Genomic DNA, 223,165 nt, shown 5'->3' with positions numbered 1-223,165 from the left:
TGGTAGCCAGGATGGTGTTCATCTCTTGACTTCATGATCCGCCCGCCTCGGCTTCCCAAAGTGCTGGGATTACAGGCATGAGCCACCACACCCAGCCTCACTCATGCTTCTTCTTTTTTTTTTTTTTTTAAACCGAGTCCTGCTCTGTCGCTCAGGCTGGAGTGCAATGGCGCAATCTTACCTCACTGCAACCTCCGCCTCCCAGGTTCAAGCAATTCTCCTGCCTCAGCCTCCTGAGTAGCTAGGATTACAGGCACGCACCACCACATCCGGCTAATTTTTGTATTTTTAGTAGAGACAGGGGTTTCACCATGTTGGCCAGGCTGGTCTCAAACTCCTGACCTCAAGTGATCCGCCTGCCTCGGCCTCCCAAAGTGCTGGGATTACAGGCGTGAGCCACTGCACCCGGCTGACTCACGCTTCTTTAAGGACACTCTTCGACTGGGCGCAGCGGCTCACACCTGTAATCCCAGAACTTTGGGAGGCTGAGGCAGGTGAATAGGAGTTCGAGACCAGCCTGGGCAACATGGCAAAACCCTGTCTCTATACTAAAAATACAAAAATTAGTCGGACCTGGTGGCAGGTGCCTGTAATCCCAGCTACTCGGGGAGGCTGAGGCAGGATAATTGCTTGAACTCGGGAGGCGGAGGTTGCGGTAAGCCAAGATTATGCCACTGCACTCCAGCCTGGGCAACAGAGCAAGATTCCGTCTCAAAACAAACAAACAAAAACCCATAAAAGTCACTCTTCTTCACAATATGGGGAGTTGGGGACCAGCTAGAGGTTTGGGGCTGGCCCTCTGCTTGGTGGTGGTTGGGATGGTCCCATAGGGGAGCCACTGTGGCCCAGAGGCCTGAGCCGTGTGGGCCCGGGCCTTGTTTCCTGGACTGTGGGCTTGCTGGGTGCTGGGCCTGCTCCCAGGGAGTGGCTCCTCCCCAAACCATCCCTTTGCCTTGGGAGCGGAACCACGCAATAGCCTGACTGGCCCTGGCAGCCCATGCCTTGTGGCCAGTCACCAGAGAGGGCACACGAGACCCAGGCCAGGGGTATCAGGGACAGCCCCGGTCAGACTCTGCTAGTTTCCCTGCCTTTCACTACGTGGCTGGACCACAGGGGAAGAAATGGCAAGAAACCGTGTCTAACTCTCCCTTGATACAAATTCAAAGCTGGCTTGGGGGATGGCCACCTTTGGGACACACACCTGGACAGATCTAAGCCAGCAGTGTGGCTGTTTGCTGGGGCTTAATTTACAGAGGTACGGCTGAATGACCATGAGGAGAGGCCAAAGCCATCGCAAGATTGATCGCATTTCCTGAGAGAAGGGGCACCCGTGCCATGCACGGTTCTCAGTAGAGAACCCCAGGTTTGGTCAGGAGGCAGAAGCAGGGGCGAGGGGAGAGCCCAGGCCTGAGGCTTTCTTGGGGTTTCCATGGAAAAGGCCTGGCAGGGCAGGGAAAGAGTTTAAAATTGGCTAGTTTGAGTAATTCTAGCAGGCTCTGGGCTGCAGAGTGGTCTCTAGTCACCTGATACCTGGCCCTGGGTGACTTAGGGCAGGGAGAATCTTGCCTCCAAGGGCGAGGATTAGATAAGGAGGTAGCTGGGGCTGTAGACTTGGGGTCTGTTTTTTTTTTTTTTTTTTTTTTTTTTGAGACAGAGTCTCACTCTTTCCCCCAGGCTGGAGTGCAGTAGCGTGATCTTGGCTCACTGCAAGCTCCACCTCCCCGGGTTCACACCATTCTCCTGCCTCAGCCTCCCAAGTAGCTGGGACCACAGGCGCCCGCCACCACGCCCGGCTAATTTTTTGTATTTTTAGTAGAGACAGAGTTTCACCATGTTAGCCAGGATGGTCTCGATCTCCTGACCTCGTGATCCACCCGCCTCGGCTTCCCAAAGTGCTGGGATTACAGGTGTGAGCCACCGCGTCCGCCCGGGGTTGTCTGTTTTGTATATGAAAAGCATGCTCTGCCCCGGGCCTTAGCTATCTCTCTCTCTTTTTTATTTTTGAGAAGGAGTCTTGCTCTGTGGCCCAGGCTGGAGTGCAGTGGCACCGTCTCGGCTCACTGCAACCTCCACCTCCCGGGTTCAAGCGATTCTTCTGCCTCAGCCTCCCAAGTAGCTGGGATTACAGGCGCCCGCCACCATGCCCGGCTGATTTTTTGCATTTTTAGTAGAGGCGGGGTTTCACCGTGTTCGCCAGGATGGTCTCGATCTCCTGACCTCGTGATCTACCCGCCTCAGCCTCCCAAAGTGCTGGGATTACAGGCGTGAGCCACCGCGCCCGGCTGGAAATCCATAATTTCAATGGATCAGAATTTGCCTGTCACGTTCTCTGTGCCAGGCACGGAGCGGGGGGGCGGCAGGGATGGAACCCGGCACACCGGCCTCTGCCTCCTTGGCGCGCTGTAGGCGCGAACCTAAAGTCATCAGGCGACAGCCCCCGCCACGTTCCGGGGCGCCCCGACGACTCCAGCAGCGGGTGGGGTGGGAGGCGTCCGGACAGTCCGGAGGCCTCGATGGCCAAGAGGAGCCTGGGCTGGAGGGGGCCAGGCCCGGGGGCGGCCGGGGGAGGGCCCGGGACTGGCGCAGAGGCAGCGCGAGGCAGAGGCAAGCACTCGGACGAAGGCGCAGCCCCAGCCTCGGGGTGCGTAACGGGCACCTTCCGGGCCACTTGAGTCTGAGACCTCGTAGCCGGCTCGAGGCCGGGGCGCAGCAGTCCCTGCCAGCCAGCTTTCGGCGCGATGGGACGCGGGCGCTCCTGGTGTGCCGGCCTCGGACCCTGCACCCTCACGCATGCGCGGCCCCCCTCCGTGGACTACAACTCCCGGCGTGTCCCGCGCGCCTCCCGGACGTGATCGCTCCGGTCGCCTCCGACCTCGGCGCTGGGCAGGCGCGCCGGACCTGGGGAAGGGGCAGGCGCGCCGGGCCTGGGGAAGGGGCGGGCGCGGGGACCCGATGCGCGGGAGCGGAGGCCGAGATGGCTTCGGCGGGAGGCGACGACTGCGAGAGCCCCGCGCCGGAGGCCGACCGTCCGCACCAGCGGCCCTTCCTGATAGGGGTGAGCGGCGGCACTGCAAGCGGGAAGGTAAGGGGCCGGGCGGGCCGGGGTCTCGCCTCTCGCCGGTGCCTACGGGCGGCCCGGTCCAGAGAGGAGACCCCAGCCCCGGCCGAGGGGCCCCCCTCCCAGGCAGGGGCAGGGCGCGGGAGCGAAGGGGCTGCGGGCCGCGATGGGCTGGGGCGGGCTGGGGCGGGCGAGGGGTTGGGGCGCTGGGCCTCGGGGCTCCCCCACAGCCTCTCCGCCGGCCGGGCTCCTCGGAGCCCCAAGTCCGTGCTAACCCCGTTGGGCCCCCGTGGCCCTTCCGCTGAGACCATCCACACCTGTTGGTGTCCTCCCGCCTTCCGAGCATCCCCCCTAGGGGGCGGGTGGGTCAGTGTCTCCAGAAGCCGGCCCCGTGCCTGTCACAGGACGAGCGGTTCCAGGCGGGAATCCCGCTTCTGTGTCTCCAGTCGACCGTGTGTGAGAAGATCATGGAGTTGCTGGGACAGAACGAGGTGGAACAGCGGCAGCGGAAGGTGGTCATCCTGAGCCAGGACAGGTTCTACAAGGTCCTGACGGCAGAGCAGAAGGCCAAGGCCTTGAAAGGACAGTACAATTTTGACCACCCAGGTAAATCGCGAGCCCAACGGTGTGGGGAGGGCAGACCCCATTCTGGGTGGCCGCTAACCAGCTGCGCTTGGGCCCAAGGTTGGATGGATGCAGACCCTCTTGGGCTGTTCCCCCCAACTCGCCATGCAGCCTGCAGTGGAGTTGGCTGCACAGTGAAGTCAGGGGAACTTTGCTGAGTTCTCTGGGCCCTGAGTGTCCCCCCAGGAGCGTGGTTGGAGCCAGTCAGGAAGCCTGTGGCACTGTGGGGAGCCCTGCCCTGCCCTGCCACAACTGTGATCCTGGAGAAATCCTCCTATCTTCCCTTCCCACGTTTGGGCCTTTAGGGCCCTCCACACACACCTCTGCCCACTGTGCCCTCCCCTGCTTTGGGGCAAAGTCCTCAGAGAGGCCAGTGTGGGAGGCGGTAGGTAAACTAGTGCTCGTGGCCTGAAGCTCCGGGCCAGGTAAACAGGGGCGGATGCGGCAGGGAGACACCTGCCACTGCTAGAAGATTCCACCCTGGCTGGCTGGCATGGTCAGCCTTTTCCCAAGGACTTGTGGGAAGAAGGCCTGCAAAGCCGCAGTCTAACCAGTTAGTCCCAGAAAGAGAGAGAAGCAGAGGCCCAGCCTACCCACCTCCCAGGAAGAGCTGATCAGAAAACCCCTGTGTTCTGGCATCTCAGGGGCACAGAGCTTGGGCAGTGGCACAGCCCGAGAACAGCAAGGACAGGGTCATCCTGTGGTCTGCAGGGCTGCAGAGGGCGCTGTTGCTACCAAACATACACTGCCGTAGTCCTAGTCTACCTGTGCTAGGGTTCTCGGTGTCCCCAGCACTCAGCTGTGCTGACCCCAGAGCAGAGAGGGTTCCCTGCTGTCCGCTGCACGAGGGCATCTGCCTGTCTTGCCTTTGTCTCCAACCCTGCAGATGCCTTTGATAATGATTTGATGCACAGGACTCTGAAGAACATCGTGGAGGGCAAAACGGTGGAGGTGCCGACCTATGATTTTGTGACACACTCAAGGTAAGCAGGTGTTTCTAGGGAGGGCCGAGGAGAGGGGCCAGCTAGGACGTCCCCTCGGGCTCACACAGACCTGCCTGGCGGCAGGCCTCGCCCCAGTTGGTTTCTGTGGGTCCCCCACCCCCTCCCACAGTCAGTGTCCCTGCAACGGAAGCTGACTGTGTGTGTGGCACGGAGACCCTGTGTCTGCAGCAGAGCCCCTTTCCCCGTGCGCCCCTCAGGTTACCAGAGACCACGGTGGTCTACCCTGCGGACGTGGTTCTGTTTGAGGGCATCTTGGTGTTCTACAGCCAGGAGATCCGGGACATGTTCCACCTGCGCCTCTTCGTGGACACCGACTCCGACGTCAGGCTGTCTCGAAGAGGTAAGGCGGCCGGGGGCCTCCGTGCCTGCCTGGCCGAGGCTGGCGGCAGGTCCTGAGGTCTGAAGCACGCCTGCCCCTTGCCGCTGCAGTTCTCCGGGACGTGCGCCGAGGGAGGGACCTGGAGCAGATTCTGACGCAGTACACCACCTTCGTGAAGCCGGCCTTCGAGGAGTTCTGCCTGCCGGTACCTGCGCTCGCTGCCTCAGAGCCCATTTTCCCCTTTCACAAGGACACGTGGGACCCAGTACTGTGAGAGGGCTTAGTGCTGGGTGACAGTGATCTGATTGAAAAAAAGGAGAAGAATTTGGCTCATTACGGCCACATACCCTGGGAGTAGTTCTCAGCTGTAAAAACATTCTCTGTGCCTGCTCCTCCCTCTGCCTAAAAAAGCCCCATATCTCCCCCACATTCACCCTGGCCGCTTCCTCCCTGCTTCAGGCCCTTGCCCAGCGTCCCCGTTCAACACTGAAAACCCTCTGCACCCAGCGCCAGCCTCTCTGCCTGCTTCCTTTTTCCGGGGCACTTATCATCATCTGACACGTCCTGGGTGCTTATTCCCCGCAGAGTGGGGAAGCCCAGGAGCACTTTAGTCTGTTCACTGCCAAGGCCGGGATCTGGCCCTCAGAAGGTGCTTCAGAGCTGCTCCTCCAGGGTCTGTGACCCCAGGCTGCTCTGGGCCAGTGCTCTGAAATCTCGGAGCGAGCGCTGTGCCCAGATCCCAGCTGGCTCGCAGAGAGCAGGAACTCCCCGCTGCACACCCACCTGTCTTTTCTCCATTTCTCCGTCTTGTGTTTCTGGCTTGGTGGGACTCGTGGCTCTACTCAAATGGGAGTGTTTCGCACGGGAACATTTTGCCTGTTAAGGTAAAAATACAGCACAAAGGAACTGAAACCAAGATTCCTGCTTTTGATAATGTAGGACAAGTAAGTTCTATCTGCTGCTTTTTTTTTTCTTTTTTTTTTTGAGATAGAGTCTCTTTTTGTCGTCTAGGGTGGAGTGCAATGGCACGATCTCGGCTCACTCCAAACTCCACCTCCCAAGTTTAAGCAATTCTCCTGTCTCACCCTTCCGAGTAGCTGGGATTACAGGCGTACGCCACCACACCCAGCTAATGTTTGTATTTTTAGTGGAGATGGGGTTTTGCCATGTTGGCTGGGCTGGTCTCGAACTCCTGGCCTCAAGTGACCCACCCACTTTGGCCTCCCAAAATGCTGGGATTGAGCCACTGTGCCTGGCCTTTTTTTTAATTTTATTTTTAATGAGGCAGAGTCTTGCTCTGTTGCCCAGGCTGGAGTACAGTGGTGCAATCACTGCTCACTGCAGTCTTGACCTCCTAAGCTCAAGCGATCCTTCCACCTCTGCAACCTGAGTAGCTGGGCCCACAGGCGTGCACCACCATGCTCGGTTCATTTGTAAATTTTTTGTAGAGATGGGGTCTCCCTGTGTTGCCCAGGCTGGTCTCCATCTCCTGGGATCTAGTGGTCCTCCCACCTCAGCTTCCCAAAGTGCTGAGATTACAGGTGTGAGCCACTATGCCTGGCCTACTGGCTGCTATATAAAGAAAACTTTTGGTTTTTTTGCATTCATGCTGTCTGAAATTTCTAAAATATAATTTTAAAAGTAAAGTTAACTTGTTTTAGTCTCTCATTCACAGAAAGATATTTGGCAAAAAGTAGGTGATTCGCAGTAAAACTCTGGATATCAAATTTGCCTCAGCAACCTGAGTAGAGGAAGTGCTGTCACCTGCTATGTCCTGGGCCCAGGCCCCAGAGATGTTTTTGGTTTGTTTGTTTGCTTGCTTGTTTTTTGAGACAGGGTCTCCCTCTGCCACCCAGGCCCAAGTGCAGTGGTGACATCTTGCTTCACTGCAGCCTCCACCTTCCACCCTGAAGTGATCCTCCCACCTCAGGCTCCTGAGTAGCCAGAGACGGCAGGCACGCACCACCACGCCTGGCTCATTTTTCCTCTTTTTTTTTTTTTTTTTTTGCAGAGACGGGGTTTTGCCATGTTGGCTGGGCTGGTCTCAAACTCCTGGCCTCAAGCAGTCCACCCACCTCAGCCTCCCAAAGTGCTGGGATCACCGGCGTGAGCCACCGCACCCGGCCCCAGCCCCACCCAGAGCCGTTCTTGAGCCTCCTTTTCCTTCACCTTCATGTTGAGTGGCTTGTGCAGTCCTCTGCCTGGACCCCGTAGGTATTTCCCAACTGTATTCAGGCACATCCCTGCTGGCAGTTAAGACCCCTGTCAGCTCTCCCGGACTCCTCCAGCCCGTCAGACTATCAGACCAGAATAGAAAGCAGCCCTCGCCCTTGCGCTCGTGCTTTCATGAGATGGGGTCCCACCAACTGCAGACACAGCTGTCCCCAGGACTTGGTCCCTGTCTGCCTCTTGCAGCTCGTCTCTTCTGCCGCCTTCTTGACCCAAATCCACACGCCAGCAGCACCCACCATTCCAAGTTCCGTCCTTTGGCCCAGACCCTGCCCTCCCTCTTCCCTCAGCTTTGTCTGATTCAGGCATGTTCTCCAGGCCGCTTCCCCTTCCCTAAAGCCACCCCCCAACCCCCACCATCTGGCTGCGGACCCTCCCCAGCAGCCCTGCATTTCCTGATATATCTCCATCCTTGTCCTTCCTCAGCAGCAGAGCATCTGACAGGGAATGAGAGTCAGCATTGAGCCAATGAGTGGTTGGATGAGGGAGTAAGTTACCATCAGCGTCTCTGCCTGCAGTAATTATGCACGGCGGCGGCTGTCCTGTTGCTGTGCCAGGGTATTTGCAGAAGCTTCATGATTCCAGAGGAACAATGTCACACTTTGTAGAAGTGCCACACTTGCTTGGCCCAGTGAATTGAGTCGTTAGCATAGCCAGCTGTCTCCTGTAATGGAGTGGGAACACTGGAAGGGGGCTGTCTTCTGTGATGGAATGGGGACACTGGAAGAAGCACTTTCTTTTGGCTGCCTCAGCTGCACTTTCTGCCTCACTTCTTGGATCATGGCCTCTCACACCTGGCTGATGACTGAGTCTGTGTCCCCCATTTGCCGATGACACCAGCACCTCTGAGCACCCCAGGGCCACCCCTCCTGCTGTTGCATCTGTTTCTGAGCATCTTAAAATCACCTTTGAAGGAAAAGTCCTCACAGGAACCCCCCCCCTTGTGCCTTACAGACAAAGAAGTATGCCGACGTGATCATCCCGCGAGGAGTGGACAATATGGGTAAGAAGCTGGCCTGCTGGGCTGTCCCCCCGCCCCTCCCAGAGCTTGAGGCAGGGACAGTTCCACCAGTGTGCAGTTACTGAGCACTCCCCTGCGCACGCGGCCTGCCAGTGTTGATCTGTGGCACAGGGTTAAAATATGCTTAAAAATGTATGTAGCTGGGCGCGGTGGCTCACACTGGTAATCCCAGCACTTTGGGAGGCTGAAGCAGGGGGATCACTGGAGCCCAGGAGTTCAACAGCCTGGGGAACATAGCAAAACCCCATCTCTACAAAAAATAAAATTATTTGGGCATAGTGGCATGTGCCTCTGGTCCCAGCTACTCAGGAGGCTGAGGTGGGAGGATTGCTTGAGCCTGGGAGGTTGAGGCTGCAGTGAGCTGTGATTGGGCCACTGCACTCCAGCCTAGGCAGTAAAGTAAGAACCTGTTTCTTAAAACATATATATATGTATATTCAAATCTGTTAGCAGAAAGTACTTTAAGCAGACTCTAACATAAATTCCTGGAAGACCAAGCTAAGAAGTCTTATTTTGCTGTGTCCTGATGCATGTTTCTGTCTGCTGAGATTTGACTCGATGCCCCTTGCCGCAGGCTGTGCCTCAGGGCAGAGGTTGGGCGCTCACTCCTGGCCGAGTGCTGCGGGGAGGGGCGGTCTCCACGGAGGATGGATGCGGCTAACCCGCTGCTTGTCTGTCTCTTGGCGCAGTTGCCATCAACCTGATTGTGCAGCACATCCAGGACATTCTGAATGGTGACATCTGCAAATGGCACCGAGGAGGGTCCAATGGGCGGAGCTACAAGCGGACCTTTTCTGAGCCAGGGGACCACCCTGGGATGCTGACCTCTGGCAAACGGTCACACTTGGAGTCCAGCAGCAGACCCCACTGAGGGGCTGCCGAGCCTCGGGGCAGGTCTCCCGCCCGGCATGTATGTTCAGGGACTGAGCCTGGGGACGCCCACCCACACCCACTGCTTCCTCTCGGCGCACCCCAGGGGAGTGTTAGCAGCTAGGCCTTCCTCACTCAGGAGTGGAAACTCTGATGTGTCACTCAGACTCAACTTGCTGGGACACTGACAGGCGTTCCTGAGGTTTTCAGCCACTTCCTCAGGCTCGTTGCAGTTTAAAGATCCCTGTAGGTCACTGAGAAATGCCACAGAATGTGCAGGAAGCCTGGGAGGCTTCTGTGAGGAATGTGAGGCACATTATTGGGGAAATAATTGAGGAGACAGCCTAGACACTGGCTGGCCTGATGTTTTGTTGACAGTGAACCCACAGTGGGAGAGAGTTTTTTCCAGTCTGATCTGGTTCTTACACACTCACACACATAACTCAAAAGTTTTGTGAACAAGTACTTTCCTTTTTTACATGTTACATATGTCCTCATGTTTCTGTTTTCTGTTTCATAACAAACACACACAAGGCTGGTTGTGGCCTACAAACCTAATTTCATGACCCAGTGGTTCGCAGTCCAGCGTGGGCTACACGGATATGGGGAGCCACTGAGGGATGTTTTCCCTCCTTGCTTGCTTGTGCCTTAAAGGCAGAGAAGCGAGGCGGATGCCCTGGAAGCACCCAGCATCACACCCAGGCTTGTGCGGGGCTGGGAGCCCATGCAGTAGGGCAGAAGGCAGCGGAGGCCAGGTCTGTCCCGGCTGGAGAACAGCGTCCATGCAGTCCTGCCTGGGGTCGGGCCCTCGCTGACCCTCACGGGAGCCCCCAAGGTGCTGTCTAGACAGGCTGTCCCACCCCAGGGTGGCTAGTGGCCATATGCAGGGAATGGTGCTTCTGGCTGTGGCACGCACTGGATCACCCAGGTCCCAGCAGACATGGCCACCCAAAGTTAGCGAGCCTCCTTTGTGCTATGTGGAGCTCACAGCCTCACATGTGAACACCCGTGTCTGGGTTGCCTGGGGTGATCCTCCCTCCTGCGTGGTGGCTGTCTCTGGAAAGCATCCATTGCCGCTGCCACGGGCAGCCCCAGCCCCCGTCCGTCCAGGCTCACCCACAGTAGTGATGCAGACGTGACGTGGGGGAAGGGGGCTGAGCCTTGTGGCTGGGTTCTGACAACTGTAATGGTTTTGTTGAGCTTAGGCCCCTTTGGAGGGAAAATCAATAAATAACAAACACCAACTACAAACGCCAGTTGGTTCCTTTTTTAATTACATTAAAAAAGACAAAGTAAAGGCATGGAGCTGTATGGATGACACACCTTGACCACTGACGAGGAAGATTTCACTCAGCCACGTCTCAGTGGAGTCTCAGAGGGGAGGGTTTCCACACAGCACGGTGCCAAGGGCCAGTCTTGACGCTGTCATAGACAATGACATGCAAGCCCCAGCCCTGGCTTGTGGTTCAGGTGGCCCTCCAACAAGACTGAGCTGTCCCAGGACGCCTGCCGGGCTCGCTGAGGGCAGGGCCGGGACTTGCTCAGGTTGCTGGGTGTTCACGAAGGAGGATCGGATCTGCCAGATCAAACTCCACCCTGCAGCGGTTAGCAAGGACCAGGCCCTGGTCTGCTGAGGCTCCACTGCTGGCCCTGGGTTCTCGGCTTTTCTTTGTCGATGACTCCTACGCTGGCCTCTGAAATACTCCCTGTGTCTTAGTTCAGTGGTGAAGACACGGAGGGAATATCTTCATTGTCGAGAAAAAATTAACTTTGCACAGAAGGAGGTGCTCATCAGAGAGCTTTTCAAGAATGAGACCCCCATGCGTTCCAGTAGAGGCCCTGCTCAGCCTGGCCCATGTCCTCCCAGCGTGGGTCCACCCTGCTCATTACGTACATTGACCAAGACCCTTCAACCTCGTCCCGACCCCAGCACGGGTGTTCTTTGCCACACTCTTGTTCTAGTGTTTTCGGATCAAGATGTCCCAGCTGTCTTTCCAGCGAAGGGCCTTGAGTTCATGTGGCGAGAGTGACTTGTCGCCGTAGGTGAGTGGGCGCAGTGTGTTGGATACGTGGCATGCGGAGGAGTACCAGGCCACCACCAGGGCGCTGAAGACGCTCCTCTGGAGCTGGGACCTGCAGAGGTCAGAGCAGCGTGGGGGAGGGTGGCTGACCACTGCGGCTTCCCTGCCCAGCACCCTCTTGGCATCTGCTGTCCACACGGTCACCCCCCGAGGCCTGGGGTTCTGCCTTCAGGTTTCTGTGTCTTGTCTCCTGCCACCCGTGACCATCTCCCACCTGGATGCACTGAGAGGGGCCCCCTGACGACTCCTCAGGCCTCCACAGTGGCTGGGCCACCTCCACACAGATGCCAGAGGACTGGTCCCAAACCCACGGTCCTCCCTTGTGTGGCTTCCTGAAACCGGGAGGCCCTCGCCCTCTGCTCCAACCTCCCAACACTCTGGTTTAGAAGCTTTCTTGGGTTCTCTCCACCACACCACACAACCCGACCATAACCAGCTGCCATTTCTGACACCCCAGGCTCCTGGGCCTTGCTCCCTGCTCCCGAATCCTCCAGGCCACCCACATCTCTTCATCCCCTCCCCGTCTCCCCCCACTCCGCTTTCATCTCTGTCAGCCGCGACTTCTCCCTCTGGGTTCCTGCAGTGCCTCATCTGGGCATCTCTTCTGAACCTCACCCATTCCCCGGAGGGGCCCGGAAGATGTCCGTGTAACGTGAAATGGGTGAGGTTCGCTGCACCCCATGTGTTTGCTGCGCATGGGCTTCCCAGCAGAGGGCTGCTGCCCGGTCCAGCCACTGTCTCCGCAGCCCCCGTACCTGCACAGGTGGTCGCTGATGTGCTGCAGGACCACAGGGAGCAGAAGGATTTGGAAGGTGAGTGCGGGCAGGTAGTGGTAGAGGAAGAGTGTCTTCTCCATCAGGAAGAACGGGACGTAGTTCACTGCCCAGCCACCGGCACACAGCGCCCCAGCCAGCACCCAGCGCAGCCAGGCATCTATAGGAAAGGGCTCGAGCTACACCGACTCTGCTGCTCCCACAGGCTGGATCTTCTCTCTCTTTTGCTTTTTTAGAGAGAGGGGTCTTACTATGTTGCTCAGGCTGGTTTTGAACTCCTGGCCTCAGGTGACTCCCTCACTTTGGCCTCCCAAAGTGCTGAGATTACAAGTGTGAGCCACCACGCCCGGCCTGGCTGCCTGTGTTATCCAGCCATTTCCAGCGCATACGGGCAACATGGGACCAAGGGGGCAATTCCTGCCCAATACGCTGCACTCGACTGGAGACACCTCTCACGCAACATGGGAACTTAACATTTTGTCTCTTGGGAGACAAACATAATTTAAGATTCCACAATACAGAAACAAAGAGGCCGCCTTAAGGGGTAGGTTCCTATGAAGTCGGTTTGTCACCTGAGGCGGTGAACGCTCAGCGCACACCTGTAATCCCAGCACTGTGGGAGGCCGAGGCAGGAGGATCGTTTAAGCCCAGGAGTTCAAGAACACCCTGGACAACACAGCAAGACCCCATGTCTATATTAAAAAGAAAGAAAGCCATGTGGGAGAGGTACTAACCCTGAGGGAGGTCATGGACATTTCTTCGCCGTCGGAGCAGGTACCACAAGGACAGCAGGGCGTAGATGGCCAGAGCGAGGCTGCCCGAAACCCAGATCACTATGTTTCCAAGTAGGTGGATTTGAGCCTAAGGGAACATGGGAGATGCTGTTAGCCACCTGCCCTCTGCTCAGGGAGGGAAGAGAAGAGAACACAGGAAAGGAATTCAGATGCACGCACTACTTCAGCAGAGTGAAAAAACGCCAGGCACAGCCTAGCATCCACTAGGCCTTACTACTACTGTGGACAGGTCTGCTCCTACTCAGACCTTTCATTAAAAGCACTGATGCCAGCCGGGCGTGGTGGCACATGCCTGTAATCCCAGCACTTTGGGAAGCTGAGGTGGGCAGATCACTTGAAGTCAGGAGTTTGAGACCAGCCTGCCCAACGTGGCGAAACCCCGTCTCTATTAAAAAGTACAAAAATTAGCTGGGCATTGCGGTGGGCACCTGTAATACCAGCTACTTGGAGGCTGAGGCAGGAGAATTGCTTGAACCTGGGAGGCGGAGGTTGCAGTGAGCCAAGATCACGCCACTGTACTCCAGCCTGGGTGACAGAGCAAGACTCCGTCTCTCTCTCTCTCTCTCACATACACACACACACAGAGCACTGATGCTCTCAATTTTGTAATTGGAAACTGAAAATTGGGAGCAGATGACTCCACTTTGTAACAGCAGCGCTGTCCACGGAGGAGAATGCAAAGTGCGCTCAGAGCTCGGGGTGGGGCGGCCTCTGGGCCTGAGCCTCTGCCTTCAGTGCACATGCTGAGCCGACCTACCCGCCTCTGAGGGAGGAGGAAACAGGTGGGCATTTCCAGCGTCTGCCCATTCCGTGAATATTTATGGGGCGCTGACTGTGCCTGGCCTACCAATGCTTTCACTCTGCCGGGTGGAGAGAGACGGCACGCACATCAACAAAGCACCGGTAAGCTCTACCACCAGGTGCCACACAGAAAATTGAATGGGAATATCTTAAAACCACTTTCGCCAGGAAAAGGGGAACAATGTGTCTCCACAAAAGCAATCAAGCCGGGTTTCCTTCAACAGGCACACATGCCACACCCCTACTCCTGGCTCCAGGTTGCCAAAGCGTTTAGAGAAAACCAAGTCACAGGCCTTTGTCAGGAAAAGCTTTGGAGAAACCCAGCACTTTCTAGGGTGCAGCAGCTGCTCTTAATGCAAGGAATTCTCAAGAAACAGGATGAATCTACGACTGTCAGCTGTCAGCATCGCTCGCTTACGCTGGTCCTGGGGTGCAGCCAGTAGGCAATATTGGTGTCCAGGGTGACCCACTCCAGCGGGCTGGAGCTGTACTTGTGTTCCGAGTCATCACTTCTCAGCGCCAGCATCCTCCACTGGAACAAAGCAGAGACCTCTGAGATTGAGGATGGGGGATGCCTCCCGCTGTGCGTGGATTGGGTCAAAGGAGTACACTGCTGCCCCTTGCACGTGGACTGGCCCAGCTCAAGTTCATTCGGATCGTGCATCGGAGGCAGCATGATGAGAACCTGGATTCCAGCCCTGACTGTGGCCTTGGGAGGGTCGCCCCACCCTATGTGCTCCAGTTACCTCCTCTGTAGACGAAGTGATTGGGCTGAATGCTCTCTAAGGTCACATTCAGATTTGTGACCCTGAGTTTCTGATTGTGACTTCTCTTGGGCTCTGTTGAGTGTGGCCCATTTCGCTGCCTAGGAGCCTAAAGACACCCTGGCGATGTTGCAGAACCTCCTGGGTCCCTATTATTCCTGACCACAGGGCCACAAGGTGTGGGCCAGGGGTGTCACACACAGTCCCTTACACTGGAGAGAGGAGACACTCATTCTGTCGTGAGCCTGTGGCTCCAGCGTCAAAGCCTGACTCTGGTTTGAGACCTGTGCAGCCCCCAGGCCTCCCTGATGAGGAGTCAATGCTCAGCGAGCTAGGCCAGCTTCCCCTGGCCGCTCCTCACCTGCAGCTCCGAGAATCTCGCCATGAAGCTGAGGTTCCTGCTGACGTCCACCTGCGCAGGTGAGTGCAGCTCCCGTTCCCGCTCCCTCTGCTCCTGGCCTGGCAGAACAGACAAGGGCATAACAGATAGAAGTAGCACAAGGTCAAGAGCTCAGAGCAGAAGCTGTCAGTGCAGCAAAAAGCTGGCTTCCTGCCTTTCCAACAAAGACCCCTTATCGAACCGCATCATTCCACTTAGCTTTCCCCACCACACCCAAGACTGCCCGGTCAAATGAGGCGATTTCGACCCTGAGAAAGCTCCACTTGCACGGGGATAAACTGGTTGCCTTCCAGCGAGACACCTCGGAAGAAGCGTCTTGAGTTATTACTGCAGCAGCTGAGTGCAGGGTGCAGGGAGGGAGATGACCTGCCACCGAGCATGGAGAATGTGCTCAGTTCCCTTCCCACCAAAATGAGAACTCTGGGGTGTTATCAAATATTGAGCAGCTGGAAGTACATTCCCGGAGCAGCGGAAGCCACGCCGTGGACTCACTCGCGCCGTATCGGTGCTCCTCCACGTTCCACACCGTGCTCCCGTGGTAGCCCCGGGACAGCTTCTCCCCGACGATCTCCAGCTGCCGATACCCCCAGTCAGGGAGGTGAGCCCCACTCAGCTGGTGACACCGCAGGAGAGAAAAGGGCGTGATGGGAAGGCCGTGGCTCCCGTGTCCACTCGGGTTGGAAGGGGAACCCCTGCCCGGGTCACGCTGTCAGCAGGTGCCCCTTGTGGGAGCTTCACATTGGGATTCCATCCTGAGAAGTTACAAAAGCCGCCCTCCCTCAGTGTAAGAGGAAGCCATGATGACTCAAATGAAGCGTTCTGCCTGCAGAGAGGCGGTGAAGCCTGAGGGGCCTGGGAAACAGACTGGAGCCCACAGCTCAGGACAGGCCAAGCCATGGACAGTGTCCTTACCTTTAAGACAGCGGAAGTGTTCACGTGCACAAAGCGGACCTCTGAGAGGATGGTCTTCCAGACGTCTGTGTCAGATCCTCTGTTCACAATTTCCTGCAAAAAGACATCTCAAGGATTATTTCATTCCTTTTCAAATTTCCTTCAATGTAAAAATAAAGACCTGTCACCAAACAATGATACTGACTTGAGCCTGAGACAAACGGACAAGTCCCCAAGTGAGGGGAGCTATAAGGGGCTGGTACTGGCCTTCCTTCCCAATGCCCACAGCACCCCGGGCTGCTCCGAGGGTCGCTGGGGAAGCGCACCCTCCTCCTTGCCAAGGCTGTACAAGAGGCCTCCTCACAGAAAAGACAAAGCCTGATGTTCTTCGTGCCTCTCTGCAAAGCCTATTCATAGAGAGGGCTCAGAGTCCTGGCCAAAAAGTGAGCAAGTCTCAGTCCCTATCTGGCAGGACTCGCAGACAGCTCAGATGAAGGCCAGACACTGTCCCTGCCAGACACAGCTTAGAGATTTCCTCGCATCGAGTAATAAAAAAGACAACTAACATCTGAAAGGCACTTTGCCTTGTCACAGCCTGACATACTGGAGCCTCACAATGACCCCATGACATCACATGACTGTCATTTTCCCATACTGTCACAACCAGAGAACCCAAGAAGCTAGGCAGGAGCAGGCATGAGGAGGCCTGGCCGCAGTCCATGCCGCAGGCCGGGCGCGCACACCTCAGGCATGCTCCTCCTTCCTTGTTCTATGAACTTCAGACACCTGAAATGTGGGCTCCTGGTGCCAAAGGGGCCATCGGAAAGGACAGAGAAGGGTGCCCGTGAGAAGGGGCACAGCACTCACGTCAGGGAAGGACTGTGGGGGGGCGAGGATGGAAATGCAGAACGCACACAGATATGCAGAGCACAGAGACGGCGAGTGGGGCAGAGGGGCGCACTCTGCACAAAAATGGAACAGCCAATCTGGAGCAGTGGCTCACACTTGTCATCCCAGCGACTCTGGGAGGCTGAGGTAAGAGGATGGCTTGAGTCCCGGAGTTCAAGACCAGCCTGGACAACATAGCAAGACCCCATCTCTACAAAAAATTTTAAAAATCGGACTGTCCTGGAATAGAAAAAATATTTTTTAAATTAAATATTCAAAATTAACAGGGGCCAGGCATGGTGGCTAACCTGTAATACCAAGAGGCAGAGGTAGGAGGATCACCTAAGCTTGGGAGGCCAACACTGTGGTAAGCCAAGATCACGCCACTGCACTTCAGCCTGGGTGACAGAGTGAGACCCAGTCGCAAGAAAAGAAAAGAAAAGAAAAGAACATCAGCAGATACCTGACTTTGCTGTGAGGGCTGGCCATGGGGACGTGGTGCTCACTCTATCAAGTGAAACAGGGCTGAGCCTGCGTAGGCAGAAAGCACTGAAGCCAGTGGGAAGCTAGAAGGGGGGGTGTGACCTCACTATGGAAATAAGCCCAGTGCCTTCACTGTGGTCATGGGGCTGGGCTGCATTTAGTGTCCATGTCCTTAGATTCAGATGGCAACATGGTCCAGTAACAGAAGACTTTTTATGGAACCTTTCCCAGGAGACCCGATTCCGTAAGGGGAGCAGGTGGCCCTGGTCACTGGAAGGAAAGGTGACCACAGACCCAGCGCCTCAGGAACATCCCCCGCACTCACGGCTAAGCCTGTCCCCAGGGAAATCCTGAGAAATGGAATTTCTCCTGGATCATGGTGGCAGAGGGGTGGCTGGAGCTCGTGTCCTGTGTTCAGGACCTGCTCCTGAGGCTAAACAGGTTGGGAGAACTTTCACCTAGCAGAGCCTCAAGCGCACCTGGCACCCAACATGGAGCAAACTCAAAGCATTTAGAATCTCAGTGAACACAGGCCTCTGATGCAGGAAACCACCAGGTTCCCCAGTTCCACCAAGGAAGACACATCGGTTCCCTGTGAAAACATCTGTGACTTTATGTACGAATAAAACTTATGTAACTTTACATCTGAATCAGAATTATTCTAAATATCCAACCTCAACTGGGTGAACTGAAAAAAAGGAAAAATGATTATTCTCAATGGCAGTTTCAAACATTCCATGTCAGGAAGTGCTCCGTGTGAGCAAGTGCTCCGTGTGATGGAGTGCTCCCTGTGAGGAAGTGCTCCGTGTGAGGAAGTGTTCCGTGTGAGGAAGTGCTCCATGTGAGGAAGTGTTCGTTGTGAGGAGGTGTTCCGTGTGAGGAAGTGTTCCGTGTGAGGAAGTGTTCTGTGTTAGAGGAAGTGTTCTGTGTTACAGGAAGTGTTCCGTGTGAGGAAGTGTTCTGTTAGAGGAAGTGCTCCGTGTGAGGAAGTGTTCCGTGTGAGGAGGTGTTCCGTGTGAGGAAGTGTTCTGTGTTAGAGGAAGTGTTCTGTGTTACAGGAAGTGTTCCGTGTGAGGAAGTGTTCTGTGTTAGAGGAAGTGTTCTGTGTTACAGGAAGTGTTCCGTGTGAGGAAGTGTTCTGTGTTAGAGGAAGTGTTCCGTGTGAGGAAGTGTTCTGTTAGAGGAAGTGTTCTGTGTTACAGGAAGTGTTCCGTGTGAGGAAGTGCTCCGTGTGAGGAAGTGTTCTGTTAGAGGAAGTGTTCTGTGTTACAGGAAGTGTTCCGTGTGAGGAAGTGTTCTGTTAGAGGAAGTGTTCTGTGTTACAGGAAGTGTTCCATGTGAGGAAGTGTTCTGTTAGAGGAAGTGCTCCATGTGAGGAAGTGCTCCATGTGAGGAGGTGTTCCGTGTGAGGAGGTGTTCCGTGTGAGGAGGTGTTCTGTGTTACAGGAAGTGTTCTGTGTTACAGGGAGTGTTCCGTGTGAGGAGGTGTTCTGTGTTAGAGGAAGTGTTCCGTGTGAGGAAGTGTTCCGTGTGAGGAAGTGTTCTGTGTTAGAGGAAGTGTTCTGTGTTACAGGAAGTGTTCCGTGTGAGGAAGTGCTCCGTGTGAGGAAGTGTCCGTGTTAGAGGAAGCGCTCCGTGTGAGGAAGTGTTCTGTGTTAGAGGAAGTGTTCCGTGTGAGGAAGTGTTCTGTGTTAGAGGAAGTGTTCTGTGTTACAGGAAGTGTTCCGTGTGAGGAAGTGCTCCATGTGAGGAAGTGTTCTGTTAGAGGAAGTGCTCCGTGTGAGGAAGTGTTCCGTGTGAGGAAGTGTTCCGTGTGAGGAAGTGTTCTGTGTTAGAGGAAGCGTTCCGTGTGAGGAAGTGTTCTGTGTTAGAGGAAGTGTTCCGTGTGAGGAAGTGTTCTGTGTTAGAGGAAGTGTTCTGTGTTACAGGAAGTGTTCCGTGTGAGGAAGTGCTCCGTGTGAGGAAGTGTTCTGTTAGAGGAAGTGCTCCGTGTCAGGAAGTGTTCTGTTAGAGGAAGTGCTCCATGTGAGGAAGTGTTCCGTGTGAGGAGGTGTTCCGTGTGAGGAAGTGTTCTGTGTTAGAGGAAGTGTTCTGTTTACAGGAAGTGTTCCGTGTGAGGAAGTGTTCCGTGTGAGGAAGTGTTCTGTGTTAGAGGAAGTGCTCCGTGTGAGGAAGTGCTCCGTGTGAGGAAGTGTCCTGTGTTAGAGGAAGTGCTCCATGTTAGAGGAAGCGCTCCGTGTGAGGAAGTGTTCTGTTAGAGGAAGTGCTCCATGTGAGGAAGTGTTCCGTGTGAGGAGGTGTTCCGTGTGAGGAAGTGTTCCGTGTGAGGAAGTGTTCTGTGTTAGAGGAAGTGCTCCGTGTGAGGAGGTGTTCCGTGTGAGGAAGTGTTCTGTGTGAGGAAGTGTCCTGTGTTAGAGGAAGTGCTCCGTGTGAGGAGGTGTTCCATGTGAGGAAGTGTTCCGTGTGAGGAAGTGTTCTGTGTTAGAGGAAGTGTTCTGTGTTACAGGAAGTGTTCCGTGTGAGGAAGTGTTCTGTGTTAGAGGAAGTGTTCCGTGTGAGGAAGTGTTCTGTGTTAGAGGAAGTGCTCCGTGTGAGGAAGTGCTCCGTGTGAGGAAGTGCTCCATGTTAGAGGAAGCGCTCCGTGTGAGGAAGTGTCCTGTGTTAGAGGAAGCGCTCCGTGTGAGGAAGTGTCCTGTGTTAGAGGAAGTGCTCCGTGTGAGGAAGTGTCCTGTGTTACAGGAAGTGCTCCGTGTGAGGAAGTGTCCTGTGTTAGAGGAAGCGCTCCGTGTGAGGAAGTGTCCTGTGTTAGAGGAAGTGCTCCGTGTTAGAGGAAGTGTTCCATGTTAGAGGAAGTGCTCCGTGTGAGGAAGTGTCCTGTGTTAGAGGAAGTGCTCCCTGTGAGGAAGCGCTCCGTGTGAGGAAGTGTCCTGTGTTAGAGGAAGTGCTCCGTGTTAGAGGAAGTGCTCCATGTGAGGAAGTGTCCTGTGTTAGAGGAAGTGCTCCGTGTTAGAGGAAGTGCTCCATGTGAGGAAGTGTTCTGTTAGGAAGTGCTCTGTGTTAGGGAGTGCTCCGGGTGAGGAAGTGCTCCGTGTGAGGGAGTGTTCATTACCAACGGTTGTGGCTGCTATAGCCGCAGCCTTACTCACCAGTCTCCAGAGGTTCTGGGCGGGCATGGAGATGTTATAGTCAATGTAGCAGGAGACCTCCTGTGAATGGGGGCTCAGGGGAGCTGCAACATCATGCCTGGAAAACCAAGACCGAGATTTCAGAAAATTCCTTGAACTCCTCTGGAAGGCAATAACTAAATCTTTCAGGCAGGAAAAGGTTGCTTTTCAGAAACAAAGCCGGCTCAGCCATAAAGGGTGGCCCAGTCCCATGAGTTGCTCCTACTGAGGACGGAGGTCTTGAGGCTCGGCGAGGGGAGTGGACACTAAACAGGCAGGAGGCCCTGTGGGAACATTTCCAGAAGAAAAGGACACTCTGCTGTGGAACCTTCCACCTGTTAGACAAGCGAACCAAGTTTCAGAGGAAGGAACCGTGCGCCCAGGCCCCTGATCCGGTACTGCTGCGATGCCAGCTGGCAGTACCAATGCTACAACTTGCAGGGCTGAGCTGCCCGCCCCTGCGCCCAGCTGGCCTGGGGACGCAGCAGATAAGCTGGGAGAAAAGGCTATCAACCTCAATGTTAACGAACACCCACTTCTTTTTTTTTTTGAGACGGCGTCTCACTCTGTCACCCAGGCTGGAGTGCAAATGGTGCGATCTCAGCTCACTGCAATCTCTGCCTCCTGGGTTCAAGCGATTCTCCTGCCTCAGCCTCCTGTCTAGCTGGGATTACAGGCACGTGCCACCATGCCTGGCTAATTTTTCTATTTTTAGTAGAGACGGGGTTTCACCATGTTGGCCCAGCTTGTCTCCAACTCCTGACCTCAAATGATCTGCCCACCTTGGCCTCCCAAAGTGCTGCGATTACAGGCGTAAGCCAGCACGCCCGGTCAGGAACACCCACTTCCTCTTAATCCACACACTCAGTAACCATGTGGTACTGCAGCATGCACCTGGCACTGTCTAGGAGCAGCCACCCAGCTGTGAACAAGACAAGGCCCTCACAGCCCTCTGGGAAACAGCCATCATGCCGGTGGGCAGAGCGTGCACCTGTAGGAGTGCCACTAATAAAACAAATGGGGGACAGCATCCAGGAGGCACTTTTTGATGCGGTGACATCCCAGCAGACCCCTACATAGAGGGGCCATGGGGGAGCCAAGTCCAAGAACATTCTCGCAGAGGGAGCAAGTGTGAAGCCCCCAAGGGGCCCGCAGGTGGCTGTTTCAGGGCTGGGGGGAACCAGGGTGGTGGGGGTGAAGCGTGTCAGGGTCACCAGGGGCCTTGGCGGGTGACGGGAGTCACTGAGCACAGAGGAACAACGCAAGTGGGTTGTGCATGGTCCGCAGGCCGGACGGGCTGCTGCGAGGTAGAGAGGTCAGGCCCCAGGAGGTGGGAGTAGAGGCAGAAAGAAGGACCCCTACCCAGGGCTGGTTCTGAAGGTTGAGAAACAGGACCTCCCAGTGGAATCAACATGCAATGGGAGGGGAGGGGAAGGAGTCAGGTGATGCCTCAGCTACTGGGCCCTTTCCAGGGAGAACCAGAAAAGCCAGGGCCAGAGACCGCTCCTGTGGAGCTGGGAGTCGTGGAGAGCTGGAGGTGAGCCCCGGGCAGCCGGGTGGAAGTCCAGGAGAGGTAGCCCCGGGACTGGGCCTGTGCAGAGGCAGCAAGGCCGGAGGGCCCTCAGAGACTGAGAGCAACAGAGGAAAAGGAGGCGGTGGAGAGAGCAGTCAGGGAGGAAGGAGGAGGGTGTGAGCAACTGTGCCCAGCACCGCAGGAAGGCAAGTCGGACAAGGACAAAGGACTGAGAAGGAAGAAGCCTTCACGACTCCACTCGTGCCCGAGCTTCCAGGCTTCTTGGACTCACTCATACTTTAAGCTTTACCACTTTAAGGAGGTGTGCCCAAACTCCATTCTCTGCATAGAAAGCAGGTCAACATTCCCAGCCTGTCCTTGTACACTCATCCACGGGGCCCCGAGCTCTCCTAGGATGGGCTGTGCTAGGTGCTTCTGTCCAGTCCTCACAGAGCCCCTGCTTCCTCTTAACCCCGCTCCCTTCCGCGGCCAGGCCTGGGTCCCCTCCCGGCATCAAATGTAGGTCTAAGAGCTGCTACACATGCAGATGAAGGGTAGACAGGGGGCAGCAGCCCAAGGCAGGGCTCACGTTTTGGTCTGAACAGAGAACCACAGAGGAAACCCACAGGTGCAGCAGAGCAGACAGCGGGCACACTCACGTGTTCAGGGAGCGGGTGGTCATGCCGTGGACCAGCTGCACCATGTCCCCATGCCTCACAGGTCTCGGAGGGCTGCTCACCACCAGCTGGTGCCTGGAAGACACAGTGCTGTCGGGACCACACAGAGCCTGGTCCCCTTGAACTAACAGCTGCACTGGAGGGGCACAGCTCTGAATTCTCATGGCTGAGACTGCCTCCCAACCCATGTGTGCCTCACATGAGGTGAACACAGGAAACCAAAGCACAGACATTAACTGGGCTCTTTTCTGAAACCAAAGGTCATTTTCCGAATGTGATTCTACCCGCGGTCATCACACCTGCATTGCTCTGAATTTGTCTACAAACACTACAGTGACAAATGTACCATGACTGCCAAGGAATCCTTCTGAAGGGCATTCCACCAATGAAAGTGTATGAGGGGGCCGGGCGTGGTGGCTCACGCCTGCAATCCCAGCACTTTGGGAGGCTGAGCTGGGTGGACCACTTGATGTCAGGAGTTCAAGACCAGCCTGGCCAACATGGTGAAACCCTGTCTCTACTAAAAATACAAAAATTACCAAGATGTGGTGGTGGGTGCCTGTAATCTTATCTGCTCGGGAGGCTGAGGCAGGAGAATCGCTTGAACCCGGGAGGCGGAGGTTGCAGTGAGCCGAGATCATACCACTGCACTCCAGCCTGGGCAACAGGGTGGGACTCTGTCCCCCGAAAAAATAAGAAGAAAAAAAAGAAAACGCCCACTCGGGCTGCAGGTGCTGGAGCTGGGCAGGCAGCAATGGGAGGACACCATCAGGAGACAGTGACCGGGACAGCTAGAGACCTTGTTTGGGGGCAGAATCCACAGGACTGGATATGGGAATGAGAGCAAGGGGCGCCTCTAGCTGGGGTGTGTGCAAGATGATGCTACTTTTGCAGGAGGGGGGTTCTTGCTTTTATGAGGAAGGGAGAGGGATACAGGTCGGGGCATTGAGGCTCGCCTGGAAACTCCTCAGAGCAGCTACTGAGCAGGCTGCTCACTGAGGGTCTCATGATCTACTCCTCTGACCTTGGACTCAGCACTGAGCTGGCGTTCAAGGCCATGACGGTGACTAGAGTCGGTGAGGGAGGGAAAGAAGGGGGCCCAGGACTGCATCCCAGGGTCTCGCCTGGCCAGGCCAGGAGGTGAGCTCTGCTCTGGAGTCACAGGACCTGCACTCACCTCCTGGGATCCTTTACAATCCACCAGTTATTGACGTCTTTGAAGGGGTAACAGGTCACCTGTTGCTGGTGGGAGCTGCCTCGGCCGTTCTCATATCTGTGTGAAGTCAACAAAGAGATGTATCTGGGCCAGGCGCGGTGGCTCAGGCCTGTAATCAGAGCACTTTGGGAGGCTGAGGTAGGATAACTGCTTGAGCCCAGGAGTTTGAGACCAGCCTGGGCAACATAGTGAGACCCTGTGTCTATTTATGAGAAAAAGAAAAGAAAGGGAAAGAAACGTATCTGGAAGTGGGTCATCGATCGGGCCCACACGCCTTTCTCCTAAAGTTTCTGCAAAGGGAAGCAGATTTCAACAAATACAACCTAGCAAGGGGTTTCAGGGAAAATGAAGATACCACAGATAAGGAGCCGAAATCAGATGATTTAGGCAGGCAGTGCTGAGGTCAGCCACAGCCACAGAGCTGGGGCCGACCCTGGGCCCTGCCACACGCCAAGTCCCTCCAGCAACACCCGGGAACCACGAAGCTCACTGGCAATAAGCACCCGGGCTGCTCAACTTCTTTCTGTCCTGCAAACAAACTTCCTCAAAGAAAGGGAAAGTTGCTGAGATAAGCAAATCTATAAGCAAATAAAGCATTTAATTATCTTCAAAGTAAAACCATCACCTTACATCATGGGGTAGGTGTCCTGGTGGGAATGAAGCCAGCAGGGCACAGGTTTCCCAAAGACGTTCCTCAGAGTGACCTGGGACCCGAAGGCCACCTCCAGTGGCTGACCCTGGGTGATCCGAGCTAGTCCTCCCTGAGACAGAAGCAGAAGGTTGATGAGTGAGAGACAGAAAGAAAAATTCCCCTAAGCCAGCCTTCCCGATGGCCACTCCTCCCTCTGGGGTGATGTTTAGGCTGGTGGCCATTCTTGTAACAGTGGTGATGATCTCCCATTTAATCACGTCACGTTACATTATAGAACCATAATGAGCACTAAGTCTGATCAAATGCTGCCTCTGGGCCAGGCACTCAGTTCAGCCTTCCACGCGCACCCTATTCAGTCCTTACAAGCATCCAATGAGGTAACAGCAATGATGATGTCTGTCTAAGAGATGAGAAAACCAAGACTAGGGTGAGCCAAACAACTTGCTGAAACACACAGCACTACAGCACTGGCCGTCGGCAGGCTTGGCTGACTTCAGGAACCACAGTCCTGACCGCCTCTACTGATACCTTCTACCACTGCTGCGAGGTTCACAGGAATGAAGGTCACAGTTGAGTGTGGTCCTTAAGGCGGGTGAAACTGCCCCGGGTTTGTAGGACTTGACTTTCAAATGCTCCCAGCTGCCAGGCGCGGTGGCTCACGCCTATAATCCCAGCACTTTGAGAGGCCGAGGCGGGCGGATCACTTGAGGTCAGGAGTTCCAGACCAGACTGACCAACATGGTGAAACCCCGTCTCTACTAACAAAACAAAAAAATTAGCCAGGTGTGGTTGCAGGTGCTTGTAATACCAGCTACCTGGGAGGCTGAGGTAGGAGAATCGCTTGAAGCCAGGAGGCGGAGTTTGGGTGACAGAGTAAGACTCCATCCCCCCCACCAAAAAAAGAAATATGGATGTGGATTCTTCATTTTTTGATTCAAGTGCTAATGTTCACTTGATGTGTTTGTAAGAAAACTCTGGGTCCACTATCATCTTCCTTCTCCAGTGGCCACGATGCCCACTGCTTACTTACCTCTAAGCTGGCCTGGAAGGCACTGGACATGATTTGGTCGTGGGGCCCAGAGCGGAAGACTAGAATCAAGTGGACGTAGAAGAACAGTAAGTACAGGACGACCGGGATGACCAGCAAAGCCACTGCTCGGGCGAGCAAGTGACAGAACACACAGACCTGCCAGAGATTCAAAGAAAAGTCATGTTCCACTGCGTGGAAAAGCGCACCCACCTCTAGACATTGTGAGCTTAGAAAAAGTTAGTGACAGAAACTCTGGCCTCCCATACAGAGGCACCTGCAGAGGCCAACAGCCGAGGCTGCCCAGGCCTGCCTGCTTCTAAAACATTGAGGATTGGAGTCTTTTCACCAAGTACCCCCTGTGACATCCGCATCTGCCCCATACAGGCCGGCCTCATGCAGCACTGGACATCAGCACCTACATTGGACAAAGTCTGGTCTCCAATCAGGTGCCAGGCATGGACAGCTGCAACACCCAGCACGAGCACGTATGTGAACACACCCATGTACTTGATGCTGCAAAGACATGACAGAAATGGAGTTAACGTGAGACAGGAAAACATAAGGAGATGGAGGAGGACACTGCCCAAGACCAGAGGCTCAAACTCACCCCACTGCGCAGGAACAAGCGACCCCTGTCAGTGTTAGCCAGAACCACCAGCTCAGAGAAAAAGGGCTGGAATAAAAACAAAGCAGATGGAGACAGAAATAGTTCAGACACATTTCCAAAAGGCTAGAGAAGCTCCACATTCTTCAGAGAAATCTTTCTGGGTCGGCTGGCCGTGCTGAGCCACAGGTGCAGTAAGAAAGAATTCCCATCTCCCAAAGTATCCATCCCAGCAGAATTTTTCTTTTTGCCCAGAAAATGTTGTCCTGTTAGTTTAAATTATAGAAAAATGAAGATGTATTTATGAAGTCACAAGCCAAGGGCCAACCCCCAAAATACTAGAGGACCAAAAGATATCTAGCACTAGGCGCAGAGGCTCACACCTGTAATCCCCACACTTTGGGAGGCCAAGACGGGTAGATCACCTGAGGTCAGGAGTTTGAGACCAGCCTGGCCAATATGGTGAAACCCCATCTCCACTAAAAATACTAAAATTAGCCAGACACGGTGGTGTGTGCCTGTGATCTCAGCTACTCGGGAGATTGAGGCTGGAGAATTGCTTGAACCTGGGAAGCGGAGGTTGCAGTGAGCCGAGATTGCGCCATTACACTCCAGCCTGGGTGACAGGGACTCCGTCTCAAAAAAAAAGATATTTAGCAAGTAACTCCTCAAAATGAAAAGGTACCGTCTCGCATAACAAAACAAAACAAAAAAAGGTACTGGACCATCTCAGATCAACAAACCACCCAGAATCTCTGTTCTCGTTAACGAGGAAGACACTCCATTTTCCATACCTGTGCTTTTGGCAGTTGAAGAACTTCAGGTAGGACAACACGGCCAACAGATTGAAAAATATTAACACTGATTCCAAAAGCATTAGCCTTGACTGAGTGATGAGAGCATTCTCTGTTTCAAAGAGGAAACACGTGTCAATTTTAAGGTAGCAAGAGAAAACGTATGAGGATGAAAAACATTCATGAAAAAAGGCATTACTTCAGAAGTGATACAACTGTGTGGGGCTGTTGTGAATGTTAAAACATTCTATAGACACAAGGCCTCATACAGTCATCACCCAATACACATCTCTTTTGATTTTCTACTGTCTCTTTCTTTGTTTTGAGTCAGGGTCTTGCTCTGTCACCCAGGCTGGAGTGCAGTGGCACCATCATGGCTCACTGCAGCTTTGACCACCAGGGCTCAAGGGATCCTCCTGCCTCAGGCTCCTGAGTAGCTGGGACTATAGGCGCATGCCACCACACCTGGCTAATTTTATTTATTTATTTTTTTGAGACAGAGTCTTGTTCTGTCACCAGGCTGGAGTGCAGTGGTACAATCTCGGCTCACTGCGACCTCCGCCTCCCGGGTTCAAGTGATTCTCCTGCCTCAGCCTCCTGAGTAGCTGGGACAAAAGGTGGGTGCCACCACGCCCAGCTAATTTTTGTATTTTTAGTAGAGATGGGGTTTCACCATGTTGGCCAGGATGGTCTCGATCTCTTGACCTTGTGATCCACCCGCCTCAGCCTCCCAAAGTGCTGGGATTACAGGTGTGAGCCACCGTGCCCGGCTTATTTATTTTTTTTGAGATGGAGTCTCGCTCTGTTGCCCAGGCTGGAGTGCAGTGGCGCAGTCTTGGCTCACTGCAACCTCCACCTCCGAGGTTCAAGCAATTCTCCTGCCTCAGCCTCCCAAGTAGCTGGGATTACAGGCACCTGCTGCCACGCCCAGCTAATTTTTTGTATTTTTCGTTATTTTTAGACAGGGTTTCACCATGTTGGCCAGGCTGGTCTCAAACTCCTGACCTCGTGATCTGCCCGCCTCACCCTCCCAAAGTGCTGGGATTATAGGTGTGAGCCACTGCGCCCAGCCTAATCTAACTTTTCATCTGCTTTAATTTCATCTGTTCATAAACGTGAGCTGGAAGACCCTCTCTGAAGAGGATCCACTGACTCACGAGTCCATCTCAATTGGCCAAGGCCTGGGAGGTGTTGGAACAAGGGGAAGTTATCATTTGGTCACAAGATTGGTTGGAGATGGAGGTGCCCACGTGTGCATGGACTTTGCAGCATCATCTGGGCAGTTTTCTACTGCCATACCCCGACTGCTGATAAGAGTCTGATCCCACAATTCAGCAATCCCATAACCACGGGGTCAGCCTGGGAGCGGGTGACTTGCAGCGTCAAATTTGGATGAACCAGATGCACTTTCTGGTGCAGCTCGCCCACCAAGCCCATGTGATCTTCCGGGCCAAAGGGTCAGTTCTTCCCTGCATGACAGCAAGAGCAGGCAGGGGCGCAGGTCTTACCGATAAGCATCAACAGAGCAGCTCCCATGGCGGCACAATGAGAAAAGTGGAGCTCCAACACTATCTGGTAGGCCATGGGGACCGACAAGGCCCCCGCGAGTGCTGGCAGCAGGCGCAGGGACCACACAGGCACGTTGCTACTGTATTCTGGAAAAGCAACCACACTGCAGGGCTGACTACACTGTGCACACACCATCTCTGTGTACTGCAGCTATGCTTTCACATAGCTCCATCATGTTCACAGACTCTAAAATGCACGTTTACAAAACTGGGGACCCCATCAGCAGCAGAGTGCATGAACTATGGGTGAAGGCTTTGAAATTAGCTTTGCATAGTCATGGAACCCGATCTCACGAAGCATAGACAGGACTAAGGATTCTAAAATTTACCGCCTTACTTATACATTTACCCTCCCTATTTTCTTTTTTCTTTTTCTTTTTTTTTTCTGAGATGGAGTCTAGCTCTGTCTCCCAGGCTGGAGTGCAGTGGCGCCATCTCGTCTCACTGCAAGCTCCGCCTCCCGGGTTCACGCCATTCTCCTGCCTCAGCCTCCTGAGTTGCTGGGACTACAGGCGCCCGCCACCACACCCAGCTAATTTTTGTATTTTTAGTAGAGAAGGGGTTTCACCGTGTTAGCCAGAATGGTCTCGATCTCCTGACCTCGTGATCCGCCCGCCTCAGCCTCCCAAAGTGCTGGGATTACAGGCGTGAGCCACCGCGCCTTGGCCTACCCTCCCTATTTTCAAAAACATTGTGGCAATGGACAAAATTTACATGTACAAGAGATAATTACAATCAGATGCTATGTAATACGTGTACCAACAACAAGGGCTAAAATAATGACTGTAACTAAACACTAAGATTTTAACCAGACTTTTCAAAAGTCTTTCATTTGTATCCAACCAATTTATTATTTTCTGGACTCAGATTAATAAGGCACAGTTTCTGTGGGACTAGGTATGAAAGGAAAAAAAAAGCCACAGTTGTTAATCCTTACAAAAGTCACAATCTCTCCATTCTAACCTGTGCACGTTAATAAGGGAAATGAAAATTATCTTTTACCTGCTCCAATTCTGTTCCACAAAAAATTGCCATCGAATCCTCCTAAATAACCTGAAACAGAAGATGAATCAGTAACTATCCCATTCAGCAAATATTTCTAGAGTACTGTGGCAAGCAATAAACAAGATGCATCAATAATAAGACCTGGTTTCTGCCTGTAAGAAATGCACTGATAAGTTTTAAATGTATTTGAGGTCCTGAAGGGTAGGGGCTACTCTCCTAACTGATGACTCCTACCTCCCAAGGCCAGCACCATGTGGCCAAATGGCGGCCCACTGTCATCCAAGAAGAAGATTTGTTTCATGTAAAAAGAGATGTACTGCCCATAATATACTTCGTCAAAACTAGAAAAAAAAAAACAACAACCCATATTATATTCAATTAGAATCTTAACTGTAAACAAAAACTGTGAGGATAAATGTGTATGTGTTTCCAAATGACTTTGGGTGGGTGATCAGCAAAGGCTGGATCTTTTGCCCCAATTGTTTCCCATCCCCAAATATTAAGATGCATACAGCATCACCCACCCACAGAGACATGGGGAATTCACCAAGCACAGCTGGCACTCAGCATGCCTGCCCCATACAGATTCTGTCTCTCCCTCGTGTTTGATTTAGGTGGATACTATGAGCCAACCTGCTGAAAGACCTCCTGGGACGCAAGGCTAATCCTGCTTACCCACCTACCCAGCCCCCCAACCCCCACCCCGACCAGCAGCACATGTCTGTGGCTAGCAATGACCCAATGAAACGGCTGCAAGTATGAAAGGAAAACGTGGGAATCAACTGCAATAACATGTTTTCAATCAGGGAGAGGTGAAGATAACCAAGAAACTGCTGTCAATTTCTCAGGCATGATAATGCAACTGTGGTTATGTGATTTTTGTTTTTAAGAATCCTCAGCCAGGCACGGTGGCTCACGCCTGTAATCCCAGCACTTTGGGAGGCCGAGGTAGGTGGATCACAAGGTCAGGGGTTCGAGATCAGCTTGGCCAACATGGTGAAACCCCTTCTCTACTAAAAATACAAAAATGAGCTAGGCGTGGTGGCAGGTGCCTGTAATCCCAGGTACTCGGGAGGCTGAAGTAGGAGAATCACGATCGCACCATTGCACTACAGCCTGGGCGACAGAGTAAGACTATGTCTCCAAAAAAAAAAAAAAAAAATCCTCATCTTTTACAGATATACCGCTGAATTATCTATGAATACTAGGATTTGCTTCAAAGTAAAAACCACTGCAGGGAGGAGCCTGGCTGTGAACTGATAAGGTGAAGCTGGGTAATGAATATACTGGTGTGTGTGTGGGGGTCATTCATTATACTTGTCTCCCTGCTTTTGTATATGTTTGACGTTTTCCATAATAAAAAGTTAAACAAAAAAGAACATGCAGCAGGGCGGAGTGGCTCACGCCTGTAATCCTAACACTTTGGGAGACCGAGGTGGGTGGATCATGAGGTCAGGAGTTCAATACCAGCCTGGCCAAGATGGTGAAATCCCGTCTCTACTAAAAATACAAAAATTAGCTGGGTGTGGTGGCGGGCACCTGCAATCTCAGCTACTCGGGAGGCTGAGGCAGAGAATTGCTTGAACCCAGGAGGCAGAGGTTGCAGTGAGCCGAGATGGCACCACTGCACTCCAACCTGGGCGACACAGCAAGACTCCGTCTCAAAACACACACACACACACACACACACACACACACACATTAATCAGTTAATAAAGAGCCCTTCAATAATAACAGCAATCACTTCCCATTATGACAAAAACACGTTCTAAAGAGTGCTCTCAACAGTGAAGACTTACTTCCAAATCCATCAATCCTCTGCCGTCCAGACTTTAAAACTATTACTTAAGGCTGGCAACGAGATTTTCCTCTACTGCACCCCTTTAATGGGCCAAATTTCACCTGTTACAGACTCAGAAGGCAAGACCTAAAAGGTGTACTCTGCTGGGGCTGTCCTGGGGACAGACTGGTCTCTCCTCTCACTGCCAAAAACACCTATCACCAAGAAGCCAGGATTTCACTCTCCCATTTATGCTATTCAGTAAGGGTGCCTCCTGTCACAAAGTACAATTCTAGATTCACCCTGGGAATGGAGTCATTTAGCTTACACCACAGCCCGCGGGTAGGTGAGTCGCCACAGCCGGCTCAGTAACCCCATCCCAGTCAGGGCCACAAGGCTCAAGTTGATGTCAGCCGTCACCACTACAGGGCGCTTCAAAAATCCCCACATCTTGTAGAAAAGCGGGCTCAGGCAGACGCCCTAGAAAAGAAGGGAGGAGCCGTGGTCCATGAGGGCTCACGAGAGGCTACAGAAGGGATCCCCAGCCACCCGGCTCCCGGACACACCGGGAGAACCACAGCACAGCCGGGCTGCTGAGAAAGGCCGAAGTTCCTGGAGCCTTGGTTCAGGTAGACATGTGGGGTGAGGGGCACTAGCAGTGAACTCGGGTGGGAATTCAGGGGATCTCAGGACTGGACATTCACTCCTTTCAACAACTCATTCCACAAAACCTGCCGAGCACGTCTTGGGCGCGAGAACACTGCTAAGGAACGCCAGGGTTTCTCCCCTCCCTCCCCGACGACCAGGAGCCCACAGTGCGGCCACAGCTACCTGACCCTGGGCAGCTCCTGGGTGCCATCTCAGCTGCTTACAGCCCAGGGACCCCAACCTGGCCGCGCCTCGGGGCCTCCTCATCTCTCCTCAAGGATGCATCTGCCCCCAGTGCCTCCCTGCCTTCTATCCCAGCGGAACATCATCCCCGGGTGCTCCCTTTCTCGCCCGGAGGGTGCATTTGCACCCTGCGCCCCCACGTTCTCCTCCAGGCTTCATCTTCCCTTGAGCTCCGCTTCTCTTGAGGCTGCATCAGGCCTGGGACACCCTGTCTCACACCAAAGCCGCATCTGGCCGTTGGCGCCCCGCTGGTCTCCTCAGGCCCCATCTACCCTGGACGCGCCCTTCCCTCCCTGAGTTGCATCTGCCTTGAGCGCCTTCGTCCCAAAAGGTCCCATCCGTCCTGGGAGTGCCTCCTCTCCCCTTGCAGACCGCATCTCCCTGGCCGGCCCTTCTTCCCCACAGGCCGCCCCTGTCCCGTCCACCAACTCCCGAGGCTGCGTCGGCCCCAGCTCCGTCCTCACCCTGAGACTGCACCCGCAGCACGCCCTTCCTCCCTAGGGCTGCACACGCCACGGAGTTCTTACTTCGGGGCTCGGCCGCCCGAACGCCGCATCTGCCCGGGCCCGAACCCCGCCCCCAGCTCCGGAAAGACGGGGACGCCCCCGGCCCCAGCCCGTCCGCAAGCCACGGACCCGCGTCCCGCACTGACGGACTCCCCCAAGTCCGGGCTGGGCTCTCGTCCCCGGTGTCCCCAAATGTACCCGCGTTTCTCCGAGTCCACACAGAGCCGCGCCCGGCTCCCGGCAACGCCTCAGAACCGTCCGACTGGGCCGACGGTTGGGGGTGAGGCCGCTCGGCACTCCGCACCACCCACCGCCCTGCTCAACGTTCGATTCACCGAGCCTGCGGGGCCAGACGGGCAGCAGCGCGCGTGCGCACTGGGCCAGGGTGACGCGCGTGCGCAGCGGGCGAGGGCGCCGGTCCCGGAGGAGAAGCAGGTGTGAAACGCGGCGACCTCCCCTCCCTCGGGTGCTACTGTTTTGTGTGCCAGGATTTCTGTGTACTCTAAGCAGACGTGCAGCTTTTAAAAAGCGCAGTGGGCTCCCACCCATCTTCTGCTCCTTGCTTTTTCACTCCATCTGGCGTGAAGATCTTAATTCTGCGTCTGCACAACGGCGTTCTGCCGGGCGCGCCAGTTTGCTCCTAGTTTTTTTTTTTTTTTTTTTTTGAGACGGAGTTTCGCTCTTGTTGCCCAGGCTGGAGTGCAATGGCGCGATCTCGGCTCACCGCAACCCCCGCTTCCCGGGTTCAAGCGATTCTCCTGCCTCAGCCTCCCGAGTAGCTGAGATTGAAGGCGCACGCCACCACGCCCGGTTAATTTTTGTATTTTTAGTAGAGACAGGGTTTCACCATGTTGGCCAGGCTGGTCTCGAACTTCCGACCTGAAGTGATCCGCCCACCTCGGCCTCCCAACGTGCTGGGATTACAGGCGTGAGCCACTGCGTCCGACCTTAATTTTTTTTTTTAAGAGACGGGGTCTCGCTCTGTCGCCCAGGCTGGAGTACAGTGGCAGGACCACGGCTTGCTGCAGCCTCGACCTCTCTGCCCGAAGCGATCCTCCCTCCTCAGCCTCCAGAGCAGCTGAAACCACAGGCACGTGCCCCCACGCCCGCGGGCGCTCCTAGTTTCCTTGCCGAAAAACATCGATGCCACGAACCTGCTTGCACATACATCTAGCGGTGAAGTGGCTGAGGGTAAGTGCATTTAAAACGGACCTAGGGCCGGGGGCGGTGGCTCACGCCTGTAACCCCAGCACTTCGGGTGGCCGAGGTGGGAGGATCCGTGAGCCCGCTTGAGTCCAGGAGAGCCTGGGCAACGCAGCGAGACTCCGTCTCTACAAAAAAATACAAAAATTAGCTGGGCCCCTTGGCGTCTGCCTGCAGTCCCAGCTACAAGGGAGGCTGAGGCAGGAGATCACTTGGGGCAGAGAGGTCGAGGCTGCAGTGAGCCTTGGTCTCACCACTGCACTCCAGCCTGGACTACAAAGTGAGACCGTCTCAAAACAAAAAACAAAACCAAAAAAACCTGGACATCAGTGGGGGCTGCAAGACCATCAGAGGCTCCAGTGGGGGCATCTCCCCTAAACTCCGTGGCAGAAGACTGGAGGCTTCTTCCTCCCTTCCCAGGGCTCCTCCTCATCCATCAGCCTCTCCAGCCCCCTCTGCTGAGGGTCAAGAGCCTTCCCAAAGGCCTGCTTTGGAGCAGACATGGTACTTTTGGTTGGGCCAATGCACCCCTTCCCATGTTTTCCCTGAACAGTCGGCACCCAGAGCAGGGTAACTGACAGCAACGCAACCAGGCTGATGGGTCACTCTTCTCAGCCTCACTCCTTCTTGATCTCCTGGTCTATTTGTATGTTAATCTATACAGACCAAAAGGGCACACTGCAGGTTTAATAACCTTAATTATGGTTCTTGGCTGCCTGCAAGACATTTTTTCCATGTTGGTCAACATAGCATTAGATGACACCAGTTAGAATTTAGTGGTTACTTCTTTATGGCTTACCCTTGAGGGGTTATGTGACTCACCCAAGATCCCACAGAGAGGCAAGGAGCTGGGGCTCACCCGGCTCTGTGGCCAGAGCCTGCAGGCAACTGTATTTACAGTGGGCAGGGAGGGTTCCCTGGGCCCCAGGAGGGAGTGGGGCTGGGCTGTTAAGCTTTGGTTCATGCCATGCTAACAGTGGTGGTGCCTCAGGACTTACAGCCTCCATCTTGCAAGCCCCCAACATTAGGACTAGCCTCTTTCAGGGCTGGTCTCCCTTTGAGATTTTGTGAGCTACCTGTCCCTAGGGAGCAGTGAATCAGGGCAGTGAGTGTGGCTAGTTAAAGCTGAGATGCCCATGGCCAGGTCCCCAACTCTCTTCCATAGTCAAAAGGCTTAGAAGGAAGTTGAGGGACTGGGGTTCCTCATGGAAACAGTGTTTTATTTCTTGGGGGTAATTTATAAGTTTTCTTAGCTGGTTCTAGGCACTAAGCTAAAAGCTACTGGTGACTTTGAATTCACACTACGCTGAGGTGGATACCATTACAATCTGTGTCTTATGATTAAGGAGACTGACTCGGTGGTGAAACGTCTTTCCCCAGGTCAGTGAGGCAATGGCAAAACCGAGAACTGCTGCCTCAGCCCATTCTTACCTTTTACCCTTCGCTACCCCAGGCCTGGCTTGCTCCCTCCCCACCCCAAAGCACAGCATAATCCTCCTCCACTTCCTGCAAAAGCACCACTAGAAGTGACAACACAACATGCCACATCAAATGCTTACCTCCTCTGACCAGCTCGTTTCTCACGGCAAGTGACGGGGCCACAGGCAGGCACTGTGCACAACCAGATGCCATCCGTGGGAAGAGAGTGGAGTGCTTGATGCTGCCGCATTTGGAAGATGCTTCTTAGCCACGGGTTTCAATCCCTTCTCTACCCACACAGCTTCTGTTAAGGCATTTCAGCCGTGTCACTCCTAATTTCCGTGTGAACTCTGTAAAATTAGAACTCTTTGATCTGTAGGTCTCTCTGGTCAAATGACCAAGAAACGAGGGATGTACAACCTGAGAAAGCATGTTCAGCTTTATCTTTTTTAACTTTTTTTATTTAAATAAGGAGAATTCTTTCATATGGAAAGAGCTAGTACAATCACATATTTGAAAGGAGAAACAATAGGTACTGAACCGGAGGGAAAGGGCGAGGGTGAGTGTGCCAGCACCGGCCTGGTGAATCCATGATTCCATTTCCCATCCAAGGTAAGTTTCCCGAAATAACGTATAAACAAGCCGCACATTACACCTCTAGCCATCGTCTGCCCTTTCAAATATCTGGTCTACATGGAAAGACAAAGAGGAAAGGCCAAAACATAAACAAAAGGAAACAAAAACAAAACACAACCCTCTCAGGAACCAAACAAAACCCCCAAATCCTTTTTTACTACACAAGGCATGAGGTCAAAAGCTTGAGTACAGTGTCCCCTTTAGATCATGGGAGAAAGGCGTCCACACAGAGCCTTAGCAGGACTTTCCACTCTGAGGCTTCAGAACATGCTGAAGATGGGGCTCTGAGGGTGCCACTACCATCCTGGAGGCCACCAAGTGGGGTGGAGACAGTGAAGAGCAGGTCTCACATGCCCGAAGACCACCAGCCAAATATACACTGCTGGCCCTGGTGGAGCATGGCTGGGCGACAGCGTCCATCCCCAACACTGAGCCACTCCTGTCCTGGATGACTTCCTGCTTAGGTCCGTCACATTTCAGAAGAGAGCTGGCTTTCTGGAAGCCTACGTTTCCCATTCATCACAGAACACGACAGAGTGCACACATCCTGGTATCCCTGGTCTTCAAAGGCCATTTCCAGCAGACCCTCTAACCCAGGCTTGCTCTGCAGGAAGTGAAAAGGGACAAATGAAGATTTGAGGGGCAGCCTGCAGCTACTTGGCAGAGGGGAACCAAATGGCAAGGGAGAAGGCTCCACCAGAGCTGCCATGCTGCCGTAGCAGGCCAGACCACAGCATGGCCGTGCACCTGTGTGTGCTCAGCTTCCAGAAGCCATCACTGACCATCCCGAAGGCAGATCCAAAAGATAGGAGGGTGACAGCACGGCTGGAGAGCACTGATGTCAACGTTTAACAAGGTACCCCAGTGTCCCTAGAAGTGGCTGGAAGGACCACAGCTTTGGAACTGAACTGATTTTCTTGAATGTGAAATAAAGTCATCTTTTGTTTTCCCCCTTAAGGAACCTAGAGCCAGAGTGTCTATGAATTCCAAGTTTGAAAACAATACGAATGTTTAAAAAAAAAAAAAAAAAGCTGTGGGGAGAAGCCAACAGTTAAGAAAACCAAACCAAATGCAGCTGGCATTGCAGTCCCCAGTGAGCGGATGGGCATTTGAGGTGCACACCCACACTCTGGACTTCTTCCCACTCTAGTGGACGGCGGACAATACCGCAAGGCCACTGGTTGCTGAGCAACGAGCCGCATCCCCAGTGACCAAGGCAGAGCTGCCAGCGTCAGGAGGGCAACTTTAACAGGCAAAAGTGAGTGGGTTCTGACCCCCCAATCCCTACCTCAGCAGCAGGAAAGGGAAGTGCTGGTCTCCACCTGTTCCCACTAAGGCCCCGTGGTATCCTGGCAGAAGCCTCTGCATGTATCTGCGCTCTGAGAATGGGGGTTTGAAAACAAAATAAGACCCTACGTCCTACTACCTTGAGCTTGGCTCTAAAACCACGGGAAAGGAAGAGATATATTGCACCTTAAAACGTCTCTGCACTAAGAACTGCATTTCATTAGACCAAGGAGGGGTTGGGGCGCTGGGAGGCCTGAGGCCTGCCCTCAGCCCCCCAAGTCTCATTTAAAACCTGCATCTCAGCGAAGAGACTGCAGCTCAGGTCACACAGAGGTGGTGACTGCACCGAACTTCACATGCAATTTCCTGGCCTTTCCTGCACAGAATTAATTGACATTATATATAAATAGAGCAGTGAAACATTTACTTCTTTTTTTTTCACCTAGACCTACAACATCAATACATATAAATAAATTCTAGTGTTTTTTGTTTTTTTATTTGGGGTGGGGGAGAAGAAAGGAAGGAAATACCAGGTAAGAGAAAAGGGCTGGAGAACAGGTGACCTTTTTGTTTTTATTTTTTCTCAAACAGCAAGTACTGTGGGTCTGATGCCAGGTTCACCTGAAGGGTACATCTTAACAGCATCCAGAAGGCTTTCTTTTGACAGATCACACGCACCACCACGTCAGGTGGGAGGGGTCTGGCCATGCGGCTCAAGTGTCCAGGTGGAGATAAATGTGTGGCTCCCGCAGGCCTGGACTCACCCAGAAATGGCTTGGCAAGGAGGGCCGGTGGGGACAGAGAGGGCTCATCCCAGGCCCCACAAGCAGCCGCTTGCAGTGGGAGAAGGAAAAGCAGACAAGAAGCTCAGGTAGGGAATGCCTGGAACTGTCGGGGCGGGGGCAGCCCCTGGGGAAGGGACTCAAGCATAAAGGCTTGGGATAAAGAGGGAAAAGACCAGGTGAGGGCAGGAGGGGAGCTGCTGAAAGATGCAGGTGAACAGTAAAGCACCTTTCAGTAAAACTGCCCTTTCCCAGGCAGCTCTGGGGTGGGCGCTGTTGGTAGGAGGCTGTTCTCCCGCTTCCTTAGAATTGTGAGAGCAGTAAGAAGTTACTTCAGCAGTTCCTAAGATGCTCCTTCCCCATGTTCTACACTAGACACAGAGCTTAGAGCCCAAGCCTGAGCGCTGTCCTGCACCTGTGAGACGCTGAAGGCAGCCTCTGGTGGGGGGTGCATCCCCGGCCCCCTCCTCTAGGTGTTCTGAGCCAGCCTCCTCTGGAGGAGGAGGTAGACGCTCAGTGACCCCTAAGAACAGCTGAGAAACTTGAACTGTCCCCTTCCCTTTCCTTGGAATGACAGAATCTGGAGTGATTTCCTTGTTTCTTACTTAAAAACAACAAGCCCAGCACACGATGGCTCACACAAGCCTTTGGCTGGAGAAGCTGCCCTCCCGGAGGCTGCGCAGGCCCTTTGGACCTTGGTCAGCCCTCCACCCAGCCTCACCCTGGACCTGCCCCCGCCGTCTGAAGACAAACAAGACTGATGCCTACTGCTTAGCTCAGGCCCTCCTGTCCTGACAACCTGGGTCTGCTGCTGGGAGTGAAGCAAAGGAGGAAAAGGACAAACTCCCAGTGGCCTCACTTGGGGACCACACACGGGTCCACTCCCTCCATCACCAAGTGGTGTTCACGATGAGCTGTGTGGGAGGTGGAGACGGGTCCAGAGAAAGCAGCAGGCTCCGGAAGAGGAAGGAAGGAAAATGACAGGTTACAGAAGGCTTCAGGGAAAGAAATGTGTGAAAAACACAGCACCCCTGCAGGGCAGGGTATGGAGCCCCAGAAGCAGAGCCCACAGGGCCTGGGATGGGCCTGTGGTGTGTCAGCTCACCCCATCTGGGCCAACCTGGGAGCCACCAGCAGCCATCTCCATGATTTGTCTCTGGTGCCCAGCACATCCACTGGCTTTAGAGGAGCCCAGGACAGGGACCCTGTGTGATTCTCATGCTAAAACCGTCATCAACTTCATGGGCTGCCTGTAAGCGCCCTGGGCTCATCAAGGAACCCAACTGTGACCCCCCCTCCCCCAACCTGCCTGCTGCTCTGAGCACCCCATCGCTTCCCAGGCGGGGAGCCAGGCACCAGAATGCTCGCAATGGGTACCCTCAAGAACCTCCTTTTCTTTTTGCAAATAACCTCAAGGGTGAACCAGCTGAGCAATCAGGAGGGGATGCATTCTTAAGAGTCACCTCTTAAGGTACTGCAGTGACGTATCAAACTAAACAGGACAGAGGCTAGAGATGGAAGGGAGTGGAGGGGCTGGCGAGAAACATATAAAAGTTCAGCTATACACATGGAGCTTGCGTTTTTGTTTTCTTTTCCTTTCCCCTTTGTAAAAACCTTGGCTACATTTTAAAACAAAAAGCCTCAAAGTAAAATGACCCTGCTGCCAAATCACTGTGCCTAGGGATGGGCGGCTGGGCCGGAAGCACTGCTGAGAAGGCGCCCTGGCTGCGCGGCAGGACAGGGAGGAGGCAGGGAGGGCAAATCTGCACTGCACGGGAGGCGTCACTCCATGGTCACGGTAGGAGCAGATGGGATGAAGGAGTCGTCTGCTTTTTTGTTTCATATCAAAGCAAGCGGGTCAATGCCATATATCCACGGGTGCAAGCTGGTTGACAACGGAGCTTTCGGGAGTGGAGAGGAGGGAGGTCTCTCAGTCCGGGCCACGCATTTGGACGGTGGATCTGGTGAGGCTCCCGAGTGTCGGCTGTGTCGAGGCCGCATGGCGGCACCGTCCTCAGTAGGGCGAGGCGAGGTGGCAGCCAGGCACTGTCAGGCCTTACTCTCCTCCACTTTGACAGCCCGAGGCTTGATCGCTCCGGTTCGCTTCATCTGGGAGGCAGCCGAGGGGGCCTCCTGCAGCTTCACGGCTCCCAGGCTGGGTTTCTCATCCACTCGTTGTTTTGCCTTTGGACAGATGAATGGGAAAAACAAAGTGACCCTGACGCTGAAATGTGTTTGGATATAGTTCCCACCACTCCCTTCCTGCTCCTGAGTTGCAGGGAAAGCTCCCCTAAGTTGTCAGTCCCTTGGTTGAAGGACCAGACTTAGAAACCCCCCTCCTAGTAAGGAAAGTGGCGCGAGTGCCGTCTCTGCTCCCTCCCTCCCCATAAGCCCTGAGTGCAGTGATTCGGAGAGGCAGGAAGACACCGGGTCCTCCACAAAGAATTCCGCGATGGCACATCCCAGGGCGGAAGCAGTTCTGGTCCCAAGGCCAACTGGAAGAACCTTTTCAAATCAGTGCACCTCCTGCCCCACAGGCAAAAAAGCCCCTTCAAGTAGATCCAAGTGCCCCCTGCACGTCTCGGAGCCCCCGACTGTCTGCTGGGGCCCTAGGCAGACTTGGCCCCAGGCAGACTTGGCCCCCACAGATCTCTGGCCGCGATTCAGCCAACCCCCCCACCATTCCCACTCTGTAACGTTTCCCTGGGGCCCCATTCCTAGTCAGGGCTCCCCTGGTCTGTGGCTCTACACGGGGAGTGGGGTGGGGAAGTCACAGAGCAGCCAGCGCATCTGCCCCCCACCAGGTCTGAACTCTGGAAGAAAGCTTTAGAAGCTCATTCCACACAACTTTCATGACCCCCAGGGGAACCAATGAGAGCAATCACTTCCCATCTCTACCAGCCAGGCACAGTGACTGATTAAAAACCCACGTCTGAGGGGCTTAAGCTCTGAGCCCCAGCACGTTTTAGAGAATAGAGAAGAGAACAGTGCGTGCAGGAAAAGACACTGCGATGTCCTTTTCATTATAAAATGGGAAAACTTAATTTCACCTGTGCTCCCACCCAGCCAAGACAAAGACGAGACACACCACTGACTAGAACCAGCGCGCGCACCCCGGCTCCTAAAGCCGACCCCCAAACCTAACCGAGTCTCCCAGGGCGCCTCAGCCCCGACCTGCCAGGGCTGGTCCACCTTCCAGCACCACCTCCTCAGAGGAATCAGCATCCTCCCTTCTCTGCAGGACAAGGAAGGATCCAGACGCCCGTCAAGAGGAGAAATGCCTTCGCCAGGAGGGACGCGGGTGGCCCAGCTCCCGGTTCCGTGCTCTAATCGCTAGGGCATGGCTCTCTTTAGACAAGGAGCGCTCAGATAGGTTGGACAGTCCCTTCTCTTTTGGCGCTTGGAGACGGGCCTAAGTGTCCAGGGCTGAAGGGTCTGGAAAGCCATCTTCTACCTGTTGCACGTAGTGTCCCTGCACAGAGCCCATGTTAACTGCTGATCCAGAGGGCTTCCCACTGGGGCTAGCAGAGCTAGGCCTGAAAAAACCAAAGGCAGGGGTTGAGAATACACAACGTGTCACCACAGAAATGGAGTCAAAGCCTAGCACATGGAGGAGGCACAAGGAAGGAAGGGCCTGCGGCCAGAGGCGCTCACTCGGGACGGTCTGTGGATCTCTTGGATGGAAAACAACCACAGACCTAAGACAGCCCAGAACGCAGAAGGGTGAGGGGGTGGCTGTCACTGACCACCCTGGCACCTCCAGGACAGAGCTCAAGGAGACGCACCGGAAGAGAGGGAGGCTGAGGCCCTGTACAGATGGGCATGGCTGTCCTGCTGTGCAGAAAGCGACACTGGCCGTCTCAGGGTCTGGACCAACACGATGCAGTGCCCCAGACAAAAGGCCTAGAAGCCTGACACTGAGCCAGAACTGTGCTGAGTATTGTTCTAGTCTTCACTCTTCAGAAAAGGGGATGGGGGAACCAAAATGTACAACACGCTTCTAAATGTGTTCCACTGACCACTAGTTAGTTCCCAGGGATGTTAATTAGGTGCTACGTGGGAAAAAAAGTCTGCGGTCAAAAAGCCTAAGTGCCGTGTGCAGAGTTCAACAGGACTCTCAACCTAGGCCCGCTCAGCCTGTGTGGTGAGTACCCTCCCCAGCAGGCCACCCTGGGGACAGCACTCCCCCAAGGACCTGACCAGGGAACCCTTGTTTTTGCAGCGCACATCTCAGCAGCTCTATTTCCAGAACACTTTGGCAAACACTGCTTTATACAATTATAGCAATTTCCCCAACCCCCCTAAAACACCATAGAAACAAAGCTACTAGTTTAAGGCTTCCACTTTCTAAATATGCTCCAAAGAATAATCTGCTGCCATTCATTCCTACAACTACATAGACACAGGCGACTCTTGTCCCGTGAGGCTCTGTCTCTGGGTTTTGCTTTTTGAGGAAGGCTCTGTAGCCAGAGGCTGCTGGAATCTGCCTGTGGCAGCAGCGGGACAGCGTCTGCTGAGACCTGCAGCCGCCTTCCTCCTTCCAGTTCCGCTCCATGGTCGGTGCTGTCCAGCTATCTTTTTCACACAGTCCTGATGTTTTGGTCTATGTGACAGACATGGTAGGAAAACGAAACATACTAAAAACAGAAATAAATGAAGCCAGGAGAGTGAAAATAAGAACAGAAAAGATGGAATGGGAGGAAAATCTACAAAAACCCCTTTCTCTGGAAATGAAGGTACAAGAGTGGAATGCTGTGATGGAGGACAGGCAAAGGGCGGTGGGGCAGAGGGAGGGCAGTGAGGCAGAGGGGGTGCAGCTGGAGCAACTTGCAGACCATGGGGGCCCAGCTTGCAGAGCGCTCCTCAGGCCCACAAGTACCTGTGTAGTCGTGGGGATACCTCATGGCGTCTGCAGCGATGGTGTTAACCTCACAGGGCACCATGGGTCAGGCAGGTCTGTTTCACTCATTTGTAAACACAGAGGGGTCTCAGGAATCTCCCACATGTAACAAGGGTGGACTGTACAAGCCCTCGGAGCCCAGGGCCAGAGCGTGCTGCCTTCACACACCAGCACGGGCAGAAAAGGCAGTGGACCAGAGGCTCTCGCCAACATCCGACAGAGCCACCTGAGTATCCAGCTAAGGGGACCTGAGACAGTTGCTGGAGGTGGAGACAGACACAAAGGAAGCAAAAAGAGGGTGCTGGTTTGTAGCATGGAAGGAATGGCCCCATAAGCCCAGCAATAAAAAGTCCCCTGGCAGGGGTCATAGGGCAAGTCCGAGGAAAGAGACGCTGGGAAAGGCCACGCTCCTTCCCTTGCCAGGATGCAGCCCTGTGGCCAGTGGGTCCTGTTTTTAGGATCTAATGGGAAGTCACGTCAGTCCTGATGCCTACTAAATGTCAGCCGTTCCTTTTCCTACCTTTCAGGAAAGCTCCCCAATCCAGAGCATCTTATTATAATGATTAAAACCAAAACCACTCTCCTGACTCCTCACTCCCCCAAATTTAACTGGAACACAAGTGCATCCCAGTGCCGAAACACCACAGTGACACATGGCCCACAGAGGGACCAGGTCTCTGGCGGCTCTCCCTGGGCCCAGATTCTTCTGAGCCACTGGGCCGCAGCTCTGGCAACTGCTCAGCTACACAGCACGCAGTCCCCAGGGAGTGGCTTTACCTGTAGGTCTGTGGCGATGGCACGGGGCCTCCTGAAGGGACATTCTGTTTACTGTCGGCAAAGTGGAAGCCTTTCATCTCCATCTGAGAGGGCTAGAGAGACCAAGCAGCAACAAGCTGTCATTTGAGGCACTGGAGACAGCTGGACCACACACTTACTGAACCCAGGGCAGAGGTGGTGAGGGCCATGGGAATTCCCAGGGAGGCATCTTATAGAGCAGTGGTTTTTGGCACCAGGGCCCAGTTTCATGGAAGACAATTTTCCCACAGACCAGTATAGCTCTGCAGCCCGGGGACTGGGGACCCCTGTTCTAGAGAAATCTGCAAGCCCCTTCCCTCTAAGCCAGACTCAAGTGGGCTTCTTCTTAGAAGCAAGAACCATCACAATACTTTGTTCTTTTTAAAGTGAGGTGGGAGAGCCAATGAAACATGGCCATCCATAGCAGGGCCTCCTGGGGAGCTGGGGAGGAATGCTGATTCCTGGCCCTCAGCCCTCGACATGTTCAGAGTCCCCAGGACCTGCCTCTGTGATGGCCCCACACATGGTCACCTTCCTTTCTGCCCTGGCAGTCCCAAGCCACTGGCTCTCTGTACCACACAGGCGTACTTAGCTTGCTAGAAAAAGTTGGTGACACAAGGCCCCCTCCCTAGGGTCAGAGGCAGATGGGGTCCCCTTACCTCTCTGCTGGTGTTCAGGACTGGCGGCTGGGACCCGGGCGGAGGAATCCTTCGGGGGGCCCCAACGGAGAGGCTCTGCCCAGGTGGCAGCTGAATAGACTGGGGCAGGATCAGTGGCTGCTGCCCGGAGCCGTACCGAGGCAGTGGCATGGTCAGCTGCTGGGTGACAATGACAGTCAGGAGGGGGAACGATGCTACGGAGAAACCCCAAACGCACCAAAGAGCGACCGCACATGCACTTCAGATTCATACACTTCAGAAGAACTAAAGCAAAGCCTGCATAAAGCAGGACATGCTCTGATTTCTACTGTAGCACAGGAGAGATCGCCCAGGATTTCACACCTTCGATGGCAGAGGCACGTCTTCTTGCTGGAATAGAGTAGGTGGTGAGAAAATGGGCAAGACTAAGCTGGCTGCAGGCACGGGAACTAAGAGCGTTAAGTGTGTCTCATCCACATCTCTGCTAAGGGCTGCGTCTATCTTCAGCCCTTTCTGCCTTTGTCCAGCAAGTGCTTACTGAAAGCATACAAGGTGCCGAGGAAGCGGCAGGGCCCTGTCCAACATGGGCCTGCACACTGCCAGGACAGTGTGTCACACACTGGACACAGCTGCAGGACACTCGGGATGCAGAGCGGCATAGGATCTGTGGGTGCACACCAGATTTATGGGTGCACACGGGGCGGGGTGGGCAAGGAGAGGACGAGTGAGGAAAGTCAGAAGTAATGGCCAAGCCAAGTCCCAAAAGATGAAAGCTGCACCGGAAGTATATCTCTGCATTCCTTTGTACAGCACACACATTCAAGACTCTTACTGTTTTGCATCAAGTGGTGGTAAAAACAAGACTGGGCTGGATTCCGGACTGTGGGGGTCCTTTGAAGCATGCTGACAGGAGAACAGGGTAGCTGCAGGGCCTAACTAACTAGAACAAGATATGCGAGGTGGGGATGTGGGCCCGGAGACTCTAAGGACAGGGGAACAGGATGGCGTAGGGGGGCTGGGCCACTTTTGGTCTCTCAGTCACTGTCCTCTTCATCTCCCTGCTATTGAGTCCACAGTGGAGGGTCAGAAGGATCTATTGGAATTACATCACTGAGACTTGTGGTGGCCAGAGCCGCAAAACACCATGCTCCTCCTTGGAGCACCAAAATGGTGCAAGATGAAAATGATGGGAACATGCTGCCGTTTATAGAGTGCTGACTTGGGGTATGATCTGACTTGCAGGGAGGCCAGGTAGGAGTCCCTACAGGAGCTGGACAGCATGCAGGGGGGTGGAGGGGATGAGACACAGCTGGATTCTGAATCCTTTTAAAGCCAGAGCTGACAGGCCTGCTGAAGGGTAAGGGGGCGAGGTGAGGGGGAGCAGGGAGCCAAGGAGGATGTGGACTGGACAAGCAGAAGGATCGGGAGGAAAATCGAGTTTTGAATATGATGAATCTTGAGATGCCATAAGACACCATAGCAGAGATGCTGGAAAGTCCATTGGATTTGAGATTCAATTCCAGGGACAGATCTGAGCTAAAGATGTCCATTTGGGAGTGAGGAGAAGATGAAGGAATTTAGAGCCATGACTCTTGAAACACACCCAAAGCAGGGCCCAGGGGCATGCTGACCATTACAGACTGGGAAGGAGAGGGGATAGCAAAGGAGACTGAGGAGGAGGCCTGAGGCAGCAGGAAAGCCAGGAGTGACAGCCTGGAAACTGGGTGAAGAAAGTGGTTCGAGGGGTGTGGGGGGCGGGATTACGGGGTCAGCACTGCAGCTCGTCTGTGTACTGACGGGAAGGGACATCTGATGCACGAAAGAGAGGGAGACATGCTGGGGCGGGGCCCCCCAGGGGCACAGGCAGCACCTAGGCAGGGATGTGGCCACAGGGGCTTGGAGACTGTCACTGCTCCTGTTTCCTGGGTGACACAGAAGGGGAGGTCATGGGTGGGAGGCAGCGAGGGGCAAGATGCAAGTCTGAAAAGCTGCTAGGAGGGTGGGGGTTGACTCGGAGCCACAGCTTGGATGAAATGCAAAGGCCATGCGGCTCTGCAGATCTGCTGATCGGGAGGAAGAAGCCAGGCCAAGGGGGAGGATGACAAAAACATGGGTGGCAGAGACTGGGTGTGGTGGCTCACACCTGTAATCCTAGCACTTTGGGAGGCCAAGGTGGGTGGCTCACTGAGGTCAGCAGTTCGAGATCAGCCTGGCTGACATGGTGAAATCCCATCTCTACTAAAAATACAAAAATTAGCCGGTGGGTGGTGGGCGCCTGTAATCCCAGCTACTCGGGAGGCTAAGGCACGATAATCGCTTGAACCCAGGAGACAGAGAGGTTGCAGTGAGCCGAGATTGCGCCACTGCACTCCAGCCTGGGCAACAGAGCGAAACTCCATCTCAAAAAAAAAAAAGAATTTTGGAGTTGGGTCACTAGAGGGAGTGAATTGAAAAAGCCAGAGGTGACAACTGAGAGGGACACTGAGTTGAGATTATGCAAGAGCCACAGCTACTGGAAGCAGCCAAGCCTAGACAGGAGTGCACAGAGCAGGGGCCCATGTGAACAAGGGCACCAGTGGCGAGGAGGGCACAAACTGCATGGACAGGGTCCATGGCACAGAGACCCGGGGTCATCTCTGCAGACATCAAAACCACTAGGAACTGGAACAGGAGAGTGGAGACAGACTGCAAGCCAGACCAGACAAGGAGGGTGACCTTCAAAGGTGCCAAATACTGCCCACAGGTTGACGGAGAGGAAGATTTCACAGCAGACGCTGGATGTGGTGATGGCACCATAGCAGAGTGGAGGGCTTGTCAGGCACAGTCTATGGTGTGGGCTTCAAAGCTGGCGTTTCAGGGAGGAAGGAAGAAGAGGAGTCTAGAAGCATCAACAACTACAACTACGCAAAGAGGACTCTTAACCCATTCCACACCCTACTGCACAAGGGCAGGGAGAAAGGAAGGAGCCCCCCGTCTGGGGGCTGCAGGAGCAGGCAGTGCTTAGGGGACAGCCAGGTCTCAAGAATAAAGAGATGGATGAGGGGCCAGGGGTGGTGGCTCACGCCTGTCATCCCAGCCCTTTGGGAGGCCAAGGCGGGCAGATCACTTTGAGGTCAGGAGTTCGAGACCAGCCTGGCCAACATGGTGAAACCCCATCTCTACTAATACAAAAATTAGCCAGGCACAGTGGCACACACTTGTAGTCCCAGCTACTCAGGAGGCTGAGGCAGGAGCATCGCTTGAATGTGGGAGACAGAGGTTGTAGTGAGCCTAGATCATGCCACTGCACTCCAGCCTAGGCAACAGAGCGAGACTCCGTCCAAAAAAAAAAAAGGTGATGGGGCTATTCAGAAGAGGCTGATTTCCTGCACGCTGAGGAACGGGCACGGTGGCTAACAACCAAGAGCACGATAGGCCAGCACACACTGAGAGGCGGGTGAAAAGAAAAGGCAAGGTCGTGAAGGAAAGAAGCCTAGGGCTTTGGGTAGAGTGACTGAATTCCTGACCTGTGGGAGCTGGGAGTCCAACATCTGGGAGGCACCCAGGCCAGCAGCCTGGCTGAGCTGGCCCTCGTAGACCAGGGCTTGGTTCCCGCTCATGGGCTGGTAGGGTGAGCCAGACTGCGGCTTCACCATCTCCAAGGGCTGCATGCCTGGGAACGCCGAGTATGGAGGCTTCAAGGCTGTGCCCCCAGAGAGGATCATGGTGCTGGGCGGTGACAGGCTGGGGTGCATGTACACCTGAGATCTGCAAAAGCCAGAGAGATGGTCGGGATCAGGTGGATGAGTCCAGCTGCGGATCTGGTCCCACCCTTCAGAGATCCCCGGAGAGCTTGCTAAACCACAGATCCCCGGCCCCACCCCCAGAGCGCGACTCAGAGGGTCCAGGATGGGGCCTGAGAACAAGCTCCTAGATGGCGCTGATGCTGCTGGATTAAACAAGTGAAGACATCCAGGCTGTACGAGGCACAGGACATCAGCCACAATGACTGGCAGCCACGCTGACGGAGAAGCCCGCGGTGTGGAGGAGACAGGGAGTCAAGGGGAGAGGAGGAGGAAGGAGCAAGGAAAGGAGGCAAGATGACATGGAAAAGCAAAACAAGGCCCACCACATATCAGCTCGCCCCAGGCCTCTCCTAGAGCACAGTGAACAACGGACTGAAGAGTGATTCAGAGCAAACTCCCACCCCTCCCCGCCCCACTGGCCCCAAAGCAGAGAAGCACCAAACAGCTGCAGGACGAAGGCTGCAGACAGGGCCAAGGCCCTGGCTGTGAGCTGCCAGCTCCGCAAGCTGGTACATGAGCTCACCTGAAGGGCTGCAAGGAGCTGAAGATCTCCTGGGACTGGGACACAGGAAGCCCACCCCTCAGTCCAAGCTGAGCTTGTGCCTGCAGAGATGTGTGAAGGGAGATCGGGATCTGCTGGGCAGCGGCGGCCTGTGAACGGGAAAACGGGGTGGGGGAGGTAACCGCAAGGCCCATCCAGGTGGTTCTTCCTCTCCCACCTCCCCTGCCCCTCTCCACATGGCTGCTGGAACACTGCCCAAAATTCGAATGCCAGCATGTCATTCCTGGGCTTCCCTTGCTATTGGGATAAAGCCTATAATGAAAAACTGGTAGCAACCCCAAACCACAGCATATCCCTACCCTGGAATTCTACACAGCAACAAAAATGGATCCTAGCACATACGTCAACAGAGGTGAGTTCCAAAAACATAACGCTGAATTTAACAATGCACAAAAAGAAAGATACATGCAGTCTGACCCAGTTATGCAAGAACCAAAATCTTGGTAACCAAACAATACAGCAGTTAAGAACATGTTTTTAAAAAGAGGTCAGCAGGGGCCACATCCTCCATCAGCAAGCCTGCACTTGGCGCAGATTCTGCCTGGAAGTCCACTGTCGTGGCTGTGCAGGCACATGGGTCTGAGGGGCGGCTAGACCATCCCAAAGGCCCAGCACCAGCATTAGAGGGGAGACTTCCAAAAATCACCCCTTGGCAGCACAGAAAGTATGCCAGTCCTGCATAAATAACCAACGCCTGCTCATTTCTAAGACTACCTCTTTCTAATGCATCCATGCCTGGGAGTTTAGGCCTTTCTTCTCTTCATCAGAAGGATACCTGATCACCAAAGAAAATTCCATTTTAGCTAATTCCCCGGCTAGGACACAGGAGGGAGAACTTTGAGAAAGGAAAACTAAGCAGAGTCTGGAGCAGCCAACTCCACTCCTCTTCCCTGTCTCGTTTATTCGCTTAACAAATGCCTCCTGGCTGCCATGGCGGGCCAGGTGCTGGTCACCACATGTGAGGGGGATGGAAAACCGGACAGACAATGAGAAATAGATGAGCAAGCCAATTCCGCCCTGCACTGGCTCCTCCCCACCACCCCCAGCCAGGCCACCTGGCTTGCTGCTGTCACCTGTTGGTAACTCTGCTGCTGAGGTATCGTTTGAGGAACCAGCCGGGGCTGACTTGCAAACACATGGCCATCCAGGTACAGGGGCGGAAGGTGGCTGCCTGGAAACAGAGTGGCAAAAGGGACGTAGAAGAGGATCAAGCCTCACTACTTCTCAATGTCCCTGAGGGAAACAGTCTACAGGTCTGCTCTACCCAGGGGACTCAGTGGGGACGAGGGCGTGTGTACAGAGGCTGCTAGGTTTCCTGTGTGCCTGAAGCACACGCCTGCTCACAACACGACTGGCACGCACCTCAGGGAATGTAGGGAGGGTGCAGCATCAGACCTAGGAGGAGGGAGGAGGCAGGTGGGCTCCGGCCTACCCTTCCCACCTCCCGCTCACCAACTACCCCAGACACTCAAAGGGGCATTCTACTTTAACCAGGGCTGCCTTGGTCTCTCAGTCACTGTCCTCTTCATCTCCCTGCTATTGAGTCCACAGTGGAGGGTCAGAAGGATCTATTGGAATTACATCACTGAGACTGGCAGCTGGGCCCTCAAAACCCCCACGCTTTCCCTTGGGGACATTGACACACGATAAGGATGGCAGCAATCAGGACAAAAACAGCTGCCAGTGACTGAGGGCTCTGTTGATACAAAGCCCTTTCCAGGTAAGACCTGGCTTCACGGATGTGGCCACCCCACGGAGCAATGTCATCAACCCCGTTTCATGTAAGAGAGGAGAGGACACTGTGGCTCGGCAAGAGCTGCTCACCAGCCGAGGCGGCACAGCTCCAGCACATGACCCAGGTCTGACTCAAAGTCAAGCCTTTGCTCGCTCCCGTCACCAGTAGGCAGGAGTGCCTCGCTGTTACCCCCTAGTTCTGTTTCCCAGCGTGGGGAAGCAGGACATGCACATTACCTGCAGCACATGGGAGCTACGACCACTGGGCCTAAAAACAAGTTGCTACTTCTACATGCTACTTAAGACAAGGCCAGGAGGTGACATTCGGGGCTGTTAATCTATTTTTCTTGATAATAAATGGAGAAGGACCCCAAGGCCTTGCTCAGGGGATGAGATACCTGGCATAGAAGCAGAAGGTGCTACAGAGGCCACAGGCATGGGTGGCATGGACACTCCACCGAAGGAGCTGTAGTTGACCCCGCTGGAGGCACCCACAGAGGATGGAGGCTGGATGCCTGAGCCCGCGCCGCCTGGAGAGCTCTGCTCCGGCAAACTGGGGGAGTTTTCCCAAGCCTTGCGCGCAGACTCCATCTTCAGAAGCAAGGGGAGGGGGAGGGATGAAAATTACTATCACGCTGGCAGTGGACAGAGCCAATCTAAGCTTTAGGGGTTCGGGGACTCCTTCCTTCTGCCTCTTTGTAAGCTAAGGTACTGGGTGGGCCCTCACCCAGCTCAGGGCTGGTGTTACCTTCAGAGTAAGGTCGGCAGTGGGGAAGGACATTGGGGAGAGACCGATGGCCCTCTGGATGTGATGGTCCCGCCGCAGGATGGGGATACTCTGTGTTAACCCTGCCTGGAGAGGAGGAAAAGGAAACCATGGAACACAAACAGGTGCAGAGATGGCTTTGCCCAAACCCATCCATGGCTCTCCTGAACACACTCAAGGCTCGTCCAAATGTATCTATGACTTGCCCAAACCCATCCATGGCTTTTCCCAAAAGCACCTACAGCTCCGCGTCTATGAATTGTCCAAATGCATCTTCAGTATTGGCCACATGTACCCAAGACCACCCAGATGAAACTGATGGCAGCCAGGACCACGACTGATCTCCTGGAGATGGCTGCCTCCATCAGTTTCCTCCACACAAGTCTGCAGAGAGCCACCCCCATATCCACACTCCATAGTGCCCTCCAGACAGGGAGAGCCATGTCCCGGCAGTATAAATATGGACTGGCAGCCCGCACGCAAACATCTGGTTCAGAAGGCACCTGCCACCTGGCCTGGAGATGCCCTGGGCCAGACAGGGAAGGCTGTGCCCCTCAGCAAACTGTGAAAAAGAGGGCTCTGGTAACAGAGGCTGGAAATGCAACAGTGCCCCCCGCTTCCTGCAGATCCCCGGTGTCCATCTGCACGTGACAGAGACCGCAGACTCTCAGAGTAAAGAACCTCATAGAGACCAGCACTTCCACAACATTGTTTTCATTCAACACCTATGAATATTGTACAGCACTCACATTCCTTGGAATCCTCTGGGAAACACTGCCCAAATGATACTCGTTCATTCAGCATATGCACTAGCACCCACCCCTGCAGGCAGTGAGGACAGAGCAGTGAACCAGATGTCACTGCGACAGCCTCGGCCGCAGCCCCGAGTGGCCACAACAGATGCAACTGCCAGCTCCTGAGCCCATGATAGAGCGCCAGCAGGTCTTCTGGATCACAACAGTTAGATTGCAGGCGGCAGGGACCCTTGGATGGTGAGATGGGGCCTCCTGAGGAGGGCTCTCCTACTCAATCTGTGCCCCTTACCCCTGGCCACAGAAAAGGCAGCCTGAGTCTGGGCTCTCACCTGGTACAGAGGAGACAATGGAACCAAAGAGAGCCAAATAAACCAGACCTTAGGAACTGTGTGATCCCCACTGGAAGGTCACAAAACCTGGGCAGGAACATTTAAGCACCTTTTAAGGACGTGGCGCTGCTAGCAACTGAGTCACGTGCCAGCCCAGGTCAGCCTGAAATACATGTGCTGTCTCCTTCACCCAGGGCCTGCCAGCCCCAAGCAGTGAGTGGAGCCAGAAGTGGAAGTGTGGACTTACATTACTGGCCAAGGCATCCTGAAGTTTAACAACTGGACTCCCAGCAGGACCAGAGGCAGAACCAGGTGGCAAGCTGAAATCGGAGTCCTGAAAAAATAAAAAAAGGCGACACAGCCCACTGAGATCCTCCTGGCCCTACATTCCCCAGAGGCGTACGTTAACGTGATGCAGTTTCCGCGACTCAAAAACTCCACTGAGCAGCATTCACTGGAGCCACATATGAGCGAGATGGCCAGATTTTCCCCACGGCACAGGAGACAGGACACCAGCCTCACTTCTTTCTCCCTGTCCCTTGGGTGGCCTGACAGAAACAGGGAAGATCACTGGCCTGTCTGGTGTCAGTGAAGCAATCTTTAAAGCAACTCAACAGAGCACTGGCCATGTGCAGGACTCCACACAAACACTCTAGCCACTGGAAGACTGCTTGGCTCCCATCCTTCTATTCTTTCTAGGAGACAATCCCGTCTGAGCCCCCAACCTCTCCAAGTACCAAAATAAAAAGTAAAAAAAGCAAGCAAGAAAACAAATCAAAGCCTCACTTTTGGACTGACTCCAAATTCAATGGGTGGCACAGGCAGCACAGAGTCCACGTGAATCTCCACCCCGTTAACAGGCGGGACGACAGCCCCTTGCAGCCGCTCGGCCCCCTCCGAGCCCTTTCTGTTTTTCAGAGAACGCTCGTTGCCGATGGGTCCTGGTCTGTGCTCCTTGCTCTGTCCAGAGCCTTGTTCTGAATCCTTGATAAAAAAAAAGCAGAGAGGTGGAGACACACAGACTGGAATGACCACACTCTCTAGCTTCTACTGTCCCAGGAATTGAGGAAGATGACGAGACGATGGCCCCTTCCGCCCAGGCCCTGGCCACTGTGACTGGAACGTCCAGGTTACCTTCTGCTCAGACGGCTTTGGAGCCTGCTCCTTGTGGCTGTCGGCCTTGGGTTCCGCCAGGCCGGGCCCGCTCATCTCCTCTGGCTTCAGAGTCCCATATGGGGAGCTGCGCTGCGAGGAGGTCGCAGACGACTCCCGAGACTCGGCACTCAAGTCAACGCCACTATCTCCCTGGCTGCTCTTAAAACCCTGCTGTGCAGAGCACAAAATGGGTTATAGCCTCAAACTCCCAACTCGATTATCCAGAGAGTAAAACTGCATGTGGCACAGAGACTTTTCTACCCCAGCTGCCTGTCCCTTGCCAAGTCTGGTCCTGATCTTGATCCTGCCCTGCTGAGGATGCCTGACAACTTACGTGTGGCCAAACACACCAACCCCGATAGAGCTCGTGACCACAGGATCTTCTGTGGGCCCCAGACCGAGGCTGCCGAACCCATCTCACTTGTGACACAAACCAGACTACGTGGCCGCTGACACCAGTTCAGAGGAGGCCCTGAATCCCTCTTCCCACCCAGCGTTGGGTCCTCCCTTGTTACCCCTTTTCTCTTTCTCCTGCTCATGCACGCTCCATGCACAGGCCAGAAATCAAGATGGAAAACCACTGATGAACTTGGCCCCATGGAAACAACCTAATTCCAAGCTCAGCTGCTGTGGCAGGGGCTTGGGTGGGCTGCAATGCACAGATCCACAGCAAGCTGGCCGTGTGGATGGTGAGCACACACTCACACACTCATCCCAGGGGCACCATGTGGGCAGCGGCCACACTCACCTCCGCAGAGCCAGTCTCAGTGCTGCTGAAGGCAGTGACAGCTTTCCTCCAGGAGTCGTTGGCTGGGGCCTGCACAGGGAGAGCTGCCAGGGGAGGGAGACAGAGTCAGGGCATCAAAGAGCAACCCGTCTAGAGAGTTTATGAGCTCTTGAAGAACAAGCACAGGCACAGCTTGCAGAAATCCAACTCCCCTGCCTCCCCTGCACCTGCCACCCCAGCCCCCTACCCGTGACACCCAGTGAACGGCTCTGATGTGGAAGAGCTGGTCTAACAGCCTTACCCAACTTTCCACATCCTCACCCAACGTGTTTCTCAGCATCTCATGGATTACAGAAGAGAGTGAGCAGGGCAGGGCCCTCACTCCTGCCGATCTGGATTCTCTGTCGTTATTTCCGCTATGCTCATGCTTCTTTTCACTTATACTATTTCTAAAAGTTGGTAGCTTCTCTTTTTTTACATTAAAAAATATATCTTTCTTTTTTTTTTTTTTTTTGAGATGGAGTCTCGCTCTGTCGCCCAGGCTGGAGTGCAGTGGCGCGATCTCCACTCACTGCCAAGCTCTGCCTCCCGGGTTCACGCCATTCTCCTGCCTCAGCCTCCCGAATAGCTGGGACTACAGGTGCCCGCCACCACGCCCGGCTAATTTTTTGTTGTTGTTGTATTTTTAATAGCGACGGCGCTTCACCATGTTAGCCAGGATGGTCTCGATCTCCTGACCTGGTGATCTGCCTACCTCAGCCTCCCAAAGTGGTGGGATTACAGACGTGAGCCACCACGCCTGGCCTTCTTTTTTTTTTTAAACAATAGAGACAGGGTCTCACTCTGTTGCTGGTCTTGAACTCCTGATCTCAAGTGATCTTCACGCCTTGGCCTCCCAAACTGCTGGGATTATAGGTGTGAGCCACCACTCCTGGCCAAAGTTGGTGGCTTCTACAGAGTCTTTGAAAGATCCCAGTGGGTATTACTAAAAATTTTTAAGCTCACAGACCACTTTTTGAGTGGCCATGGATCCGGAGCCCAGAAAAATAGATATGCATGCAAAAGTTGACATGCTAGCAGGGGGTGGGGGCACATATCTGCAATCCCAGCTACTCAGGAGGCTGAGGCAGAAGGATTGCTTGAACCCAGGCGTTCAAGTCCAGCCTGGGCAACATAGTGAGACCCCATCTTTAAAAAAAAAAAAATCCTTTCACATGCTATTTTAATATCCAAGGGCTCTCTGAAGCCATCCCTTGGACACAACCCCTGGTCTGAGAAACCAATGAGCCCCTGCAGAATTCTGGAGTAAAAGATCTGACAAAGGGGATGATGACTCACACCTGAGAGTCACATCTGATTCACACCTGGCAGCTCAACCAATCTGGCACCTGGGCATTTTTGGACATCAATACTATGACACCTGTCACTCAGCCACTACCAAATGTAGTGTTATTGATGTTTTATCAAATGATTGTGCTTCCTTTCCATCAAAGCTGGGCATGTTGAATGTTATTTTGTAGTTTGCAAGAACCAAAGTTTTCACCGAGCACATGAGGACAAGCTATGTGGAAACAGTGAAAGAATCAAGGCCCAGAACTCAGTGTCTCGGGTGCTTGTCCTATGACCCTGGAGTCCCTGAGTCAAGTCCCTTCCCTCTAGAAGCTTCAGCTGCTTTGCCGAAAAATGAGCTGGCACTAGGTGACCTCTCCAAGCTCCCCTCATGGGCCTGAGCTGTGAAATATCGAATGTCCTTGTTTTTATTCATCTATGTATGCTCTGGGCTAACAGCGCAGGGCCCTGCCTCACGTAAGCCTCAAGAAGGACCTATTCTATGAAAATAGTTTTCTATTTTATAAGGAAAAATTCCCAGAAAAATTACATTTGATATAGAATTAAAAAAAAAAAAGTTTTCAGGGCAACAAATTTTCTAAGAAGTAACGTATACCGTCTTCTGGTCTCAGTTTGCCTTTCCAGAAGAGCATTCAGGGAGGGGTTTCCAGAGCCTTCCCCATGTTAAGAAAAGGGTGCACAGCACAGAAGAGAGCTCCTGAACTCTTGTGGCTGGTCTATCTGTCATTTGCTTCTCTTCCATAAGTTAGTGGGAGAAAACGACGACCAACAAAGAAGGCCATTCCCACTACTGTGTGATCTCAGCCCAAGGGGCCATCCTTTTCCAGATCACTGGACTAATGAATGCTCTGCTCTTCTACCAAATTTTAGGCAAGGAAAATTGTGTATCCGTTTGGGGGTTGCTGCAGCAAATCACTCAGACGGCATTCAGCACTAGCTCAGCAGCGGAACACAGCAAACAGGTACTCCATCTGTATTCCATCTATATTCGTAGCTCAAAAGCAGGATCCTCCCCAGAAGCAAACCCAGTGTGTGATGTGACCTTGGGTGCCACAGCTGGGGTCACACCCCCAACTCTCACCCTGGCTGCTGCTCTCCCAGATCTCAGTGCCCAGGCTGCTGCCAGGCACGGTCACGTCACCTTGCTCCAGACATAAGTTGTTCTGCTTTTTTGCAAATCGAGGAGGAATACGGGAGGAAAGGCCTCGACCTTTGACAGGCACCTGAGGGGAAGAAAGGATGCTGTAGTCTAGCCAAAGGCACCAAGACTGACAAATTCTCCCCAGGATAAGTATCCCAGGTACCAAAAATCACACCACCTGAAAATGCTCCAGAGATGTGTGGAACGCTCGTCTCCCAAAACCTCAAGCAGAACTGCGATGCCAAGCAAAGCACCCCCCAAGAAAGACCTGAAAGGCCAACGGACTGTGATCTGTGTGCAGGTCCAGCCCTGACTCCATTTTAGTATAGGGTTCACGATCCACTTGACTTGAGGGAGACAAATCTCATTCCACTCAGGAATGAGGAGTGGGGAGGAAGGAGAAGCTGGGAGGTGACGGAGGTCTGCATCTTGGCTTGGACAAGTTTCCAGTGTTATCACCCTAGAGAAGTCACCCTCTTCAAGACTCAGTTTCTTCCACTGCATAACAGTGATGCCACCACCTATTCCTACATTGATAGAAGGGCCTTGGTAATAGCAGGAACGGGGAGACAATGTGTGCTTGCTAAATACTCCTTTCTTCCTCTCTGCCACCTTGAGCTTGACCGAGAACTCCCTTACCCTCTGGCTCTGGGTTTCCTGGGCATCTGCCAGCCTGCCCTCTAGCCCCATGCCCCCCCACCCTCCGCCCCTCACCCTCCGCCCCTCACCTGCACGGCCTGCTCCTTCTTTCTTCTCTCTTCCTCCAGCAGGCGGCGCTGCTTCTTGGTCAGGACTTCGATGAAGCCTTCGCCCACCATAGAACCCACCTCACTCTCCTCCCCGGGGCTGGACCCGCAATTTTCAATGATGGCACCTGAACCAAGATTTCACGAGAAGGAACAGTCTTTCCACTCACCAGGAGGCAAGAACAACCCAATTCAACAGGCGCCTGAGATCTAGCGTCAGGCTCGACAGAAACCTGGACAGGACTTCCGCACTTTTCTCAGGCCGCCTCTGATCTAACACATTGTTATCCCAAACCAAAGAGGCCCAAGGGCACAATTGAGAGAACAAGCAAAGAGCTTAAACCCCAGCTCTGCTCCTACAGCTGTGTGACCTCGGACACACCACCGAATGTCTCTGGGCCCCAGGCTTCCTCTCTTTAAAGCCCGGAAGCTGCAGGGTGTCATGGGGATTCAACGGGCTGTGAGCAACACTTGGTGGGAATCCTACCTACTCTGCTCACCTCTACAGCCCCAGAACCCAGCCCAGGGCGTGGCCGAGCTGTTCCGAAAGCTAAGGTACTCAGTGCAAGGGCAAACTCGGGAGGCCCGAGGACTGCATGGCCCTTGGTTCTGCCTGAGTTCTTTCCCCTGAAGATATGAGGATGACTTACTTCCATAGTTCAGGTCAAACTGTTTCATGGCCTCTCCCTGTTCACCTGCCCTCGGAGCAGCCAACTTGGCCTCCTTCTCTGACTTTTTACTGGAGGCTTCGGGAAGGTCAGCACTGGCATGGGCTGCCCGCTCCAGGGCATAGGGGGAGTGGCCACTCCCACTGCTGCAGCCACTAAGACCTCCAGGCAAGGCCTCGTCTGGGGATCTGTAAGGGAAAGAGGATCTTGTTAACCAGAGCTGGGGAAGGAGGGAAAACACTGCACGTGCACACAGCCTGCACACAAGCCCGGCACCCTGATCTAGGCCCACTTCCTCTAGCTGACTCCTCGGGTGGGGAGGAGCGGCAGGCTGGCCACAGTGCATCCATGTCCGTGTGCAAACATATGTGTAAGGCTGCCCCCACCGGCTCTGCCTGCTCCTGGGGAAAGTGGCTCCCCAGGGCTCTCCCACATGCTATGTTCAGAGTGTAGGGGGGAGAGAGACAAGGGGAATATGCTCAGAATGGAGACGCCAGCATTTCTGCTCCTCTCCAGGATTGCCCTGCCGGAGGGCCCTTGGGGCAGAAAACTGAGGTGAAGCCAAGGGTCGGCCTCTGGCGCCTGGAAAGCTGGATTAGATGCCACCTGAAAGAGTCGGTGTTCCCTGTGGCTCCTTCTCTGGGAGTTTCTCTGCCTTGAATTCTCAGGAGAGTGGAGGTGTGAAGCCATCTTCCTCAGTATGCTGAGGACAGGGAAGGCCTCAGCAGCCCCTGCACCTCCCTGTCCGAGGCACAAGCCAAGGGCAGTCAGTCAACCCAGACTGTGCAGGGGACCCTCTCCTGGTCCCTGAGCAGAGGTCATCACCCGAATGCCTCTGGCTGTGGAAGAGGTGCTCGCCAGACCATGTGCAGCCTGCTCCCCTCTGCGTTTGCTGGGCTCCTGCCATGCTAAGGTGGCAACCCCACCGTGGGGCCACGTCTCCTCACAGTGGAGAAGCAGAACCACCTAGGAAGAGCCACTTCCATGCAGCCACGAGGCCAGCGATGCCCCCTAGGACGCTGCCTGGCAGCAACTCCGGAGCAGAGGACTCTGGTGGACTGACCGGCACCTGGCACTGTGCACAGGCAACGTTCCTTGCTGCAGCGGCCCCTCGGCGGGGCTCCAGGGACACATGCCTGGACTCTCAGGTCAGGTGCTGGACAGTGGCCTCAAGAGCACCACTGGGGTGGGGGTGGGGGTGGGAGCTCTAGCCACAATAACACCACCACGAGAAGCAGACAGGCAATGTGGGGGCAGGCAATGGAGACGCGCACAGACGGCCTGGGGGCAGGCCCCCAGCCCCAACACACGGCGGCATCGGCATGCATGCGTGAACTCAGTGCTGCTGAGAACAGAACACAACAAAAAGGGCCCAGATGGTGTCTGGTTTTACCTTTTCACTTTCAAAGGCGTCCCATTCTGTTGGCTCTCATAGCGAGGGGAGGTGTCACCACCACCTGGCCTAACGGGCTTCTCCCCAAACCCTCCCGGCTCCAGCTTTCGGCTCTGTCTGTCAACCAGGGGTCTCTGACTGGAGAAGCTCCTCTTGGCCAGCTCCTTCTTCTCACCCAAACTAGCCCCCGACAGGCCACCATCCACCTGGGAGTCGGGCTCGGACCCAGGGCCTTCCCGCCGCTCCCGCCGCTCGCTGAAGTCGCTGCTTTCGGAGGCCGTCTCCCACTCCTCATTGGCGTGATCGGAGGAGTTCTGGTAGGAGAGCTCAGGGGACCTGCGGCCCACAGTGCCACTCTTGTCCCCAGAACACAGTTTGGGCCTGCCTGGCCACTGACCTGCCAGCAGGTGGGGCTCCTCCTCGGGTCCCCACAGGCCCAGGGACTCCCGCTCTTGCCGGAGGCGCCGGAAGCGAGGGGGCTTATCTTGGCGTGGGGGGCGCCTTCTCCTGAAGGGCCGGTTCTCTGCATTTTCAGAATCTGCCACGTGTTCATCTTGGAAGAAGGATCTCTTGTCCTCCGAGCGGCTGTCCTCAAAGCCCCGGCCACCAAATGCGTCAGGGTGTCTGTAGGAATCTGGGACATAGTCTCTGTCTGTAGGTCGCCGGGATCCGCATGTGTCGGAAGGGCCATATTCCTGCCAAGAGCTGCCTGGACTTTTGCTCTGCCAGTGGGGTGACTCTTTGGAGACGAAGGTTCTCCGTCCATACCCGCAATTGCTCAGCCGGGGAGGGAGGGCTCGCCCAAAGGCCCGAGGGCCTCGGCTCTTGGCATCTAGACCGCTATGGTCCTCGGAGCACACCTTGTTGGACCGCCAAGAATCTCTGCAGTCGCCCTTCTTCAAGGTGCTCTCCTCCCTCTCCAGGAGCGAGCCTTCATTCCCGTTCTCGGAGCCCCTCTGCCGGCGGCGCTTGGGAAGTTCTTCATACTCTGAGCCCTCGCTATGGGTCTCACTGGCAACTCTCCGTCGGGGCTTGGCTCTGGGGCAGTCCTCTGGCCGCGCAAACTCTCGCAGGCCCCGGCCACGGCCGCTGCGCTGACTGCTGCAGTAGATGCTGCGGGCCCCCAGGACCCCCCCACCACAGAGGCCGCTCCCATTTCCGCCAGCAGGCCGACCACGAAAAGTGAACTCTCTGAAACCACGGCCCCGGCCCCGGGCCTGCCCTCTGACCCCAAAGGCTTGCTCCTCATCAATAAAGATCCAGTTGTTTCTCTTCGTGGGGGGAACATCGCTGGACTCTCGTGGGGGTCTGGTTTCCCAGGCCTTGTCAGGTTTCTCCTCCTCTTCAAATTTGGTGGCCTCGCGGCCAAAAGTGGCATGGCCAGGGCCTTTGTCCTCCAAAGTGGTGGTGGAGTTGTTGGCCAGAGAGGCATCGTTCCCTTCGTCCTCGTCCTTTTCTGCCGTGGGGCTCTGCTCCTTCTCCTTGGCCAGCCGGGTACTCTCCTCCCCTAGCTCCTGCTTAATCTTCTCGAGCTCCTTCTCCTTGTCTTCCACCTTGAGGGCTTTCAGGACTGGTTTCTTGATGGGTCCTGACCTCCGGGTCCTGCCCGTCTGCTCCGGGTGCTGGCTGCTGGAGCTCCGGGGCTCGGGAGTCCATTCAGGCTCCGAGGACGGCTGTTTGTTGGGGCTCCCGTTCTTGTCCCAGGAGGAGATGTTAAAGGCCGTCCCCTCCCGGGGTGTCTCCCGCTCAACACCATGGGCTGTGTCAGCGGTCTCTGGCTGGTGGCTAACATCCCAACTGCCACACTCTGGCTTTTTCTCATCTGGGACAAAGTCAGGCTCCAATGGGGAACACCTGAGGTTTTGGGTGTGACCCCCAGGAGCACCTGCATCCTGAACATTTTCTTGGGGTGGAAACAAAAGCTCCTGGCCTATTCTTTGAGAAGAGATACAGCTGTCAAAGTCTGCTTGGGCCTTCTTGTCAAAAGCACTCAAGTACTCCTCCCCTCTCTCCTCAAAGAGATCGCGCTGGGCACTTACGCCCCCTGCCCTTCCGAGTGAGGCAGAGAAAGAGCTTTCATTCCTGAAAAGGAACCAGAAAAATCAGTCAATGCGATTGGAGCCTGGTTCCTGGTTTCCATGCTGAACACAGAGCTTAGTTTTAAAAAGAAAAAACAAAAACAAAAACACTTTTTAAAAAGAAAGCTAGAAAAACAAAACAAAAAAAAACAACAACAAAAAACATAAGCATCAACATTTGCTCTATCTTTAAACACGTCTCAGAAATGCCAGGCCATGAATTGGTCGGTGGCCCCTGGAGTCCATGAGAGTGAAGAGTGTCGTGGCCGCAGGCTGGGGGTGGCGTGCCCCCTGGAGACAGAGGAGCCAGGCAATCCTCCGGGTCAAAGAGCAAGAGCAAGCTGGAGCCTGGGAGGCCGTGAAGAGTCTGGGGCTATGGGGGTGGCAGGGCTAACTCTGTTTACTTCCACAGAAATGAGCCAAGACCCATGCTCTGGACCCCACCTGCCTTGTGAAGCCCCCACCCGCCTGCCCTGTGCCCAGGATTTGAGGACCCCGGGACTTCTCCTTCACCTTGCGTCTCACCATCTGAAAAGAGCCTCTCGGACAAAGCATTCAAGCAATCCTCCTCACACTCTCCTTCCCCAGAGGAACCAGGAGTCCCTTCAAGGAGCACATCTCCCGTGGGCAGTGTCTCCTGGGATGGTAGCTCATCCCAGGGCCCTCTCAATTAGGACCTGGAGTCTTCCTTCAGTGGCAAGGCAGCAGGACCAGGCTTCATCTCACCTGACACGCATGTCCATAGCCAAGGTGTCACTCGACTTCGGGTGCGGGAGCGGGTAGCCCTTGCTCTGCAGTGCCATGTAGCCCTCTGGGCTCCACACAGGGGGTGAGTCGATGGGGGTCACTTTTCTTTCTTGGAGTGGGGGCACACAGTTCTGATCCTCAGAACGACAGCCTGTCCCACTGAGGGACTCTTGGGGCATCATGGGCTTCATCAGTCCTGAAGAAGGCAAAGACTGATCTACATCATCTCATTTAGAAAGCCCTGCTCCAATCTCAGGGTCAACCAAAGGCCCAAAGAAGTTAACAGTTACCCTGACTTTCATGTGGATACAGCACCCCACCCACCTACACATCATAGGGCTCTTAGTCTTTCCTGACCTGAGGACCTCTGAAGGCACACACACGTGCACCCTGCCTGGTTCAAAGACCTGTGAAGTCCAAGGAAGGGGGCAAGAAAAGCACATTTGTCAGATATAGGCTTGGTCCTTAACACTCAGGACAGGGGATGAAGCCTTTCTATACAGGGCAGGGAGATACAACTGAGACACTGTTTAAAACAAAGACACAAAAGGGCCACATCCTCAAAAGGCACATTAGATAGACACATGCGCTTTACTACCAGGAACAGACTGGCGGGTCTGTCTGGCCTGGACCAGGGCAGGGAAACAATTGTCCCCCTCCCAGGAATTCAGCCTCACATGCTTACTTTCATGGAGGTTTAAGGGACAAAGACTTCAGATTTCTACCTCCCCAAATGCTTTGCTAAGTTGAAGGTGCATGTTAGAATTTTCATGTAACCACTAACATATAGAAATGAAATGTAGAAGCAAAAGAAAAACAATAGGACCAAGAAAAGGCAGGAATTAGAAGAAAAGGCACAGAAAGAGAAGAATAAGAATGGAATGCATGAAATATCATAGTTGGAATATCTAAATATAATAATCCCAATAAGGCTGGGCATGGTGGCTCATGCCTGTAACCCCAGCACTTTGGGAGGCCAAGGCAGGTAGACCACTTGAGGTCAGGAGGTCGAGACCAGCCTGACCAACATAGTGAAACCCCGTCTCTACTAAAAATACAAAAAAATCAGCCAGGCATGGTGGCAGGTGCCTGTAATCTCAGCTACTCAGGAGGCTGAGGCAGGAGAATCACTTGAACCCGGGAGGTGGAGGTTGCAGTGGGCCAAGATCACACCACTGCACTCCAGCCTGGGTGGCAGAGCAAGACTCTGTCTCAAAAAAAAAAAAAATTAGCTGGGCGTGGTGGTGGGTGCCTGTAATCCCAGCTACTTGGGAGGCTGAGGCAGAAGAATCGCTTGAACCCGGGAGGCAGAGGTTGCAGTGAGTTGAAATTGCACCACTGCACTCCAACCTGCATGACAGAGCAAGACTCTGTCTCAAATAATAATAATAATCATCATCATCCCAATAAATCTAAAAGGACCAACTTTTGCAATTAAAAGTCATAGACTTTCAGAGTGGTAAAGCTATACACATCTTGTAGATACAAAGATACACTCCCAAAACATAAGGGCTCAAAGAGGCTAACAGTAAAAATTGGAACAAAAGACTTCAAATACTTATCAACAGAAAACTATAATTATTATATTGCTATCAAAGTAGGCAATAAAGATAGAAAGCACTATTAATGACAACAAAGGTACTACATAAGGATAAAAGGAACAAGATACAGAAATTCTAAACCTGTATGCCTCCAGATAGACAAAGCAAAAACTGACAGGCTCCCCAAGAAGATTTGACAAATCCATAATCATAGTGGGACATTTTAAAACACCTTTTAGTAACTGGTCAAAGGGATAAAAACTTGCAATGATGAAGACATTTGCACAACACAATTAGCATGCCCAACTTAATGGACTATCTCCAAGCAGAGAATACAGTCTTTTCAGGCAAATGTAGAATGTTAAAAAAGAATTGCCATGGAAGAGGCTACAGAGAAAACCCAACAAATGTCAAGCAACCTAAGTCAGGAGTTGGTCAGCAAACTACAGCCATTAAACAAAACTCAGCCTGCCGCCAGTTTTTACAAGTAACGTTTTATGGAAAAACAACCATGTTCACTCAATTACTATTGTTTATGGCTGTTTTTGTCCTACAACACCAAAACTGACTAGTTGATCAAGGCCTAAAAGACTTACTATCTGGTCATTAGTAGAAGTTTGCTGACCCCTGCCCTGTATCACACAGACCATATTATCTGACCACAGAGCAACTACATTAGAAATTAGTACTGCAAAGAGAATCTTAAAAGCCAGAAATTAATAAACTAAGCATATGATAATATTTTAAAGGAAATAAGAAAAGAAAAAGCAGGCATTATTAAAATAAAACCCAAATAAGATAGAGGAATGAAGAAGCCCAAATACTGATTTTAAAAAGGCACTAGACAAACCTTGGGAAACACTAATCAAAGAAAAAAGAGGCAGCACAAAGAACATTAAGAATGAGAAGAAGGACAAAACGACATAGCAGAAATCTAAAATTAATTAAAGCAATTTATGATACACGATCTTCATGACTTTCCCAACAAATCTTTATGACAGAACTATTATTGTACCTACACTTTGCAAGTGACTACTTTGAAACTCAGACCAGTTGTGTACTTAACAAAGAGCCAGACCAAAATCCAGGTGTATCTGTTTAACTCAAGATGTCACCCTTGACCACCACGCTATCCTGGGTGATACAGGTATGGACCGTTAGACCACAGTGCTTACCTGAGGGATGCAGGGCGGAGGGGTAGAAGTCCACCGGGGTCCGAGTGGGCGTGATACGTGGGTCCATGTAGGAAGGCATCATCATCCACCTGGGATCGAAGCCCAACATCTGGGGGTGGTGTGGGTAAAAGGTGCGCTGGGGGTGGGACGGCGGGGGGTACACCGGCTGCCAGTGCTGCATCTTGTACAGCTGCTCCTGCCCACAGAGAGAGAGACTTGGTCAGGCTGGTGAGGCGGGGGACAGAGATGCCACCCAACACACGCCCTTCCAGCTTTCCAGCAGGCAGCACAGAAAGCCCACCTAGAACAGAAGACCAAGGAGGGGAGGGATGGGCAGCTGCTCAAGGGGAAGCCCCCAGTGTGTTACAGCTTGCAAGCTCAGGTCCCTGTCCAAGGCTGGTGGACAGCCATGCCATTATCACAATGGAGGCTCATCTGTGCCTGTGCTACATGAGACAGGCTAGGTTTTCACCTAGATCAGACACTCCTGGAACCCAACAGCAGCCTCCCACAGAATGTCTGGACATTGGCCACTTCTCTCCTTGTCTGCAGCTACCACCTGAGGTTAAATAATACACCAGCATCCCTTCCCTGCTCCCTCCTGGCCTCTTCAATCCATTTTCCATCCTTGACTAGGGTGATCTTTTCACACAGACACTCCACGCCCAATATGTCAACCCCTAGCTCAAAAGAGCCTTCAGTGGTTCTCCACCGCTCTCCACCCAACAGCCTAAATCCTACGAGGCTACTCGTGACCTACGGTGTTACGGTGAGGGTTGGGTCCCGTGTGACTTTGCCCAGTCTGCCTCTCTAGCTTTGCCTCATAAGACTGGCCCTCCACTTTCTGCTCCATATATCCCTGCCACCCACTTCAGGCCACGGGAACACACTGGGACCCCTAGGTAAGCGCCTCTTCCCTCCATCCCTAAACGCAGATTTCCAGTTTAAACACATCCTCCTCTAGAAAGCCTGTTGTAACCCCCAGACGAGACCAGGTCCCCGGTTCTCTGCTCCCACAGAACGGCCAGTGCTCCTTTGTTGCACTCACAGCAGCTGATGGATTTTACTGCTGGTAACCCTCACCGAACCCTAAGAGACTCCCTGTGCACCCTTGCCCACAGCACCACACTCAGGATACAGAACATTTGCACAAATGGGTAAACAAATTATCAGTGAACTATTCAAAATCAAGGCCCTTGCCTGACTCAGGAGGGTTCATTTCAGACCCTGCTCTATCCCATCAGTGACCTCAGGCGCTAATTCCTAAAGGAACCCTGAATTGGCCTTGAGGCAGGACTCACTGCTGCGTCACACTCTGAGGACACCCAAGCAGCCTCCAGCACACACCCTTCCATTCCGCAAACAAAAAGGCGGCCAACCTGCCCGGCAGTCTACAGCACATCCTGAGCTGATTCCCTGGACAGTTCTGTTGGCACTCCCAGTGCCTATTAAGAGCACTCAATAAATATAGCTCATCAATCAAGAGACTTGAGTCATTCACTCTCCCAGTCCACAGAGAAGGCTGTGGGCCTCCATCTCCCAGCTCCACCTCCTGTCTACACCCTAGGTCTCCAGGGAATATGACCAGACAGGCTGCCCTGGTGCTTTCAGACTTCCTTCTATTATTTATTTTATTTTACTTTATTTTTTGAGATGGAGTCTCGCTCTGTCACCCAGGCTGGAAGGCAGTGGTGCGACCACCGCTCACTGCAACCTCCACCTCCTGGGTGCAAGCGATTCTCCTGCCTCAGCCTCCTGAGTAGCTCGGATTACAGGTGTGCGGCACGACGCCTAGCTAATTTTTGTATTTTTAGTAGAGATGGGGTTTCACCATATTGGTCAGGCTGGTCTCAAACTCCTGACCTCAGGTGATCTGTCCGCCTCCCAAAGTGCTGGGATTACAGGCGTGAGCCACCACGCCCGGCAATTCCTTCTATTCTTAAGGAAGGACTTACCCATCACTTCCTCCACACCCCAAGGAGTTACCTAGAGCAACTGTCGCTGCTAGGTTTGGCGCAAGTAATTCCAGAGCTCTCCCCCATCAGTAATTCTATACTCCAAGAACATGAGTAACTGTGCAGTGCTCGCCTACACTCCCATGCTCTAAAATCACATTAAAGGCAGTCCCTGGAAGGCTCCCAGGCGCCCAGAGGAGAGAAGAGGCTGAGGTGAGAAGTTTAAAGGTAATTAAGTGAGATACTGGGAAAAGCCTTAAGTCCTTGGTTTGTTTCTCCACGGCACACAAGTTTTGAAATATTTTCAATTAATATTAGTAATAATTTACTGCACACCTTGCTGTTTGGTGTGCACTAAGTAATGTCTATGTATCATCTCAGTGTCCCACCAAAATGCACTATTCCTTAGTATTGACTACTGTGTTCCCTTACTTATTACTACTCTAGTAGGCACGATTGCTGATGAGTGCTTCAAGACTATCAGGACTAGGAGAGATGGGTGGAATTACAACCATTATCCACACGATCTTTAGGACAAAAAGTAGGTCCCTTTTAAAATTTATAAAAAAATAAAAATAAAGTTTATAAAAAGCCAATAACGGTGACACCAATAAAACAGTTTACAGGCGATATGGCATGAAACACTCTGCCATGCTGAAAGGCAGGTATTCATTCTTCCTGGTTTACACATGAAGAAATATGGGTGAGAGGGGCATAACTGACCCCTCCAAGGCCATGCACAACTAGTTCAGCAGCAACATCAGGAAGGGAGCTGTCCAACTTGAAACCTGCAAACCTACATCTGTAACCCAAAGGTGACGTGCCTCTCTTGGGCAGCTCTTCAAACAGCTCACAGGCCTCCCTTACACCTTGGGAGGACCCCAGGGCGGGACACACTGTCCTCTAAGGAACGTCCAAAGTGCACTGCTCTGAAATAAAACAACCAGCCTGCACACCAGAAAAATGGAGCTCACTGCATACAGCACTGAATAGGTTCCTTAACAATATTAGAAAAGAACGTCAATAAACCACAAAGGCTGTATTCATTCCCAGGGACCTCCACCACTCAGAGAAATAAATAATGGCCAGGGGCTGATCTACCAAGGTCACAAGTTTTGAGTTACAACTCCTGACGTCCCCACTGGTCTTGGGGGCACATAAGGGATATTCTGGCCTTTTTCTAAGTTGGAGGTGGGCATGGGGACGAGGAGGGGAAACATCTGCTCGGCACTCAGGCCTGTTTATCACAGTCGTTTACCATCTCATCTGTTTACCTGCTGTTGTTGCTGCTGCTGGCGCTGGAATCGGGGAGGAAGGGACTTCTGATACTTGAACTCCTGTGCAGGGGACCCAGCCTCTCTGGCCTCTTCCTCACTGCTGTTGCTCTGTGCCACTGCTGGGGACACTGTGGGTGCCTCTTCTGGGAATGTGGTGGGGGTCTCTTGGGCAGGGAATTCTGGGGAGCCTAGAGAATATACCAGCAGAGAAATGACACAGTGAGCTCACAGAAGCTCGGCCAACCAAGTGTTTACAAACAAGTACTTCTTCCTGTTGGCCCGTACGCTCCACTGCTAGAAGAGTCACGTCCCTGAACCCTGGTCCTGTGCCAAACGCATCACGTACAAAAGCTCAGGGACTCCCCACAACACATGTGAGGAGGCTTCACCTGTTGTCACCTTACAGACTAGGACACTAAGGGTCAAGAGGTTAGATGACGTCCAGGGTCACACGGTCAGTGGCAGAGCTGAGATCTGATTTCAGGTGGAAGACGTTTTATTAAAAAGGACTAATAAGGCCAGGTGCAGTGGCTCACACCTGTAATCCCAGCACTTTGGGAGGCTGAGGCGGGTGGATCACTTGTGGTCAGGAGTTCAAGACCAGCCTCGCCAACATGGTGAAACCCCATCTCTATTGAAAGTACAAAAAATGACAGGCGCGGTGGCTCACACCTGTAATCCCAGCACTTTGGGAGGCCGAGGCGGGTGGATCACTTGAGGTCAGGAGTTCAAGACCAGCCTCGCCAACATGGTGAAACCCCATGTCTATTGAAAGTACAAAAAATGACAGGCGCAGTGGCTCACACCTGTAATCCCAGCACTTTGGGAGGCCAAGGCGGATGGATCACGAGGTCAGGAGATACAGACCATCCTGGCTAACACAGTGAAACCCCATCTCTACTAAAAATACAAAAAATCAGCCAGGCGTGGTGGTGGGCGCTGTAGTCCCAGCTACTTGGGAGGCTGAGGCAGGAGAATGGCATGAACCCAGGAGGTGGAGCTTGCAGTGAGCCGAGATCACGCCACTGCACTCCAGCCTGGGCGACAGAGTGAGACTCCGTCTACAAAAAAAAAAAGAAAAAAAGAAAGTACAAAAATTAGCCAGGCATGGTGGCGCACGCCTGTAATCCCAGCTATATGGGAGGTTAAGGTGAGAGAATCGCTTGAACCCAGGAGGCAGAGGTTGCAGTGAGATCACACCTTTGCACTCCAGCCTAGGTGACAGAGCAAGACTCCATCTCCCCCCCGCAAAAAAAAAAAAAGGACTGATAGAGAACAGCCATGAACTCAGTGACAGCCCACATATCCAACATCTGAACAGCAGGAACTCAACATATGGAAATGCTGTGTATGACTTCCTGCTGGCAAGGATATAAAGGAAAAAACATTTTTTTAAAAGAGGAAAAAAACAAAAACAAGAGAAAGGCTGTGTGACCTAGGCACATTTTTCAGGCTCTCCTTGGCCATTTCTTCATCTGCAAATAAGAATAACTACCATGTGTTCACCAAGGGTTTCTGTAAGAATTGAATTAATTACAATAATATACTGAAAACAGTGCCTGACAGGCAGAAAATGCTCAGTGCAACTTTCCTATAAGAGTGGCACAGTCCTCACTCAACCTTTAATGAAAGGAGGGCAGAAGGAAAACTAGAAATGAGTTCCCTGGCCAGAAGGGCACTAGGACTCTCTAACCCGAGAAGCTTTCAGAGCCTCAAACATCCCCTTGTCTCCTAACAAGAGTTGATCTGAGTTTATTTAAGAAAATTACAAAGAAAACAGCTGATTATATTCTTCAAAACTGCTACAAGAGACACTCTGCATTATAGAGCACTGCTTCATTACTCTTAAATAGGGCCGTGTTGCCCAGGCACAGTGGCTCACACCTGTAATCTCAGCACTTTGGGAGGCCAAGCCAGGTGGATCACTTGAGGCCAGGAGTTCCAAACCAGCCTGGCCAACATGGCGAAACCCTGTCTCTACTAAAAATACAAAAATTAGCTGGGCGTCGTGGCACGTGCCTGTAATCCCAGCAGCTCGGGAGGCTGAGCCGGGAAAATCGCTTGAACCCGGCAGGCAGACGTTGCAGTGAGCAGAGATCACACCACTCCAACCTGGGTGACAGAAAGAGACTCCATTTCAAAAAAAAAAAAAAAAAAAAAATAGGGCCATGTGATCCATTCCTTTTAGAATCAACACCAGGAAAAAATGTATTCTACCAAGCAAGTGGGCTTATTTTTATTCCATATTAAAGGATCTGTGGTTTTATTAAAGTCCTAGAGCACATGTGTCTTTGATTAGGCAGGGATAGCAAGGATAATAGTGACGATGATGAGTATCATCAGTGAGTAGATGCGTGGTTTCAATGTTCCAGAAACTGGAGCGTGCTGCACACCCCTCCGCGTGCTGGCAGGTACATACTCATCCCATTTCACAGATGAAGAAACAGGCTTCAGAGAGGTGAGGTGCTCACCAGCTAGTTTAACAAGTTCAGATGGGAGAAGGAAAAAGGGCTGAAAAACTACCTATTGGGTACTATGCTCACTACCTGGGTGATAGGATCATTCATACCCCAAATCTCAGCATCACACAATGTACCCCCTGAAACTAAAGTAAAAGTTGAAATTATAAAAAAGAAGTTCAAATAGGATCAGAACCCAGGCATTTGACCCAGGCCTATGCTCTTAATAACTGATGCTTCCCAATACGATCTCGTTGTAAGCCATACGTTCTGCTAGCTAAGAAGGAAGGCAGTTGCAAGTAACAAGCCGAGGACAACAGGCCAGGGTTTCCAGTTGATGGGAAGACGGCCCAGCTCTTACCTTTGTGGACAGCAGGGCCGTTTTCCTGGGGAGATGCCTTCTCAGCACTTGGAGACCGGGGCACTTCCTTCTCTGCCTGCTTCCGGGCCTCACCTGCCTTTCGTGCCTGCTTACACTTCTGGTCCAGCTGCTTGAGTTTGGCAGCACAGGCGGCCAGCCTCTCCTCCCGGGCTCGGCGCTCTTCTTCTTCCCGGCGCTTTCGGGCTCGCTCCACCGCCTCGGACATCTCTGACTGAATGAACTTCTGCCTTGGTGGGGGCTTGTCCTCCTTGTCCTCAATGGACTGTTGCCGGAACATGCTGCCCATTGACGACTTCTGCCAAGAGAATGTCTCTGAGATAAGGCGGTGGGTCCCGGACCCGGGATACAAGAACCACTCCCACTTTGGGATCAGTTCTCCTCCCAAGATCCTCAAGCACCTTCAAGAGGCAGCACAGGCGTGTGGCAGACAGAGCTGGGTTCGAATCCTGCTCTGGCCTCTGCTGTATGTGAAATGTAGTTTAGGCCAAGTGCCAACTCTCCATATCTCACTTCCTTGTTTTTAAAATGGGGACAACAAAGGAAGCTCTTAGGATTGTGAAGGTGAAAACCATGTTTGCAAAGCAACATGCGACCCGCACACGAGAAACACTCCCACCACTGCTGATGGGCATTCAAGCTAAGGGCCTCCAAGGCTAAGAACCGGAACAGGAAGCCACACACTGATCATTCCTGGGTCACGAAAACTGCTACTCCTGCCCGCACAACAATACATAAACCCCTGGGTAGAAAGAGCCCTAGGAAAATGAAATTCACTGTCAGACATAAAGCTTCCAAGTGATCTTTATTAAGCATGTCGGCTGGGCGCAGTGGCTCACGCCTGTAATCCCAGCACTTTGGGAGTCCGAGGCGGGTGGATCACCTGAGGTCAGGAGTTCGAGACCAGCCTGGCCAACATGGTGAAACACCGTCTCTACTAAAAATACAAAAATTAGCTGGGCATGGCGGAGTGCACCTGTAGTCCCAGCTACTTGGGAAACTGAGGCAGGAGAATCGCTTGAACCTGGGAGGTAGAAGTTGCAGTGAGCTGAGATCGCGCCACTGCACTCCAGCCTGGGCAACAGAGCGAGACTCCATCTGGGGGGGAAAAAAATAAAGCATGTCTAGCCAGGCATGGTAGCTCATGCCTGTAATTCCTACACTTTGTGGGGGCCAACGTGGGGGACTGCATGAGCCTAGGAGCTCGAGACCAGCCTGGGCAATATGGTGAGACCCCGTATTTACCCCCCAGCCCCCCAAAAAAATACGAAAATTAGTTGGGGATGGGCACATGCTTATGGTCCCAGCTACTGAGCTGAGGTGGGAAGGATCACTTGAGCCCAGGAGGCTGCAGTGAGCTGAGATCACATCACTGCACTCCAGCCAGGGGACAGGGCTAGATCCCATTAAGAAAAAAAAAAAAAAAAAAAGCATGCCTAAAAAAAATCTCTTTTGGATTCTTTATCCGTTTCTGAGTTTCTTGCTGGTTGCCAGTTACTGGAAAACCAGAGTGCCAAAGACGAAGAATGAAAAGCTCGACACTGGGACCCTTTCTTACTGGTCTGCAGGGGTCAAGCAGCATGCAGACCTGGCAATGGGACAAATGATGGACAGCTGTCACCTGAGCTCTGGCCACTGAAATTCTAATGAGATCTGAGTGTCAGAAAAAGACAGAACTTCCTATTTTGAATGCTAGTAACACAAATGTATACAGCTGTCAAAAATCAAACCAAAGAAACAGGATCTAGGCCTTTTCTTGTAGGTGAGTTATACTTCAGTAAAAGAAATATACAACAAATTTACTGTAGTCAAGGAGTTTCCTAAAAATTAACTTCTCATAAGCCAGAGGTAAGTACTGTAATCATAAGATTATAAACTTCCAATTTAGAGGCATGAAGGTACATTTTATATAATATCATCGGAACCGAAGCGTGCAGTTTCCTTTCACTTTGCCATTGAACCTGAGCGTCTATCCATACCTTTCTAACGGCTGTGTATTGATCAGTTCATGGCTCATACCAAAATCTGCCTATCTACCTTTATCCCATGGGATTCAATACACCACTGCACATAGCCTTCACGCCTAGCCCTGATTACTTCCTTCAGATAATTTCCTGGAAAGGAAATAATAGACTCAGAGGGCACATGTACACTGTCAAGACCTTTGATGTGCCTTCCTAAAAGGCCCTGAAATTAGCAATCATTTTATAGACTAAATGTTCTGCAAAGTAATTTGCACTGAGACCTTTTTTTTTTTTTTTTTTTTTTTTTAGACGGAGTCTCACTCTGTCACCCAGGCTGGAGTGCAGTGGCATGATCTCGGCTCACTGCAACCTCTGCTTCCCAGATTCAAGCGATTCTCCTGCCTCAGCCTCCTGAGTAGCTGGGAATACAGGCACGCGGCACCATGCCTGGCTAATTTTTGTATTTTTAGTAGAGATGGGGTTTCACCCTGTTGGTCAGGCTGGTCTTGAACTTCTGACCTCGTGATCTACCCGCCTCGGCCTCCCAAAGTGCTGGGATTACAGGTGTGAGCCACTGCGGCTGGCTGAATTGAGAATTCTTAAAAATTTTCTTAAAAATTCAGTCAGAAGAGGCCAGGTGCATTGGCTCATGCTCGTAATCCTAGCACTTTGGGAGGCCGAGGTAGGTGGATCACCTGAGGTCAGGAGTTCAAGACCAGCCGAAGCAACATGGTGAAACCCCATTTCTATTAAAAATACAAAAATGAGCTGGGTGTGGTGGCACATGCCTATAATCCCAGCTACTTGGGAGGCTAAGGCAGAAGGACTGCTTGAACCTGGAAGGCAGAAGTTGCAGTGAGCCGAGAGCACACCACTGCACTCCAGCATGGATGACAAAGTGCGGCTCTGTCTCAAAAAAGAAGAATGAAAGAAATTTGGTCAGAAGATGCCTTGGATACATAAATTTAGTATATAGATTTCATCACTGTTGATGTTCAGCTAATTTACAGTGCTGTTATGAGTAGGTTAAAGTGAAACCTTTTGAATACTGATCAGCACTACTTCTTGACTGGTGAAAAGGAAAAAAAAGGAATACGGAGCAACCTCAACATGTGAATGAAAATGTGGATTAACTGCAGAATAATTTCCAAGAGCAGTGGCATTGTGTCTATTTTGTTTCACTTCTGTATCTCTTGTACCCAGCACATATGTATGTGCCTGGCATACAATAAATATTCAATAAGAAGACTGTAGCTAAGGGGCATTTTCATTTTATAAGAATGTGGAATAGGAGCCCTTTCAATAGCAAAGAGTAGGCCGGGCGCGGTGGCTCACACCTGAAATCCCAGTACTTTGGGAGGCCAAGGTGGGTAGATCAGGAGTTTGATACCAGCCTGGCCAACATGGCAAAACCGTCTCTACTAAAAATACAAAAGTTAGCCAGGCATGGTGGTGCACGCCTGTAATCCCGCTACTCGGGAGGCTGAGGCAGGAGAATCGCTTGAACCCGGGAGGCAGAGGTTGCAGTGAGCCAAGATTACGCCACCGCACTCCAGCCTGGCGACAGAGTGAGACTCCGTCTCCAAAAACAATAATGAATAAATAGCAAAGAGCATTGAAAATAGCAGGCTTTACCAAGTGTATTCAAAGTCATGACTCCCCCTTCCCCAGCCCTCCCACTCCTCAACAGTCCAGTCCCAGAGTCACTTGGTGTGGCAATGCAAGCCAGGAGCCTGGTGCCAGGGAGTCCTGGCGGCTGACTGCACTCCAAATGGTTAGAGCCCAGGCAAGGGGAGGAGGGCATGCACGTGGAGGTATGGGGCTGAAGCCCAAGCTAGATGAGGGGGACATTCATAGGCAGAGTTGGCCCAGGAGGGACATTCAGGGCATCCAGGAGTGGGGACAATGACATCTGAGTGGGCAAGGAGGGCATCTGTGCAACGGAGAGAGTGTGGCAGCAGAAATGAGATTGGTCATACACAGGGAGACTGACCAAGTGAGATAAATACGAGGGACGATGAGAGACAGATTCTCACTGTCACAGAAAGGAGGTGCAAACATGCACTGGGAGGAAGTGGAACAAAGTCTGTGGAACTGGAGGTATCGATGAGAACACAGTTTCCAATGTGGACAGGTACAGAAATAATACAGGTATGAAAGTGTGTATTTGTGCACACACATATACCTACATACATTCCCCGCAACTGTCCGCTGAGGAGGCCCGGAAGCAGTGACACCCCAGCAGCAAGGAGCCTGCTGGGTCTCAGACACTGGTTTCTAAATATCATCCTTCACTAAGAGGAACTAGGACTTCATGGAGAAAGAGCGGACCCAGGACAAGACAGGTCATGCATCCGGAAAAGATGAAGGAAGGGCTCCAAAAAGGATGGAGAACAGGTAAAAAGGACACGCACTGGCCTGAAGGAACTCCCAATGGCCAACCAGGTGAGAGTAGACTACACCCACTGATGTAAATAAATGAGTAAACTAAAAGCTTGATCAAAAACGAGATGTTCAGTCTCAAAGTTTCTCCCAACAAAATTCTTATCAACTACAAATAGGGAAAAGAGTAACTCTACAGCATGAAACCTGGCAGGCACCCCATTAATCAAGAGACCGAAGTGCACGTAGCCAGAGGGGGACAGGATGAAGTCGTGGTTGCCTTGGTGGGATGAAATGAGAAAAGTCAGGTCATGCCTGAAGATCCCTGCCGAGGATGGAAACCGTGGACTTCTTCACAAGAAAGATGATGATAAACCCAATTTGAGGGGCATTCCACTGGCTTGTAATCTTCCAAAGCCTCAAAGTCATGAAAGTGAAGGAAAGGCTGAGGAACTGATCCAGACTAAAGAAGGCTAGAGGTGTGTGATTCTGAACTGGATTATTTCGAGTAAGGACATTAATGGGACAACTGGTAAAAGCTGAATGGGGCCTGCAGATTAAACGACAATCAATTATCAAGGCTAATTTCCTGGAAGTCACTGTAGTTACCTGGGTGGAATGTCCCCATCTTGGTAGGAAACAAGTACCACAGTGTAAAGAGTCTCATCAGGTTGTCAACTTACTGTTCAATCAGTTTAGAAAAAATATCGTTTGTAATGTACTTCCAACTTTTCTATCACTTTGAAGCTGTTTTAATTATTTCTTTGGCTTTTTTTTTTTTTTTTGGAGATAGGGTTTCACTGTGTTGGCCAGGATGGTCTTGAACTCCTGGTCTCAAGCAATCCCCCTGCCTCAGCCTTGCAAATTGTGTGAGCCACCATGCCCGGCACTTTTAATTTTTTTTAACTAAAACAAGAAGACAAACACAGTGGCTCATGCCTATAATCTCAGCACTTTGGGAGGCTGAGGTAGGAGGATCCCTTGAGCCCACGAGCTCAAGACTAGCCTGGGCAACATAGTTAAGACCTCGTCTCTACAAAAAATGAATGAAATGAGCCAGGTGTGGCAGCACACAGGTAGTCCCAGCTACTCAGGAGGCTGAGGTGGGAGGATCGCTTGAGGGTGGGAGGTGAAGGATAGAGCAAGACCTTATCTTAAAAAAAGTAAAAACAGCCGGGCATGGTGGCTCACACCTGTAATCCTAGCACTTTGGCATCACTTGAGCTGGAGTTTGAGACAAGCCTGGGCAACATAGTGAGACCCTGTCTCTATGAAAAAAATATTTTAACAAAAGAAGAAATATAAAAATGAAAAAGAAATGCCCACTTAGGACTTTTCAGAAACCCAGCCACCGAACTCAATGAAGTACAAATACATAGGACAGCCAAGGGCCCTTGGTACCTGGTAGTCAGGGCCTGGTGCCCAGCCATGAAGCTTCCTGGACGGTGGCTGAGGGTCTGGCGCCTTTCGGACGACACGGGACGCACCCACTGCTTCAGCCCAGTCCTTCCCTTCCTCTTGAGTCCGCTTAGCGTCCGCACTGTCTGCAGAGCTCATTGACAACTGCCGCTGCCTCCTAGGGTCCCAACTGTTCCTAGGACAAACCACATTTGATGTTAAGTTTTTGCAGTCAGGCCAAGCATTTCTGATCTCACTGGTCAGAGGCCTTGAGAATTCCAAAGTCAGCTGTCCAAATCATTTTCTTCATTAGAATGGACCACCACTCCCACTACTTCCATGTGAATTCCACAGTTCAGCCCCACCATTTATCAAGTCACTCTCATAAACAGAGCCCCAGGCAGGATGTGTCACACTATTTCACCAATGCAAAAAAAAGTCCTCATGATCCTCACTTTAAAGCAAGCTTGTCCAACCACATGTGGCCCAGGATGGCCCTGGGCTTTGGATGAAGCGCAACACAAATTCGTAAACTTTCTTAAAACATTATAAGAGGGCCTGGGCGTAGTGGCTCACGCCTGTAATCCTAGCACTTTGGGAGGCTGAGGCGGGCTGATCATTTGAGGTCAGGAGTTCCAGATCAGCCAGGCCAACATGGTGAAACCAAGTCTCTACTAAAAATACAAAAATTAGCCAGGTGTGGTAGCAGGCACCTGTAATCTCAGCTACTAGAGGCTGAGGTGGGAGAAGTGCTTGAACCCCAGAGGTGAAGGTTGCAGTGAGCCAAAATCGCGGCACTACACTCCAGCCCGGGCAACAAACAGAGCAAGACTCCGTCTCAGAAAAAAAATAATAAAAACACATTATGAGGTATTTTTTCGTGACTTTTTCATTTTAGCTTATCAGCTACCGTTAGTGTTAGTGTATTTTATGTGTGGCCCAAGACAACTCTTCCAGTGTGGCCCAGGGAAGCCAAAAGATTGGACACTCTTGATTTAAAAAGTCAGTAGCTGAGTCTCATCAAGGTTAATGGGGCATCCCTCACAGGGAGGAGCTCACAGATTTGAACCAGGACTCCCAGGTACGTGTCCGTCTCCTTTTGGTACATCTCCCTCCCTATGCTCTGCACAAGCCAGTTGCTCAATAAATGCCCCTCAAAAGAACAAAAGATGACTACTAAACAGTGCCACAATAAAAAGAGCAAGAGGAGACAAGCAGAGCCCACACAGCATGGAAAAGGAGGAGGTGTTCCAAACAGAGCTGCAGGGGTGGCTGGACAAGAAGGGGATGGGTGCCATGCTCGTCTGGACGCCTCACAATGGAAGCAATGGTGCTGGGACAAAGCATTTACAAGGGCCCGGTAATACTGCAGATCAGAGAAAAGTGGGAATCAGGGATGGCAGATGTGTGGGCCTGTGTGTCTACCCACACACGTACGTGGCGAGGGAGGGAAGACGAGGCAGGTAACATGGCTTAGGAGATTACAGAAGGGACAATTACAGAGGGGACAACAATTACAGAGGGGACAACGGTGATTCCGACCTGACTTTGTGAGAAATGGAGACCACAGTAAAGCTGCTGACCTGTCTAAAAGACCTGTGTTTTTAGAAGATGACTATGGGCGGGGTGTCAAGGACGGGCCATGGAGGACAGGCTGAAAGGATGGAGATGAACTGGTGGACCCATGGATGGTCTGGAAAAGGAGGAGGTCCCAGTGGCCCCAGAGAAAATGAAAAGAGGAGACAGAGTCAGGGCAAGTTTTGGGAGCCAATTGTGTATGAGGAAATAAAGATGCCAAATAAGACATGGATGCATGCACTAAGTCTCTACCAGGTCACCAACCAGCTCAGAGAACATGAAGAAAAAGAGCAGGTTTCAGGAGGAGATAGTTCGGGCACTCTGATTTTGAAGTGCCCTTGCTCAAAGTCAGGGGCAAAACTGTCTCCAAAACCAATGTCCAGTTCCTTCAGGGGAATATGCAGTTCCCATCGCCTCAAAGAGACAAGGAACACAGAGTGTCCTACTGCTCCAATCAGTCTCTAAGAGTTTATGTCTTTGCCTTTGATTTTAATTCTTGATCACAGCTCCTTCTGAGCTTAGTGTTCCAGGAACTGACCCATAGGTATGTCCCGACTGCATCCAAAGCTTCAGCTGAAATCAAACAGCATGAAAGGAAATTACAGAACTTCATTTTTTGTGTGTCATCAGAAAAAGAGTAGCAAAGATTATTACCAACTCTTTCCAGAAGATGGGCACTTACTTTAGGAAGCTTTTAAGTAAAGGATGAAATAACAAAGAAAAAGATGACTCACAGATTTGACTAAACAAATATTCAGTTATTGACAAGAAAACAGAGAAAAATATTTGCAAGACAACAGCAAAGCATTAACATCTAAACAATATAAAACATTACATTTTAACGGAAAGCAGTGATAAATGTGAAGGAAACAGGCATTATACAAAGGAAGCAAAGGAAAAATTCTTACTTGCTAGTACTCAAAAAATACAAATTATGACAACCACAGGTATGATTGTTGTTATTATTAATTTTTTGAGACAGGGCCTTACTCTGTCACCCAGGCTGGAGTGCAGTGGTGCAATCATGGCTCACTGCAGCCTCGACCTTCTGGATTCCAGTAGTCCTCCCACCTCAGCCTCCTGAGTAGCTAGGACCACAGGTGCACACCACGCCCAACTAATTGTGGGGTATTTTTTTTTTTTTTTGAGGTGGAGTCTCGCTCTGTTGCCCAGGCTGGAGTGCAGTGGCATGTGGCATGATCTCAGCTCACTGCAAGCTCCGCCTCCCGGGTTCATGCCATTCTCCTGCCTCAGCCTCCCGAGTAGCTGGGACTACAGGCACCTACCACCATGCCCAGCTAGTTTTTTGTATTTTTAGTAGAGACGGGGTTTCACTGTGTTAGCCAGGATGGTCTCGATCTCCTGACCTCGTGATCCGCCCGCCTCGGCCTCCCAAAGTGCTGGAATTAACAGCATGAGCCACCGTGCCCAGCCCCCAGTGTACTTTAGCATGTTCAAGGCTCTGAGGAATCTGGAGTAAAGAAAGAAGTTGAGGCCAGGCACAGTGGATCACTTGAGCCCAGGAGTTTGAGACCAAACCTGGGTAACGTGGCAAACCCCATCTCTAGCAGAAAGATAAAAATTAGCTGGGTATGGTGGCGTGCATCTGTGGTCCCAGCTATTTGGGAAGCTGAGGTGGGAGAATCACTGAGCCCAGGAGATGGAGGTTTTAGTGAGCTGACATCATGCCACCGCACTCCAGCCTGGGTGACAGTGACAGCCTGTCTCAAAAAAAAAAAAAAAGAAGTTGAACCCAGGGAGGTTTCCCAAACTTGCTTGGCCACAGCAGCCTTTTTGGGCACGACAGCCACAAGCAATCCATGAAGACGTGGTCTGCATAACACACTTGGGGACACACTGATGCGGTGGTGAAGAGGCCGACTATGCACAGGACACAGTCACACCTGCAGGCAAACCCTGGCTCCCCTCCTTCACAGCCATCATCAATAGCTGTCACCCTCAAAACAAAGTGGAAACAGCATCTGTCTGCCATTCCAGGTTGCTATGGAAACTGGGAAATGCTCTGGGTACACAACAACACTAAGCAGGGATGCACTCATGCCGATGGGGCAGGAACGGGTCCTTACCACTTTGGCCTGCCGTCCTTCACGACTTCTTCCTCCTCTTCATCATCGCTGAACTTCAGTTTCTCAGAATAGTCCACTTCTTCATGGAGGCCTACAATAGCAGGGGAGCCCAGGAAGAATGAGAAAGAATGAAAAAGTCAGTGGTGGCCAGACGTGGTGGCTCATGCCTGTAATCCCAGTACTTTGCGAGGCTGAGGTGGGCGGATCATGAGGTCAGGAGTTTGAGACCAGCCTGACCAACATGGTGAAACCCCATCTCTACTAAAAATACAAAAATTAGTTGGGCATGTTGGCATGTGCCTGTAATACTAGCTACTCAGGAGGCTGAGGCAGGAGAATCGCTTGAACGCAGGAGGCAGAGGTTGCAGTGAGCCGAGATCATGCCACTGCACTCCAGCCTGGGCGACAGAGCGAGACTCCATCTCGAAAGAAAAAGAAAAGAAAAAGAAAAGGTCAGTGGTACCCAGGCACCATCGGAGAGGTTCTTTTGGCCAGAAATCTCGCTATCCCAGCAGAGGAGCTGAGTCAACCACCTGGCTGCCTACCCCCGTGACTGAAGGGCAGTTCTGGCTTCTGGTAAGAGCAGGGCAGCTTGGTTAGACCAACCCTCCCACAGGTAACAATTCTTAAATCTGAACAATATATCTTTAAAATCTATTTCAAGGCCCAAGAGGATGAACAAAGCAGGCAGAAACCAAGTAGTTGTCTACCCTTAGAATACAGAAGCTTGACTTGTGAGATTTGTGAGTTACCACTTGCCCCAGGCACTTATCAGCCCAAGTGGCTCAGATGGCAGAAAGTATCCATCACAGAGGACTGTGTGAACACAGTGTGGTAGGTCCACACAATGGAATATTATTTGGTCATGAAAAAGAATGAATACAAACACATGCTATAACATAATTAACTGTGAAAACATTATACTAAGTGAAAGAAGCCAGACAAGAAAGGCCACATATTGATTCCATTGATAGGAAATGTCCAGAATATGCAAATCTATAGAGATGGAAAGTAGATTTATTGTTGCCACAGGATTAGGAGGTGGGAGAGAGCGCCTGCCAACAGGTATTGGATTTCTTTTTTGAGTGATGGAAACATTCTGAAATTGAATAGTGGCGGTAGTTGTACAACCTTGTGAATATATACTAAAAACCACTAAACTATAGACTTTAAAAGGGTAAATTTTATGTTATATGACAATTATGTCAATCATATAATTATATTAAAATTACGTGAATCATATAATCATATAATTCACAGTGGCTCACGCCTGTAATCCCAGCGCTTTGGGAGGTCAAGGCAGGAGGATCACTTGAGGCCCAGAATTTGAACCAGCCTGGGCAACATGGCGAAACCATATCTCTACTAAAAATACAGAAAAGTAGCCAGCCATGGGGGTGCACACCTGTAGTCCCAGCTACTCCGGAGGCTGAATCACCTAAGCCCAGGAAGTTGAGGTTGCAGTGAGCTGTGACTGTGCCACTGCACTCCAGCTTGGGCGACAGAGCAAGATCCTGCCTCAAACACAAGGCTAACTGAGCACCATGATGTATGCCTGCAGTCCTGGCTACACAGGAGACTAAGGTGGGAGGATTGCTTGAGCCCAGGAGTTTAAGACCAGCCTGGGCAACAGAGCAAGACCCCAACTCTAGAAAAAATAAATTAAATTAAAATTAAAAAAATTTAAAAGGTAACAACAAAAAATCTAATTAAAAGGCAGAGTTAGGAACTGAAAAAGCAAGTTGCAATTACGTGCTGTCTACTAAATAATCACTTTAAATACAAACATAAAGGAGCTTAAAGGAAAAGAATGGAAAAAGATTTTCGCTGGAAACAATAAGTCAGAGCAATGATATGAACACAGGACAAAACAGACTGCAAGATAATAGACTACTAGAGATAAGGAGGGAAATGTGGAAACACACCAGAAAGGCATAGAAACTATAAATGTGTGTATGCCTAATAGCAGCTTCAAAATAAATGAAGCAGAAACCAACAGTATTAAAGGGAGGAACAGATAAATCCATAATTGGAGTTTAACATCTCACTTTCCTTAACTCATAGAAGCAGACAAAAATATCAGTAAATATACAGTAAGATCTGAATGCCACCATCAACCACCTTGACTAAGTTGGAACATACAAAACATGACACCGAACAACAACTGTAGAATATATACTTTTCAAAGGGCACCTGAAATATTCTCCAAGACAGATCATATCCTAGTCATAAAACAAGTCTTACTAACTTGAAAACAATTGAAATCATACAGAATGTGCTCTCTGGCTGTAAGACAACTAAATTAGCAATCTAGAAATGTCCCCGTAATAAAAAATAGCCTCAATGATTTTTTAAAAATCAGAAAACAGTCAAACAATGGATACAGAAAACAAGTCAAACAATGGAGAAAATGAACAATGCTAAAAGCTGCTGCTTCGTAAAGATTAATAAAACTAACAATTCAATTCCTTGGCAGAAATGAAGAAAAAGAAATATACAAATTATCAGGAATTAAAAGATATCACTACAGATCCTACAGACATCAAAAGGATAATGTAATATATTTTCAACAACTTTATATTAATAATTTCAACAACTCAAAAGAAATGAACAAATTCCTCAAAAAACACAACTTACCGAAAAACTCACACGAAATGACATAGGGAAACTGCACAGTCTCATAACTAATCAAATAAAATAAATTACTGAAAACATTTCCACAATGAAAACTCCAGGGGCAAAATTGTTTCACTGGTAAAGTAATACTGGTCAGGCACAGTGGCCCAAACCTGTAACCCCAGCCACTCAGAAGGTGAGGCAGGAGGATCACTTGAGCCCAGGAGTTTGAGGCTGCGTTGAGCCATTATTGCAGCAGTGCACTCAGCCTGGGTGACAAAGTGAGAGACCCTGTCTCAAAAAAGAAAGAAAAAGAAAAATATATAATACTGATCTTACAAAAATACCAATCTTATTCTTTAGGAAAGTAGAGAAGAACACTCCACAACTCATTTTATAAGCCCAGCATAACTTGATACCAAAACCTGACAAAGACATTAAAAGAATAGAAAATTACAAACTAATATCCCTCATGACAGAACTTTAAAACATATTAACAAATTGAGTCTAGGCATACAAAGAGGGAGGGTTTATTCTAAGAATGCAAGGTTGGTTTAGCATTAAAAAAAATGCAATCTATTATCAAAATAAAGGAGAAAAATAATATGAACACAGATGTAGGAAATCATTGAACACAATGCAATACCCGTAATTTACAAAAACAAAAAACCCAAAGGCTCAGCAAACTAGACACAGAAGGCAACACATCCTCAACCTGATAAACAGCATCTCTGAAAAACCCACAGCTGACACTTCATGCTGACACATGAAACATTTTCTTCCTAAGACCAGAAAGAACTTGAGGTTAATATTATACTAGAAGTATACCACAGTGCAATAAGGCAAAATACAAATAAATAAATAAAAGGCACATAATCTGAAAAAGACAATGTAAAACTCCTTATTTACAAACTACATAAGGGTTTATGTAGAAAACTCTAAGAAATCAACAAAAACTAGTAAAACTAATGTATTCAACAAAGTGTCTGGTACCACTGAACACAAAAAAATCAACTGTGTTTTCTTTTTTTTTTGAGACGGAGTCTCGCTCTATCACCCAGGCTGGAGTGCAGTGGCGCGATCCTGGCTCATTGCAACCTCCGCCTCCCGAGTTCAAGCAATTCTCCTGCCTCAGCCTCCCAAGTAGCTGGGACTACAGGCACGTGCCAACACGCCCGGCTAATTTTTTGTATTTTTAGCAGAGACGGGGTTTCACCATGTTAGCCAGGATGGTCTCGATCTCCTGATCTTGTGATCCACCCACCTCAGCCTCCCAAAGTGGTGGGATTACAGGCGTGAGCCACTGCGCCCGGCCTCAGCTGTATTTTCTATATAATGACAGCAAACCCTTAAAAAATGAAATTGTTCTTAAAAATCAATGTCATTTCTAATAGCATCAAAAAACCGTAAAATGCCTGAGAATAAATTTAACAAAAGACATTCAGGACCTCTACATGAAAACTGTAAGTAAGACACTGCTGAGAGAAATGAAAGCCCTAATAAAGAGATACACCAGGTTCCTGGACCTAAAGATTCAAAATTAAGGACTGGACATGGTGGCTCATACCTGTCATCCCAGCACTTTGGGAGGCCAAGGCGGACTGATCACCTGAGGTCAGGAGTTCGAGATCAGCCTGGCCAACATGGTGAAACTTCGTCTCTACTAAAAATACAACAATTAGCAGGGCGTAGTGGCCCACACCTGTAATCCCAGCTACTTGGAAGGCTGAGACATGAGAATCACTTGAACCCAGGAAGCAGAGGTTGCAATGAGCTGAGATCATGCCACTGCACTCCAGCCTGCGTGGCAGAGCGAGACCCCATATCCAAAAAAAAAAACACCACCAAGTTTCAAAGTTAAGATGTCAGGTGGGGTGCAGTGGCTCACGCCTGTAATCCCAGGAGGCGGAGGTTGCAATGAGTCGAGATCATGCCACTGAACTCCAGCCTGGGCAACAGAGCAAGACTCTGTCTCGGAAAAAAAAAAAAAAAAAATTAAGATGTCACTTATCTATGTTGATACAGATTCAACACAATCCTAACCAAAATGCCCGCAGGCCCTTTGTAAATACTGACAGGTTGATTCTAAATTTATGTGGAAACAATCTTGGAAAAGAACAAAGTTGGAAAACTTACACTACTGAAATTTAAGATTTACTATAAACCCACAGTGTGGTACTGGCATGAGGAACAACTAGATCAATGGAACAGTGTCCAGAAATAGACCAATGCTTTTATAGTCAATTGACTTTTGGCAAAGGTTCCAAAGCAATTCGATAGGGAAAGTGAAGTCTTATCAACAAATGTTGTGGAGAATTGGCCGTATGGGAAAAAACAAACCTTGACTCCTATCTTATGCCATATACAAAAATTAATCCAATGTGGATCAAAGACCTAAAATTAATAGTTAAAACTATAAAACATCTAGGAACATCTTTACCACCAAGGGGAAGCAAACATTTTTTTAAACAGGACACAAAAATAATAACCACAAAAAAACCCAAATTTGTAAATTAAACTTCAAAATTCAAACTTCTGCTCACCAAAACAGTGTTTAAAAAAAATTAAGACAAAGAATGCAATAAGGAAATATATTTGCAAAATAAAAGTTGCAAAGGATTTGTATCCAGGGCTGGTACCCTACCACTCAATTTTTTAAAATTCAGATACCAAACAAAGGACAATATATCAGCTGTCAAATAGCACATAAAAGTGTGTTTATCATCATTAGTCATCAGCAAAATGCAAATTAAAAGCACAATGAGATACCACTAAACACCCACTAGAATGACTAAAATTAAAAACACAAACATGTTCAAGGCTGCAGTGAGCTTTGATCACACCACTGCACTCCAACCTAGGAAACAAAGTGAGACCCTGTCTCTTTAAAAAAAAAAAAGATGAACAACAAAATGTAAGATCCAGACCTACCAAATTCTCACACACTGCTGCTGGGAATGTAAAATGGCACAACCACCAGGGGAAAAGGTTTGGACAGGTCTTAAACACTTAATCCTATGTCTACCCTTTGACCCAACAATTCTAGATACTTACCCAAGAGAAATAGAAGTATGATGTATATAGTGGGGCTTTTGAATGAATAAACAAATTACAGTATATTGATGCACTGGAACATATCTCAGCAACTAAAAGCAACTGGCATATAAACAACATTGATGAATATGAAAACCACACAAGAGTAAAAACTGTATGACTCCACTCATCTGAAGTCTGTTAACTAGGCAAAACTAATCTAGGGTAAAGTGAATCAGAAGAGCAGCAGGCCCTTGAGCGGTGGCAGGGCAGAGCACTGGAGAAGCAATGAGGAAGCCTGCGGTGGTGAGGGAAATGTTCTCTCTTTCTCTGGATATGGATGTGTGTGATATACACGTATCCATTTGTAAAACTGTACAGGTAAAATGTGATATGGGTGCCTTTCACTATAATTTAAATCTACTTGAAAATAAAAAGAACTATAAAAGAAAATAATCAGGTTGGGGGATGGGGAGTGGGTGGAGATAAACGAATAAGAATGGCAGAACAAGCTGGGTTTGTGGCACCCGAGTGTAGTTCCAGCTACTCCGGAGGCTGAGTAAGGAGGAAGAGTTTGAGGCTGCAGCTCACCATGATGGACCCTGCAAACAGCCACTCCGCTCCAGAATGGGAAACACAGCCAGACTCTTTCTCTTTCCCTTTTTTTTTTTTTTTTTTGAGAGAGTGTCTCCCTCTGTCGCCCAGGCTCGAGTGCAGTGGTGCGATCTCGGCTCACTGCAACCTCTGCTTCCCAGGTTCAAGTGATTCTCCTGCCTCAGCCTCCTGAGTAGCTGGGACTACAGGCACGCGCCACCACGCCTGGCTAATTTTTGTATTTTTAGTAGAGACAGGGTTTCACCATGTTAGCCAGGATGGTCTCGATCTCCTGATCTTGTGATCTGCCCACCTCAGCCTTCCAAAGGAATTACAGGCATTAGCCACCGTGCCCAGCCTTCCTTTTTATCTTTATATTTTTTACTGCTCCTTGCAGAGCAGGGCTAACCCACAGACAGTATGCCCAGAGTAGCTGAGACCCTGTCTCTTGGAAAAAAATTAAATTAAAACAAACAAAAACCGAATGGTAGAACATTGGTACTTACTGAACCTGAGTGATCAGTGGTTGGGAGCTATTTTCTTTTTTGTTTAAATTTTGCATCATCAATAATTTTTAAAAAGTTAACAACAAAACTCTAAGATCAAGACTAAAGACCAAAAGAAGCTAATGGCTTGGCCAGGAAGGAACCGCTAGTCGGGGAGTAAATGAGGAAGGAGGGCATCAGGGCTGCTTCCCTGTCCGGCTCTTCATCCCTATCTTGCCAAGGGAAAACACACGGTGGTGCCAGGGGGTTTCCATCCCTGGTAAGCACAGATGGACTTTGGTCCTGCCCGTCTAAACCACCCGTGCTTCTCTGCCCACCTGCCCAGCCATCATCGGCATCGGCGTCCAGATCGTCAAGGCCCTTCAGGTTTTCCGCATTGATAATGGTGGGCCGTGGTGCCCGCTCCACCAGCTGCCTTAGTGGGCGGAGTGGGCGCGACAATCCCAGCCTGTTTTCTTTTCTGATAAAAGAAAAGATGATGGAATCATGTCCAGTATACAGACGGAAGCAGAATCAAATACCTTTCCAAAAATAAATTCCACACTGCAAAGGTTCATGTTTGATTTAATTATTTCTATCAGTTCCTTTAAAAGAAATATATAATGAGCAAACGAGTACATCCCAGAAAGAAGTTCTGCCTTGTCCTGCAGTTTTACATGCTGGTTGCTAAGGCCTAGGGCAGCAGCAACACACACGTGCCAGAACTTCAACTCTACCAGGCACTTGAAATCATGACTCAATCTGTCATCCAGCTCCAAATCCCAGCCACCACCCCACACACCCTGCCACGCTGAGCTGGTTAAGTTCTCTGTGGTCTCCAGGAGACACAGCACTTCTATTCATCAGCCCCTCATCCTGACCAGAATCACCACCGCACTCATCTCTACACACATGACTGTAATGCAATGGACTCACCCGTCTTGGTCATTCATCTGGAACTGTCTAAAAGGAACTCGAGGTTCAAGGCGGAGCTGAGGAAGGGGAAAAGAGCCTCGTTCCACTGTACCCTGGTTTTCTGATGACTTCGGCGAACACATCTGAAACATAACATCAATGAACAGGATTTGCTGGTAATGGCCGAAACTGCAATTTCCACTTAAATCAGAATGTGTTTTGTAAAGTGGAAAATGGGAAAAAGAAACAGAAAGTCATGGGGTTTCCTAATTAATCCTACCACCGTCTCCCCCATTTCATTCCTGCTGCCAGTAAGTAGACTTGGGGACCTATGTCAGGGAAAACCTGCCTCTCCTGTTTCTAAAGAACCAAAGGCTAAAATCATATCCACATCACCAGGGAAAGAAGTCAGAGGCCCTGAAGATTTAAAAAGCAGGGAGAGAAAATGCAAAACGAGTGGAAGCCTCAGAAGTAGGGTAACAGGGCCAAGAGGAGACCCCAAGGGGGACATTCAACCACTTGACCTATCTGCTGGACACAATCCAACTTCATGGGGGGAAAAAAAAGTACACTCTGAAGACTTACAAAAGCAGGAAGCATGTCATGGTATGTAGGTGGGTGGTATACATTTCCCATGAACTGTGAAGCCCCTTTTCGGACAGGCTGAGCCGGGCGGAGAGAGGGGTCCTTAGAATCGCTGGTACATGCCGAGGAGGGGGCTCCATCTCCCGTACTCGAGTTCCTGCTGCCCAGCTCAGTTGGGGAGGTGCTCAGAGACGTGGCAGAAATTATGTGTCGCCCACCGCCCTCCCTCCAGCTTGTCACATCTGGAAATTGAAAGGGGGCAAAAGGGGAGAGGGAAGAGGAGGGGGAAGGAGGGATCGTATGAGGTTCTGAAGGTCAAGGGACCCCCTCCTTCACCAAAAAAATAAAATGAAAAACAAAAAACACCAAAAGTGAAGAATTGTTAAATCTGTCAGGGAAGGTTGGGGCAGAACCCTGGCCAATGAGGATGAACTTGCTGAGGGAAGTCTGACTGTGAAATATAAAATGAGATCTACTCAGAGAGAAGGCTTCATCAGTAAGCAACAATCACCACCCTTCCCCAAGTCTCACAACCCAGAGAGATGAAGATGGCCCTGATGAAACCAGCCTTGGGTCATTCCTTCAACAAACACTGACCAGCCCACTTAGGGTCAGCACTGGACTACACATTAAAACAGGAGCAAGTTCCGGGCACAGTGGTTTCAGGCTTTGTTTAGCAGTGGCACCTTTTAATAAAGATCCCCCAGCCCACAAGACAGGCAAGGCACAGCTGCTGTCCTTCCAGTGGAGGTGTGGGGCACTTGCGTAGCTCACAGACAGAAACCTGCTGACCTGTCTTTTTAAAATGATGCTTTCTATTGCCAAATGTGGTAAGATCGGGTGGAAATTATTAGACGGGAACAAGAAATCAAATGAGACAACAGACCCCTGTTTTCGGTCACCTTTTGGTTAGAAGTTGAAGCACAAAGGTCTCTGAGTTACACGACCCTTAAGGGAAAGAGACCCAGGACATGTCTGATCCCAGCTCTTCAACCCCTTTGCTGTGTGATTTGGGGCAAGCCAAGGTCACCCCTCTGTCCATGTTTTCTCATCTTCTCCAATGAGGAGATTAAACTGATGCTTAGAAGCTTCTTCTATGTCTACATTTTTATAGTCCCACAAGGCAGCTCCTCTTAATTAACCCCAGAAAGACATAATTCGTGTCCCTTAAAATGATGCAAACAGGCTGGGCGCGGTGGCTCACGCCTGTAATCCCAGCACTTTGGGAGGCTGAGACGGGTGGATCACCTGAGGTCAGGAGTTCAAGGCCAGCCTGACCAACATAGAGAAACCCGCCTCTACTAAAAACACAAAATTAGCTGGGCGTGGTGGCACATGCCTGTAATCCCAGCTACTCGGGAGCCTGAGGCAAGAGAATCACTTGAACCCGGGAGGCGGAGGTTGCAGTGAGCAGAGATCGCACCATTGCACTCCACCCTGGGCAACAAGAGCGAAACTCCATCTCAAAAAAAAAAAGCAGCAAAATAAACCAGTCCCGTGTGGGCCACTGGAAAGGCAGTGAGTGCTGGTTTAAGTAAGACACATCCACAGTGATCACTGACTTACAGGACATCACTTATGACTTGAATGGGAGAGGCCTTGGGGATACATCAAGGCAAGCAAACAAAAGGCCTCGCAATTTAAGACCTGATCAAGTCTCCTGGACTACATGAGCCACTTCAAAATCCCTGAGTAGAACACGTGGAAAATCACATTCCTAAACACCACCTTAACCTCCAGCCACCCTCGGCTTCCAAGGAGAAATTTCCAGCAAGTGCTACACAATCCTGCCACTTCCCTGGCCCGACCTAAGATGAGGGGCCAGTAGAGACCAGTACCAGGCTGATTTATGTAACAACCCCCAGAGGAATGGGTTAAAAATACAGGTCCTAATTGGGCTGGGGGAGGGGAAGACTGGAAATCAGACTCATTCACAAACTCCCCAGTGATTCCGACTAGATGTAGCTAGGATTGGGAGCTTTAGAAAACAAGCTCTTGAACCGGGGACCTAAGTTAATTGGTCCTTTGTCCATCCTTGCCACAGCCACCAGGCACAGCAAAATTAACAACTGGATGACAGAGGGGGAGGGGACAGGCCTGGCCCAACCCAAGAGACAAAAAAGGCACAAGGCCCGATCCAATGGCCTAGGCAGCAAGTCCAATGGATGCACAGATCACGTGGCGAGTCAAAGAGCCACGTTTCCAGCTCGAACCAGAGACCCCAGTGGCATCAGCACCCTTTTAGGAGTGCAGAGAGATGAGAGGAGGAAGTTCTGTTACTCCATCGAGTGCCCAGAGGCTGCAGTCACTTACTCTGAGGGCGGAGGCTTGGTCCTGGCCCATACGACAGATCTAAGACGCCCTTTTCTTTGCCAGCCTTGTCCTGCCCTCCAGCTGCTTTCAGCGTCGGAAATTCCTCGGGAGAGAAGGATAACAGTCGGCTTGAGCCCCTTAAACCTGTCAAGAAGACGGGGTAGACATGGAGGAAGTGAGATGGAGTCAACAGTCGTCTGCTTCCCAGCTCCACACCTTGAAAGCCATGTTGCCTGGAAGTGGGCTTTTGAAGGGAGCCTTGTCACAAGGGTGCTCTGTGCTGGCAGATGCCACGAGGGCGCTGAGGGTGGCAAGGGAGACTGCTGCTGACAGCATCATGACCCTTCCCAGCTGACCTGCAAGGACCAGTGCCTGCTTATAAAGGGAAAGAGGTAAGACATCACAGCCGCTCCAGGCCACAGCCTGCCCCAGCAGGGAAGGTTCTTCTGACTGCCTGGGGCCACAGACAAGCACAGCCTCCTATAAAATCAGCCCAGGGGAGGCCAAGAAGGCAACTGCTTTCCTGTGGAGGCAACACCTACAGAGTGTGCTGCCATCCCTGCCCCAGGCCACCCCAAAAGGATTAAGATGCTGCTTTTGCCTGGCACAGTGGCTCACACCTGTAATCCTAGCACTTTGGGAGGCCAAGGTGGGTGGATCACTTGAACTCAGGAGTTCAAGACCGGCCTGGGCAACATGGCAAAACCCTGTCTCTACCAAAAAATACAAAAAATTAGTGTGGTGGCGGGCGCCTGTAGCCCCAACTACTCAGGAGGCTGGGGTGGGAGGATCACTTGAGCCCGGGAGGTGGAGGTTGCAGTGAGCCGAAAACGTGCCACTGCACTCCAGTCTGGGTGACAAAGTGAGACCCTCTCTCTAAAAATAAAAAAATAGGCCAGGCGCGGTGGCTCACGCCTGTAATCCCAGCACTTTGGGAGGCCGACGCAGGCGGATCATGAGGTCAGGAGATCGGGACCATCCTGGCTAACATGGTGAAACCCCATCTATACTAAAAATACAAAAAAAAATTAGCCAGGCGTGATGGCGGGCGCCTGTAGTCCCAGCTACTCGGGAGGCTGAGGCAGGAGAACTGGCGTGAACCCAGGAGATGGAGCTTGCAGGGAGCCGAGATCGTGCCAATGCACTCCAGCCTGGGCAACAGAGCGAGATTCCGTCTCAAAAAAATAAAATAAAATAAAATAAACAAATGCTGCTTTCTACCATCAAATGTGGTAAGATCAGGTGGAAATTAGATTTATACACATGAGTAACTCCTCATTCACCTGTCCTTCCGCATTTTGTACTAAGTTCCTCGAGCCCTACAAGGCCAAACATTTCAGTCTTATAATCCTGGGAACAGTTTATTTCTTCATTCTTTCATTCATTCCTTGACATTACAACCTGCTTTAGAGAAGAAGCCTTTCCTAATGTTGTTCCCTTACACAGAGAACTTAGCACAAAGGTTCTGCCACCATTTTTGGATGAACAGATTAAAAATGGCACATGTCTTTTGATCTGGAATATGCAAGCACACTCCAGACAGGAGCAATCTAGGAACAGTGGCGACACCACACAACAAATGGCCCCCTGTGGAATGCCTTGTTCCCTATACAGCTAAACCCAAATCTTCCCCTAAGTAGTTTAAATTATTCTTAGCACCACTGATCCACAGGCCTGTTCACTAAAGCCGACTGTGCCGGAAAGGCGCGGCTGGATCACCACACAGGCACGTGGCAGCAATTCGCTTGCCACTCCCTTAGTAAAAAGGTCCAGGGTCAAATAAACCTGACGGTAAGACTGGACATCATTCACCAATGACCAGCCAGAGATGGACTCTAAGTGTCATGAAGGAGCTCCAGTGCTCTGTGAAGGGGGCTCTGACTCAGAGTCGCTTCATTATGGTAGAAGGTCACTGGCAAGAATCAAATAAAAACTGTATTTTTAAAATACAGTATCACCAGCCTGGACAACATGATGAAACCCCATCTCTACAAAAATCACAAAAATTAGCCGGGCAGGGTGGTGCATGCCTGTAGTCCCATCTACTTGGGAGGCTGAGGCAGGAAGATTGCTTGAGCCCAGAAGACTGAAGCTATAGTGAGCCAAAACTGCACTACTGCACTCCAGCCTGGGCAACAGAATGAAACCCTGCCTCAAAAGAAAAAAAAAAAAAAAAAAAAAAAAGGTAGATTTGAAATTAGGAAAAAAACCAGCACCTGTCCAATATTGCTGTTCCATCTCTTTCTTCTGCTTCGAGAATCATGAAGATATTATTGTAAGCATGAATTAATCTTAATAAGGATAAAGGGTAGGGAAAAAAAAATCTCACACCAAAATACCAGTATTCATAAGGTCCCAATGTTTTATGATGTTCACCTGCCATCTGTTCTCTGCCATGAGAAACTCAGGCAGGAAAGTCAGGGGGCTTCTTCCAAGGTCACAGGCTGAGCCACTGGTGGGGCAGCAGCTGGTATCTGAGCCTCTGACCTCTGCCCAAACATGCAATCAGGTCTCCTGGGTCTGTTCCAGGTGACCTATCAACTGAGTCTATCAATTCAGGAAAAGTCCTTTTGAATTCCAAACAGTCATGAAAACACTTGTGGGCAACACCCTCAAATCCCCACACTCCTGACAGTGTCACAGATGCGTGACTCTAGCACGAGAGGGGGAACTGAAACTGACTTTTACACTTGGCCCCCACCCTGCCCAGTGTGTCGATTCTGTGGGCTGGCAGGTTTCTGCCTGCAATTATTTTCTTTCTTTTTTTCAATTTTGTGTAGAGAAAGGGTCTTGCTATGTTTTTCAGGCTGGACTTAAACTCCTGGGCTCAACCAGTCCTCTCACCTTGGCCTTCCAAGTAGCTGGGATAACAGGTGTGTGCCACCATGTCCAGTTTAAAATTATTTTCTCCATCAAGCTTTATTGTGATACAGTTACATTACCTACATTTTTTATAGGTAACACAGTGACATGGTTCAGAAGTGAACACCATGTAAAGGTAGACACAGAAGCCTTCCTCTCACCCTTATGCCCATTTGCCCCCTTCTGACTCCCTCAAAAAACTGGCAGTTTTCTGTTACCTTCTGGAGATTTTTAAACACATATACATCAGTATACAGATGGGTGGCTTTTAAAACATGCATATACAACATTTTTTAGAAGTGTATTTTTTCTCACTCCCATTTTTTTGTTTTGTCCTTTAAGATAGGGTCTTGCTCTGTCACCCAGGTTGGTGTACAGGAGTGTGACCACAGCTCACTGCAGCCTCGACCTCTGGTGCTCAGGTGATTCTCCTGCCTCAAGCCTCCCAAGTAGCTGGGACTACAGGTGTCTGCCACCACACTTGGCTGATTTTTTGTATTTCTTGTAGAGACAGGGTTTCACCATGTTGCCCAGGCTGGTCTCGAACTACCGGACTCAAGCAATCCTTCTGCCTCGGCCTCCCAAAGTCCTGGGATTACAGGTGTGAGTCACCACGTCCAGCGCTCACCCCCATTTTTTACACAAATGGTTAAGATACTATACATACCATTCTGTACTTTTTTTCACCTGGAGATCTTGCCAAATCAATAGAAAACTTCTGCTTTTTTTCTTTATAGCCAAATCACATTTCATTAAAGTACCATAATTTTACAGGCATTTCAAGGGACTGTTTGCAATCTTTTGCTATTATAATGTTGCAGTGAATAATCTTATGCGCAAGTCATTTCACACACGGGCAAGTATAATTTGTAGAGCAATTTCCTCAGGGTGCACTTGCTAGGTCAAAGGGTATTATGTGTTACTATTTTGCCAGGCAGTGCCAAACTGGCTTCCATAGGAGTTGGGCCAATTTATATGGAAGTTTTTCTTTTAATTTTTGTAGTTCTTTTTAAATAAAAATTAATATATTCTATCTACTTTTAAAAATTCTAACCTTACGGAGGTTGCAGTGAGCTATTGTGCCACTGCACTCCAGCCTGTGTGACAAAGCAAGACTCTGTCTCAAAAAAAACAAAAACAAAACAAAAAATTCTAACCTTACAGAAATATAAGATATGGAAAGCCAAAGAACCAGTTACAAGTCCAGTGAATGCTCTTCATAAAGCATCTTCAAAGACCCTTTTGAGGTCAGGCACGGTGGCTTACGTCTGTAATCCCAACACTCTGGGAGGCCAAGGTAGGAGGATCATTTGAGCCCAGGAGTTGGAGACCAGCCTGAGCAACACAGTGAGATCTCGTCGCAATCAATCAATCACTCAGTCAATCAATTAATCGATAAGCCAGGCATGGTGCTGCATGCGCCTGTGATCCCAGCCCCAGCTACTTGGGAGGCTGAAGTGGGAGGATCTCTTGAGCCTAGGAGTTTGAGACCAGCCTGGGCAACATAGTGAGATCTTGTCTCTACTCAGAATGGAAAGAAAAAAAAAAAAAAAAATCAGCCAGATGTCGTGGTACACACCTGTAGTCCCAGCTACTCAGGAAGCTGAGGTGGGAGGACTGCTCGAGCCCGGGAGATCGAGGCTGCAATGGGCTATAATTGTGCCACGGCACTCCTGCTGGCACTCGATCTGTACCCTCAGCCCCTTGGGAGAAGCTGGGGCACTGAAATCCAATTGGCACATTGATCGGTTATTTCCCGTTGGAGACTGAGGGAAGAGCCTTTGAGCACAGGGATTTCAACCCATAAGGGGCAGGACCTCCTAGGCATGGCAGGCTGGGGGTGAGGTTCAGGTAACGAAGGATGTGCAGCTGGTTTTCTAATACAGGCTACTAAAGACCAAGTCTGGTGAAGCCTTGGCTGGCAGGGGTAGTGCAGGAAGCAGAAGGTGATATCAGGATGGTGGCACAGGGTAATAAAGGGCAGCCAGTGCTGCTTTACAGGAGAAAGTGAATTGTGGGCTTTCCCCAGTACATTCCTTTGAATCGTCTGCCCACAGCACGACCACTCTCCTTCCCACTCAGAGCTGCTGCCTAGTTTGGTCTGAAGCACAGTATGCTAGAAACATTCAAGCTATCATCAAAAATCACCAGCAGCACAGCCCAGTCAGCACTCCTCTGTCTCAGCAAGAGCACACATCCAAAGAAATCAAAGAGCTGGCACCTCTACAGAGTCAGTGCCCGCTGTGCACAGGCAAGGGCTCCACAGACGGTACCTCTTTGTGGAAAAGAGTCCTCAAAGCTTCTGGGTGCCTAGACCCAACCAGACATTCTGGAAAAGGCATTCACCTCCCCCTCCCCAGCGTCCCCAAACAACACACACACGTGCGCACTTACCACCTTCGTGTCCTACTGGCTTTCCATTCAGCTGTGCCCATGACTTTGGTCCACCTGGCACTGAATTTGTATTCTGAAAGAAGGAAGAGAATCAGAAGAGGGCCAGCTCCCTTATTCCACTGTACAATAACAGCCTATTACAACAAGGTGCTGAGAGGCCAGCACCTTAGATTCAAACCCTATATGGATCCATCCACCACCACTTTCTGAGCAGCAGCAAAGCCCTGAACCTTCCCTGTAACGCACACTCCACACAGCGGTCCCAGGGACGAGAAAATGCCAGGCCCACTCTACAGACAAGGAGCAGGATTTGGGGAGTGACCAGCTTCAAGTCACACAGACAGTGGCACAGCAAAGCCAGGACCCAAACCTGTTTCTCTCCATTCGGTGCTCTGGAACCTCCCGTGTCCACATAGAGCTACTTTATTTTGCTCCAGAGACAAAGACTAAGGCCCAGTTCCGGCATGTGTCTTTAAAACTGCGCAGCTGCTAATGAGGAACGTGAACAAAGGAAGGCCCACATGCCAGATCTTGAGCTGGGTGGGCTGGCTGCAGCACTTTCTGTAGTGACTGTGACTCTACAAGGCACAGCTCCCCTCCTGAGAACCCTACGAGGTCACCTCTGCTGAAAACTCGCCAAGGTCAGCATTATGCGAAGCACACCCAGCCTGACTGAATGCTCACCACACCCTGGGAAGGCTCTAGTCACATCCCCCACTGAGGCTCAGAGAAGAGTGACTGAGTCAGATGCAGAACAGCAGGACCAGGACCAGTCTCCAGCCTGCCTATGTCCAGTGCCCTTTCGAGTCTCTAACCACTAAGCTCACCCGTCTTTTCCACTCAACTAACATTCATCTCACAGCCTTCCTCTTCTAACTGAAGGTGAAAATACACAAAACAAAGCTGCTGCTTTGTGAAACTTCCCCACTTACTGGTAGATGTTCTAAAACTCGCAAAACACTGGGCACTTCTTCTTACCTGCCCCTCACATATGAGAGAAAACCAGGTAGCAGCAAAGAAGCACTGAGCACTGGATAAGGTGACCCCTGTGCCAGTGACAGGATGGGTTCCCCTTCCTTGGCATAGTGCTCCCCTTCAGCAATTCATTCAAATAGATGCCCAGGACCTCACCCACAGGCCCCAGTGGTGGGGTCTGAGCACAGACATCTTGAACAGGCTTCAGAGGCAAATCTGATCTCTCAGCTCTATCAGCTCACTCCTTTTCTTTCAAATTCTGGGAAACAGAAAGGAACTCAACTCTAAATACTCTGACTAGCCTATGGGTCCCAGTGGATTTAGGCCAAGGAAAAGGGCGTCTTGCATGATTACAGACCTCTTTTCTTGTCTTTAATTTTAAAAGCACGGTTCAGTGTTAGGTGGGGAGAGGGTGCCCTGGCAAAGCCACAGACTTCCCTGAGTATGGTTAAAGCAGAGAAGGGATGACATTTGAGATCTTATATTGCCCATGCAGCAAAGCAAAACCAAAATATGTTCATTCCCGCTGTCAAGAGAGCTGGTGAATATGAGATATCTACGTCTACTTTTAGTCTTCTAAAAAATTCATAGACTTCTCATCTAGATTTCTAGTTCTGGCTAAGTATATCCTCCTGCCAATCTCTGGAAACCTGTAGCCAGGCTCTGATGGACTGAGTGTGTTATGAGCTCTTGCTTGGTGAAATCGTTACTTTCTGCTTAGAAAAACACTTAAAACATATCAACAAATAAAGGATTGTAGCTTCATATTTCCCAAAGCGTGTTCTGAGAGACATTAGTCCCTAGAGACATTCGGTAAAGAAATGTTTCCTGGGACAAATAAATTCAGGGACTGCTGCCCATTATATCCTCTTCTCAGAGAGTCACAGTAGGTATTAGCATATGAAAGGCACTGAGAAGTACCGCAGTAAAGGAGCTCGCTTCGTTTTGTTTTTCAAACTCACCTGGCCAGTGAACCTTTTTGTGACCTGCCACTTTTTGTCTTCTTGTGACCCAAGCTTCCATGGAGCTCACGTGATGCTTCCATGGAGCTTCACCCTGAACTAGTCTGCAGTCCAGCCTGAGTGACCCTGCCTCACGGTAAATCAAGAGGAACCAAAGTAGGTGCCTGTATCCTAGTCTGTATCTGAGGTCTTTTTCTAAAAGTTGCGGATTAAATTTCTTAACCAGTGACCTCGACAGTTTCCCATGATGGTTTTCTAAAGTCACTCATCGGGTGTGCCTCTGGAATAGACAGGTCATGCACAACCACACTTCTCAGTAGCAACTCCTTCCATCCCCCAGCAACAAAGAGATTTAGGGGCTACCATGCCCAGGAAACAGTCGGGATGGGGTCCCAGCACCTACCTCCTGACTGATTGACTGTGTCGGTTTCTGCAAATTGGAGACAGATTTCTGCAAACCCGGCTGCGGCAGCAACTCCGGCGGCTGAGAGGCCGTCGCACTGGAACTAGACAAAGGCAGGGCAGTGGGGTCAGGCACCGCACAGAGTGCGCTGGCCAGGTCTCTGCGTTCTCAGGAGCCACAGCTGTTCAGCTGCTCACAGGAAGCAGACCTCCTCTGGCCAGTAAAAATACGACCTTCCCCAGTAGATTCTTATGCTGGCAAAAACTAATAAGAAAACAAACCATGCTTAAGTTCTAGTCACTGACATTTAAAATTAGCACAAGACAGTCCTCTGCCTTTTTCTTTTTCTTTTTTTTGAGACAGGGGGTCTCACTCTATCACCCAGGCTGGAGTGTAGTGGGGTAAACTTGGCTCAATGCAACCTCTGCTTCCCGGCCTCAAGCAATCCTCTCACCTCCACCTTCTGAGTAGGTGGGACTACAGGCGTGAGCCACCTCGCCTGGCCTTTCTTTTTTAAAAATTAAACTTTTCTGCCTTCTTGTAGAGCCTTCTGTCTGCAAAAACTAAAAGCTCACTGTAAACAATGCAAATGAAGGATTTGCCAATAGGGAAATTGAATCACTGGAATGAAGGGCTTGTGCCCCTTACCCCAGACCCAGAGCCCATACCTACTCAGAGGGCTGACTTTTTAACCTTCTCTGAGTTTATAAAAGAAATACATGCTCATAGTAAAAATAAACTTATAAATAAAACTAGGTAACACAGAACATCATGATCTCATCATCCAGAGAGAAACTCCAAGCAGACTTTTCTATACCTGTTAATACAGTTTTGTTTGTTTTTAACCAGCAGAGTTTTACACTGCAGGAATATAGTATTTTTCTAACAGAAGTGGAGTGACCCCATACATAAAGCTCTATGACTTTTTTACTTCATGCATCTGAACATCTTTTCATCAATATAGAAACGGATCTTCCTTTTGCTTTTAATGACCACACAACACAACTAGACAGGTCATAATTTAACCAGTCTCTCATATAGGTTTTTTTCCCCCTTATAGATACAACTGCAATAAGAATTTTTTGGTTTTTTTTTTTTTTTTTTTTTTTTAGATGGAGTCTCATTCTGCCGCCCAGGCTGCAGTGCAGTGGCATGATCTCAGCTCACTGCAACCTCTGTCTCCCAGGTTCAAGCGATTCTCCTGCCTCAGTCTCCCGAATATCTGGGATTACAGTTATGCAGCACCACGCCTGGCTAATTTTTGTATTTTTAATAGAGACGGGGTTTCAACATGTTGGCCAGGCCAGTCTTGAACTCCTGACCTCATGTGATCTGCTCAGTTCAGCCTCCCAAAGTGCTGGGATTACAGGCGTGAGCCACTGCACCCGACCTACAATAAGAACTTTTTTTTTCTTTTTTTTCGAGATGGAGTCTCGCTCTGTCACTCAGGCTAAAGTGCAGTGGCATGATCTCGGCTCACTGCAACCTCTGCCTCCCGGGTTCAAGCAATTCTCCTGCCTCATCCTCCCAAGTAGCTGGGATTAAAGGCGTGCACCACCACGCCCAGCTGATTTTTGTATTTTTAGTAGAGACAGGGTTTCCCCATGTTGGTCAGGCTGGTCTCGAACTCCTGACCTCAGGTGATCCACCCTCCTCGGCCTCCCAAAGTGCTGGGATTACAGATGTCAGCCACCGCACCCGGCCAAGAATTTTTTTTTAATACATATCTTTGCACCCTTTTTCTGTAAGTAATTCCATAGCATACGACCTTAGAAATGGAAATGCTGGATCAAAAGATATTTCGAAGTTTAAATGATTGCCAGGCTGCCCTCCAAAAAAAGGCTGTGTCAGTGAATTTACACTCCACAGGTGAAGTGATGAAATCAACAAGAAATGGCCGAATGAAGGTTTCTGCTCTAACAGCGCTCCGGCACGGTAGGCAACTTTCCACTCAACGAGATTCAAGGAGGGCAGCCACCCCCCTGGTGGGAACTCCTCCAATACAAGTGGCTTATCTGTAAATGGAAGCCAAACTCTATACAGACACCCTCTTCCAAGATTCACCTGACCCAGGCAACTCACCATTCGTGATTATTACAAACAGAAGGCTACTGATCGGGTTCTTACATCTCCTTCTACCTAAAAGAGAAGCTTCCAAGTAGTCACACTTTTGTGTTCTCCAAAACTAAGCACTGAGTCCCCATGTTGTGGGCCCACTTGCCACCTGATACCTTGGTGGGAGGATGTGGCCTGGGGCAGCAGAGAACTACACGGGGGTCTATGCCTTCACCAACACTCCATCGTCACCTCTTCCCTGGCGGACGTGCTCCAGCAGAACTAGCCCTCACTGGAGCTGCAAAGGCAGAGTAAAGGCTGGATAACAGGAGGGAGTAATGCTTTGTCTTCTCTAGAACTTTTGGTGGTGCAGAGGATTTCAGTCCTTCCATTAAAATGTGCAATATCCATTTCGTTCCAGAGCTCATGGTGTGAATGGAATGAGCACCATTTGAATGGAATGATGACAGCAGCCAATATCTGCCCCTCTTCTGTGCCAGGTTTAGGTTAAGCACTTGACCTATGCTAGCCCATCAATGCCTCATGGATACCGTGTAACCACCAGCAAAGCCAGGTATCATTCCTATTTCAAGGGGGGGACACTGAGGCTCAGAAGTCAAACAATTCTCCAGGTTCCATCAAGCTAACAAGTGGTCTAGCTGGAAACCACTTAGGGCTGGTAGATTTCAAAAGTTATGCTATACTGTCCGTCAATATGATCCCTAAGCAAACTCTTAGAAACGTTTTAAAAATAACTTCTAAGGCCCTATTTTGATTACTACTTTATAATCATCTAGCTGAATAACTAAACTAGCTCACTCTCTACATCCTGGCTGAAGTAAATACAGGCAACAATTTTACAAAAGCTACCATGGTCATTTCCAGCACAGACTTGTAAGAAAAGGATGCTGGGGTCGGCAGGCTGAGATCTGGGTCCCTTTTACCGTCTGGTTTCCTACATTAGCAGGGAGGCCACCAGAGATGCAGGCCAGGAGGGTGCTGCTGCTAGACAGCTTTGTTCACATTCCTTAACAGGCAAACCCCAGCAGCAGGTTTCTGCCTGCCAGCCTCAGCAAGGCCCTGTCCCTCCCTGAACACATCCCCTTCCCTGAATTGTGTTAGCACTGGCTAAACACTCAGAGAGGACTTGCAGCAGGAGACAAAGGTGCAGCCATCCAAGTGGGCCCCAGGCAGCCAGGCCCTGTGTTTTCAGCCCACCACACAGGGGCTGTTTCTCTGATTGACAGCACTGTGCCACCCTCTGCCGCCTAGGGTTTCTGTAAGTACTGTGCTGGCAGGAGGTGAGCCTCCAGGGAGGCTGCAGTACAGTGATCCTGGAGGATTCTGTGCTGTTCTCACTGATGACTAGGTCTGTTTAGAGCAACAGCAGAAGTCTCCTCTGTCTGGGAAGCTGCTGGGCCGATGGTTAGGGAAGCTGCATGATTCTCTGCAGAGCTCAGCTCACAGGGACACCCATCACCAGGAATGAAGTCCTCAAGCCCCAGCTCTGTCCACAGTGTTTCTTACAGGAATTGGCTCTGAGTCATTGCATAAGCTCCTCTGGGGTGATGAGGCCTTTCCTAATAAGGCACAGGGGGAAACTGGTCATTGGGGACAAGGTTGTCCACAGATGTGCTGCTCCATCGGCTCTAAAAGCCAGAAAAAATGAAGGCAGGGAAAAAGAAACATACGAAGCACCAGGGCCGGAGAGGAAGCAGCTTCATTTGCATCTTCCAGTTTTCCAACTCTGCCACTGCAAGACTAGCGCTGCAGTAGCCAAAGGGTTAGGGTTAGTTTGCCACTGGGAAGGATGCCGGGACCACCCTTGGAGTGCCAGCTCCCACTCACCACCCGCCTCCTCCGTTTACCTCTTTGGGTCTTGCTGATCCTGCTTGTTTGCCCATCCCGTCCCGTCCTTGGGTACTATCACGATGTTGGGGTCGTTTCCTTTGTTTTCAGACTTCAAGCTTGGCAGGTTTGCAGGCGGTGGCATGCGCCGGGCTGCAGCAACTTTCCCAAGACTCTGTAAGCCATGTCTAGGAATAACTGCAGGGAGAGGGACATGGAACAGACACCGTGCAAAAAGGTCACAGAAGGAAAGAGGCCTGATGCATTCAGCTGTTCTTTCAAACTCTAAGTGATCATAACAAAGCTAACCCAACAAAAAACAAATGGCAGACCAGCAGTGGGACAAACAAGTGTTTGGTGTCACTTTAGTCACTTTACAAGCTCTTCACTGAAGACTACAGGGACAAAGGAGCTGCTAAAACCTGTAAAAAGGCTTCCATTTCACTGGTGGGCAGGACAAGGCTCGCAGACTTTACAACATGGGTGAGGAGCCAGGCCCAGGAACCTCCAGCTTACAGAGGAACCACCTCTCTGCAAGTTGAGACAGCTCTGGTCTCATTACAGGACTAAAGAGACAGCCTCTGCCTAGATCCAAAACAAGACTGAACAGGAGCCCTTCGACATTCATGAAGTCTTCATGGGGTGTGAAAAGGATCAACAAGAACCTTTCCAACAAGTTCTAGAATATCAAGAACCATGAAAGCTAAAAAGGCTGATAACACCAGGAGTGGTGGCTCACACGTGTAATTGCAGCACTTTGGGAGGCCAAGGTGGGTAGATCACTTGAGCCCAGGAGTTCGAGACCAGCCTGGGCAATGTGACAAAACCCTGTCTCTACTAAAAATACAAAAATTAGCCAGTCTCATAACCCAGTCTATAAATAAATAAATAAATTTTAAAACAAAATTTAAAAAATTCTTTAAGGATGGCCGGGCGCTGTGGCTCACGCCTATAATCCCAGCACTTTGGGAGGCCGAGGCGGGCGGATCACGAGGTCAGGAGATCGAGACCATCCTAGCTAACACGGTGAAACCCTGTCTCTACTAAAAATACAAAAAATTAGCCGGGCGTGATGGCAGGCGCCTGTAGTCCCAGCTACTCAGGAGGCTGAGGCGGGAGAATGGCGTGAACCCAGGAGGCGGAGCTTGCAGTGAGCCGAGATTGAGCCACTGCACTCCATCCAGCCTGAGCAACACAGTGAGACTCCGTCTCAAAAAAAAAAAAAAAAAAATTCTTTATTAAGGATAACACTGGCCAGGCGCAGTGGCTCATGCCTGTAATCCCAGCACCCTGGGAGGCCGAGGTGGGTGGATCACCTAAGGTCGGGAGTTCGAGACCAGCCTGACCAACATGGAGAAACCCCATCTCTATTAAAAATACAAAATTAGGCTGGGCACAGTGGCTCACACCTGTAATCCCAGCACTTTGGGAGGCCGAGGCGAGCCGATCACGAGGTCAGGAGATCAAGACCAATCTGGCTAACACGGTGAAACCCTGTCTCTACTAAAAATACAAAAAATTAGCCAGGCATGATGGCAGGCACCTGTAGTCCCAGCTACTCGGGAGGCTGAGGCAGGAGAATGGCATGAACCCGGGAGGCGGAGCTTACAGTGAGCCGAGATCGCACCACTGCACTCCACCCTGCATGACAGAGTGAGACTCCGTCTCACTCCACCCTGCATGACAGAGTGAGACTCCGTCTCAAAAAAGAAAAAAAACAAAAAGCAAAATTAGCTGGGCATGGTGGCACATGCCTGTAATCCCAGCTACTCAGGAGGCTGAGGCAGGAGAATCACTTGAACCTAGGAGGTGAAGGTTGCACTGAGCTAAGATCACGCCATTGCACTCCAGCATGGGCAATAAGAGCGAAACTGTGTCTCAAAAAAAAAAAAAAAAGGATAACACTAATGCCTATTAAGTCCCATTCTACCCATCAGGATAAAAATCCACAGCTTTGGCCAGGCACGGTGGCTCACACCTATAATCCCAGCACTTTGGGAGGCCGAGGCGGGTGGATCACCTGAGGTCACGAGTTTGAGACCAGCCTCACTAACATGAGGAAACCCTGTCTCTACTAAAAATACACAAATTAGCTGGGCGTGGTGGCACACACCTGTAATCCTTGCTACTTGGGAGGCTGAGGCAAGAGACTCGCTTGAGCCCAGGAGGTGGAGGTTGCAATGAGCTGAGATCATCCCACTGCACTCCAGCCTGGGTGACAACACACACACACACACACACACACACACACACACACACACACACATATACATACATACACACACACCTATAGAGCTCTATAGATATATCTATAGATATCTATAGATAGATAGACATATCTATAGATATCTATAGATATATCTCCCCAGCTTCAATAAGGTAATAGATGGAGAAAATTCCACTACAGGAAGAGTCAGGATGCTCAAGGCTCTGAAATCACACCTCAAGTAGGAAGTAGAGAGTGATTGTACATGCACACCCAGAAGCCTGGTGTGCACGGACCACATCTGTCTAACCAGGTGAGGGACTCTGGGTTTCTGGGATATGTCACTCGGAGAAAGTCTGAGGAACTGGCCTTCAACCCCGGGCCTTACCTGAGGATCTAATCGCGTCTACTGATTTTCCTTTATACTTATCAAACAGGCTGAGAGTCGAGTACTTGCTTTTCCCATCCTTGCCCTTGGTAATTTGCCCCAAACGATCGGACATTGCGATGAAATGTCATCTAGTAAGGAAATTTTTCTCGGCACCGCTCCCGATCTGCCTTTGAAATAGAGAAGGAAAAAAAAAAGAGAGAAAGAAAAAAAAAAGAGTGTCACTCCAGCAGAACCTCTGATCCAGAGGAGTGAATCCTTCACGAATCATGGATCTCCTTGAAGATCTGAAGATGGCTTTGGACTGTCCTTAGAAAACTGCTCTCACCACCCACAGGCTGTTCATTCACATTTACAGGGCATTTTGTAGACACCCCGAGGCGATCTGTGGAGTACCCCCCCAACCCCCACCTGCTGTTAATTCCTCTCACTCTGAGTTGGCTGGAGTCTACTGCACACCAACCACACTGACATGTAAACTTCAACAGAGCCTTCTCCAAGTCAAGGACAGCTCAAGATGGAAAAATAAATGCTCAGTACTTTAACACATCCATGTATAACACTGAAAATAAGGCTAGCAGAATAGGAGAGGTACACAACCCACTTACACCATGGCTGTTCATCTCAAGGGCAAGCAAAACCAAATCAAAGGAGGGCAGCCAGAGTATTATCCTTCAGAAATAATCAAGTATATACACTTTTCAAAATAAACAACTAGTACCCAGAGAGAAAACATCTGCTTAGACAACAAAAGGGCTCTCTAAGCTACACACATGGAAAACAGAAAGCAAGAACTCCCCAGGGCTAGCAAGGGAGAGACCACATGGGGGCTATGCCATCCGCACTTGCCCCTTTGAAGAGACAACCTTGAAAAGCCCTCCAAGAAAGAAGCTTCCCTCCTCTGCCACTTTCTAATGTGCTACAGGTGTCCATGAGTCTACTAGTGCTCTCCTGATCAGTTCACTCACTCACTCACTCACTCACTCGCTCGCTCACTCACTCACTCACTCGCTCACTCACTCACTCACTCAAAATACTAAGCGCCTGGCTGGGCGTGGTGGTTCACGCCTGTAATACCAGCACTTTGGGAGGCTAAGGTGGGCAGATCACTTAAGGTCAGGAGTTCGAGACCTGCCTGGCCAGCATGGCGAAACCCTGTCTCTACTGAAAACACAAAAATTAGCCAGGCGTGGTGGCAGGTATCTGTAATTCCAGCTACTCAGGAGGATGAGGCAGGAGAATTGCTTGAACCTGGGCTGCAGTGAGTCAAGATTGCACCAATGCACTCCCGTCTAGGCGACAGAGCGAGACTGCATCTTAAAAAAAAACACAACAAAAACAAATACTAAGTGCCGACCAAGGGCCTGTGTGCCAGGCACTGAGGACTAAGGGCTTCACTGCTTTTTATTCCATACCCAACCTTGGCAATAAGTTCTAAGCTTCCTTACCAAAAACCAAAAACACTTGATGGGCTCAGTGGCTCATGCCTATAATCCCAGCTACTCAGGAAGGCTGAGGTGGGAGGACTGCTTGAAGCCAGGAGTTTGAGACCAGCCTGGTCAACACAGCAAGACACTGTGTCTAAAAAAATTAAAATAGGCCGGGCATGGTGGCTCACACCTATAATCCCAACACTCTGGGAGGCTGAGGTGGGCAGATCACCTGAGGTTTGGAGTTTGAGACCAGCCTGGCCAACACGGTGAAACCCCATCTTTACTAAAATTACACAAATTAGCCAGAGATGGTGGTGCATGCTTATAATCCCAGCTACTCAGGAGGCTGAGACATGAGAATTGCTTGAAGCCGGGAGGCAGAAGTTGCAGTGAGCTGAGATTGCCCTACTGCACTGCAGCCTGGGTGACAGAGGGAGACTACATCTCAAAATGAATAAATAAAAATAAAAATAATTAGCAGGGCATGGTGGCATGCACCTGTAGCCCCAGGTACTTAGGAGGCTGAGGCAGGAGGATCACTTGAGCCCAGGAGCTTGAGGCTGCAGTGAGCTATGATCAGGCCACTGTACTCCAGCCCGAGCAACAGAGCAAGATCCTATCTCTTAAAAAACAAAACTTGTAGGCCGGGCACGGTGGCTCATGCCTATAATCCCAACACTTTGGGAGGCCGAGGTGGGTGGATCACGAGGTCAGGAGTTCAAGACCAGCCTGACCAACATGGTGAAACCCCGTTTCTACTAAAAATACAAAAATTAGCTGGGCATGGTGGTGCACACCTGTAATCCCAGCTACTCAGGAGGCTGAGGCAGAAGAATCACTTGAACCCAGGAGGCAGAGGTTGCAGTGAGCTGAGATTGTGCCATTGCACTCCAGCCTGGGTGACAGAGCAAGACTCCATCTCAACAAGAACAAAAACAACAAAAAAATAAAACACTTGTATAAGTGATCATCACTTCTCACTGGAAAACAAAGCTAAAGCAATAATTAAGGCATACGTTTAACATGTCCTCAATGACATAATGGCAACAACTGTAATTCCCCATTTTACCACTGACTGGTAAAAGGCACTTGGTGGTAGCTGCGGAAGCAAGGTTTGCCATTTCACCATCTTGTTCTGACACCATGCAGGCCAGGAGGAACACATGCGATGTGGTGGGGGGCAATCTGTACCCCAAAGGATGATTTTAAAGATAAAACTCTATATTATGGGCCAGGTGCGGTGGCTCACTCCTGTAATCCCAGCACTCTGGGAGGCCGAGGTAGGCAGATCACTAGGTCAAGAGATCGAGACCATCCCGGCTAACATGGTGAAACCCCTTCTCTACTAAAAATACAAAAAATTAGCCAGGCGTGGTGGTGGGCGCCTGTAGTCCCAGCTACTCGTGAGGCTAAGGCAGGAGAATGGCGTGAACCCGGGAAGCAGAGCTTGCAGTGAGCTGAGATCACACCACTGCACTCCAGCCTGGGCAACAGAGCAAGACTCCGTCAAAAAAAAAAAAAAAAAACACACACACAACTATATTATGATCCAAATAAAACATAGGGAGCGAAAATCGATTACAAACAGGGGCCAAAACAAGTGAGACAAAAGACGCTGACTGAGCTGGTGCCATGTCAAACGTGCAAGTGCGCAAACCATCCTTTCATTCATTTAACAGGTATTGACTGATACCTAAGATCTGCCAATCACTGAGGGACAGATCCGCATGCAATTCGTATCAAGAAATGCTCATGAAGAACGCAGCAGGAAGATGGATGCCGAGGGATAAGCGGTCCTAAGTCCGATCTGTATGAGCAGGGGACACAACCAGGGGCCGACACTGTGCCCTTCTTCAAGGAAATTCTCCTCTCCGCCCCACATGGCTTCAGCCATGCTGGTTGGTTACTTAACTCCCTTCCCTCACCCAAATCCCAGTTTATTCAGCTGCTGCCATGGGCCAAGGAATACCAGGGTGTTTGCAAATGTGCAGGAGCATTTTTGATGTCACAATGATGGGACTGCCGCCCACATTCAGTGGCCAAGCCCAAGGATGCTGAATGTACTAGAGTGCGTACGAGAGTCTGGCACAATGAAGAAACATACCAGCAAAAGTGCTTCCAAGCACTCACTGCCCCTAAGTTACCTGCCAGCAGCTGCTTGACCCCAGCAGCCCTCCCCAGAGCTCACCTCCTGCACTGGAGCAAAGGGCACCAATGCTCAGAATGGGAGTCAGTCCCACATGCCCAATCCTGACTGCGGTGCCCATGACCTGGCTGCTTCCTTGCCCTGGGGTCCATGGGCCATTTTAAATCTCCCTCCCTGAGGCTAGGTCCAGGGAGTTGCTGTCCCACTCCCCAAAAGTCATAATTAATAAGAGCATCGTTCCCTGGGCTAGATTGCAAGCCTCGAGGGCAGAGCGAGATCCTGTCTCAAGAAAAAGAAAGGCATGGCAAGATTTCACATTGAATGATTTTCGTTTCTTCTTTTTTTTTGAGACAGAGTTTCTTTCTGTAGCTCAGGCTGGAGTGCAGTGGCACCGTCTTGGCTCACTGCAACCTCCACCTCCCAGATTCAAGCAATTCTCCTGTGTCAGCCTCCTGAGTAGCTTGGCTTACAGGTGTGTGCCACCAAACCCGGCTAATCTTTGTATTTTCAGTAGAGACAATATTTCATCATGTTGCCCAGGCTGGTCTCAAACTCCTGGCCTCAAGTGATCCACCCACCTCAGCTTCCCAAAGTGCTGGGATTAAAGGCATGAGCCACCGTGCCTGGCAACATCGAATGATTTCTTAAATCAAATGTGACTTTTTTTCTTTTTGTTGAGACGGAGTCTCACTCTGTCACCTAGGGTGGAGTGCAGTGGCATGATCTCGGCTCACTGCAACCTCTGCCTCCTAGGTTCAAGCGATTCACCTGCCTCAGCTTCCCAAGTAGCTGGGATTACAGGCGTGAACCACCACGCCCAGCTAAAATGTCATTTAATTCTGAAAACTGACCAGAAATACATTTGTTTATATAAATATTACTTAAAAAGTCCTCAGGGGCCAGGCATGGTGGCTCACGCCTGTAATCCCAGCATTTTGGGAGGCTGAGGCGGGTGATCACGAGGTCAGGAGATTGAGATCATCCTGGCTAACACGGTGAAACCCCATCTCTACTAATAACACAAAAAAAATTAGCCTGGCGTGGTGGCAGGCGCCTGCAGTCTCAGCTACTCGGGGGACTGAGGCAGGAGAATGGCATGAACCCAGGAGGGGAGCTTGCAGTGAGCTGAGATCGCGCCACTGCACGCCAGCCTGGGTGACAGAGCGAGACTCCATCTCAAAAAACAACAACAACAACAACAAAAGTCCTCTTAAAAGCTGTTTGCCCTGGCCTCTACTTTCTCTGACTCTGTGCTGACCAGGCCTGAGGGAAAAGGGTAGAATGGACACACACAGCTCTCAGTGTAACTACCTGGCACACACCACACTTCTCTGAGAAGGTTTGATTCATACTTCCCCATACCCTAGTGGAAACAAAAGGAAAAAAACCTTGTTCAGGTCAGGCGTGGTAGCTCACGCCTGTAATCCCAGCATTTTGGGAGGCCGAGGCGAGAGGACCACCTGAGGTCAGGAGTTCAAGACCAGCCTGGCCAACATGGTGAAATCCCGTCTATACTAAAAATACAAAAAGGAGCCAGGCATGGTGGTGCACGCCTGTAATCTCAGCTACTCGGGAGGCTAAAGCAGGAGAATCACTTGAAGGCAGCAGAATCACTTGAACCCAGGAGGCAGAGGCTGCAGTGAGCCAAGATTGTGCCATTGCACTCCAGCCTGGGCAGCAGAGTGAGAATCCATCTCAAAAAAAAAAAAAAACCTTGCCCAAACACGAGACACTCTCCTAGAAATTTAGAATTGTGTTTAAGAGATGTCAGTCTGTCTACAACTGTTCCTTGAACTATGTCCTCCCAGTAAATTCAACCACCCAACAAATACTAACTGGGCACCTTCTGTGTTCCAGGCGAAATGTTTTCCACCCCTTCCAATCACAGAGCCTTGGTAAAGCCAGTACAAGAAACACATTGGACTAACATCTGCACTTAACCTGCTTGTACAATGTTTTCTTTAGTGCCCTCCATCTTTTCTTTTTTTTTTTTTTTTTGAGACAGAGGCTCACACTGTCGCCCGGGCTGGAGTGCAGTGGCACAACCTTGGCTCACTATAACCTCCGCCTCCCAGGTTCAAGTGATTCTCCAGCCTCAGCCTCCCGAGTAGCTGGGATTACAGGTGTGCGCCACCACGCCCAGCTAATTTTCGTATTTTAGTAGAGACGGGGTTTCACCATGTTGGCCAGGCTTGTCTCAAACTCCTAACCTCAAGTGATCCGCCCACCTTGGCCTCCTAAAGTGCTGGGATTACAAGCGTGAGCCACCACACCCAGCCAGTGCCCCCAACCTTTTAACCAAGTTTTGCACTTGTTGGGCACGCTATTGGCCTCTCTAGACCTGTTTCCTCATCTACTGCAGGAGTGGCCTAGACAAGCACTGACCCTAAAATCAAGCCCATCAATGTTGACAACTGACAGCCACAGAAATAATGGTTTACTACCCAGGCGCCAGGGCTCACGCTTGTAATCCCAGCACTTTGGGGAGCTGAAGCGGGCGGATCACTTGAACCCAAGAGTTCAAGACCAGCCTGAGCAACATGGTAAAACTCCGTCTCTACTAAAACTATATAAAAAAAAATTAGCTGGGCGTGGTGATGCATGCCTGTAATCCCAGCCACTGGGGAGGCTGAGGCAGGACAACTGCTTGAGCCTGGGAGGTGGAGGTTGCAGTGAACGGAGATTGGGCCACTGCACTACAGCCTGGGCGACAGAGGGAAAAATCTGTCTAAAAAAAAAAAAACATAGCAGAAAGAAAGAAATGGCTTACTGTGGAATCAGCCACCTCTTACAAGCCTGGGATTGGATCCTATTTTCCTATATAAACTTGGGATACCAACAAGGAACCAGGCGAGTCACTGCTGCAGTGAATGAAAGCAGCCCCTATGAGGACAATTACACTCTCCACAGTGAAGACTGCACAGGTGGAGAATCTTCCAGCCTCAACGTTCCCTCAGAGCAAGGGCCGGCAGCCTGAAGAGAAATAAGCAAGAGGCCATCTATGGCCCACAAAGCCCAGAACAGTTACTGCCTGGTCCTTTACAAAGTTTGTGTATACACACCTGCTTTACGGCAGTCAGGAGATCTTTCACTGGACACAACTCCAAAATAAACCAGAATCATTCAGATTTCCTCCCGTTGCAGGGATCTCCACTGACCGGCTGAGTGCGAGGCTGGCCCCGCCCACAAGCATCTGGCCCCGCTGCTTGCCAGCTGCTTTTCACAAACATCAGGCCAGGGCGCTGTTAGCAGGGCTTTACCAGGCTTCAAATACCTGCCGAGTTTCCATCCATCAACACACATGCATACCCCAAGCTAAGCTAGCCTATCCGGAGGCAGGGAGAAAGCACCGATGAGCATCCAAGTGTGAAGCAGGAAGCCGGCTGAGGCAAGAGAACAGCTCTCCAGCGGGTCTGAGGCATTTCCATCCAGCTCTGACTCACCCCTAGGTCTGTGGGACTAGACCCGGCATAGACGCACCAAGTCCTCGCAGGTTAGCATAAGTCAAACCTGGCTTATGGCCACGGCTTTACCTCACCTTCTCTCCCTTCTGCAGGCAACAGAATTCGTTTTCTCTCCAACAGAATCTGACTTGGAACCTCAGTATGACATATGAAGCAGACACAACCCAATGATGCCTGCTGGAAAGAAGTCCAGCCTGTGTGCCCCCTTGCTGTAAGCCCTCCTTTCCCACAGAAGCCACTCAGAGACACTGCCACGGGGAGCTAGAGCATTCTGAAATTTGCCAGCCTAAAAGAAAATATTGCCATGAGGCAGATGAAAAAGGGGCCTAAAACCCATATGAAGATAGATTTGGGAACAAATGAATGGAGAAAAGAACATTGAGAAAGAATCCAGGTTGCATATTTTGGCACATAATCTAAAGAAGTGCTCCCAGGCTGTGCTGGAACAAAAACAACCAGAAAGATTCGCCAACAACGGCAACTTCACATCCAAGCCCCGCCTCTCCAGACAGTGCCCACCTGTCCAACAGGTTCCTGCTATCTGTCCACCAGAGGGAACATCTCTGCCCTGTAATTAATTTATCAAAAGCCATTTCCGGGTAACAGGATTAATTTCACTCCACACTTGAGTGCCAGCCAGTGTCAGATGCCTGACCAGGGCACTGGGATGACCTGTCATTCACCAGGAACCACTACGGCTCCGCATTCAGGGGAGATCAGTGGCCACCAGCACTTCAAGGGCCAGGCACCCTGCTAAGCCCTCATGTGCTCTACTCCCCTTCATAACAGCACTTTCTGGAAGATACTACTGCCTGTTTGACAGAGAAGGACATTAAGGTTCAGTCAATCAGGATAGAAAAGTAACGCACCCGGCTGGATGCGGGTGACTCACGCCTGTAATCCCAGTGCTTTGGGAGGCCAAGGTGGGTGGATCGCAAGGTCAAGAGATCGAGACCATGCTGGCCAACATGGTGAAACCCCGTCTCTACTAAAAATACAAAATTTAGCTGGGCATGGTGGCGCGCGCCTGTAATCCCAGCTATTCGGGAGGCTGAGGCAGGAGAATCGCTTGAACCCGGGAGGCAGAGGTTGCAGTGAGCCAAGATCGTGCCACTGCACTCCAGCCTGGGAACAGAGTGAGACACCCATCTTAAAATAAAATAAAAAAATTAAAAAAAGAAAGAAAGAAAGAAAATAAAAGTAATGCACCCAAGGTCACAAGGCTGCTGAGTGCAGGGCCAGGCTTGGAGCCCAGGCTGCACTGGACGCCACCAGGCTGCAGACTGAATGCCCCACGACCTGGAATCTGCTTTCCCAGTGGGAGTACCGGTGCAGACATGAAAGGCGGCACAATGGGTTCTGATATAAGTCAGCCCAGGCTCAACAGCTGCTTTCTGGCCAACTGTACAGATGATGATCCTGGACAGCTTCAAAAACAAGCATTTTATTTACGCCATGCCACCAACAGCCAGATTCTCACCCAAAGCAAATTCAGTCACTTCACTCTTCACATGTGGGCACCTAGAGATTTCATGGCTCTTTCCTCCACTCACAATAGTGACAAAGGCCCAAGGCCCGACCTCAGGGGGACACAATGAGTGCTGCAACGTGCCCTGGCCGTGAAGCTGGGGGCAGTGAGAGAGAAAGGTGGAATGTCTCTTTATAGAACGAACGGAAAGATCCCACTGCTAGACAAAACATACCAAAAATCATGATTCCACAGGAATGGAAATTGATAGCAGGCTGGATAAATGCTTCAGGAAGTAACAATGTGGGCCAGAAAAGGACGTGGCCACTGGACAGTTTACTTGTTAAGTCTCAGTCAAGAACCATCACCACGAAATCCAGGGACAAGATTAAAGAAGTCTATCTTTCCCCAACACACCAATCAATGTCTGGCAAAAAAACCTTTAACATAAGTAAGGCGACCTCACCTACTTCAAATACTCAAATGTTTACTGACCAATGTGTGTGCCAGACCCTGTGTCACTTGGTGCTGGGGACATGGAGACAGGAGACTCCACCCTGCACTCCTGCAGCAGGAGAGATCTGCAAAGTTTGTCTGTAAAGGGCCAGACAGTAAATGTACTCAGCTTTGCTGGCCACACAGAGCTCTCTGCTGCAATTGCTCAACTCTGCCTGATGCTGTCGTCATAGCATGGAAGTAGCCCCAGACAATACATAAAGGAGAATAGCCATATTTACAAAAACAGGAGGTGGGCTGCAATCGGGATTGCAGTTTGCTGCCTCCTGGTTCAGAGGGTAAAGTATGGACATGAATACATTGCAAGATGATGATGAACTTGTGTGCATACCAGGGTGGGGGAACCAGGTGGGTTTGAGGGGACACTTCTGCTGCCTCACTCAATGACAGCCTAACCCAACCCCCACCACGCCTCCAGCTTGCAGAGGCTCCCTACGTGGCACTGTCAGAAAAGCAAGGGTAGGCCAGGTGTGGTGGTTCACACCTGTAATCCTAGCACTTTGGGAGGCTGAGGTGGCGGATCACCTGAGGTCAGGAGTTCGGAACCAGCCTGGCCAACATGGCGACACCCTGACTCTACTGAAAATACAAAAATTAGCTGGGCGTGGTAGTGCATGCCTATAATCCCAGCTACTCAGGAGGCTGAGACAGGACTCACTTGAACCCAAGAGGCGGAGGTTGCAGTGAGCCAAGATCATGCACTGCACTCCAGCCTGGGCGACAGAGGGAGACTCCATCTCAAAAAAAAAAAAAAGAAAAAGAAAGAAAGAAAGAAAAAGAAAAAAGAAAAGCAGAGGTGACTTTCAAAGAGCCTTAAAGCGCCCACATTTCTGTTCCCTAAGAGCCAGGCACTGGCTCATCTGGAAAGCTGAAGGCTGGGCTCAGCTGTAGCACAATCCAGGCATTCTACCTGTAGAAGCCCAAATGGGTGAGGTCCCTGCAGAACACTGCACAAACTCTCCAAGAACAAACAGCCTGAAAATAAGGTTTGAGGAAACCACAGAGTGGGGAAAGTGGGGTTCCTGGTAACCCAGTGTTCCTTATGGGAGACATGAGCCATCCCCAGAAGACCACGCACCCCAAGGAGACAGCATATATAGGAAGCAACAAATTTAAAATAAGAGGAAAGGAAAAACAAAGAAGCATTGAGGCGTATGGTGAGGACACAAGAAGCACTCCCCACCCCCAGTGGAGAACTGGGGGGTTCTCCGGCACTTAGTTGCAAGACCCTTGCCGGAACCACGTGGTCAGCTGGGTCCCCCTCCACCAGAGCCACGGCTCACACAGCAACACAGACCACAGGGAGCACCTGCTCACACACCTTCCACATCACCCCCCACCGCACCAGGGTCAGGTCCAGACCCCCCCCGGCCCAACACGCTGGCCCCACGCCGCCACCCAGCCTTCTCCCCACACCACCCCCAGCAGTCTCAAATCTGAAACACTGGGTTTGCATCTCGCCTTGACTCCACACTGTGACTTGAAGTCTATTTCCTCGTGGATTAAGATGAACATACCATGTTAATCTCCCACCTCCCAGGTCTGCTGTAAGGAATAAACGAGAGAATAAAGACCCCGCACTTGACCCAGCACTTGTCCTCAGCAGGCACTCGACCAATGGCGGCTGTCACCTCACTGTGGTTCTGCTCTTGTTCTCTCTCTAGCCCACCCCAATTATCAGCTTTCGACAGTGCTCATGTCTCCAGACTCCTATGCAGCCAGGGAAGCCTCCGTTCCCCAGCAGGGCTGCTCTGGGTGGTGCTGGGTAGACCAGGCACCTGTGCTTCTACCTCCTCCTGTGCACTGGGGACCCGTCCCCACGTTGGTGTGTCACAGTTTAAGGGTGCTGGTACAGACAGCAGACCTTCAAACACCATGAGGACAAACTCCCAGGTGTTTAGGATCTGCTGGTGGACCCCTTTAATTCTCAGGAAGACAGAGATGCAGGGTGATTCTCAGAAAACCCTCTCGAGATAAACACTCTACTGTGACTAATTTAAACCACACTAAACTGCCCCAGTTTCAAGGCTTCCCACTTTGGGGCAATAAACGTAGCTATTCACTGCAGTCACCCTCTGATGTTACAATAGATGGCCTTATGGAAGTGGATAATCCCAGTACTGCTCATTTATTTCTCCATCACATTTTTTAGTAACAAAAGAAACATACGCTTGATACAGAAAAACTGTAAATCTTAAAAAAAATTACACAAAAGTATCATCCCTAAACCAGCTCCCAGATTAGATCCCTGGATCTCTCTTCACCTGCATGAGCCACTTAAATTCCGGGTGCTGTCACGCTGCAATACTAATCATCTGCCTCGCCCGTGTTCTACTGTGTTTTGACTTCCCATTTCAAAAGAATTCAGCAGTAAGGGTCATAAAACACTGTGTATTAATTCCAAACAGATTTGCTATTTGTTTTTTAAAACTATGAAGATAATTTTAAAGAAAACTCAGGATGGCAGAAAGGCTGAGCTGAGCACACACACACGGAGGAGGAAGGCCACGTCCCAGCCAGCTGCAGCTGTCCCTGGCTTGCCCGGCAGTACCATTGTTTACATCCAAAGCCTTTCCCCTGTAGGAATGACGTCACCTGGAGCAAGCTGGAATCTGGGCACAAAAGAAGAGGACAAATCAGGCTGGCCTGTCTCTGGCAGCAAGTGACTTCCTTCAGCCCAGGAGAAAGCATTCCTCCCCACCTTCCTAAACCCTATGTCCTCACGGAGACTCACGGAAAAAAACCAAGATTGGTTCTATCATCCCCCAAATAATAACCAACGCTGAATCTAAACTCCCACCTAACCTCTAGGTAAACACTCTCTGGGGCAAACACTCCCTATGGAGGATGAACCCCCTTTGCAGGCAGTAGCTCTCTCTCTACACACAAGTTTCCAGAAGGAAGAGGGGGACAGGGGCCAAATGTCACCTCCTTCACTTACTGTTTTCTCAGTGACAAAGTGGAGACAGACAGCTGCTTTAGAAGGAAGAGATGATGATCCCCAGGTGTGCCACCAGCACCCTGATGCAATGCTCCTTGGCACAGAGGAGTTCAGCAGATAGTGGTGGTGACGCCATCACCCCCTGCAGCTGGCTGAACTCTCTGCCTCCGGGGCTTTGGACTCCCTTTCTCAAGGCGTCTGGAGAGAAGGACAGAGAAGTTCACCCTCCATATGTGTAAGAAGGTTGTGCCAATGACCAGACATCAAAACCAGCCTTACCTCTGGGCCTCACCATGCTCTGTAGCAACCACAGCAAATGGCAGCTCTTGAGGTTCTGACACAAAAAGACAGTCACGCTCGATCATGGGGAAAAGGCAGTCGAGTGGTGCTCGGACAAAAATACTCCCACACCCGTGTACATAAAGAGGGCTGTGCACGCATCTCCACGCACACACATCCCACAGATGGCCCTTAATTCAATTCCATCCAACTCACAGACACACTATTTAGAATACAGGGGGCTTCTGGTTAAACATGGCAGAAAGACTGAGGGCTTGTACAGCTCATCCTTCCAACCCCCGAAAATGAAAACAGCGAAGAACCCAAACAACAGGGACAGTTTTGGCAAGGAGGGGGCAAAAGTATGAACAGATTTCACAGACTGAAAGATGCCACAACATGAGGACTGCAGAGGGGAAAACCTCCCTTCACCCAGGATATCAGAAGGCTCAGGAGGTCGTAGGAGGTGGCAGGCACCTTGCATGAAAGGGGAAGGTGGGAACTCAGATGTGGGGGGACTGGCTGAAGGCTGCAAGTGCAACAGCTAGACACCTACGGCCCCTTCCCTCCCCCACTGGATACATTAAACAAGAGAAGTCTAGACTTGAGAACACCAGGGTCAGAGGGGGAAGGGGTGGGGAAAGGAGACCCCCCAAAAAAGTGAAGAGAGAACCTGAATGGCAAACCTCAGAAGCTTCAGGCCCCCCACTTCTGCTGCTCCTCACAGGAGGGCAGCAGACAAACACCACACCACCCTCCACTCCTCAGGCAAAGACAAGGGAGTCTTCTCTTGAAAAACCAGCCCCAGAGAAAGAAAACCTATATACACCAACATGGGATTCAAGAAATGAAAAGGCCAGCCTCCCATCCAGGCACCCACTCTGAAGAGTCCATGCAGTTTCCAATCAGCTGTGTGCCCGAGACCACAGGTATCTGAGAGATGACCAACTAAAAGACAGACACCAAATAAATAGACAAAATAACAGAGGAAACAGACAGTGCCAGAGATCAAAGATTAAAAATATGTATTATAAAATTAATATCCTCAGAAAATCAAGAGAAGATACCACACCCATGAAATAAACTTTTTTCCCCCTTAAAAAATAACTAGAAAACAAGAATCACCCTAGTTAGAATTAAGCATGTGATAGCCCAAACCCCATAACCTCAGGATAATCATGAAGAAAGCATCCGAGAAATCCCAAATCGAGGAACATTCTACCAAATATCTGATCGGTATGCCTCAAAACTGTCATGGTCATCAAAAACTTAATTGTCACAACCTAGTGGAAACTATGGGGACATGATTAAATTTAATGTGGCATCCTGGAACAGAAAAAAAAAAGACACTGGGTACAAGCTAAGAACATCTGAATAAAGCATAAACTTTAGTCAATAATAATGTATCAATACTGGTTCATTAGTTGTGACAAATATACTGTACTAACGTAAGATGTGTTTAATGGGGGCAAACTGGGAGTAGGCTATATGGGAACTCCAACTTTTCTGTACAGCTAAACTATTCTAAAGTAAAATAATCCAATTAGAAGAGGTAGAAGAGGCCAGGCGCAGTGGCTCACACCTGTTAATCCCAACACTTTGGGAGGCCGAGGCGGCAGATCACGAGGTCAGGGGTTCGAGACCAGCCTGGCCAATATAGTGAAACCCCATCCCTACTAAAGATACAAAAATTAGTCAGGCGTGGTGGCATGCGCCTGTAATCCCAGCTACTTAGGAGGCTGAGGCAGAAGAGTCACTTGAACCTGGGAGGCAGAAGTTGCAGTGAGCCGAGATGGCGCCACTGCACTCCAGCCTGGGCAACAGAGCAAGACACTGTCTTAAAAAAAAAAAAAAAAAAAAAAAAAAGAAGAGGTGGAAGAGCAAGCCAAGCAAATCTCAGAAAATGAGCGATGGGATAATGCTAGTCACATCCTATCCCCAAAATCAAAGGATTAACCCAGGAGTCCAGATTTAACTAGGAGTTCCAGAAACATGGGGGTGGGGTGGGGGGAAGGAGAGGAAGAAATTATCAAGTAAAAAATGCCAAAAATAATTCCCAGAGTTGAAGTAGCCAAGTAGCCGAGACTTCAAAGGCCCACGAAGTGCTCAGAACAATGGATATAAAAAGAACACAAAGTACAATGTGAAATTTCAGCATGTTAGGGATACAGTTTGAGAATCTAAAAGCTTCTAAAAGTCATCCCTCTTGCAAAAAAGTTCCCAGGGAGGAACAATCAGAATGGCAATGAGTTCTCAGGAGCAACAATGACGGAGACTTCTTACCAGCATCACCATCCTCTCTAGGAAATGACTTTCAATCTAGAATCCAATACTCAGCTGACCAAGTCAAGTGTAGGGACAGAAAAAGACTTTTTCAGACCTACATAAGGACTCAAAATAGGATTTTTACAAGAGAGCAAACCGAGGGACTGGCAATATTAGTGGGACCACTCCTGTCTGCCTACCCAGCAGTTAATTCTCCCTTCCTCCTTCCTGATGGAGCCTTAGGGAGGCTGACCCAGCCCCAGCCCCAGGGGAGGGGGGGCCTGGCCTAAGAGAAGCCCAGCTCCGGTTCTAATGACTGGTTCAGAATGGGTGCACCCAAATAATCCCAAACCTGTCTACTTCTGGACTTGCAATTACTTGAGTCAATGAACGTTCTTATTAAGATAGTTGCTGTTGGCCAGGCGTGAAAATCCCACCACTTTGGGAGGCCAAGGCAGGTGGATCACCTGAGGTCCGGAGTTCAAGACCAGCCTGCCCAACATGGTAAAACCCCCGTCTCTACTAAAAATACAAAAATTAGCTGGGCGTGATGGCGCACACCTGTAGTCCCAGCTACTCAGGAGGCTGAAAACAGGAGAATCGCTTAAACCTGGGAGGCAGAGGTTACAGTGAACCGAGATTGTGCCACTGTACTCCAGCGTGGGCAACAGAGTGAAACTCCGACTCAAAAAAACAAACAAAAAAGACAGTTGCTGTCATTATGTCCAAATTATCCAACCAATACAAATAGGAGCCAGGAAATAAGGACCACGTGTGGAGGGACAAAAACAAGTCCCAGAATGACGACCAACAGAAGCCCGAGATAGCAGCCAGGCACGGTGGCTCACGCTTGTAATCCCAGCACTTTGGGAGGCCAAGGCGGGTGGATCACTTGAGGTCAATAGTTCAAGACCAGCCTGGCCAATATGGTGAAACCCCATCTCTACTAAAAATACAAAAATTAGTTGGGCATGGTGGCAGGCACCTGTAGTCCCAGCTACTTGGGAGGCTGAGGCAGAAGATCGCTTGAACCCGGGAGGTAGAGGTTGCAGTGAGCCAAGATCAGGCCACTACACTCCAGTCTGGGCGACACAGCAGAGACTCCATCTCCAAAAAAAAAAAAAGCCCAAGATGGTAGCCGCACCATGGGCCAGAGGGGCAACAGTCCTGGTAAAAGCAGGATAGAGACTTCTGGAGGAACAAACAGGATGGATTATCTACCATTTCCAGGAAATTACAAATTAGTATTGATTGCATTTTCTTGGAGCAATGTAAAAAGCAAAAGATACAAACTTTAATGCAGTTTAATGTATCAAATTTAATGTATCAAATTTTTCTACAAAAATTTAATGTATCAAATTTTTCTACTTTGGTTACTGCTGTGTCCGATTTTTCCAAAATCATGAAGATATTCTATGTTTTATTCTAGAGGCTTTATTGTTTTATCTTTCATGTTTACATCTATGATCTACCTAACACTGATTTCTTGATATGATTTGTGATAAAAGTTTCATTTTTTTCCCTTATGGAGAGTTCAGTTCTCCCAGTACCTTTTCTGAAAAGGCCATCTTTTCTCTCTGTCATGTGTCATAAATTAAGTGACTATTGATGTGCAGTTTGTTTGAAGACTGTTCCCTCCAATCAGCCTATCTGTCTATCTTTTTGGCAACACTGCACTGTCTTAATCACTGCAGCTTTTATAAAGTCTGGATATTTGGTAGGATATGTCCTTCAGCTTTGTTTTTCTTCAAGAATGCTTTGATTAAGGCCCGGCGTGGTGGCTTACGCCTGTAATCCCAGCACTTTGGGAGGCCAAGGCGGGTGGATCATGAGGTCAGGAGATCAAGACCATCCTGCCCAACATGGTGAAACCCCATCTCTACTAAAAATACAAAAATTAGCTGGGCGTGGTGGTGGGCGCCTGTAGTCCCAGGTACTCGGGAGGCTGAGGCCGAAGAATCGCTTGAACCTGGGAGGCAGAGGTTGCAGTAAGCCAAGATCGCACCACTGCACTCCAGCCTAGGCAACAAGAGCAAAAACTCCATCTCAAAAACAAAATAATGCTTTGATTAGTCAAGTGAGGTGGCTCACACCTGTAACCCAGCACTTTGGGAGGCCAAGGCAGGATGATTCTGAAGCCAGGAGTTTGAGACCAGCCTGGGCAACACAGTGAGAGCACGTCTCCACTAAAAATTAGCTGGGTGTGTTGGTGCATGCCTATGTTTGAAATGCTTGTTCCCTGACGCTGTAAAGAAATAGCACTTGAACGTAAATTTAATTTCTTCAGCAAGGCCATTTTTATACTTTCTGCAGAAAGGGTACAGTCATTAGCAGTTCTGCCACTGAACAAAGGAGACAGAGTACACTCAACAAAGGAGACAGGGTGATTTACAACCTGACGCGTCCACCCTACTGTGTTCAGTTTCCATTGGCTGGAACAGGACCTCACATTCTGTATTTGTCCCGATTGGCTAGGAACTTAGAACTTTTTAAAAGAGGCAAAGGCAGAGGAGAACAAAGGAAGGAGAAAGTAACTTGTGGAATGCTAAGAAAGGTAAAAACCTTCAAATAAGAAAAAGGAACAGGCTATAACCTAATGCTTGCTTGGACCAGTATAAGCATGCCAGGGCAAATATTTAGGCTAAATTGTAGGAGCTAAGAATATGAAGTACATTAATTTATTTATTACAGCTAGCAGATATTTAAGAATGTTAGCACAGGTCTTTAAATAAATTTTGCTTCTAAAAGAAGTTACTATTTATTCCTAATTAGATGAAGAGGAAAATCTTTAAAATGAAACCTCTACTTTACTTTTTACACCTATAATCCCAGCTACTTGGGAGGCTGAGACTGGAGGATCTCCTGAGCCCAGGAGTTTTAGGCTGCAGTGACCTATAATCGTCTCACTGCACTCCAGCCTGAGCAACAGCAAAAATCCTTCTCAAAAAAAGAGAGAATGCTTTGATTATTCTTGGCCCTTTTGCATTTTCATATAAATTTCAGAATGAGTTTGTCAGTTTCTGAAATAAACAGCGAAAACAAAAGAAAAGCTGCTGGGATTTTCACTAGAATTACAGGGAATCTAGCAGTTAATTTGCAAAGAAGCAACATCTTTACAGCGCCAGCAGAGCAAGGATGACCCTCATGTACCTGGTGCCATCACTGAGAGCTGGCAGCTGCCCATGCAGCCACCATATGCCCACCCATGACCCAGTTAACTCCAAACCTAGGTATATACCCAACAGCGCGCGCACGCACGCACGCACGCACGCACATACCCGCACTGTGGCAGCATTGTTTGGAAGAACTACGGAAATGAGCTCAGTCTGTCACATGGATAATTACATCCACATAACCAAAAACCATCCTACAATAAGAACAAATAAACATACACAACTATACAGATGAAACGCACAAAAAAAAAGTTGAATCAAAGGAGACAGACACAAAAGAGCAAGCAGCAGAGCAGGGTAGTTTTAAAGGGCCAAGAGGACCACCCACAATGAAAGTACAAACATTAGAACAAACAGAAGCCTGTCCACCTTGGTAGATCAAGCCCATCAAGATAGAGACGGTCAACGTAGATGAGCAAACATGTTCTAAAAGTGACTATACTAGACTTTAAGAAAAATCCAGGCCAGGTACAGTGGCTCACACCTGTAATCCCCACACTCTGAGAGTCCGAAGTGAGAGGATCGCTTGAGGTGAGGAATTTGAGATCAGTCTGGGCAATATAGCAAGACGCCATCTCTACAGAAAAAAAAAAAAAAAAAATTAATTAGCTGGGTGTGGTGGCACATGCCTGGATCCCAGCTACTTGGGAGACTCCCTTGAATCCAGGAGTTTGGGGTTGCAGTAAGCCGTGACTGTGCCACTGCACTCCACCCTGGGTGACAGAACAAGGCTCTGTCTGAAAAAAGAAAAGAAAAATCCCAAATTCTGTAAAGTAAAACTGACAACAGTGCAATAAAACAAGACATGATGAAAGTAGAAATAAGAATAACCCCAAGAGCTGGAAAACCTAACACTCTCTACTAAAAAAGTTTTGAATCTAAGTGGAATTCAAAACCACACCTGCAAAATATCTAGAAAATAGTACAAATGAGGCCGGGCGCAGTGGCTCACGCCTGTAATCTCAGCACTTTGGAAGGCCGAGGCGGGCGGATCACGAGGTCAGGAGATCAAGACCATCCTGAACACGGTGAAACCCTGTCTCTACTAAAAATACAAAAAATTAGCCGGGCGTGGTGGCAGGCGCCTGTAGTCCCAGCTACTCGGGAGGCTGAGGCAGGAGAATGGCGTGAATCCGGGAGGTGGAGCTTGCAGTGAGCCGAGATTGCGCCACTGCACTCCAGCCTGGGCAACAGAGCAAGACTCCGTCTCAAAACACACACACACACACACACACACAAAACCAAACAAACAAAAAAAAGAAACTAGTACAAATGAAAAACAGAACACTGCATAACAAAGCTTTCTTCCCCTGCCGACACAGTCTCGCTCTGTCACCCAGGCTGGAGTACAGTGGCGCGATCTCGGCTCACTGCAATCTCCACCTCCCGGGTTCAGGCGATTCTCCTGCCTCAGCCTCCCAAGTAGCTGGGATTACAGGTGCCCGCCACCACCCCCAGCTAATTCTTTTTATTTTTAGTAGAGATGGGGTTTCACCATATTGGCCAGGCTGGTCTCGAACTCTTGATCTTAGGTGATCCGCCCTCCTCGGCCTCCCAGAGTGCTGGGATTACTGGCCATAAGAAAACTTTCAAAGCAAAAATAAATCTGTACTCAGAGGAAATATCCTAAAAACCAAATTCCTAATGAAAAAAAATGAAATATAAATTAAGCATCCAAGTTAAGAAATCAGAAAAAAACCAATGCAAGCGAATGTAAGGGAAAGCAGAAACAATGAAGAAAAAGCCTGAAGAGAGCTAGGGAGTGTAATAAATACATCTGCATAAAACTGCATTTAAGAATAGGAGCTCCTCCAGTCAGGTGAGGTCCACAAGGAAAAAAAGAAAAGAAAAAAGGAATAAAATTAGTTCCTTGAACGAAGAAACAAAATAGATAAACCACTCAGAGAAGGGTATTAGTACTTCCATTTTATAGACATGAAGGCTCCACAAGGTTAAATAACTAGTTCAAGGTCACTATCATCCAGTTAGTGAGTCTAAAAAATCTGAACCTGAACCCGGGGTGATGTGACATCCAGACTTAATTGGGCAGTGTTGGGCACTGGAAGAACGACGCCTGCTGCCATGATTGGGAGGCCCATGCGGTGGGCCCCAGAGAATGGCCCCACCTGCCCACAGTACTCCCTGGCCCTGCCAGCACCCCTGGGGACCTGAGGTGAATGTGAAGTGCAGGCCTGGCCTGCGGTGGGGTGTGAACTGGCGCTGGCACTGTTATCTTTACTCTAATACAGCATCCCACACCCCCAGAGTCTGCACCAGCTCTGGGCTCCTCACCCACAGGGTATGCCTGGAGCCCCTCCTCATCTAGCTCACAGGCAGGCAGGCTTGGGCTGAAGCCTGAAGAGGACTCTGGCTGGAAAGCCCATATGCAGTCTCCAAGTTCCTGCCTACCTCCCGTTTTGAAGATGCGGTTAATTTAGCAAGGGGGGCGGGGAAGAAGATGATTTCAACATATGGTGAGTGATGAACAGTTGGACAGATGTGCTATACAAAGGCCTCCCTCTCTGGCGTCAAAATTTAACAAGGACCTGGCAAATAAAAGAAATACATGAAATACACGGGCTTCTTTCAGTTACTCCTTCCTTTTCCACCTCCAAATAATGGTGAATTAACAAATGAGAAGTACTCTGCAAATGCAACCAAAATCTATGTTCTTTATTGTACAATCTGATTTAGTAGAGAAGAGAAATCGGAGACAGCATTTGTATTGGATTGTTCCTTCTAACTAGATCAACAAAGCAGTTTCTGAGGGCCACTGACACATCAACAGAGACAGACGATTGAACTAGTTAAATTCACGGTAACCACTGGGGCCCAATACCAGGAGCCAGGGTGCACTGGATGGGTCTGTGTGGAATACGAAGCCTGGAGCAGCTCTTGCCTCACGGTAAGTTTGATCTGGCACCAGGAAAAGAGCCACCAACACAGCAGCTGCCCCAGCCCAGCCCGGCCCCCACAGGCTCCACTGTACTGAAATGCATGCGAGTTACCTTTGTTATTATCTTTGTAACCAATACATGTTACTAATACACATTCAGTAAGACAAATTCAAAAGATACTAATGTGGCCAGGGCGCAGTGGCTCACACCTATAATCCCAGCACTTTGGGAGGCTGAGATGGGCAGATCACCTGGGGTCAGGCGTGTTCGAGACCAGCCTGGCCAACATGGTGAAATCCCGTCTCTACTAAAAATACAAAAATTAGCCAGGCATGGTGGCAGGCACCTGTAAGATGCGGTGGCTCACGCCTGTAATCCCAGCATTTTGGGAGGCCAAGACGGGCGGATCACCTGAGGTCGGGAGTTCGAGACCAGCCTGACCAACATGGAGAAACCCCATCTCTATTAAAAATACAAAATTAGCCGGGCGTCGTGGCACATGCCTGTAATCTCAGTTACTTGGGAGGCTGAGGCAAGAGAATCGCTTGAACTCAGGAGGTGGAGGTTGCAGTGAGCCAAGATCGCGCCATTGCACTCCAGCCTGGGCGACAAGAGCAAAACTCCATCTCAGGAAAAAAAAAAAAAAAAAGTGGCTGAGCGCAGTGACTCATGCCTGTAATCCCAGCACTTTGGGAGGCTGAGGGGGGTGGATCACCTGAGGTTGGGAGTTTGAGACCAGCCTGACCAACATGGAGAAACCTCGTCTCTACTGAAAACACAAAATTAGCTGGGTGTGGTGGCACATGCCTGTAATCCCAGCTACTCGGAAGGCTGAGGCAGGAGAATCACTTCAACCCAGGAGGCGGAGGCTGCAGTGAGCCGAGATCATATCATTTGCACTCCAGCCCGGGCAACAAGAGTAAAACTCTGTCCCAAAAAAAAAAAAAAAAAAAAAAGATACTAATGTGTGCACAAGAAAACAATCCAACTCAAAAGGTAAACAGTGTTAACAAACTGGTGGACAGCCTCCAGGCTTATACACATTCATATAAGCAGTCATAGTCTTCCCTACAAATGCAGGAAGCTACTATATTATTCAACCTGGGTTCTTCTCTTTCTATACATGGTCACCTTTCTAAAAATATACATAGTTCTGTTTAGTTCAGACTTAAAAATTAAAAGACAAAAATACACATAGTGATCTACCTCATTCTTTTTAATGCCTACAAAGCATTCCACTATACAGTGGCATCGTATTTTATTTACCCATTTCCCTACGGAAATGTCCAACTGAACATGTCCCACCACAAATAATGCCACAACCAACACTCCAGTACATGTATCTTTACATGCTGGGGCCAATATTTCTTTACAACCTGGCATCTCTGCAAAGCACATTTTTCGTTTGTGTCCATAGAAAGAAAAGAGTTGAGAGCTGTAACCCCGCACAGAGTAACCAGCAAGGCCCGAGACCTCTCATTAGGTAAATTACATGGGAGTCAGACGCCCTTCGGCAGCAAATGCCCAGACAGGCAGAGAACACAGCCTACTTACAACAACCCCATCCTCTTCTTCCCACCTCCTCTAGCTGTGGCACTCCCACAGTTCAGCTGCAGGAGGCGGATTAGGGCCAACAATGACTATCACCAGAAGCACCGAAGGACTCCTTAGCAACCACTCCAACCTGGATGCAATGCCTCCCGTTACCCCGGTGAGGAAATACTCCATCAGGTTGCCTGAATAAACATTACAGCTGCAGAGAGCATCCTCCTAACCACCACTAAGGTGGCTGTCCTTACTATCACCCCCTATTTGCAGATAAGGGAACAGAGGCTCAGAGGTGAAGTGAGAACCAGGGTCACACAGTGCCCTCCTCACTCTACCACAGCTTCTCAGAACTGGGCCACACGCCCTCGGGTGTTTGCTGCTATAGAGACGTTCATCAACTCAGCCGAGACAAAGGAACTTTCTCTTTGATGAAAATAAATAAATCCAAAAATACTGAAGTGGGAGCTAAAAGGGCTGGGTTGGTATAAATAATCTCCAGCAAAGGCCAAAGGACTGGACCCCAGAAGCCGTGCATGACTTCTCCTCCAAGCCTCAGACACTAGAGGAAACCCAGGACAATCGCCGGCGAAGCCAGGTCTAAAGTAACAAAGGAATAAAGGACAGACCCAAAATAAGGGCCAGGGATTACTACTCCAAGGGCATTCCCAGGTACGCCAAGCTGTGACTTCAGAACGGTGGGAAAGGGGAGCATGTGCCCTCACTCCAAATACACTACACACGTTATAAACACCTTACCCACAGACTCCTCACCTCACCCAAAACTCTATACCCACAACTCTCCTCCCCCACCCACCATCTCCCCGAAGCGTCTGAAAAACCGTATTGCACTGCCCCATTACCCTAAGGGCATGCCCACCTCTCCCCTTCCCCCACCCTCCAACCATGTCAACAGCAAACTGTAAAGCTGTGGGATCTCTGGAAGCAGCACTTGTTAATTAAACCCAGTCTATGCCACTGCTGAACTTTACCAATACAACATTATGATTCATCCAGGGTGTGCAAAGAATTACAATGGCCTTTTCTCCCCTCAAAAAGCTGAAGAGACCACACTAAGGAGCCATATGAGATGTCTTTGCTTATATTAAGGTCTACCTATAAACAGTCACACCTCCCACCTTCCAGGGGTCACTTCAGGTTTAGAATTCATATGCACAGTTAAAACAGTCCCCTTAGTTAAAAACAACTGTTTAAGACAGCAGTCCTCTCTTGATGTTAAAAAGAAACAGCAGGGAAGAAGGAATGACTTTCACTTTCCACTCTATACACTTCTGGAGCTTGATGTTTGTAGCAAGGCTGTATTGTAACTATGACACGCCTGCATTGTAACTGTTACATTGTTTTTAAGATCTCAGTGAACTAAGCAACATAGTATCAACACCATATATTGTTCCAAGTTGACTAGGTTTCCTACACTGCACCCCAGAAATTACGCCAATCTTTGCAGCAATGCTGTGAGACAGGTTCCATATCCATTTGGCAGATAAGAAAACTGAGACTTAAAGGAGCAAAAGGCATGATTTGTTCAAGACCTCATAGCAGGTAGGTCTAAGTGGCTGAAAGGAACACTCCTGTCAGCCTGAGGTCAAGTCAGGGCTGTTGCTGGCCCAGCTGCAGTCTCCCTTGCAGCCAGAACCCACAAACTGCCTTAACATGCCTACCTTCATTCCTTCCAAGACATTTACCGGAAACTCCCCAAGAACACAACACAACAGACTAGACACAGGGCAGCTGCCAGCTATCAAACGCCCTTGCTCGTGGGAACAGACATCCGCAGTGGTGTTCACTGTGGAGAGATGGACAGAAGAGCCCCGATGCACCTGCCCATGGGAGGCCCTTGCTAGTTAAGGTGACTGAGCTCTAGGAGGTGAGGGCAATGCGCTACGGGTCCAATTCTTTAGCATGTAGCACAGTGCTGAGCACACAATTAGAAACCCCAACACCTAGGTAACAAACAAGCCCCAAGTGTACAAAAGTCTGCCTGCTCCAAACCCCCGGGCCCCCGGGGAGGGCTGAATCCAGGAACCATTAATATCTGCGGTCTATGGAGAGCCTGCTGTCTTGTGCCAGGTGCCCTATCAACTCTGCAGCACATGACCCTCTGAATCCTTTCCCAGGTCCTATGAAGGTGTTACTATCACATTTTGCAGAGGAAGAGAATGGAGATTCAAAAAGATTTAAAAGCTGGCCCCAGGTCACCCAGCTTCTAAGTGGTAGAACCTGGACTTGAAGGCAGCTGACCCCAAAGCAGGGCTTCCAGTGTGGGGTGCTGCACTGTGCCTGCAAGGGAGAGCTACTCTCCACCAGGAAGAGGGGGCATGGCGTTCCCAACTCTCCCAGCGAGCTCTCTCTGAATTCCAGCTAACAATAACCCCCCCAGGAGCCAGAGCAGTGTAATTCCAAACCGCACCTCCTCTTGCCAGAGCACAAATCCCCACCAGCCTAGCCTGATGAAACACCACCACCCAGGCATTCCAGTGCTTCATTTCTGCAGTCACTTCAACCAATGGTGTGATCTCCTGGAAGAACTAAACCAAAGTGGGGGGCAGGAGGGGTGGCAAGTGACACCAAGAGGTTGAGTCAAGAAGTGAGATACGCACAACAGCCACTATCAGGAGCTGCAAAAGCGCCAACAGCAATGAATATTAACAGCAACAAAACCACCTAGGACTGTGAAACACGGGGCTATGAGAAAACTTAAAATGGAGGCCGTCTCTGAATTTTATGCACCAGGCTCCAGTGTATAACAGTTGGAAGAAAACAGGCAGCAAGGACAATCATTTTAGTTGATACAGAAAATCAACCTTAGACCTGGCTGTGTCTATCGCCTCCTTCCAGCTCCCACAGTGGCCTTCACCTAACAAGACACCCAGAGCAACTCCTCCAGTGGCCGCTTCTGCACTGTGAACGGAGCTGCTGTGTCTGATCGCTGCCTGCCCAAACTCACCAAAACATCAGACCCTACGCTCACCACAGAAAGCCGCAAACAGTAGCTTTTGATTGGAAAATGTGCACACCCAAAACAATCCAAAAAGCCTGTTCATTTAGAAAAGCCCATAGTCCAGAAACATACGCTCACACATATAAACTGATACAAAGTTTTCTGAAGAGAAATCTGGCAGAATTCTTACCAAAAAGCTATTCAGTTGAAGAGTCCACACTGCAGAACCACATTCTCACACTTACATGCTTACATACAAATTGTATGTTTTTGAAAACAAATCTGGTACAGTTTGACCAAAATTGTGTAATATTCCAAAACTACAAATAGCCCAAATGTCCACCAGCAGGAGACAGGTTAAATCAAGTATACCCACAAAATATTCTCTGCAGTTGCTAAAATAGATGACATAATCCGTCTGCGTGGCTGTCAGGGAGCACGCCGAGACATTTTATCATGTGAAAGGGCAGCAGCATGCTTGAAGAATACAAACGTGCATGTGGATAATGTGGGTTTTTTTCTGGGAGGAATCCCAAGAACTTCCTCACAGTGGTTTTTTTTTTCAGAGAGAGTGGGGAAGAGCCTTTATACCTCCCCGAGCAACTTGAATTTTCTTTCTAAAAAGTCAACTGGGGGCCGGGTGCAGTGGCTCACGCCTGTAATCCCAGCACTTTGGGAGGCTGAGGCGGGTGGCTCGCCTGAGGTCAAAAGTTCGAGACCAGCCTGGCCAACATAGTGAAACCTCGTCTCTATTAAAAATACAAAAAAATCAACTAGGCATGGTGGCGGATGCCTGTAATCCCAGCTACTAGGGAGGCTGAGGCAGGAGAATTGCTTGAACCCAGGAGGCGGAGGTTGCAGTGAGCCAAGATCACGCCATTGCCTTCCTGGGCAACAAGCAAAACTCTGTCCCCACCACCAAAAAAAAAAAAAAAAAAAAAAAAAAAGCCAACTGGGAATATCTAAACCATGGGATTATAAACGATTTTTTCTTCTTTTACACACCTGTATATTTTTTAGAAACCTAACATTATTTTTAAAACACTTAGCGTGGCAGGTCTGTTCACATTAATATGGAAAAATGGCTGGGTGTGGTGGCTTACACCTGTAATCCTAGCACTTTCGGAGGCCAAGATGGGAAGACAGCTTGAGGCCAGGAGTTCAAGACAAGCTTGGTCAACATAGCGAGACCCACCCCCACATCCCTAAGGAAGAAACAAAAAAGTATTACTGAAAATAAAAATAAGAGAAGTTATGCTTAAAAATATATATGGAAAAATACTGTGATATTTTGAAAATGCCAAGTTGCAATACAATATAGTATATCCCATTTTTGTTTTTAAAAAAACCTCCCTACATGAGGCCATATTTATACGTGCACTGAGCCTAGAAGGATAAACAAAGCATATTTATCAATAATGGTTACTGCCTGGGACATTGGGGAAAAGCTTTCATTTCTCTTCAAACACTTGGCTTTTAATTTTTTTTTTTTTTTTTTTAAAGTATGGGCCAGGCGCAGTGGCTCACGCCTGTAATTCTAGCATTTTGGGAGGCTGAGGTGGACAGATTGCCTGAGCTCAGGAGTTTGCGACCAGCCTGGGCAACAAGGCGAAACCCCATCTCTACTAAAATACAAAAAAAAATTAGCCAGGCATGGCGGGATGCACCTGTACTCCCAGCTACTCAAGAGGCTGAGGCAGGGGAATTGCTTGAACCTGGGAGGTGGAGGTTGCAGTGAGCCGAGATCATGCCACTGCACTCCGGCCTGGGCAACAGAGCAAGACTCCACCTCAATAAATAAATAAATAAATAAATAAATAAATAAATAAACCTGTATACTTCTGTAATTAACGTTTTACCAAAAACAAACAAACAAACAAAAAACCAGAAAATACCACATTATGATTCAGGACACTATCCTCTCCCCAAGGACTTCTGAACATTCAGTCCACTGACAGGTCGGTTGGGCAGGCAGGCAGGAGTGATGATGCCCCTCCCAGACAGGCCTGTGCTTTCTGCCCTGGCCTGGAACACAGCTGCTCTTTAAGCTCTGAACCATATGTAAACAACACCTGCTGAAAAAAGTTCTGCAAGACACAAAGGACCCATGGAAAGAGTCCTGGAGATGACCTCCTTTTTCCAGTAGGTCCTGCAGCGATCCATCCCATGGTTCTATACAAAGAGATGATCCTGAAGTGTGTCGGGAAGTTGACGCGGGCTTCCCGGAGCCACAGTCATTCTCTGCCCTCCTCCCTGCTGGCCATTGGCCATACGAGAACGCTTGCATAATGTTCACCATTCAAAGGGCCTCGGCACTCTGGAAAGCAGGCTGACCCACAAGCTCTCTTCTGGGACCCATATATTTCTGATTTCCACATAGGAACACATTTTTAATGTTCCAGGGCTCAGCACACTATTTTCAATAGGTGCTTATTTCAAGTCAGCTACATTTTCCAGAACGCCTTCCCTGACTGCCCCACACCCAGACTGAGGTGAGCTTGGTTTCTGCGTGGGCTCCTATAAGACCCCCTTCTCAGACAACTGGCACACAGTGATGAATGGGAAACAACAGAATTCTGCCTCCGGATGCATTTACTCACTCCACTGGGGGAAAGGACCATTCAATACATGAAAACAAAACTATCTACAGGCTGCTGCCCATCGCTGAATGAATAAATAAAATGTGGTAGATACATGCAAATAAGAGAATATTATTCTGCCTTAAGAATGAAGTTAGTTCTGACACATGCTACAACATGGATGAACCTTGGAAATACTATGCTAAAAATAAGCCAGACACAAAATGACCAATATTGGATGATCTCATTTACATGAGGTACTTAAGAGTATTCGGTTTCACAGAAAGAAAGTAAAATGGTTGGCAGGGCAAGGTGGCTCAACATTGCCACCATGGGATTACACATGCTTGTAATTCCAGCACTCTGGGAAGCCGAGGCAGGCAAATCGCTTGAGCTCAGGAGTTCGAGACCAGCCTGGCCAACATGGCGAAACTCCGTTTCTCCTAAAAATACAAAAATTAGCCAGACCTGTAATCCCAGCTATTCAGGAGGCTGAGGCAGGAGAATCACTTGAACCCGGGAGGTAGAGGTGCAGTGAGCCGAGATCGTGCCATTGCACTCCAGCCTGGGAGACATAATGAGACTCTGTCTCAAAAATAATAACAATAATAATACAAAAATTAGACCAAGCACAGTGGCTCACGCCTGTAATCCCAGCACTTTGGGAAGTCGAGGTGGGCAGATCACCTGAAGTCAGGGGTTCGAGACCAGCCTGGCCAACATGGTGAAACCCCGTCTCCACTAAAAATACAAAAATTAGCTGGGCATGGTGGCAGGCGCTTGTAATCCCAGCTACTCGGGAGGCTGATGTAGGAGAATCTCTTGAACCCAGGAAGCAGAGGCTGCAGTGAGCCGAGATGGCGCCATTGCACTCCAGCCTGGGCAACCTCAAAACTCTGTCTCAATAAAATAAAATAAAATATACAAAAACTAGGCCAGGCACGGTGGCTCATGCCGGTAATCCCAGCACTTTGGGAGGCTGAGGTAAGCAAACCACTTAAGGCCAGGAGTTCGAGACCAGCCTAGCCAACATGGTGAAACCCCCTCTCTACAAAAAAATACAAAAATTAGCTGGGTGTGGTGGCGTGTGCCTGTAATCCCAGCTATGCAAGAGGCTGAGGTTGCAGTGAGCCAAGATCGTGCCACTGCACTCCAGCCTGGGTGACAGTGAGACCCTATCTCAAAAAAAAAAAAAAAAAAAGGAGAAAGAATGGTAAGAATGGTGAGAATGGTAAGAATGGTGGCCGCCGCCAGTGGATGGGGGAGGGGAGTTGGCATCTAATGGGAACAGAGTTTCAGTTTGGGAAGATGAGAACGTTCTGGAGATGGATGGTGGTGATGGTTGCACAACACTGTGAAAGTGCTTCACGCCACTCAACTGTACACTTAAAAATGGTAAATTTTATGTTATGTATACTTCACCACAATTTTTAAAATTCAAAAAAAGAAAAAAACACCTATTTACAAGTTGTGAAAACTGCTATAAAGAGAAACTGTAGGGGGCTCCGAAGAAATCACAGGAGGCTGAGGCAGGAGAATCGCTTGAACCTGGGAGGTAGAGGTTGCAGTGAGCCAAGATCGCGCCATTGCTCTCCAGCCTGGGCAACAAGAGCAAAACTCCGTCTCAGAAAAAAAAAAAAAGAAAGAAAGAAACCACAAGAGGATGAGGCCAAAGTTAGGTGGGGGGCTCTCCAGGGCCTCCTCCCCACCAGACCAGGATCTCCCCAGGAGTCAATGGGGCATCCATGTCCCTAGAAACAAAAACTGTTTAAGACAAAAGGCTTCTCCAGGTTCAAACCAGTAAATGGAGTAAGACCTCGAGCCCCACTCATCAAAGGGCTTAACCAGGACTGAGACCCCCCCAGAACCTAGTGGCTCATGAAAGAGGCTGCCTTGCTGGGTGCCGTGGCTCATGCCTGTAATCCCAGCACTTTGATAGGCGGAGGCGGAGGGATCACTTGAGTCCAGGAGTCTGAAACAGCCTGGGTGTCCAGGCACGGTGGCTCACACCTGTCATCCTAGCACTTTGGGAGTCCAAGGCAGGTGGATCACCTGAGGTCAGGATTTCGAGACCTGCCTGGCCAACATGGCAAAACCCCGTCTCTACTAAAAATACAAAAAGTAGCCAAGTGTGGTGGTGCACGCCTGTAATCCCAGCTACTCGAAGGCTGAGGCACGAGAATCGCTTGAACCCAGGAAGTGGAGGTTGCAGTGAGCCAAGATCGCACGACTGCACTCCAGCCTGCGCAACAGAACAAGACGCCATCTCAAAAAAAAAAAAAGAAACAAAAGAAAAGAAAAACAAACAGCCTGGGCAAAATGGCGAAACCCCGTCTCCACAAAAAAATACAAAACTTAGTCAGGCATGGTGGCGCATGCCTATAGGATCCCAGCTACTTGGGAGGCTAAGGCAGAAGGATCATTTGAGCCCAGGATGCAGAGGTTACGGTGAGCTGAGATCACATCACTGCACTCCAGACTGGGCGACAAAGTGAGACCCTGCCTCAAAAAAGAAAAAACTAAGAAAGAGACTGCCTTGGGCTCAAGGCTGGAGAGGGAGGTGACAAAGACTGAAGGAGACAACCGATCCTGTCCAGAAGAGAAGAACAAGCCTGCAATCCTCTGACCCCAGAAATTCCACTTATGGGAGATAATCAGCCACGTGGACCAAGACTTAACATGCCGAGATGCTCCCTACAGTTTCTCTTATAGGAGAGAAAAGAGGGCAACAATAATCTAAATGTCTAGGAATACAGGAGTCAATAAATTATGGCATATCCGTATAATAGCAATTGTATAATTATAAAAATAATGTAGAGGAATACACTATAACATTAAAAGGGGAAAAGCAAGCTATCAACTGTGTATTCAATGTATATATACTATTGCTCTAATTTAGAAAACACAGACTTTATCAGAGGCAAGAAACACACCAGCAACTTTACTGCAGTTAGCTCTGGATGGTGAGGTCACAAGTGATTTATATATTTATTGTGGCATTTATTCTTTTCAGTATTTTCCTTTTTTTTCAGATGGAGTCTCGCTCTGTCACCCAGGCTGGAGTGCAGTGTCGTGATCTCGGCTCACTGCAAACTCCGCCTCCCGGGTTCATGCCATTCTCCTGCCTCAGCCTCCTAAGTAGCTGGGACTACAGGCGCCTGCCACCACGCCCGGCTAATTTTTTGTATTTTTAGTAGACACGGGGTTTCATCGTGTTAGCCAGGATGGTCTCGATCTCCTGACCTCGTGATCCGCCCACCTCAGCCTCCCAAAATGCTGGGATTATAGGTGTGAGCCACCGTGCCCAGGCTTTTTTTTTTTTTTTTTTGAGACAGAATTTCACTCTGTCTCCCAGGCTGGAATGCAGTGGCACAATCTCGGCTCACTGCAACCTCCACCTCCCAGGTTTAAGTGATTCTCCAGCCTCACCCTCCTGAGTAGCTGGGACTACAGGCACTCGCCACAGCATCCAGCTAATTTTTGTATTTTTAGCAGAGACGGGGTTTCACCATGTTGGCCAGGCTGGTCTTGAATTCCTGACCTCAGGTGATCCGCCCACCTCGGCCTGCCAAAGTGCTTGGATTACAGGCGTGAGCCACCGTGCCCGACCTACTTTTTATTCTTTTGAGACAGGGTCTCACTCTGTCGCCCAGGCTAGAGTGCAGTGGCATCATCACGGCTCACTGCAACCTCAACCTCCCAAGCTCAAGTGATCCTCCTGCTTCAGCCTCCCAAGTAGTTAGAACTACGGGCATGCGCCACTATACCCTACTAATTTTTTCTTTTAAGAGGCATTTTTTTCTTTTCATCACATTGCCCAGGCTGGTCTTAACCTGGCCTCAAGCAATCCACCCGCCTTGGCCTCCCCAAGTACTGGGATTACAGGCATGAGCCACCTTGCCCTACCACAAGAAAAATGTATTTAAAGGGCCTTGTACAATGCCTGGCAAATGATAGGTGCTCAAGGAGTATCTATTGCCTGACAAGTCAATTAAAAATGCAATAAATACTGCTTCTGCGGCCCCACAGAGAAAAAGACTGATGGTTATCTTGGTAAGGAGGAAGAGGGTCCAGACGGAAGCCACACAACTGGCTGCAGAGGTAAGAACGAAAGGAAGTCCTGCACAAGATGCGAAAGACCGCCAGCAACTTGAGGTAGGCTTTGTTCTGCCAGCTACTCCTGCTGCACGCAATGCTTCACAAATCAGTGCTGCTGCCAGCACCTCGGAGGTGCACTTCAGCTCGGACGAAGGATGCTTCTCAGGTCACACAGAAAACCAACAAGTACAGCTGAGAACAAAGCTCAACCACAACTTCCGGCTCAAGACACTACGACAAACCTACCTCCCAGCACAAAGAGATTTCCCACGTGCCACCCAGAGGTATAAACAGTAATATCGCCAATGGCAAGGCCCAGGTCTGCCAGCTCCCACGTGAGGAGGTCCAGTCTGAACGGCACCTTTTAAACCTAAAGCTAATGATAAACAATTCTATTTCACAAGAAACAAAGCTCACCATATCCCATGTCGCTCCCATCTCCAACACCACAGCCAGTGCCTGTATTTCTTTGTCCCAATGACAGACCCAAGTTTCCTGAGGCTGTACAAGTCCCAGAAATAATCTTAAAAAGAGATCAAGTTATGATCTGAAAAGAAGACAGTCTAGTTAGCCCTGCCTCCTTACATGAAATTTATTTAAAACCAAAATTACAAGATTTGGAGCACAAAGCCCATTGTCTGCTGGAAATTTTGTTTTTTGGGGAGAAATCCATTGTTTTAAAATCTAGTATAGATAGGCCCTATTTAGTACCTGTCCGCCCATGACAAGATACGTACATTTCACGGTAGGGAAGCCTCATTATTGAATTCAGAAATACATGAATTGACCCACCTGGCCTATTCTGGTTTGAAATAGAAACCAACACAGAAATGATCAATCTTAAGGGGTAGGATAATGAGACATACAACTAGCATACAGCCACAGCCATTAGCAACATGAGTCAGTACTTTGTGCAACGCAAAAAAAAAAAAAAAAAAAACCCTCAAAAGTACAATAAAATAATCCTTCAGGATAAAAAAAGAGAACTGAAATTCAAAAGAGGTTAGGAGTGGTGAACAGGAAAAAAAAAAAAAAATTCGTAACAAAAATCCCTCAGCTAAGCACAAGGCAAAGGGACCCATGCTGGAACCAGTTCTGACTTGCCATTCCTGAAATTCCACTCTCCCGAGGTTTCCTGGCTCTTCCTTCCCCAGGCTTTCTTTTTACCTATTTGGGCCCAGTGGAGGCTGGAGAGGGCCACTGTACGAGATGGGACGCCCACACAGTGGGCTTAGGGCCTAAGGCAAGGGCATGCAATCAGCATTAAGGGGCCACAGATAACCAAAATTCACAGGTATGCAGAAGCTCATGGGAGAGGAAGCGACTATCTCCTGGCCTAACTAACCAGTTAACAGTATAGAGCCAGAATGGGCCCGAGTGAAGTCAGACAAAAAGGAAGGGCCAAGAGGCAGGAAGCGAGGAAAAATCAAAGGATGACAGGACCCTGCTAAAATATCTCAGTTCCACAGCTAGGAGGTCTGGAGGGGGTGCCACATTTTACCAAAAAACCAACAAGATGGTTGCGGGAATGCCAAAATGAGCCAAAACAAATTCCCCACTAAAATGCAGAACCACTGCAGAGCCATTTACCAACAAGTTAACATGTTCAGCCAAGAGGTGACCTGGGTCTCAGTCCTCACTTGTGGCCAACACTGGGTTCAGTCTGTCTCCTGCTTCTTAGCAATAGTCCTTCCACACAGTCTCAAACAGCAGACACCGAGATCTGGCTGAGCTCCCTAGCTGTACTAAGCCATTCTGGTGCTTCCAGGTAGATGGGTGATAGTCACCATAGCAAAACATTAGCCGGCCATAGAATTTGGGGTGGGGAAGTCACAGTTCCATCAACCAAGAGAAGAGGAAAAAATAAGCATTAAGAGAAAGAAGACCGGGCGCGGTAGCTCAGGCCTGTAATCCCAGCACTTTGGGAGGCCAAGGCAGGCAAATCACCTGAAGTCGGATGTCTGAGACTAGCCTGGCCAACATGGTGAAACCCTGTCTCTACTAAAAACACAAAAATTGCCCGGGTGTGGTGGCGCATGCCTGTAATCCCAGCTACTCCAGAGGCTGAGGCACGAGAATCGCTTGAACCCAGGAGGCGGAGGTTGCAGTGAGCTGCGATCACATCACCGCACTCCAGCCTGGGCGACAGAGTGAGACTGTCTCAAAAAAAAAAAAAAAAGAAAAGAAAAGAAAAAAGAACGAAGGGAAGGAAGGAAAAGGAAGGGAAAGGGAGGGAGGGAGAAAGGAAGAGGGCAAGGGAGGAAGGAAGGAGAAAGGAACCAGAAAAACAGATAATCAACAAACATACATTTCATCACCTTCCTATGGAGAGAAAACAATTCACTGTGAATCTTAAGTGAGGCTCCCAAGAGCCCTAATAGATACCCAAGGCAGGCATAATTATTCCCATTTTACAGATGCAAGATCTGAGCCTCAGAGACTTGCTTTGTAAAGGTAACCCGATGAGGACCAGAATCCAGCTGCGCAGGCTCCAAGAGACACACTTGCCCAAACAAGTAGAAACTCACTCTCAGATGATTATCTGCCAATCCCCAAGGAAAGCAGTTATCCTCAGAAGGCAGGACTCCTTGGGCGTCTGTTTGTCCTGAGCATCTCCTACTGTTCTAACCCTGCCTTAAACTGACCAACTGCCACACACTCCGGGTCTACCAAGTTCTAGAGACCTCCAAATGCTACTTTTTCCCATCCCTGCCTCCCGAAAGGCTCAGCACTGTATAAGCGCCCACTAATGTTTGGGCCTTGAATTCCTTCTGTATTGTCCATGCCTTAGGCCAGCACCTGTGGCATCCATGGGCACAGTTTGGCTCTATGGGTGGCACCACAAGGGGCTCATGTCTGTCCTAGGACTTGACAGCAGTTATACCAACAACCGTAGGAGGAACCACTAACTGTGCCGGGCCCTCTGCTAGGCCCTTCACCGTTGCCCAAACCTGCCAGGTGGAGGGTGCACGCCCCGATTTATGCAGATGAAGCCTCAGACAGCCCCAGAGTCACTAGGTTTACGGAAGAAAGAAGCAGGATCTGCACCCCGATGCCTGGGCCTCCCCAGTCCCACCTTACACCACAGCGCTGTGCATAGACATGACTAAATGGCTGCAGCGAGATTCGGAAAAACCATGCTAAGACCGCATACAATTGGTTACAAAAACCAAACTGGATGATACTGTACAAAGCCACATCAAATGCACACTAAACCTTATAGAAAAAAAAAATCTTAGGGAAAGTTTAACAGTCCTGTAAACCAAAGGCATTTAAAGATTTCTCCCAGGAAGCCATTTAGCAAATGACACTCCCCAGCCCCCCTTCTCCCACTTCCTTCAAGCTCACCACTGAAAACACCTAAAGGTGGGCTCCGACCTCCCACGATATTTAGAAGGAGGAAAAAAGAAAAAGGAAAAAAATCCACCTCTTAAGGCAAATCCACTCTTCAGAGGCCCACAGTTTCAACAGGGCTGAATTTCTCTCTTGGGGGTTGGGGGGAGGCAAAAGAGGAGGAAAAAAAAAAAACAAAACCCATCTGGCAGGCCCCGAGTGGCGACATCCTGTTTATTATTAAACATTTTTAGCATGGAGCATTCAGCATTTCGAAAATAACCCTCTGGTTCCCGCACTCACACCGAGACTGGGCGGCCGCTCGCCTCCCTCCCCCAGCCGCCAACTTTAGCGCCGCCGGGGCCCGGCCCACCCCGCGCCAGGAACGGCCCCGCGAACGCCGCTCAGCGCCCCGGACCCAAGGCCCGACCCCGCAGGATCCCGCCTCGGGCGCGCTGCTCCGTCAATTGGGCGGGGCGGGGAGCAAAGACGCCGGCCCCGGAACCCCGAGACCCGGCTGCGGGCCCGGGACCCCCGCCCCTCCGGCCTCTGCAGCCCGGCCCGGCCTCGGGGGTACGGGGGTGGCGGGCGAGCCCTGAGGGAGTCGCGCGGCCCCCGGACCCCGCCCGAGCCTGAGGCCGCGCGGCGCCGCCACAACAATGGCGAGCGCGCCCGGGCCCGCCGCCCCCAGGCCTCGCGGCCTCCCAGCCCCGCAGCCCCGCGCCCGGCGGGAAGGAGGCGGCGGCGGCAGCGCTCGCGGACAAAGGTCGGGCAGGGCCGCAGGGCCCCCGGCGGCGGCCGCGGGAGACAAAGCCCGGCCGGGCCGCGCCGCCTCCATCTTAGCGCCGCCGCCCCCATGCCCCGGACCTGGCCCCGGCCCCGGCCCCGGCCCCGGCCCACCTGGTCTGGTTCCGCGGGCGCGGCCGGGCCGGGCGATGGCAGTCGGGCGGCGGTCGGGCACGGGGGCGGCGGGATGGCGGCGGATTGCGAGGCGGCGGCGCGGGCTGCTCGCTCGCTCCCTCCCTCCCTCCTCCCGGGCTCGCTCGTCGCTGCGCGGTGGAGCCTCGGCGCCTGTCTCTCCGCTCGCTCCCTCGCGCTCGGCTCCCCGCCCCCCGCCTGCCGCCGCCCCCGCCTCCTCGTCCTCCTCCTCCCGCCGCCGCCCGCAACCTGGGCCCGCGCAGCGCCCCCTGCCGCGCCTCCCGGGAGCGGCGGCCTTGGGATCGGCCCGGGGGCCGGGCGAGGGCGGGGGCCAGGGGGGAGGGGCGGGGAGCGGCGGGAGGGGGCTGGGAGGGGGCTGGGAGTGGGGAGGGGCCCGGGGACGGCGGGAGAGGCGGGAGAGAACGGGGCAGAGCGGGGATCGGGGAGGAGACCCGGAGGAGGGGCCAGGAGCCAAGAGAAGGGGCCTGGGAAGGGCATGGGCCCGGCCTGGGCCCGGGGGAAGGGCGCCCGGAAAGGGGGGGAAGGGATGGAGGGGGCAGTGACGGGGGAGCGAGCCCGGATCTCCGCCCCCTCCCCCTTCAAAACTGCAGCGCCTCAGAACAGACTAAGCCCGGATTTTGTTAAAATATGTATACGGTATATGAACGGAAAGGTAGCAGAAATAATACTTTTTTCATTTCAAAAGCAAGGTTGTTGCACAATATGGGTACTTTGTCCCATTTTTACAAAATGAAAACTAATAAGCCCCTCCTCTTGAGTGTTGTGTGTTTGTGTGATTGCAAAACAAAAGGTCCGGGAGACTGCACTCCCGTCTTGGTTACCTCCGTGGTTTGAGGTTGGGAGAGCGGAGGAGGGTTCTTACTTTTTTAGACACCTAACCAACTATAAAAGCAATTTCAAAAAGCAAATACAAAAAAAAAAAAATGTTAGGGCCTGGCACCCAAATCATCCCACCCTCTTCCAGTCACGGTTGCTCTAAGCACCAGCTGCGGGCCATGCCCTATGCTAAAGCACGTGGTTTGTCTCACTTAATCCTAACCCAGGGGCAGATATTATTGTTCTAATTCACAGGTGAGACAAAGGAGGCTCTGAGAGAATGTGCCCAAGGCCACACTGCTGGACCCAGAAGGAAAATTAACCCACTTCAGCCTAACTCCAGAACTGAGGCTGGTGAACAAAGCTTAGTTTTGGGGGAGTAGGATTCTGGATAATTTTATAGCCTTATTTATAATTCTCTGAATTTTCCTACATTTTATCCATGGTCATTTTCAGTGTTATCCTTTTTTTCTTTTTTTTTTTTTTTTGAGACAGTCGCTCTGTCCCCCAGGCTGGAGTGCAGTGGCACAATCCGCAATCTCTGCTCACTGCAACCTCCAACTCCTAGATTCAAGCGATTCTCCTGCCCCAGCCTCCTGAGTAGCTGGGATTACAGACATCTGCCACCATGCCCAGCTAATTTTTGTATTTTTGGTAGAGATGGGATTTCACCATGTTGGCCAAGTTGGTCTGGAACTCCTGGGCTAAAGTGATCCACCTACCTTGGCCTCCCAAAGTGTTGGGATTACAGTGCCGGCCACTCTGTTTTACATCATCAAATTTGCATTATTCCCCTGCCAATGTCTTCAATATTTCACTATCTCTACAAAACAGGGAGGATGAAACCCTAATTTTTATTTTTGATTTTGTTCCTTGACCATCTTCAGGAAGGCCATAGAATTGGCCCAGTGCTCAAAACCCAGCAACTAACAAAAATGATAGAAGGCAAATAAACAAATAAAAAATAAATTAAATAAATAAACTGAGCCTCAGGTTCTTCATCTGTAAGGCTGGCGCGGTGGCTAACACCTGTAATCCCACCACTTTGGTAGGTTGAGGCAGGTGGATCACGCGGTCAGGAGTTCAAGACCAGCCTGACCAATATGGTGAAACCCCATCTCTACTAAAAATACAAAAATTAGCCAGGCACGGTGGCGGGCGCCTGTAATCCCAGCTACTTGGGAGGCTGAGGCAGAAGAATTGCTCAAACCCGGGTGGCGGAGGTTGCACTGAGCCAAGATCGTGCCACTACACTCCAGCCTGGGTGACAGAGTGAGACTCCATCTCAAAAAAAAAAAAAAAAGAAAGAAAGAAAGCAAATAAACAAGCAAAAAATAAACTATCTGAAGCCTCAGATTCTTTATTTGTAAGGCCAAGCGTGGTGGCTCACCCCTGTAATCCCAGCACTTTGGGAGGCCGAGGCAGGCAGATCACCTGAGGTCAGGAGTTTGAGACCAGTCTGGCCAACATGGTGAAACCCCGTCTCTACTAAAAATACAAAAATTAGCCGGGCATGGTGGTGGGGTCCTGTAATCCCAGCTACTCGGGAGGCTGAGGCACAAGAATCACTTGAACCCAGGAGGTGGAGGTTGCAGTGAGCCAAGAGCACGCCACTTCACTCCAGCCTGGGCAACAGAGAGAGACTCTGTCTCAAAACAAAACAAAATGATAGGAGGAGGCTGAACAGTAACAGGGTGGTTTACTGAGCACTTACTATGTGACAGCCACTGTGCTAAATACTCCCTATAGAGTCACTCAGGTAATCCTCACGACATACCCACAAAACAGACATAACTAGTGTGCCCATCCAACAGAGAAGAAAAGTAGACTTTGTGGAGGCAATACAATGCCCCCCACCAAAGATGTCCAAGTCCTGATCCCTGAAATCTGTGAAAATGGTACCTTCTCTGGCAAAAGGGATTCTGTAGATGGGATGAAGTTGAGGATCTTGAGATGCAGAGATGAATCCTGGATTATTTGGTTGGGCAAGTGGAATCACAAGGGTCCTCACAAGAGGAAGGAAGGAGGGTCGGGGTCGGAGAAGATGTGGTTGATGAAGCGGAGTTCATCATATTGACTGACAAAGGAATAACGCAGGACCTCATGCCCAGAAATGCAGGCTGCCTCTAGAAGCTACAAAGGACAAGGAATGGATTCTCCCCTAAAGCCTCCAGAAGAAAATGAGCCCTGCCAACCACTGTGACCTCCAGAACTTTTAAGATAACAAAGTTACATAAGCCACTAAATGTGTGGTAATGTAGCAATAGAAAACTAGTACAACCTTGGAGACTTGCTGAAGGCAACACAGCGAGGGAAGGGTTAAAAGGCAAGCTAGGGCCAGACACAGTGGCTCAAGCCTGTAATCCCAGGACTTTGGGAGGCTGAGGTGGGCAGATCACTTGGTCAGGCGTTCGAGACCAGCCTGACCAACATGGTGAAACCCTGTCTCTACTAAAAATACAAAAATTAGCCAGGCCTGGTGGTATGTGCCTGTAATCCCAGCTACTCAAGAAGCTGAGGCAGGAGAACTGCTTGAACCTGGGAGGTGGAGGTTGCAGTGAGCTGAGATTGCACCATTGCACTATAGCCTGGGCGACAGAGTGAGACTCTGTATCAAAAAAAAAAAAAAAAAAAAAAAAGCTAGGGCACAGTGGCTCACGCCTGTAATCCCAGCACTTTGGGAGGCGGAGGCAGGTGGGTCACGAGGTCAGGAGATCGAGACCATCCTGGCTAACATGGTGAAACCCCATCTCTACTAAAAATACAAAAAATTAGCCAGGCGTGGTGGCAGGCGCCTATAGTCCCAGCTACTCGGGAGGCTGAGGCAGGAGAATGGCATGAACCTGGGAGGCAGAGCTTGCACTGAGCTGAGATCACACCACTGCACTCCAGCCTGGGCGACAGAGCAAGACTCTGTCTCAGAAAAAAAAAAAAAAAAAAAGGCAAGCTAGGAGTCTTGGGAGAGAAGAGACCTGGCTTCAAATCCAGCTCAGCCATCTCCTACCTCCCTGACCATCCTCATGGAGAGAATGACATGCAGTCATCCATCCCTGCAAAGTGCTTAGCCCAGAGGAGAGCCCTGGGAATCAAAGTTCGTCCGTTCATTCATTGGGCACCTGCACTCTGGTGCTCACTGTGCCAGGCTCTGGGGCCATGCTGTTGAACTGGGCAGAGAAGGGCCACTACAGTCAATAAAACAAACACAGGCCAGGTGCAGTGGCTCACGCCTGTAATCCCAGCACTTTGGGAAGCCAAGGCGGGAGGATCACGAGGTCAGGAGATCAAGACCATCCTAGCCAACACGGTGAAACCCCGTCTCTACCAAAAATACAAAAACTAGCCAAGCGTGGTGGCGGGCGCCTGTAATCGCTCGGGAGGCTGAGGCAACAGAATCGCTTGAACCCAAGAGTTGGAGGTTGCAGTGAGCCAAGATCGCCACTGCACTCCAGCTTGGCGACAAAACAGGACTCCATCTCAAAAAAAAAAAAAAAAAAAAAAAACATGTTCCGAGGTTTTAGTTCTGGTTCTGTCTCCAACCAGCAGAGCTAGCCTTTTGGTGCCTAAGAGTTTCTACCTGCGAAAATTGGGTGGGGAGCACTGTGGTGTCTCTCCAGCTGGGATCCCCAAGCAGAGAAGAGAGCTTGGCACAAAGTAAGCACTCAATCTCCATGGTGGTTGAAAAGTGGATGCCTGGACAACTGAGGCCAAAATCATGGCTCCTGACCAACCACACAAAACACACGGCTCACAAAACCAGCCAAATAAGCACATGCACTAAAGCCTCCAAACCTCAGCAAGCCTGGAGGTGGGTGCCCAGCCTTCCTTCCACTACCGTCACCACTATGGGGACAAAGCATCCAGCAAGGTGTCAGAGGAAGAAAACATACCTGGTGTTTTGAATATCTGCACTTAACAGTCGAGAAAATAGAGCATCAGAAAGTTCAGTGACTTGCCCAGCCAGGCACGGTGGCTCATGCATGTGATCCTGGCACTTTGGGAGGCCAAGGTGGGCGGATTGCCTGAGGTTGGGAGTGTGAGACCAGCCTGACCAACATGGAGAAACCCCATCTCTACTAAAAATACAAAAACTGAGCCAGGCATGGTGGCGCATGCCTGTAATCCCAGTTACTTGGGAGGCTGAGGCAGGAGAATCGCTTGATTCACCGGGGAAGCGGAGGTTGTGGTAAGCCGTGATCGCAGCACTGCATTCCAGCTTGGGCAACAAGAGCAAAACTCTGTCTCAAAAAAAAAAAAAAAAAAAAATTGAAAGGAGCCGGGCGCAGCGGCTCACACCTGTAATCCCAGCACTTTGGAAGGCCAAGGTGGGTGGATTGCCTGAGCTCAGGAGTTCGAGACCAGCCTGGGCAACATGGTGAAACCCCATCTCTACTAAAATACAAAAAAATTGCCAGGAGTGGCGGCATGCACTTGTAGTCCCAGCTACTTGGAAGGATGAGGCAGGAGAATTGCTTGAATCCGTGAGGGGGAGGTTGCAGTGAGCCAAGATCATGCCACTGCACTCCAGCCTGGGCAACGGAGCGAGACTCCGTCTCAAAAAAAAAAAAAAAAAAAAAAAAGGTAAAAGGAGGGGCCAGGTGCGGTAATCCCAGCACTTTGGAAGTCCAAGGAGGGCGGATCACGAGGTCAAGAGATCGAGACCATCCTGGCCAACATGGTGAAACCCTGTCTCTATTTTTTTTTTTTTTTTTTTGAGACGGAGTCTCGCTCTGTCGCCCAGGCTGGAGTGCAGTGGCGCGATCTCCGCTCACTACAAGCTCCGCCTCCCGGGTTCACGCCATTCTCCTGCCTCAGCCTCCCGAGTAGCTGGGACTACAGGCGCCCGCCACCACGCCCGGCTAATTTTTTGTATTTTTAGTAGAGACGGGGTTTCACCATGTTAGCCAGGATGGTCTCGATCTCCTGACCTCGTGATCCGCCCACCTCGGCCTCCCGAAGTGCTGGGATTACAGGCGTGAGCCACCGCGCCCGGCCCCGAAACCCTGTCTCTATTAAAAATACAAAAATTAGCTGAGCATAGTGGCGTGTGCCTGTAGTCCTAGCTATTCAGGAGGATGAGGCAGGTGAATCACTTGAACCCAGGAGGCGGAGGTTGCAGTGAGCCAAGATCGCGCCACTGCACTCCAGCCTGGTGACAGAGCGAGACTCTGTCTCAAAAGAAAAGGAAAGAAAAAAAGTGCTGGGCGTGGTGGCACACGTCTGTAATCCCAGCACTTTGGGAGTCCGAGGTGCGCGGATCACCTGAGGTTGGGAGTTCAAGACCAGCCTGACCAACATGGTGAAACCCCATCTCTACTAAATACAAAAAATTAGATGGGTGTGGTGGTGTATGCCTGTAATCCCAGCTACTCGGGAGGCTGAGGCAGGAGAATTGCTTGAACCTGGGAGGTGGAGGTAGCAGTAAGCCAAGATTGCACCACTGCACTCCAGCCTGGGCAACAAGAGGGAATCTCCATCTAAAAAAAAAAAAAAAAAAAGTAAAAGTAAAAGGAGATGAAATTAATTTTAATAATGATTTTTTTTTTTTTTTTTTAGATAGCGTCTCGCTCTGTTGCCCAGGCTGGAGTGCAGTGGAGCAATCTCGGCTCACTGCAACCTTGGCCCCCTGCCCACAATGGGTTCAAATGATTCTCATGCCTCAGCCTCCTACATAGCATGTGCCATCGCACCCAGCTAACTTTTTGTATTTTAGGTAGAGATGGGGTTTTGCCATGTTGGCCAAGCTGGTCTTGAACTCCTGGCCTCAAGTGATCCACCCACCTGGGCCTCCCAAAGTGCTGGGATTACAGGCATGAGCTACTGCACCTGGCCTAATAATGAATTTTATTTAGCCTACTATATCAAAAATATTACTGTTGCAACAGGTAATTAATATTTTACAATTATAAATGAGATCATTGACATTCTTTGTGGTCACATGAAGTCTTCAAGTCCGGCATGTATTTTATACTTTATAGCACATGTCACTCAGTGCTGGGCAGGTTTCACGCTCTCGGTGGTGGCACGGGGGCAGTGAGCTCTTTACCTTCTCCACTGTTCCTCACAGCCTTTGCCAAAGTTTGGGAGGTGGAGGAGATGACAGTACCGTGAGAGGCAGGATGACCGCATCTGTCTTATTTGATGCAAATCCCCTCAGGGATTAAGTCTGGCACGAGGGAGATATCGGTCTAAGGCTCAGGAGGACAAGGACTTAGTCCATTTGGTTCTCTGCTGTGATGGTTAATACTGAGTGTCAACTTGATTGTATTGAAAGATATAAAGTATTAATCCTGGGTGTGTCTGTGAGGGTGTTGCCAAAAGAGATTAACATTTCAGTCAGTGGCCGGGGAAGGCAGAACCACCCTTAATCTGGTGGGCACAATCCAATCAGCTGCCAGGGAACATAAAACAGGCAGAAAACTAAGAGAGAGAGACAGGTGGCTGGGCGCGGTGGCTCACGCCTGTAATCCCAGCACTTTGGGAGGCGGAGACGGGCGGATCACCTGAGGTCGGGAGTTCGAGACCAGCCTGACCAACATGGAGAAATCCCGTCTCTACTAAAAATACAAAATTAACCAGGCGTGGTGGTGCATGCCTGTAATCCCAGCTACTTGGGAGGATGAGGCAGAAGAATCGCTTGAACCCGGAAGGCTGAGGTCGCGGTGAGCCGAGATCGTGCCATTGCACTCCAGCCTGGGCAACAAGAGCGAGACTCTGTCTCAAAAAAAAAAAAAGAAAAAGAAAAAGAAAGAGAGAGACAGGCCTAACTTCACAGCCTACATCTTTCTCCCAAAGTTCTTCAGTTTTGGAACCTGGACCGGCTCTCCATGCGCCTCAGCTTGCAGACAGCCAGCCTGTTGTGGGACCTTGTGATCGTGTAAATTAATACTTAATAAACTCCTATATATATATATGACTTATATATATATGATTATACATATCCTACTAGTTCTGTCCCTCTAAGAGAACCCTAATACACCTGTGCTATCCTTAGCATCAAGCATGGTGCCTGGCAAATAGTGAGTGCTCAATGAATTTGGTTGGTTTGTTGAATGGCAGAATGGGTGTCTGGCCCTTGACCTCATTGGCTACAACAGAAGGGACCCTGGGACTCACTAAGAATCCTAGGGTTACCCGTTTTTATCATCTGACAAGAGAGGACATAAGCGTATGAAAAACCTGGAAGGACGTGGGTGTTCTGGGAAGACAGATGAGGAATGTTAAGGGGGGAAAGTCAAGTCAAAGGCTCTGTTCCTCAGGCAGATCTGGAAGTGGGGTGACACCCTCTGGGGACAGTGGGAGCTGCTGCATCCCTGGGAGTTAAAAAGCCACAGGCATAGGCCAGGCGCAGTGGCTCACACCTATAATCACGGGACTCTGGGAGGCCAAGGCAGGAGAACTGCTTGAACCCAGAAGTTCAAGACCAGCAGCATAGGCAACAGTGAGATGCCCCATCTCCACAAAAAAATTAAAAAATTAGCCGAGAATGTTGGTGCACACTTGTAGTCCCAGCTATTCCGGAGGCTGAGGTGGGAGGATTGCTTGAGCCCAGGAAGTCGAGGCTGCAGTGAGACATGTTCACACCACTGCACTCCAGCCTGGGCAACAGAGCAAGACCCTATCTCTTAAAAAAAACAAACAAACAGAGATCCTTCACTTGCCCCGTAAAACTCAATGGTTAGGCTACATCCAAACCACATCCCAAGTTCAAGAAATCCTCTTCTCTCTGCACTTCTCTCTGAGATGACAACAATAAGAATGATGGCCGGGCGCCGTGGTTCACGCCTGTAATCCCAGCACTTTGGGAGGCCGAGGCGGGCGGATCACAAGGTCAGGAGATTGAAACCATCCTGGCTAACATGGTGAAACCCCATCTCTACTAAAAATACAAAAAATTAGCCGGGCGTGGTGGTGGGCGCCTGTAGTCCCAGCTATTCAGGAGGCTGAGGCAGGAGAATGGCGTGAACCCAGGAGGCGGAGCTTGCAGTGAGCCGATATCACACCACTGCACTCCAGCCTGGGCGACAAGGCGAGACTCCGCCTCAGAAAAAAGAATGAGGATAGCTGTTGTTTACTGAGCATTTTTCTGGGCCAGGCATGCTGCTAAGATAACTTAATTAACACTTGCAAGACTGTTATTATTTCTCCCACTTTACGGATAAGGAAATTTAGGTCAGAAGTTAAGTGACTTACATAGGCAAGGACACAAATGACATGGGTAGCCGAGCCAGGACTAGAAGAATCCAGCAGTGCCAGTCTGGGAAGTTTAGCCTTTCCAGGGGAGAGCAAGGCTGATGTGCTGGGCCAGCTGTGGCAGCTGCTGTCTGTGGTCTGAGGCTGCCAGTGAGGGCTGGCTCCTGGGTGGGATTTCCCAGGACATTTGGGGGACCCTGAAGGAAACTTTTTTTTTTTTTTGAGACGGAGTTTTTCGCTCTTGTTACCCAGGCTGGAGTGCAATAGCACGATCTCAGCTCACTGCCACTTCCACCTACCAGGTTCAAGTGATTCTCCTGCCTCAGCCTCCCAAGTAGCTGGGATTATAGGCATGTGCCACCGTGCCCGGCTGTTTTCTTTTAAATATTAGGAAACTTACTGGTGTAGCTCATGCCTATAATCCCAGCTACTCGGGAGGCTGAGGCAGGAGAATCGCTTGAACCCAGGAGGCAGAAGTTGCAGTCAGCCAAGATCACACCATTGCACTCCATCCTGGGCGACAAGAGTGAAACTCCATCTCAAAAAAATAAATTAATTAACTAAAAGGAAACAAAACACAACCCAACACTTGCTCATTGGTTCATGCCCACTCTCTCCAGCCTTGCTGTCCTGGTTTCACTCAGTTACTTCCTGTCCATCTTCCAGCTCTGGTTCCACTCCTGTTACAGCCAATGTGAAAATGTCTCCTTTGACCAGGCGCGGTGGCTCACGGCTGTAATCCCAGCACTTTGGGAGGCTAAGGTGGGTGGATCACTTGAGGTCAGGAGTTCATGACTAGCCTGATCAGCATGGTGAAACCCCGTCTCTACTAAAAAAGTACAAAATTAAGCCAGGCGCAGTGGCTCACGCCTGTAATCCCAGCACTTTGGGAGGCTGAGGCGGGTGGATCACAAGGTCAAGAGTTCAAGACCAGACTGGCCAAGATGGTGAAACCCCATCTCTACTAAAAATACAAAAATTAGGCCGGGCGCAGTGGCTCACACCTGTAATCCTAGCACTTTGGGAGGCCGAGGTGGGCGGATCACTTGAGGTCAGGAGTTCGAAACCAGCTTGGCCATGATGGTGAAACCCCGTCTCTACTAAAAATACAAAAAATTAGCTGGGCATGGTGGTGCCTGCCTGTAATCCCAGCTACTTGGGAGGCTGAGGCAGGAGAATCACTTGAACCTGGGAGGTGGAGGTTGTAGCGAGCCAAGATCGTGCCACCACACTTAAGCCTGGGTGACAGAGTGAGACTCCACCTCAAATAAAATACATACATACATACATACATACATACATACATACATACATACATACAAAAATTAGCCGGGCGTGGTGGCGGGTGCCTGTAATCCCAGCTACTCAGGAGGCTAAGGGATGAGAATCGCTTGAGCACGGGAGGCAGACAGAGGTTGCAGTGAGCTGAGATCGTGCCACTGCACTCTAGCCTGGGCAACAGAGCAATATTCTGTCTCAAAAAAACAAAAACAAAACAAAACAAAACAAAACAAAACAAAACATAGCCAGGTATGGTGGTACGTGCCTGTAGTCCCAGCTACTCAGGGGCTGAGGTAGGAAGATCAGCTGAACCCAGGAGGCAGAGGGTCCAAGGAGCCATGACTGTGCCACTGGACTCCAACCTGGGTGACAGAGCAAGACCTGTCGCAAAAAATAAACCAAAACCGGCCGGGCGCAGTGACTTATGCCTGTAATCCCAGCACTTTGGGAGGCCAAGGCGGGTGGATTACGAGGTCAAGAGATCCAGACCATCCTGGCTAACACAGTGAAACCCTGTCTCTACTAAAAATACAAAAAATTAGCTGGGCATGGTGGTGGGCATCTGTAGTCCCAGCTGTTTGGGAGGCTGAGGCTGGAGAATCATTTGAACCCGTGAGGCGGAGGTTGCAGTAAGCCGAGATCGAGCTCCTGCACTCCAGCCTGGGCCACTGCACTCCAGCCTGGGTGACAAGGCGAGACTCTGTCTCAAAAAAAAAAAAAAAGAGAGAAACCAAAACCAAAACAAACAAACAAAAACCCTACAACAATAAAGACTGATTTCGTGAGCTTTCTTTCACTACCTGCCAGACACAGCCTAAGCTGGGCCTGAATATCTTGGGACCTGGCTCTTAACGTGGTCTAGTGTTTCCTCCTTCCCAAGAAAGGGTAGGAGGATAACAGGGATTTGGCCACAGCTAACTTGTAATATGATCCGATCCAGGAATGTGAGGCCTCCAGCTGGTGCAGTCATGAGCTGTTCCAGGATTCTTGGACTGGCCGCTTTCAAATGCTCTGCACCTGTTCTCCACAGTGCAGTTGTACTAACGAGACACAGCATGAGTTCCCATGTTCAGTTTAGAAAGTGGAGTCATCTAAACTGAAGGGGAAAAATGAACAATATTCCAGGGGGAAATGGATTCCAGCTGGGGAGCCGGAGGAGGCCTTCTCGGTGCAGGTGCTTTTGAGGCCAGGCCTTGAAGGAAGAGCAGAGTTTAATCAGAGGAGACTGTGGAGGAACATTCCAGATGGAGGGACCAGCATGAACAAAGGCCTGGGGATGGGAGTGTCTGAGCACCAGGAGGACACCCCACGCTGTCTGGTAGCCACTAGAGATGTGGCCCCACCTGAGGGAAGGTGCACTCCTACAGGAAGGGGGGGCCTGGCTGGGTGCGGTGGCTCAGGCCTGTCATCCCAGCACTTTGGGAAGCCAAGGTGGGCGGATCACTTGAGGTCAGGAGTTCGAGAACAGCCTGGCCAATATGGTGAAACTCCGTCTCTACTAAAAGTACAAAAATTAGCCGGGCGTGGTGGTGCACGCCTATAATCCCAGCTACTTGGAAGGCTGAGGCAGGAGATTCGCTTGAGCTCGGGAGACGAAGGTTGCTGTGAGCCGAGATCACACCACTGCACTCCAGCCTGGGCGACAGGCAACAGAGCAAGACTCTGTCTCCAAAAAAAAAAAAGGAATGGGGGCCTGGAGCCTGGAGCTAAAAATACAACACTGGGTCTGAACCAGCAGCAGGGGGCCCTTGCACAGACCCAGAAGCTCACAGCAGGGAGGGACATCTGAGCCTCAGCAGTGAACACACACATACAGGATAAAAGCAAGTCTCCGAGGGGCTCAACAACACAGGGGTTCCCTGGGACGCCTGGCACCCTCTCTTCAAACCACAGCCAGTCCTTATAATTTTGCCCTCCATTTCCCACCAGACACTGGAGAAAGAGAGGAGGCGAAGACCAGAGACTGGGGAATAAAAGAAGAAATGAGGGTAAGATTTACAACTTGGAAACTCTGGTCGGGCTTGGTAGCTCACGTCTGTAATCCTAGCACTTTGAGAAGCCGAGGAGGGTGGATCACCTGAAGTCAGGAGTTTGAGACCATCCTGACCAACATAGTGAAACCCCGTCTCTACTGAAAATACAAAACTTAGCCGGGCGTGGTGGCGGATGCCTGTAATCCCAGCTACTTGGGCAGCTGAGGCAGGAGAATTGCTTGAACCAAGTAGGCGGAGGTTGCAGTGAGCTGAGATCGTGCCACTGCACTCCAGCCTGGGTAACAGAGTGAGACTCAGTCTTCAAAAATAAATAAATAAATAAAACCTGGAAACTCTGGGAGGCCAAGGCAGGGAGATCACTTGAGGCCAGTTCAAGACCAGCCTGGCCCACACAGTGAAACCCTGTCTCTACTAAAAATACAAAAATTAGCCAGGCATGGTGGTACATGCCCGTAGTCCCAGTGACGCAGGAGGCTGAGGCACAAGAATCGCTTGAACCTGGGAGGCAGAGGTTGCAGTGAGCTGGGATCACGCCACTGTACTCCAGCCTGGGGGACAGAGCGAGACTGTCCCAAAAAAACAATAATAAAAATAACAAACTTAAAAAAAGAATTGGCCAGGCGCGGTGGCTCACGCCTATAATCCCAGCACTTTGGGAGGCCGAGGCGGGCAGATCATGAGGTCAGGAGATCGAGACCATCCTGGCTAACACGGTGAAACCCCATCTCTATTAAAAATACAAAAAAATTGGCTGGGCATGGTGGCGAGCTCCTGTAGTCCCAGCTACTCAGGAGGCTGAGACAGGAGAATGGCGTGAACCCAGGAGGCGGAGGTTGCAGCGAGCCGAGATCGCACCACTGCACTCCAGCCTGGGGGACAGAGAAAGACTCTGTCTCAAAAAAAAAAAAAAAAAAGAACTAGAACTTGGAAACTCTGGTTGAGTATAAGAAGCAATGAAAAATTACTGAAGGGTTGGGTTTGAGAAAGGAAATGAAAAGAAAAGAGGCAGCTCTCAAAGCAGCCTCCCAAATAAAGAACAGGAATGGCCAAGTCCCAGGAAGCCATCCCACCTGCTCCCTTTCTGTGCCCATGGCAGCATTCCTGAACCACAGTCCTCTTCCTGCTCAACCGCTTCAGAATATTCCTCAACATGGAGACCCAGGAAGACACAACAACTAGTGAAGCTGACATGTGAGGTGGAGGTGGTAGGATAAGGGTAGGATGAAGGAGGGTCATTGGCAGCAGAATTTAGTAATCAAGTCTTGCCCTATGTAGCGTAGGCCGGTATCTCAGAAGTGTAGGCCCTGGAGAAATAGATCTCAAAATCTAACCTTATGTCAAAAAAGTGAGACAACGACCCACAGAGTGGGAGAAAATATGTGTACACCATATGTCTGAGAAGGGTCTGGTACCCAGAATATAAAAATCACTCTTTTTTTTTTTTTTTGGAGACAGAAGCTCACACTGTCACCCGGGCTGGAGTGCAGTAGTGTGATCTCGGCTCACTGCAACTTCTGCCTCCTAGGTTCAAGCGGTTCTCCTGCCTCAGCCTTCCGAGTAGCCGGGATTACAGGCACCTGCCACCATGCCCAGCTAATTTTTTGTATTTTTAGTAGAAATGGGATTTCACCATGTTGGCCAGGCTTGTCTCAAACTCCCGACCTCGTAATTCTCCCGCCTCAGCCTCCAAAGTGCTGGGATTACAGGCATGAGCCACCGCGGCCGGCCTTTTTTTTTTTCTTTTTTGAGGCGGAGTTTTTGCTCTGTTTTGCAGGCTGGAGTGCAATGGCGCAATCTCAGCTCACTGCAACCTCCGCCTCCCGGGTTCAAGGGATTCTCCTGCCTCAGGCTCCCAAGTAGCTGGGATTACAGGCACGCACCACCATGCCTGGCTAATTTTTTGTATTTTTAGTAGAGATAAGGTTTCACCATGTTGCCCAGGCTGGTCTCGAAATCCTGACCTCAGGTGATCTGCCCGCCTCGGCCTCGCAAAGTGCTGAGATTACAGGTGTGAGCCACCGTGCCCAGCCTAAGAACTCTTTTATTAAGATTTTTATTTATGTTTTAGAGAAAATCTCACTCTGTCACCAGGCTGGAGTGCAGTGGCATGATCATAGCTCACTGCAGCCTCCAACTCCTGGGCTCAAGCAATCCAAAAAATTAGCTGGGCGTGGTGGCGCACACCTGTAGTCTCAGCTGCTTGGGAGGCTGAGGCAGGAGAATTGCTCAAACCCAGGAGGCGGAGGCTGCAGTGAGCCAAGATTGCACCACTGCACTCCAGCCTGGGCGACAGAGCAAGATTCCATCTCAAAAAAAAAATTATTATTATATATATATAAATAACTCTTACAACTCAAGAACAAAAAGGCAAACAACCCACTGAAAAAAAAAAGGCTGGCTGGGTGTGGTAGCTCACGCCTGTAATCCCAGCACTTTGGGAGGCTGAAGCGGGTGGATCACGAGGTCAGGAGTTAAAGGCCAGCCTGGCCAACATGGTGAAACCCCGTTTCTACTAAAAATACACAAATTAGCCAGGCATGGTGGCGTGTGCCTGTAATCCCAGCTACTCAGGAGGCTGAGGCAGGAGAATTGCTTAAACCCAGGAGGCGGAGGTTGTAGTGAGCTGTGATCGCACCATTGCACTCCAGCCTGGGTGACAGAGTGAGACTCCATCTCCAAAAAGAAAAAAAAAAAAATGGACCAAGGACTTGAATAGGTATTTCTTCAAAGAAGATATACACATGGCCGATGAGCACATGAAAAGATGCTCAATATCACCAGCCAGCAGGGAAATGCAAATCAAAACCACTATGAGATACAACTTCGTACCCACCAGCATGGCCATCATCCAAAAAAATGGAAAATAACAAGTGTTGACAAAGATACAGAGATACTGGAACATTCATACATTGTTGGTGGAAATGTAAAATAGTGCAGCTGCTGTGGAAAAGAGTTTAGTGGTTTCTCAGAGTTAAACACAGAATTCTCATATGACCCAGAAATTCTACTCCTGGATATATACCCCAACACATGGAAAACAGATGTTCTAACAAAAAAGTATATACGAATGTTCATATCATCATTATTCACAATAGCCAAAGGCAGAAACAATCCCAAATTCCATCAGCTGATGAATGGATAGACACAAGGAAAGAAGTGCTGACACATGGTACCACATGGATGAAGCTCAAAGGCGTTATGCTAAGGGAAAGAAGCTGAACACAAAAGGCCAGGTATTGCATGATTCCCTTTGTACGAAATGTCCATCCTGCATTAGGTTGCAAAAATAATTTTTAAAAAAAGGTCAGGCACGGTGCCTTACGCCTGTAATCCCAGCACGTTGGAAGGCCGAGGTGGGCAGATCACTTGAGGTCAGGAGTTCAAGACCAGCCTGGCCAACATGGTGAAACCTCGTCTCTACTAAAAATACAAAAATTAGCCGGGTGTGGTGGCAGACACCTGCAGTCCCAGCTACTCAGGAGGCTGACGCAGGAGAATCACTTAAACATGGGAGGCAGTTTGCAGTGGGCCAAAAATCACACCACTGCACTTCAGCCTGGGCGACAGAGTAAGACTGTATCTCAATTAAAAAAAACAAAAACAAAAACAAAACAAAACACCCAAAATGCCCAGAATAGGCAAATCCACAGAGACAAAAAGCTGGTATTTCACTAGCTAATTTCTCCTCTGAAGAGAATGGAAGAGAGCACAGGAGTGTTCAGCTCACCCTCCCAGGGCTGGGATGGAGGCTGAGCACTTGGGAAAAGCTGCTGCTCACAGCCCTTGGGGAACTTTTGCAGGTGGGGACCTGACCTGTGGGAACATAGTCCAAGGAAGCCCAATTATCTCATTATTCTTGGTGCATTTTAGATTCCACACCTGGGCCCCAACGGTGTGTCATTCCCCCTCCAGCTATGGTCCTCCTCTGGGAGGCTAGAGACCTGTGGCATAGGAGCACCCCCTGCCTTTGTGAGCACAGACCTGCCAGGACTTTTTGTTGTTGTTGTTGTTGAGACAGAGTTTCACTCTTGTCGTCCGGGCTGGAATGCAGTGGTGCAATCTCTGCTCACTGCAACCTCCGCCTCCTGGGTTCAAGCGATTCTCCTGCCTCAGCCTCCCAAGTAGCTGGGATTACAGGTGGGTACCACCACGCCTGGCTAATTTTTGAATTTTTAGTAGAGACAGCGTTTCACCATGTTGGTCAGACTGGTCTCAAACTCCTGATCTCATGATCCACCTGCCTCAGCCTCCCAAAATGCTAGGATTACAAGCGTAAGCCACCATGCCCAGCCATCCCAGCACTTTGAAAGGCCAAGGTAGGAAGATCGCTTGGGCCCAGGGGTTCAAGATTAGCCTGGGCAACAGAGGGAAATGCCATCTCTACAAAAAATTTAAAAATTAGCCAGGTGTGGTGATTAATGCCTGTGGTCCCAACTACTCAGGAGGCTAAGGCAGGAGGATCACTTCAGCCCAAGAAATTGAGGCTGCAGGGAGCCATGTGTGTGCCACTGCACTCTAGCCTGGGCGAGAGGGCAAGACCTTGTCTCAAAACAAAACAAACAAATAAACAAAACAGAGAGGAGAGGAGAAAGAGGCAGAATGAAATGCAACAAAGAAGAAAACAATCTTTGCACCTCCCCTTGGACACTAAACCCTCTTGTCATTCCGTAGGCATCATCCCAGGACCTGGGCACTGTGGATGTGGAGCCCAGGGCTGGGGTGGGGGTGCAGAAACAGAACTCAAAGAGGGGCTTACAATTCTGTTGAGGAGAGGCATGCACACATTTAAATACCATCACACACACACACACACACACACACACACACACACACACACAAAAGGAAAAATTAAATAAAATGCCATCACAAAAGACCATATCCTCCAAAAGGACAATTGTGGAGGTATAAAAAAAAAAATTAATAGTATAGGCCAGGCGCAGTGGCTCATGCCTGTAAACCCAACACTTTGGGAGGCCGAGGTGGGTGGATCACGAGGTTAGGAGATTGAGACCAACCTGGCCAACATGGTGAAACCCTGTCTGTACTAAAAATACAAAAATTAGCTGGGCATGGTGGCGTGTGCCAGTAATCCCAGCTACTTGGGAGGCTGAAGCAGAAGAATCACTTGAACCTGGGAGGCGGAGGTTGCAGTGAGCCCTGAATGCGCCACTGCACTCCGGCCTGGTGACAGAGCGAGACTCCATCTCAAAAAAAAAATTAATTGTACAGTAATAATAGAAAAGGTTATGTATTAGTCAGGTTGGCTACCGACAGATAACCCCAGCATTTGAGTGGTGCATCACAACAAACTTTTTTTTTTTATTTTTTCAAGGGACCGGGTCTTGCTATGTCACCCAGGCTGGAGTACAGTGGTGCCATCACAGCTCACTGCAGCCTCAAACTCCTGTGCTCAAGCCATCCTCCTGCCTCAGTGTCTCGAGTACCTGGGATTACAGGTGCATACCACCATGCCTGACTAATTTTTAAATGATTTTAGAGATGGGAGTCTCACTGTGTTCCCCAGACTGGTCTCAAACTCGTGGCCTCAAGTGATCTTCCCGTGTCAGGCTCCTGAGTAGCTGGGATTATAGGCACCAGCACAAAAGTTTATTTTTTTGTCTCCCACACAGCAATCCCAAGTGGGTTTTGCTCTGTTCCAAGTGGTGCTGCAAGGACTCTGGAAACGTCACCTCCTGGTTCCACTCCCACTTCCAATTGTGTTAACAAGGAAACACAGGCCGGGAAGCATGCCCATCACTCTGGCCTCATTCCATCATCCATACCTGTCTTATGGCCCCATCTAACTACACAGGGGGCTGGGAATTGTAGTCCAGTGGTGTGCCCTGGAGGAAAAGTAAATGAGGATTGCTGAACACCCAGTAGTCTCTGTCACAGCTACCGTTTACTGAGACTCTACTACATGTCTGGCACCATGCTAAGCATGCTACATGCATGTTATCATTTCATCCTTTTTACTTATTTATTTTTTTTGAGATGGAGTCTCGCTCTGTCACCCAGGCTGGAGTGCATTGGCGCGATCTCCGCTCACTGCAACCTCCACCACCCAGGTTCAAGCAATTCTCCTGCCTCAGCCTCCCGATTAGCTGGGATTACAGACGCGCGCCACCATACCTGGCTAATTTTTTTGTATTTTTAGTAGAGACGGAGTTTCACCATGTTGGTCAGGCTGGTCTTGAACTCCTGACCTCAGGCTGGTCTTGAACACCTCAGGTGATCCGCCCACCTCGGCTGCCCAAAGTGCTGGGATTACAGACCTGAGCCACCGCGCCCAGCCGAATTTCATCCTTAACATCAGTTCTCATTTACAGAGGAGGAAACTGAGTCTCAGAAAGTTTAAGTAAATTTTATAAGGTAAAATGTGCATGCTTGGAGAACCAATGTGGAACAAGATCCTTCCAACCCCAAACCCTGTGGCAGACAATGAAATAAGGACAGATAACATGGCGAGCTCCTACCTGCTCTGAGACAACACCCATTCCCTCAACAGCATCATTTATTAAGTGCAGATTATGGATTAGGCATTATTCTAAGCACCTTCATAATAACTCATTCAATCCTCACAAAAACCCTGCTAGACAGCTACTGTTAATGCCCTTTTATTTTTTTTTGAGACAGTCTTGCTCTGTCACCCAGCCTGGAGCGCTGTGACGCAATCTCGGCTCACTGCAACCTCCGCCTCCCGGATTCAAGCAGTTCTCCTGCCTTAGCCTCCTGAGTAGCTGGGATTACAGGTATGCGCCACCATGCCCGGCTAATTTTTATTTTTAGTAGAGACGGGGTTTCACCATGTTGGTCAGGCTGATCTCCAGCTCCTGACGTCGTGATCCACCCGCTTCGGCCTCCCAAAGTGCTGGGATTACAGGCGTGAGCCACAGCACCCGGCCAGTGCCCTTATTTTGAAGATGAGGAAATTGCACAGAGAAGTTATATGACTTGAAGTCACTCAGCACATGTATGGAAGGGACAGGACTCAAACCTGGGTAGTCTGTCTCCAGTCTACCTACACATTAATTGCCCAGCTTCTGCCTCTCTACAAACAATGAAGTGAAGTGTTGTGGGGCGGAGTCTCCTAAGAGAGGCAGTGGTACCCTGGGGAGGGTGCAAGCTGGTCCCCTGGGATGTGTGTGGGAAATATGATCCTTCTATTTACATTTATCTGTAATCTTAAGAAAAAAATCGGCTGGGCATGGTGGCTCACGCCTGTAATTCCAGCACTTTGGAAGGCCAACGTGGGCAGATCACCTGAGGTCAGGAGTTCGAGACCAGAGTGGCCAACATGGAGAAACCCCGTCTCTACTAAAAATACAAAAATTAGCTGGACGTGGTGGTGCATGCCTATAATCCCAAGCTACTCAGGAAGCTGAGGCAGGAGAATCAGTTGAACCCAGGAGGCGGAGGTTGCAGCGAGCCAAGATCGCACCACTGCACTCCAGCCTGAGGGATGGAGTGAGACTCTGTCTCAAAATAAAAATAAAAAAAAAAGAGCGAGGTTAAACTTTACAATATGCATTATACAGACTGATGCCGAGTGGCGTTCAATCTGTGTAATACATGTTAGCAAAATTTAATATCATTCTTTTTTCTTTTTTTAGAATACAGATAAACATAAACAGAAGGCGTCACCTGCAACTCTTGGATAAGTGAATCAGTGCAGTGTGTTTAGTTTTTATTTATTTATTTATTTATTTTGAGACAGAGTCTCCGCTGGGCGCCACCGCACCCAGCCAGTGTGTTTAGTTTTAACCACACTAACTCACAGTGTGGACGAGTGATTTTCTTTGGTATTTTTAAAATTGACATAGGTCTTATTTGGGGGCTATATGTGTTATTTTGATACATGCATACAATGTGTAATGAACGAATCAGGGTGACTGAAATATCCATTACCTCAAACGTTACCTTTTCTTTGTAGACGAGCGATTTTTTTTTTTTTTTTTTTTTTGAGACGGAGTCTCGCTCTGTCGCCCAGGCTGGAGTGCAGTGGCGCGATCTCGGCTTACTGCAAGCTCCGCCTCCCGGGTTCACGCCATTCTCCTGCCTTAGCCTCCGGAGTAGCTGGGACTACAGGCGCCCGCCACCACGCCCGGCTAATCTTTTGTATTTTTAGTAGAGACGGGGGTTTCACCGTGTTAGCCAGGATGGTCTCGATCTCCTGACCTTGTGATCCGCCCGCCTCGGCCTCCCAAAGTGCTGGGATTACAGGCGTGAGCCACCACGCCCGGCCTAGACGAGCGATCCTAAAAGATCCACGCAAAGAAACGACGGCTCACCTGGCGTGGGTGCTGCCTCCGCCTTCAGCGCCCACCCTCCCTCACGCACGCCCAGAATCGCGGCGGCCCAGAGCGGAAGGCGGGGCCTGTGGCCACACCCTTCCCTATCCCCGCCTTCCGCGCATCTTCCGGGAGCGACTTTGGCTGCATCGTTTTGCGATTGGGAGAGCTGCGGGCCGTCGGAAGGACGTGATTGAATGAAATAGCTGCCTCTCATCCATTGGCCAGCTCCGATTGGCCGAGATACTGCCATGGGTTTTGAGGAACTTTCACGTCAGCTGGGCTGAGATGCTAGCAGTTGACTCCCGCAGGGTCCCGGCGCCCGCAGCCGCGCTGCGTGTGTTGGGTAGAGCGAGGCGGTCCAGTGCAGAGACAGTCCGACTCGAGGGCGGAGGGCCAGCCGAAGCGGGGTGGTGGCCGCTGCCCCGGGAAAGACTGTCCAAGATGCTGACAGGAGCTTTGGCTGGTGAAATTGAGAGGAAGCCAGACGCCGTGGTCTGTGCACAGGACTCCCCAGTAAGGTCCCCAGCTTGCAGCCGAATTCGGAACCTAGACTTGGAGACTTCTCCGAAAGCAAATGGACACAACCCATCAGCGGCAGCACACAAACTTGAGTCTGTTGTGGCAGGTGGCGCTTCTGCGGCAGAGCAGTGATCCGCTTGTAGAGATTTATGAGCAAAGGAACCGGAAGAAAAAAATCAAAAAGCTAATTGCTAAAGGCCGGGCGCGGTGGCTCACGCCTGTAACCCAACACTTTGGGAGGCCGAGGCCGGTGGATCACGAGGTCAGGACTTCGAGACCAGCCTGGCCTACATGGTGAAGCCTCGTCTCTACTAAAAATATAAAAATTAGCCGGGCGTGGTGGTGCACGCCTGTAAACCCAGCTACTCAGGAGGCTGAGGCAGGAGAATTGCTTGAATCCGAGAGGCGGAGGTTGCAGTGAGCCGAGATTGCACCACTGCACTCCAGCCTGGGCGACAGAGTGAGACTCCGTCTGGCGGGGTGAGGGGGAAGCTAATTGCTGACAGCGATGTCTCTCGGTTACAAACCCATCTCCAGAGCCAAGTGGGGGAATTGAGGACATTTGGTCAAAGGAGAAGGATCCAGAACTGTGACCAGCAGAAATTGGTGCATGGCCTCTCATTTCTGTAGTTTTTTATCGGTGGGGGAAAAAAAACAAAACCAAAAACTCCCTGTCCTCGACATTATTCTCTGTAGGAGAAGGAACCTCTGTGGGAATGAGCTTATCTGCAAAGATCATCGTGAAGTTGTTAAAGAAGTTAAATGGAAGACTCGCAAGAAATTCATCACAACAAAAAGCTAAACGTTTTTTTGGATGAAGATTTGTTATCTGTGAGGTGTATGAGGCCCAGGAGAGATCCGGTTCATTTTCTGAGAGAATATTTTTGGAAGGTTTATTCGAATTCTCAGTCACGCTGTACTTTCTGGTGTGATAAAGCTAGGCAGTGGCAAGAATGGCAACAGCCTGAAAACTGGGCAAAATTTCCATGGTATCAGAAAAACAGGAAAGGATAATGGTAGATCTTACTTCTGATGCCACTTGTTTATATTTAATAGGCTGACACGATCCTGTCTAGTGAAAATCCCTGCACGCAGTGCCCCTTGGGCTTGTTGAACAAGGGTAACATGCCACCGGAAGTATATAATGATACCAAAAGATGAAGTCCATCAGTCAGTCACCTTCGTGATAGTATCTCCAAGGGACCTAGGGAAATAGTGAGGCTTATGCATATAAAGAGACACCATATGAGGCAGAAATTAGGTGACTTGAACAGCATTCTGCTTTAGAGTTGTTTTGAAAATACTCCCGGCCGGGCGCGGTGGCTCATGCCTGTAATCCTAGCACTTTGGGAGGCCAAGGCGGGCGAATCACTAGGTCAGGAGTTTGAGACCAGCTTGACCAACATGGTGAAACCTCGTCTCTACTAAAAATACAAAAATTATTCAGGCGTGGTGGCGTGCACCTGTAATCCCAGCTACTCAGAAGGCTGAGGCAGGAGAATCGCTTGAACCTGGGAGGTGGAGGTTGCAGTGAGCCGAGATCGCGTCAGTGCACTCCAGCCTAGGTGACAGAGCGAGACTCTTGTCTCAAAAAAAAGAAAGAAGAAAATACTCCCAAGTCAGATTTTTTTTTTTTTGAGACATAGCCTCACTCTCTCCCAGGCCGGAGTGCAGTGGTACAATCAACAGCTCACTGCAGCCTCAACCTCCCAGGCTCAAGTGATCCTTCCATCTCAGCCTCCTGAGTAGCAGGGACTACAGGCATACACTGCAATGCCAGGCTAATTAAAAAAAAAAAAAATTTGTAGGCCGGGCACGGTGGCTCAGGCCTGTAATCCCAGCACTTTGGGAGGCTGAGGCAGGCGGATCACGAAGTCAGGAGATTGAGACCATCCTGGCTAACACGGTGAAACCCCGTCTCTACTAAAAATAGAAAAAATTAGCTGGGCATGGTGGCGGGTGCCTGTAGTCCCAGCTACTCAGGAGGCTGAGGCAGGAGAATGGCGTGAACCCAGGAGGCGGAGCTTGCAGTGAGCCGAGATCGCGCCACTGCAGTCCAGCCTAGGCGACAGAATGAGACTCTGTCTCAAAAAAAAAAAAAAAAAAAAAAGGAAAAAAAAACATATTTTGTAGAGACTGGGATCTCACTATGTTGCCTAGGCTGGTCTCAAACTCCTAAGCTCAAGCAATCCTCCCACCTCAGCCTCCCAAAGTGCTGGGATTATAGGTATGAATGCCCAGCCCCAAATTAGGTCATTAAGAGCATTCCAGATCATTAAAATTATCTAGAGAGATAAAAACACACAGGATTGTTCATCAGTATAGGAACACCCAAAAGTAATCTTCAATTGTTTACTTGTATCTTGGTAACCAAAGACCATTGTGTTCTTCAGAACCAGTAAGGGGCATGCATGCTGAAACATGAATAGTAACTCATACTACACAAACAGCAAGTGCACTCTGACTTTACGTCCTAGCCCTGTGCAGGTGCTTTACATGCATCAATTCATTAAATCCTTACGACAACCCTCTGCAGCAGGTACTATTATTACCCCACTTTATTTTATTTTTATTTATTTATTTATTTTTTTGAGACAGGGTCTCACTGTTGCCCAGGCTGGAGTGCAGTGGTGCGATCTCGGCTCACTGCAACCTCTGCCGCCCAGGTTCCAGTGATTCTCTTGCCTCAGCCTCCTGAATAGCAGGGATTACAGGCGCCTGCCACCATGCCTGGCTAATTTTTGCATTTTTAGTAGAGGCAAGGTTTCACCATGTTGGCAAGGCTGGTCTTGAACTCCTGACCTCAAGTGATCCATCTGCCTCGGCCTCCCAAAGTGTTAGGATTACAGGCATGAGCCACTGTGCCCGGCCTTATTGCCCCACTTAAGAAATGAGGAAACTGGCCAGGTGCAGTGGCTCACACCTGTAATCCCAGCACTTTGGGAAGCTGAGGTGGGCGGATCACAAGGTCAGGAGATTGAGACCATCCTGGCTAACACGGTAAAACCCCGTCTCTACTAAAAATACAAAAAATTAGCTGGGCATGGTGGCACGTGCCTGTAATCACTGTGACTCGGGAGGCTGAGGCAGGAGAATCTATTGAACCTGGGAAGTGGGGGTTGCAGTGAGCCAAGATCATCACACCATTGCACTCCAGCCTGGGTGACAGAGCAAGACTCCATCTCAAAATAATAATAATAATAATAAAATAAAAATAATAAATGAGGAAACTGAGGACTAGAGAAGTAATTTTCCCAGCGAGTAACTGACTGAGCCAGGATGTGAACCCCTATGCAGCTGATCACAGACCTTCTGCTTTCTGCTGTGCTGCACCACCTCACCAAGGTGACACACAGGAACTTCGTCAGGCAAAGAATGATGGCACATTTACACCATGGTGAGTTTTTGTAAAATTTATTAAGAGATTTTCGAAATGGATCCATTGGCCAGGTGCAGTGGCTCATGCCTGTAATCCTAGCACTTTGGGAGGCTGAGACGGGAGGATCACCTGAGGTCAGGAGTTCGAGACCAGCCTGGCCAACATGGTGAAACCCCATCTTGACTAAAAATACAAAAATTAGCTGGACGTGGTGGCGGGCACTTGTAATCCCAGCTACTCAGGAGGCTGAGGCTGGAGAATCGCTTGAACCCGGGAGGCAGAGCTTGTAGTGAGTGGAGATCGTGCCATTGTATTCCAGCCTGGGCAAAAAGAGTGGAACTCCATCTAAAAAAAAAAAAAAACTATCTTTGTCCTATTAAATAGAGGATCTTGGACATAGTTAAACTTTTCTTTTTTTTTGAGACAGAGTCTCGCTCTTTCACCTAGGCCGGAGTGCAGTGGCACTATCTTGGCTCACTGCAAGCTCCGCTCCTGGGTTCACCCCATTCTCCTGCCTCAGTCTCTGAGTAGCTGGGACTACTGGCGCCTGCCACCGCACCCGGCTAATTTTTTGTATTTTTAGTAGAGATGGGGTTTCACTGTGTTAGCCAGGATGGTCTCAATCTCCTGACCTCATGATCCGCCCGCCTGGGCCTCCCAAAGTGCTGGGATTACAGGCGTGAGCCACCACGCCCGGCCCAACCTTTTCTTAATAGCTTAGCACTATTGTTAGTATTTATAACCTGTCTTAGCATGTCTGGACCGCTATAACAAAATGTCATAAAATGAGTGGCTTACAAACAACAGAAATGTATTTCTCACAGTTCTGGAGGCTGGGAAGTTCCACGAGCAAGGTGCTGGTAGATTCATTGTCTGGTGAGGGCCTGCTTCCTGGCTCAGAGACAGCTGTCCTTTGGCTGTGTCCTTACGTGGTATCCACCTCTCGTGACTTAATCATCTCCTAAAAGCCCCATTGCTCTCTTTATTTATTTATTTATTCATTTTTGAGACGGAGTCTCACTCTGTCACCGGGCTGGAGTGCAATGGCATGATATCAGCTCACTGCAACCTCTGCCTCCTGCTTCATGCAATTCTCCTGCCTCAGCCTCCCAAGTAGCTGGGATTACAGGTGCCTGCCACTACACCCGGATAATTTTTGTATTTTTAGGAGACACGGGGTTTCACCATGTTGGCCAGGATGGTCTCAATCTCTTGACCTCATGATCTGCCCACCTCAGCCTCCCAAAGTGTTGGGATTACAGGTGTGAGCCACCTTGCCCGACAATTCTTTTTTTTTTAAATTCTTAGTAGAGACAGGGTCTCGTTATGTTGCCCAGGCTGTTCTTGAACTCCTGAGCTCAAGTTATCCTCCTGCCTCAGCCTCCGAAAGTGCTGGGATTACAGACCTGAGTCATCTGGCCCAGCCCAGCCCCATCTCTTTATACCATCACCTTGGGGGGGCTAGGATTTCTTTTTTTTTATTTTTTATTCTTTTTTTTTGAGACGGAGTCTCGCTCGCCCAGGCTTGAGTGCAATGGTGCGATCTTAACTCACTGCAACCTCCGTCTCCTGGGTTCAAGCAATTCTCCTGCTTCAGCCTCCTGAGTAGCTGGGATTACAGGCATCCGCCACTGTGCTCGGCTAGTTTTTGTATTTTTAGTAGAGACAGGGTTTCACCATGTTGGCCAGGCTGGTCTCGAACTCCTGACCTCAGGTGATCCGCCCACCTCGGCCTCCCAAAGTACTGGGATTACAGGTGTGAGCCACCACGCCCGGCCGGGGCTAGGATTTCAACATATGAATTTAGGGCAGCAGGGGTGGAAACAGTCTGTGTAACATTGTCATCCTGTGCTTTAGGAAAATTCTGTTTTGTTCTTTGGATTGCTGTTACTTTATTATCAGGCTCCCAGCCGAAACTCCCTGTGGCCATGGTCTGTCTCAAACAGTACCTTTCTCCAACCAGCTCTCTCCACCCTCACCCCCAAAATGTGGCTGATCAAATCCTTTGGGCTAAAAATCAAAATATGAATTTTTTTTTGTAAGTATTATAATGTATCATGAGGTCTTTGTGATAATAATTTCTTGCCCCAGAGATCTTTTTTCCCCTTTATTTCCAGTTAAGAATATGATTTGAAAGTCTGTGTTGCTGAGAGATTAACAAGCAGATAAGCAGGTTCCAGGTGTACTTCCCTAACTACCTGGTAGTATTCTTCACAGCACAAGCTGGTGATTCCTTTAAAAAAAAATTTTTTTTTTTTTGAGTCAGTGTCTCACTCTGTCACCTAGGCTGGAGTGCAGTGGCAGGATCATAGCTCACTGCAGCCTTGAACTCCTGGCTCAAGCAATCCTTTCTCCTCACCCTCCCAAGCAGCTGGGACCATAGGCGTATGCTACCATGCCCAGCTAATTTGTTTTTATGTTTTGTAGAGATGGGGTCTCACTGTGTTGCCCAAGCTGGTCTTGAACTCCTGGGCTCAAATAATCCTTCCACTTCAAGCTCCCAAAGTGCTGGGTAAAAGTGTGAGCCACTGCTCCCTGTTGTTGACCATAGATTCTTGGGCTCTCAATGCAACAGAAATCGTCATGAAGCCTGGAGTTTTCCCAGGAAAGACTTAATTGGAGCTTATGCCTGGACATAATGAAGGTAGCACGAGAGGCAGAAAGAGACAGAGAGGAGAATTCCCTGACTGCCTCTCTAAAAAGAGTCAGTAGGGCTTTTTTATTAAGCAAAGTGTGGGAATTAACGTCAGGGGTAGGGTGGTGTGCAGAGTGGACTGGGCAAAACACTGAGGGGTAGGGTATGCAGGTTAGCATGGCCGGTTGCTATGGTTGTCTTGACTAAGGGGCCACCTGGTGGTCTGGCTGGTAGCAAGGCTGTAAATCAGTTGCTCAGCATTCCTTCCCAGGGTGGAACACGCCACAACCTTGGTTTCATATTTGGATTTCCTAAAGCCAGTTCTTGGCATTCCTTAAGTAAAAGGCATGGTTAAACATTATGGCATCAATGAGGTAGTGGAGTGGGGTTTGTCATCACTGGGAATGCATGGAAGAATGCTCCAGTGGGAGTGAGCTGAAGCCAAGCCCTGTTCCCACTCTTTCTCATCTCAGCCCTGAAACCTTTGCAAAATTATGACAGTGAAAGAAATCTAGACCAGGCGCGGTGGCTCACGCCTGTAATCCCAGCACTTTGGGAGGCCAAGATGGGCAGATCACCTGAGGTTGAGACTAGCCTGGCCAACATGGTGAAACCCCATCTCAACTAAAAATACAAAAATTAGTCAGGTGTGGTGGTGTACACCTGTAATCTCAGCTACTCTGGAGGCTGAGGCATGAGAATTTCTTGAACCCAGGAGGTGGAGGTTGCAGTGAGCTGAGATCGCATCACTGCACTCCAGTCTGAGTGACAGAGCGAGACTCTGTCTCAAAAAACAAACAAACAAAAAAAAAAAACCAGAAAGCTGACATAGTTGACTCCATCTTGCTTCTAACCTCCAAGCTCTCCTTGGTCATTCCTGGGTTTAGGCCAGGCTAACTTTGGGGGGAATCTAGTTTATAGTTTAACCTTAAAGCAAGGATGATAGTAGTACTTCCCCAAACTAAACTGCCTTTGTAAAACTAATGCCTGGTCAGGCGCGGTGGCTCACGCTTGTAATCCCAGCACTTTGGGAGGCTGAGGTGGGCGGATCACCTGAGGCTGGGAGTTCGAGACCAGCCTGACTAACATGGAGAAACCCCTGCCTCTACTAAAAATACAAAAATTAGTCGGGCATGGTGGCGCATGCCTGTAATCCCAGCTACTCGGGAGGCTGAGGCAGGACAATCGCTTGAACCTGGGAGGTGGAGGTTGTGGTGAGCCGAGATTGTGCCATTGCACTCCAGCCTGGGCAACAAGAGCGAAACTCTGTCTAAAAAAAAAAAAAAAATTGGCTGCGGCACACACCTGTATTTCAAGCCGCTACTTAGGGAGCTGAGGAAGGAAGATCACTTGAGCCCAGTTCAAGGTTACAGTGAGCTATAATTATGCCACTGCACTCCAGTCTGGGCAACAAAGAGACCCTGTCTCGAAAAAGAAAAGTCAGATAAAGAATACACATTGTGGCCGGGCACGGTGGCTCACGTCTATAATCCCAGCACTTTGGGAGGCTGAGGCGGGCAGATCACGAGGTCAGATCGAGAGCATCCTGGCTAACACGGTGAAACCCCGTCTCTACTAAAAATACAAAAAAAATTAGCTGGGCATGGTGGCGGGCGCCTGTAGTCCCAGCTGCTGGGGAGGCTAAGGCAAGAGAATGGCGTGAACCCGGGAGACTGAGCTTGCAGTGAGCTGAGATCGCGCCACTGCACTCCAGCCTGGGTAACAGAGCAAGACTCCGTCTCAAAAAAAAAAAAAAGAATACACATTGCATGATTTGATTTATAGAAAATGCTAGAAAATACAAACCAAAAGTGACAGATCAGTGATTTTCTAGGGTTGGGGGTTGGGGGTAGGAGGAGTAAAAGATAGATTACAAAGGAGCAGGAAGAGTCTGGGCATGGTGGCTCACTCCTGTAATCCCAACACTTTGGGAGGCGGAGGCGGGTGGATCACTTGAGGTCAGAAGTTTGAGACCAGCCTGGCCAACATGGTGAAACCCCATCTCTACTAAAATAGGAAAATTAGCTGGGTGTGGTGGCAGGCACCTGTAATCTCAGCTACTAGGGAGGCTGAGGCAGGAGAATCGCTTGAACCAGGGAGGCAGAGGTTGCAGTGAGAGCCGAGATCTTGACACTGCACTGCAGTCTGGGCAACAGAGTGAGACTCTGCTTCAAAAAAAAAAAAGCAGGAAGAACCCAATGAGGGTGAAGGAAATATCATCTTGGTTGTGGTAATCATTTCACATGTGTAGACATAGGTCACAACACAAAAACACATCAGATTTTACACTTCATATATGTGCAGTTTATTGCACATTAATTATACCTTAGTAAAGCTGTAAAAGAATAATAAAGCTGTCTTGAAAAAAGAAATGAATGAATGAGGGTAGTATTAGGCCAGGAGCCGTGGCTGGTGCCTATAATCTCAGCACCTTGGGAGGTCAAGGGAGGAGGATCACTTGAACCCAGGAGTTCGAAACCAGCCTTGGCAACAAGATGAAACCCCATCTCTACAAAAAAAACAAATACAAAAAGTAGCCAGGCATGGTAGCACATGCCTATAGTCCCAGCTACTTCGGAGGCTGAAGAGGGAGCATCACCTGAGCCGGGGAGGTGTTGGTTGCAGTAAGCCGAGATCTTGCCACTGCACTCAGCCTGGTTGACAGAATGAGACAAGAAAAAAAAAATGTCAAACTGACCCTTTTTCAAGGCCCAGGACTTCAATTAATCCAGAAGATTATTTGAAATGTGGATTTACACCCATTTATTTGAATGAAGAACCTCACTCTGGGCATAGATGGACCTTGAGATACTAGGTTACATAATATGACTCCATCCCAAGAACCAGAGCATGTGAAAATCAAACGTCCAGGGGAACCTCTACAGTTTCTCCAGTGATTTTTAAAGTTGTGTCATACTTAATCCAGTGCTTCCCCCAGAGTTTCTTCAAACTTAATGATAAATGATTCAAAGCCGTTTTTGAGACAGGGTCAGCATTTTTTGAGACAGGGTCAGCCACCCAAGTAACTGAAACTTACCAGCGTGTGCCACCAAGCCTGGCTAATTTTTTTGTATTTTTTGTAGAGATGGGGTTTTGCCATGTTGCCCAGGTTGGTCTCAAACTCCTGAGCTCCAGTAATTCTCCCGCCTCGGCCTCCGAAAGTGCTGGGATTACAGGTGTGAGCCACTGCACCTGGCTTCTTTTTTGAGGTTTCTTAATAGCAAAAGCAGAAACTTGCATACCGTTGGGAATCATTTGTTCTTCCTGTCAGATAAAAATTTCTGGCCGGACACGGTGGCTCAAGCCTGTAATCCCAGCACTTTAGGAGGCCGAGGCGGGCGGATCACGAGGTCAGGAAATCAAGACCATCCTGGGTAACACGGTGAAACCCCGTCTCTACTACAAATACAAAAAATTAGCCAGGCGTGGTGGCGGGCGCCTGTAGTCCCAGCTACTCGGGAGGTTGAGGCAGGAGAATGGCATGAATCTGCGAGGCAGAGCTTGCAGTGAGCTGAGATCGCGCCACTGCACTCCAGCCTGGGCGACAGAGTGAGACTCCGTCTCGAAAAAAAAAAAATTCTGCAGTAAAAACTGTAACAGAAATAAAAATAACATCTGGCAAGGAACTAAAACATATTTCTTCATCAATCACATGTATCATTGGAAAGCCAGCAGAAAGCAAGGCTGAATTTGAACAAAGTATTCAGAATCAGACGGATGTTACAGATGTTTTTAGCCTGTCTCTGCTTATGGCGGAAAGACCATACTTCTTATTTATTTATTTGAGACGGAGTCTCGCTGTCACCCAGGCTAGAGTGCAGTGGTGCGATCTCGGCTCACTGCAACCTCCGCCTCCTGGGTTAAAGCTATTCTCCTGCCTCATCCTCCCAAGTAGCTGGGATTACAGATGCCTACCACCACACCCGGCTAATTTTTTTATTTTTAGTAGAGATGAGGTTTCGCCGTGTTGGCCAGGCTGGTCTTGAACTCCTGACCTAAAGTGATCCACCCACCTCGGCATCCCAAAGTGCTGGGATTACAGGCGTGAGCCACCGTGCCCAGCTCAATTTTTGTATTTTTTGTAGAGATGGGGCTTTGCCATGTCGCCCAGGCTGGTCTCAAACTCTTGGGCTCAAGCAATTCTCCCACCTCAGCCTCCCAAGGTGCTGGGATTACAGGCATGAGCCACCATGCCTGGCCTAGTTTTTAAATTTATTTTTCTTTTCAATTTTTTAGGGACGGGGTCTTGTTACAGTAGGTAGCTAGTCAGGCATGAGCACAGCAGGAGAGGGCCCCCCCAACCAGGAATGTCCGCCACCATCATGTGATGGTTAAGCGGTTGTTAACTGTCTCTCTAACATAATAATTGTTCAAAAAATAATGTGGGTGCCAGGCACCGTGACTCAGCACCAGGCAGAGAGAAAGCAGTCTCTTAATAAACAGGAACACCTGAAACTGGGGATCAGCAGCTTCCTGATAAGATCTCAGGAGCTGGGCAAGTAGGCTCGAGCATGTGCATTAAGAGGCAAAATGGTAGAGCTTAACTGGTATATGAACTTCTAGGGGCATTTGACTGGTAAGGGAAGAATGCCTCAAGTGAACACGTGCACAGCTCCAGGAAACACACTGTGCATGCTCGCCTCCCAAGTGCTGGCAGCCACTGCGCATGCGGACAGCCCACCCCAAGGGAAGAATCAGGGGAGAAGGGACACAAGACCCCGGAAGCATGCCAACATATAAAACCCCAAGTCAAAAGGCCAAACTGCTTACTTGATCTCTCAAGTCACCCGCTTGGCCCTTTTCCAAGTGTACTTTACTTCCTTTCATTCCTGCTCTAAAGCTTTTTTTTTTTTTTGAGATGGAGTTTTGCTCTTGTCACCAGGCTGGAGTGCAATGGCGCTGTCTCGGCTCACTGCAGCCTCTGCCTCCCAGGTTCAAGCGATTCTCATGCCTCAGCCTCCCAAGTAGCTGGGATTACAGACGCCCGCTACCACACCTGGCTAATTTTTGTATTTTTAGTAGAGACGGGGTTTCACCATGTTAGCCAGGCTGGTCCCGAACTCTTGATCTCATGTGATCCACTCTCCTTGGCATCCCAAAGTGCTGGGATTACAGGCGTGAGCCACCGCACCTGGCCAGGATGCTCTTCTTTCTTTCTTTTTTTTTTTTTTGAGACAGAGTTTCACTTTTGTTGCCCAGGCTGGAGTGCAATGGCACGATCTTGGCTCACCACAAACTCTGCCTCACGGGTTCAAGGGATTCTCCTGCCTCAGCCTCCCAAGTAGCTGGGATTACAGGCATGCACTACCACACCCGGCTAATTTTGTATTTTTAGTAGAGACAGGTTTTTGCCATGTTGGTCAGGCTGGTCTTGAACTCCTGACCTCAGGTGATCCACCCGCCTCAGCCTCCCAAAGTGCTGAGATTACAGGTGTGAGCCACCGTGCCTGGCCGCTCTTCTTTCTTTTCTCTTTTTTTTTTTTTTTTTTTTTGGGACGGAGCCTTGCTCTGTCGCTGCAGTTGGAGTGCAGTGGTGCAATCTTGGCTCACTGCAACCTCTGCCTCCTGGGTTCAAGCGATTCTCCTGCTTCAGCCTCCCGAGTAGCTGAGATTACAGGCACCCACCACTGCGCCCAGCTAATTTTTGTATTTTTAGTAGAGACAAGGTTTCACCATCTTGGCCAGGCTGGTCTTCAACTCCTGACCTCGTGATCTACCCGCCTTGGCCTCCCAAAGTGCTGGGATTACAGGCATGAGCCACCACGCCCAGCCTCTTCTTTCTTTTATAAAGCATTCTTTCCAGCTGTCACAGACATAGGGCCAAACGAATAGCTCTTGGGAAGTATTAAATCAAGGTGTATATGTGGGTTTTTTTTTGTTTGTTTTTGAGATGGAGTTTCACTCTTGTTGCCCAGGCTGGAGTGCCATGATGCAATCTCGGCTCACCACAACCTCCGCCTCCAGATTCAAGCGATTCTCCTGCCTCAGCTTCTCAAGTAGCTGGGATTACAGGGGCAGGCCACCATGCCCAGCTAATTTTTTTTTTTTTTTTTTTTTTGAAACGGAGTTTCACTCTTGTTGCCTAGGGTGGAGTGCAATGGCATGATCTTGGCTCTCTGCAACCTCCGCCTCCCGGGTTCAAGCAATTTTTCTGCCTTACCCTCCGGAGTAGCTGGGATTACAGGCATGAGCCACCACACCTCGCTAATTTTGTATTTTTAGTAGAGACGGGGTATCTCCATGTTGGTCAGGCTGGTCTTGAACTCCCGACCTCAGGTGATCCGCCCGCCTCGGCCTCCCAAAGTGCTGGGATTACAGGTGTGAGCCACTGCGCCCTGCCATCATTTTTGTATTTTTAGTAGAGATGGGGTTTCACCATGTTGGCCAGGCTGGTCTGGAACTCCTGACCTCAGGTGATCCATCCACCTCAGCCTCCCAAAGTGCTGCTATTACAGGCGTGAGCCACTGCCCCTGGCCCATTTTGTTTTTTGAAACTGGGTCTCACTCTGTTGCCCAGGCTGGAGTGCAGTGGTGTGATCATGGCTCACTGCAGCCTCGACCTCCCAGTTTCAAGTGATCCTCCCACCTCAGCCTCTCAAGTAGCTTAGACTATAGGTATGCGCCACCATGCCTGGCTAACTTTATTTACTTTTTATTTTTTTTTGAGAAGGAGTCTCGGCTCTGTCGCCCAGGCTGGAGTGCAGTGGCACGATCTTGGCTCACTGCAAGCTCCGCCTCCCGGGTTCACGCCATTCTCCTGCCTCAGCCTCCCGAGTAGCTGGGACTACAGGCGCCCATCACCACGCCCAGCTAATTTTTTGTATTTTTAGTAGAGACGGGGTTTCACCGTGTTACCCAGGATGGTCTCGATCTCCTGACCTCGTGATCTGCCCAGCCTGGCTAACTTTAACATTTTTGTAGAGACAGGGTCTCTCCATGCTCCCCAGGCTGGTCTCAAACTCCTGGGCTCAAATGATCCTCCCACTTTGACGTCTGAAAGTGCTGGGATTATAGGTGTCAGCCACAGTGCTCAGCCATATCAATTTATTTTATCCTACCCTTTCAAGTGTATTTTCTTCTGGGTTGTACAATATACGATACTAACATGGCCAAAGGTTTCCTCCAAGACCTGCCCCAGAAAGGGCAGGAGTCCCCAGGGTGGCCTGTTAGAGGCTAGGAAATGGCTCCCTGGGCTGGTCAGGTTGCCTGATCTTTCCTCATCAGTGGCTCAAGCTTCTCAAGTGTGAAGGCTTTGGGGCACCTGTCCAAAGAGCAACATCTATCCATAGCTGGGGCCAGTGCTGCCTCTCACGCCTCACTTTGGGCCATTAAGCTGTAACTGAGTCCAAAGCTCGTACAGATTGGCACATGATGGCCAGTAAGTCAGGAGACAAGGTGTTGGGGCAAGGAAAGTGACTTGATTTGGAAAGCCAGCAAACCAAGAGGATGGCAGACTGGTGTTCTAAAGAACGAGCTTAAGTTAACATCAATTTTTAGGCTCTTTTTCTGTTAGCAGAAGGGAGAAGAGGGAAGAGGTAACCAATGACCACAGACATCTGACTGGCAATGAAGGGCTAGAGGGGTGTTGTGAAATTTCTTTGTCCTTTGGTCATGTCACAGTGCACATTTTTTTTTTTTTTTTTTTTTTTTGAGACAAGGTCTCACTCTGTTGCCCAGGCTGCAGTGCAATGGCGTGGCACGATCTCAGCTCAGCCTCAGCCTCCCCTATAGCTGGGACCACAGGTGCATGCCACCACACTCAGCTAATTATTTTATTTTATATATTTATTTATTTTTATTTAATTTATTTTTTTGAGACGGAGTCTTGCTCTGTCACTAGGCTGGAGTGCAGCGGTGCAGTCTCGGCTCACTGCAACCTCCGCCTTCCGGGTTCAAGTGATTCTCCTGCCTCAGCTTCCCCAGTAGCTGGGACTACAGGTGCCTACCACCATGCCCGGCTAATTTTTGTATTTTTAGTAGAGATGAGGTTTCACTATATTGGCCAGGATGATCTCCATCTCGTCACCTCGTGATCCACCCGCCTCGGCCTCCCAAAGTGCTGGGATTACAGGCATGAGCCACTGCGCCTGGCAATTTTTTAATGTTTTGTAGAGACAGAGTCTCCCTGTGTTGCCAAGGGTGGTCTCCAACCCCTGGGCTCAAGCAATCCTCCCGCTGATATAGGAGTTAAAAGGAAATTATTTAGGCAGTTAGTGAGGGTACAGAAAGTAAGGTTTTCATTTTAATAATAAAGCAGCCCCCAACTAATTTCTTTTCTAACAAAAAGCGGCCTGAAAAATCAAGCTGCAAGCATAGGTAAGCAAGCTGGAAATTTGCACAGGCGAAGTCGGCAGCCGTGCCGATAGAGAAGGGATACCTGGGAGCCAGGTAGAGTCAACATGGAGTCTTTCTCTTCCCTTTTCTTTGTTGCCATGTGTGCAGGTGTCATGGCACCGGCCAGGTAGAGACTCCATCTGCATGATAAATGATTAGGGTGGGATGGTCAGCCTCTTCAAGCTCCAGGTAAATGACACACTTTGTCCAATGAATCCTCTGGGCCCTATGTAAATCAGACACCACCTCTTCAAGCCCCTCTGTAAAACCAACCGCATCCCGCCATGAATGGAACCCCCTCCCTCTGCACGGGGGAGCTTTTCTCTTGCTTCTTTCACCTATTAAACTTTCTGCTCTCTTTTTTTTTTTCTTTCTTGAGACAGAGTCTCTGTTGCCCAGGCTGGAGTGCAGTGGCACGATCTCGGCTCACTGCAACCTCCGCCTCCCGGGTTCAAGCTATTCTCCTGCCTTAGCCTCTCAAGTAGCTGGGATTACAGGTGCACGCCACCATGCCTGGCTAATTTTTTGTATTTTTAGTAGAAACGGGGTTTCACCATGTTAGCCAGGCTGGTCTCGAACTCCTGACCTCAGGTGATCCTCCTGTCTTGGCCTCCCAAAGTGCTGGGATTACTGGCGTGAGCCACCGCGCCCGGCCCAAACTTTCTGACTCCTCGTGCGTCTGCATCTTCATTTTCCTTAGGTCAAGACAACGATCCTTGGGTATTTCCCCAAACGATGCCACTTCACTGCCTCTGACTGCCAAAGTGCTAGGACTACAGACACACATGAGTCACCCATGCCAGCTTATGTACGTTTGTAACATAACATTGTTACTTGTGTGTACAACCTCCTCATCTTCTGTGGGGGAAGGGAGGGAGGATTAGTTTTAGGGAGGGACTATTATCATCCTTGCTTCAAAGTTAAACTATAAACTAAATTTCTCCCATAATAAGTTTGGCCTACATGCAGAGACAGGAAAAAGGAGTTAACCTAAAAGATATCATCACCATGGCCAGTAGGGTGCCGGGGGAGGGGAGGGAAGTTACGAGCAAAATGGAGAAAGGAGTTAGTCATGCCAGGGCACCTTCTCACTGCTACAGGTGTGGACATAAGCAACCACCTGGTGGGGCTGCACCAAAGCCCACGTGGCGGCTAACTGGCTGGCTTTCCCCGTTTCCACCTGTGCCTTTGGTGTAGACACACGAACCGTAATCTCCGGCCTCAAACCAAGAATCAGGACGACTCAGCAGAAAAAGTCCATCATGCGGTTAAAAGTTCATCCTCTGCAGAAACAACACAAGGATGCCTGCTTTGGCCACTTCTATCAGCAGTGCACTGGACGTTCTCGCCAGAACAATTAGGCAAGAAAGGGAAGTAAAAGTCATCCACATTGGGAAGGAAGTAAAACTGTCTCTATTTGCGGATGACATGAGCTCGTTTTTTTGTTTTTTTTTTTTCTTTTTTCTTTTTTTTTGAGATGGAGTTTCGCTCTTATTGCCCAGGCTGGAGTGCAATGGTGCGACTTTTGCTCACTGCAACTTCCGCCTCCCAGGTTCAAGTCATTCTCCTGCCTCAGCCTCCCAAGTAGCTGGAATTACAGGCATGTGCCACCACACCCAGCTAATTTTGTATTTTTAGTAGAGATGAGGTTTCACTATGTTGGTCAGGCTGGTCTCAAACTCCTGACTTCAGGTGATCCACCCACCTCGGCCTCCCAAAGTGCTGGGATTACAGGTGTGAGCCATCATACTTGGCCTTTTTTTTTTGAGATGGAGTCATCCAGGCTGGAGTGCAGTGGCGCGATCTTCACTCACTGCAGCCTCCGCCTCCCAAGTTCAAGCAATTCTCCTGCCTCAGCCTCCCGAGTAGCTGGGATTACAGGCGCCCACCACCACGCCCGGCTAATTTTTGTATTTTTAGTAGAGATGGGGTTTCACCATGTTGGCCAGGTTGATCTTGAACTCCTGACCTCGTGATCCACCTGCCTCAGCCTCCCAAAGTTCTGGGATTACAGGCATGAGCCACCACCCCCAGCCTGGTTTTGTTTGTTTGTTTTTGAGACGGAGTGCAATGGCACGATCTTGGCTCGCTGCAACCTCTGCCTCCCAGGTTCAAGTGATTCTCCTGCCTCAGCCTCCCAGGTAGCTGGGACTACAGGTAATTTCTGTATTTTTAATAGAGATGGGGTGTCACCATGTTGGCCAGGCTATTCTCGAATGCCTGGCCTCAAGTAATCTACCCACCTCAGCCTCCCAAAGTGTTAGGATTATAGGTGTGAGCCACCGCACCTGACCAACTTTCTTCTTACTAACTCTCCATTATGTCGATTTTGAACATATTAAAAAGTAGAGTCAACCTGGCCAGGCACAGTGGCTCATGCCTATAATCCCAGCACTTTGAGAGGCTGAGGCGGGCAGATCGCTAAATCTATCCTAAATTCATATGGAATCCCTCCTAAATTCATATGGAATTTAAAGGAACCTAGAAGAGCCAAAAATGACCTTGAAAAAGAATAATAAAGGTGGATGATTTAGACTTCCAGATTTCAAAACGTACTACAAAGCTACAGTAATCAAAGCAGGTGATAGTGACATAAGGCTAGACACATAGACAATGGAATAAAAATGAGAACCCAGAAATAAGCCCATACCTCTATGGTCAAGTGCTTTTCACCAAAGGTGCCAAGACCATTTAATGGGAGAAAGAAGCCTCTTCAATAAGTGGTGTTAGGTAAACAGGGTATCCACATGTGGAAGAATGAAGTTGGATCCTTATCTTACATCACATCCAAAAATTTACTCAAAATGGATTGAACACCAAAACTTAAGAGGCAAAAAACTATAAAACTCTTAGAAGAAAATACATGGGAGGCTGCGTGAGGTGGCTCATGCCTATAATCCCAGCACTTTGGGAGGCCTAGGTGAGTGGATCACTTGAGGTCAGGAGTTCGAGATCAGCCTGACCAACATGGTGAAACCCCGTCTCTACTAAAAATACAAAATTACCCAGGCATGGTGGTGTGCGGCTGTAATCCCAGTTACTCAAGAGGCTGAGGCAGGAGAATCACTTGAACCGGGGAGGCGGAGGTTGCAGTGAGCTGAGATCCGGCCACTGCAATACAGCCCGGGTGACAGAGTGAGACTCTGTCTCAAAAAAAAAAACAACAAACTATATATCTATAGCTATATCTATGTCTATATCTATATCTGGGAAAATTTGCATGAGCTTGGCTTTGTTTTTTTTTTTTTTTTTTACAGAATCTCGCTCTGTTGCTCAGGCTAGAGAGCAGTGGCGCTATCTCGGCTCACTACAAGCTCTGCCTCCTGGGTTCACGCCATTCTCTTGCCTCAGCCTCCCAAGTAGCTGGGACTACAGGCGCCCGCCACCGCGCCCTGCTAATTTTTTGTATTTTTTTTAGTAGAGATGGGGTTTCACCATGTTAGCCAGGATGGTCTTGATCTCCTGACCTCGTGATCCGCCCGCCTCGGCCTCCCGACGTGCTGGGATTACAGGCGTGAGCAACTGTGCCCGGCCATTTGGCGTTGGTTTTTTAAACAACACCAAAAGCACAGGCAACAAAAGAAAAAATGGATAAATCATACTTCATTAAAATTAAAGACTTCTATGCATCAAAGGACACTATGAAGGATGAAAAAATCCACAGAATAGAAGAAAACATTTGCAAATCACATATTGACGAGGGTTTAATTTCCAGATTATATAAATAACCCCTATAATTCAATTTTTTTTTTCTTGAGACGGAGTCTCACTCTGTCGCCAGGCTGGAGTGCAGTGGCACGATCTCGGCTCACTGCAACCTCCGCCTCCAGGGTTGAAGTGATTCCCCTGCCTCAGTCTCCTGAGTAGCTGGGACTACAGGCGTGTACCACCACGCCCGGCTAATTTTTTGTATTTTAATAGAGAAAGGTTTCACCATGTTGGCCAGGATGGTCTTGATCTCCAGACCTCATGATCCACCCGCCTCATTCTCCCAAAGTGTTGGGATTACAAGCGTGAGCCATTGCGCCCGGCCTTTTTTTTTTTTTTTTAAGACGGAGTCTTGCTCTGTCACCCAGGCTGGAGTGCAGTGGTGCAATCTTGGCTCACTGCAACCTCCGCCTCCCGGGTTCGAGTGATTCTCCTGCTTTAACCTCCTGAGTGGCTGGGATTACAGGCACATGCCACCACACCCGGCTAATTTTTATATTTTTAGTGGAGACAGAGTTTCACCATGTTGGCCAGGCTGGTCTCAAACTCCTGGCCTCAAGTGATCTGCCTGCCTTGGTCTCCCAAAGTGCAGGGATTACAGGTGACAATTCAATTTTAAAATGAGCAAAGGGGGCTGAAACAGGAGGATCACTTGAGCCCGGGAGGTTGAGGCTGCAATGAGCAGAGATTGCGCCACTGCACTCCAGCCTGGGCGACAGAATGAGACCTTGTCCCAAACAAAGCAAAACCACTATGAAATACAACTTCATACCCACTAATTTTTATTAGAGCCGGCTCTAATAAAAAAAAATGGGAAGTAACAAGTGTTGGCAAGAATGTGGAGAAATGGCTGGTGGGAATGAAAATGGTGTCTCTACTTTGGAAATCGGTTTGGCTATTCCTCAGAAAGTTCAACACAGAGTTACCATATGACACGGCAATTCCATTCCTAGGTCTATGCCTACAGGATTGAAAGCAGGGACTCAAACAGGAACTTGTACGCCAACATTCATAGCGAGGTTATTCACAACAGCCAAAAGGTGGGAACAACTGAAACGTCCCTCAGCAGAGGAATGGACAAGCACGATGTGGTACAGTCCCACACCACAATGCTTTGGTTAATGATGGGCCGCACGTATGACTGTGGTCCCACGCGATTATAATGGAGCTGAAAAGTTCCTATCGCCCAGGCTATCGTAGCTGTCACAATGTCTACGACAACGTGTTGCTCATGTGTTTGTGGTGGTGCTGGTGTGAAAGAACAGCAGGAGCATATGACTATGTATAGAACCGAGTATTTTTTATTATTTCTTTTTGAGACAGAGTCTGGCTCTATTGCCCAGGCTGGAGTGCAGCGGTGTAATCTCAGCTCACTGCAACCTCCGCCTCCTGGGTTCAAGCAATTCTCTTGCCTCAGCCTCCCGAATAGCTGGGATTACAGGCATACACCACCATGCCCAGCTAATTTTTGTATTTTTTTTAGTAGAGATGGGATTTCTCCATGTTGGCCAGGCTGGTCTTGTACTCCTGACCTCAGGTGATCCACCTACCTCAGCTTCCCAAAGTGCTGGGATTACAGGCGAGAGCCACCGCACCCAGCCTTGTTTTTTTTTTTTTTTGAGACGGAGTCTCACTGTGTCACCCAGGAGTGCAGTGGTGCCATCTCAGCTCACCGCAACCTCCGCCTCCTGGTCTCAGGCGATCCTCCCACCTCAGCCTCCCAAGTAGCTGGGACTACAGGTGCAAGCCCCCACACCTGGCTAACTTTTTGTATTTTTTTGGTAGAGACGGGGTCTTGCCATGTTGCCCAGGCTGGTGTTGAACTCCTGGGCTCAAGTGATCTGCCCACCTTGGCCTCCCAAAGGGCTGGGATTACAGGCATGAGCCACCAAGCCCACTGGCATTATTATCACATATCTCAGCTTCATGCATGTTATTGCCCCTGAAAACCTTCTAGGTGGTCAAGATGTGGAGGTGGACAACAGTGATACTGATGATTCTATCCCTGTGTAGGCCTAGGCTCATGTGTGTGCTAATGTCTTTGTTTTGTTTTGTTTAAATAAGAGACAGGGTCTCACTGTGTTGCCCAGACTGGGTTCAGGTCATCCCCTTGCCTCAGCCTCCCGTAGATGGGACTGCAGGCATATCTTACCTCACCTGGCTTGTGTCTCAGTTTTTAACAAAAAAGTTTTAAAAGTAAAAAAAATAGGCCAGGTGTGGTGGCTCACACCTGTAATCCCAGCACTTTGGGAGGTTGAGGTGGTTGGATAACAAGGTCAGGAGATTAAGACCATCCTGGCCAACATGGTGAAACCCCATCTCTAATAAAAATACAAAAATTAGGCGGGTGTGATGGCGCGTGCCTGTAATTCCAACTACTCAGGAGGCTGAGGCAGGAGAATCACTTGGACCTGGGGGTTGGAGGTTGCAGTGAGCCAAGATCACGCCACTGCACTCCAGCCTGGTGACAGAGCGAGACTCCGTCTCAAAATAAATAAATAAATAAATAAATAAATAAATAAAAATAAAAAATAAAAGTAAAAAAATAAAAAATAAGAAATTTTAAAAATAGAAAAAGATTATAGAATAAGAATATAAAGAAAATATTTTTGTACAGCTATGCAATATATTTGCATTATAAACTAAGCATTATTGTAAGAGTGAAAAAGTTCAAAAAAGTTTATAAAGTAAAAATTTTAAAAGTTACATTAAGGGTTAATTTATTATTGAAGAAAGACTTTTTTTTTTTTTTTAAGTTTTTAAAATTTTTCACATACAGACAGGGTCTTACTATGTTGCCCAGGCTGGTCTCAAAGCAATCCTCTAATCTTAGCCTTCCAAAGTCCTGGGATTACAGGCATGAGCCACCATGCCCGGCCAAGAAAGAATTTTTTTTTTTTTTTTTTTTTTTTTTGAGGCAGGATCTTGCTCTGTGGACCAGGCTGGAGTGCAGTTGCACGATCATGGCTCACTGCAGCCTCGAACTCCTGGGGTCAAGCAGTTTTCCAAACTCCTCCTGGGCCTCCTAAAGTGCTGGGATTACAGGCCTGAGCCACCACGCCCCGCCAGCCACTGTTCATTATCAGCGGCAGTACACAGCTCTTCTCTTCCCAAGGCTGGGGTATCTAAGAACAGGCTTCCCTCATAGCTAAGCTTCAGGGCCACCCCAGCGCCAGAATAACCACATTCTGCAGGGGAGAAATCAGGACGTCCCCAGCCACAGTGGTGCCAGCCGCTGACCACACTCTTTCAGGCTGGGGGTGGAGCAGTCAATAAGGACCAGCCCTGTCCCTGGCCTGAGTCATAGGTTGTTTCCTGGGCCTTTCCATGAAAGGCTCCACCGTGGCCGGGCGCAGTGGCTCACGCCCGTAATCCCAGCACTTTGGGAGGCCGAGGCGGGCGGATCACGAGGTCAGGAGATCGAGACCATCCTGGCTAATAGGGTGAAACCCCGTCTCTACTAAAAATGCAAAAAAAAATTAGCCGGGCGTGGGCGTGGTAGTGGGCGCCTGTAGTCCTAGCTACTCGGGAGGCTGAGGCGGGAGAAAGGCGTGAACCTGGGAGGAGGAGCTTGCAGTGAGCCGAGATCGCGCCACTGCACTCCAGCCTGGGCGACAGAGCGAGACTCCGTCTCAAACAAACAAACAAGCAAACAAAAAACAAGAAAGGCTCCACCCTGACCTAAGCTTTCTCCATGCTCTGGGCTCAGGGATGGGGTGATGCTGTCTCAATCAGGCCTCCAAGGCTGCTCTTGGGGTGGCTCCGGGCCTCATGGCTACACAGAGGGGAAGAAGGGTTGAGCCGCAGAGAGATTAGAAGCTGGGAAATGGAGCCCACAAGGAAAGACTGAGCCCACGGACTGGGGAGCGCCGGGTAGAATCGGAACATCTCCCCCAGGGCGGAAGGAGAGCAGGAACACCCCCAACGGAACAGCCGTAGCCGGGCCATCGTCCTCAGACTTGCATCTCCCTGCAAGCGCCCGGGCCTTCCTGCCTCTCAGCCTTGCACTCGCAGCTCCCTCTGCCGGCCACACTCTTCCTCCCTCCTTTCTGGCCAAGTCCCGCTCAGGTCTGGGGGCTCTGCTTCACTGTCACTCCCCCAGGGAAGCCGTCCTTGGCGACCTCCGCTCCACACGCCCTCATAACGCCATGGGCTTCTCCTTCCGAGCCCCACTACCATGGCTATGACCTGGCGAAGTGGCCATTTATATGTTTCAACATGAGTCTCCTCGGCTAGACTGTGAGCTTGTTGGGGGAGGGAAGAGGTCTGTCCTGTCCATGGCTGATTTCCAGCTGGGTGCTCAGCGCGCAGTTCCTGTTTGCTGAGTGCAGGAAGGACCTCAGCCCTTTCCCCAAGGACCCGGGAACCCATGAGCTGAGGTCCTGGTTTGGGGCCATTGCCACTTGTCCCCTTTCCATCCCGTCCATTCTGGGGAGGGGCTGCCTGTGCCATCAGAGGATTTTGCATCTTTTCCTGGGGAGGGGAAGGTGCCACCCCTAGCAGCCTGGCACCCCCAGGCTGGAAGAGCAGAAAGCCTCAGACTCCAGGAGGAGCAGGTGGCGCCAGAAAGGCCACACATCCTCAGGGATGTAGACCTTGACTCAGCCCTCGAGCCTGGGCTTGGGCTCAGGGCTCAGGCTTCCTACCTGAATGCAGCACACCCCGCCCATGGGGTTGTCTCACCCAGAAAGTAAACCTAGTCTGATGAAGCCTCTAGAGCTGCACTGTCCCATCCAGAAGCTGCTAGCTAATTAATTCTAATTAATAACAACTAAAATTGAGGACTCACTTCCTCTATCACACTAGTCACCTTTTTGTTGTGTGTATGTGAGACAGGGTCTTGCTCTGTTGCCCAGGCTGGAGTGCAGTGGTGCAATTTTGGCTCACTGCAGCCTCAAACTCCCAGGCCTCAAGTGATCCTCCCACCTCAGCCTCCTGAGTAGCTGGGGCTACAGGTGTGCACCACCACGCCTGGGTTATTTTTAAATTTTTTGTAGAGATGGGGGTGGCGGGGTCTCCCTGTGTTGCCCAGGCTGGCCTCCATCTCCTGGGCTCAAACATCCTCCCTTCTCGGCCTCCAAAAGCTCTGGGATTACAGACATGAACCAGTGTGCCCAGCCCCCTCCCATTTCCCAGGGAGCCTGCTGCCGCCCAGCCTCCCTGGAGCTTGCTGTGCTGTTCAGGAGCAGGTGAAGAGGCCAAGAGTGTTGGGGGATGAGGGAGGCAGAGGGGCAGGTGTGAGGGGTTTGGGAGGGTTGAGAGAGGGGAAGGGAGAGCAAGGGCTGTGGGGGAGAGGACACCGAGTATGGCTGTTTGGCCCGCAGTGCCCCCCACCCCAACCCTCTGTAAGTCTCCAGAAAACGCACCTTTTCTTTCCACAGCCCTGGGAGTTGATGTGTCTGGAAGGCTCCATCTGAGGTTGGCCAGAAGGTGGCGGCCACGGGGTCTGGCTTTGTTCCAGTTTCAGAAATCTGGGGCCTTCACACCACCCCAAGGTCCTGGAGAGTTGGCTGCCTGGGTTCCTTTTGACGTTCCTAGCCCCACAGGCAGAGCCAGCACAGATGGGAGTTCAGCAAATATTTGTTAAGTGAATTGATAAGATCCACCTGGGCCCAGCGCAGGGGGCTCCAGACAGCCTGGAAAGGTCACGGGCAGACAGTGAGGGCGGGAGGGGAATGGCAGAGGCTGGGCGTTCTAGAGCCTGGACTCCACTCTTCCCTTTGCTTCTGGAACAGGCATGTCTGGGTTTCTTTCTTTCTTTTTTTTTTTGAGATGGAGTCTCACCCTGTTGTCCAGGCTGGAGTGCAATGGCGTGATCTCGGCTCACTGCAAGCTCCGCCTCCCGGGTTCACGCCATTCTCCCGCCTCAGCCTCCCGAGTAGCTGGGACTACAGGCATCCACCACCACACCCAGCTAATTTTATTTTTGTATTTTTAGTAGAGACGGGGTTTCACCATGTTAGCCAGGATGGTCTCGATCTCCTGACCTTGTGATCCGCCTGCCTTGGCCTCCCAAAGTGCTGGGATTACAGGCGTGAGCCACTGCACACGGCCTAGCATGTCTGGGTTTCTTGTCCTCTCCTCTGAGATGAGCAGCAGAACCCATCTTTCCACATCACTGAAGACTCCCTGCCGCTGCCCCCATGATTTGAGTCTGGCCTTTAGCCAGACATGGCTTTTGTTTCCTCCCTTTGCCTTGGCGCCCAGGAAGCTCTGCCTCCGGTCTGTCACGCCTCCCCCCACGCCCACTCTCAAGGCAGAGGCACATAGAGGGAGCGTCTTTAGTGGACACGCCGCCTCCTTCACTCACCTTCAAATGGAGCGCGTTGAGCCCTGTGTGTACCAGGCACCATGCTGGGCACAGTGAACGCACTTCATGTGCTCAGGCAGAACCCGCACAGACAATGCTGTGAAAGAGAAGGAAGCATCCCACACGCAAGTTCCCATGACAGGGACTCCAGAGGGGCCATCACCGGGAAGGGGTGTCTCAGCAGAAGCCTGGAGAATATGCTGAGTCAGCCAGGCTTGGAGGAGCCTTGTCTTGGCAGCCAGGGCGCTGCCAGGAGCCTCCCGTTTCCTGGAAAGCTGGAGACCAGAATGTCCACGGACCTCGTCCCTCTGTGGCACTCAGGCCATCTGAATGTCTCAATGGAAAGGCATCCTAGGTCCGAGGTGACACAGTGGCCAGGGGACTTCCAAGCTGTGGCCCCAATGTGCTGTGAGGGTGACCACCTACATCTGCATTTATTTCCAACAGGTACCTCATAGCCTATGGAATGTTCCAGAAACGAGGCTGGCATATGTGTGAAGTTAGCTCAGCAGAGACAACCAGCAGGTGAGTTCATCCATCCATCCATCCACTCTCTTTTTGTTTTGAGACAGAGTCTTGCTCTGTCACCCAGGCTGGAGTGCAATGGCATAATCTCGGCTCACTGCAAATTCTGCCTCCTGGGTTCAAGTGATTCTCCTGCCTCAGCCTCCTGAGTAGCTGGGATTACAGGCGTGTGCCACGACACCTGGTTAATTTTTGTATTTTCATTAGAGATGGGGTTTCACCATGTTCATCAGGCTGCTCTCGAACTCCGGACCTCAAGTGATCCGCCTGCCTTGGCCTCCCAAAGTGCTGGGATTACAGATGCGAGCTACCGTGCCCAGTTCCATCCATCCATTTTATAAATATTTACTGAAGGCCAGCTATGTCCCAGGTACTGTTCTGGGCACTGGGGACACAGCAGAGAAGAAATGGACAGCAACCACTGCCTGCACCACGCTGACATTCCGGAAGGGGAAACAGTAAACAGAGACTTAAATAGAGACACCATATTGGGCAATGTTGGGAATGTGATGGGCGCAGTGGTCAGGGTAGTAACAGGTGCTCAGGCCTCCCGGAGGGGTGACATTTGAGCTGAGACTTGAGTCAAGACAGGTTTGAGCATTGTACAAATATGGGGGAAGAATAAATATAAAAACCCTTAGATTGGTTGGGATTTTGCTTTTTATTTTTTATTTTTTTGAGACAAAGTTTCGCTCTTGTTGCCCAGGCTGGAGTGCAATGGCGCGATCTTGGCTCACTGTAACCTCCGTCTCCTGGATTCAAGCGATTCTCCTGCCTCAGCCTCCCAGGTGGCTGGGATTACAGGCATGCGCCACCAAGCCCGGCTAATTTTGTATTTTTAGTAGAGACGGGATTTCTCCATGTTGGTCAGGCTGGTCTCGCACTCCTGACCTCAGATGATCTGCCCACCTTGGCCTCCCAAAGTGCTGGGATTCTAGGCGTGAGCCACTGTGCCCGGCTCTGGGATTTTGCTTCTTTAAAGTTAATTTTGAGGTTGGGCGCAGTGGCTCATGCCTGTAATCCCAGCACTTTGGGAGGCCAAGGAGGGAAGATTGCTTGAGCCCAGGAATCGACCAGCCCTGGCAACATAGCGAGATCCCATCTCTACAAAAAATTAAAATATTAGCTGGCCAGGGTGGTGTGCACCTGTGGTCCCAGCTAGTTGGGAGGCTGAGGAAGGAGGATCACCTGAGCCCAGGAGGTCGAGGCTGCAGTGAGCCAAGATCTCACCACTGCACTCCAGCCTGGGTGACTGAATGAAACCCTGTCTCTAAGAAAATCCAAAATTAATCTTGAAACTATTTAATGTGTATTGTAGGACAATGGAAATAAATATGTAGGAGAAAAGGGATGCAAATACAAAAGAAACAACTGTGAGTTTTGAATTTTAATTAGAAATATCAACATGGCCGGGTGCAGTGGCTCACGCCTGTTATCCCAGCACTTTGGGAGGCCAAGGCGGGCGGATCATGAGGTCGGGAGATTGAGACCATCCTGGCCAACATGGTGAAACCCTGTCTCTAATAAAAATACAAAAATTAGCCCGGCGTGGTGGCACATGCCTGCAATCCCAGCTATTTGGGAGGCTAAGGCAGGAGAATTGCTTGAACCAGGGAGTCGGAGGTTGCAGTGAGCCAAGATCCTGCCATTGCACTCCAGCCTGGCGACAGAGCAAGACTCTGTCTCAAAAAAAAAAAAAAAAAAAAAAAGGATCTTTCCAAGATGGCCGAATGTGAACAACTCCAGTCTACAGCTCCCAGCGTGATTGACGCAGAAGACGGGTGATTTCTGCATTTCCAACTGAGGTACCCGGTTCATCTCATTGGGATTGGTTGGACAGTGGGTGCAGCCCATGGAGTGTGAGCTGAAGCAGGGTGGGGCATCGCCTCACCCAGGAAGTGCAAGGGGTCAGGGGATTTCCCTTTCCTAGCCAAGGGAAACAGTGACAGATGGTACCTGGAAAACTGGGACACTCCCGCCCTAATACTGCACTTTTCTAATGGTCTTAGCAAACAGCACACTAGGAGATTATATCCTGTGCCTGGCTCAGCAGGTCCCATGCCCATGGAGCCTTGCTCACTGCTAGTGTAGCAGTCTGAGATCAAACCGTGAGGCGGCAGCCAGGCTGCGGGAGGGGCGTCCGCCATTGCTGAGGCTTGACTAGGTAAACAAAGTGGCCTGGAAGCTCGAACTGGGTAGAGCCCACCGCAGCTCAACAAGGCCTGTCTGCCTCTGTAGACTCCACCTCTGGGGACAGGGCATAGCTGAACAAAAGGCAGCAGAAACTTCTGCAGACTTAAATGGCCCTGTCTGACAGCTTTGAAGCGAGCAGTGGTTCTCCCAGCATGGAGCTGGAGCTCTGAGAACGGACAGACTGCCTCCTCAAGTGGGTCCCTGACCCGTGACTAGCCTAACTGGGAGACACCTCCCAGTAGGGGCCGACTGACACCTCGTACAGCCGGGTGCCCCTCTGAGACGAAGTTTTCAGAGGAAGGATCAGGCAGCAACATTTGCTGTTCTGCAATATTTGCTGTTCTGCAGCCTCTGCTGGTGATACCCAGGCAAACAGGTCTGGAGTGGACCTCCAGCAAACTCCAACAGACCTTCAGCTGAGGGTCCTGACTGTTAGAAGGAAAACTAACAAACAGAAAGGAATAGCATCAATATCAACAAAAAGGACATCCACACCAAAACCCCATCTGTAGGTCACCAACATCAAAGACCAAAGGTAGATAAAACCACAAAGATGGGGAGAAACCAGAGCAGAAAAACTGAAAATTCTAAAAACCAGAGTGCCTCTTCTCCTCCAAAGGATCGCAGCTCCTCGCCAGCAATGGAACAAAGCTGGACAGGGAATGACTTTGACAAGTTGACAGAAGTAGGCTTCAGAAGGTCGGTAATGACAAACTTCTCTGAGCTAAAGGAGGAGGTTCGAACCCGTTGCAAAGAAGCTAAAAACCTTGAAAAAGGATTAGATGAATGGCTAACTAGAATAAACAGCATAGAGAAGACCTTAAATGACCTGATGGAGCTGAAAACCATGGCACGAGAACTACGTGACGCATGCACAAGCTTCAGTAGCCGATTTGATCAAGTGGAAGAAAGGGTATCAGTGATTGAAGATCACATGAATGAAATGAAGCGAGAAGAGAAGTTTAGAGAAAAAAGAACAAAGCCTCCAAGAAATATGGGACCATGTGAAAAGCCCAAATCTACCTTTGATTGGTGTACCTGAGACTGACGGGGAGAATGGAACCAAGCTGGAAAACACTCTTCAGAATATTATCCAGGAGAACTTCCCCAATCTAGCAAGGCAGGCCAACATTCAAATTCAGGAAATACAGAGAACACCACAAAGATACTCCTCAAGAGGAACAACCCCAAGACACATAACTGTCAGATTCACCAAGGTTGAACTGAAGGAAAAAATATTAAGGGCAGCCAGAGAGAAAGGTTGGGTTACCCACAAAGGGAAGCCCATCAGACTAACAGCAGATCTCTCAGCAGAAACTCTATAAGCCAGAAGAGAGTGGGGGCCAATATTCGACATTCTTAAAGAAAAGAATTTTCAACCCAGAATTTCATATTCAGCCAAACTAAGCTTCATAAGTGAAGGATAAATAAAATCCTTTACAGACAAGCAAATGCTGAGAGATTTTGTTACCACCAGGCCTGCCTTACAAGAGCTCCTGAAGAAAGCACTAAACATGGAAAGGAACAACCGGCACCAGCCACTGCAAAAACATGCCAAATTGTAAAGACCCTCAATGCTAGGAAGAAACTACATCAACTAACAGGCAAAATAACCAGCTAACATCATAATGACAGGATCAAATTCACACATAACAATATTAACCTTAGATGTAAATGGGCTAAATGCCCCAATTAAAAGACACAGACTGGCAAATTGGATAAAGAGTCAAGACCGATCAGTGTGCTGTATTCAGGAGACCCATCTCACATGCAAAGACACACATAAGCTCAAAATAAAGGGATGGAGGAAGATCTACCAAGCAAATGGAAAACAAAAAAAGCAGGGGTTGCAATCCTAGTCTCTGATAAAACAGACTTTAAACCAACAAAAATCAAAAGAGACAAAGAAGGCCATTACATAATGGTAAAGGGATCAATTCAACAAGAAGAGCTAACTATCCTAAATATATATGCACCCAATACGGGAGCACCCAGATTCATAAAGCAAGTCCTTAGAGACCTACAAAGAGACTTAGATTCCCACACAATAATAACGGGAGACTTTAACACCCCACCGTCAGCATTAGACAGATCAACAAGACACAAGGTTAACAAGGATATCCAGGACTTGAACTCAGCTCTGCACCAAGTGGACCTAATAGACATCTACAGAACTCTCCACCCCAAATCAACAGAATATACATTCTTCTCAGCACCACATTGCACTTATTCCAAAATTGACCACATAGTTGGAAGTAAAGCACTCCTCAGCAAATGTAAAAGAACAGAAATCGTAACAAACTGTCTCTCAGACCACGCACAATCAAATTAGCACTCAGGATTAAGAAACTCACTCAAAACTGCACAACTACATGGAAACTAAACAATCTGCTCCTGAATGACTACTGGGTAAATAATGAAATGAAGGCAGAAATAAAGATGTTCTTTGAAACCAGTGAGAACAAAGACACAACATACCAGAATCTCTGGGACACATTTAAAGCAGTGTATAGAGGGAAATTTATAGCACTAAATGCCCACAGGAGAAAGCAGGAAAAATCTAAAAACGACACCCTAACATCACAATTAAAAGAACTAGAGAAGCAAGAGCAAACAAATTCAAAAGCTAGCAGAAGGCAAGAAATAACTAAGATCAGAGCAGAACTGAAGGAGATAGAGACATAAAAACCCTTCAAAAAATAAATGAATCCAGGAGCTGGTTTTTTGAAAAGATCAACAAAATAGATAGACCGTTAGCAAGACTAATAAAGAAGAAAAGAGGCCGGGCACGGTGGCTCACGCCTGTAATCCCAGCACTTTGGGAGGCCGAGGCGGGCGGGTCATGAGGTCAGGAGATCAAGACTATCCTGGCTAACACGGTGAAACCCCGTCTCTACTAAAAATACAAAAAAAAAATTAGCCAGGCGTGGTGGTGGACGCCTGTAGTCCCAGCAACTCAGGAGGCTGAGGCAGGAGAATGGCGTGAACCCGCGAGGCGGAGCTTGCAGTGAGCCAAGATCGCACCACTGCACTCCAGCCTGGGCGACAGTGTGAGACTCCGTCTCAAAAAAAAAAAAAAAAAAAAAAAAAGAAAGGAAAGAAAAGAGAGAAGAATCAAATAGACACAATAAAAAACGATAAAGGGGATATCACCACCGATCTCACAGAAATACAAACTACCATCAGAGAATGCTATAAACACCTCTATGCAAATAAATTAGAAAATCTAGAAGAAATGGATAAATTCCTGGACACATACACCCTCCCAAGATTAAACCAGGAGAAGTTGAATCCCTGAATAGACCAATAACGGGCTCTGAAATTGACGCAATAGTTAATAGCCTACCAACCAAAAAAAGTCCAGGACCAGATGGATTCATAGCCAAATTCTACCAGAGGTACAAAGAGGAGCTGGCACCATTCCTTCTGAAACTATTCCAATCAACAGAAAAAGAGGGAATCCTCCCTAACTAATTTTAGGAGGCCAGCATCTCCTGATACCAAAGCCTGGCAGAGACACAACAAAAAAAGAGAATTTTAGACCAATATCCCTGATGAACATCAATGCGAAAATCCTCAATAAAATACTGGCAAACCAAATCCAGCAGCACATCAAAAAGCTTATCCACCACGATCAAGTTGGCTTCACTCCGGGATGCAAGGCAGGTTCAACATACACAAATCAATAAACGTAACCCATCACATAAACAGAACCAAAGACAAAAACCACATGATTATCTCAATAGATGCAGAAAAGTCCTTCAACAAATTCAACAGCCTTTCATGCTAAAAACTCTCAATAAACTAAGTATTGATGGGATGTATCTAAAAATAATAAGAGCTATTTATGACAAATCCACAGCCAATATCATACTGAATGGGCAAAAACTGGAAGCATTCCCTTTGAAAACTGGCACAAGACAGGGATGCCCTCTCTCACCACTCCTATTCAACATAGTGTTGGAAGTTCTGGCCAGGGCAATCAGGCAGGAGAAAGAAATAAAGGGTATTCAGTTAGGAAAAGAGGAAGTCAAATTTTCCCTCTTTGCAGATGACATGATTGTATATTTAGAAAACCCCATCATCTCAGCCCAAAATCTCCTTAAGCTGATAAGCAACTTCAGCAAAGTCTCAGGATACAAAATCAATGTGCAAAAATCACAAGCATTCTTATACACCAACAACAGACAAACAGAGAGCCAAATCATGAGTGAACTCCCATTCACAATTGCTTCAAAGAGAATAAAATACCTAGGAATCCAATGTATAAGGGATATGAAGGACCTCTTCAAGGAGAACTACAAACCACTGCTCAACGAAATAAAAGAGGACACAAACAAATGGAAGAACATTCCATGCTCATGGATAGGAAGAATCAATATGGTGAAAACGGCCATACTGCCCAAGGTAATTTATAGATTTAATGCCATCCCCATCGAGCTACCAATGACTTTCTTCACAGAATTGGAAACAACTACTTTAAAGTTCATATGGAACCAAAAAAGAGCCCACATTGCCAAGACAATCCTAAGCAAAAAGAACAAAGCTGGAGGTATCGTGCTACCTGACTTCGAAATATACTACAAGGCTACAGTAACCAAAACAGCATGGTACTGGTACCAAAACAGAGATATAGACCAATGGAACAGAACAGAGCCCTCAGAAATAATACCACACGTCTACAACCATCTGATCTTTGACAAACCTGACAAAAACAAGAAATGGGGAAAGGATTCCGTATTTAATAAATGGTGCTGGGAAAACTGTCTAGCCATATGTAGAAAGCTGAAACTGGATCCCTTCCTTATGCTTTATACAAAAATTAATTCAAGAAGGACTAAAGACTTAAATGTTAGACTTAAAACCATAAAAACCCTAGAAGAAAACCTAGGCAATACCATTCAGGACATAGGCATGGGCAAGGACTTCATGACTAAAACACCAAAAGCAATGGCAACAAAAGCCAAAATAGACAAATGGGATCTAATTAAACTAAACAGCTTCTGCACAGCAAAAGAAATTACTATCAGAGTGAACCTACAGAATGGGAGAAAATTTTTGCAATGTACCCATCCGACAAAGGGCTAATATCCAGAATCTACAAAGAAACAAATTTACAAGAAAAAAAATCAAACGAACACATCAAAAAGTGGGCAAAGGATATGAACAACCACTTCTCAAAAGAAGACATTTATGCAGCCAACAGACACATGAAAAAATGCTCATCATCACTGGCCATCAGAGAAATGCATATCAAAACCACAATGAAATACCATCTCACACCAGTTAGAATGGTGATCACTAAAAAGTCAGGAAACAACAGGTGCTGGAGAGGATGTGGAGAAATAGGAACACTTTTACACTGTTGGTGGGAGTGTAAACTAGTTCAACCATTGTGGAAGACAGTGTGGTGATTCCTCTAGGATCTAGAACTAGAAATACCATTTGACCCAGCGATCCCATTACTGGGTATACACCCAAAGGATTATAAATCATGCTAATATAAAGACACATACACACGTATGTTTATTGCGGCACTATTCACAATAGCAAAGACTTGGAACCAACCCAAATGTCCATCAGTGATAGACTGGATTAAGAAAATGTGGCACATATACACCACGGAATACTCTGCAGCCATAAAAAGGATGAGTTCATGTCCTTTGCAGGGACATGGATGAAGCTGGAAATCATCATTCTGAGCAAACCATCGCAAGGACAGAAAACCAAACACTGCATGTTCTCACTCACAGGTGGGAAGTGAACAATGAGAACACTTGGACGCAGGAAGGGAAACATCACACACTGGGGCCTGTTGTGGGGTGGGGGGAGGGGGGAGGGATAGCATTAAGTGAAATACCTAATGTAAATGATGAGTTAATGGGTGCAGCACACCAACATGCCACATGCATACACATGTAACAAACCTGAATGTTGTGCACATGTACCCTAGAACTTAAAGTATAATTAAAAAAATAAAAATAAATAAATAAATAAATAAAGTGTTAAAAAAAGAAAGAAATATCAACATGAACTTATGAATTTTGGGGTAGCCTTCCTGTCTTTGGCACACTGGAAGAGCTGTGGCGTAGTTTCTCAGGGCTGCGGTAACAAAATGTCACAAACTGGTGGCTTAGAACACAGAAATGTTCTGCCCCAAATTTCTGGAGGCTTGAGGTCCAAAGTGAGGGGGTGGAAAGGGCCACGCTGCGTCTGAAGGCACTGGGAATCCTCCCTCCCAGGCCTCTCTCCAGCCTCCAGCAGCCTCCAGTGTTCCTTGGAGTGTGGCGGAGTCACTCCTGTCCTCCCTCTTCACAGCCTATCTTCTCCCTGTCTTTTTTTTTTTTTTTTTTTTTTTTTGAGACAGAGCTCTGTCACCCAGGCTGGAGTGCAGTTGTGCAATCACAGCTCACTGTAACCGCCGCCTCCCAGGTTCAAGCAATTCTCCTGCCTCAGCCTCCCAAGTAGCTGGGATTACAGGCATTCACCACCATGCCTGGCTAATTTTTGTATTTAGTAGAGATGGAGTTTCACCATGTTGCCCAGGCTGGGCTCAGGTGATCCACCCATCTCAGCCTCCCAAAGTGCTGGGATTACTGGCATGAGCCACTGCGCCCGGCCTTCTCTCTGTGTGTTAATGTTGCTTTCCCTCTTTCCTTCTGCATGTCTTCTCTGTGTGGCCATTTCTCCTTTCTATTTTTTATTTATTTATTTTGAGACAGAGTCTTGCTCTGTTGCTCAAGCTGGAGTGCAGTGGCATGATCTTGGCTCACTGCAACCTCTGCCTCCCAGGTTCAAGTGATTCTTCTGCCTCAGCTTCCCAAGTAGCTGGGATTATACGCATGCACCACCATGCCTGGCTAATTTTTATATTTTTAGTAGAGACGAGATTTCACCGTGTTGGCCAGGCTGGTCTCAAACTCCTGACCTCAAGTGATCCACTTGCCTTGGCCTCCCAAAGTGCTGGGATTACAGGCATGAGCCAATACGCCTGCCCCCCTCCTTTTGATTTTAATTTCATATTTTTAGATGGAGTCTTACTCTGTGGCCCAGGCTGGAGTGCAGTGGTGTGATCCTAGCTCACTGCAGCCTCAAACTTCTGGGCTGAAGTGATCCTCCTGCCTCAGCCTTCGGAGTGTCTGGGACCATGGCATGTGGTGCCACCACACCCGGCTAATTTTTTGTTATTATTGAGACAGAGTCTTCCTATGTTGCTCAGGCTGATCTCAAAGTCCTGGGCTCCTCCCACTTCAGCCTCCTAAAGTGTTGGGATTACAGGCGTGAGCCACTGCACCGGGCCACATTTCCCCTTTTTATAAGGATACCGGTCATATTGGATTAGGGTCTCACCCCCGATGACCGCATCTTAACCTGGTTACCTCGGTAAAGACCACATGAGGTCACATTCTGAGGGACTGGAGGTTAGAACGTCAACGTATTTTTTTTGGGGACACACAATTCACCCCTTAACAGCCTGTAAGCAAAGACAACTTGGTAGCAGCGAGCACAGCAAGCTCTCAGATCCTGGGGCCTTTGCTGCTGGCCTTCCTCAGGTCAAAAGATCTGATGCTGCCCCTACTCCACTCACACATCCAGCTGAGGCCCAGGGGATGCAAAAGCCTGGACTGGAGGGTGTGAGGACCTTTCACGAACGCCCCCTACCCTGAGCTAGCTGGGGGTCCCTGTGCATTACGCAGTCAGGCTGGAGCCCTGGCCCCAGCGGCAGGTGTCAGATTAGAGAAAGAGGGGCTGCAGCTAGGCTAGCTCCCTCATGTTGCAGATAAGGAAACTGAGCTCAGGGGATGTGGGCTGATCTTGGACCACAGAGGGTGTTAGTGTTGGAGCCATGCTGGGATCAGGTCATCTGAGCTCTCCCACCCCTCTGCCATCGCAGCTTGGACACCCCTTGCTCTGGGAGGCCTCCCTGGCCACCTGAGTTGGATGCCCCTGCAATGACCACCTTCTCCCACTAGAGGGCGCTGTAGGACAGAAACTCAGCTGAGAGTGGCCCTGACAGCCGGGTCCATTGGGACCTGCCTGGACAGCCAGGGCTCCCAAAGCCTCGCCCTTCGGGACAACTGCCTCATTGGGTCCTTATAGCAAAACCAGAAATGAAGTACCATTACCATCCCCACTTTACACATTAAGAAATCGAGGACCAGCCTGGCCAACATGGTGAAACCCCGTCTCTACTAAAAATAGAGAGAAACCCCATCTCTACTTGGAAGGCTGAGGCATAAGAATCACTTGAACCTGGGAGGCGGATGTTGCAGTGAGCCAAGATCGAGCCACTATACTCCAGCCTGGGCGACAGAGTAAGACTCTGTCTCAAAAAAAAAAAAAAAAAAAAGGGCGGGCACGGGTGGCTCACGCCTGTAATCCCAGCACTCTGGGAGGCCGAGGCAGGCAGATCACGAGGTCAGGAGATCGAGACCATCCTGGCTAACACAGTGAAACCCCATCTCTACTAACAAATACAAAAAATTAGCCGGGCGTGGTGGTGGACGCCTGTAGTCCCAGCTACTCGGGAGGCTGAGGCAGGAGAATGGCGTGAACCCGGGAGGCGGAGCTTGCAGTGAGCCGAAATCGCGCCACCCACTGCACTCCAGCCTGGGCGACAGAGCGAGACTCTGTCTCAAAAAAGAAAGAAAAGAAAAGAAAAAAGAAACCAAGGCTCAGGCCGAGCAGTGTGTGGCTCATGCCTGTAGTCCCAGCACTTTGGGAGGCTGAGGCCAGAGGATGGCTTCAGCATAGGAGTTGAGGCCAGCCTCGGCAACATAGTGAGACCCCCGTGTCTACAAAAACAAATATAAATATTAGCTGGGTGTGGTGGCACAGGCCTATAGTCCCAGCTACTCAGGAGGCTGATGTGGGAGGATTGCTTGAGCCCAGGAGGTCAAGGCTGCAGTGAGCTATGATTGTGCCACTGTGTTCCAGCCTGGGTGACAGAGTGAGACCTTGTTTCAAAAAGAAAGAAAGAAAGAGAGAGAGAGAAAGGGAGGGAGGGAAGAAGGAGAAAAGAAAAGAAGGAAGGAAGGAAGGAACCAAGGCTTAGTGTTGATGAGGGATTTGTCCCAAGTGAGCACCTTAGAAATGGGAGAACCAGGGCTGCAACTCAGCTCCCATCCCAAACCCACACTGTTGGCTGCTCAAACCTCTCCCCTCTCCCAGGCTGCTTGGCTCTGTCTTTCCTCCTGGATCCCTTCTAAGAAGGGTCCCTTCAGCTCGGGGAGATTTGCCCAATATGCTCAGCAGTGGGTTGGGGGGGCTCCCCCACATTAATTTGTTCTGGGAGACTCTGGGCTGTGGGGCTGCTAGGGGGCACCTGGAGAAGGAGTAGGGGTGGGGCTGTGTTGCCATGGGGAGGGGGATCCGGGCCGCAGGGCTGGGAGTCCTTCTGTTCCAGCCCCTGGCAGAGCCGGCCCCCTGGGAACCGGCCAGGCTTATTAATATCCTGCTGAGTCAGGGGGCTCTTGAGTTTCGGCATCACAAGACCCAAAGGCTGAGCACTGCAGGGATATTCTTAACTCCCCAGGCTCCCTCTCCCTCCCACCGGCCCTGCCCACCTCTGGCTGGGGCCTTGCAGGCCTGAGTTGCCACGTGGCCTGGAGTAAAGCACTTCCCCGGACTGTGAAATGGAGACAAGAACTGTCCTGCCCCGGCTGTAATTAGACAGTGTTCCTAAACGGTTTGCTGTATGCGAAGGGCTAAGAAGCAAGAGCTGTCCTAGAAAATGCTTTTTTTTTTTTTTTTGAGACGGAATCTTGCTCTGTTGCCCAGGCTGGAGTGCAGGGGCGTGATCTCAGCTCACTGTGACCTCTGTCTCCAGAGTTCAAGCCATTCTTCTGCCTCAGCTGGAATTACAGGCGCCCACCACCACGCCCGGCTAATTTTTGTATTTTTAGTAAAGACGGTGTTTCACTATGTTGGCCAGGCTGTTCTCAAACTCCTGTCGTCAGGTGATGCTCCTGCCTCAGCCTACCAAGTGCTGAAATTACAGGCATGAACCACCGCACCTGGCCTAGAAAATGCTTTTTTGAGGGCCTGCTACACAGGGGCCCTGGCCTGGAGGCTGGGGTCCTACAGCAAGGGGTGGCCCAGCCCTCCTCTTACAGAGCTAACTGCCTGCACCCACAGGCCCCCGCCAGCAGCCTCAGCTGAGTGGGCTCGGCCAGGGCTGGACACAAGCTGGGCCTGGGTTTGAGCTCTCCTGGCCATTTGGAATCGGGTCTGGGAGACTCTGGTCACATGGGGTGGGCCCTGTCTAACTGGAAGAGAAACTGGACTTGGGGTGAGGGATCCATGAGGGGCAGCCATGATAGCAGAGGGGGCTGGTCTGCAGAGGATGGAATGAGGCACATGCACAAAAGCCCGGGGCCCCAGGAGAGAGGCTCCCCTGCTCCCAGCTCTGCCCCTTGCACCCTCTTCCCAGCCCAGGTTCCAGGAAGCTGCCCTGTGTCTCCAGACACTGCCCTCATGGCTACTCCCAACCCACGCACAGCCCTGCAGAGGCAGGTGGAGGAGAGAGCACTTCTTCATCTCCGGGCCCTTGGGATTCCAGCCGTCATGGTTTTTGTGTTTTTTTGTTTTTGTTTTTGTTTTTGAGACAGGGTCTTGCTCTGTTGCCTAGTCTTGTCTTGAACTCCTGGGCTCAAGGGATCCTTCCTCGTTGGCCTCCCAAAGCACTGGGAGCCAGTGTCATGGTTTAAAAACCATTTACAGGGCTAGGTGTGGTGGCTCACGCCTGTAATCCCAGCACTTTGGGAGGCCGAGGCGGACGGATCACGAGGTCAGGAGATTGTGATCATCCTGGTTAACACAGTGAAACCCCATCTCTACTAAAAATACAAAAAATCAGCTGGGCGTGGTGGCACATGCCTGTAGTCCCAGCTAGTTGGGAGGCTGAGGCAGGAGAATCGCTTAAACCTGGGAGGCAGCGGTTACAGTGAGCCGAGACTGCACCACTGCACTCCAGCCTGGGCGACAGAGTGAGACTCTGTCTCAAAAACAAAAACAAAAACAAAAACAAAAACAAAACAAAAAAAACCACATTTACATGCCGGGTGTGGTGGCTTGTGCCTGTAATCCCAGGACTTTGGAAGGCCGAGGTAGGTAAATCACTTGAGGTCAGGAGTTCGAGACCAGCCAGTCCAACATGGTGAAACCCCGTCTCTATAAAAATACAAAAATAAGTTGGGCATGCTGGTGGGGGCCTGTAATCTCAGCTACTTGGGAGGCTAAGGCAGGAGAATCACTTGAACCCAGCAGGTGGAAGTTGCAGTGAGCTGAGATCACACCCATCGCACTCCAGCTTGGGTGACAGAGAAAGACACTATCTAAAAAAAACAAAAACAAAACATTTACTGAGGGCTTCCCAGTCCCCAAGCCCATTTTGCGTGCAATATGTGTGCCATCTCCCCAAATCCTCATGAGGTGCATTTGAGGTAGGTACTTGGTTCTCCTCTTTTTTTTTTTAGATGGAGTTTCACTCTTGTTGCCCAGGCTGGAGTTCAGTGGGCCCACTGCAACCTCTGCCTCCCGGGTTCAAGTGCTTCTCCTGCCTCAGCCTCCCAAGTAGCTGACACTACAGGAGCCTGCCACCACGCCCGGCTAATTTTTGTATTTTTAGTAGAGATGGGGTTTTACCATGTTGGCCAGGCTGGTCTCAAACTCCTGACCTCAGGTGATCCGCCCACCTCGGCCTCCCAGAGTGCTGGGATTACAGGCGTGAGTCACTGTGCCCGGCCGGCTGGTTCTCCTCATTTTACAGATGAGGAAATGGAGTCTTACACGGTAAGTCAAAGCCATTAAGTAATGGAGCTATGTCTCGAATCTGGGCCTGGCTGATATCTGAGCCCTGATTCTTAACCTTCATTCTAGACTCATTCATTCAGTGTGACTTCTGTAGGATTTGTCGACACAATTAATGGGTGAATAAAATAACTTCAGGCTGGGCGCACTGGCTTATGCCTGTAATCCCAGTACTTTGGGAGGCTGAGGTGGGAGGATCACTTGAGCCCAGGAGTTTGAGACCAGCCTGGGTAGGTGAGACCCCCCTGTCTCTATAAAAATAAATTAGTCAGGCATGGTGGTGCATGCCTATAGTTCCAGCTACCCTGGAGGCTGAGGCAGGAGGATCGCTTGAGCCCAGGAAGTAGAGGCTGTAGTGAGCCAGGATTGTGTCACTGCACTCCTACCTGGGTGACAGAGTGAGATCCTGTCTGAAAAACAAAACAAAACAAAACAAAACAAAACAAAAAAAACCAACTTTGTACCTAGCAAATTCCTCTTTTCATGTCCTTGACCCCAGGGGCCCTTACACTGTGAGCCCCTGGGGACAGTGACTGGGTCTCCCTCCCCTCACTCCCACCCCCATGCACACACAGGGTCCGCCCAAGGCTGTGCTCCCTGCACAGTTTTTTTTTTTGAGATGGAGTCTCGCTCTGTCGCCAGGCTGGAGTGCAATGGTGCGATCTCACCTCACTGCAACCTCTGCCTCCCGGGTTCAGGCAATTCTCCCGCCTCAGCCTCCCAAGTAGCTGGGACTACAGGCGTGCACCACCACACCTAGTAACTTTTTGTGTTTTTAGTAGAGATGGGGTTTCACTATGTTGGCCAGGCTGGTCTTGAACTCCTGACCTCATGTGATCCACCCACCTCAGCCTCCCAAAGTGCTGAGATTACAGGCATGAGCCACTGTGCCCATCCCGCTCCCTGCACATTTGATGGATTCCAGGGGACTCTGTGAACACTGACCCCTCTTCAAATCCTGCCCACAGCTTGTCAAGTGGGGCCTCAGCGCAGAAGGCCAGCAGGGCCCTTATCAGTCAGCCCCACATGTGTCTGAGAGCCCACAGCAGGCAGCCCATTCTATGCCAAGCCCCTCACGAGCCCCATTATCAAGGGACACATTCCAGCCCAGGCCTCCCTTGTAAGGAGGGGAAGAGAAAGCCTGCCGCTTTCCGGCCAAGTGGGGAGGGGGCGCAGGGGCAGGAAGAGGATTGTCACAGCAGGAAGGCCAGATGCTGGACTTGTTTCTTCAGGCAGCTTGAGAAAACACCACTGGGCTGGCTTGGCCGCCCTCAGGCCTAGAATGTGACCCTTCTCAGGAGGGGACCCCCCCCCCCCACTGCTGGGGTGAGGGTAGGTGGGGACAGGGACAACTGGTTCTTAGGGAGCCAAGAGAGCTCGTGTTTGCTCCCAGGAGCCTGGATGTGGCTGGTGAAGGTGGCTGGGGGTTTAGCCAGAGGCTGGAGGATTCTTCTGGGGAGGGCTCAAAGCACCTTCCCCCGTGTGGCCTGCTCTCCCCAGGCTCAGCCAGCACCTGCCATGGGGGAGGGCTCCAGCTGGTGAAGAAATAAATGAGCCAGAATGCAGGCCTGAAGGCTCAGCTTTCTTTTTTTTTTTGAGATGGAATCTCGCTCCGTCACCAGGCTGGAGTGAAGTGGTGCGATCTCGGCTCACTGCAACCTCCGCCTCCCGGGTTCAAGCGATTCTCCTGCCTCAGCCTTCCGAGTAGCTGGGACTACAGGCGCGCACCACCATGCTCGGCTAATTTTTGTATTTTTAGTAGAGACAGGGTTTCACCATGTTGGCCAGGATGGTCTCGATCTCCTGACCTCGTGATCCACCCGCCTCGGCCTCCCAAAGTGCTGAGATTACAGGTGTGAGCCACTACGCAGCCTGGGTTTTCTTATTTTGTAGAAAATCCATTTCCCTCGTGCAATACTTGATGAGTCAGGCTTGATAGTGGGTGGTTGAGGATTTGGAGACACAAATTAGGTGGCTGGGTTGGATGTCGGAAAAGTCAGTAAGCCTTGCTGAGTCTCAATTTTCTCATCCTTAATGATAGATATTGGAAGCTCTTTCTTCATGTGGCAGTGTGTGTAAAGGGCTTAGTATAGAGCTGGCCCTGGTGGGTACTGCTGAAACTCTCTCTGTGGGCCACATACGCGCGCACGCACACACACACACACACAGTCACACTCACACATACACACACTTAACACTAATTAAACAGCAGGTGGCCAGGCATGGTGCCTCATGCCTGTAATCCCAGCACTTTGGGAGGCCGAGGTGGGCGGATTGCTTGAGCTCAGGAGTTTGAGACCTTCCCTGAAAACCCCATCTCTACCAAAAATACAAAAAATTAGCCAGGCACGGTGGCACATGTCTGTGGTCCCAGCTACTCGGGAGGCTGAGGTTGGAGGATCACTTGAGCTCAGGAGATGGAGGTTGCAGTGAGCCGAGATTGCATCACTGCACTCCAGCCTGGGTGACACAGTGAGACCCTATCTCAATAAATAAGCAAATAAATAAACAGCAGGCATAGCCAGTCTCTTTACACGGATAAGCACACTCAATCCTCATCAGCACTCTGAGAACAAGATACAGTTGTTATTCCCATGGTACAGATGAAGAAACCGAGGCTTAGATGAAGGAAATCACTTGTCTAGGGTCACACTGGCCTAAGCAGAAGAACAGGGTTGGATCCCAGGCTGTTTGACCTCAACATGTGCATTCTTGGTGCCACATTTTCATGCCTTCAAATGGATTCATGAACCACTCATGGCCAAGGCAAGATGCAAAGAGCAGCCTGTGCCATGCTCTCCAAGGTCCCCTTGATCACAGAGGAGCTTGCCAGGCCCTGCGTAGACTCCACTTCCCTTTGCACAAACCCTTGAGCCTGGGGCCTTGTCTTTCCAGCCGTTGGTAAACCAGAAGCAGCAGACGGGGAAGATGGTGCCAGCTCAGCCCAGCGAGGCACGCAGAGGCCACAGCACCACATGCTCCTGAGGGTCTGGGAGCAAGGCTGGTGCAGGGAAGCTTTTGAGGGGGACCGGGAGGACTCTAGAAACAAAGCCAGCCACGCCACTCAGCTTGGGGGGAAACAGCTCCCAACACATCACCAGCCCCTGAGGTGTCACGGCAGAGTCACCCAACAGTGAGAAGCCTGGGAAACAGCAGAGGGGCACCGGCTTCGGGTTGCACATGAGCGGCTCAGATTTCAGTGCTTGAGGGGCCTCAGCTTTTGAGTCATGACTGTGGGAGCCCTGAGGGACACACCTGCTCCCTCCACCTGACCCTGGATGAGCATATTTTTTGAAGCATTGTTGGTCTTACGGAAAGGAGAGTTCATGGAAACGGCCCCCTCCCCAATTCAAACAGCAGATAAATCAAGAAATGTGAGCCGCTCCACAGTGGCTGAAGAAGAAAGCGTGGGTGGTCAGGTGCTGGGCACAGAGGTGGGATCTGGGCCCAGGGCAGTGGCCAACCAAAGGTCCTGAGAGGAGGAAACTGGTCTGGCCTGGCAGGTATCAGTGGGCTGGGAGGTCAGAGGCCAGGTTCCCACAGCAACACCGCCACAGGTGTGGTGGGCGTGGTGGCGTGCGTCTGTGATCCCAGCTACTCAAGAGGCTGAGGTGGGAGAATCACCTGAGCCCGGGAAGTCGAGGCTGCAGTGAGCCGAGATTGTGCCACTGCACTCCAGCCTGGGTGACAGAGCAAGACCCTGTCTCAAAACAAAAACCAAAAAGCTGGCTGGGTACCGTGGCTCACGCCTGTAATCCCAGCACTTTGGGAGGCTGAGGCAGGTGAACTGCTTGAGCTGACGAGTTTGAGACCAGCCTGGGCAACATGGCAAAATGCCGTCTCTACAAAAATTGCAAAAATTAGCTGGGTGTGGTGGTGCATGCCTGTAGTCCCAACTACGTGGGAGGCAAGACGGGAGGATTGCTTGAGCCCAGGAGGCAGAAGTTGCAGTGAGCTGTGTCATGCCACTGCACTCCAGCCTAAGTGACAGAACTAGACCCTGTCTCAAAACAAAAACCAAAAAACTGGTTGGGCATGGGGGCTCACACCTGTAATCCCAGCACTTTGGGAGGCTGAGGCGGGTGAATTGCTTGAGCTCACAAGTTCGAGACCGGCCTGGGCAACATGGCAAAACGCTGTCTCTACAAAAATTGCAAAAGTTAGCTGGGTGTGGTGGCGCATGCCTGTAGTCCCAGCTACGCGGGAGGCAAGATGGGAGGATTGCTTGAGCCCAGGAGGCAGAAGTTGCAGTGAGCTGTGTCACGCCACTGCACTCCAGCCTGAGTGGCAGAACTAGACCCTGTCTCCAACAAAACAAAACAAACAAAAAACCCCCAAATTAGCCAGGCATGGTGGTGCATGCCTGTCATCCCAGGCACACAGGGGACTGAAGTAGGAGGTGGAGGCTGCAGTGAGCTGTGATTGCACCACTGTACTCCAGCCTGGGTGGCAGACTGAGACCCTGTCTGTAAATCAATAAGTAAGAGATTCGGAGACTGGGTAGGAAAAAAAAATCCAGATTGATGAAGCTTAAAAGAGAGCTACACACACACAAAAAGAGAGCTCACCAAAAATTTAAGGATCCAAAAAGGTTAAAAATAATTTTCAGAGACATAGTTTCACCATGTTGCCAGGCTGCTCTCCAACTCCTGAGCTTAAGTGATCTGCCCGTTTAACCTCCCAAAATGCTGGGATTACAGGTGTGAGTTACCACGCCTAGACTATCTGTATATATATATATATTATATATATATATATAAAGATATAAAGATATATTTTGATATTAGGCAAAATTGTCTTATACTTTAAAAGCATTATCAATAATAGAAAGGGTGGGGCCAGGCATGGTGGTTCACACCAAGTAATCCCAGCACTTTGGGATGCTGAGGTGGGAGGTCTGCTTGAGGCCAGGAGTTTGAGACCAGCCTGGGCAACACAGTGAATCTCCTGTCTCTAAAAAAATGAAAAAAAAAAAAAATTAGCCTGGAATGGTGGCATGCTCGTGTAACCCTAGCTACCTGGGAGGCTGAGGTGGGAGGAACATTTGAGTCAAGGAGTTTGAGGCTGCAGTGGGCTGTGATGGTGCAACTGCACTCCAGCCTGGGTGACAGAGCGAGACTCTGTCTCAAAAAAAAAAAAAAAGAAAAGTCTATCGGTGTTACTTATCGTATTAACTGATGAAAGGAAGAAAAACTACAGGATCATTTTAATAGATGCTGAGGAAGTATTTTTAGAAGTTCACATAAATTTGTGATTAAGCCTCTTGGCAAGTCAGAAATGGGAGGACAAACATTAGCAGCATTCCTTCTGAGACTGGAAACAAGAATGTTCTGTTTGCTATTATCACTTCTGTTCAACAGAGAGTATTGGAGCTTCCACTCTAACATTAAGACTAGAAAAAATAAATTTAAATTCGAAACATAAGGATTGGGAAAGAGAAAATAAAACACATTATTTTCAGATACTACCAGCTATATGGAACCCCAGAGGGAGAGTTTGGCAAGATACCTAGATATAAGAAAAATATACAAAAACTAATTTCATTTCTGTATACCAGGAAGAAACAATTGGAAAATGTCCTTGAAAAAAAAAGGATAATGTTCACAAGAGTATGAAAATTATAATAAGTACCTAAGAATAAGTATAATGAAACGTAGGCAAGAATTAGGCAGGCAATTATACCTCCACCTCCTGGGTTCAAGCAATTCTCTGCCTCAGCCTCCTGAGTAGCTGGGATTACAGACGCCTGCCACCACGGCTGGCTAATTTTTTTGTATTTTTAGTAGAGACGAGGTTTCACCATCTTGACCAGGCTGGTCTTGAACTCCTGACCTCATGATCCACCCACCTCAGCCTCCCAAAGTGCTGGGATTACAGGCATGAGCCACCATGCCCAGCCGAGATAACCCATTCTTAAGGACAGGAAAGCTTGATATTACAGAGATGTCAGTTCTTCATAAACTGATCTAGAGACTCAATGCAGCTTCTTGGGAGGCTGAGGTCAGGTGATTGCTTGAGCCCAGGAATTTGAGATTGCAGTGAACTAGGATCCTGTCACTGCACTCCAGCGGGGGTGACGGGGAGACCTCATCTCTTAAAAAAAAAAGCACAAAAAACCATCTTTTTTTTTTTTTTTTTGAGACGGAGTCTCACTGTGTCGCCCAGGCTGGAGTGCAGTGGTGCAATCTTGGCTCACTGCAAGCTCCGCCTCCCGGGTTCATGCCATTCTCCTGCCTCCGTCCCGAGTAGCTGGGACTACAGGCGCCCCCACCACGCCCAGCTAATTTTTTGTATTTTTAGTAGAGACGGGGTTTCACCGTGGTCTTGATCTCCTGACCTCGTGATCCACCCGCCTCGGCCTCCCAAAGTGCTGGGATTACAGGCGTGAGCCAAAAAAACCACCTTAAAAGCAAACACCTAAAGCATCATGGCTCATTAATGAGAGTTGTGATGACCCAAAGATTATAATTAATCCATTTCTGGACCTCTGTGGTCTCTTAGCAAGAATTGCAGCTCAGCCACCTCCTGACTCTGCTTAGCGAGCTGAGATGATAACAGCCCACTTGGAGAGTTCGGGGAAGTGTCAGCAATGGCCTAGTGGGCTCCCATCAGTGGGAGCTATTCTTACTGTGCTTTGTGCAGGGACTTGAAGCCAGAATGCAAGGGGTCACTGGGCTTTCCCCTTTCCTGAGTGTGGAGTGGGGAACAGCCCGGTACCCCATGAGCCCTCTGAGTCCCACCCTGGTTAAAGCTCATACACTTCATTTCCACAGCCGTTTGCAGAGAGCAACCCACCTGCACTCAGCTGTGCTGGTTACAAGTAACCGAAGCCCAGCTCCAACTCACTGCAGCCAAAAACGGAAAGGACTCACCCACTTCAGATGTTCAAGGCTTGAGTCCAGGGATTGAGACGCTGGTCTAGTTGGTTCCTCCCATTTCAGAGAGACCGAAAACCGAAGCTCAGAGAGGTCAAGAGAATTGCCCAAAGTCACACAGACGCCAGTGGGAGGCTGATGCCCCAGCTGGCTCTGCTGACTCCAAAGCCTGGGTTTGGGTTCATCTGCAGGAGGAAACACAGCTGAGTCAAAAGCCCAGTGACTCGGTGGCAGCGCATGTCTTCCAGGAACAGAACAAACACAAGCCCATGTCTGCGGGCGAGCCTTGCCTCGGCCTCCACAGTGCGGGTGGTAGAGTTAGGTGCCCCAGGCCCCTGAAAACCAGGACGCAATCCCGTGGCCCGTCTTTCCCAAGAAACAGAATCCTAGCCAGACCCCGTGCCTGCTGGGCGTGGAGTGGAATGTTGCAGCTGCTTGGGTTTGGGGCGGGAAGGAAGGGGAGATGGAACAAGGTTGAGGGTCTCCGTTCCCCCTGGAGTGCATGGAGGCTTCCTCCTTCTCCCCTTTGAGATCTCAACACAACCCCCCACGTAGATTTTGAATGTGATCATTGAAGAGTGAGGGGCTGCTGATCCCTCCCGTGAGAGATCTGACCTGGCCCCTCTTGGCAAAGCTATCCAGGAACCAGGTCAGAGGCAGAAGGACCTTTGCCCTACAAACTACCCCATCCTTTCCCGGACTCAGAGCCTTGGGCTATACCTGGATGGATTCCCTTGGCCTTTCCAGGTGAGGGGCCTGGAGGTTAGGTTGATTCTTGTTTTTTGTTTTTTTGAGACAGAGTCTTGCTCTGTCACCCAGGCTGGAGTGCAGTGGTGCATTCATGGCTCACTGCAGCCTCAACTTCCTGGGTTCAAGCAATCCTCCTACCTCAGCCTCCTGAGTAGCTGGGACTGTAGGTGCATGCCACCATGCTGGGCTATGTTTTGATTTTTAGTAGAAATGGGGTCTTGCCATGTTGCTCATGCTGGGGTGCAGTGGTACCATCATGGCTCACTGCAGCTGCATGATCTTGCTATGAGTCTAATTATATTTCCCAGGCTGGTCTTGAACTCCTGGACTCAAGGGACCCTCCGGCTTTGGCCCCCTAAAGTGCTGGGATCATAGGTGTGAGCTGGCTCACCTGGCCCAGGATTGATTCTTTTTTTTTTTTTTTTTTTTGAGACGGAGTCTCGCTCTGTTGCCCAGGCTGGAGTGCAGTGGCAGGATCACGGCTCACTGCAAGCTCCGCCTCCCGGGTTCATGCCATTCTCCTGCCTCAGCCTCCCGAGTAGCTGGGACTACAGGCACCCGCCACCACGCCTGGCTAATTTTTTTGTACTTTTAGTAGAGACAGAGTTTCACCATGTTAGCCAGGATGATCTCGATCTCCTGACCTCGTGATCCACCTGCCTCAGCCTCCCAAAGTGCGGGGATTACAGGCATGAGGCACCGTGCCGGCTCCAGGATCGATTCTTAACTTTGGCTGTACTGAAATCACCTGGGAAGCTTGGAAAACAATCCCTGTGAGGAGCCCACGCCCCACACCAATTACACCCAAACCTCTTCAGGTGGGACCTGAGCTTCTGTATTTAAAAAAAAAAATTAAAGCCTTTGCTGTATTCTACACATCCTGAGAGGGGCCACCTGCTTCCAGGGACCTTCTGTGCAGCATCAGGGTCCCACTATCTACATGGCAGCTGCTGACCGGCACAGGTGTGGGGCTCTGCACACCTCAGATCCCTGACAAAGGAAGGGCGGACTGTGGGGCTGGGCATGCGCAGGGAACACGTCAGATGGTGAATAAGCTGAGAGGAGTGTTTCGTTTCCCAGGGCTGTCATAATACAATCCCATAGACTGCGTGGCTCACACAACAGAAATTTTATTTTCTCACAGCTCTGGAGGTTGGAAGTCCAAGATCAAAGTTCAGCAGGTTTGGTTTCGCCTGAGGCCTCTCTCCGTGGCTTGCAGATGGCTGCCTTCTCGCCGTGTCCTCACAAGCCATTTCCTCTGTGCTTGTGCATCCCTGGTGTCTCTTTGTGTGACCAAGTTTCCTCTACTTAGAAGGACACCAGTCAGATTGGATCAGGGCCCACCCTGACAGCCTCGTTTTAACCTCATAAACTCTTTAAAGGCCGTGTCTCTGGCTGGGTGCGGTAGCTCACACCTGTAATCCCAGCACTTTGTGAGGCTGAGGCAGGCGGATCACTGGAGGTCAGGAGTTCGAGACCAGCCTGGCCAACATAGTGAAACCCCGTCTCTACTAAAAATACAAAAATTAGCCAGGCGTGGTGGCAGGTGCCTGTAATCCCAGCTACTCAGGAGGCTGAGGCAGGAGAATCGCTTGAACCTGGGAGGTGGATGTTGCAGTGAGCCGAGATCATGCCACTGCACTTCAGCCTGGGTGTCAAGAGCAAAACTCTATGTCAAAAAAAAAAGAAAAAGAAAAAGTTAATAAGGAGTGTTGGTAACGATGTGGAGAAACTGGAGCTGTTGTACTTTGTTGATGGGAATGGAAAATGGTGCAGCTGCTATGGAAAACAGTTCAAGGTTCCTCAAAATGTGACGCATAGAGTTACCACAGGAACCAGCAATTCCGCTCCCAGGTATACACCAAGAGAACCCAAAACAGGCACTCAACAATGCTTGTACCTCAGTGACCACAACAACTGTGTTCACAATAGCCAAAAGGTGCAAACCACACTTAATGCCCATCAACCGATGACTGGATAAACAAAATATAGCATTATCAATACAGTGGAATATTATTGAGCTATAAAAAGGAATGAAGCACTGATTGATCCGTGCACTCCCATGGATGAATCTTGAAAACATTACATGAAGGGAAAGAAGCCAGACACAAAAGGTCACATATTGTCTGATTCCATTTACATGAAGTATCTAGAAGAGGTAAATCCATAGAGACAGAAAGCAGATTAGGGCCTGGGGGAGGCGGGATGGGGTTTCCTTTTGAGGCGATGAAAATATTTTGGAACAAAGTAGAGGTGGTAGTTGCACAGCACTGTAAATGTACTAATACCACTGAATCATACACTCTCAAATAGTTCATTGGGCTGGGCGCAGTGGCTCACGCCTGTAATCCCTGCACTTTGGGAGGCCAAGGCAGGCAGGTCACCTGAGGTCAGGAGTTGACCAGCCTGACCAACATGGTGAGGCCTCGTCTCTACTAAAAATACAAAATTAGCCGGTCATGGTGTTGCACACCTGTAATCCCAGCTACTCGGGAGGCTGAGGAAGGAGAATCACTTGAAGTTGGGAGGCAGAGGTTGCAGTGAGCCGAGATTGCGCCACTGCACTCTGGCCCGGGCAATAGAGTGAGACTGTCTCAAATAAATAAATAAAATTAAAAAAATAGTTTATTGTATCATGTTAGTGCAAAAGTATTTGCAGTTTTAGCCATTGAAAGTAATGGCAAAACCTGCAATTACTTTTGCACCAAACTAACCTAATTTTTTTTTTTTCTTGAGATGGAGTTTCGCTCTTGTTGCCCAGGCTGGAGTGCAGTGGCGCCATCTTGGCTCACTGCAACCTCTGCCTCCCGTGCTCAAGAGATTCTCCTGACTCAGCCTTCCAAGTAGCTGGGATTACAGGCACCTGCCACTACACCCAGCTAATTTTTTTGTATTTGTAGTAGAGACGGGGTTTCACCATGTTGGCCAAGCTGGTCTCAAACTCCTGGCCTCAGGTGATCCACCAGCCTCGGCCTCCCAAAGTGCTGGGATTACAGGTGTGAGCCACTGTGCCTGGCTGCACCAACCTAATATTTTTATGTGAATTTTACCTCAATTTAAACAAAACAAAACATAACCAGGAGCAATGTAAAAAAAAAGCAACGACTTCCATACCAGGGACCACTGTGAGGCTGTGACAAGTCGAGATATAGGTGTTTTGTTTTTTTGAGACAGGGTCTCACTTTGTCACCTAGGCTGGAATGCAGTGGGTGGCATGATCTTGGCTCACTGCAACCTCCACCTCCCAGGTTCAAGCTATCCTCCCACCTCAGCCTCCTGAATAGCTAGGATTATAGGTTTACACCACAACACACAGATAATTTTTCTATTTTTAGTAGAGACAGGGTTTCGCCATGTTGGCCAGGCTAGTCTTGAACTCCTAGGCTTAAGCTATCTGCCTCGACCTCCCGAAGTGCTGGAATTACAGGTGTGAGCCACTGCACCCGGCTGGTGTTTTTTGTTTTGTTTTGTTTTTGAGACAGGGTCTCAGTCTGTCACCCAGGCTGGAGTTCAGTGGCTCGATCTTTGCTCACTGCAACCTTTGCCTCCTGGGTTCAAGTGATTCTCCCACCTCAGCCTCCCGAGTAGCTGTGATTACAGGTGTGCGCCACCACGCCCAGCTAATTTTTTGTGTTTTTTGGTAGAGATGGGGTTTTGCCATGTTGGCCAGGCTGGTGTCGAACTCCTGACCTCAAGTGATCCGCCTGCCCGGGCCTCCCAAAGTGCTGGGATTACAGGCATGAGCCACTGCGCCCAGCTGGTGTTTACTTTTTGATGCAGAAACATGTTCACAATATGTTAGTAAGTGAAAAAGAAGTAGGTCACAAAACTATAGAATATAATTGCTTTTTTTCCTCCAAAATATGTCTACATTTTTACAAATGTGTCGAAAAACATCTGAAAGGAATAACTAAAATATTTTTGCTTTTGGTTTCCTTGTATGTTCTAATTTTTTTTTTTTTTTTTTTTTTTGAGACGGAGTCTCGGCTCTGTCGCCCAGGCTGGAGTGCAGTGGCGCGATCTCCGCTCACTGTAAGCTCCGCCTCCCGGGTTCACGCCATTCTCCTGCCTCAGCCTCCCGAGTAGCTGGGAGGCGCCCGCCACCACGCCGGGCTAATTTTTTTGTATTTTTTAGTAGAGATGGGATTTCACGGTGTCAGCCAGGATGGTCTTGATCTCCTGACCTCGTGATCCGCCCGCCTCGGCCTCCCAAAGTGCTGGGATTACAGGCGTGAGCCACCGCGCCCGGCCCCTAATTTTTTAAATCATAAAAAAGCATTCTTGTGTAACCAAAACACATACTAATCAGGGAAATAGATGATTGCTTAACGAAATTCGCCCTGTTCCCTGTGAGGCCCTTAAGAGACTCATCGCGCATCTGCCGGCCCAGGGCTCAGCATCAGAATTCTTCTTTCCTAAGGGGAGGCGCGGGAGTGGAGAGGACAGGAGGGCCCAGGTCTCATGGCTGGGGCAGGGCTGTGTCCTGCCTTCTGTGACTCCCTCTCTCCAAGCTAAGGTCCCCTGAGGACCTTGTTCCTTGCCCTTCCCGCTGAAGGATTTGAGTGGAGGAAGCAGCTTTCACAGCATCCTTGTCCTGTCCTGACCTGTCTCCCACCAGCAGAAGCAGCTCCGGATGGAGAAGAGGCCAAGCCGGCGCCTGGGGGCTGAGATTGCATCCCTCACCCGAGCTGGACACCCCTCCTCGAGGCCAGGCCCCAGGCCTCGGCTCACGGGTGGGGCCCCAGGGTTCCCAGAGCTCCCGCTGCTGCCAGACTTCACAGCTGTGCTGCTGGCGAGAAAAACTTTTTTTTTTTTTTTTTTGAGATGGAGTTTTGCTCTTGTTGCCCAGGCTGGAGTGCAGTGGCGCGATCTTGGCTCACTGCAACCTCGGCCTCCCGGGTTCAAGCGATTCTCTTGCCTCCGCCTCCTGAATAGCTGGGATTATAGGCATTAGCCACCACGCCGGCTAATTTTTGTATTTTTAGTGGAGGTTGGGTTTCACCATGTTGGTCAGGCTAGTCTCAAACTCCCGACCTCAGGTGCTCCGCCTGCTTCAGCCTCCCAAAGTGCTGGGATTATAGGTGTGAGCCACCGCGCCCGGCTGACAGAAACTTTCTTCGCATCCCAGCAAACCAAGGCTCTCCTGTTGGAAGCTGGCCCCTCCCCACCAAGGGCCAGGTTATTAAATGTGGCAAATGGGGCCCCGGGGCTGCGCTGCGGCCAGGAGAGCATCTGTGGATTTAATTATCAGACAAAGAGAAGGGCTTGGACATTCTTCTGGCAAAACAGCATGTCCTGGGCTGGGCCCCGGGGACCCTGATGGCTTCATGAGTTTTCGTGTGTGAGCATGTTATACATCCATGTTAGATTGTTGGATAAAATATAGGACACTCCGTGAAACTGAATTTCAGATAAATGAAATAGTATTTTAGTATACATATGTCCCAAATAATGCATCCTGCATATTGATTTGCTAAATCTGGCAGAATACATGTAAATTTGTGCATTCAAGAGAACATGCAGGCATGTGAGTGTGTACAGCAGTGCAAGAACACACATATGTATAAGCATCTGTGCACGGCCGGCCGCAGTGGCCCACGCCTGTAATCCCAGCACTTTAGGAGGCTGAGGCAGGCAGATCAGCTGAGGTCAGGAGTTTGAGACCAGCCTGGCCAACATGGTGAAACCCCGTCTCTACTAAAAATACAAAAATTAGCTGGGTGTGGTGGCGCATGCCTGTAATCCCAGCTACTTGGGAGGCTGAGGCATGAGAATCACTTGAACCGGGGAGGCGGAGGTTGCAGTGAGCCAAGATCTGCACCACTGCACTACAGGCTGGGCGACAGAGCAAGAACCTGTCTTAAAAAAAAAGTATTTGTGCGTGAATGTAGGTAAAGCTAAGCGTGTACATATACACATGGATGTGTGTGTACCAGAACACATGGATGTGTGTGTACCAGGAGGGTCAGGAAAGGGAATGGCAGGAGCTAGAAAAACCCAGGAACTCCCAGACCTACTGCCATCTGTCTCCAGGAAGAAATGGAACAACTGGCCCTGACTTTTGGCCCATGGCGAAAGGTGCATTTTATATCTAGGTGCATGTATAAATGTGACTGTGTGCAAATATGGACACATGTGTTCTCATGTTTGCATCTACGTGTATGCATGCATGAAGTTTAGATATGGAAATACCTGTGGATATGTACGGAGGGACTATTGAAGGACTGTTGTAGCTGGAGGGATGCTTGGAGATCTTACGTACATAATTTTACATATGAGGAGACGGAGGCCAGCGGCTGAGACTGTGTGTGAGTGATTGTGCGCTCGGGCTCGGGGGAGCAGCAGGGCTTTCTGAGCATCATCTCGCCCCCTGACTGCCCCGTGATTATCACGCTTATTTCACACGTGAGGAAAAGTCAGGTGGGACGAGGCCAGGGCACCAGCCTGTGAGGGGCCGCCTGGGCCACGTGGGGTCACATATGGCTTACATAAACACCATGGGCCAAAGCTGGTGCCAGATGTTCTGTTTCTTCCTGGAGCCAGATGGCGGCGGATGTGGGAGTTGGTGGATTTTTCTAGCTCCTGCCATCCTTCCCTGACCCTCCCGGATTTTCCCCAGGCAGGGAAGGGCTGGGGACTCAGGGAGCTTTGTCCTGGTGAGAATTGCCTTGGCCTGGGAAGCTGCTTCCTTTGGGCAGGGCCTCAGAAAGCCATGATGGGGTCTGTGCCAATGCACCTCCTCTAGGGTGGACTCCTCGCACAGTGCTCTTCCTATAGGGCCCAGAAGCAGAGCAGCCAGGCCAGTGGCATAATGTAGGCCATGCCCCGGAGCAGTCTCTGCACTGTGGATCTGTCCCCAGGTTTGGCTGGGGGTTTGGTTTTTAGTAGAGATGAGGTCTCACTATGTTCTCAAACTCCTGGGCTCAAGTGATCCTCCCACCTTGGCCCCCTAAAGTGCTAGGATTATAGGTGTGAGCCACTGCGTTTGGGCGCCGTGAAAAGCTTTGAGGAGGCTAACGGAAAAGCAAGGGAGAGCCCTGGGCACACAGCCCCCTCGAGGAGGCAGGTAGGGCCCCACCTCACGGTGTGGGTCACAGAGCTTTACTCCCTGCATTTCCAGCCATGTGGGTTTGGGGGCCATCCACCCATCAGATACTGGTTAGGAAGGTGATCAGGGCTCAGTGCAAGGGTGAGGATGAAACTACAGGGAGAGAGGTCCATGACATCTTAGCATGTGGAAGAGCAGATTAGCAAACAGTATGGAGAAGTTCCCTATTCAGAATGTGTGTGTGTACATGCATAAGAATTTGGAATGGGGGGCCGGGTGCAGTGGCTCATGCCTGTAATTTCAGCACTTTGGGAGGCCAAGGCAGGAGGATCACTTGAGGTCAGGAGTTTGAGACCAGTCTGGCTAACATGGTGAAACCCCGTCTCTACTAAAAATACAAAAAATTAGCTGGGCATGGTGGCAGGTGCTACAGGAGAATCACTTGAACCTGAGAGGCAGAGATTGCACCACTGCATTCCAGCCTGGGCGACAGAGATTGAGCTGAGATTGCGCCACTGCATTCCAGCCTGGGCGACAGAGATTGAGCTGAGATTGCACCACTGCATTCCAGCCTGGGCGACAGGGCAAGATTCCATCTCAAAAAAAAAAAAAAAAAAAAAAGAATCTGGATTGGGCCAGGCGAGGTGGCTCACACTTACAATCTTAGCACTTTGGGAGGCCAAGGCGGGAGAATTGCTTAAGCCCAGGAGTTGAAGACCAGCATGGGCAATAGAGCTAGACCTTATCTCTACAAAAATTTTTTTAAAATTAGGCTGGGTGCGGTGGCTCATGCCTGTAATCCCAGCACTTTGGAAGGCCGAGGCTGGTGGATCGCCTGAGGCCGGGAGTTCCAGACCAGCCTGGCCAGCATGGTGAAACCCTGTCTCTAATAAAAATACAAAAATTAGCCGGGCGTGGTGGCAGGCGCCTGTAATCCCAGCTACTTGGGAAGCTGAGGCAGGAGAATCGCTTGAACCTGGAAAGCGTAGGTTGTGGTGAGCCGAGATCACGCCCTTGCACTCCAGCCTGGGCAACAGAGCGAGACTCTGTCTCAAAAAAAAAAAAAAAAAGAAGAAGAAGAAATTGACTTCTCACAGTTCTGGAGGCTGGAAAGTCCAGGATCAAGGTGCCCACAGATTTGGCGTCTGGTGAGGGTCTGCTCTCAGGTTCATACATGGGGCCTCCTCACTGCATCCTCACCTGGGGGAAGGGGAAGGGGTCTCTCTGGAGCCTCTTTTTTTTTACATGGAGCCTTGCTTTGTCACCCAGGCTGGAGTGCAATGGCGCTATCTCGGCTCACTGCAACCTCCATCTCCTGGCTTCAAGCAACTCTCCTGCCTCAGCCTCCTGAGTAGTAGGGATTACAGGCATGCCCCACCCTGCCCAGGGCTGATTTTTGTATTTTTAGTAGTGACAGGGTTTTGCCATGTTGGCCAGGCTGGTCTTGAACTCTTGACCTCAAGTGATCCGCCCACCTCAGCCTCCCAAAGCTTTGGGATTACCGGCGTGAGCCACAACGCCTGGCATCCGGAGCCTTTTTTGTAAGGGCACTAATCCCGTCGTGTGGGCCCACCCTTATGACCTAATGACCCCAAACGCCCACCTCTTCATACCCTCGTGTTTTGGTTGGGATTTCAATGTACAGACTGTGGGGGGCACAGACTGCAGCGGCTGCCTCTCCATACGCTGGCGCAGAGCATCGACGCATCTTACAGATGAGGAAACTGCCCAGAGCCAGCCCTTGCCCCGCTGCCTCCCTGAGACTTTTCGGATGGGGCGTGTGGGAGCCGCACACAGGATGAGTGGACGCTGAGCTCTGTGGCCCTCCCACCCAGAGCTGCATCTCTGTCCCTCCGTCCTCTCTTCCCAGAATCCTCCTGACCAGAGCAGCAGAGAACGGATCTGTTTGCAGCCTGCCTGTCCCCGCCCTGCCCTCACCTCACCCTCTTTGACCTTGAGACGGGTTCTTCGAGCCAACATCTCTTTCCTGGGGCTGGATGGGGACAAACCCGGGGTCCCTCCCTCTGTTAGGAGTTGAACCACAGTGACCAGGAGCCTAAGAGCGCCGAAGCCCTGTAGTTGCTATGGAGATGGGAGTGGGTTTGCAGAGGGAGCTGTGTGATTAGGTGGCATTTGCGTCTGTAGAAGGAGGCAACGCAACACCCTCGCCACCCCTGAGAGGTGCTTATACCTTGGACACTCTTATGAGAGCTTCCCAGAAAAGCCAGGCTCACAGGGGCAGGAACAGAGATTCCTCCACACACCTCCACCCTGTCCCTGCCACCAAACACCCAGGTACCCAGGCAAACCGTGGCCAGGGGACAGGTGCCATCATGACATGGGTGAGCTGCCTGCCTGGAGGTTCTCCAAGTCCCTCCTGCTGCCCACCTGTCCAAGCCCCAGAGTGTCCCTAAATGCCCAGGGAATGCTCAGGGTCCTTTCCAGGGGGCAGTGGCCTAAGAGGCTCATTCTCCAGCAACCCTCTGCACCGGGCTGGGTGGTCCCATTGCCTTGTCTCCAACCCTCACAACTGTGCAAGCCAAGTATTAGCCCCATTTCACAGACGGAGAAGCTGAGGCTCAGAAGGGTCAGCAACCTGTCAGGGCCGGAATCTGAACCCAGGGCTGCCCGACTCCCATTTATGTGCTCTTTCCCTCACACAACCCAGCCCAGCCCAGCTCCAGCCTGGCCCCCTCAGCCTACCCTGGGCTTCCAGCCAGTGACCTTCCCAAAGCACAGAGCTGAGGCTTAGAGAGAGATGTGGCTGGACATGCAGAGAGTGAAGCCCTGTGGCCCACAGCTGGAGGTGGGACCCTGCCTGCCACCTCAAGGGGGCTGTGTGTTCTGGGCTGTGTGCTCAAGGCTCTCCCTTGCTTCTCCCCACTACTCCACGAGCTGGCCTTTCTGCTTGAAAAGAGACCCCCAGCCAGGAGCGGGCTTATGCCTGTAATCCCAGCACTTTGGGAGGACAAGACAGGCAGATTACTTGAGGTCAGGAGTTCAAGACCAGCCTGGCCCACATGGTGAAACCTGGTCTCTACTAAAGATACAAAAATTAGCTGGATGTGGTGGCGCACGCAGGTAGTCCCAGCTACTCGGGAGGCTATGGCAGGAGAATTCCTTGAACCTGGGAGGCGGAGGTTGTAGTGAGCCAAGATCGCATCATTGCACTCTAGCCTGGGTGACAGAGCGAGACTCTGTCTCAAAAAAACCAGAAAACAAAAAAGCGGGGGTTAGGCACAGTGGTTTGTGCCTGTAATCTCAGCACTTTGGGAGGTGGAGGCAGGCGGATCACATGAGGTCAGGAGTTCGAGACCAGCCTGGCCAACATGGAGAAACCCCATTTCTACTAAAAACACAAAAAATTAGGCCGGGCGCGGTAGCTCACACCTGTAATCCCAGCACTTTGGAGGCCGAGGTGGGCAGATCACGGGGTCAGGAGATCGAGACCATCCTGGCTAATATGGTGAAACCCCGTCTCTACTAAAAATACAAAAAAATTAGCCAGGTGTGGTGGCGGGCACCTGTAGTCCCAGCTACACGGGAGGCTGAGGCAGGAGAATGGCGAGAACCCGGGAGGCAGAGCTTGCAGTGAGCCAAGATCTCGCCACTGCACTCCAGCCTGAGCGACAAAAGGAGACTCTGTCTCAAGGGAAAAAAAAATTAGCCGGGCATGGTGGCACCGTCTGTAGTCTCAGCTACTTGGGAAACTGAGGTAGGAGAATAGCTTGAACCTGGGAAGTAGAGATTCCAGTGAGTCGAGGTTGTGCCACTGCACTCCAGCCTGGGCGACAGAGTGAGACTGTCTCAAAAGAGAAAAAAAAAAGTAAAGAGACCCCCCCTGACAGACCCTGCTCAACACACTGTGCTGCGGGTGTCCACCCTCCAGACCCAGACTCCTTGGCCAGATCAGAACTGAGGACAAGCCACGCATTTCCGCGGTTTGCCACGCTCCTTAGACCTTCACGGCTCTTGCTTGGGGGCGAAATGACACATTGAAAACCACCCTTTCCATTTTCCATAGTCATGATCCCTGCAGGCCGTCTCCAGGCTCCCGTTCTTCTGTATTCTGGGAAGTGGTTATGTTGGCCATGACAGCTGGGGTGGTGAGGAGGTGATGCCGGGTGGGTGGGGTGGGAAGGAAGAAACCAGGTGGTGGAAGGGCATGGGGCAAAATCAGGGTTAGCGCCAGGCTCCAGGGATCCCAGCTGGTGCAGAGAAGGCCGAAATCCATAGGGCTGGGTCTGTCTGATGACAGGAGAGGGTGTGGGCGGGAACAAGCAGGGGTGGAGGAGGTGTCACCTTTGTATAGACCTCTTGGGGTCACATAAGGATGGAGCAGGCCCCATTCCTGCCACACCCAACTTGCAGCCCAGGGTGAGGCCCACAGAGTCTGGCCAAAGACTGCCGGAGGCAGCACAGGCAGCCGTCTGGCGCGGTGGGGTTTGGTTCTGTTTAAAAAATAGAAAAACAAGTCACCCCCATCCCGCCTCCCTGTGCCTGTCGCTTCGCCAGTTCAGCCTCATTCCGAGGTTGGCGGGCGCCCTGCGTTTCTGTCTTCCGGAGGGCTTCTCTGCGCTGGGGCCACTCAGGCCTGGTTTCTGATCCTGGCTCCACCACATCCAAGCTGGGCAACCTTAGGGAAATGGGTTTCCCTCTCTGAGCCTCAGTTTCCTCATCTGTAAAATAGGGATAAGGTCATCACAATGACACATATGGAAGACGTATGGCCAGGCCCGTGGGAGGTGTGAGCCCCGCTCTTCACTCCTCCCCTCAAATCATGGCTGAGAACAGAATGTCAATGCTAAGAAGAAGTTGCTTTGCAAGAGGCTGGAACTAGAGGGAGAGCAGAGATCTGGGATCTGAGGGCTGGAGAAGGAGATGATACCAATTTTACACAGATTCTTTCAGAAGTGTAGAAGAGGCCAGCATGCCCCTGGTAACCAAATCAAGAAACAGACACCAGCATCCCTCATGGACATTGATGCCAGAATCCAGAACACATTCGTTGTTCAATCCAACCCAGCCATATTTAGAAGGGAAATGCGCCAGGGCCACGTGGGGTGTGTCTCAGATATGCAGAAGCGGCTGCCATTCAAAAATCATGTATAATTCACCATAAAAAAATGGAATGGGCATGTCAATCACCAGGCGCGGTGGCTCACGTCTGCAGTCCTAGCACTTTGGGAGGCCAAGGCAGGAGGATTGCTTGAGGCTAGGAGACCAGCTTGGACAAAATAGTGAGATCTCATCCCTACAAAAATAAAAATAGGCTGGGCGTGGTGGCTCACACCTGTAATCCCAACACTTTGAGAGGCTGAGGCGGGTGGATCACCTGAAGTCAGGAGTTCCAGACCAGCCTGGTCAACATGGCAAAACCTGTCTCTACTAAAAATACAAAAAAAATTAGCTGGGCGTGGTGGTGCTTGTAGTCCCATCTATTCGGGAGGCTGAGGCATAAGAATCGATTGAACCTTGGTGGCGGAGGTTGCAGTGAGCTGAGATCACGCCACTGCACTCCAGCCTGGGTGACAGAGTGAGACTCTATCTCAATTTAAAAAAAAAGTAAAAAAATAAAAATAAAAATAAAAATATTAGCCGGTGTGGTGGTGCATGCCTTTAGCTACTTGGGAGGCTGAGGCGGGAGGATTGTTTGAGCCCAGGAGTTTGAGACTGCAGTGAGGTGTGATCGTGCCCCTGCACTGCAGTCTGGGTAACAGAGCGAGACTCCAACTCTTCTTCTTCTTTTTTTTTTTTTTTTTTCTGAGATGGAGTCTCGCTCTGTCACCCAGGCTGGAGTGCAGTGGCTCAATCTCAGCTCACTGCAACCTCCGCCTCCTGGTTCAAGTGATTCTCCTGCCTCAGCCTCCCAAGTAGCTGGGACTACAGGCATGCACCACCATGTCTGGCTAATTTTTGTATTTTTAGTAGAGATGGGGTTTCTCCATGTTGGCCAGGCTAGTCTCGAACTCCTGACCTTAGGTAATCCACCCACCTTAGACCCCCAAAGTGCTGGGATTACAGGCGTGAGCCACTATGCCTGGCCAAGAGACCTCAACTCTTGAAAAAACAAAAACAAAACAAAACAGTTATTGGCTTTACTTAACAAAGTGCATTACCCATGCCTGAGCAGGTACACACCACCTCTCTTGTTCCATGATGGGCACTGGAAGCTGTCAACCAATGCAAAATGGCATCGACCTCCCCACCCAGGCTCTGTCCAGCAACAAGGCAGGATGGCAAGTCCTGAAGGAGTCACAGCCTCTTCCCTGTCATCTGGGATCTGAGGTTGGCAGCTCCTCCCATGGCCCTTGGGTCTTCATGGAAAGGGGCCGCAGAGTGATGGTTCTAGAGACACGTCGGTGTCTGAGAGTGATGAAGTCCAGGGAAAGCCTGGAGGAGTCAGAGCCCGGGTCTGCCTTGTGCTAACGGCCACGTCAGCACATCGTGTCCCAGTTCCTTCCTTGCCACCAGGGGCAACAACGCCAGGAGCCCTGCGACCAACACTGAGCATGACCTGTGATGTGTCAGGTTTGCAGGTGGAGGGCACCCCGAGTCACACATCAACCCCACGGGGCCCCTGTCATCCCCGTTTGACAGACAACGACACCAACGCTCTGGGACAGGACGTCAGCACCGGCAGGAAGTGCTGGCATTGTCCTGAGCCAGCACCGGCTGCCGCTGCCATCACACAGGATGTGGCTCCCAGGCAGCGCGCCGACTGCCTTCTGGGAGCCTCTCCCCTTCACGGTACGCCAGGCGCTCTTGGGGCTCCACCGTCCCCTCCAAGCTTTAGAGGATTTGCCCAGAGCCCTCCATCCTTCAGCAACCCCTCCTTATCCTAAAGACTCCAGAGACCACCCAGCTAGGAGGGGAAGATGTGTTCCTCCCCCAAAAAGTGTCCTGTGGGTTACGGACTGAATTGGGTTCTCCCAGAAAGAGATGCTGAAGCTCTAATTCCCAGTGTCTATGGATGTGATCTTTGGAAACAGGGTCTTTGTAGATGTGACTAAGATGTGGGGGCTGGGCACAGTGGCTCACACCTGTAATCCCAGCACTTTAGGAGGCTGAGGCGAAAGGATCACCTGAGGTCAGGAGTTCGAGACCAGCCTGGCCAACATGATGAAACCTCATCTCTACTAAAAATACAAAAAAGTTAGCCGGGCATGGTGGCACATGCCTGTAATCCCAGCTACTCAGGAGGCTGAGGCAGGAGAATCCCTTGAACCCAGGAGGCGGAGGTTGCAGTGAGCCAAGATTGTGCCACTGCACTCCAGCCTGGACAACAAGAGCAAAACTCCATCTCAAAAAAAAAAAAAAAAAAAAGATGTGGGTTAAGATGAAGTTATACTAGAGTAGGATGGACTGTAAGCCAGTATGACTGTTATTCTTATAGGAAGGGGATCACAGACAGTGACAGGAAGACAGACGCAGACACAGGGAGAAGGCCACGTGGAAACAGAGGCAGAGAGTGGCGGGATGTGGCCGAGAACCAGGCAAACTGGCTCCCACCTCACTGTGCTGCCTCCTGGCTGGGCAACCTTGGGCAAGTCTCAGGCCTCAATTTTCCCATCTATGGAATGGGCATGTCAATCACCTCACATCAGAGGGCTATTGAGAGCTGCAGACGAGCGCTCACA

General features: G+C 50.2%; 3 protein-coding genes, 1 long non-coding RNA gene, 2 other non-coding genes and 1 pseudogene across 48 annotated transcripts; 2 read left to right on the top strand and 5 right to left on the bottom strand.

The window, feature by feature from the left end:
• Positions 1-2,846: 2,846 nt before the first annotated feature.
• Positions 2,847-10,376, top strand: UCK1 (uridine-cytidine kinase 1). 4 transcript variants are annotated; one of them, XM_004048764.5, is made up of 7 exons: positions 2,848-3,055; positions 3,505-3,664; positions 4,569-4,665; positions 4,884-5,026; positions 5,116-5,210; positions 8,189-8,237; positions 8,945-10,376. In XM_004048764.5, the coding sequence occupies exons 1-7, from the start codon at positions 2,975-2,977 to the stop codon at positions 9,124-9,126; spliced, it is 807 nt and encodes a 268-aa protein (XP_004048812.1). In that variant the 5' UTR covers positions 2,848-2,974; the 3' UTR covers positions 9,127-10,376. The 4 variants fall into 4 exon arrangements, with proteins under 4 accessions (XP_004048814.1, XP_004048812.1, XP_004048811.1 ...); XM_004048763.4 differs by having other exon boundaries at positions 2,849-3,082; XM_063696817.1 differs by lacking the exon at positions 8,945-10,376 and adding an exon at positions 7,661-7,722 and having other exon boundaries at positions 2,849-3,082; positions 8,189-8,214.
• On the bottom strand, positions 4,882-5,881 carry LOC129524719 (uncharacterized). The gene is made up of 2 exons (XR_008668598.2): positions 5,789-5,881; positions 4,882-5,306 (listed from the first exon to the last, which is right to left on the bottom strand). It is a non-coding gene; the product is annotated as an uncharacterized lncRNA (long non-coding RNA).
• A 1-nt stretch (position 10,377) lies between the features above and the next one.
• On the bottom strand, positions 10,378-33,035 carry POMT1 (protein O-mannosyltransferase 1). 14 transcript variants are annotated; one of them, XM_004048757.5, is made up of 20 exons: positions 32,599-33,035; positions 31,332-31,483; positions 29,458-29,564; positions 29,221-29,271; positions 28,159-28,305; positions 26,651-26,762; positions 25,860-25,925; positions 25,672-25,765; positions 25,253-25,408; positions 24,201-24,331; positions 23,532-23,627; positions 22,337-22,429; positions 20,147-20,243; positions 15,651-15,743; positions 15,231-15,351; positions 14,700-14,797; positions 13,993-14,106; positions 12,714-12,840; positions 11,962-12,139; positions 10,378-11,258 (listed from the first exon to the last, which is right to left on the bottom strand). In XM_004048757.5, exons 1-20 carry the CDS (start codon positions 32,947-32,949, stop codon positions 11,084-11,086), a joined length of 2,559 nt encoding a protein of 852 aa, XP_004048805.5. In that variant the 5' UTR covers positions 32,950-33,035; the 3' UTR covers positions 10,378-11,083. The 14 variants fall into 14 exon arrangements, with proteins under 14 accessions (XP_004048805.5, XP_055207351.2, XP_004048806.5 ...); XM_055351376.2 differs by having other exon boundaries at positions 11,962-12,206; positions 25,606-25,765; positions 32,599-32,950; XM_004048758.5 differs by having other exon boundaries at positions 25,606-25,765; positions 32,599-32,940.
• Positions 33,036-35,461: 2,426 nt separating this feature from the next.
• Positions 35,462-161,517, bottom strand: PRRC2B (proline rich coiled-coil 2B). Of its 27 annotated transcripts, none has more exons than XM_055351362.2 (33): positions 140,825-140,952; positions 116,794-116,991; positions 104,826-104,995; positions 102,252-102,429; positions 98,329-98,431; positions 95,989-96,061; positions 90,733-90,876; positions 88,420-88,661; positions 87,856-87,977; positions 87,258-87,400; positions 80,192-80,282; positions 76,530-76,722; positions 70,765-71,080; positions 67,942-68,132; positions 64,713-64,908; positions 61,976-62,192; positions 59,172-61,253; positions 57,761-57,966; positions 57,093-57,238; positions 56,305-56,446; positions 53,895-53,977; positions 53,126-53,317; positions 52,778-52,975; positions 52,239-52,325; positions 50,890-50,994; positions 50,540-50,732; positions 49,481-49,578; positions 48,369-48,496; positions 47,567-47,807; positions 44,082-44,240; positions 43,405-43,496; positions 41,182-41,263; positions 35,462-39,911 (listed from the first exon to the last, which is right to left on the bottom strand). In XM_055351362.2, the coding sequence occupies exons 3-33, from the start codon at positions 104,938-104,940 to the stop codon at positions 39,777-39,779; spliced, it is 6,693 nt and encodes a 2,230-aa protein (XP_055207337.2). In that variant the 5' UTR covers positions 104,941-104,995; positions 116,794-116,991; positions 140,825-140,952; the 3' UTR covers positions 35,462-39,776. The 27 variants fall into 27 exon arrangements, with proteins under 27 accessions (XP_055207337.2, XP_018889094.3, XP_018889095.3 ...); XM_019033549.4 differs by lacking the exon at positions 140,825-140,952 and adding an exon at positions 117,073-120,449; XM_019033550.4 differs by lacking the exons at positions 116,794-116,991; positions 140,825-140,952 and adding an exon at positions 161,436-161,511.
• LOC101132589 (uncharacterized) lies at positions 35,509-37,667 on the top strand (annotated as a pseudogene).
• On the bottom strand, positions 45,091-45,176 carry LOC115933505 (small nucleolar RNA SNORD62). Its single transcript, XR_004069332.1, has one exon. It is a non-coding gene; the product is annotated as a small nucleolar RNA SNORD62 (small nucleolar RNA).
• Positions 49,913-49,998, bottom strand: LOC115933504 (small nucleolar RNA SNORD62). The gene has a single exon (XR_004069331.1). It is a non-coding gene; the product is annotated as a small nucleolar RNA SNORD62 (small nucleolar RNA).
• Positions 161,518-223,165: the final 61,648 nt, after the last annotated feature.

Source organism: Gorilla gorilla, chromosome 13 (assembly GCF_029281585.2).
Source record: "Gorilla gorilla gorilla isolate KB3781 chromosome 13, NHGRI_mGorGor1-v2.1_pri, whole genome shotgun sequence".
In the NCBI taxonomy this organism is placed as follows: domain Eukaryota; kingdom Metazoa; phylum Chordata; class Mammalia; order Primates; family Hominidae; genus Gorilla; species Gorilla gorilla.
This window is presented reverse-complemented; position numbering and strand designations above follow the sequence as displayed.

What these genes read in the sequence shown, in the direction of transcription:
- UCK1 (XM_004048763.4), top strand. Translation starts at nt 2,975, where the DNA reads ATGGCTTCGGCGGGAGGCGACGACTGCGAGAGCCCCGCGCCGGAGGCC. An exon ending in GATTTTGTGACACACTCAAG is followed by an intron (nt 4,666 to 4,883) that starts GTAAGCAGGTGT and finishes TGCGCCCCTCAG; the next exon opens with GTTACCAGAGACCACGGTGG. An exon ending in GCGAGGAGTGGACAATATGG is followed by an intron (nt 8,238 to 8,944) that starts GTAAGAAGCTGG and finishes CTCTTGGCGCAG; the next exon opens with TTGCCATCAACCTGATTGTG.
- POMT1 (XM_055351376.2), bottom strand. Translation starts at nt 32,949, where the DNA reads ATGGGTGGGAGCCCACTGCGCTTTTTAAAAGCTGCACGTCTGCTTAGA. An exon ending in ACACTTCCGCTGTCTTAAAG is followed by an intron (nt 15,352 to 15,650) that starts GTAAGGACACTG and finishes CGGTGTCACCAG; the next exon opens with CTGAGTGGGGCTCACCTCCC. An exon ending in GGAGCACCGATACGGCGCGA is followed by an intron (nt 14,798 to 15,230) that starts GTGAGTCCACGG and finishes CTGTTCTGCCAG; the next exon opens with GCCAGGAGCAGAGGGAGCGG.
- PRRC2B (XM_019033550.4), bottom strand. Translation starts at nt 104,940, where the DNA reads ATGTCCGATCGTTTGGGGCAAATTACCAAGGGCAAGGATGGGAAAAGC. An exon ending in CTCCGCCCTGCATCCCTCAG is followed by an intron (nt 62,193 to 64,712) that starts GTAAGCACTGTG and finishes TGCCTTCTTCAG; the next exon opens with GACTGATGAAGCCCATGATG. An exon ending in GTTTGACCTGAACTATGGAA is followed by an intron (nt 57,239 to 57,760) that starts GTAAGTCATCCT and finishes ATCTTGGTTCAG; the next exon opens with GTGCCATCATTGAAAATTGC.